General features: G+C 42.4%; 1 protein-coding gene and 2 pseudogenes across 1 annotated transcript; 2 read left to right on the top strand and 1 right to left on the bottom strand.

The window, feature by feature from the left end:
• Positions 1–18, top strand: part of LOC148882550 (uncharacterized) — a 3195-nt pseudogene extending 3177 nt beyond the window's left edge.
• A 7583-nt stretch (positions 19–7601) lies between these two features.
• gabbr1b (gamma-aminobutyric acid type B receptor subunit 1b) lies at positions 7602–243194 on the bottom strand. Its single transcript, XM_089023383.1, has 24 exons — positions 242897–243194; positions 209044–209124; positions 192947–193011; positions 192657–192795; positions 186969–187154; positions 185662–185679; positions 147704–147870; positions 137271–137405; positions 126606–126776; positions 120833–120934; positions 112485–112550; positions 111390–111581; positions 85217–85462; positions 84990–85053; positions 76943–77020; positions 66369–66519; positions 57202–57334; positions 53063–53179; positions 43117–43224; positions 42899–42992; positions 38003–38130; positions 28741–28869; positions 27369–27512; positions 7602–12245 (listed from the first exon to the last, which is right to left on the bottom strand). The coding sequence occupies exons 2-24, from the start codon at positions 209114–209116 to the stop codon at positions 11958–11960; spliced, it is 2994 nt and encodes a 997-aa protein (XP_088879509.1). The 5' UTR covers positions 209117–209124; positions 242897–243194; the 3' UTR covers positions 7602–11957.
• Positions 243195–254359: 11165 nt separating this feature from the next.
• Positions 254360–257664, top strand: LOC148882552 (uncharacterized; annotated as a pseudogene).
• The last annotated feature ends 8704 nt before the right edge of the window (positions 257665–266368 follow it).

Raw genomic sequence — 266368 nt, forward strand, 5'->3', positions numbered from 1 at the left:
GTATATATGCACACACACGGCAGTTTATTTGGATTTGCCTTTATTAGTCTCGCAGTGGAGAAATTTACATTTCACAGCAGCAAAGTTATGAAAGAAATGAAAGTAGAAAAGCAAAACACAGGAGCTGCTGGAAAGGCAGCCAATCTCGCGGTGCCGTATTGAAGTCAAAAGAACAAAAAAAAACTAAATAACAAATAACATGACAACACAAAGACACAGAGAGACATTCATTCTTAAGCACTTTCTGTACCCTCTTTGTTACATAAAGCAGTGGATCAGGGACATAATGGTGGAATGTGCACGTCGACTACAAGCTAAATGTTGAAAGCAAACACGCAGCTGTAGCATCCATTGACGAAAAGAGATGGTCTCACATCTCCTGTCCCACATAAATCAGCTTCAATTCCATCCCGCGACAGTTCCATATACACGCATCGACGCTCTGCGCTGACACTCCTTTCTTATCGCGGGCTCCTCAAGCCATGTATCCATCCAGCCGCAGACTGTCCAACAGCACCGACCTTCCACTGAACAAAGCGGGGCTGTGAAGATGCTGCCCATTACAGGCGCAAAAAAACACAATGGCCCCAGAGCTGTCCAGCGATCACAGTCGAATGGCACCGACATTCCTCCCTTTCAAAAACAGTACTGGCATATCCATGCTGCCGAAAAGGCGCAACCGCTCAGCACAGTCTCCTCCTTGATGAATGTCATGGTCAAAAATGCTGAAAAACAATCCGGATCCGTTCCTCACGACGGACAACAACACAAAGTGACAAAAGAAAACACAAAAACAAGACAAAAGCAACAAAAAAAAGCAAGGCTCCTCAGAGCACTTGCTGAAGGCTGCCTACTTGGGCGCCAACTTGGACTCCTTTTGTTACGCACTTTTGCGAATTGCCATAGAACTGTTGAAACATTGAAATATACAATTTCAAAAGATCTCTCAGGTGCAAATTTTGAACTTCAGCATGCTCATTCTCATATTAGACATTGTAATAGGAAGACAATTGTTTTGAAGAGATGCTAGTTGGACTATAAACGATGCAGCCTATCGAAGTGTTGCTTTACTCTTGAAAAATATTTTCCCCCTCTCACTGTATGTATGTATGTATGATACCATCCAGTGATTTCATGGTATCCTTTATTATTCTCATAATAATATGAGAGTGAATAAGAATCTAATAGCTATTCAAAACATACCAAGAAATGTTAAATCCAGGTTTTCAAAAAATATGTTTTTCCCCATATCTATGATTAATAGAATCAGAATCAGAAAGCCTTTAATAGTCCCAAATGGGGGAATTTCCAATAGATTAAGCACGATAGATTCTTATTTTAAGTGCTTAAGAATGAATGTCTCTCTGTGTCTTTGTGTTGTCATGTTATTTGTTACTTGTTTTTTTTTTGTTCTTTTGACTTCAAGACGGCGCCGCGAGAGTGGCTGCCTTTCCAGCAGCTCCTGTGTTTTGCTTTTCTACTTTCATTTCTTTCATAACTTTGCTGCTGTGAAATGTAAATTTCTCCACTGCGAGACTAATAAAGGCAAATCCAATACAAATCCAATACAATTCTTATGATGATACTGACCGGCGTCTGGAGCTAAGGGACACTTACACTATGACCAACATCACTAGAAGTGTGGTCATGGCTGTTGTCATCATTGGAGCTCTCTTTGTGATTTATCTGAAAAACAAACAAAAAAAAAACATCAAATCAACTGCCAATGAAAGAATGTTTGGTTACAGCATAAATGGGTTACTCTCTTCAGATATTATGTGTCACAAAATGCCGGTGGCTGAAGTCTAAGGATTTGACACTGTAAGTAAGTTTTTTTTTTAAACTGTGTCGATAAAGTCAAGTTTAACTTCATTTCATTTGTGGCAGACTATAGCTCAGCGAACGTTGTGTTCAGTCAAATTCGGTCCTTATACCTTGGTTGATTCTTCTCAGATCTCTCAATCTCATATCTCATCCAACGACTTTGATCCTGCAAAAACAAAAATTATATTTTGAGATGTTAATCATGTTGTTTCTTTTTATTTATTGATTGTCATTTGTGGCACTTTCGGAAATACTGTTGCATTTTTTTTGCCATAACCGCCAATATTGGTTAATGGCTTGATCTGCTCTATTCAATGCAAAGAACTAAATGATCACTGTCCTTATTTCTGACAAGAATTCCAATAAATAGCCTTGAAACATTTTCAAATTCTGAGATTACAATTGTTGCCACTTTTATTCCTGTCTCTGGCTGTTTGGATCAATCTGTATATTTTGAACACACGCAATGATGCATCTGGGAAATTAAAAAAGGGTTGTGTATGAAAAGGGGGCCAAAGTCTAAGATGGATGGGCCAGATTTAACTAGATTGCCCAAGTATACAAAACTGATTGGAATAAACCAAAATACATTCATTGGAGCATGATATTTCTAAATTGCAAATAAAAAAAAACATTTGTCTAAAATCTATATTTCTAATATACAAACAATGTTAATTCAAGTCAAAGAAGTTATTCATACATAAAATAAACTATTTCTATTTTCTTAACTTACTATACAATAAATGCTGTGCTATTGTGATATGCTACGGTACAGAGATGACAAAGAGAACAGACTTAGCACAATACTTCTCATTAATATCTACTTAATTGTCTTTGCTTGGAAGATTTCAAATGTGCTGCAACAGCTCTGAAATAATGTCCCTTATCCGCTAAATTCCAATCGTTAACAGCAGTTTGCTGAGGCAAATTGTCACTCTGTTGCTTCTTAAAAAAATGAAAATATGTTTGCGTTTAATATCTTTTAGGGTTTTACTCCTGTTCGCTCGCTCCATAATGCAACCATTTCTGTCGATGTCGTTCGATGTAAATACTGCAATGTATCATAGGTAAATGATTATTCGATTATATTATCTCAGTAATCGCCAGCGAATCACGACGAAAGTTAAAACCTCTCATGCAAAACGAACAGTTTTCAATTGCTGTTTAACGACATTTGTTTCTTTAGCTATTTTAAAAGAAGTATGTCATATGAGGCGGAGATCACGTAGTAATATGGGCCAATCGTAATAGACGCGCACCGGTGCTGGAGCAGTGGAGTTACAAAGTTGCTCCAGCGGCTGTCAAAATGCGTAAATGGGACGGCCCAAATGCATCGCTGCACATGTGTTTTTGCGTTTACAATAGAGTTGGGGCTGCAGTATTAGCTGTATGTATCAATTTAATTCTCATCTCATTTTCTGTACCGCTTATTCCTCATTAGGGTCGCGGGGGTTGCTGGAGCCTATCTCAGCGGTCTCCGGGCACGAGGCGGGGGACACCCTCATTTGGTCGCCAGCCAATCGCAGGGCACACAAAGACATACAACAGTCACTCTCACACTCACACCTAGGGACAATTTGGAGTGGTCAATCTGCCTGCCAAGCATGTTTTTGGAGTGTGGGAGGAAACCGGAGGACCCGGAGAAAACCACGCGGGTCCGGGGAGAACATGCAAACTCCACACAGGGAGGCCGGACCGGGACGCGAACCGGCGACCTCTGCACTGTGAAGCCGGTGTGCTAACCATTCGACTACCGGGCCGGGGGGGGGAAAAAAAAAAAAAAAAAAAAAAAAAAAAAAAAAAAAAAAAAAAAAAAAAAAAAAAAAAAAAAAAAAAAAAATCGGAGTAATGCTGGCTGCACTGGCCCATGAACCATGGTGAATGTGGTGACAACAGTCTCGAAAATACGATTTATGAGCCCAATCTATGTCACCATAGTTTCATGATTATCTGAACGAAATATGCTGGATGCTCACGATGCTAGTGTGCCACATTGTTGGCATAAGGCTGTGACATCAGAATCAGAATCATCTTTATTGCCAAGTATGCAGAACACAAGGAATTTGTTTCCGGTAGAACACGCTGCACTAGTATCATCATCAAAAAATTGCGAAGTAACACTATACAGTTCCATTTGGGCTACTGTTGAAAGATCGAATGCTATATGCAACGCACCAATTGTAGGCCTCGTGTTACTTGTACGTATTTTCACATAAATATGTTGTGGCGGGCATGCTCATTCCTCTACTGCTACAATGTCTTACTTGCTTAAGGTTGTCCATCGTGTCCGATGATGACAGTCCAGCTCTATTTCTTCTTGTGGGAGCATTTCATGTGACTGTATAGCCCAATCCGTGATCCACACTGCTTGCCACAGGCAGAGCAGGTGAAGGCATTGACTGGGGTTGTGGGTATGGCACTGGCTCCTTTGACGTTTCCTGGTCCGTCGGTCACCTCTGTCTTCCTCAAGTTTCTGTATGCCTTGTTGGAGGAGCTGCCGCCAGATGGAGCGTTGAGCTGCAATGTCCTCCAGCTGGGTCGGTCGTGTTCAGGCCGCATTTTTTTCATGGCAGTCTTCACCTGGTCTTTATAGCGTTTTTTTGGGGCCTCCTGCCAGGCGACGGCCGAGATGGAGCTGGCCATAAAGCACCTTACGTGGCAAGCGCTCTTCTGGCATCCTGATCACATGGCCTAGCCAGCGAATTTGGTGCTGGGTGACTGTAGCTTCCACACTGGTACGGATGGTTTTGCAGAGTATTTCAGTGTGCGGGACTCTGTCTCTCCAGGATAGCCCAAGGATGCATTGTAGGCACTTGATGTGGAAGGCCTCAAGCATCCTGACGTGGCGACTGTACAGGGTCAATGCTTCACAGCTGTAGAGGAGGGTTGACACAACAACAGCCCGATAAACTGCAGTCTTGGTGTGGAGTTTGAGATCTTTGTTTTGAAAGACTCTCCTCCTAAGTCTGCCAAAAGATGCTGATGCCTGTTTGATCCGGTTTTGTATCTCTCTGTCGATGCTGCAGTCGTCAGAGAGAAAGCTGCCCAGGTATTTGAAAGAGTCCACCATTGCTAGTGGCTTATTGGAGATGGTGAATGTTGGTGGATGAACTGGAGGAATGGATGCCCACTGACAGATTACTTCAGTCTTTTCCACGTTGACAGAGAGGTCCAGTCTAACATAGGCATCTGCGGCAGCTGAGAGACTAGCTTGTAGTGCTTCTGGTGTGTGGGCTACAACTGCACATTGCAGTTCGATTACTTGCTCTGATCTTACTTTCGTGACTGCCTGGAGCCTCCTGATGTTGAATAGATTTCCATGAAGCCGGAAATCTATGGTAACCCCACTGTTCTTCTCGATCTTCTCATGGAGCAACAGTGTCACACGCAGGAGGAAGATGTTGAACAGGACTGGTGCGAGGACACATCCCTGGCTTACACCAGTCTGCACCTTGAAGGGTTGTGATTCATGGCCACCGATAGTCACACGTGATGTCATCCCATTGTGAAATTGGCTAAGGATGGTGACAAATTTCTGTGGGCATCCAAACTTCAGGAGAATATTCCAGAGAAGGTCCCTGTTGACCGTGTCAAAGGCCTTTGACAGATCAATAAAAGAAACAAAGAGGTTCTGGTTCTGTTCCCTACACTTCTCCTGAAGCTGCCGAGCTGTGAAGACCATGTCTACGGTGCTCTTGTTCTTCCTGAAACCACACTGGGATTCTGGCAGCAGATCTTCTGTGATGCCGTTTATCAATCTATGTAGCATCACTTTAGCCAGGACTTTACCAGCAACTGCCAGAAGTGAGATGCCACGGCTGTTACCACAGAGGGATTTGTGCCCCTTACCTTGGTAGATGGTCACAATATTTGCATCTTTCCACTGCTGAGGCACAGTTTCATGCTTCCATACATGACTGATGAAGAGGAAGAGGGCACGGGTACAAAGGTAGCCTCCTTGCATGAGGATCTCAGCCGGGATACTGTCAGGACCAGGGCTCTTATTGCTTTTCAGAGATTTTAAAGCACTCTTAACCTCTCCAAAGGTTGGTGGAAGGTCAAGGTCTTGGATAGTCGGGCGATCAGGGAGCTCCTCTAGAACTAAAGGGTCTGTTGGGGAAGGCTGGTTGAGGAAACATTCAAAGTGTTCTGCCCATCTTTTAATGATGAGCTTCTAGTCTTTTATGATCCAAATAGCTGTGTCACTCAAATAGGGTGATCTGACTGCTATCTACTGGGTTTACTGTATCCTTGATACTGCGGCTCACATAGGAAGAAGCACACATACCACGAGTGGAAAGTTTTTCAAACAGAGCTTTCATTCTCTTCCCATTGTCAAAATTTCTATCTCAGAATGTCCGAGGATATTATCTTTAAAATCATTAAACTTTTTGTCCAGGAAAAATAAATGATATTTGTTTCATTGATCTTAACTTGTCTCATTTTCAGATTTAGTTATTATAAAAAGTGACAATCGGCGAAAATTAATTCAACCCACTTTACCTTAACTTAAATAAACAAAACAAACAACTAAATGAATACACAAAGTAAATAAAAAACAAACAAATAAGTGTACATGTAAACGAACAAAAACAAAAAAACAAATAAACAGACAAACAAAAAATAACAAATTGTCACGTCCACTCGAGGCTTGGTGACAGGGCTCGAGGGACGACGGAAGGAGGTGCGGGTAGGATCCGAAATACGGTGAGACAGGTTTCCAACAAAAGGTCTTTACTGAGACACGCATAGTAAATAACAAACAGTGAGATTGACAAAGGTAGTGACTAACGGGCCAGACCTGACGACGATGTAGTGGCGAGGGAACTTCCTGGAATACTCCGACAGCGACGGTAGCGTGAGAGTGGCTTTTATAGCCAGAAGGCACAATCAAGGGAATTGAACACAGGTGCGGGAGCCCGGGTGAGTCAGGAGGGGAGGGGCCGTCTACAGGGAGCAGCGGAGGAGGTGACGGGAGGGGAGGGGCGCGCTCAGGACGGCGACGACGATGTGACACAAATAAAGCAATCAACAAACAAACACATAGAGGAATATATAGTGAATAAAAGAACAAATAGTAAATAAAAACAAAAAAGAAAATAAGCAAATAAATAAATTAAACAACCAACAAAAACAAACAAACAAACAAACAAACAAAACAAACAAACAAACCAATAAACAAATTAAAAAACAAACAAAATAAATCAACAATAAATATACATGTAAACAAACATGAATAAAACAAATAAACAAATTAAAACAAATAAACAGACAAACAAACAAAAAATAACAAATACATAAAGCAATCAACAAACACATAGATGAACATATATAGTGAGTAAAAGAACAAATAAATAATATACAAAAAAGACAAAATAAACACACAAATAAATTGAACAACCAATCAAAACAAACAAACAAAAAACGAAAAAGCAAACAAAACCAAAAAAACAAAACAAAACAAGCAAGCAAACAAAACAAACATACCAAAACAAACACACAAACAAAAACAAACAAACACACAAACACACACGCGCAGGCACGCGCACACACACACACACACACACACACACACACACACACACACACACACACACACGCACGCACACGCGCACACACACACACGCACACGCACACGCACACACACACACACACACACACACACACACACACATTTTGTTTTGTGAGTTTCCATGACACCACTCTAATTTTTCAAAACAACACCGGCATGGTTGTGGGTTGAAATGGAAAGGCAATAAGTCACCAATTGATCAGATATTACAGCATATAAATATAATTTTAATAGTGTACCACGTGAAATACAGCTCAGAAATGCCAGAAAGTCCAACGTTCTTATTTACATCACTTGCCGTATTTACAATCACTGTGCGTTTTCTCATGTACAACAATGACACGGGTCACAGGATTAACTGTGAACATCCTTTTTTTTTTTGAAAGACAAACATTGAATAGATTGAATTACATATCAAATTTGAGAGGATCAAGCAGGAACAAGATGCCCACGTTTCAATGATTTGTACACCTGCAGCTGAAAGGGTTGCTCTTTATTTACGTTTTCCCGTCACATCGCCCATGCTGCAGATCAAGGTTTTTGACCATAAACGGAAGAGAGACATCCTTGCGTGACCGAGAGAGACCACAGTACTAGGGGTTTACGAACCCCTTGGCTTACGAACTTTTCGGTTTACGAACATTACATTTATGAAAATTTTACCTTGGCATGCGAACTTTTTTCATACACGGAGCTGCCTCAATGAGTGATGTGTCGTTAGCGTACGAGCCGTTCTTCTAACAACAAAATGGCAGCCGACTTTTTTGTCCTCTATTCCCCGCCCCCAGTCTTCGGTTAAAGCCACGCGATTGGTCAAGAACTCAGCAGTGAGGGGAGGTGGTTTAAACATTAAAGAGACAGGCAGACGACAGTTAGAGTTTCAACTTTGATAGTTCAAAGGCAAAGGCAGAGTGTAGACTGCAAGGTTAAAATATCCCATCAATCAGGCTCCACAAACAACCCACACAAGCCACTTGATGCAAAAAGCTATCAATCCAGCTCAACAGAACTCAAATGATGAGGAACTAGATGCAAGTGTTTAATGCTGATGAAACTGGCCACTCCATTCCATCAAGCCATCAACGACCATCACAAAGGTAAATAAAACAACTTTATTATATAGTTATGTCTATTTCTTATAATACCATAGCACATTTATTATACACAAATAAATAAGGTCTATTTTGTGTAGTTTTAAGGTTTAGAAAATTAGAAAGTAGAAAATTGTTTTACGGGGACTTGGGAACGGATAATTCTCATTTTAATGGTTTCCTATGGGAAATTAATGTTTGGGATACACACTTCGCCTTACGCACTCTGTCTGGGAACCAATTAAATTCGTAAGCCAAGGTATCACTGTATTAATACACACCAAGTTGTCTGTACAGAAGTGAAAACGCAGCAGCACACGCACACCAAACATGGCGTAATTCAATAGGGGTGGCTCCAAAAAATTCTGTGTTCAGCCCAACCATCAATATTCATGCTAACTCATTGATGACAACATTTGACAGATTTATGGATTGATTGGATGAGGTTGGATTTTTTTTTGTGGGGATGTCAGAAATGTGGGATTAAAAAAATGCCTTATTAATAAACCTAGGGGTGAATGTATCCTCCGTTTTCATTTTTATGCTGGGTTTGAGCCAGATGTTCCCGTTTTTCTTTTCAAAATGAGTGTGTTTGGAAGTGAGAGTAAAATGTAGGAAGAGCCTCAATTTTGAGCAAAGTCAACAAAAAAGTGACCTTTGGGTTTCGGTTTTGAATCAAAGTGCACAGCAGTTATACGAAATGAGTTCCGAATGAAACAAAGGCACATAAGGCCTTCAAGCGCTGGTCAGTATGTATTTATTGTATTGTATTTTCTACAGCCGCCCCCATTTCAAGCTCATATAACTCCAGATCCATATAATTTAGGCATTAACTTTTTTTCTGATGAAAGAAGATAGTCTAAGGTTTCTTATGCTATATAAATCAGTCTGTATTGTAATGTACTGTATTTTGTACAGCCGCCCCCATTTCAAGTTCATATAACTCCAGATCCATATAATTTACGAATTATCTATTTTTTTCTGATGCAAGAAGAGCGTGTAAGGTTTCTCACATTGCATTGAATGTTTATGTAGTCCTAAATCTCAATAGTCTGTTGGTCCTGGAATTCGAGTTAAAATGACAAAAACCCTGGCACTGGAGTGGACACATTTTTGCACATGTCTGGCAGTGAAAGAGTTACATAAAAACTTATCCTGGAACTGTAAAGTGACCTTGAGAGTTTTGAAAGGCGCTTATATATGGAATGTATTATTATTACTATTATTATTATTGTTATTATTTACGAGATGAACATGGAGAGGTTTAAAATCACCTAACGATTACATCACATTGCTCCGATAAGAGATACACATTTAACCCTTTCCGGCATGGCGGTTACGACAGTGGACAGCTTATTAAGTGATCAGGTGATATGGCGTATGAATGCATTACATATACAGGTAACATCCGACTTACGACCGCGAGTTACGACCACCTGTACTTACGACCATGACCTCCAGACCCTTTTTTTTAACAGCACTGCTGCGGTGGCAGCCCAGCAACGCTGTTGAGATTTGCACCGTGTTTGCGATGCATTTGGTAGAATAAAAACTTGAGATGGTCCTTCTTGTTTAGATCGAACAAGTAGGATGTTTATTTGCCGGAGCACAGAGAGAAACCGCTTCTTTCAGCATTGAGAACTATTTTTTTAATCACTGTCAAAGGCCCATATGTAGCGTTGTGGCTGCGTTGCCAGACCCCCTCAACATTCAGCATTATGCCTCATTTATCTTAACAGAGAATATTACAGCATTGCACAAAATGAGGGTACAAAATAACTGTTTCTTAACAAACGCGTACAACAATTTTGGCCAGGTATTAGTGGTTGTTTTTGACTCCTTTTAAAAATTTTAAGCTGAAAAGAAAAAAAAATGTACAGTGATACCTTGGTTTACAAACCCCTTGGCTTACGAACTTTTCGGTGTACGAACGGTAAATTTATGAAAATTTTAACTTGGCATACGAACAATTTTTCGGGATACGTACGGAGCACCACAACGAGTGATGTGTCGTTCGCGAACGAGCCAGTTCTCCAAACTATTCCTATTCCCCGCCCCCAGTCTTCGGTTAAAGCCACGCGATTGGTCAAGAACGCAGCAGTAAGAGGGTGGGTGTTACAGACAGAGAGAGAGAGTGAGGCCGTTTTCAAGAAAAGAAAATGCAGACGACTTTTTTTTGTCCACTATTCCCTGCCCCCAGTCTTCGGTTAAAGCCACGTGATTGGTCAAGAACGCAGCAGCGAGGGGGGGTTAAACATTAAAGAGACAGGCAGACGACAGAGAGAGTGAGAAAAGGGAATAAAAGTAAATACAATTAAAACAGTGAAATTTGGACTCGTTTCAACTTTGATAGTTCAAAAGCAGAGTGTAGACTGCCAGGTTAAAATATCCCATCAATCAGGCTCCACAAACAACCCGCAAAAGCCATCGGTACACTTGATGCAAAAAGCTATCAACCCAGCTAAACAGAACACAATTGATGAGGAACAAGGTAAAATTATCGCAGAGAAAGCACCTACGAGGGATCATTCCTCAAGATGGTGAAAGAAGGTTACGTTCCTCATCAAGTGTTTAATGCTGAGGAAACCGGCCACTCCATTCCATCAAGCCATCAACGACCATCACAAAGGTAAATAAAATGACTTTAATATACTGTAGTTTATTTCTTTAATTATAATACCATAGCACATTTATTATACATAAAATAAGGTATATTTTGTGTAGTTTTAAGGTTTAGAATATTAGAAAGTAGAAAATGATGTTTTATGGGGACCGGGGAACGGATTACGCTCATTTTAATGGTTTCCTATGGGAAATAAATTTGTGGAATACACCCTTTCTGCCTGACACACACTGTCTGGGAACCAATTAAGTTCGTAAACCAAGGTATCACTGTAGTTAGAATACAATACAATACACATGTATATGTATTGACTGTAGTTAGAAGTGAAACTTTCAAATCCAACCAGAAATCCTTTGCTGCTCTCAGCATCATTTGGCAACAAGGATTTTGGGTGCAAGTGAAAGCTCTCCGGAACTTGCTGTATTTTGTCCCCTTAAAAAAAAACACCATATTTTTAGACTGGTGCTACCAACGCGCCAAAAAACAACAACACAATATTTAACCCCTTCATTCACTCGGTAATCTGGTGATGATTGATTAGCTGTCCACTGTAGTCATCGCTGTGCCTGAAAGGGCAAAATTTGCTGAAGGAGAAATGGGGCAAAAACCCGACGACCACGAAAATCTCAGCAAAATCCATGGTCCAAAGGGGGATAAGATTAACACAGTCAAAGATGGAATACTTTCCATGACACACCGGTAGGATATGACGGATGCAAAATTGCATTTCACGAAATGCGTGTCTCTGTCCCGCATCCGAGACATTTTTTTTACACGTGCTGCGCCTTATGGAGGTCCATTAAACATTTACAACAAATCTCAAGAAAACACTCAGTTTACGTTCACTTCATTTGTAGAGCATCTGAAGCCTGCTGGTGTGACAGTTATTGCGGCTGATTTTGTTGTCGGGCTGGTAGAGGCTGGAAGAATTGCCAAAGGACGGAGGGACCGCATGTAGGTCAGAAGTTGGTGCTGGGTACCCTGGCGGCGGAGCCAATGATCTGGGGTCAGTGGGGTGGATGCCCAGCGGGGGGGTGTTATGGTTTTGATTGGAGACAGTGGATGGTCTTCTCCGTGATCGAAGCGCCTGCCGTTCTGACAGCTGGTTCCTCAACTCTGAGACACGTTCTTCTTTCTGAGGGCACATTGAAGGGATTGATTTTTTTTTTTTTTTCAAAACCAATTGTCACAAAGTCACCAAGTCACATATGATATTAGAATTTTATTTGGTCATCATTAATCACGGATTGTAAATCAATGTAAGTTTTTATACCCTAATTTCAGTTGCCTCACTGGGCTTAGCATGAATATTGATGGTTGGGCTGAACACAGAATTTTTTGGAGCCACCCCTATTGAATTACGCCAGGTTTGTGCGTCATGGATTGTAAATCAATGTAAGTTTTTATACCCTAATTTTAGTTGCCTCACTGGGCTTTGATGAGAAATCACAAATCTTAAGGATCAAAAACTAAAAAAATATCACGAGTGCTTTCAAAAATCAGCTACAGTAAAGTCTTGTTATATCGATATCGGTTATATTGATAATACTGCTTATTACGACACTATTTTCATTTCCCGTGCACATTTCTAGTCTTTTTATGTATAATTAGTTCAGTTTAGTACTATTCATGGTTATTACGATAATCCGGTTACTACGGTGCTCCTTTTCATCTCCCGCCGGCCATTTTGCTATGTTTATATCGATACACGCCATCGGTCGCGCCATTGGTCGACTTGGTCACGTGACTTGGTCACGTGACCAAGAAACACGCAGTACGATAAATGCAAAACACCAATAAAAATGACTTCACGTCACGCCGAGACGTCTTGCATTGCTGAAGAATCCAAACAATGGCTTCAGATTCGGAGAATATGCTTTCTTGTTACACATCCATTCATGGATATGATTCAAATACAGAAGAGAAAGAGTAAAGCATACATGTTTGCAATCGATTAAAGATTTACTGTACTGTACTGTATACTGTATCCTATGGAGCCTGAGTGCCCTCTACTGGCGGCTTTCGGATGCAACACGGTTCTCAGACAAAACATGCATACATAATGTACAGTAAGATGTAAGCGTTGCAGTTTCCCTGTTGCAGTGTTACTGTATGTACATGCCCACTACTGTATATGGATGCAATCGTTTTTGCAACAATGTTTAGTTTTCATTCCATACTGTATTAAAGATCCCCCAGTCACGTAACCAGCTTCCGTGTTTATCCTGTCGACGCAAGCACAATAAAAAAAACTAGCGATTGGCCGAGACTGTTGATAGCTCACAGCTTTCATTACTACTGGTCGGTCTTTTTAATAACAAAACGTAGCCGTTATCACATCCAGATAGAAACAAGAGCTGTTGTTACGTCACAGCTGCGCGGCGGCATTCTATTCAGGCACTCTCTCGAACCCCGTTGTCGGGTCCTCCCAAGCCCCTGTCACGTAACCAGCTTCCGTGTTTATCCTGTCGACGTGAGCACATAAAAAAAACTAGCAGCATAGCTTATATACAGTACTGTTGTTTGACACCAATTAAACCATGGATTTAATAGAAGAATTGTGATATCCGAACAACGTACAAGGCAATCGTGGCTGTGGAGGACAAGCAAATCCTTCATCGCAAAAGAGTTTGACGTGTGTGTTGCTTTGTGTAAGCGGGTTCGGTAAATGATACAACTTCTGGATAGAGTTGAGGTTCTTTATTAGGACGGCTGTGTTGGTTGGAGGGAGAAGGCAATTGACATGTGTCGCTCTCGTAGGCTCTCATCAGACTGACTTGCAGCAGCGCGCATGCTCCTTTGATCTAAAGCCAGGCATCACTAGTAGAACATGCAAATACGATTTGCTCATATCATTACATCTCCCTTTCTTAATGGAATTATTTACTTTTAACAAATGTAATGAATTTAATTATGTCAGTAATTAGCAACCTTAAACTTGAATAAAGTATTTCTAAATTTTGCAACCATAAATGAAACATCCACATGAAACATTCACACCATTTTTTTTTTTCACCATGATCACTTAGAAAAACATGTTAAATGGTTTCAATCAGTCTCTCAGGTGGTTTCACTTTCCTTGAGGATTTTCGGATAGCATGTCCTGGATTTAGAGGTGTTACAATAGTCTCTGTTACAGTCTCTGTTCGTTGACTTGCTATGGTTGGTTCTTTGAGAAGATCTCGGCGGTTTCTTCTTAAAACAGCACCTTCCTCTGTCTGAATGTTGTATGACCTTGGTTGGACCTGACGCAGAACAGTTCCTTTCTGTGACCATGTGTCTGTTTTGTCTTTGTACCGTACTTGGTCACCGGTGTGTAGTTCAGGTAGGTTCCGTGTTCCTCTGTCATGGTAGAACTTTTGTTTTTGTTTCTGTTGTTCTTTCATCTTCCTCACTTTCTCCCCTTCCTTTGTCTTTAGCAGGTTTTCCGGGATGGGTAAGTTGGATCTCAGCACGCGTCCCATGAGTAGCTGGGCCGGGGACATACCACACTCGAGCGGCGTTGTGCGATACACCAGCAAGCTCTGGTAGAAATCCGTTCCACTGTCTGTTGCCTTGTACATCAGTCTTTTCACAGTCTTGACAGAACTTTCCACCAATCCATTGGATTGTGGAAAATGTGGACTTGAGGTTATGTGTTTAAAGTCCCACTCCTTTGCAAATTTTCTGAACTTCTCATTGGCGAATTGTGGACCGTTATCAGAAAACACTTGGTTTGCAATCCCGTTTCTAGCAAATATGGCCTTCATGCATGTTATCACTGCTTCTGCTGTTGTAGCTTGCAGTCTGCAAACTTCTGGATACAGGGAGTAGTAGTCTGTGACCAAAAGATAATCTTTACCTTGACACGAAAACAGGTCAGCACCCACCTTCTGGTATGGTCTTTCTGGTGCTTGGTGTGGGTGTAGTGGCTCTGCCGGTTGATTTGCTTGATATTTGAGGCAAATTGTACATCTCGACACTTGATCTGTGATGTCTTGATTCATTCTAGGCCAGAACATCAGCTGTCGTGCTCTTTTCTTGCACTTTTCAATTCCAAGATGTCCTTCATGGATCTTTTTGAGCATTTCACTTCTCAAAGTCTTTGGAATGACAATCTTACTGCCTTTGTATATGATGTCATCCACTACAGATAACTCCATCCTGTAGTTCCAATATTCTGCTGCGTCTGGTGAACAATTTTGTTTCACTTCGGTTTAAGGTTGGTACAAATCCAAGTCCTTTCTTGATTATTGGTTGGTTCTTAACACCAGCGATTCATCTTAAAATCACACCTCTCTTCTGAATTGTATGCCTTGTTGGACTGATGATAAGGTACCTTTTTACATGTGTCTTTTTTATTTTACCGATTGCACCGATGATGTTCAGTAGTTCTGTTACCCTAATGTAGAACTTTTGTTTTGTGTTTCATTCAAGCTTCACCTACTAGTCTTGGGTTTCCGAAATCGGAAGTGATCTGATCCCATAGTATGGCGAATACATACCACGAGTTGAGTTCCGCACAATCTGTAGAAATCCGTATCAGTTGCTTTATGTTTTACATATCGTTACAGGTTCCATTATTCTGGGAAATTGACTTGAGGTTATGATAAAGCCACTCCTTGCAATTTTCGAATTTCATGGAATGTGGACCTAGAGACATGATAACCCTTTCAGAAATACTGACGAACAATAACTTAGATCGATTAAAGTTCAGAGCAAACTAGAAACAGGAATAAGAGTCAGAGACAAAGAAAATACTTAAAGAAAACAGGAGACAACATACAGGAGGATTAACGCTGAAGAGAGAACTGACAGAAATTCTGAATTGAGCAATTAATACAACTTGATAGTATGATGATTATAAGCAGAACAGAGTGATTTTTCTCAACTATAAAACAAGAGACTCAGGAATTTTACATTTCATTAAAAAAGCTAGAAACAAACTAAGAACTAAAAAGTACACAAAAGGAAGCACGAGTTCAAGACTGGAGTCTGGGAAACTTTTGTATGACTGGTGACAGTTTTAGAATTGTACAATGATCAATGATATCCGGTTTGTTCAGACAGTAAGAGCACTTTGATCGTAGGCAATGCAGGAGACGAGTGACTAAGCTCGATGATCACCAGAGCCTGGGACACATGGCAAAGTGGATGAGTGTCAGAGAGACATCAGTTTTCGGGTGAGAGACGAGATCATAAAACGGTTGAGCCGACACGATTCGCTGTGCGACGAAGTCATTAGTGTAGAAGACAAGAATGAAGGGCTTTGACAGTCCCACGATTTTGTTTCTAAGAAATTGATGAAACTCGCAGGAGTACCAAGCTACAGTCTTTAATGTGCATAAGTTCGGCATTGTCTGTAGCGAGCAATGCAGAGTTCCGCTTGTGAGGTAAGACGCACAAGCCCCTGGATGACGGAGAATTTGATGGTTTTTCTGGATATGATTTTAGGTTCCTCTGAGTCATCCTATATTCCATGCCTTTTCATGTAATTCCATTGCTTATTTATGGCAGATAGTTGTCTCATGGGGCCAATTTTTAGGTCAGCCAAATTTTCCCTGAAGTTTCATCCCTTAAACCGTGATTTTTTGACGATGAGCCTTGGCTGTTTTCTAACAGACACTGTTCGTGGGTCTGGCGAACGTCATGCTTGGAGACCCCAGAAAATGAATATGAGTACCTAGGAATGTTTTATCAGCTTCAGTTGCTTTTTATGGTTGAGCTTTCACCTCGTATGGAACTCGTGGACCCAATGAGAGTCATCCATGATGATCAACTCCTCAATGCCATGTTCATGTGCAGTTTTGGATAAACTTCAGGTAAGCATCCAGACGTGCTAGCTCTGCATGGCAAGGATGTTGAAGACATAGGCGGACTTGCTAAGCCAGTTCTTTGCCAAAACTGAAGAAGCATTGGCTCGAAATACTCCTTGAAATCAGTGCATATTCAGATCATATTGAAGTGGCCTAGGCTTGTTAGAGTACGATAGCCTATCGAATTGCCATTTTTTTGTCCACGACAACAAGGACTGCCCGCAGTCGTCATCAGATGTTTATTCATTCTCCATGTTGTCAGGACAGAGTTTATGGCGCTTTGAAGGCCAATGGGATTTCCGCGGAGTTACTGGTGGCACACTTGTTCCACTCTCAGGTGTTCTCCGGACGGAGCCAACCTGAAACAACATGCGGCTTTTGATCGTGCAGACTCTTTTTGATCCTACTAAATCTCTTCACAGGTGGTCTAAGCCGCAATCCAGTGACCTGACTTCCTTGGAATGATGAAAGATGTTAGTATTGGCCTTCTGTGGCATTCAAGCTTTCTTTATTGGCATGCTTAACCAGCATAAGCTTACTTCTATTTGCTTATATTTGTCGGCCGATCTTCATGAAAAGTCCATCCACAATTCCTCTTGCCAGTATGCATCTTAATTTGATGAATGTCGTTCATTTCAGCTAGTGTCGAACCTTTCTTCTTGATCTTTTCATCTTCCACATTCTCGCATAATGATCATTCACATCTCCGTTCATGTCTTGGTTCTGCACAAGAGCAGGTTGCTCGCTTGGTAGCTGTTTCCTTGTGGTCTTAGTGTGGTTTTGAACAACAACGATCAGCTATTTTTGGCGTTCATTTGAGGCTGGCGTCATCTCTTTACAGGAGGTGTTTGTTGAATGGTACTCTGTGAACTGAGGAGGTTCATCAAGGGAGGGAACTGATGGAAGCTCTGGGAGGGAGTCAAGGACAGATGTGTCTGAAGGGTTTACTTGGTTGAGCAGGGAGTCAAAGTGCTCTGCCCAGCGCTCAAGTATTAGCTGTTTGTCCTTCAGTAGTACAGAACCGTCTGCAGATTTAACTGGGACAATGTGTTGTCTTCGTGGGCCGTGCAGGGATTTTACAGCATCATAGAAGGCGTGTGTGTTGTTGTTGTCTGCATGCCTCTGGATTTCTTGGGCCTTGCTGAGCCACCACTTGTTCTCCATCATCCTCAGCTGTTTCTGTGTTTCACCACGGATGGCCTTGTAGTGAGAGAGGAGAAGTGGAGAATGAGGGTTGGAGAGAAGTGTGGTATGGGCTTTGCGCTTGGCTTCCAGAAGCTCCTGTATGGCAGCTGAGCTGTTATCGAACCAGTCTTGATGACGTTTCTGAGTGAAGCCGATGGTCTCAGAGGCAGCTTGATGAATTGTTGTCCTCAATTTTTTCCACCTGCTTTCAACATCAAGGTCACCGTTACTGGTGTCGTTGTCCAGGCTGGCAAGTCCCTCTGCCAGCTTGTGGCGATAGCTGGCTGCACATTCTGGGGACTCCAGGGCCCTGGTGTTAAGACGCCTTTGGGGTTGCTGTTTCTTATGAGGAGGTCGAATTCTCAGCTTGAGCCTGGACTTGATCAGTCGATGATCAGTCCAGCATTCAGCCCCACGCATGGCCCGCGTGATGCAGACATCATTTTGGTCCCGTTGCCTTGTGATGATGTAGTCCAGTAAGTGCCAATGTTTGGACCTGGGGTGCATCCATGATGTGATGTATTTCTTTTTCAGTTGAAAGATGGTGTTAGTTACAATCAACTGATGCTCAGAGCACAGAGTGAGGAGTCGGAGGCCATTGCTGTTTATTTTCCCCGTCCCGTGCCTTCCGATTACTTGTTTCCAGAGCCTGGCATCAGTACCTACTCGGGCATTGAAGTCACCCATCAGAACAAGTTTATCAGAGGCAGGGATTTTGGATATGGTAGCATCCAGGGACTCGTAGAAGGCATCTTTGGTGTTATCGTCAGCATCCAAGGTGGGAGCATAGGCGCTGATTAAAGTTGCGAAGCGACCTTTTACCAGGGGAATACGCCAGGTCATAAGCCGTTCACTGATGCCTTGGGGGGACTCAGGGATGTTACTGAGTAAGCTGCTTTTCACAGCAAAGCCAACTCCATGGAGTCTTCGCTCATTCTCTGGGAGACCCTTCCAGAAGAAGGTGTAACCTTCACCAACTTCTGTGAGTGAATCCTCGCCTGAGAACCGAGTCTCACTGAGTGCGCCAATATCGATGTTGTACCTTCTCAGCTCATGTGCGATGAGGGCAGTTCGTCTCCGAGGTCTCTCCATCCCGTCTCGAGCATCGAGGAGGGTGCGAACATTCCAGGAAGCCAGGTTCATAGTCATGGGTTTGATTATATTTCGTTTTCGACCGCAGAGGGGGGATGCCTTGGTGGCTGCGGTGGGCCACCCAGGTGTGGTGGAACAAGCAATGTTTAGGTCACCTTTTCTAGACCCTTCCCCTATAAGGGGTGAGCAGTGCGGACCCTGAATAGGGCTGCTCAGACGCACAGGATGCTGCCGAAGGATAATGTTGCTCCATCCCATCTTCGCAACGACCATCAATCCTGTACCGCCCCTGTGTAGGAATCAAGCTAGAAGCTTCCAGTCACATCCATGACCTGCCCCCGTCACTTTATCCTATCGCCAGTGGACTTATATGGTGGAAGCTGAAACCTGCGCTACTAGTGGATTTAGTGTGAGGGACGGGGCGCGCAATTCCTTCCCCCACATACTTGGCCGCACCCACTGTATTCCAGTGGCAAGAGTGAAGACTCGAGACGACCTTCAGGTGAGTGCGGTTGCAAGGGGCTGCCGGTGGTCCGATCTGTTGGACTCCGCCTACGCCTACCCCCGGGTGCGGATTTGGGATCACTCTTTGTCTGGCCTCTACCCTCCGACCTGTTCGGCTTGGGTGACCCTGCCAGGAGTACAAGACTCCAGCCGACATAGCTCTCGGGGTCACGGAGACGCGCAAAGTGCCTCACCACGATAAGGTGGTGATCCCAGTCGAGGCCAACCCACCACACAACCACCACACTTATTTTTTTTTAAGGTTAGTAATATAAATTTGATAATTAGTTTTATTAACGGCGGGTTGTGAGGGAAAGGATTGTGTGCGAGGCCTAAAACACTACGCAGGGATGTCTTTGAAAAGCCAGGACATGAGACGTATTTTTGGTCTCGGCCTGATCTTCATGAAATCAGTCTCTGAAATGACATTCACATTGGCTCCAGTATCCAATTTGAATTTTAGATGAATGTTGTTCACTTTCAGCGTAGTGATCCAATCTCTTTCTTCTCTTTCATCTTTTACAGCATTCACATAAAGTTCCTCCACTTCATAATGATCATCTACTGCATCTACCTTGCCTTTCATGTCTTGGTTCCTGCAGCAACGAGCATAGTGATTTGCTTTGTCGCAGTTTTTACATATTTTCCCATATGCTGGACATTGCTTTGGGGGATGTTGCGTACCACAACGAGTACAAGATTTTTGTTTGAGTATCCTATTTTTGTTGGGTTGTCTCACTCTTGCTTTGATCTCAGCAGTCTTGTTTTTGTTGAATCTGTGTGCATTTCTTTCCACTGCATCCACGTTGCAGCTAGAATCATTTAGCAACTCTTTAGCCTGTGATTTAACAGTCTCAGCGGCTCTACACAGTGCTAAGGCTTTTTCCAGGTCCAGATCTGATTCTCTGAGTAGCCTTTCTCTCAGTTTATTATCTGTAATGCCACACACTATTCTGTCTTTGATCAGTGATTCTGTTAATCCACCGAACTCACATGTCTTTGATCTGTTTCTCAGCTCATTTGCATATTGGTCAATAGTTTCTCCAACTGTCTGTACACATGTGAAGAATCTGTGCCTTTCAAACGTCACATTGCGTTTCGGAATGCAGTAAGCTTCAAACTTTTCCATTATTTTTGACAGCTTCATTTTGTCATCCTCAGCATCAAATGTGAAGTTATTGTAGACCTCTAGAGCTTCCTCTCCCACAACGTGCAAAAACATGGATGCTTTCATCTTTGAATGGCTTTCATCAGCTCCAATTGCAGACAAATACAGTTCAAAACGTTGCTTAAATCTCTTCCAATTTTCAGCCACGTTACCTGTTAGCTGCAGAGCTGTGGGTGGACGTAAAGCTTCCATTTCTGCCGTTTTCTGCCGTGGGTTGTGCTCAATGTCTTTCCTCCGTGGAATCTTTCGTTCCAAGTCCTTTTATCGTCCTCTTGTCTTCCAGACCACTTCTGACACCATGTGTTGCTTTGTGTAAGCGGGTTCGGTAAATGATACAACTTCTGGATAGAGTTGAGGTTCTTTATTAGGACGGCTGTGTTGGTTGGAGGGAGAAGGCAATTGACATGTGTCGCTCTCGTAGGCTCTCATCAGACTGACTTGCAGCAGCGCGCATGCTCCTTTGATCTAAAGCCAGGCATCACTAGTAGAACATGCAAATACGATTTGCTCATATCATTACAACGTGCGGCATCAACGTAAGTTATGTAAACGTTGCAGTTTTGGTTTTTCATCCATGTACAGTATTTAATTGTGTTGCATCCAGATATCTTTACTGCTTGCAAGAATCACTGTTTTTCATATGATTGTACATGCTGGCGTTCGTGGCTTCGTGTGAATAGAACTTGAGGATTTAGCATTGGTTGGTTGCATTTTTGAAAGGAAATAGTCATTAAAAAAGTGTAAAGACGTTTTTATTTTATGCACAATTTTATTTTTCACTTCACTACTCTACAAAAAACATGTTAGATACGCAATCCATGAACCCAATGATAAAATTACATGCCAGACCAAAGATCCCCCATTTACGTATCCCCCCCCCCCCTCTTTAATGCAGTTCGGCGCAGGATCGGATATATCGATAGTACGGTTGTATCGACAATTTTTCCGACTCCCGAGAATATCGATATAACGAGACTTTACTGTATATAAAGACAAACAAACAAACAAATAAATGAACTAACAAAAAACAAACAAACAAGCAGATCAATGAATAAAACTACCAAATTACAAAATTACTAAAGGATTACTAAATAACTTAAGACAGGTAAATAAATATACAGTAAAGTCTCGTTATATCGATATTCAAGGGAGTCCGAAAAAATATCGATATAACCGGGAGTATCGATATATTCGACCCCGTTTGCATGTAATTTTCTCCGTGCGTGCATAGAAATAGTCTCAATATAACCGGGACTATCGATATATCCGATATCGATATAACGAGACTTTACTGTATCAACAAACTAAATAAATAAACAAGCAAATAAACGGCATCAAAAAATTAAACAAATAAATATACATATAAAAAACATACACAGCAAACAAGCAAACAAACAAAAAACAAACAAACAAACAGACAAACAAGCAAACAAACAAGTAAACAAACTAACAAACAATCAAACAAGCAAGCAGATCAATGAATAAAATAACCAAATTACTAAATTACTAAAGGAGAGAGAGAGAGAGGCTGAGAGAGACAGAGAGAGACAGAGAGAGGCAGAGACCAAGAGACAGAGAGAGACCGAGATAGACAGAGAGAGACTGAGAGAGACCGAGAGAGCCCGAGACAGACATAGAGAGACAGAGAGACTAAGAGAGACCGAGAGACCGAGAGGCACCGAGAGACACCGAGAGAGACAGAGAGAGAAAGAGAGGCCGAGAGACAGATAGACCGAGAGAGACAGAGAGATAGAGAGATAGAGAGCCCGAGACCGAGAGAGACTGAGAGAGACCGAGAGAGAGCGAGAGAGACTGAGAGAGACCGAGAGAGACAGAGAGAGAGACATAGAGAGACCAAGAGACCAAGAGAGACAGAGATAGACAGAGAGAGACCGAGAGAGACCGAGAGAGACAGAGAGAGAAAGAGAGAGACAGAGAGAGACCGAGAGAGATAGAGTTGAGGTTCTTTATTAGGACGGCTGTGTTGGTTGGAGGGAGAAGGCAATTGACATGTGTCGCTCTCGTAGGCTCTCATCAGACTGACTTGCAGCAGCGCGCATGCTCCTTTGATCTAAAGCCAGGCATCACTAGTAGAACATGCAAATACGATTTGCTCATATCATTACAACGTGCGGCATCAACGTAAGTTATGTAAACGTTGCAGTTTTGGTTTTTCATCCATGTACAGTATTTAATTGTGTTGCATCCAGATATCTTTACTGCTTGCAAGAATCACTGTTTTTCATATGATTGTACATGCTGGCGTTCGTGGCTTCGTGTGAATAGAACTTGAGGATTTAGCATTGGTTGGTTGCATTTTTGAAAGGAAATAGTCATTAAAAAAGTGTAAAGACGTTTTTATTTTATGCACAATTTTATTTTTCACTTCACTACTCTACAAAAAACATGTTAGATACGCAATCCATGAACCCAATGATAAAATTACATGCCAGACCAAAGATCCCCCATTTACGTATCCCCCCCCCCCCTCTTTAATGCAGTTCGGCGCAGGATCGGATATATCGATAGTACGGTTGTATCGACAATTTTTCCGACTCCCGAGAATATCGATATAACGAGACTTTACTGTATATAAAGACAAACAAACAAACAAATAAATGAACTAACAAAAAACAAACAAACAAGCAGATCAATGAATAAAACTACCAAATTACAAAATTACTAAAGGATTACTAAATAACTTAAGACAGGTAAATAAATATACAGTAAAGTCTCGTTATATCGATATTCAAGGGAGTCCGAAAAAATATCGATATAACCGGGAGTATCGATATATTCGACCCCGTTTGCATGTAATTTTCTCCGTGCGTGCATAGAAATAGTCTCAATATAACCGGGACTATCGATATATCCGATATCGATATAACGAGACTTTACTGTATCAACAAACTAAATAAATAAACAAGCAAATAAACGGCATCAAAAAATTAAACAAATAAATATACATATAAAAAACATACACAGCAAACAAGCAAACAAACAAAAAACAAACAAACAAACAGACAAACAAGCAAACAAACAAGTAAACAAACTAACAAACAATCAAACAAGCAAGCAGATCAATGAATAAAATAACCAAATTACTAAATTACTAAAGGATTACAAAATAATTGAAGACAGGTACATAAATATATCAACAAACTGAATAAATAAACAAGCAAATAAACACCACAAACAAACAAACATACATATAAAAACATACACAACAAACAAACAAGCAAGCAAACAAACAAACTAAACAGATAAATAAATGCATAAACAAACAGATAACCACCCAACTAACTAACTAACTAACTAACTAACTAACTAACTAACTCTTCTTCTTCTTTTCCTTTCGGCTTTTCCCTTCAAGGGGTCGCCACAGCGAATCAGTAACCTCCATCTTCAGAGGTATGATACGCATGTTTGTTTTGGGCAAGCTTTTACGTCGGATGCCGTTCCTGACACAACCCTCTGTAACTAACTAATTAACTAACTAAATAAATAAAGAAAATGAAATAAAATGACATAAAATGAAATGAAAGGAAAATGAATGAAAAGGAATTAAATGAAATCAAATAAAACTATGTGGACAATGTATGGATTTTTACAGGTTAATAAGCTTCATGGCTTATTAACTGAAGAAAAGACAGGAAGCAGAGCTGGAGATAGCAGAGCTGAAGATGTTGAGGTTTTCTTTGGGAGTGACCAGGTTGGATAGGATCAGGAATGAGTACATTAGAGAGACAACTCATATTAGAGGCTTTGGAGAGAAAGTCAGACTGAGATGGTTTGGACACGTCCACAGGAGAGACAGTGACTATATCGGGAGAAGGATGCTGAGTCTAGAACTGCCAGGCAGGAGACCGAGAGGAAGACCGAAGAGGAGGTTTATGGATGTGGTCAAAGAGGACATGTAGCTCGCTGGTATGAGAGAAGAGGATGCATAAAACCGGGTTGGATGGAGGACACTGATTCGCTGTGGCGACCCCTGAAGGGAAAAGTCGAAAGGAAGAGAAGAAGATATATATATATATATAATATATATATATATATATATATATATATATATATCCCAGAGAAAACCCACAACACATGCAGGGATATACCACACCAGACAAGAGTGTAGGTTGTGCAAAGAGGCACCTGAGAAAATCCAACACATAACTGCAGGGTGTAAGATGGTGGCAGGGAAAGCCTACATGGAGCGCCATAACCAGGTGGCTGGCATAGTCTACCGAAACATCTGTGCGGAGTATGGACTGGAAACCCCAAGGTCAAAATGGGAAACACCTCCCAAGATAGTCGAGAATGACCGAGCAAAGATCCTGTAGGACTTCCAGATACAGACTGACAAGATGGTAATGGCCAACCAACCAGATATCGTGGTCATAGATAAAGGGGAAAGGAAAGCCGTTGACCGAGAGAGACCGCGAGAGACAGAGAAAGACAGAGACAGAGAGAGACCGAGACAGACAGAGAGAGAGACAGAGAGAGACAGAGGGAGCCAGAGAGCTAGAGAGACCGAGAGACCGAGAAAGACAGAGAGAGACCGAGAGACCGAGAGACCAAGAGACCAAGAGACCGAGAGAGACCGAGAGAGCCTGAGAGAGACAGAGAGAGACAGAGACAGAGAGAGACCGAGAGAGATCGAGAGAGACAGACAGCGAGAGAAAGAGAGAGACAGAGAGAGACCGAGAGAGACCGCGAGAGACAGAGAGAGACAGAGAGAGACCGAGAGAGATCGAGAGAGACCGAGAGAGACAGACAGTGAGAGAAAGAGAGAGACAGAGAGACCAAGAGACCGAGAGACCGAGAGAGACCGAGAGAGCCTGAGAGAGACCGAGAGAGACCGAGAGAGACCGAGAGAGACAGAGAGAGACAGAGAGAGACAGAGAGAGACCGAGAGAGATCGAGAGAGACCGAGAGAGACAGACAGCGAGAGAAAGAGAGAGACAGAGAGAGACCGAGAGAGACCGCGAGAGACAGAGAAAGACAGAGAGAGACAGAGAAAGACAGAGAGAGACAGAGAAAGACAGAGAGAGACAGGCAGAGGGAGACAGAGAGCTAGAGAGACCGACAGACCGAGAGAGACAGAGAGACCGAGAGACCAAGAGACCGAGAGAGCGAGAGAGACCGAGAGAGCCTGAGAGAAACAGAGAGAGATCGAGAGAGACAGAGAGAGACCGAGACAGACAGAAAGAGACATAGAGAGACAGAGAGACAGAAAGAGACCGAGTGAACTAGAGACCAAGAGACAGAGACCGAGAGCGACCGAGAGAGACATAGAGACCAAGAGAGACAGAGAGAGACAGAGAGAGACAGAGACAGAGAGAGACCGAAACAGACAGAGAGAGGCCGAGACCAAGAGACAGAGACAGAGAGAGACCGAAACAGACAGAGAGAGACATAGAGAGACACAGAGAGACCGAGAGAGACAGAGAGAGACTGTGAGAGACAGAGAGAGAGAGAGAGGCTGAGAGAGACAGAGAGAGACAGAGAGAGGCAGAGACCAAGAGACAGAGAGAGACCGAGATAGACAGAGAGAGACTGAGAGAGACCGAGAGAGCCCGAGACAGACATAGAGAGACAGAGAGACCGAGAGGCACCGAGAGACACCGAGAGAGACAGAGAGAGAAAGAGAGGCCGAGAGATAGAGAGCCCGAGCCCGAGAGAGACTGAGAGAGACCGAGAGAGAGCGAGAGAGACTGAGAGAGACCGAGAGAGACAGAGAGAGAGACATAGAGAGACCAAGAGACCAAGAGAGACAGAGATAGACAGAGAGAGACCGAGAGAGACCGAGAGAGACAGAGAGAGACAGAGAGAGACAGAGAGAGACCGAGAGAGACCGAGAGACAGAGATCGAGAGACAGAGATCGAGAGACAGAGAGACAGAGATAGAGAGACAGAGAGACCGAGAGACCGAGAGATCGAGAGATTGAGAGACAGATAGATAGAGAGATAGGGAGACCGAGACCGAGAGAGACTGAGAGAGACCGAGAGAGAGCGAGAGAGACTGAGAGAGACCGAGAGAGACAGAAAGACGCCGAGACCGAGAGAGACAGAAAGACACAGAGAAAGACCGAGAGAGAGACATAGAGAGACAGAGAGACCAAGAGACCAAGAGAGACAGAGATAGACAGAGAGAGACAGAGAGAGACCGAGAGAGACCAAGAGACCAAGAGAGACAGAGATAGACAGAGAGAGACAGAGAGAGACCGAGAGAGAGAGACAGAGAGACCGAGAGATTGAGAGACAGATAGATAGAGAGATAGGGAGACTGCGAGACCAAGAGACAGACAGATCGATAAAGAAATAAATAAACAACCAAACAAACAACAAAAACAAAAATAATGCCGATGAATGAGTGGAAAGAGGTTCTAAAGTTTTGGACCAAATGGCCCAGAGGTTCACAAGTTCCAAATTGGTGGCGCTCGAAAAACAACACATCGACCTAATTATTCTCATTGACGATACAATAACAATAGAATGAAATTAAAAAAAAAAGTCTCACTTCCTGGATTATCTTCTGGAGCTCTTTATTCTCTCTCTCCAACTGTCTGGATTTCTCCTCATCATTGTTGTTCATTGAGGAGCCTGTCTTCATGGTCTCCTGGGCGTCCGATTGCCACTCGCCTCGTGTGATCAGACGTCGCATCTACAAAAATGGGCAGCAAGACAGGGACAGTGTTCAGGTCATTCTGCAATAGAGCCGATCAGATCATGTAAAAGGCCATTCAGAAGTCCAAGATGGCGCCCGAGTAGGCAACCTTCAGCAAGTGCTCGACGAGCCTTGCTTTTGTCACTTTGAGTTGTTGTGCGTCGTGTGGAAGGGATACTGATTGATTTTCAGCATTTTTGGCCACGACATTCATCAATCAAGGAGGAGACTGTGCTGAGCGGTTGCGCCTTTTCAGCAGCACAGTTTTTGATTCGGAAGGAAAGTCTGCGGCATTTGACTGTTATCGCTGGACAGCTCTGGGGCCATTATGCGGTTTTTTTTGTGGCTGTAATGGGCAGCATTTTCACAGCCCCGCTTTGTTTAGCAGAAATGTCAGTGCGGTTGGAAAGTCTGCGGCTGGATGGATGCATGGCTTGAGGAGCCCGCAATGAGAAGAAAGAAGCGTCAGTGCAGAGCGCCAATGCAAGTACGAAACTGTCGCGGCTTGGAATTGAAGCGGATTTACGTGAGACAGGAGATGTTAGACCATCTCTTTTCTTCAATGGATGCTACTGCTTTGTGTTTGCTTTCAACATTTAACTTGTAATAAACGTGCACATTCCACCATGACGACCCTTGTCCACTGGTGTAAAGGACGCTTTGAACCTATCCTCTTTCTTCTAGAACTTCTTCATACAACAAAGAGGGTACAGCAAGTGCTGAAGAATGAATGACTCTGTCTTTTTGTGTGGTCATGTTATTTGCTATTTAGTTTTCAACATTTAATTTGTAGTAGACATGCACATTCCACCATGACATCCCTGATCCACTGATGAAAAGGATGCTTTGATCCTCTCCTCTTTAAACTGCTTCATACAATTAAGAGGGTGCATAAAGTGCATAAGATTGAATGATTGTCTGTGTCCTTTGTGTTGTGTCACATTATTTATTTATTTTTGTTTTGTTTTTGACTTCAAGATGGCGCCGCGAGAGTGGCTGCTTTTATAGCAGGTCCTATATTGTGTTTTTCAACTTCTTCCTTTCCTCTTACTTTCATCACTTTGCTGCTGTGAAATGTAAATTTCTCCCCTTCAAGACTAATAAAGGCTAATCCAATCCAATCAATTACTAAGAGAGTTTTAACTGCTTGTTAAATCTACATGAAAGGGGCGTCGGCTAACAGTGTTTTTTTTTTCCATTCAATGTATTTATGTATTTTTTTTACCTTTGGAACAAACAGAACCACCAAGGTGATGTAGACCGAAAAAACAATAGCCAGGGAGGCAAAGGCAAACGAGGCGTCCTGCTGAGAGGACAGGATCATGGTGACGGGCGCTGTGATCAAACAAAGCACCTGAGGAGAAGATAAAGAGATATCACCATGTTAGTAGGATGTCGACACAACTGTTTTCATTGTTCAGCAACTGGCATTGATTGTGTGTGGATTTGCAATCAGTCATTTATTGTTGTTGAACGGACCTCATTCATTTTGGGACGGTTTGGTCAACATCAGGATACTACATTAGTTTCCGCACTGTAAGGCACATCTTCAATGAATGGCCTATTTTAAACTTTTTTGTACTTCGGGCACACCACATTATAAGGCACATAAAATAGAAGTTACGGGTACAATAGAGGCTGCGGTTGCGCCGTGTATCCACTAGATGGTGTACGCCAAAGGGAATACAATTCAGCTTTATTTATATAATAATAAAATAAAATAGTGCCTTCCAAAACTCTCAAGGTCACTTTACAGTCACAGGATAAGTTTTTCTGTGGTTGAGCAGCGGCCGCCAGCGTTCACTCAACCCGGAAGTAACTCAGACACAATGAAAGCGAGCTAGCTACCTAAGAGATAGCCCATAGATAGCTAATAGCCAGCCAGCTAGACCGTAGCTAGCTAATAGATAGCGAATAGCCAGCTAAGCTAGCTAGCTATTCGCTATCTAGCTAGCCATCCGCTATCCAGCCAGCTGGATAGCTTCTTCTTTTCCTTAAATATACGTTTGGGAGTAAAAATAAATAAATACATAAACATGACTCATCATAAATAAAGAAAATAATCCATTTCATTTCTGAGTGCCTTTAAAAACTCACAACTCAAATAGAAAGAAAGCTAGCTATCTAGCTAGCTAATAGCTACATAGCTAGCGCACTCACAACCATTGCAGCGGTAACAAAGTGCTTTATAGAACATTTAGAAAGTCCACTAAATCAGACTATTGATCCAGATATAAGCCGCACTGGCTTATAAAGCACATTTGAGAAAACAGAATGCTTTTAGGTGTGCCTCATAGTGCCGAAAATACGGTAAATTGGTCTTGTGAGAAGGCCACAAAGTGGTTTAAATGAAAAGTTGTATTGATTCAGTTTTTATCACCCCATGTGGATTATGTAAAGTCATCTGCATTTATTTTCAAATGAAACATATTTTGCCCTCTTAGAAGATGAAAAAGGAATTTGATTGACACAGTTACAGACAGACATTATTTTGAGTCACAAATAGTCCGACGCCTCCGGACAAGTTCTGTCCATAATTTGTAAAATCACTTCAAACGACTTCTACTGAGCGTATTTTACAAAGATTCCACGGCATATAGCTATATTTTAGGTTTTAAGACACAACACAGCGCTGTGCTTTCCTGGCGATTTGTAGGCTCGTCAACAAGAAACTTTGGAAAGAGACACGGGGAGTAATCTCCTTCAGGACCGAAATGCAATTACTCAGAGGCAGCTTACGACCGATCCATCAAACCGGACCCTGTTGATTTTTCCATCCAATGGTCAAAACGAACCAGGGCAGAAATGACGCCACGTCGATGCGGTAAACATCATTTTGAACGACAGCATCAGGGAATTTGGGTTAAATTCACATCACCATGTCGTGTACTTCAGAAACTCAAGGGACAGAGTATAGGTTAAAATATATTTTGTGTGTACATTGTTGTCTTGTGAACACAAATCGCTCCAACACATCAACATTCAAACTGATCCCCTTCATCTTGAATCAAATAGAATCCCAACGATTCAAATGAAATTTGATTTGCTTTCGTGGGCCGAATAAAATGATCTGGCGGGTCAGATTTGGCCCCCGGACCTTAACTTTGACGCCTGTGTCCTACAGCGTCACACCTGTTGGTCTTCATGTCATTTCATGTTTTCATTTAAAATGACTGCCAACGCCGACTGCTCGGGTTCGGATCTTCATCCTTCACTTTGTTTCTTTGTAGGTGCTTACGTCTGTGTAAGCTCTCAGTCGTACAGGAGTGGTCCATCGATGAGAAGGTTTCTTCAGCCGTCATCTGTACAAAAGTGAAGGTTTCGGACGTTTCGCCTCCTATCCAAGAGGCTTCGTCAGCGAACTAAAGTCTGACTGGTTGTATCGGCCCCATTTATATATCCCTAATGTCCAGACATGGTGGCGCCGGACACAGCTATGATAGGTCCCTACTCTCAGGTTGGGGGGGCAGAGGACCCCTCCCTGTGGCCCCACTGATTGTTCCTACATTCCTGACTAACGACTGACCTATTACCCCCACTCCCACCGGTATCACCTCATCAGCATAACGACCCTCATCAGCATTACGAAAGTTGCCTAACCTGTTTTGCCTAAACAGGCTCTTGTATGAACGATCCAAATTGAACCTCACCCCACCAGACCGGTTTAATGAAGGATGTTGTTGTTTTATAAGAATCGCTTCTTTTACCCCCCTTTCAAACCATCTATGTTCTTTCGCTTTTTTTCGATTTTAACCTCATTGTCATCAAATGAGAGGTTGCTAGCTTTTAGGTGCAAATGTACTGCCGATTGAGGTCCACTTATATTATCCCTGCGATGTTGATAAAGTCTTTTTTTGAGAATTTGTTGAGTCTCCCCAATGTACTGCTCTTTACAATTTTCATTCTTACAATGTATGGAATAAACTACATTACTTTGTTTTTCATTTGGTAGCCTATCTTTTGGATGCACTAATTTTTGCCTTAACGTGTTTATCGGTTTGAAATAAGTAGGAATTTTATGTTGCCAAAGGACTCTTTGTAATTTTTCAGAAATTCCTGCAATGTACGGTACTGCTACTCCTCTCCTTTTTGTATCTTGAGAATTATTGGTTTCATTCCCTATTCTTTCTTTCTGACATTTGTTGAATGACCACTGAGGGTACCCACAGTTAGTGAGTGCTCTCCTGATATGTTTAGACTCCTTTTCTCTACCTTCAGTGCAAGTTGGTATTAGTTTAGCCCTATGCTGGAGGGTTCTGATAACTCCTAGTTTATGTTGTAAAGGGTGGTTAGAGTCAAAAAGTAAGTATTGGTCAGTGTGCGTAGCCTTCCTAAAGACTTCTGTTTTTAGCGCTCTGTCCTCTTTCATAATTACTTTACAATCCAAGAAGGCTAGTTGGTTCTCTTGAATGTCCTCACGAGTAAATTTAATGTTGAAGTCTACAGAGTTGAGGTGATCTGTGAAGGATTGAATTTCTTGTTTCTTAATTATGACAAAAGTATCGTCCACATATCTAAACCAGTGTCTAGGTTTTGTCCCCGGGAAGGATGTGAGGGCCTGTTTCTCCATCTCTTCCATGTAAAGATTAGCCACTATGGGTGAAACTGGTGAGCCCATAGCACAACCATGAATTTGTTTATACATTTTTTCCTGCAATTGAAAATACGTAGTATTAAGGCAGATTTCTAATAATTGGCAGATGTGATCCGGTTTAAGTTTGGTTCTTTCATGCAGAGAAACATCCGCCAGCAGCCTCGTCCTCACCACTGAGACTGCTGCTGGGGTTGGGACAGATGTAAAGAGAGAAGTCACATCGTATGATGCCAAAGTTTCCTCAGGTTCCAATATGAGGTCTTTGATCCTCTCTACAAACCCTGTGGTGTTCTCTACGTGATATTCTGTGTTACCAACCAACGGAGCTAAAATAGTTTTTAAATATTTGGCTACATTGTATGTAGAGGAGTCAATGCTACAAACAATGGGTCTGAGGGGGAACCCTTCTTTATGTATTTTTGGCAGGCTATAGATACATGGCGTGGCCTCTCCCGGGTATAATCTAAAATACATCTGTTTGTCTATATGTTTTCCTTTCTCTAACTTTTGGAGACAGTCAATCATTTCTTTCTTGTATCTATTGGAAGGGTCCCTTTTTAGTTGCTCATACGTGTTAGAATCACTGATTAACCTATTTATTTTGTCTTCATAATCCAATGTGTTGAGAAGCACTGTGCATCTGCCCTTGTCTGCTGGCAAAATAGTAATATTTTTGTCTTTTTGTAGAGTAGTTAACGCCTTTCTCTCTTCTAATGTTATGTTGGACGGAGGAAGTTTGGCACTACTGAGAAGAGCTGATATTTTAATGCGTAGATCATCTGCCTCTGCATACGAAAGTGTTATTTTTAATAGCCGATTCAGTAGCTGTGATGTAATCTATTGTAGGTATAGTTTTAGGAGTCACTGAGAAATTTAAACCTTTGGTAAGTACCGCCTTTTCTGTCTCTGAGAGATCTCTGTCTGACAAATTTTTGATCCAATTCTCCCTTGCAAACTGTTCATTCCTAATTTTTCGCGTGTTTACCAGTAGCTGAGATTGTTTCAGTAAAAGTAATTTTTGAAATTTACCCTTTTGTCTCTCTTTGGTTTTGCTGTGGTGCCTCATATAACCGGATTTAGTAAATTCACACACTTCCTGATAGATTTTGTGGGTAAGTTTAGTTTGTAATCGCTGATAATAAGTTTCTATTTCTGACTGTTTGTTTTTTATCTCTATGTTAAGTCTCCTAATTCGCAAATTTAGAATTTTCCTAGTATAATTTTGTTGCATTTTATCGGCTAGGTATCCGGGTTCCAGGGGTGCTTGCTTCAAGCATTTGGGAATTAACCGGCTCTGTCTACATCTAAGATTGAATCTGAGGTGGTTCTTTAAGTCAGCTAATTTAAATTGTAGGTGCTTAGTCGTACAGGACTGGTCCATCGATGAAAAGGTTTCTTCAGCCGTCATCTGTACAAATTTGAAGGTGTCGAACGTTTCGTTTCTTATTAAAGAGGCTTCGTTAGCGAACTAAAATATTTCGCTGGCAGTTTTGGCCCTGGACAGTAGGGATATATCCTCGTCTCACCCACCATGGGTGGTGTCTGTCCCCATTTCAGCTCGGGTCCTCTACCAGAGGCCAGGAAGCTTGAGGGTTCTGCGCAGTATCCGTGCTGTTCCCAGCACTGCGCTTTTCTGGACCGAGATATCCGATGTTGTTCCCGGGATCTGTTGCAACCACTCGTCAAGTTTGGGGGTCACTGCCCCAAGTGCTCCGACCACCACAGGCACGACTGTCACCTTTACCTTCCAGGCTCTCTCCAGCTCCTCTCTGAGCCCTTGGTATTTCTCGATTTTCTCATGTTCCTTCTTTCTGATGTTCCCATCACTCGGGACCGCTACATCCACGACAACGGCTTTCCTTTCCCCTTTATCTATGACCACGATATCTGGTTGGTTGGCCATTACCATCTTGTCAGTCTGTATCTGGAAGTCCCACAGGATCTTTGCTCGGTCATTCTCCACCACCTTGGGAGGTGTTTCCCATTTTGACCTTGGGGTTTCCAGTCCATACTCCGCACAGATGTTTCGGTAGACTATGCCAGCCACCTGGTTATGGCGCTCCATGTAGGCTTTCCCTGCCAGCATCTTACACCCTGCAGTTACGTGTTGGATTGTCTCAGGTGCCTCTTTGCACAACCTACACCTTGGGTCTTGTCTGGTGTGGTATATCCCTGCCTCTATGGCTCTGGTGTTCAGGGCCTGCTCTTGGGCAGCCAGGATGAGTGCCTCTGTGCTGTCTTTTAGGCCAGCCCTCTCGAGCCACTGATAGGACTTCTTGAGATCAGCCACTTCTGCTATGGTTCGGTGGTACATCCCGTGTAGGGGCTTTTCCTCCCATGATTGTCCCTCTTCCAGCACCTCATCCTCTGTTCCCCATTGACTGAGACATTCTCTGAGTACATCATCCGTTGGAGCCTTCTCTTTGATGTATTCATGGAGCTTGGATGTTTCATCCTGGACAGTGGCTCTCACACTCACTAGTCCCCGGCCTCCTTCCTTACGGCTTGTGTACAGTCTCAGGGTGCTGGACTTGGGATGGAACCCTTCGTGCATGGTGAGGAGTTTTTGGGTCTTAACATCCGTGGTCTGAATCTCTTCCTTTGGCCACCTTATTATTCCTGCAGGGTATCTGATCACTGGCAGGGCATAGCTGTTTATTGCCCGGGTCTTGTTCTTGCCATTGAGCTGGCTTCTGAGGACTTGCCTCACCCGCTGGAGGTATTTGGTCGTAGCCGCTTTCCTTGTTGCTAATTCGAGGTTGCCATTGGCCTGTGGTATACCGAGGTACTTGTAGCTGTTTTCAATGTCTGCTATTGTTCCTTCAGTGAGTGAGACCCCTTCAGTGTGGACTACCTTGCCCCTCTTAGTCACCATCCGACTACATTTCTCCAGCCCGAATGACATTCCGATATCACTGCTGTAGATCCTGGTTGTGTGGATCAGGGAGTCTATGTCCCTTTCGCTCTTAGCATACAGCTTGATGTCATCCATGTAGAGGAGGTAACTGATCGTAGCTCCATTTCTGAGGCGGTATCCATAGCCTGTCTTGGCGATTATCTGGCTGAGGGGGTTCAGTCCTATGCAGAACAGCAGTGGGGAGAGTGCATCACCTTGGTATATGCCACATTTGATGGACACTTGTGTTAGTGGCTTGCCATTGGCTTCAAGTGTGGTTTTCCACATCCTCATCAAGTTTGCAACGAAGGCTCTCAGGGTCCTGTTGACCTTATACAACTCCAAGCATTCATTGATCCATGTGTGTGGCATCGAGTCATATGCTTTCTTGTAATCAATCCAGGCTGTGCACAGGTTGGTATGTCGGGACCTGCAGTCTTGAGCGACTGTTCTGTCAACCAGCAGCTGATGTTTGGCACCTCTAGTATCTCTACTAATGCCTTTCTGTGCTTTGCTCATGTATTGATCCATGTGTCCACTTATCTTAGCCGCAATGATGCCTGACATGAGCTTCCATGTTGTGGAGAGACAGGTTATTGGCCGATAGTTGGAAGGAACTGCACCCTTTGAGGAATCCTTCATGATCAGGATTGTTCGCCCTTCGGTTAGCCATCCTGGGTGAGTCCCATCCATCAGCAGCTGGTTCATTTGTGCTGCTACGCGCTCGTGGAGAGCTGTGAGTTTCTTTAGCCAGTAGGTGTGGACCATATCCGGGCCTGGTGCCGTCCAGTTTTTCATACCTGAGACTCTTCCTTGTATATCTGCCGCTGTGATGGTAACTAGGTTCTGTTCAGGGAGGTTGCTGTGCTCCTCTTTCAGAGTCACCAGCCATTGTGCACTGCTGTTATGTGCGACCTCCTTCTCCCATATGCCTTTCCAGTATCTTTCAGTTTCCAGCCTTGGAGGGTCTGCTCTGCTGTTAGAACCCTGCCACTGAGCGTACACTTTCGCAGGTTGTGTTGCGAACAGCCTGTTTATTCTTCTGGCCTCATTCTCTTTCGTGTACCTCTTTAGGCGACTGGCCAAGGCCTGGAGCCTTTGTTTGGCAGTTTCGAGTGCTTCAGGTATGGTTATCTGCATGTACCTTTTGGGTATTGGCCTTTTATTCACACCTCTCTGGGTCTCCGTCAATTGACTCACATCTTTCCGAGCCGCCTTGATCTTGGTCTCCAACCGTCTTTTCCATGGTGGGTAATGAATCTCGTGGCTCTCATGGTTGCTCTTGTAGCCAAGCATGTCTAGGATCACTGATGCTGAGGTGTATATCAGCTCATTGGTTTCCGTGATTGTTCCGGTCGGGATCGTTCTCAGTGCTGCATTCACAGTTTCCATGAGACTTTCAGGTGGTACTTCACATAGCCGTTGTAATCGGTGCCTTCGTTGCCCAGTTTTCATTCTTGCCATGATCTTATCTCTCAGGTCATTTGCTGCCTCGCTCAGCATTTCATTTATTGGGGCTGGCTTCCCAATCTCATTATTCATTGGGGCTTGCCCCCCAATCTCTGGTTGAACCTCTTCCTGTGATGTGGCAGCCTGGGGCCCTTCACCTCGGAATTTGTGTTGTACCTCATCAATCTCAAGTTGTGATAGCAATTGCCGTTTGTGGATATTGGAACACTGAGCTACTAGTTGTTTCGTGGTCAACCGTGACTGTGGGTTTCGAAGTAACCATTCAGCCCCCATTCTCCGCATGTAACCCCTCTGACTAGGGTTGCTTGAGTAGTAGCATTCCAACAGAGCCATGTTATCGCATCTCGTCCATCTGTTCCAGTTGTTCCAGTAGCCCATTTTTCATCAGGGTGCTCTGGTTCCCCAGCACCTGACGCAGACCTTGTTTGGCCGGGCGACGTCTGAGCCGGCATGTCATTCCATTTATTGTCTCTCATCATTGTATGAGGTAGGCATTAGCGTGAAGGGTCTTGCCCAAGGACCCACACTGGATGATGTCATTGTGCTCATTTTCTCTGCCACAAGTGGGATTCGAACCCTCGTCTCCCATATGCTAAACTGATGCCTTATCAACTGAGCTATCCAGCCGATATATATATATATATATATATATATATATATATATATATATATATATATATATATATATATATATATATATATATCCCCCTACTGTCCAGACGTGGCGGTGCCAGACTCTGCTATGATTGGTTCCTGCTCTCAGGTTAGGGGGAGCAGAGGACTACTCCCTGCGGCTACAGTGATTACATCTATTGTCCTGACTGATTACTTCTATTGTCCTGCCTGAGTATGGGGTCTACGACAGGCCTGATTGCCCCATTTGATCTGGTATCACATCATCAGCATAACTAAGCCTATGTTGCCTAAGACGTCGGTTATAGGAACGATCCAAATTGAACCTCACCCCACCATGGTGATTTAGTGAAGGATGTTGCCGTTTTATGAAAATAGCTTCTTTTACTCCCCTTTCAAACCATCTATTTTCTTTCCAGGCCTTTGTGTTTTGAATGAATGTAAATTTTCGAGTGGTTCCCTGTAAGTGTTTTTGTGAATCCATTTTGTTTCGTGCAACCTGCTTCTACCGCCTCCCTTGCTTTTTTGGGTCCTCTCGCTATCACGACACCCTTGTGACAATGACATAATTAAAACAGCGCTGCAAGCAAATTCGGAAAAAAAGAACAATTACATGACGAGATGACAGGTGGAGAAGATGAATTGGGATGAAGCCTGGGATAGGCTCTGAAAGGTGGAGGACAAAAGAAAGGCATAGCTAAGGTCAAAAATTGATTGACATTGATTGACAGCCAGTCAGCTGTGAACCAAAGCCACCCAACACACACATGCACGCACGCACGCACACGCACTCACGACAGACACGCATACACACGCACACACACATGCAGACGCACGCACGACGAACACATGGACCATCGCCCCATTTGATTGGTTTCATACGATTGTACTCACAGCAACATTGTAAATGGCCATGCCCACCGCTCGGTGGTCGTTGATTTTTTCAGTGGAGATAGACTTAGTTTCGTAAGCCAGGAAGATGCCGAGTAGCAGCAATAAGCCTTTGTAACCGTATACCACACCTGGGACAGAAAATGGAGGCAGAACACAATATATACTGTAAGTTTTGGAGTAACACAATGACAGAACATAGTACAGTGGTAACTCAGCTCACGAACTCAATTGGTTTCCAGAAAGTGTGTGAAAGGCGAAAAGTTCGTCTGCCGAACATTTATTTCCCATAAGAAACAATTAAAAATGAACATTTCTACTAAATAAGCCTTAAAACTACACAAAATATACCATATTCTATGTATAATCAGTGTGCTATTTTATTGTAATTAAAGAAATAAACTGTACTGTATAACAAAGTAATTTTATTGACCTTTGTGAAGGTCGTTGATATAGTTGCCTCTTGATGATATCCGAGTGAAGTTGCCCTGCTTTCTCGACAATAATACCCTCATTCACACTGTCCCCTGCTAGCTGCTTTCCATTAATCCAAATCAACAGACGTTTTTCAACCTCTTCTATTGCCTGAGACCGTTGCTGAGACAACATAGAAACACCCTTAACCACACGTAGCACTGGTCGACTTAGCATACTGGTACCGGGACGGTAAATCACACAACGGCACACCTCGTTCGTGCTTTTCGATGATCTCCTTCTTCTGCTCGATCGTAACACTTCAGCTTAACACTAGCAAAAGTAATCCACTTGATAACAAAACATGTCTGCACTCAAAGGGGGTGTTGAAAACTAGTCCGCCAGGCACCGTGGCGCTGTTCGACCGTGTGGTTCGGTGTTCATCCGCCGAAAACTAGTTTGTATGCCAAGATTATATTCTCCCGAATTTAATGTTCGTAAGGCGAAACGTTCGTGCGCTAAAGCGTTCGTAAACTGAGGTGTCACTACATCTGGTTGTTCTAGTGTGTCTCCATGTCAATTAGTGTTGGGTAGAATCCTTTTTGGCTACAACTGGTTCCTTATAATAATCGGCATTGGATGGCATAGGAACACTAACGGAAATAATTCAACGTGGAATATAGAGAGTTAAAGTCTCTTAATATTAGACACATTGGATTTTAAGAGTCAGTGTCAACTTTTGAGAACATTGCATGCTTTTAGGTGTGCCTTATAGTGATATTAATATTGAAAAGTAGCTTTCCCAGTACTGCGTTGAAATTAAGAATGTCAACTCGATTCAACTGCAACTCGAACAACAGCAGTGTCAAGAGAGCATCCTGTGCATTATACGTGTGCTGGTCATATTCATCTCCATTCCATAAGCCTGAGGGGAAACATACATAGGATACTATAGCTTTTAAAATTGTATGCTGGCATCGAATTGATTGTATGGCACCGCTGTCGCCAACTAGGGCTTTAACTCTTCACTTATAAATAAACTAGACCATGTTATGAGAATCCCTTCAACTTCAAAAGCTTGGCAAAATGAAAAATGAAAAAGCTTTTCAGAGCCAATACTTTGTTCATGCAGACATTGACGCAGGACCAGTCCAATTTAAAGAACGCAGATTCAAACAATGGTTCCATCGTCCAATTACAACAGATTCAATCATTGCGAGAAAAAAAAAAAAAAAAAGACAATTGCCCAGAGTGAAACTCCTCATTAGTGTGAATCTTTTATCAGAATCCCAATGTTAATACTAACTACAATATTCTTTTAATGCATATAATAATAATAATGCATCTTATTCATAAGCGCCTTTCAAAACTCTCAAGGTCACTTTACAGTCACTGGATATTTTTTTCAGTGGGTGAACAGCGGCAGCTACACGCGCCAGCGTTCACTCAACCCGGAATAACTCAAATAGATAGTAAGCTAACTAGATAGCTAATAGCTATCCAATAGATAGATAACTAGTTAGATAGCTAGATGGATAGCTAAATAGATAGCTAGTTAGATAGCCAGCTAGCAAGTCAGATAGCCAATAGACAGCAAATAGATAGCAAGCTGGGTAGCCAGCTAGGTAGCCAGACAGATGGCTAGATAGCCAGCTAGATAGCTAATAGACAGCTAACAGATAGCTAGCTAGGTAGCCAGCTGTGTAGCCAGCTGGCTATCCAGCTAGATAGCCTTCTAGATAGCTAACAGACAGCAAATAGATAGCAAATAAATGGCTAACTAGGTAACCAGTTGGTAGCAAGCTAGATATCCAGCTAGATAGCTAGCTAGATAGCCATCTAGATAGCTAACAGACAGCAAATAGATAGCTAACTAGGTAGCCAGCTAGGTAGCAAGCTAGATAGCCAGACAGATTTCTAGATAGCCATCTAGATAGCTAATAAACAGAAAACAGATAGCTAGCCAGGTATCCAGCTAGGTAGCCAGCTAGATAGCTAATAGCTAGCTAGCCAGATGGCCAGCTAGATAGCTAATAGATAGCAAATAGATAGCTAACCAGGTAGCCAGCCAGGTAGCAAGCCAGATAGCCTGCTAGATAGCTAGATTTGCTAAAATTGCAAAGAGGCACTAGACACTATATATATACTTTTAGTGTGTGTGAGCTTGTACTTTTAAGATTTTTCACAGTGTTCAACAAAAGGTCTGAAAAGAAATAGATTTTTAAAGGTCCAAAGAAGTACATTTTGAACTATCCAGATTTGGAAGCAAATATCACTAAGAAACTCGATACTTGATTTAGTTGGTGGAGAATATCAATGGCAGCGAATGCAGTGGTGGGCCGTCAAGGCCTGCAATACCTTCTCTGCTGGCCTGAAAATATCTGAAACACATACTAATGTTAATTATATTTTGTGCCTTAAACTATCAGTGGAACAGCTGCAGGGGGTAGTATTCTGCTCCCCCCGACCTGAAAGCAGGGACCTATCATAGCAGAGTCTGGCACCGCCATGTCTGGACAGTAAGGATATATATAGGGCCTAAACTACCTGTAAGACTTTAGTTTGCTGACGAAGTTTCTTGCATAAGAAGCGAAACGTCCGACACCTTCAATGAAGTACAGATGACGGCTAAAGAAACCTTAATTTTTGTTAAATAATTCAAAATTTTCTTTCAACTTTGTTTTGTTGCTTCTCCCTTGTTGTGTTGCTTCCAGGTGTGTTTTATATTTAAATGACAACCGACGTCTCCGGACAAGTTGTGTCCATAATTTGTAAAACGGCTTCAAATGACTTCTACTGGGCGTATTTTAATAAGATTCCACCGGATATAGCTATATTTTACCTTTTTAGACTCGCGCTGAATATTCAGGAAGTCTTGTTTTAGAGTTGGTGACGAGTTCGTACGTGACGTCACTAAAGGTCCGCCCTTTACCGTAAAAAAGACGCATTGTAGCGGTCCTTCCATCACGTCAATGTATTTTGCTGTACTTGTGTGGTCTGGGGACCTCGTGTTGCGCCCAAAAGGCGCCAGAAGGCCAGAAGAGGGCGTCCAAGCGCCATATAAGGAATTTATCAGCCTGTGGAAACGGAGGTGGCCACAGGACGTCGCCATTTTGTGCCTCTTATTCGGTGAGACATCTCCCCTCAATGTTGCCTCATAATGGCACGGAATACATTCTTTAATTGATTGCAAACGTGTATGCTTTCCTCTTCAGAACTATTTGAATCATATTCATCACTGGATGTGAAACAAGAAAGCATATTCTCCGAATCTGAAGCCATCGTTTTGATTCACTAGCAATGCAAGACGTCTTGGCGTGAATTCACGAAATGGGGGCGGGACTTTCTGAAAATGCCCAATTCGTAGCTCAATTTTTTGCAGATTTTGGATTATTGGTGTTTTGCATTTGACTAAAAATATCATACTGCGTGTTTTGGGTATTTTAGATGCTGTAATACGTTTTTCTGGTGTCAGTTAAAAAACAAAAAAAGTGACGTCGGTTGTCCATTAAGCATAACCATTCACATTTCAGCCATCATTTGTTACCACGGTCAGAAATCTACAGTTCTGCAGGCCTTGTAGCATTAAATAAGTGTCAATAGAACTCTTGCTTTAACCAATCACAGTTCGAGTTGGCAAACCAAGGCTTGTTGGAAGGCACTGACCTAGTCACTAGCCAATCATAGTATCACTTGCCGCTAGTGATAAGAGCATACTGGCCAGAACTAGCACACTGTATCTATCGCTAGCTGCATAAACTAATACATGTATCATCTTTATAACTTTGTCAGGATGACATCTTTGAAGATATCATAATATGAACGCTCAACCAACCAGCACATGTGTTGATCATCCTACTTTCAACTGTCTCTGTGAGGCAATCTATTGGATACAATAATACTAATACTAATAATGATAATAACAATAATAATGATAATAATAATAATAATAATACATTTCATTTATAAGCGCCTTTCAAAACTCTCAAGGTCACTTTACAGTCACAGGATCAGTTTTTCTGCGGTTGAGCAGCAGCAGCCACACGCGCCAGCGTTCACTCAACCTGGAAGTAACTCAAATAGATAAAAAGCTAGCTAACCAGCCAATCGATAGCCAACAGATCCTTAGCTAGATAGCCAGCCAGCTAGATAGTGAATATAAAGCTATCTAGATAGCTAGCCATCCAGCCAGATAGCTAATAAATAGCAAATAGCTGGCAAATGACAACAATAATAATAATAATAATAATAATAATAATAATAATAATAATAATAATAATAATAATAATAATCAATATAATACATGATACAATACATTTATAAGCACCTTTCAAAACTCTCAAGGTCACTTTACCGTCGCAGGATAAGTTTTTCTGTTGGTGAGCAGCGGCAGCCACACGCGCCAGCGTTCTTCACTAAATGTTGTCAAAAATCTCGTTCGTTCAGTTCAGAAAGTCGAAAATCTTGTCTTGTATTTCAACCTACCTAGCCAGGTGTTCATTTTTTCCGAGCTGCAGTGCTCCAATAATGGTTGGATTAAAACATCCAGGTCTCCTTTTGGGGCTTCTCGGGTGAACTTCTGTGCACATAAAAAACAACATCATCAAAGGACATGAATATTGTATTTTTTTGTTCACTATGAATTGTTTTTCTCGCTCACATCTATAACACACTGCATGATGTCTTGATAATCACACAGTTACCTCCACTGTGATATGTAACGGATCCACAATCTGCCAGATCATGAGAGACAAGAAGTCGATACCAAGTAGGACACCGACAGTTGCGTAGAGTTTCCATGGCTCCAGGTGCTGCGGGGACACACAGCAAGGGTCAAGAAAAGGCACAAATCATCTCTCTCTGTTCGTCAAATGTCGTGAAAGGGGGATTTATAAAGCTCACAAAGATAGCCGCCAAAGCTGCTCCAGAAACAATGATCCATCACTAACTGAGGCCAATTCAATCTGCCCTCAAAGCACTGGGCCGTGATAGAAACGAGACAAAAGGAGATCCAAATGGGAATACCCACCCGACTGGATTTTTCCACAGAAAACAGGTGTTGCTTTATGCTACCGTGATTAAGAATAGAATGATTTTTTTTGGAAGTGGTCCAATTTAATGAAGTGGGGATTGATTTTGGTGCATTGCTCGACGTGAAAAAAAAATGAAATCAGTTGTGACACAAGCCGATGGTGCAAGCTGTTTTTTTTGGCTGCCGGTGCCCGTGTGCTCAGCGTAGAAACAAATCCACACCCACAGCCATACAAACACATTGGGCATGGGTGCAATGCGGTATTCCAACATGTACGACCGGCATCATCATCCGCTAGGGGAGATCTTGCAGTTTACGTGCCAAGACTGTACTTGTGACCCCCTGTGAGTTTAGAATCATTTCTGGAATGTCATGCATACCAAGCGGTTCGACCGCCCTGATTTTAACTCATTCGTTGCCATTCTCTAATTTATTGGGGAATTGAAAAGTGCGAACTGGAGCGCCATTCCCGAATGTGTTTCGGGTTTTGGTTTTTCTTGCCGATAAAGAGCTGGGAAGACTTCAGGCAGTGTTTGAAATAACATATGCCCGGAGGCCCGGGGCGTACAACTTTTACGTTAGGCGTACAACTTTCAAAACGTCTCAACCTGAGTGGCTGACAACTTCTTAAATTTAAAAAAAAAGTTATTTTTCAAATTAATCGTTTGTTTTAATGAATAAAGCAAATCTACAAGAAAACCGCTACAAGCCACTTAGACTCCTCTTTCTAAGCACCTTTCAAAACCTTCAAGTACACTTTATAGTCACGAAGTACGAAACAGGCTTGCCAAAAGAACGTTTGTTTGGCAATTTGCATACTCGGCATGGCAATCAATCAGAAGCCTGTTTCGTGCTTCGGACTATACCGTGACTGGAAAGTGTACTTGAGAGTTTTGAAAGGCGCTTAGAAAGAGCAGTCCACGTGGCTTTTAGCAAACAACGCAACACAAAAATTGCATTGTGCACAATGACGACAAACGACAACTGGAGCAAAATCTTCAGCGAGGGATATTTACCATAAATTAAGCAAGGGAGCATTTGTGGTAGGTACTTCCTTAATTTAAAAAAAAATCCTTCATACTTCGCAACAATGTTTTTTTTGAGATTAGTCGTCTTATTGCGTTTCAAGTTGTAAAAAATGGGGCAGGCAACTTTATGGCCGGGCACGCAACTTTTCAGAGTTGTCTGCCCTGGTGTCCGCTAACTTTTTGTCATGAGTTTCAGACACTGCTTTAGGCAATGTTTTTTACTCCTATGAAGGGCAGCATTTGCCTTTTGTCCATGTTAGCGCTTCGTTACAGCTTCAGCTAATGTTAAAGCGCTATATAAATCAATATACTGTATACACTTTGTGTTGTATTTTGTACAGCTTCCCCCATTTCAAGCTCAGATAAATCCAGAACCATATAACTTGGGAATTAACTTGTTTTTTCTGATGAAAGAAAAGAGTCTAAGCTTACTGACACTGAATTCAGCTGTTGGGAAAGCGCTATATAAATCATTATGTATTGTATTGTATTTTGTACAGCCACCCCCATTTCAAGCTCAGATAACTGTAGACCAGGGGTCGTGAACCTTTTTGACTAAGAAAGCCATAAAAGTAAAATATTTAGAAATGTTTTTTCTGTGAGAGCCACACACACACACACGAACACACACACACGCACACACATGCGCGCCTGTGATTTAAACAAAATGTCAGAATGTATTATTTAGAATAACTTTGTGATAATACAAACCATTAATATGAATGGTTTTCCATCCCTCGTGATTGGTAAAAAAAAATCCAGCCAAACGATTGGAATGAAAGTACACTTGACGGGTCCATAAGTGGAAGCTACTGCTAGCTAGCCTGCACAATGCTCATTAGCTTGCACGCTTGCTTTCTGCTGTGACTCACAGACGTATATTGATGCTAACGTTAGCATGGGGCTTGTCAAAGTGCCATTGATATTCAACTGTTTCATTCATGGTCTTGTTTAATTTCAAATTAGAATCACAGCAGAGTTTTTTCTCTCTCCACAAAGGCGAATCCTTGCGTCCATTCAACCTGAAGTGTACGATACCCGTCAATTTTTTACCTCATTGGGTTTATTTAAAAGGGGGCGTTCTAAAATAATCTTCTTGTTTACCACCTTGATTCCTGCTGATGTTATCATTTCAACACCGTGAAGAACCCGAAGCAGAGAGATTCATCATTTTACTCCATATTAAATAAAGCTTGATTTGCTTTCGCGGGCCGAATAAAATGATGTTGTGAGCCTTGACTTTGATACATGTGCTCTAAATATCTCGTCGATTGCAAAAATCGCCGTGAGATGGAATGAGGAAAGTGGCCGTCGGGACCAATTGAAAGAGTTTGTTGGCTTGGCAGAATGACAAATAGATGACAGAGCACACTCAAGGACAAGTCATGGGCCAATTGTAAAAGTAGAGTGTGAGTAAAGGTAAAAAGATAACAGTTGATTGGGGGCGGCAGACATCATCTCCGTTGAGGGAGCTTGCCCTTGAAGGAGATGATTAAATAAAACTGAACGCCGCTGCCCGGCGGTGGAGACTTAAAGGACAACCGACACCATTTTTTTGTTTCCTAACTGACACCAGAAAAACGTTTTATAGCATCTAAAATATCCAAAACACGCAGGCTGATATTTTTAGTCAAATGCAAAACACCAATAAAAATGACTTAGTGTCCCAAAACTGCCACAAAATGAGCTTGGAACTGGGGATATTCAGAAAGTCCCGCCCCCTTGTTCGTGATGTCACGGCAGGATACTCCTTCACAAACAGCCTTGCCCCGCCTGCAGCTGCACGGGTGTTGGTCGTTCCAATCAGTGGCAGTTAAAAGGACTCCCGGCATGACCATTCCGTGTCGAGTAATTGTATGTGTTTGCTTCACCCTGTCAGGTTTGTTTCATCTTACCAGATTTTTACTCATGGTTTTCTTTGATATTTTGTACTTTTCTGTTCGGATGACTTTTATGTGTTAGATTTTGTTCCTGCTGACTTTATTTTAATACAATTTGTCAAATACAACCTGATGTTCCCTCCTGCCTGCTTATTTGGGATCCACAAACATCACCACCTTGCAAATCGTGACAACAAATGAGCTTGAAATTGGGGAGATTCAGAAAGTCCCGCCCCCTTGTTCGTGACGTCACTATGGGTCACACACTGCCTTGCTCCAGAATCAAAACAATGGCTTTAGAGAGTTCAGATTGTGAGAAGATGCTTTCTTGTTCCTCATCCTGTTATGAATATGATTCAAATAGTTCTGAAGAGGAAAGCATAAATGTTTTCAATCGATTAAAGAACTTCTTCCGTATCAATTCGAGCCGTCTGGACTCCAATGTAGCGGCCAGAAAATGCACAAGATGGCGCACAAGCTCCGTTGCGAATGGGCTGATTTGTCCGCTGGTCATTTGTGTAAACTTCCACCTTCTTTATGCGTGTTACCGCAATTGGCTGCGACACACAACGATTCACCATCGCTTTATTTATGTAGTTTTCCTTCTCATTTAGCCATCAACACTGATCAACATGAAGTTTTAAGACTAATTTTGTGATCAATACGGTGTTTTCAGACGCAAAAAAGTACCCAAAATGCATTGTGTGTCACTTTCTCGGTCAGGGGTGTTCCCTCCGTAACGTCACTTGCACAAGATGGCGCCCAAGCTCCATTGGAAATGGGCCCATTTGTCTGCTGGGAATTTGTGTCAACTAGTATGAAATAGTAGTCGTGGTGCAACACACAACAATTCACCATCGTGTTATTTATGTGTTTTCCTTCTAATTTCGCCATCAACACGAAGTTTTCAGACCAAACAAAGTACCCAAAATGCATTGTGTGTCGCTTTCTCGGTCAGGGGCGTTCCAGACATGACGTCACATCAGGCATCGTCATCAACTCGAAAACAAGACTTCCGGAATATTCAGCGCGAGTCTTAAAACGTAAAATCTTTGTCAAATGCGCTCAGTAGAAGTCATTTGAAGTGATTTTACAAATTATGAACGCAACTTTCATTCCTTTCATCACTTTGCTGCTGTGAAATCTAAATTTCTCCACTGTGAGACTAATAAAGGCATATCCAATCCAATATCCAACTTGGTGTCGGTTGTCATTTAAATTACCCCGGAAATCATGTGCAGTAAATGCCAGCACCGGCTTCCTGTTCACAATTACCTTCTTCTTGTCCTTCTTCTCATCCTTCTTGGTGAAGACTGTGTGGACCCACCAGATTTTGGTGAACATGCTGCCGTACGCAAGGCTGAAACCCAGACCCAGCAGCCAAAGTCGGAACTATGAGAGAAAGGACAATATCAGTGACCTTGGAATCTTAGCTTCCTATATATCAGGGGTGTCAAAGTCATTTTTTGCCGCGGGCCACATTGTAGTTATGGTTTCCTCTCGAGGGCCGTTATGAATTTGGGGAACCCATTAGAATGTTTAAATCCCTCCAAATATTACATATAGAGCACACAGCAAATTAATGAATAACTCGTTTTCAAATCTGAAGTCAAGAATAATGACTTTTATTGTGGTTGACATCCAAAATATGAAATTTTGGCTCAGATTTTAGCAATCATCATGGAATTTAACAAGTTTGATTTGCTTTCGCGGGCCGAAAAAAATGATGTGGCGGGACGGATTTGGCCCGCAGGCCTTGACTTTGACACCTGTGCTATATATAATCACACAAATGAGACAAATCAGTTTAACAGACATTTGCCATCATTAAGCCTGATCCGTGTTTAATAGACTTTGCAAAGTGACCTTGAAGTGAAATTCAAACTACCCACAGGTTCTCTGACTTGGTTACCTGCACTGTGCTTTTTTGCTTTGGTAATGGGGAAACGCAAAGGAAGACTTTAAATTAGGTAATTACTGTATCTGCTTTAGATAAGAGAGTTGTTTTACAATTTCATTAGTTTCCCCCTCGTTCTCACGGGACAACTGTGACAGAGACTCAAGCGTTTAGGTCACTTTCACTTCAATTAAGGGTTCTATTTCTTGGCGAGGATATTCCTATCGTATATTTTAGCCTTTCAGGGAACAGCGGTTACTATAGTGGACAGCTTATCATCAGGTTAGAGAGTGTATGAAAGGGTTAATATTAACTTATTCACTGCCAGACGATGTGCAAAAATGTGTCCACTTAAGTGCCTGGGTTTTTGTCATTTTCACTCAAATTGCAGGACGCTCAAAATATTGAGTTTTAGGACTATACAAACATTCGATGCTGCGTAACAAACGTTAAACTCTAATTTAAAACAGATTCTTTTCTTACAGACAGTGTATAATACCAGGATGCTAAGTTGACCATTGCTACGTGTGGCTAAGGGTGTTTTTGTGTTGTCTAAGCAACGGTCTCAGGCAATAGAAGAGGTTGAAAAACTGTTGATTTGGATTAACAAAAAGCAGCTAGCATGGAACAGTGCGAGTGACGGTATTATCGCAGAGAAAGCACGGCAACTTCACTCGGATATCATCAAGAGGCAACTACATCAATAACCATCACAAAGGTTAATGAAACGACTTCATTATAAAGTACAGTTTATTTCTTTCATTACAATACAATAGAACATTTATTATAAATAAAATAAGGTATATTTTGTGTAGTTTTCAGGCTTATGTAGTAGAAAATTATGCCTTATGGGGCCCTGGGAATTGATTATTCTCATTTTTAATGGTTTCTTATGGGAAATAAATGTTTGGCAGCCAAACATTTCGCCCTACACACATGTTCTGGGAACCAATTAAGTTCGTAAACTGAGGTATCACTGTAATTGCTTCTGATAGTTCGGTGTATTACTTGTTTTCAGTTGACATTGACAGCAGTGAACAGGAATAGAAAATTGCATTGAACGCTGATAGTGTTTTGTACCCAATCAACAATCTATAACGATGTATTGAATAATTTAGATTATTATTTTTTTGGAGCACCGCAGTCAGGGTGCAGATAAGCCCTGTAATGCCTTTGGCTTAGTTTAAACCTTAACATGAAAATAGGCCTACCCTTGAGCCTAATGAGTCAAGATGTATCAGTGGCTGACAACTTCTTAAATTTAAAAAAAAAGTTATTTTTCAAATTAATCGTTTGTTTTAATGAATAAAGCAAATCTACAAGAAAACCGCTACAAGCCACTTAGACTCCTCTTTCTAAGCACCTTTCAAAACCTTCAAGTACACTTTATAGTCACGAAGTACGAAACAGGCTTGCCAAACGAACGTTCGTTTGGCAATTTGCATACTCGGCATGGCAATCAATCAGAAGCCTGTTTCGTGCTTCGGACTATACCGTGACTGGAAAGTGTACTTGAGAGTTTTGAAAGGCGCTTAGAAAGAGCAGTCCACGTGGCTTTTAGCAAACAACGCAACACAAACATTGCATTGTGCACAATGACGACAAACGACAACTGGAGCAAAATCTTCAGCGAGGGATATTTACCATAAATTAAGCAAGGGAGCATTTGTGGTAGGTACTTCCTTAATTTAAAAAAAAATCCTTCATACTTCGCAACAATGTTTTTTTTGAGATTAGTCGTCTTATTGCGTTTCAAGTTGTAAAAAATGGGGCAGGCAACTTTATGGCCGGGCAGGCAACTTTTCAGAGTTGTCTGCCCTGGTGTCCGCTAACTTTTTGTCATGAGTTTCAGACACTGCTTTAGGCAATGTTTTTTACTCCTATGAAGGGCAGCATTTGCCTTTTGTCCATGTTAGCGCTTCGTTACAGCTTCAGCTAATGTTAAAGCGCTATATAAATCAATATACTGTATACACTTTGTGTTGCATTTTATACAGCTTCCCCCATTTCAAGCTCAGATAAATCCAGAACCATATAACTTGGGAATTAACTTGTTTTTTCTGATGAAAGAAAAGAGTCTAAGCTTACTGACACCGAATTCAGCTGTTGGGAAAGCGCTATATAAATCATTATGTATTGTATTGTATTTTGTACAGCCACCCCCATTTCAAGCTCAGATAACTGTAGACCAGGGGTCGTGAACCTTTTTGACTAAGAAAGCCATAAAAGTAAAATATTTAGAAATGTTTTTTCTGTGAGAGCCACACACACACACACGAACACACACACACGCACACACATGCGCGCCTGTGATTTAAACAAAATGTCAGAATGTATTATTTAGAATAACTTTGTGATAATACAAAGCATTAATATGAATGGTTTTCCATCCCTCGTGATTGGTAAAAAAAAAATCCAGCCAAACGATTGGAATGAAAGTACACTTGACGGGTCCATAAGTGGAAGCTACTGCTAGCTAGCCTGCACAATGCTCATTAGCTTGCACGCTTGCTTTCTGCTGTGACTCACAGACGTATATTGATGCTAACGTTAGCATGGGGCTTGTCAAAGTGCCATTGATATTCAACTGTTTCATTCATGGTCTTGTTTAATTTCAAATTAGAATCACAGCAGAGCTTTTTCTCTCTCCACAAAGGCGGATCCTTGCGTCCATTCAACCTGAAGTGTGCGATACCCGTCAATTTTTTACCTCATTGGGCTTATTTAAAAGGGGGCGTTCTAAAATAATCTTCTTGTTTACCACCTTGATTCCTGCTGATGTTATCATTTCAACACCGTGAAGAACCCGAAGCAGAGAGATTCATCATTTTATTCCATATTAAATAAAGCTTGATTTGCTTTCGCGGGCCGAATAAAATGATGTTGTGAGCCTTGACTTTGATACATGTGCTCTAAATATCTCGTCGACTGCAAAAATCGCCGTGAGATGGAATGAGGAAAGTGGCCGTCGGGACCAATTGAAAGAGTTTGTTGGCTTGGCAGAATGTCAAATAGATGACAGAGCACACTCAAGGACAAGTCATGGGCCAATTGTAAAAGTAGAGTGTGAGTAAAGGTAAAAAGATAACAGTTGATTGGGGGCGGGAGACATCATCTCCGTTGAGGGAGCTTGCCCTTGAAGGAGATGATTAAATAAAACTGAACGCCGCTGCCCGGCGGTGGAGACTTAAAGGACAACCGACACCATTTTTTTGTTTCCTAACTGACATCAGAAAAACGTTTTATAGCATCTAAAATACACAAAACACGCAGGCTGATATTTTTAGTCAAATGCAAAACACCAATAAAAATGACTTAGTGTCCCAAAACTGCCACAAAATGAGCTTGGAACTGGGGATATTCAGAAAGTCCCGCCCCCTTGTTCGTGATGTCACGGCAGGATACTCCTTCACAAACAGCCTTGCCCCGCCTGCAGCTGCACGGGTGTTGGTCGTTCCAATCAGTGGCAGTTAAAAGGACTCCCGGCATGACCATTCCGTGTTGGGTCATTGTATGCGTTTGCTTCACCCTGTCAGGTTTGTTTCATCTTACCAGATTTTTACTCGTGGTTTTCTTTGATATTTTGTACTTTTCTGTTCGGATGACTTTTATGTGTTAGATTTTGTTCCTGCTGACTTTATTTTAATACAATTTGTCAAATACAACCTGCTGTTCCCTCCTGCCTGCTTATTTGGGATCCACAAACATCACCACCTTGCAAATCGTGACAACAAATGAGCTTGAAATTGGGGAGATTCAGAAAGTCCCACCCCCTTGTTCGTGACGTCACTATGGGTCACACACTGCCTTGCTCCAGAATCAAAACAATGGCTTTAGAGAGTTCAGATTGGGAGAAGATGCTTTCTTGTTCCTCATCCTGTTATGAATATGATTCAAATAGTTCTGAAGAGGAAAGCATAAATGTTTGCAATCGATGAAAGAACTTCTTCCGTATCAATTCGAGCCGTCTGGACTCCGCTGTAGCGCCCAGAAAATGCACAAGATGGCGCACAAGCTCCGTTGCGAATGGGCTGATTTGTCCGCTGGTCATTTGTGTAAACTTCCACCTTCTTTATGCGTGTTACCGCAATTGGCTGCGACACACAACGATTCACCATCGCTTTATTTATGTAGTTTTCCTTCTCATTTAGCCATCAACACTGATCAACATGAAGTTTTAAGACTAATTTTGTGATCAATACGGTGTTTTCAGACGCAAAAAAGTACCCAAAATGCATTGTGTGTCACTTTCTCGGTCAGGGGTGTTCCCTCCGTAACGTCACTTGCACAAGATGGCGCCCAAGCTCCATTGGAAATGGGCCCATTTGTCTGCTGGGAATTTGTGTCAACTAGTATGAAATAGTAGTCGTGGTGCAACACACAACAATTCACCATCGTGTTATTTATGTGTTTTCCTTCTAATTTCGCCATCAACACGAAGTTTTCAGACCAAACAAAGTACCCAAAATGCATTGTGTGTCGCTTTCTCGGTCAGGGGCGTTCCAGACGTGACGTCACATCAGGCATCGTCATCAACTCGAAAACAAGACTTCCGGAATATTCAGCGCGAGTCTTAAAACGTAAAATCTTTGTCAAATGCGCTCAGTAGAAGTCATTTGAAGTGATTTTACAAATTATGAACGCAACTTTCATTCCTTTCATCACTTTGCTGCTGTGAAATGTAAATTTCTCCACTGTGAGACTAATAAAGGCATATCCAATCCAATATCCAACTTGGTGTCGGTTGTCATTTAAATTACCCCGGAAATCATGTGCAGTAAATGCCAGCACCGGCTTCCTGTTCACAATTACCTTCTTCTTGTCCTTCTTCTCATCCTTCTTGGTGAAGACTGTGTGGACCCACCAGATTTTGGTGAACATGCTGCCGTACGCAAGGCTGAAACCCAGACCCAGCAGCCAAAGTCGGAACTATGAGAGAAAGGACAATATCAGTGACCTTGGAATCTTAGCTTCCTATATATCAGGGGTGTCAAAGTCATTTTTTGCCGCGGGCCACATTGTAGTTATGGTTTCCTCTCGAGGGCCGTTATGAATTTGGGGAACCCATTAGAATGTTTAAATCCCTCCAAATATTACATATAGAGCACACAGCAAATTAATGAATAACTCGTTTTCAAATCTGAAGTCAAGAATAATGACTTTTATTGTGGTTGACATCCAAAATATGAAATTTTGGCTCAGATTTTAGCAATCATCATGGAATTTAACAAGTTTGATTTGCTTTTGCGGGCCGAAAAAAATGATGTGGCGGGCCGAATTTGGCCCGCAGGCCTTGACTTTGACACCTGTGCTATATATAATCACACAAATGAGACAAATCAGTTTAACAGACATTTGCCATCATTAAGCCTGATCCGTGTTTAATAGACTTTGCAAAGAGACCTTGAAGTGAAATTCAAACTACCCACAGGTTCTCTGACTTGGTTACCTGCACTGTGCTTTTTTGCTTTGGTAATGGGGAAACGCAAAGGAAGACTTTAAATTAGGTAATTACTGTATCTGCTTTAGATAAGAGAGTTGTTTTACAATTTCATTAGTTTCCCCCTCGTTCTCACGGGACAACTGTGACTGAGACTCAAGCGTTTAGGTCACTTTCACTTCAATTAAGGGTTCTATTTCTTGGCGAGGATATTCCTATCGTATATTTTAGCCTTTCAGGGAACAGTGGTTACTATAGTGGACAGCTTATCATCAGGTTAGACAGTGTATGAAAGGGTTAATATTAACTTATTCACTGCCAGATGATGTGCAAAAATGTGTCCACTTAAGTGCCTGGGTTTTTGTCATTTTCACTCAAATTGCAGGACGCTCAAAATATTGAGTTTTAGGACTATACAAACATTCGATGCTGCATAACAAACATTAAACTCTAATTTAAAACAGATTCTTTTCTTACAGACAGTGTATAATACCAGGATGCTAAGTTGACCATTGCTACGTGTGGCTAAGGGTGTTTTTGTGTTGTCGAAGCAACGGTCTCAGGCAATAGAAGAGGTTGAAAAACTGTTGATTTGGATTAAGAAAAAGCAGCTAGCATGGAACAGTGCGAGTGATGGTATTATCGCAGAGAAAGCACGGCAACTTCACTCGGATATCATCAAGAGGCAACTACATCAATAACCATCACAAAGGTCAATGAAACGACTTCATTATAAAGTACAGTTTATTTCTTTCATTACAATACAATAGAACATTTATTATAAATAAAATAAGGTATATTTTGTGTAGTTTTCAGGCTTATGTAGTAGAAAATTATGCCTTATGGGGCCCTGGGAATTGATTATTCTCATTTTTAATGGTTTCTTATGGGAAATAAATGTTTGGCAGCCAAACATTTCGCCCTACACACATTTTCTGGGAACCAATTAAGTTCGTAAACTGAAGTATCACTGTAATTGCTTCTGATAGTTCGGTGTATTACTTGTTTTCAGTTGACATTGACAGCAGTGAACAGGAATGGAAAATTGCATTGAACGCTGATAGTGTTTTGTACCCAATCAACAATCTATAACGATGTATTGAATAATTTAGATTATTATTTTTTTGGAGCACCGCAGTCAGGGTGCAGATAAGCCCCGTAATGCCTTTGGCTTAGTTTAAACCTTAACATGAAAATAGGCCTACCCTTGAGCCTAATGAGTCAAGATGTATCCCGTAAACAAACCTCAATTTCTTTCACCTGAGTAATGTCCTAGTGCTCGACCAAACAATTAATGAATACAAAACTCCAGTTTCTTCACTCGGACTGAAAAGACTGAAAATGATCTTATACAGTAAAGTCTCGTTATATCGATATTCAAGGGAGTCCGAAAAAATATCGATATAACCGGGACTATCGATATATCCGACCCTGTTTGCATGTAATTTTGTCCGTGCGTGCATAGAAATAGTATCGATATAACCGGGACTATCGATATATCAGATATCGATATAACGAGACTTTACTGTATATCTGTGTTCTGGATTTTCAGTGGCTTACTTTCATAACAAATGTTTTGAATTAAATATTCGTAAACATCTATTGTAAGCAGTTGGCAGTCAAAATTGGGTTTCCTCAGGATTTGTAAAAATGGGACAAGACATTTATGGCATTGGAGCGCAAATTGAGCTATGTTCACATTTTTAAGAAGAAGGCGAGAGGAAAAATGTTCTTCACAATAGTCAACTAGGTCTGTCAAATAAAACGTGTCTTTGGAGGAGGAATTTCAACTTCACTCCATGTCATGATTTGGGTTTGTGTGTTTCTAAATAGGTGGTGGAGGCGTGGCTTTCCTTTCAGCGTGCACACCTGCTGCAAATCTCAAATAGTCATGTAATGAAGCCTTTGTATTGTACTTATTTTATTATTATTTTTCATCTTGCTCATGAATTTGTCTCCAAATTTTGAATTCTATGTAGAATCAGAGTTTTGATTTTGTATTTGTCATGGTTTGGCTCATTTATTGTTCTATTTATTTATTTATTCATTTATTTATTGTTGTATTTATTTATTATAACAATAACAATAACGACAATAATAATAATAATACTAATAATACTACTACTACTACTACTACTACTACTACTACTAATAATAATAATAATATCGATGAGAAGGTTTCTTCAGCCGTCATCTGTACAATTTTGAAGGTTTCCGACGTCTCGCCTCCTATCCAAGAGGCTTCGTCAGCGAACTAAAGTCTGACTGGTCGTATCGGCCCTATTTATATATCCCTAATGTCCAGACACGGCGGTGCCGGACACAGCTATGATAGGTCCCTACTCTCAGGTAGGGGGGGGGAGCAGAGGACCACTCCCGGTGGCCTCACTGATTGTTCCTACATTCCTGACTAACGACTGACCTATTTCCCCCCCCTCCCACCGGTATCACCTCATCAGCATTACGAATGTTGCCTAACCTGTTTTGCCTAAGCAGGCTATTGTATGAACGATCCAAATTGAACCTCACCCCACCAGACCGCTTTAATGAAGGATTTTGTTGTTTTATAAGAATCGCTTCTTTTACCCCCCTTTCAAACCATCTATGTTCTTTCGCTAAGATTTTAACCTCATTGTCGTCAAAGGAGTGGTTGCTAGCTTTTAGGTGCAAATGTACTGCCGATTGAGGCCCACTTGTATTATCCCTGCGATGTTGATAAAGTCTTTTTTTGAGAATTTCTCCACTGTGAGACTAAGAAAGGCAAATCCAATCCAATCCAATAATACACTTCATTTATAAGCGCCTTTCGAAACTTTCAAGGTCACTTTACAGTCACAGGATCAGTTTTTGTGTGGGTGAGCCGCGGCAGCCACATGCGCCAGCGTTCACTCAACCCGGAATAACTCAAATAGATAGAAAGTTAGCTAGCTAGCTAATAGATAACTAATCGATAGTGAGCTAGCTAGTCAGATAGCTAATATATAGCAAATAGCTATCCAGTGAGGTAGCCAGCTAGATAACTATCTAGGTAGCCAGCCAGATAGCTAGCTAGATAGCCAGATAGCTCAAGTGATGCTTCATCCCCACACCTCATGATGAATAACATTTTTTTTTTTTTGGGGGGGGGGGGGTCGGAAAGTGAATCAAAATATTGACTTTGCTTCCAACTTGCTTGTAAAAAATTTCAAATAAAACCATCCTCCAGTCTACATGTTAACATTTCTCACAAAAGCAGTCTTCATTGAAAAGGAAAATCACGAGGAATAAAAACATCCCCGTCGCATATCGCACCCCTAATGCATTTTACATAACGCAAGAGGATCCCTAACGTGCTTTCATTGCAACATAGTTAGAACCGGATTTCCCTCACTGCACTTGTGGGACCCAAAGCCACCGATAAAAGCTACCATCTCTATGTCTATATAAAGCCCCGTCTCCATGGCAACAATGGGAATGCTGTGCATTGGCACGGAAGAAAATGTGGGGGTTTTGAGATGAGTTTCAAGTGTACCTGGCAGACAACTGGGAAATGCTTCCTGCGGACATGAAGTCCATCGATGCCCAGAGGGAAGATGGCAGCCAGAGCCATCATGCAGCCCACTGCGGTCATGTTGTTAAGGTATGGTTGCGAATTCTGGATATACCTGCAGTCCCCGCCAAAAAAAGCGTTTTGGGTGTTAAATATTGATCCAGTAAATATTCATCCGATCACAGAGCTTTCACTCATCATTGCTGACACACACACACACACACGCACACACACACACACACGCGCGCGCACACACATACACACACACACGCACGCACACACACACACACACACACACACGCACAAAGCTCCTCATTGTCATTGTCCTATCGAGGCACCTATGACGCAGTCTTGCATTATGAACTGTTATTGCATCATTGCCAACAATCAAAGCAACCCTTAGAAACCAGGAACACATAATCCAGGAGCTGCTTGGCGAATTGGGAAGGTATTCTGATTGGACTCCTAGGCCACTATCGGTAGGAGATTCTTTTGAGCGGCTCTACTTTTTTTTGAGGATGGGGGGCGGGGGTGTTCCCACTTATGATAAATGTAAATGTGCTACTTTTTACTTAATTTATTGGATGAATCAATGCTGTCTTTCAGTGTTCCATCCATCCATCCATTTTTTTGATCTGAGGGGCCTGCTGGAGCCTATCCCAGTCTTGGGGAAGTAGGTGAGGGACACCCTGAACCGGTTGCCAGCCAGTTGCAGGGCACAAATAAATGAACGAAACTTCATTCCTCAAAATCACATATAAGAACAATTTAGAACACCTGTGTCAAAGTGAAGGCCCGGGGGCCAAATCTGGCCCGCCACATCACTTTATTTGGCCCTCCAAAAGCAAATCGACCATGTCAATGCTATAATGCTTGCTAAACTATCATTATATACTATTATATTATTGGATTGGATTGGATTGGATATGCCTTTATTAGTCTCACAGTGGAGAAATTTACATTTCACAGCAGCAAAGTGATGAAAGGAATGAAAGTAGAAAAACGAAATACATGAGCTGCTGGAAAGGCAGCCACTCTCGCGGCGCCGTCTTGAAGTCAAAACAACAAAAAAACTAAATAACAATATTGTTCTTATTATTAGTATTACGATTATATACAGTGAGACCTCAACTTACAAACACCTTATCTTACAAACTTTTCGTCTTACAAACATCAAATTTATGAAAATTAAACCTTATAATTGTCACATCACGTCGCCGTCCTGGGCGCGCCCCGCCCCTCCTCCGCTGCTCCCTGGAGACGGCCCCTCCCATCATCACGCACCTGGGTTCCCACAGCTGTTTGTCATTCCCTTGATTGTGCCTTCTGACTATATTTGCCGATCGAACTAGACCGTCTTCGTCGGAGTATTGAGAAAGCTACCCTCGCGACTTCCCTTCCGTCAGGTCTGCATTATTCTTTTGTCCTCAGTCATCGCCATTGGTATTGTTTTTGCACACGTGTCTCAGTAAAGACTTTTCTTGGTTCACGAGTATCTGTCTCGCCGTGTACTTTGGATACAAACTCCCCGCTTTCCCTCGTCACTTGAGTCCTGCCTCCAAGCCTCAAGAGACATAACAATAATAAGCACTACTTTCATAATACACACCCACCACGGCTGGCGGAGTGATCTTCGGCGGAAGCACACGACCGAACAGCACCAGAGGTTAAGTTACCAACAGTCCTTATGGAAGGTGACTCTCCTTCCATAAGCCATCAACGACCATCAAAAAGGTCAATAAAACTTTATTTTACAGCACAGTTTATTTCTTTAATTACAGTCCTCATGTAATGCGGCTCTCTTTCCAAACAGCAATTCCCTTTGACCTTAAATGACCATCACAAATGTAAATAAAGTGACTTTATGATACAATGCAGTGTATTTCTTTCATTACAATACAATAGCACATTTAATATACATAGAATAAGGTATGTTGTGTGTAGTTTTTTAGGCTTATTTAGTTGAAAAGTATATTTTATGGAAACCCGGGAACGGATTATTCCCATTTTAATTGTTTCCTATGGGATTTTTTTTTTGAGATACACACTTTTCGTCTTACACACTCAGTCTGGGAACCAATTAAGTTCGTAAATTGAGGTCTCACTGTATCTATTAGCTGTATAGCTGTCTCGCTAGCTATATAGCTAGCTATCGTTTAGCTGGTTAGCTATCTAGCTGGCTAGTTAGCTATCTATTGCCGACTGTATCCTGTGACTGTAAAGGTGCTTATAAATGAAATGTGTTATCATTATTACTGTATCTATTAGCGATCTAGCTAGCTTTCTATGTGAGTTAATTCCGGGTTGAGTGAACGGTGGTGCGTGTGGCTGCCGCTACTCACCCACAGAAAAGCTTATCCTGTGAAAGTAAAGTGACCTTGAAAGTTTTGAAAGGCGCTCATAAATGAAATGTATTATTATTATTATTATTATTATTATTATTATTATTATTATTATTATTATACTATGAACTTACATTTCAAATTGTGGTATGTAATCCACAATGACAGTCATTATTGTTTACTTCAAATTTGAAAACTAGTTATTCATTCATTTCTTGGATTAGATTGGATTGGATTTGCCTTTATTAGTCTCGCAGTGGAGAAATTTACATTTCACAGCAGCAAAGTTATGAAAGAAATGAAAGTAGAAAAGTAGAGTTGCGCGCTCTAGATGTAATATGTGGAAGGAATTAAACATTTTAATGGCTTCCCCAAATTCATAACGGCCCCCGAGAGGAAACTGTAACTACAATGTGGCCGGTGTTTGACAACCTGATAGAGAATAGACAGAATAAGAAGTTATCATATTTAAAAGTTTGATGCTGTTATATACTTAGTCAACATGTGTCAACAACCCGGGGTCAATCTGAGGTCAACACACACAGCAAGTTAAACTGTCATTTTCATCTAGGAGATCTGGCCTTGGACAGAATTTAGGACTTTGGAAACTCCTTTATCACCGAAGCAATTTACGACTTGAAACTGCTTCACAGGAAGAGCTCATTAGCCAGGTTACAAATTTATCAGTTCATGGAAGAGACAATATTTAATTGCTTACAGCTGTTCACACTTAGAACGCCCAGGGGCGTGGTATTCTAATCAAGAAAACTATGTTTTACTAATGTTCACGTAAATATGCATATACACTCAACAAATAGCTTGGCAGAGGGCTGCAGAATTCAGGCGTCTGTCATGAACGGCTGCGTCTCCTGCCGGCAGTAAAGACAGTCTTTCTGGGTGCGAGTCTTTGTCCACAGTGTCCGATCGAACATCTCTGACGCACCCCTGATTTAATGTGTCCTTTCAACACAAAACTCCATACAAGGGCTGGAATAAAACCAGGCACCTCTTCACTGTGAGACCGACGTGATAACCAGTCGCCTACCAACTATCAACTTGGTTGCATGACTGACTGTACGTGAATTTTGGATGCAAAATGTTGAGGAAAAAAGATGAATAAAAATACACTTTTCAGCATATAATTATACCTCTGTTGAGTTTCACATTTTGTTTTCTCGAAAACAAAAGCGTGTGATACTTCTCTGAAGAACGTCTTTTCGTATTCCCAACCAGGCGCTAAATAAGTACGTATCTCATTTGCACATCCAATTTCCCCACTAACATAATCATTCTTTTGCACTTTGTTATCATGGTTGAACGTAAACAAAACAATGACTCTCATTTTAGTTTTCCTTCCTGCCCCTCCAAAGCCTGCTGGGAAATATGTTGCCCTTTTTTAATTGCCTATTGTTCCACAATGTTCATTCCAGTGACTGTGTTCCTTGTCAGTGCTCGCAAGAAGCTTAATGAAAGTTTTGCTCTAGTACAGGGGTCAGAACCTTGTTGACTAAGAGAGCCATAAACGTAAAATATTCAGAAATATTTTGCAGTGGGAGCCACACACGCACGCACGCACGCACGCACACACACACACACACATGCACACACGTGATTTCAACAAAACGTCAGAATATATTACAGTTATACCTTTGCTTATGACTTAATTGGTTCCCAAACAGAGTGTGTAAGGCAAAAAGTGTGTATCCCAAAGAATAATTGTAGCCTTAAAACTACACAAAATATACCTTATTTTTTGTATAATAAATGTGATATGGTATAATAATGAAAGAAATGAACAGTACAGTATAATAAAGTCATTTTATTTACCTTTGTGATGGTCGTTGATGGCTTGATGGAATGGAGTGGACGGTTTCATCAGCATTAAACACTTGATGAGGAACGTAGCTTTCTTCTTTCACCATCTTGAGGAATGATCCATTGAAGGTACTTTCTCTGCGATAATTTTACGTAGTTCCTCATCAATTGTGTTCTGTTTAGCTGGGTTGATAGCTTTTTGCATCAAGTGTAAAGATGCGGGACTTTTGCGGGTTGTGTGTGGAGCCTGATTGATGTGATATTTTAACCTTGCAATCTACACTCTGCCTTTAAACTATCAACGTTGAAACTCTCACACTGTCGTCTGCCTGTCTCTTTTATGTTTAACCCCCCCCCTCACTGCTGCGTTCTTGACCAATCAGGTGGCTTTAACCGAAGACTGGGGCGGGGAATAGAGGACAAAAACAGTCGGCTGCCATTTTGTTGTTCAAAGAACAGGCTTGTTCGCTAACGACATATCACTCATTGAGGTAGCTCCGTGTACGAAAAAAGTTCGTATGCCAAGGTAAAGTTCGTATGCCAAGGTATTTTTTTTCCAGAAATGTAATGTTCGTAAACCGAAACGTATCACTGAAACGTAACCGAGGTATCACTGCATTTTAAAAACTTTGTGATAATACTCACCATTAATATGAATAATTTTCCGTTTCTCATAATTGGTAAAAAAATCCGCCAAACGATCGGAATAAAAGACAACTTGCCGCGTCCATTGGCGAAGCTACTGCTAACTAGCTTTCACGCCTGCTTTCTGCTGTCTCACACAGAAGTATATTGATGCTAACGTTAGCGTGGGGCCTGTCAAAGTGCCACTGATATTCAACTGTTTCATTCATGGTATTGTTTCATATCAAATTAGAATCACGGCAGAACTATTTCTCTCCACAAAGGTGAATCCTTCCGTCCATTCAATGTCATTTTTTTACTCGTCAGGCTTATTTAAAAGCGGCCGTTTACCTGTTTCGACATCAACGGCCATAGTTCAGTATCTTCGTCTTCTTTTCCTTTCGGCTTTTCCCTTCAGGGTCGCCACAGCGAATCCGTGTCCTCCATCTAACCCAGTTTTGTGCATCCTCTTCTCTCACACTAGCTACCTTCATGTCCTCTTTGACCACATCCATAAACCTCCTCTTCGGTCTTCTTCTCGGTCTCCTACCTGGCAGTTCAAGGCTCAGCATCCTTCTCCCGATATAGTCACTCTCTCTCTTCTGGACATGTCCAAAACATCTCAGTCTGACTTTCTCTCCAAAGCCTCTAATATGAGTTGTCCCTCTAATGTACTCCTTCCTGATCCTATCCAACCTGGTCACTCCCAAAGAGAACCTCAACATCTTCAGCTCTGCGACCTCCAGCTCTGCTTCCTGTCTTTTATTCAGTGGCACCGTCTCCAGTCCAAACATCATGGCTGGACTGACCACCGTGTTATACACCTTTCCTTTAATCCTAGCTGAAACCTTTCTATCACGCATCACACCTGACATTTTTCTCCAGCCGTTCCAGCCTACCTGGACACGTTTCTTCACCTCTTTTCCAAACTCTCCATTGCTCTGGACAGTTGACCCCAAGTACTTAAAATCCTCCACCTTCTTTATCTCTCCTCCCTGTAGCATCACTCTTGCGCTTGGATCCCTCTCATTCACACACATATATTCTGTCTTTTCCAGGGCATACCACCACATCTCTAGTTTCTCCGCCACCTGTTCCACGTTCTCGCAACAGATCACAATGTCATCTGCAAACATCATCCAATCAAAATTGCGCTTTTCGCCAACTGCCGTTCAATCAGGAAATGAACAGCGAAAAAGCGAGAATATGTATTTAGTTTTATCGTTGAGCCAGATGCAATCATCAAAAGAGCCATATATGGCTTGCGAGCCATGGGTTCCCGAAACCTGCTCTAATAGGTCGACGTTGAAAATAACACTCCAAAGACCCCTGGGTGTCAACAGTAAAAAAGTAATAAAGCAGTTAAAAAACAGGTGCAAAATTTGAGATCCGCCAAAACAATTAGGGTTGAAATCTAGCGAAACATAAAACAACACCAAGGCGCAACCTCTTCATGACCAATGTCCATCAAATATTTACAGATTCTCAGCAAATTGCCACGAGCAATAAAGGCACTTCAATAATGTACCACATCGACGGACAGGTACGATGGCGGGAAAAAAATCATTGGCACCGGCCTACCTACTCGAGGACTTGTAAACTGCAAGAACCAAGGCAAGGGCACACGAAATCTTCGTGGACCCTCCGCACTCTGCCCTCCACGTTTTCCAGTTACTCCCCTGAGGCAAGCGCTACCAATCCATGCGCACCAAATCCAGCAGACATTTAAACAGGTTCTTCTCTCGAGCCATTAACTCTTGAAGCAGCAATCGAAACCTAACTGGGTGTTTGAATTTTTGCACAAGCCCGTGGAACAGCATCCCGTAATAATCCTGGTACTCGCTTGGACCACTGTTACTGACCTATATAATCTGCAGCACCAGACACTTTGAGGCGCTCAAGGACATCTGCATAATTACACACTTGTACTACAAATGCAGCTACTGATCACTTTAAAATGGTTCACTGATTTTCTGCACCAACTGTTGGATTTCATTCTACCACTGATTACTTTAACTCTGCTTGATACTTTGCACAATGTTTCAGTTGTTCTTGAGAGGTACCACTAAAATTAAGGAATGTTCTCCAGACTTATTTGTCATGTCTTTTTTTATGAAGATACTAGTGCAATGTGTTCTAACAAAGTCAAATCCCTTGTATGTTCTACAGGGTGACCCAAAAAGATGCGTACCCATGAAAATGTCAATTGTGGCTTTGATTAAAAAGCTATTTATTTCAAATTACAACCACACATTATTCAGTTAATGAAAGACCATTCACCAGAGCTTCAGCTATTTCTGTCAATTTTTAGTCAATTTAAAGGACAACCGACGCCCCCGGACAAGTTGTGTCCATAATTTGTAAAATCACTTCAAATGACTTCTGCTGAGCGTATTTTACAAAGATTCCGCCGCATATAGCTATATTTTGACCTGAATATTCAGTCTTGTTTTCGAGTTGATGACGATGCCCTAAGTGACGTGACGGAGGGAAGTCCCCTGACCGAGAAAGCCACACACAATGCATTTTGGGTACTTTGGTCTGAAAACTTCGTGTTGATCCGTGTTGATGGCGAAATTAGAAGGAAAACACATAAATAATGCGATGATGAATCGTTGTGTGTTGCACCAAGACTACGATTTGATACTAGCTGACACAAATTCCCAGCAGACAAATCAGCCCATTTCCAATGGAGCTTGGGCGCCATATTGTGCATTTTCTGGGACGCTACATTGCAGTCCAGACACCTCAAAATGACACGGAAGGACTTCTTGAATCAATTGCAAACATTTATGCTTTCCTCTTCAGAACTATTTGAATCGTATTCAAAACTGGATGAATAACAAGAAAGCATCTTCTCTGAATCTGAAGCCATCGTTTTGATTCTCGAGCAAGGCAAGACGTCTTGGCGTGATGTCACGAACAAGGGGGCGGGACTTTCTGAAACTCGCCACTTCCGGGGTCATTTTGAAGTAGTCTTGGGACACTTTAAGTCATTTTTATTTGTGTTTTTCATTTGACTAAAAATATCAGCCTGCATGTTTTGGGTATTTTAGATGCTATAAAACGTTTTTCTGATTTCAGGTAGGAAACACAAAAAATGGTGTCGGTTGTCCTTTAAGGCTTTCCCAAGATGTGTTCCAAATGTCCACCATTTTGTTGGGCTTCATCTGAGAACCAAACGTTCTCAAAAAAGCACATCACAGGCCCATTCACACGTTGTTACTCACTTCTCCTTGTCAGCATCAGTTTCTGCTTTATTCGGATCTTGAATGGGGGTAGGTGCAGATCAAACGAAAGAACACGCCGCAGTGACTGCCTTATCACAGATCCAAGTTAACTGACCAACACCTCAGATCTGCCACAACAAAACTAATTCCTCCAGACTTTGATGCACTGGCAAAAAAGGGAGACCAATAACACTGTTCCCATTGAAATGATGGTGATGCGTGAACACGCAGCGAGTCCTCTGTCTCCCGGCAAATTGGCATTTTCATGTTTATTATGTTTAAAAATATATATATATATATATATATATATATATATATATATATATATATATATATATATATATATATATATATATATATATATATATATATAAGTGCCTTGCACGCTGGGACCGAGAGGACAGTAATTTCCTCTGTGCTGTATGTCATGCATATTAGCATACATGACAATAAAGCTGACTTTGACTTGTCATTTTGATTTCTTGGCTGCGTCTATCCACTGATTTCTAAGGGCTGCGTCCTACTGAGTCCCTCACTGCAGTAATATTTTCTTCTGTCGTTGCACTCTGTTTCTGCCTGACGAAGGTCCCCTGTGGCTTTTGAACATTGGTCCACTACAGTCCCATGCTCTCTGAACTTGTTAACCCAACTAACACTCGTTGATTTTGATGGAAAGTTGCGACAATGGAAACGCTTTCGAAACTGAACCTGTACACTCTGTTATGATTTTGTCCCAAAGCAGGTCTCCAGGGAGAATATCTTCTACTGCTTTGTCCAATACATTTTTGGGGCAACTATAGCTGCAAACAATCATTCATAGGTTCATCTTTCACGGCTTGTAACACAAAAGACATATGTCTAAAAATGCGATTTTTTTTTATCGAATAAAATATGCGTATGCATCTTTTTGGGTCGCCCTGTACTTGGCCAATAAAGATGATTCAGATTCTGATTTTGTCATAGCCCTGTCTAAATGAACCCGCATCTTCGTTAAATATGTGTTACCTTCTGTTTCATATCCGGCGGGTGGAAGACTGCAGGGCAGTTTCCAACTAGGGTCCCCATTCATAATTCACAACCGACAAAAGGTATCAAATATAGCAGAATAAAATGAGCTCGATAGAGTGAGTTCATGTACCTCACGCTGCTGTTGTAGATATTGAAAGTGAGGCAGATGACGCTCAGCAGGATTCCCAAACCAGAAAACACAGACATAGACACAAATAGCTTCTGGGAGAGGTAGCGGAACTCCTCGATGACCATTGTCTGATCCGCAGGGGGTCCAGAACCTATCATGGAAAAGACAAGGACAATGTGAATGACGCAGTCTGGTCAGCAATGATCGTTGTCGTGAATCAAGACATTGCCAGTTCAGTGATTACTTTGTGAGTGACTCGATTAGACCATTAGAGCAAGAAGGAATGGCGCCCCTGACGTGTGTCACATCAGGGAGCAAACTCGGAACAGAAAATGATTCACCCAAATGACAATAACCTCCAGATTGTGTTCAGTGAAATCTTGATTAAACAGAAACTAGGGATCCTGGATTCAACTGAAAATGTTCTCAACACAAGACTCTCTAAAGTAGGTGTTTCAATATTTGCCGCAAAATGGTGACCGTCGTCAAAAATTAACAGAGACTCGTCACATTTCAGGGTCGGGTCGACAAAACAAATTTAAGAGTAGACTGGAGGAGGCTGAAGAATGTGTGGCAGTCATGTTGGCAGGGGTGACCTGGACAGTGGCTCTCACACTCACTAGTCCCCCGGATCGAAAAAACACGTCGGAACGAGATTGCGATTTCATGTAATTTACAGTGAAGTCGAGGTACTAACATGGCTCCGCGAAAGTCTTCCCGTTTTTTGGAAACGAGCCACATTGATGAGTTAAAAATATGAAATTGAACAAATTGATAGATCGTAGGTTTCTGCCTGAGACTGATGATAAAAACAATTTCCCTCAAATTCATAACGGCCCCCCTAGAGGAAACCGTAACGACAATGTGGTCCGAACGGACATTGTTATATTTGGCGTACCACACTATCAGGCACATAGATAGAACAGAAGCTACAATCGTGTATTAATGCATCCACTAGATGCAGCTATGCTAAGGAGAATACAACACAATGCAGCGTAATTTTATTGAGAGCTTTCACAACCGCCATACTTGTCACAAAGCGCTTCACAGAACATTTAAAATACTACGTCCAAGAAATTAGAATATTAATTCATTTAGAAAGTTTTGGGGGGGATTATGGGGTGGACTGCTTTTGAGAAAAAGGAATGCTTTTAGGTGGATCTTATAATGCGGAAAATATGATAATGGCATATTTCTATCTGGGCTTGGAACTGGCAGTGGTTGTGAGCACAAAGAGACTTGCCGTGGGAAGCAAGTGGATGATAGGGCAATTTGAAACCCACTTCCCATGTCGAAAGTCAGTGGTGTGACCCACCCAACCATCCAGCCTTGTCGCAGTAACAATGCAGATAAGAGCATGGCCACAACTCTGCCCCCTCGTCATCGGATAAAGCAAATCATGTGGCTGAGGCACACCTTTGCCAGCTTTATCCAGGATTTGGCGGAACGGCTTTGAGCGAGGGATTTCGAGTGCTCATCCTGCATTTAGAATATATGCGCTTTTTCGGAACACACACACACACACACAAATGTGCACATCCCATCACTGATATTCTCCAGAGTGGTTGGGTAAAAATCAAGCCTTTCTTATTTTCCTGGTGGACTTCTTGAACTCTTCAAGCTTTTAATATAAAATCTTAATGGTCCAGTATTTAAGTCTGAAGTTGCTTAAACAAGTCTAGCTCAAAGTCTGGTGGCTAGCATTGCTCAACTTTCCTGCGTCACGGTCATACACCCATGCTGCTTTCACACCTTTGGCCAGCTGCACGTGGGCTAATTCTGTGGCTCAACGAGGTCTTCCATTTTTTTTCTCAAGAAGATATACAGCGACACCTTGGCTTACGAACTTAATTGGTTCCCAGAAAGTGTGTAAGGCAAAAAGTGTGTATTCCAAACATATCCTTTCCCAGGTCCCCATAAAACATCATTTTAAACTAAATAAGCCATAAAAATACACACAATATACCTTATTTTATGCATTGGTATTGTAATTAAATAAATAAACTATACGGTATAATAAAGTGGTTTTATTGACCTTTGTGATGGTCGTTGATGGCTTGATGGAATGGATAGCTTTTTACATAAAGTGTCTCAAGGAGCTCTGGCTTGTACATCTTAGAAGCTGTGATATTGCAACAGCAACAGATGCAGGCAGACACACTAGAAACTTCATTAATAGCTGGTTCTCTTGCTTGTCTGTTTTCTTCAAATTGTACAGATGGCTTGTGCGGGTTATTTGTTGAGCCTGATTGATGGGATATTTTAACCTTGCAGTCTACACTCTGCCTTTGAACTATCAATAAAGTTGAAACAAGTCCAAATTGCACCGTGTTTTCTATCCATTTTCTTACCATTTCATTTTCGTTTTTTCCACTTTAGTTTTTTTTTTTGTTTCAAGCTCTGTCGTCTCCCTTTCGTGTGTGTGTCTGTTTCTGTAACCCCTCCCCTCGCTCACTGGTGCGTGTGTCCCCTCCCTTCTCTACCACAAATCTTGACCAATCACGTGCGGCTTTAACCGAAGACTGGGGGCGGGGAACAGAGGGAAAAGCAGCCGCCTCTCTTCGTTCACTTCAGAGATCCAGCTCCGAGAACCGGCTCGTTCGCTGACACATCATTCATTGTGGAGCACCGTGTGTTTCCCGAAAAATAGTTTGAATGCCAAGATTATATTCTTGCGAATTTAACATTGGTAAGTTCGTTAGCAAAAGCGTTCGTAAGCCGAGGTATCACTGTATTTGAGTCTTTTTTGGGTTACGCCCTAATGTCTGTGTCAGAGTCCTGCGAGGCGAATATGTTCAGGTTCACACTCAAACATCTCCATGTCCTTGATGGTGCGATCGAGGATATATGTTACCATGGCGACAAGCCTCCAGTGGTTACCATGGCAATACCAGAGTGAGGATGGAGCAGTGGTTGGCGCGGAGAGGAGAGGAGAGAGGAGACTGTGAGCAAATACGAGTGAGGTGAGACAGAGGAGGAGTCAAGATATGAGAAGGTTAGACAGACACAAACACTCGGATATGAGAAAAGAACAAATTGTACAGAGCGAGGGCGCAATCAGAAGAAACACAAACATATTATACACTCAGGCAGGATTGTTGCTTCTTTTTGTTAAATAAAGAAAAAGCAAGACCACATTGGTCACTGAGGAAATGAAAACATGGGAAACGACTGCTTTTTGAGTCCTGATTTTGTGGACAAGTGGAATATCGAAAAAAAATGACAGGGTTTCATTCAAGACATGAGTGATTTACAAACTAACAGCAGAAGTGGCAATGGCTATCTCCCAACCTACCTGAAAATCTTAGCAGCATTTACAAATGTACTCAAAGAAAAAAGGCTTGTAAAATGTACTTCAAATTTAGGGGACATAAAATGTACAAATTGTACCAGGAAGTAAATGTTGCTAAGAATCGAGAATCATGAAACACTGAACGTGATGTTATTCTGTCCATTTGTGCCAATGGATGGTCCTCACATGAGATTAGCCTTGATGTTGAGAGTGGTGTGGGAGCTGTGCCTCAGGGATGGGAGGTTGTGAATTTGGGACATCGTAGATGACACACATCGTCTGTAGTGTGCCATCGTCAGTAGTGAGAGAGATATAGAGAGAGATGTAAAGATAGATAGAGAGAGAGATAGAGAGAGAGATCTAGAGATAGAGATCTAGAGATAGAAATAGAGAGATAGAGGTAGAGGTAGAGATAGAGAGGGTAGAGGTAGAGATAGAGGTAGAGAGATAGAGAGATCGAGAGGTAGGTAGAGAGGTAGGTAGAGATAGAGAGAGAGAGAGAGAGAGAGAGATTTAGAGGTAGAGGTAGAGATAGAGAGAGGTAGAGAGATAGAGAGGGTAGAGGTAGAGATAGAGATAGAGAGAGATAGGGAGATAGATTTAGAGATAGAGAAAGAGAGAGATAGAGATAGAGAGAGAAATAGAGATAGAGATAAATAGAGATAGAGAGAGAGATAGAGATTTAGAGGTAGAGATAGAGAGAGGTAGAGAGATAGAGAGGGTAGAGGTAGAGATAGAGAGATAGATTTAGAGATAGAGAAAGAGAGAGATAGAGATAGAGATAGCGAGAGAGAGAGAGAGAGAGAGAGAGAGCGAGAGAGAGAGGGAGAAAATATATATATATATATAAATATATATATATTTTTTTGTTTAACCCTTTGACATCAACGGATACAACAATAAACAGTTTATAAGGGGGTGTCTGAAACTCATGACAAAAAGTTAGTGGACAACAGGGCAGACAACTCCGAAAAGTTGCCTACCCGGCCATAAAGTTGCCTGCTCCATTTTTCACAACTTGAAACACTATAAGATCGCAAAATCGCAAAAAAACAACATTGTTGCGAAGTATAAAGGACATTTTTAAATTAAGGAAGTATCTACCACAAACAAACTTTTGTTTGGCAATTGGCATACTCGCCACGGCAGCCAACCAGAAGCCTGTTTCGTGCTTTGGACTTACCGTGACTGTAAAGTGTACTTGAGAGTTTTGAAAGGCGCTTCGAAAGAGGAGTTCACGTGGCTTGTTGCGGTTTGCTTATAGCGTTTGATTTATTAAATAAAGCAAACGTTTGATTTGAAAAAAAAAAAAAAATATTGAAGAAGTTGTCGGCCACCTGGGCCGAGACATTTTAAAAGTTGTACGCCCGACGTAAAAGTTGTACGGCCCGGGCCTCCGGGCAGACGTTATTTCAAACACTGTATAAGGTCATCATTATTTGTGCATGAAAGAGTGAACTTTTACTATTTTGTACCGTATTTTATGGTGTATACGGCGGACTCCCAATGAATGACATGTTTCAAAATTCCCTATATAAAGCACAGCACATTATAACGCGCTATAGTAGAGGCTGGGGTTACATTATATACTCGGCGCTAAAGGGAATGTCAACAAAACAGTCAGATTTTGTCATCACTTTCCTTTTTTGATGTCAAACATGAAAATAGAAAATGCAGAATAGTATCATGTGTGGTATTTTCTCATTTTTATGAGCTCAAAATACTCCAGGGTTTCATCAATTTATCATAATAGAATCATAAATATAATTTTCAAGATTACTAATCTTCCTTCTTTTGAGGGTTTTCATGGAATATTTTGATCTGAAAAATTTCAGAAATATTTTTTTCTTGAGACACTAAATACAAAAAAAAAAAACACGGCAAATTTCCCATTTCTAATCATTACGCCAAAAACCCAATCCCCGCATGAACTGCACACTACTTCTATGGGGGGAAATGAAGCTGTCTGCTGCTGAAGTAGCTGCAAGACCTTTTTTGGCTCAACTTACTTCACATATGAGGCACAGCAGCGTAGCCCGATTATTTCTCTTCGGGCTATTTTTCGTCCTGTCATCACTCTGGACAAGCGGACATCTTTAAAAGCACATTGGGGGTGACTGGTTGTCACAGAGCAAATTCTGGCAAACAGGCTCGTTCCCCTGTCCAAAAGCATCTGTTGACCTTCAGTCCAGATGGCCCAGGCAGGCATGCTGGGGGGGCGTACATAACCACACAGTAAATGACGGTCAACACAAAAATCTCTCGAGGTCAGTGCATCCTCTTGGCTTCCCTCAGGTTTCACACAGCAGAGGGAAAGGCTGCTTGGCTGACGTTGTCCGATGGTGGCTTGGTTACAAAAATGCGTTTTTGGCACATGGCCTTTCATACAGTAATGGCTGAAGTCCAATTTACAGGCCAAATGTACACATTCCAGCTTAGATGCTAAGGGGCTGCGGGATATTTTGAATGTAAAGTTGAACTTATTGAAAGGCTTATTGAGAATTTTAAATTGGCCAGTATCTGTTGTAATGCATTCACTCCCCTGTAATGCAGGTGTGATAGAGATTAGACAGAATAGAAGTTATCATACTTAAACGTTTCATGTTGTTATATGTTATATGCTGACTGAAGTATACAATGAAGGCGCAGAAGGCCTGGGGCCAATCTGAATTAAACAGACACAGCCTGTTAACCTGTCGTCTTCATCTAAGATATCTTGTCTTGAACAGAATTAAGGACTTGGTAAACTCTTTTGTCACAGGAGTAATTTAGGACTTGAAACTCCCTCACAGGAAGAGCTCATTACCCAGGTTAGAAATTCATTAGTTCATGGAAAAGACAACCAATTAAAATGTCTATGATTTATTGCTTACAGCTGTTGTTGCTTAGAACGTCCAGGGGTCACGTATCACTTTAATTTGCATATACTCTCAATAAATAGCTTGGCACAGGGCGGCAGAATTTGGGCGTCTGTCCTGAAAGGCTATGCCTCCTGCCGGCAGTAAAAGACGGTCTTCCTGTGTTCGAGCCTTTGTCCACAGTGTCTGATCTAATATCTCTGACAAGGTGTTTCAATCCAAATAATGCTCACTTGTAAGTTGGGTATCTGTAATTTCAATGTATATACCTGGAACTAAAAGCGGCACTTTTGATCTCATCTGTTACATTCATCGAATAGCATCAACAACCAAACGCTTTTCATTATAGGTGTGTCCACTGAATGGGCTGTAAACATGTTTTCAAATATTTCTGGTCACATACAGTATATATTTGCAATGTACAATTTGAATGGTGCATGGTACTTTGTTTAACCAACTGTTAGTTTCCTCTGCTGTGTATTTATCATGTGAACGCACACACCGACAACATCCAGTCAAGTGCTGACATATTGGACAATCGTGATGCTCGTCAGTTAGCCACCGCAGCTAGCATAACAAACAGCTAACATTCCTGAGTGTGTCTCTTTCCTGTGGACCAACACACAGACAACATCAAGTGAGATGCTGACGTATTGGATAACCATGCTGCCTGTGAGCTAGCGACCGCAGCTAGCATAACAAACAGCTAATGTTCACTGAGGTGTCTCTCTTATGTTTGCCCATTGATGGTGCACAGAATGAGATGGAGAGATAATGGACTCTTTGGATAAAATTTGCCGCGTTGACAAAATATGGCCCAGTCTTTTCCGACAATTTTAAAAACGGCATCATTCTAAACAGAGTTCTTACAAATCTTGTCCACTCAAAAACATACGCTGTCTTTATAAAATTTGTTCCAACGCACAAAACAGCAATTTAGAAATGCTATGTCCTCTTCCATCAAAAGATATTCGGAGTCAATATTCTTTCTAATGTTGGCGTTGAGAGGATGATCTAAAACCCTGAATGTTCATAAAAGTCAACATTAGCGAGTGCCCGGAAATGTGGTCAGTCAAATGGTATATGGAAATTTCTTCTCGTACTCTTTGAAACACATTTAAATAGTTTTGAGAATTTGAAGAGGTAGAGATCTCCACATAATGAATCTGACTGTTTTGTTGTATGTTCATTACATATGTAAATAAACAATCCTGGTGAGTGTGTTGTAGCAATGTTGGCATGAACATTTATACACATTAAAGCAGAAATTGAGCAAATTTCACTCCAGTTAATATTGTGAATGCTTTTGTTGAATAGAATACAGGCAATGTAATAATTGATCCAAAAAATGCTGGTCACTTGAATTTGCATTGATTGATTTCGCAAATGTGCACACACAAGTCATTTCAAACTGTCTGATGAAGATGAAGGACTTATCACTGTCCATTACCAAGAAAGTCATACGTGTACTGTTTGCTTCATTTTGTCAAGTGGACATTTCTCAAGTTGCCAGATGTACTGGAGGAAGTGTGCTTAGGGATCAATAAGAGGAATGAAATCTGTTGCTATTCTGTTTGCGGCATTGTCTTGTCGGGTCATTATTATAAGGGCCGTAAATGTTAGTGAAGGTAAAAATTGGCTGGTCGATACGGCTTTAATTATCATAAATCTTCCATCCGGGTCAATAGTAGGAAGCGCTGTGGGTAAATGGAGGGGAGGTTGTGGATTGGTGGGGTGGGGGTTGATTCCTCATTGCCTACCGATGAAAGTGGACAAAAATATCAGACTACATTCTTGAAATTTAAAGGACAACCGACATCACTTTTTTGTTTCCTAACTGACATCAGAAAAATGTTTTATAGCATCTAAAATACCCAAAACACACAGTATGATATTTTTCGTCAAATGCAAAACAACAATAAAAATGAAGTGGCCACTTTCAGAAGGTCCCACCCCCTTGTCCGTCGTGTCACCCCAAGACGTATTGCCTTGCTGGAGAATCAAAACAATGGCTTCAGATGCGGAAAATATGCTTTCTTGTTACTCATCCAGTTATGAATATGATTCAAGTAGTTCTGAAGAGGAAAGCATACATGTTTGCAATCGATTAAATAATTTATTCCGGTCATTTTGATGCATCTGGAGAGAAATGTAGTAACAAACACTTGAGTACTCACAGTACCCAAAAAAAGGCAGAAGAGGGCGACAAAGCTCCGTGGAAATTGTCTCCTGCGACGTTTTGTAAGCGAACATCAAATACACTGGAGAAGTCTTGGCGCAACACACAACGATTCACCATCGCGTTATTTATGTGTTTTCCTTCTAAGTTCGCCATCAACACGGATCAACACGGATCAACACCAAGTTTTCAGACCAAACAAAGTACCGCAAATGCATTGAGGTGATGCAAGGTATGTCTTTTCTCGGTTAGGGGCGTTCCTTCAGTGACGTAGGGTGAGGACTCGTCACCAACTCAAAAACAAGACTTCCGGAATATTCAGTGCCAGTCTTAAAACGTAAAATATAGCTAGATGCGGTGGAATCTTTGTAAAATACGCTCAGTAAAAGTCATTTGAAGCCATTTTACAAATTATGGTGACATCAGAAAAACGTTTTATAGCATCTAAAATACACAAAACACGCAGGCTGATATTTTTAGTCAAATGCAAAACACCAATAAAAATGACTTAGTGTCCCAAAACTGCCACAAAATGAGCTTGGAACTGGGGATATTCAGAAAGTCCCGCCCCCTTGTTCGTGACGTCACGGCAGGGTACTCCTTCATAAACAGCCTTGCTCCAGAATCAACACAATGGCTCGAGAGAGTTCAAATTCGGAGAAGATGCTTTCTCGTTACTCATCCAGTTATCAATATGATTCAAATAGTTTTGAAGAGGAAAGCATAAATGTTTGCAATCAATTAAAGAAGCCCTAAAGTATCAATTCGAGCCACCTGGACTCTAATGTAGCGTCCAGAAAATGCACAAGATGACGCACAATCTCCGTTGGAAATGGGCTGATTTGTCTGCTGGGAATTTGTGTAAACATACACCTTCTTTATGCATGACCGCAATTGGCTGCGACACACAACGATTCACCATTGCGTTATTTATGTACAGTAAAGTCTCGTTATATCGATATCGGATATATCGATAGTCCCGGTTATATCGATACTATTTCTATGCACGCACGGAGAAAATTACGTGCAAACAGGGTCGGATATATCGATAGTCCCGGTTATATCGATATTTTTTCCCACTCCCGAGAATATCGATATAACGAGACTTTACTGTAGTTGTCCTTCTAATTTCGCGATCAACATGGTGTTTTCAGATGAAACCACCATGTTGATGTTGATGAAAAAGTACCCAAAATGCATTGTGTGTCGCTTTGTCGGTCAGGGGCATTCCTGACGTGATGTCACGTCAGGCATCATCATCAACTCGAAAACAAGACTTCATCAATATTCAGCGCAAGTCTTAAAACGTAAAATATATGCGGTGGAATCTTTGTAAAATGCGCTCAGTAGAAGTCATTTGAAATGATTTTACAAATTATGGACGCAACTCGTCCGGTGGTGTCGGTTGTTGTTTAAGAGAGATTCCTTCCTATCACGTAATGATTTTTCCCCAAACGTATCTAAAGAATTTTAAATCATTAGATTACAGGAAATGAAGACGCTAATATTGAAATTAACAAGAATGTTTGAAGTGCTTTGTGCATTTTGTTCGTGGATAACTTTTTGAATACCAAGTAACACAAGTCTTAATTGTACTCCTGCTTTCAGTCAAAGATACGCAAAATTGCCCCAAATGATTGTTTCACATCCCGACTGTGATATCATTTCCAGTTTTCCTGTCCATTTAACAAACTTTCTGCGCATATTTTCTTCAGAGACGATGAAACGACGTAAGCAACACACGTGGACTGCATACTGATGAGGAAAGACATTTCGATTCCTCAAAGTCAAGGTCACGGGTTCCCGACGCCATCACCTCCCGGATTGCTATCCCTTCGTCACGTTCGGATTGTCAGCGAGCATCTTCTATCTTCTTCATTGCTTCACTGCATGTTTAATTCGTAAATGGGGTGGAATATGTGTTGTGTAGAATGTTGGTTGACTGTGGCTCTCGCTTGGATAGCCTATACTGCGACACTTTAGGATCATTAACGCTACCGGGCGATCGAGCCTGGCCGATTGACTGATGAACGTTGGCAATGCAATTTGAATGGGGAGGGCTGCAAACTGAGGAAGGGCAATAAACGAAGGAAGGATTGAAGACCCAGAGGAAGGGCCGCTAGGAGTGCAGGGTCAGATAAAACAGGAGATTAGAAGGGAGAAGGAGGGCGAGCGACAGTGATAAAGGGGGGGGGGGGGGGGGGGGGTACGATGGAGAGTGTAAAGGAAGACGAATGTCTCTCACCAATCCATTTGTCGTTCCCATACCAGGACAGATTGCCTTTGGTGCTGTCGTAGTATCCAATCTTCTTATAGCTTCCTCCTGTGATGGACAGAGAATGTTTCACTGAACTCCACTAGAAGAGTTTCGATTGCATTTTAATATGATACGGGCGATCCACATCAACCTCCTTCAGTGCCCTTGCCAAAAGCTTGACGGTTATAAATACAATAATCTATTTTGACGATACACGAGGGGTGGATGATTATAGCCGAAGGGTAAATCATCTACGTTCACATGGCTTTTGGACCTTGTACCTCGATTTACGAAATTATTTGGTTCCAGAAAATTTGGTTTTCAAAAAGCATGCGTCTTCAAAATGTCCTAATTCGCTCGCCCTAAGTCGCGGCCCAAACTTAAATATTACATAAATATTCCCCAAACGATAAAAATGCATCAAAACATAAGATTGGATTGGATTTGCCTTCGTCAAACAGGCCGTGATTAAGTGTGCGCACGCTTATGTTTGTGTAACAACTTAAGTCTTTCGTTTTGATAGGTGAAGACATTCTGTCACAATTGTCTCATCAAAATTCAAGGTGGCTCTTGAGAGAAGACGTTCTCTGGGTAGAGTGGTTGTGGTATTGGCTTGAATGATAATCAGATCAGATCAGATCAGAATAAAGGTATTCTGATCTGATCTGATTATTTAGTTGTTGTCATTTCCACTCAGTCGACAAAAACCATTGACCTCATCTACTAAAAACAAGTACAAATCCACAAAACAAAGGCGAGAAGATATCGTGTACATCATTTTTGATGCTTCTCATGATCGCTATCCTTTTTTGGCCGGAAAATTGCCGGTGTCAAAAGGAAAACTAAGAATGTAACATGTAACCAATGGAACTGACTTGCACAAGGTCACATTAAAATACAAAAAATAAATCACCCATCACGTGCTAAATCAACATCAAATTATTATTAAAAGATGTCACGGCAAATTATAGGGAAGAGGAACATGTTAATAGAAATGCAGTTGTTAGCTAAAATAGATCAGAGCATTGCAGAGCATACTCATCAAATGGTGACTATCGTTTTTGCTTTTTTGAATGTTTCTGTGCCGATGACCATTTTGTGTTTGGGAGCCTTTTACTGAGCGAGTTGCTTGTTCTGTAGCCACAAAGGGACATAAGTCTTGTTGTGCCGGTCCCAAGCCCGGAATAATATAGAGGGTTGTGTCAGGAAGGGCATCCGACGTAAAAGCTTGGCCAAAAGAAACATGCGGATCAAACCTCTAAAGATGGAGGACAGTGATTTGCTGTGGCGACCCCGGCAAGGGAAAAGCCCAAAGGAAAAGAAGTCTCGCAGTGGAGAAATTTACATTTCAAAGCAGCAAAGTGATAAAAGATAACCTTTAGAAATCTCACAATGGAGACAGTCACAACTCACATGTAACATGTATGTTAGAAATTATTTTATTAAACATGTGTATTTATTCATGTATTCATTTATTCAATTGTTTGTGCATTTATTTATTTCTTTATTTATTTTCTATCTATTTATTGGTTTATTATTTATTGTGTTGTCATATTATTTATTTATTGATGTATTTTCTTTCCCAAAATGGTGGCGCGTGAACACGCAGCGGCTCCCCTCTGCCGGCAAATTGCCGTTTTCATGTTTATTATGTTTGTTAAAATCATTATAAGTGCCTTGCATGATGGGTCCGAGAGGACAGTCATTTCATCTGTGCCGTATGTCATGCATAATAGCATATTAATAGCAGGGGCGTTCCTTGAGTGACGTCACGTACGGACTCGTCACCAACTCACAAACAAGACTTCCGGAATATTCAACACTCACAGTCTTAAAACGTAAAATATAGCTATATGCGGTGGAATCTTTGTAAAATACGCTCAGTAGAAGTCATTTGAAGCCATTTTACAAATTATGGACACAACTTGTCCGCAGACGTCGGTTGTCCTTTAAAGTGTGCTAAAACTGCAACAAACTGAGCTGTGAATTGTGGATTTTCAGAAAGTCCCGCCCCAGTACGTGACGTCATGCCAAGACGTCTTGCCTTGCTCGAGAATCAAAACAATGGCTTCAGATTCGGAGAAGATGCTTTCTTTTTACTCATCCAGTTATGAATATGATTCAAATAGTTCTGAAGAGGAAAGCATAAATGTTTGCAATCGATTAAAGGAGTCCTCCCATATCAATTCGAGCCGTCAATGACAGCAATGTAGCACCTAGAAAATACAGAAGATGGCGCCCAAGCTCCGTTGGAAATGGGCTGATTTGTCTGCTGGGAATTTGTGTCAGCGAATATCAAATAGTTGTCTTGGTGCAACACAAGGATTCACCATCACGTTATTTATGTGTTTTCCTTCTAATTTCGCCATCAACACGGATCAACATGAAGTTTTCAGACCAAACAAAGTACCGCAAAATGCACTGTGTGTCGCTTTCTCGGTCAGGGGTGTATCGTATGTAATGTCAATTCCGGCATCGACATCAACTGGAAAACAAGACTTCCTGAATATTCAGTGTGAGTCTTAAAACGTAAAATATAGCTATATGCTGTGGAATCTTTGTAAAATACGCTCAGTAGAAGTCATTTCAAGTGATTTTACAAATTATGGAAACAATTGTCCGGAGGCGTCGCTTGTCCTTTAAACCACGGTGTGTCTGAAAAAACAACCCAAAGTCTTAACCCGCTTAGAGTCCATGAAAAGTGTCATGTCGTCTGTGGATTGGCAGTTTATTTTCCCTTACAACACCCGAGGGCTTGACATTCCACCCCCCTAACTCCCAAACGTTATTCAGTACTCCATCAAATTGATTTTCTAACTTGACAATTTTATATTACCACGGGTAGGATGATCACATCCGTTTTTTAATAATAACACGTGTTCGGTTGATGTAACCAATGCTCTGCCGCATTGGTTTCGCCCAGCCTCAATTCCTCCTGGTCATTGGAGTTCAACAAATGATGACGCCATTCTTTCTGGTTTTCATTCAGCCAAATGACTGCACTCAAAGTAATTCATGTTTACGGTCATGAAATCCGACTCTCAGGTGGCTGTGTTTGTATAATTTTTCCGCTCTGGTTGTTTGTGCAATCATTTGGAGCAATGAAATGATCCTTTAAAATGGGGACTTGTTTTGGCAATTCAAAGGCTGTACTTTTTCAGCTGAGTACCGTATTTTCTGGTGTATAAGGAGCATAAAGCGCACCTCCAATGAATGGTGCATTTTCAAACTTTTTTCCATATATAAGGCGCACTGGGCTATAAGGCGCACCGTCAATGAATGACAAATGTTTTCCAAATATAATACATACAAGTTTCCAAATATAAGGCACACCACATTATAAGGCGCTACAGTAGAAGCTGGGGTTACGCACGACTTCTTCTACAAGGGAATATGGAGTCGGTGGCTGCGAGACCTGTTGGGGCTCAATATGACTTCTCATATAAGGCGCACCTACGTATAAGGTGCAGGGTCATCTTTTGAAGAAAATGAAGGCTTTTGGGTGCGCCTTATACACCGGAAAATACGATGCGTAAAAAATATATATTAATATATATACAGTGATACCTCGGCTTACGAAGGCCTTAGCAAACAAACATTTTGTCTTCCAAACATTAAATTCGTGAGAATATAATCTTGCATACGAACTAGTTTTCGGCAAAAACACGGAGCGCCACAATGGCTAGCGGACTAGTTTTTGGCGGAAGAACACCAAACCACATGGCCGAAGGAGGAGGTGGGCAACGCTAGCTAAACTAAAAGCTGTGATGGACAGCCCCTCCCACCCCCTCCTGCCCACCCTGACAGCACTGGGTAGCTCCTTTAGCCAGAGACTATTACACCCGCGCTGCAAGAAGGAGAGGTACCGCCGCTCGTTCCTACCGACTGCTGTCAGGCTTCACAATTCTCAATGATCATGTGAAAAAAAAACTGGACACTTGTAAATATGGGTTGATGCAATATATCAAAATGCCTTTCTTGATTCTGCACTATGTACAGTTTTTTTTCTCTTATGGAACGGTTTTGCACATTTACATTTGCACAGTATACAGTTGACATTTTTATTTTGTTATGCTTAGAATATCTTGTTTTCTATCCTTTCACCCCACCCCCCCCATCCCTTTTCAATTGCTGCTGTGGACTGCAAATTTCCCCATTATGGGACGAATAAAAGTATTCTGATTCTGATTCTGATTCCGAACAGCGCCACTGCTGCTGCCGGACTACTTTTCCCACTTTGCTATTATGGGACCGAAAAAGACTCCATCACAGGCTAGTGTTGAGCCGAAGAGGACACAAAACAAAATTACGGTCGAGCAGAAGAAGGAGATCATCGAGAAACATGAACGAGGTATGCGTTTGTGTGAATTAGCGTGCAGTACCAGTATGCTAAGTCGACCATTGCTATCATCCTTCGGAACAAGGAAGCTATTCAAGGTCTAAGCAACAGTCTCAGGCAATAGAAAAGGTTGGAAATTTTCTGTTAATTTGGACTCACAAAAAGCAGCTAGCAGAGGACATCGTGAGTGAAGGAATTATCGCAGAGAAAGCACTGGAACTACACTCGAATATCGGCAACAGGCAACCTGGAAGTTCGTCATCATTGATGATTTTGAGGCTAGCCACGGATGGTTTTGAGAACTTTAAGCGTCATCCAGGGATTCATAGAGTCATTCGTCATGGTGAGGCAGGCAGTTCTGACAATAAAGCTGCCAAAGCTTACAAGCAATCATTCCTCCGGATGGTGGAAGAAGAAGGCTACGTTCCTCATCAAGTGTTTAATGCTGATGAAACAGGCCTTTTTTTGGAAAAAGATGCCCAACCGGACTTTCATAACACAGGAAGAGAAGTCCCTCCCTGGGCATAAGCCTATGAAAGATAGACTCACCCTCCTTCCTACAGTCCTAATGGAATGTGACTCCTTCGACTGCCATCGCTGGACACCAAAGGGGCCATTGTGCTTTTTTGCGCCTGTAATGGGCAGCATCTTCACAGCCCCGCTTTGTTTAGCGGAAAGGTCAGTGCTGTTGGACAGTCTGCGGCTAGATGGATGCAAGGATTGGGGAACCCGCGATAAGAAGAAAGGAGCGTCAGCGCAGAGCGCCGATGCGTATGTGGAACTGTTGCGGCTTGGAATTGAAGCAGATTTATGTGCAACAGGAGATGTGAGACAATCTCTTTTCGTCAATGGATGCTACAGCTGCGTGTTTGCTTACAACATTTAGCTTGTAGTCAACGTGCACATTCCACCATGATGTCCCTGATCCACTGGTGGAAAGACGCTTTGATCCTCTCCTCTTTCATCTAGAACTGCTTCATGTCATCACAAAGAGGGTACAGCAAGTCCTGAAGAATGAATGTCTCTCTGTGTCTTTGTTTTGTCATATTGTCTCTATGCTGTCATATTATTTGTTATTTAGTTTTTTTTGTTCTTTTGACTTCAAGACGGCGCCCCGAGAGTGGCTGCCTTTCCAGCAGCTCATGTATTTTGTTTTTCTACTTTCATTCCTTTCATCACTTTGCTGCTGTGAAATGTAAATTTCTCCACTGTGAGACTGATAAAGGCAAATCCAATCCAATCCAAACAGTAATTCCCTCCCTCCCACCTCCCCCACTCTATTCCATCAAGCCATCAACGACCATCACAAAACGACTTTATTATACAGTACAGTTTGTCTTTAATTACAAGACAATAACACATTTATTATACATAAAATAAGGTATATTCGGTGTAGTTTTAAGGTTTATTTAGTAGAAAATTATGTTTTATGGGGACCTGGGAACAGATTATTCTCATTTTAATGGTTTGGAAGACACACTTTTCGTCTTACACAGATTTTCTGGCAACCAGTTAAGTTTGTAAACTGAGGCATCACTTTATCTTTTTCAATTTTCAGAAAAAGCTCCAGGGAGCCACAAGGGCGGCGCTAATGAGTCACATGCATCTTTTGAGCGTCATGACACAGACATTACATATTTTTTCCTGTCACGATGAAGAAGATAAGAAATACAAGCGAACCAGAAGTAGTCAAGTGAAACCAAATTTCAAAAAAAGATGTTGAGAAGTTTGACATTTTGGGTTGCCCAAAATTTTACGAAACCTCATAAGAGCTTAATTTCTCATTGGTCACAGGTCACAGGAGCTAGAGCTCTGGGATTGGTTGGTACATACAATTGCGGAGAAAGTTTGCTGTGATAAAACGTAGAATATCAGCGCGCATCCCAGAAAGCATCAGGCAATCTCCCGCTTAAAGTGCAAAACTAATGAGGCATAATGTTACCACTACATCGTGAACAACGGGGAATCTGACAGCATTGCAACACAATTCTCATCAGTTCTTTGCATGATTGAACTTTGGCAATGAAGTATTTATCAGCAGGCGGAAAACATTAACGTGCTTTGTGCACATTCAATATAAAGCACTAATCCCCAGGCTGACTGAGAAGACCCTACACTACTTGCCTTGATGAACCCGATCTTTCGTTAATTTTACATTGTGTCTCAAAGTCTTATTTGAAGGATGCTTGGACATATTCATCAGCGTGACATGGATCTGCCCTCCCACAACACTACTATCAAGCTATCCCGGCATCCATTCTCTATCCGCTTATATCGTTCGGGATCTCAGAAAACTAATGCCTGTACCGTCTGAGGAACAATTTTGGACCGATCCCCACTCAGTCACAAGAAACATTGTGATGGAATATCCGTGACTGGGAACTAAATCGACACTGGACAAGAAATATGTCCAACATTACTCCCCATTTGCATCTTGTTTTTTTTTTAATATTCTGTATATTTGTTGTACAGTGATATCTCATCTTATGAATTTAATTAGTTCCCAGAAAGTGTGTGAAAGGCAAAAGGTTTGTCTGCCAAACATTTATTTCCCATAAGACACCATTACAAATGAGAATAATCAGTTTCCAAGTCCCCATAAAACATAATTTTCAACTAAATAAGCCTTAAAACGACACAAAATGTAACTTATTTTGTGTATAATAAATGTGCCATTGTATTGTAATTAAAGAAATAAACCATACTGTCTAAGTCGTTTTATTGACCTTTGTGATGGTCGTTGATGTCGTTGCCTCTTGATGATATCCGAGTGAAGTTGCCGTGCTTTCTAGGTGATAATACCCTCAATTACACAGTCCCCTGCTAGCTGCTTTTCGTTAATCCAAATCAACAGAAGTTTTTCAACCTCTTTTATTGCCTGAGATCGTTGCTTAGACAACACAGAAACACACTTAGCCACACGTAGCAATGGTCGACTTAGCATAATGGTTGCGGGACGCTAAGTCACACAAACGCACACCTCGTTCGTGTTTCTCGATGATCTCCTTCTTCTGCCCGACCGTAATTTTCTTTTGCGTCCTCTTCGGCTTAACACTAGCCTGTGGTGAGGTCTTTTTCGGTCCCACAAATGACGTCTGCACTGAGTGTACTCAAAGAAAGTCTTCTTTTTCTTTCGGCTTTTCCCTACAAGGGGTCGCCACAGCAAATCAGCGTCCTCCACCTTTAGAGGTTTGATCCGCAGGTTTGTTTTGGCCAAGCTTTTACGTCGGATGCCCTTCCTGACACAACCCTCAGTATTTATCGGGGCTTGGGACCGGCGCACGAAGACTTATGACCTTTTGTGTCTACAGAACAAGCAACTCAGTCAGTAAAAGGCTCCCAAACGCAAAATGGTCATCGGCACAGCAACATTCAAAAAAGCAAAAACTATATTCAAAGAAAGCGGATGTGGAAAACTAGTGCGCCAGGCACGGTGGCGGTGTTCAACAGTATGGTTTGGTGTTCTTCTGCCAAAAACTAGTCCACCACTCTGTGTGTTTCCCGAAAACACGTTTGTATGCCAAGATTACATTCTCACGAATTTAATGCTCGCAAGGCGAACAGTTTGTAAGCTAAAATGAGGTATCACTGTATTTTTTTTCGACTTTATATTCACAGTTTGATGGTGCAAGAAATGACCTTGTAATTGTAATGAATTCCATTTTCAGTCCGTAGCAGTAACAAGCCGTGCCATACCTTGGAGCTGCTCAATTAGAGTCCAGGCCATCCGAGAACCTTGGGCATCAAATATGACATGGCCCTGAAAGAGACATGCAGAATATTAATGTTTTAACACCCCTCTCTGTGCATTGCACTTTCACCTCTGGTTTTCTTCATCCGTCGAATAATATCTCATTCCTGATCCCTCTCACGCTCCCTGCACCTCATCATGGATGGATTTTTTTTTTCTTTTCTGTACTCACCGAAACTCCTTCGAAGGAGCTGGTGTTGAGGGCACGGTAGATTTCAGCCGTGACATCTCGGTTGTTGTAATTGAAATCCTCTAGGCGACGACCCTTGGCCTTCAGAGGTCCTACGGTTTTGTTGAGAGCCAGAGCGAGAGCCCACACAGCGTCGTAAGCTAGGGGAGCTTCCTGAAAACCGCCGGTCTCCTCTGAGTTTTTCCCACCGAGCTTTGACATCAGTTGGTCAAGAAATTCCTGAGAGGTCTTGAAATAAAGGGAAACACGTGAGCTTTAGTTATTTTTGAGTTGTGTCTGCCCCTCAGAGGCCTGCTACAACGTTTCATCGCTTTATCAACTTATTACATGTAAGTGTTACAAAATTAATGCGAAATCTCAGTCTTTCTGAGGGCCACATCAAATTATATGGTGGGCCATATCTGGCCCATGGGAACTTGAATTTGACACGAGTAGATTCGGGTTTGTCGTCACATTTTTGGGTGATTCTAAATAAATTTCGTGTTGATTTGTTTGATTGAATCTACACAGTCAGTCAAATGAGCACAGAACACTTCAATTGAAATGATTAGCTCGAGAAATATTATACTTTGTATACAATGAATGTAGAAAATAAACGCATCAACGCATATAAACGGCTGCACACACACGCCTACACACACACACGCCCGCCCGCCCGCACGCACGCACGCACACACACACACACACACACACACACACACACACACACACACACACACACACACACGCGCGCACACGCGCACACACACGCGCACACACACACGCACACACACGACACACACATATATATACATATACAGTAAAGAGGCACTAGACAGTTCTATTTGGGTTTTCAGAATCAGAAAGCCTTAAATAGTCCCACAAAATTTGCAGTGAAAATTTGCAGTCCACAGCAGCAATTTGAAAGGGGGTAAAAAGATAAAAAAACAAAGTATTCTCAGATAATACAAATGTCAGAGGACTGTGGTGGATACTAAAACTGTGCAAAAATGTTTCATAATAGAAATGTCGGAGTGTGTAATGTTGCTCCGGATAAATACAGAGGGTTGTGTCAGGAAGGGCATCCGACGTAAAAGCTTGGCCAAAACAAAAACGCGGATCAAACCTCTAAAGATGGCGGACACTGATTTGCTGTGGCGACCCCGTCAAGGGAAAAGCCCAAAGGACAAGAAGAAGAAGATACAGTAAAGTCTCGTTATATCGATGTTCTCGGGAGTCGGAAAACATATCAATATAACCGGACTATCGATATATCCGATCCTGCGGCATGTAAATTTTCTCCTTGCATTCATAGAAATAGTATCGTAATAAGCAGTATTGTCGATATAACCGATATCCATATAACCAGACTTTACTACATATATATTTTTTTTTTTTCTCAAAAAGATTTCTGGAACGGATTATGGTCAAAAACCCAGGTTTGACTGTACCATCTATTGAGTGACAAAAACAGAGCAACTGTTGATTGTCATTTAATTTTCAGTCAAGTTTTATTTGCTACTTTAGGAGTATCAATAGTGTTGTACAGACATGTCTGAAAGGAACAGGAGGCAAAGAATCTGAATGAAATGAACCATTCCTTTTTTTTTCTCCCCAGCACATTTGACATAATACAAGCGACCGATCATATAATTACTCAGCATACAAAGCCTTTTATTACCTCACATAGCCAGGCCAACAATTTTTATCCTCTGATTGGTGAGTTCAACATTTGACCCCATAATTTCGGTTTATTGCCAAACTGCATCGAGACCAGCTCGTTTGCGTTTGACGTGAATAAATAAAGAGCAAATGGTAAAGGTTGGCACTGGATTTTAAGATTTTAAGCGCACTCGTACATCCGCTGTCACGGGCTACTGCTCGGTCGCCCTTCGCTGGCCTGCGCCATTGCGCTCTTACTGTGCCGCACTTATCAGTGCTGCAGCACGTTTCTGTTCAGCATCAACTTCCCGATACTCGGTGAAATTATCGCATCGATCACAAATAAATATTAACGTTGTGAACCGGTGGTTTGAAACCGTGACAGCGACCAGTCACTTTATGGATTATTTATGATTTTGTCAGATTTATATGAAGGTATGCAATAAGGTCTACTGGTTAGACCTTCGCAGTGCCAGAGGTGCATGGTTGGATTCCGACTCTAACTTTCCATTGTGAGGTTCTTCTCCGTGGGTTTTCTCCTGGTACTCCGGTTTCCTCCCACACGCATGGAAGGTTAACTCATTCACTGTCAGACGTGAAAAAATGTGTCCATCCAGTGTCAGGGTTTTTGTCATTTTCACTCAAATTGGAGGACCCATAGAATACTGAGTTTTAGGACTACATAAACATTTTATGTAGCGTAAGAAACCTCAAACTCTCTTTTTTCATCAGAAAAATAAAGTTAATTCCTAAGTTATATGGGGTTGGAGTTATATGAGCTTGAAATGAGGGCGGCTGTACAATCTGAAGGCAAATGCTGCCCTTTCGTGGGAGGAAAAAAACATTGCCAGATTTTCAATTCTCGAATAAATTCGCAAATGGCAGTGAATGAGTTAATGGAACACTCTAAATCACAGGTGTCAAAGTTAAGGCCCAAATCGGGCTTGCCACATTATTTTATTCGAGCTGCCAAAGCAAATCAAGCATGTCAAGTTCCGTCATGCTTGCAAAAGTTGAAACAAAATTTCAAATTGTCCCATGTAAACCACAATCACAGTTGTTACTTGTGACTTCCAATTTGAAAACTAGTTATTCATTCATTTGTTGTGCACATCGTATGGAATATGTGGAGGGGATGAAACATTCTAATGGCTTCCCCAAATTCATAATGGCCCCCAACAGGAAACACTAACTACAATGTGGCCCACGGCAACAAATGACTTTGACACCCTTCCTCTAAATTGTCCCTTGGTGTGAGTTGAGCACGTATGGTTGTTTTTCTATGTACTGTATGCCCTGCCATTGGTAGCCAGTTTATCCCTCATGAGGGATACACTGATTATAACATGGGTGGAAAGATGGTGTGCAATAATTTAGTAACTTTACAAGAACTCCAGATTGGGAATATTCATTCAAGCCGCACTATTTATTCATTTATTTAAGTATATCTCATGCTATCCTATGTTAAGATTGTAGGAATCTGTTTCATTCTTGAATAAAAAATGAAAGCGCACCACAGAGAATGATTGCATGAATGATTTAATAGGGTGGATTTCAAACTGTGTCTGTGAAGGCACTGCTCTTAGCTATCATCAACACATAACACCAGTCATTATTCATGACTTTAGGACCACTGGCTGTTTTACTTTTAGCTGAATGATCAGTGGAACATTTCTTAAGGGCAGTGTGTGAATTCATTGCTCGTGTAAAAAAGATTTGGATGATGTTGTTTTGGTGAAGTTGTACTGTGCAGGGTATATAAAAGTGCAAATGAGAATCACAATTTCGGGATTCGTATGTGTGTATGTATGTATGTATGTATGTGTGTGTGTGTGTGTGTGTGTGTGTGTGTGTGTGTGTGTATGTATGTATGTATGTATGTATGTATGTATGTATGTATGTATGTATGTATGCATGCATGCATGCTCGGACCTACAGTAAGGACAGCCTCTTCCCCCAAGCCATTGACTCTTTAAACAGTCACCCAAATGGTACTGTATAGTGCCGCTTTGCAATTTATTTGATGATGATATTAGTGCAGCGTGTTGTACCGGAAACAAATTCCTTGTGTGTTCTACATACTTGGCAATAAAGATGATTCTGATTCTGATCTGACAATTTAGCAAACATGGATTGAATGAAAGTACAAAAACAAAATACATGAGCTGCTGGAAAGGCGGCCACTCTCAAGTTGTGAAATGAAATTTCACAACTTTGTTTGCTTTCGCGGGCCGAATGAAATGATGTGGCGGGCCAGATTTGGCCACCAGTGCTTTAGATTCTCATTGAGTGGGTAGTTCGCAGTTTTGTCTTCTTATTTCCACTCCGTACCTGTTGCATTTATTTCCTCGGTCTTTTGAATTACTTTTCTTCAGTACTGTATATAGAAAATGGCTGCAAAGCAGTTATTTCATAAGAAATCTGTTTGTCTAAATTGCACTGTCAAGATAAAAGACCACAAAAAGTGGTCAGCCTTTTTTTTTGAGTCTGGTCACGAAAACAGTCGTTCAGTTTTCCCGCTGCGATTATATCATTACACTAAATCAGGCTGGCTGTCAGCACAGAACGAAATGCGGCACAAGGCTAGAGACAAAGTGACCCTTGCAGCATCTTTGCACGCCCTTAGGAAGGTGTGGATTTCTTGCATCGTCACTTTGGTCATCATCCAGGTTCATCGCACACAGTACCAGCCGTGTAACAAATAACGTAAAATATCCATTTCACATACGACACCATCAATTGGTTCCCCGAAAAACCACAATAAAAACACTTCTTTGCTTTCATTCAACCTCAAAGCTTTTGCAAAATCAATTCCGTTGTGAAATTTCTACTCCGGCACAGTCGGTCGGCTCTTCTGAAACCCATTATTGGGGGGGGGGGGGAGTTATAGCCTTCATTTCATGCAGTCTCGTCTCAGGCAGAGCAGAAACTTCACATGCCAGATGGTTGGTTTCATAAGGGCTTGTTTCACATATCCATCTGAGAAAGTTCTGGTGTAAACTGCTTGGAAAATGGCCGACATTATAAAAACATAGCCAGTCCGTTTTGTACTTTTGAGAAATGTGTAAATGTGTAATCGTGTATTGCTTATATATACAGTCATACCTCAGCTTACGAACTTAATTGGTTCTCAGAAAGGGTGTAAGGTGAAAAGTGTGTTTTCCAAACATCAATTTCCCATAGGAAACCATAAGAAATGAGAATAATCAGTTTCCAGGTCCCCATAAAATATAATCTTCTACAAAATAAGCATTAAAACTGCACAGAATATACCTTATTTTATGTAAAATAAATGTGCTATATTTAAACTCCCCGTAACAGAAAGTGTTGAGTCAAATATTTTATTGTAATTTTATTATTTTTTTCTCTTCTCTTTTCTTTCTTTGTTTCCATTTTATTATATGATAAAAATGGTTACACCATTGTATTATTAAGTACATCCTTACATGTTGTGTATTACTCACCTAGTTTTGGTCATTTTAAGATGGAACTCCATTGATACCTCGGTTTACGAACCCCTTGGCTTATGACCTTTTTGGTTTACGAACTTTAAATTTATGAAAATTTTACCTTAGCATGCAAACTTTTTTCGGGATACACACGGAGCTGCCTAAATGAGTGATGTGTCATTTGCGAACGAGCCCGTTCTTCTAGCAACAAAATGGCAGCCAACTGTTTTTCTCCTCTATTCCCAACCCCCAGTCTTCGGTTAAAGCCACGTGATTGGTCAAGAACGGAGCAGTGAGGGGAGGTGGTTGAAACATTAAAGAGACAGGCAGACGACAGAGAAAGAGTGAGAAAATGGATTTCATGCTGATGAAACCGGCCACTCCATTCCATTCAGCCATCAACAACAATCACAAAGGTAAATAAAACGACTTAATTATACAGTACAGATTATTTCTTTAATTCTAATAGCATAGCACATTTATTATAAATAAAATAAGGTATATTTTGTGTAGTTTTAAGGCTTAGAAAATGAGAAAGTAGAAAATTATGTTTTATGGGGACCTGGAAACGGATTATTCTCATTTTAATGGTTTCCTATGGGAAATTAATTTTTGGGATACACACTTTTCACCTTAAACACTCTGTCGAGGAACCAATTACATTTGTAAGCCAAGGTACCATTGTACTCCAGAGTACTAATGGATGTAGAAGTGAGTTGTATGCTTTTTTTTCTTTTCATTGACTATATGGACCTGTAATGTAGCCACAAGGGGGCACAAGCCAGTGTCTTATTGTCCTGGTCCCAAACCCGGATAAATACAGAGGGTTGTGTCAGGAAGGGCATCCGACGTAACATTTTTTGCCAAAACAAATATGCGAATCAAACCTCTGAATCCCATACCGGATCGGTCGAGGCCCGGTTAACAACGCCCGCCATTGGTACTGTTGACCTTCAAGGTGCCAGTGGAAAATGGACTACTGTTGGTCGAAGAAGGAGAGGAGGGAGGAGGGAGGTATGCCCGGAGGAAAAGAGACAAATGGAACGCCAAGAGTATACAACGAAGAGTAGGAACTTTGAATGTAGGAACAATGACAGGTAAAGGTCGAGAGCTGGTTGACATGATGCAGAGAAGGAAGGTAGACATACTGTGTGTCCAGGAGACCTGGTGGAACTGGAGCAAGGCTAGAAGCTTAGGGTCAGGGTTGAAGTTGTTCTATCACGGTGATGACAGAAAGAGAAATGGAGTTGGGCTTATCTTAAAAGAGGAGTTTGTTAGGAATGTATTAGAAGTAAAAAGAGTATCAGATAGAATGATGAGTCTGAAGCTAGAAATTGAAGGCGTGATGTTCAATGTTGTTTGTGGGTATGCCCCACAAGTAGGATGCGAGCTGGCGGAGAAGGAGACATTTTGGTTGGACTTTGATGAAGTCATACAGAACATCCCGAGAAGTGAGAGGGTTGTCATTGGTGGAGACTTCAATGGACATGTTGGCGCAGGAAACAAAGGTGATGAGGAGGTGATGGGCAGGTTATGTACTGGTAAATGTACTGTTGTTAAAGTTCAATATACAGTAAACAGCACTACATTGTATTGTATTCCCTTTAGTGTAGCGCCATCTCGTGGATGCACAATGGCACCATAACCACTATTGTAGCTTTTATTCCATGCACCTATAAGAAAAACAGTTTTAAAATAGGCCATTCATAGTTCTAAGCACCTTTAGTGTGGATAATATAGTACAGTATACTATAGAGGAAGGGTGTCAAAGTCATTCTTTGCCGCGGGCCACATTGTAGTTATGGTTTCCTCTCGAGGGCCGTTATGAATTTGGGGAAGCCAGTAGAATGTTTAATCCCCCTCTACGTATTACATATAGAGCGTACAACAAATTAATGAATAGCTAGTTTCCAAATCTGAAGTCAAGAATAATGACTGTTACTGTGGTTTATATCCAAAAATATGAAATTTTGGTTAGGATTTTAGCTAGCATCATGGAATTTCACCAGTTTGATTTGCTTTCGCGGGCCAAAAAAAATGATGTAGCGGGCCGGATTTGGCCCCCCGGCCTTTACTTTGACACCTGTGCTGTAGAGACTCCATTCAATTACTTCCTTTCATATTTGCTGTAGAGTTTAGACCAAAGGTGTAAAACTCATTTTTTGCCGCATTGCCGTTACGGTTTCCTCTCGGGGGACACTATGAATGTGGGGAAGCCATTAGAATGTTTCATCCCCTCCACATATTTCATATAGAGTGCACAACAAATTAATGAATAGTATAAATAATAATAATAATAACAATAATAATAATAATAATAATAATAATAATAATAATAATAATAATAATAAATCTTCTTCTTTTCCTTTCGGCTTTTCCCTATAAGGGGTCACCACAGCAAATCAGTGTCCTCCATCTTTAGAGGTTTGATCCGCATGTAATAATAATAATAATAATAATAATAATAATAATAATAATAATAATAATAATAATAATAATAATAATAATACATTTTGGTTGGACTTTGATGAAGTCATACAGAACATTCCGAGAAGTGAGAGGGTTGTCATTGGTGGAGACTTCAATGGACATGTTGGCGCAGGAAACAAAGGTGATGAGGAGGTGATGGGCAGGTTTGGACTCCAGATGAGGAACGCTGAAGGACACATGGTGGTTGACTTTGCTAAGAGAATGCAAATGGCTATTGTGAATACTTTCTTTCAGAAGAGACAGGATCATAGGGTGACCTATAAGAGTGGAGGCAGAAGTACACAGGTAGACTACATTTTGTGTCAACGGCGCCATCTAAAGGAAATCAGTGGCTGCGAAGTAGTGGTTGGTGAGAGTGTAGCCAGACAGCATAGGTTGGTGGTGTGTAGGATGACGCTGGCAGTGAGGAAGATGAAGAAACCAAAGGCTGAAGTGAGGACAAAATGGTGGAAGTTGAAAAAGGAAGAGTGTTGCATGACATTTAGGAAGGAGGTAAGACAAGCACTGGGTGGGCAAGAGGTCCTTCAGATGACTGGCAAACTAGAGCGAACATAATCAGAGACGCAGGTCGGAAAGTACTTGGTGTATCGAGTGGAAGAAAGGTAGATAAGGAGACTTGGTGGTGGAACGGGGAGGTGCAGGAGTGTATACAGAGAAAGAGGTTAGCAAAGAAGAAGTGGAACAGTGAGAGGACGGATGAGAGTAGACAGCAGTGCAAGGAGATGCAGCGCACGGTTAAAGTAAAGGTGGTAAAGGCCAAACAAGAGGCCTATGACGACTTAAATGCTCGGCTGGACAGCAAGGAAGGTGAGACTGATCTTTACAGGCTGGCGAGACAGAGAGACAAAGACGGGAAGGACCTGCAGGTGCCAGTAGTGTGATGGCAAGATGGAAAGAGTACTTTGAAGAATTGATGAATGAGGAAAATGAGGAGGAACAAAGAGTAGAAGACGTGACTGTTGTGGACCAAGACGTAGCAAACATTAGCAAGGATGAAGTGAGGAGGGCGCTGAAGAGGATGAAGGGGGCCCTGATGATTTGCCAATCAAGGTATGGAAGTGTCTTGGAGAGGTGGTGGTGGTGTTCCTGACTGGGTTATTCAACAAGATCTTAGATGGTGAACAGATGCCTGAAGAATGGAGACGAAGTGTACTCGTGCCCATTTTTAAGAACAAAGGAGATGTGCAGAGTTGTACTAACTACAGAGGAATAAAGTTGATGAGCCATACAATGAAATTCTGGGAAAGAGTAGTTGAAGCTAGACTAAGAGCAGAAGTGAACATTTGTGAGCAGCAGTATGGCTTCATGCCAAAAAAAGAGTACGACAGATGCAGTGTTTGTTTTAAGAATGCTGATAGAGAAGTACAGAGAAGGTCAGAAGGAATTGCATTGTGTCTTTGAAGATCTGGAGAAAGCGTACGACAGGGTGCCCAGAGAAGAGCTGTGGCATTGCATGAGGAAGTCTGGAGTGACGGAAAAGTATGTCAGAGCGGTGCAAGACATGTATCATGACTGTAAGACAGTTGTGAGGTGTGCTGTTGGTGTGACGGAGGAATTCAAGTTGGAGGTGGGACTCCACCAGGGGTCAGCTCTGAGCCCCTTCTTGTTTGCTATGGTGATGGACAGGTTGACAGACGATGTTAGACAAGAATCTCCTTGGGCCGTAATGTTTGCAGATGACATTGTGATCTGTAGCGAGAACAGGGAACAGGTGGCGGAGAAACTTGAGGTGTGGAGATATGCCCTGGAAAGGAGGAGCAAGACGGAATATATGTGTGTGAATGAGAGGGATCCAAGTGCAAGAGTGATGCTACAGGGAGAAGAGATAAAGAAGGTGGAGGATTTTAAGTACTCGAGGTCAACTGTCCAGAGCAATGGAGAGTGTGGAAAAGAGGTGAAGAAGCGTGTCCAGGCAGGCTGGAGCAGCTGGAGAAAAATGTCAGGTGTGATGTGTGATAGAAGGGGTTCAGCTAGGATGAAAGGAAAAGTGTATAAAACCGTGGTGAGACCAGCCATGATGTTTGGACTGGAGACAGTGCCACTGAAGAAAAGACAGGAAGCAGAGCTGGAGGTAGCAGAGCTGAAGATGTTGAGGTTTTCTTTGGGAGTGACCAGGTTGGATAGGATCAGGAAGGAGTACATTAGAGGGACAACTCATATTAGAGGCTTTGGAAAGAAAGTCTGACTGAGATGGTTTGGACATGTCCAGAGGAGAGACAGTGACTATATCGGGAGAAGGATGCTGAGTCTTGAACTGCCAGGCAGGAGACCGAGAGGAAGACCCAAGAGGAGGTTTATGGATGTGGTCAAAGAGGACATAAAGGTAGCTGGTGTGAGAGAAGAGGATGCACAAAACCAGGATAGATGGAGGACATTGATTCGCTGTGGCGACCCCTGAGGGGAAAAGCCGAAAGGAAAAGAAGAAGAAGAAGATGGACATGTGAAATCATAATGAACTTTAAATTGAAAAACATAATAATAAAAATATTTTTTTGCTTCATATTAATGCATTAAGATATTTAATGAACCTCGGAGGAGGTTTGAGATAATTTTGTTACATTTTGTAAAATGTTTTTTTTTAAAGTACAAAATGTGTGCTTGGACTGAAGCCATCATTCGTTTGATGTAGTAATTTCCTTTCTTTTAAAAGAATCAAATGAAGCCATGAATGAAAAAAAGAAAATGTTTGTGATGATGGGATAAAGGTTTTCAATTTTGGTGGGTAATTTGAAAAGAAAAAGCGTTCCAAAACTTCCCCCTCGCTCACAATTGAAATTGTGTCATTTTACACAACGATACACACCGTTGATTTCATTGGTGTCGATTGACTACACAAGGCAATTTTGCTAGCTGTGCTAGCACAAGTCCATCACTGATTGTGTGTTTGTCATTTGTTAGAGTGAGTGAACTTGACACTAAGGGCCTACTTTTTGGGGATGGTTCGAAATGTTCGCAGTCTTTTGTGATCGCCCGCAGCATTCCAACCAACGGCGTACGCAATCAGTTTGAGTGGAATTTAACAAACCCCTCTGTGGGATCTTTGTAAATCAGAGTCCATATAAAAACAATTAAAGTGAGTGGCCATTCTGTCAATTTAATTTTTTTATGTCTGGTAATCCTGATTTATCCACTTTTTCTTTTTTAGTAATCTGGGTCATTTTGAGGCCTTATCACGCATGACATGAGTGGGTTCAGTGAACGCTGGCGCGTGTGGCTGCCGCTGCTCACCCACAGGGAGGCTTGTCCTGTGACTGAAGTGGCCTTAAGTGTTTTGAAATGACATGTATTATTATTATTATTATTAATAGATAGCTAGCTTGATAAATAGCTAGCCAGCCAGTCAGTTAGATAGCTAATAGACAGAAAATAGCTAGATAGATAGATAGCCAGCTAGTTAGTTAGATAGCTAATAGACAGCAAATCGCTAGCAAGCTAGATAGCCAGCTAGTTAGGTAGCTAATTTACAGAAAATAGCTAGATAGCTAGATAGCCAGGTAGTTAGATATATAGCTAATAGACAGCCAGATAGATAGCCAGCCAGCTAGTTAGTTAGCTAATAGACAGCAAATAGATAGCTAGGGTCAGTTCAGCTGCATTTGCTTTCAACATTTAGCTTGTAGTAGACGTGCACATTCCACCATGACGTCCCTGATCCACTGCTGAAAAGGATGCTTCGATCCTCTCCTCTTTCATCTAGACCTGCTTCATGTCACAAAGAGGGTACAGCAAGTGCTGAAGAATGAATGACTCTGTGTCATTGTGTTGTCATATTATTTGTTATTTAGTTGTGTTTTTTTTTTTTACTTCAAGATGGTGACGCGAGAGTGGCTGCCTTTCCAGCAGCTCCTGTATTTTGTTTTTCTACTTCTTTCTTTCCTTTACCCTTCCTTTCATAACGTTGCTGCTGTGTTACTTCCGGGTAGAGTGAACGCTGGCGCGAATGGCTGCCGCTACTCACCCGCACACAAAAAAAAGTTCTTATCCCGTGACTGTGAAGTGTCCTTGAGAGTTTTTAAAGGCGCTGAGAAATTATTATTATTATTATTATTATTATTATTATTATTATTATTATTATGACTCTGGGCAGGTGAGATGGCTGGCTTTGGTCAAGAGAGAAAATAGAAGTCAAGCTATGCCCCCTTTTGCCATTAGAAAAAAAATCAAGATGAGTCATCTGTATTTATAAAATAGTGACATGATTTCTTCAGTTGTGAACGCTCATGACGTTGATTCAAAACGTTGTCTTTCTATCGCGGCAGACAACATCTTTCACTTCTAGATAATTAATAAGAACCGTAAATGAGGCAATGTGGCTTTTGGTAAATATTGCAAAATGAAATATCTCTTAAAATTGGTTCTCAAGTCAAAAAGTCAAAGTCAGCAAATACGATTTGTAAATTTCTCCACTGCAAGACTAATAAAGGCAAATCCAATCCAATCCAATCCAATCCATATCATCTCCCTTTCTTAATTGAATTGTTTACTTTTAACAAATGTCCCATCATCTCATCTCATTTTCCGTAGCGCTTGTTCCTCATTAGGGTCGCGGGGGTTGCTGGAGCCTATCTCAGCTGTCTTCGGGCACGAGGCGGAGAACATGCAAACTCCACACAGGGAGGCCGGACCGGAACGCGAACCGGCGACCTCTGCACTGTGAAGCCGGTGTGCTAACCACTCGACTACCGGGCCGCCTTTTAACAAATGTAATTAATTTAATTATGTCAGTAATTAGCAAACTTAAACTTGAATAAAGTATTGCTAACTTTTGCAACAATAAATGAAACATTCACATGAAACATTCACATCTTTTTTTTTCACCATGATCACTTAGAAAAACATGTTAAATGGTTTCAATCAGTCTCTCGGGTGGTTCTGGATCCGTTAAAACTATATCATTGTGTGGCGAAGGCTTTGGAGTGTTAGTCCATCCATCCCAAAGTACCTTCCACAGAACTCCACGAGGGACACGGTCAAACGCTTTCTCCAAGTCCACAAAACACATGGAGAGTGGTTGGGCGAATTCCCATGCGCCCACAAGGACCCTGCTAAGGGTGTAGAGCTGGTCCACTGTTCCGCGGCCGGGACGAAAACCACACTGTTCCTCCTCAATCTGAGGCTCGACTTTCCGACGGACCCGTCCCTCTAGGACCCCTGAATAGACCCTGAATAGACCTCCGGTCCCCCTTTTGAAAAAGGGGGACCGGGGGGTGTGTATTACGGAGGTGAAAAAGTCTTCGAAGTACTCTGCCCACCGGTTCACGACGTCTCGAGTCGAAGTCATCAGCGCCCCACTCTCACTGTACACAGCGTTAGTGGTGCACTGCTTTCCCCTCCTGAGACGCCGGATGGCGGACCAGAATTTCCTCGAAGCGGTCCGGAAGTCGGCTTCCACAGCCTCACCGAACTCTTCCCATGCCCGTGTTTTTGCCTCGGCGACCACCGGGGCTGCATTCCGCTTGGCTAGTCGATACGAGTCAGCTGTCTCAGGAGTCCCACAGGCTATATAGGCCCGATAGGACTCCTTCTTCAGCTTTACGGCATCCCTTACTACTGGTGTCCGCCAGCGAGTACGGGGATTGCCGCCACGACAGGCACCAACCACCTTACGGCCGCAACTCTGATTTGCCGCCTCAGCAAGGGAGGTACGGAACATGGTCCATTCGGACTCAATGTCCCCCACCTCCCCCGGGACATGTGTATAGTTCTGCCGGAGGTGGGAGTTGAAACTCCTTCTGACACGTTTGGATCTTCCAGGTCGGACCTGCATCTTCCCCCACCAACGGAGCGTACTTACCACCAGGTGGTGATCAGTTGACAGCTCCGCCCCTCTCTTCACTCGAATGTCCAAAACATGAGGCCGCAAATCCGATGATACAACTATAAAGTCAATCATCGAACTGCGACCAAGGGTGTCCTGGTGCCACATGCACATATGGATACCCCTATGTTTGAATAAAGTGTTTGTTATAGACAATCCGTGTTGAGCACAGAAGTCTAATTAAAAGATGGCGCCCCCCTGTGTGGCTGCCTCCACAGCAGCTCTTTCCCTTTCTTGTCTACTTTTTCACTTCTTTACTTTTCCGTTTTTGTTTTGCCTGACATTCCTGACTAACGATTGGCCTATTACACCCACTCCCCCCGGTATCACCTCATCAGCATAACGACCCTCATCAGCATTGCGAAAGTTGCCTAACCTGTTTTGCCTGAGCAGGCTATTGTATGAACGATCCAAATTGAACCTCACACCACCAGACCGGTTTAATGAAGGATTTTGTTGTTTTATAAGAATCGCCTCTTTTACCCCCCTTTCAAACCATCTATGTTCTTTCGCTAAGATTTTAACCTCATTGTCGTCAAATGAGTGGTTAGTAGCTTTTAGGTGCAAATGTACTGCCGATTGGGGTCCACTAGTATTATCCCTGCGATGTTGATAAAGTCTTTTTTTGAGAATTTGTTGAGTCTCCCCAATGTACTGCTCTTTACAATTTTCATTCTTACAATGTATGGAATAAACTACATTACTTTGTTTTTCATTTGGTAGCCTATCTTTTGGATGCACTAATTTTTGCCTTAACGTGTTTATCGGTTTGAAATAAGTAGGAATTTTATGTTGCCAAAGGACTCTTTGTAATTTTTCAGAAACTCCTGCAATGTACGGTACTGCTACTCCTCTCCTTTTAGAATCTTGAGAATTATTGGTTTCGTTCGCTATTCTTTCTTTCTGACATTTGTTGAATGACCACTGAGGGTACCCACAGTTAGTGAGTGCTCTCCTGATATGTTTAGACTCCTTTTCTCTACCTTCAGTGCTAGTTGGTATTAGTTTAGCCCTATGCTGGAGGGTTCTGATAACTCCTAGTTTATGTTGTAAAGGGTGGTTAGAGTCAAAAAGTAAGTATTGGTCAGTGTGCGTAGCCTTCCTAAAGACTTCTGTTTTTAGCGCTCTGTCCTCTTTTATAATTACTTTACAATCCAAGAAGGCTAGTTGGTTCTCTTGAATGTCCTCACGAGTAAATTTAATGTTGAAGTCTACAGAGTTGAGATGATCTGTGAAGGATTGAATTTCTTGTTTCTTAATTATGACAAAAGTATCGTCCACATATCTAAACCAGTGTCTAGGTTCTATTTTCTCTCTTGACCAAAGCCAGCCATCTCACCTGCCCAGAGTCATAATAATAATAATAATAATAATAATAATAATAATAATAATAATAATAATAATTTCTCAGCGCCTTTAAAAACTCTCAAGGACACTTCACAGTCACGGGATAAGAACTTTTTTTTGTGTGCGGGTGAGTAGCGGCAGCCATTCGCGCCAGCGTTCACTCTACCCGGAAGTAACACAGCAGCAACATTATGAAAGGAAGGGTAAAGGATAGCTAGATAGCCAGGTAGTTAGATATATAGCTAATAGACAGCCAGATAGCTAATATATATATAGCTAATAGACAGCCAGATAGATAGCCAGCCAGCTAGTTAGTTAGCTAATAGACAGCAAATAGATAGCTAGGGTCAGTTCAGCTGCATTTGCTTTCAACATTTAGCTTGTAGTAGACGTGCACATTCCACCATGACGTCCCTGATCCACTGCTGAAAAGGATGCTTCGATCCTCTCCTCTTTCATCTAGACCTGCTTCATGTCACAAAGAGGGTACAGCAAGTGCTGAAGAATGAATGACTCTGTGTCATTGTGTTGTCATATTATTTGTTATTTAGTTGTGGTTTTTTTTTTTACTTCAAGATGGTGACGCGAGAGTGGCTGCCTTTCCAGCAGCTCCTGTATTTTGTTTTTCTACTTCTTTCTTTCCTTTACCCTTCCTTTCATAACGTTGCTGCTGTGTTACTTCCGGGTAGAGTGAACGCTGGCGCGAATGGCTGCCGCTACTCACCCGCACACAAAAAAAGTTCTTATCCCGTGACTGTGAAGTGTCCTTGAGAGTTTTTAAAGGCGCTGAGAAATTATTATTATTATTATTATTATTATTATTATTATTATTATTATTATTATTATGACTCTGGGCAGGTGAGATGGCTGGCTTTGGTCAAGAGAGAAAATAGAAGTCAAGCTATGCCCCCTTTTGCCATTAGAAAAAAAATCAAGATGAGTCATCTGTATTTATAAAATAGTGACATGATTTCTTCAGTTGTGAACGCTCATGACGTTGATTCAAAACGTTGTCTTTCTATCGCGGCAGACAACATCTTTCACTTCTAGATAATTAATAAGAACCGTAAATGAGGCAATGTGGCTTTTGGTAAATATTGCAAAATGAAATATCTCTTAAAATTGGTTCTCAAGTCAAAAAGTCAAAGTCAGCAAATACGATTTGTAAATTTCTCCACTGCAAGACTAATAAAGGCAAATCCAATCCAATCCAATCCAATCCATATCATCTCCCTTTCTTAATTGAATTGTTTACTTTTAACAAATGTCCCATCATCTCATCTCATTTTCCGTAGCGCTTATTCCTCATTAGGGTCGCGGGGGTTGCTGGAGCCTATCTCAGCTGTCTTCGGGCACGAGGCGGAGAACATGCAAACTCCACACAGGGAGGCCGGACCGGAACGCGAACCGGCGACCTCTGCACTGTGAAGCCGGTGTGCTAACCACTCGACTACCGGGCCGCCTTTTAACAAATGTAATTAATTTAATTATGTCAGTAATTAGCAAACTTAAACTTGAATAAAGTATTGCTAACTTTTGCAACAATAAATGAAACATTCACATGAAACATTCACATCTTTTTTTTTCACCATGATCACTTAGAAAAACATGTTAAATGGTTTCAATCAGTCTCTCGGGTGGTTCTGGATCCGTTAAAACTATATCATTGTGTGGCGAAGGCTTTGGAGTGTTAGTCCATCCATCCCAAAGTACCTTCCACAGAACTCCACGAGGGACACGGTCAAATGCTTTCTCCAAGTCCACAAAACACATGGAGAGTGGTTGGGCGAATTCCCATGCGCCCACAAGGACCCTGCTAAGGGTGTAGAGCTGGTCCACTGTTCCGCGGCCGGGACGAAAACCACACTGTTCCTCCTCAATCTGAGGCTCGACTTTCCGACGGACCCGTCCCTCTAGGACCCCTGAATAGACCCTGAATAGACCTCCGGTCCCCCTTTTGAAAAAGGGGGACCGGGGGGTGTGTATTACGGAGGTGAAAAAGTCTTCGAAGTACTCTGCCCACCGGTTCACGACGTCTCGAGTCGAAGTCATCAGCGCCCCACTCTCACTGTACACAGCGTTAGTGGTGCACTGCTTTCCCCTCCTGAGACGCCGGATGGCGGACCAGAATTTCCTCGAAGCGGTCCGGAAGTCGGCTTCCACAGCCTCACCGAACTCTTCCCATGCCCGTGTTTTTGCCTCGGCGACCACCGGGGCTGCATTCCGCTTGGCTAGTCGATACGAGTCAGCTGTCTCAGGAGTCCCACAGGCTATATAGGCCCGATAGGACTCCTTCTTCAGCTTTACGGCATCCCTTACTACTGGTGTCCGCCAGCGAGTACGGGGATTGCCGCCACGACAGGCACCAACCACCTTACGGCCGCAACTCTGATTTGCCGCCTCAGCAAGGGAGGTACGGAACATGGTCCATTCGGACTCAATGTCCCCCACCTCCCCCGGGACATGTGTATAGTTCTGCCGGAGGTGGGAGTTGAAACTCCTTCTGACACGTTTGGATCTTCCAGGTCGGACCTGCATCTTCCCCCACCAACGGAGCGTACTTACCACCAGGTGGTGATCAGTTGACAGCTCCGCCCCTCTCTTCACTCGAATGTCCAAAACATGAGGCCGCAAATCCGATGATACAACTATAAAGTCAATCATCGAACTGCGACCAAGGGTGTCCTGGTGCCACATGCACATATGGATACCCCTATGTTTGAATAAAGTGTTTGTTATAGACAATCCGTGTTGAGCACAGAAGTCTAATAACAAAACACCACTCCTGTTCTGATCGGGGGGGCCATTCCTCCCAATCACGCCCTTCCAGGTCCCACTGTCATTGCCCACATGAGCATTGAAATCGCCCAGCAGAACAAGGGAGTCCCCAGGGGGAGCGCTCTCCAGCACACCACCTAAGGTCTCCAAAAAGGATGGGTACACTGAACTGCTGTTTGGTGCATATGCACAGACAACAGTCAGAACCCGTCCCCCCAGCTGAAGGCAGAGGGAAGCAACCCTTTGGAAGCAACTGGGGTGAATCCCAATGTACAGGCGGCGAGTCGGGGGGCAATAAGTATGCCGACACCTGCTCTACGCCTCTCACCGTGGGCAACTCCAGAGTGGAAGAGAGTCCAACCCCTCTCGAGAGGGCTGGTACCGGAAACAAGGCTGTGTGTGGAGGCAAGCCCAACAATGTCTAGTCGGAACTTTTCAACCTCGTGCACCAGCTCAGGCTCCTTCCCTGTAAGAGAGGTGACATTTCACGTCCCCAGAGCTAGCTTCTGCAGTCGAGGGTCGGACCGCCAGGGTCCCCGACTTTGGCCGCTGCCCAGCTCACATTGCACCCGACCCCTCTGGCCCCTCCCATGGGTGGTGAGCCCTTGAGAAGGGGGACCCACGTTTCCTCTTTGGGCTGAGCCTGACCGGGCCCCATGGGTGTAGGCCCAGCCACCAGGCGCTCGCCAACGAGCCCCATCTCCAGGCCTGGCTCCAGAGAGAGGCCCCGGTGACCCACGTCCGGGCAAGGGAAAACCAAATCCACTTGTCTTTTTCATCATATGGGGTCTTCTGAGTCGTACATTGTCTGGTCCCTCACCCAGGACCTGTTTGCCATGGGTGACCCTACCAGGGGCATGAAGGCCCAGACAACCTAGCTCCTAGGATCATTGGGACACACAAACCCCTCCACCACGGTAAGGTGACGACTCATGGAGTGTTAGTGAATGTTGCTAATATTCGCTAACAAACAAAATGGTCACCAAAAGCTTTTCAATCAACCGATGTACCAGGATTTAGGACAACTAATAACAGTGTCTGAAAAAGATAATAATAATATTACATTTTATTTCAAGCGCCTTTCAAAACACCCAAGGACACTTTACAATAAAAACATTAAAACAAAGCACATAACAATAAGCTCATAAGTATAATGTGCACATATGGATACCCCTATGTTTGAATAAAGTGTTTGTTATAGACAATCCGTGTTGAGCACAGAAGTCTAATTAAAAGATGGCGCCCCCCTGTGTGGCTGCCTCCACAGCAGCTCTTTCCCTTTCTTGTCTACTTTTTCACTTCTTTACTTTTCCGTTTTTGTTTTGCCTGATCTCGCTCCATAAACCTACGGAGAGGAGATGGGCATCTTTTCTTTTGCTCATCGCCGTTATTTTTTACTTTTTCATCGCTCCTGTGAACGGGGAATCCACGCGCACGCGGAATCCCATTGTTTACAGTCGAGACCAGCTACTAGCGTGGCGGGCTAATAGCGGACTAGCGGCCGCCGCACCAGACATCCCCGATGAATTGAAGAGGAGGAAACGAGGATGTCGGGCCGGGAAAGATCGCCGCAAAAGAACGAGGAAATACCGACACGTTCTCCCGTCCGTCATCATGGGGAACGTGAGATCGCTCCCAAATAAAATGGACGAGCTGGCGGCGCTAACGCGACATCAGAGGGAGTACCGGGAAGCCAGCTTGCTACTCGTCACGGAGACATGGCTTTCGGCAATCACTCCGGACGCCCACGCAGAGTTGGAGGGCTTCCAACTCGTACGAGCGGACAGAAATGAAGGCAGCGGTAAGCAGAAAGGAGGGGGGATTGCTGTATTTGTGAATGACAAATGGTGCAATCCTGGGCACATCACGGTGAAGGAAAAACTTTGCACTCGGGACATCGAGCTGCTAGCCGTTAGCCTTCGGCCGCATTACCTGCCACGGGAATTCTCACACGTCATAGCCGTGACGACGTACATTCCCCCTACGGCAAATGGCGGCGCTGCCTCCGATGCCCTCATATCTGTTGTAAACAAGCTGCAAACCCAGTCCCCCAACGCCTTGTTTATCATCTCAGGGGACTTCAATCACATTTCCCTGAAATTCTCCCTCCCAACATTCACACAGTATGTAACTTGTGCCACCAGAGACAATAACATATTGGACCTATTTTATTCAAACGCCAAGGATGCATACAAACCCTCCCCCCTCCCCCTCTCGGAAGAGCAGACCACAATATGGTTTATCTCCAGCCTGTGTACAAACCCCTTGTCCAGAGGCAACCAGCTGTGACCCGCACGATCAAAAGATGGTCCACAGAAGCTGAAGAAGCTCTGCGGGACTGTTTTGATTCAACCAGGTGGGAGCTCTTTACTGAGATTCATGGGGAAGACATTGACTCACTCACCAACACCATCACAGACTACATTAACTTTTGTGAACAAAACACCGTACCCACCAGGACTGTGCGGTGTTTTGCCAACAACAAACCATGGATTAATCCCGACATAAAAGTCCTCCTGAAGGAGAAGAAAAGGGCTTTTGTGTCGGGCAACAGAGAGGAACTGAAGGCCGTGCAGATCCAACTGAGGAGGAAGATCAGAGAGGGGAAGAAGGCCTACAGGATGAAAATGGAGGAGCAGCTGCAAGCCAGCAATGTCGCTGGTGTCTGGAAGGGCCTGAAAAACATCTCAGGCCACAAAAGCCCAGTGACATTGAACGAAAAAGACAAGGACTGGGCAGATGAAATCAACCGCTTTTTCAATCGGTTTGACAAGACGCCAGCCGCCCCCGGCCCACCGTCAACTTCACCTGTAGCTGCACCTGCACCAACTCTCACTGTGGCCTTACCCTCCCTGCCCCCTCTCACGACCAGCTTTCCACAACCAACATCTGCCCTCCCAACCGTTGCCACACCCTCAGCCGCCACTCTGCCTCCTGGTTCCTGCCTGTCTGTCACAACTGCGCAGGTGAGGAACCAACTGAGGAGGATGAAGGTGAGGAAGGCAGCAGGTCCGGATGACATCAGTTCCCGACTCCTCAAGACCTGCTCCGACCAGCTGTGTGACATTGTCCAGCACTTGTTCAACCTGAGCCTGAAGCTGGGCAGAGTTCCACAGCTGGGGAAAACGTCATGCCTGGTCCCAGTGCCCAAGATTGCCAACCCCAAAGAGCTCAACAGCTACAGACCGGTGGCGCTGACGTCTCACCTGATGAAGACGCTGGAGAGACTCGTCCTCGCCCACCTGCGACCGCTGGCAAGCTCATCGCTGGACCCGCTGCAGTTTGCCTACCAGCCCAGCATCGGTGTGGAGGATGCCATCATCTACCTCCTCCATACGGCGTTGCTGCACCTGGAGAATGCTGGGAGCACGGTGAGGATCACATTCTTCGATTTCTCCAGTGCCTTCAACACCATCCAGCCCAGTCTACTGGGGGACAGGCTGCAGCATGCCGGAGTCGACCATCACCTCACATCCTGGATTACAGACTACCTCACAAACAGGCCACAGTACGTGAGGGTAAAGAACTGTGAGTCGGACAGGCTTCTCTGCAGCACCGGAGCGCCGCAGGGAACAGTCCTGGCTCCATTCCTCTTCACCCTCTACACCTCGGACTTCAACTACAACACCCCAACCTGCCACCTTCAGAAGTTCTCTGACGACTCAGCTATTGTCGGCCTCATTACAGAGGGAGACGATAGGGAGTACAGGGGACTGACAAAGGACTTTGTGGACTGGTGCCAGCAGAATCACCTCCAGATCAACACTGGCAAAACCAAGGAGCTGGTGGTGGATTTCTGCAGGAAACAATCGTCACCTGCACCATTGAACATCCAGGGTTCGGACATTGAGAGGGTGACCTCCTACAAGTACCTGGGTGTTACTCTCAACAATAAACTGGACTGGACAACAAACACGGATGCCCTAATCAAAAAGGGACAGAGTCGCCTCTTCCTCCTCAGGAAACTGAGGTCTTTTGGAGTTCAGGGGTCACTCCTAAAGACTTTCTATGACTCTGTGGTGGCATCAGCCATCCATTATGGCATTGTCTGCTGGTCAGGCAGCATCACCACCCGGGACAGAAAAAGACTGGAGCGCTTTGTCAAGCGGGCCAGTTCTGTCGTGGGCTGCTCGCTGGACTCTCTTGAGGAGGTGGGCAACAGACGGACGCTAGCTAAACTAAAAGCTATGACGGACAGCCCCTCCCACCCCCTCCTGCCCATCCTGACAGCTCTGGGTAGCTCCTTTAGCCAGAGACTATTACACCCGCGCTGCAAGAAGGAGAGGTACCGCCGCTCGTTCCTACCGACTGCTGTCAGGCTTCACAATTCCCAATGATCACATGTGAAAAAAAAAAAAAAAAAAAAAACTGGACTCTTGTAAATATGGGTTGTTGCAATATATCTAAATGCATCTCTTGATTCTGCACTATGTACAGTCTTGTTTATAGAACGGTTTTTGCACATCTACATTTGCACAGTATACAGTTGATATTTTTATCTTGTTATGCTTAGAATATCTTGCTTTCTATCCTTTCACTCCCACCCCAACCCCATCCCTCTTCAATTGCTGCTGTGGACTGCAAATTTCCCCATTGCGGGACGAATAAAGGTATTCTGATTCTGATTCTGATTCTGATTCTGATTCTAATAACAAAACACCACTCCTGTTCTGATCGGGGGGGCCATTCCTCCCAATCACGCCCTTCCAGGTCCCACTGTCATTGCCCACATGAGCATTGAAATCGCCCAGCAGAACAAGGGAGTCCCCAGGGGGAGCGCTCTCCAGCACACCACCTAAGGTCTCCAAAAAGGATGGGTACACTGAACTGCTGTTTGGTGCATATGCACAGACAACAGTCAGAACCCGTCCCCCCAGCTGAAGGCAGAGGGAAGCAACCCTTTCGTCTACTGGGGTGAATCCCAATGTACAGGCGGCGAGTCGGGGGGCAATAAGTATGCCGACACCTGCTCTACGCCTCTCACCGTGGGCAACTCCAGAGTGGAAGAGAGTCCAACCCCTCTCGAGAGGGCTGGTACCGGAAACAAGGCTGTGTGTGGAGGCAAGCCCAACAATGTCTAGTCGGAACTTTTCAACCTCGTGCACCAGCTCAGGCTCCTTCCCTGTAAGAGAGGTGACATTCCACGTCCCCAGAGCTAGCTTCTGCAGTCGAGGGTCGGACCGCCAGGGTCCCCGCCTTTGGCCGCTGCCCAGCTCACATTGCACCCGACCCCTCTGGCCCCTCCCATGGGTGGTGAGCCCTTGAGAAGGGGGACCCACGTTTCCTCTTTGGGCTGAGCCCGACCGGGCCCCATGGGTGTAGGCCCAGCCACCAGGCGCTCGCCAACGAGCCCCATCTCCAGGCCTGGCTCCAGAGAGAGGCCCCGGTGACCCACGTCCGGGCAAGGGAAAACCAAATCCACTTGTCTTTTTCATCATATGGGGTCTTCTGAGTCGTACATTGTCTGGTCCCTCACCCAGGACCTGTTTGCCATGGGTGACCCTACCAGGGGCATGAAGGCCCAGACAACCTAGCTCCTAGGATCATTGGGACACACAAACCCCTCCACCACGGTAAGGTGACGACTCATGGAGTGTTAGTGAATGTTGCTAATATTCGCTAACAAACAAAATGGTCACCAAAAGCTTTTCAATCAACCGATGTACCAGGATTTAGGACAACTAATAACAGTGTCTGAAAAAGATAATAATAATATTACATTTTATTTCAAGCGCCTTTCAAAACACCCAAGGACACTTTACAATAAAAACATTAAAACAAAGCACATAACAATAAGCTCATAAGTATAATGATACATAATAAAATAGAAGATAGAACTAGACATTGAAAGCAATTTTAAACAAGTGGGTTTTGAAGTGAGCCTTGAAAATAGGGAGGGAGTCAATATTACGGATGTTTGGAGGAAGAGAATTCCAGAGTTTGGGAGCAGAGCGGCTGAAAGCTCTGCATCCTATTGTGGTGAAAGGGGCAGAGGGCACATAGAGGTGAAGGGAGGATGAGGATCTGAGGGACCCAGAGGGAACAGAGATTTGAAGTAGGTCAGAAAGATAGGGAGGAGCAAGGTTATGGATGGCTTTGAAAGTAAACAGAAGTATTTTGACTTTGATATGATGTTTAACAGGTAGCCAGTGGAGTTGCTGGAGGACAGGGGTGATGTGGTGAAAGGAGGGGGTTCTAGTGATGATCCGGGCTGAAGAATTTTGGACCAGTTGGAGTTTAAGAGAGAAATTTCTGATTGATACCGAAGAGAAGTGCGTTGCAATAATCGATGCGGGAGGTGACGAGACTGTGGATAAGGATAGCAGCGGAGTGAGGGGTGAGCGAGGGACGGAGACGGTTAATATTACGGAGGTGGAAATAAGCAGACCGAGTTATGTTATTTATATGGGAGTGGAAAGATAGTGAGCTATCGAGGATGACACCCAGGCTCTTGACCTGAGGGGAGGGGGACACGGTTGAACTGTCAATGGTGAGAGAGAAACTGTTAGTTTTGTGGAGGTTGGATTTGGTACCGACAAGGAGAAGTTCGGTTTTGTCACTGTTAAGCTTGAGAAAGTTATGGGAAAGCCAGGATTTAATTTCTGAGAGGCAAAGTGAGAGGGATGAAGGTGGAAGAGAGGCGTCGGGTTTGCTGGAGAGGTAGAGTTGGGTGTCATCCGCGAAGCAGTGAAAGTGAATGCCAAACTTACGGAAAATATTGCCAAGAGGAAGTAGGTAGATAATAAAGAGAAGTGGCCCCAGGACAGACCCTTGAGGCACACCAGAGGACCGTGAGGTGAACGAGTTGATTTGGATGAATTGTGAGCGATCAGAGAGATAGGAATGAAACCGGCGGAGTGGGGTATGTGTGATGCCTCGGGTGGAAAGTCTGTCGAGCAGGATAGGGTGGGAAATGGTGTCAAAGGATGAGGTCAGGTCGAGAAGGATGAGGATGGAGAGTGAACCGGCATCGGCTGCCATAAAAAGATCATTCGTGATTTTTATGAGAGCCGATTCAGTACTGTGGCGGGGGCGGAAACCAGACTGGAATTGTTCGTACAGGTTATTGTGAGTGAGGTGAGAGTGAAGCTGGGACACAACTGTCTTTTCAAGAATTTTGGCGATGAATGGGAGGTGGGAAATTGGACGTAAGTTATTGAAATCGTTTGGGTCTGAGCCAGGTTTTTTCAGGATTGGAGTGACAGCTGCGGTTTTGAGTGGGATAGGAACAATTCCAGTTGATAATGAGGAGTGAATAATGGTAGAAATAGATGGGAGAAGAGAGGGTAGGCATGACTTGATAAGGATAGTAGGGAGGGGGCCGAGTTGACAGGAGGAGTTCTTGGATTTGGTGATAATGTCTGAGATTATAGAGGAATGGGGGAGTTCAAAGGCAGAAAGTCGTTGGGAAGGAGTAGAAAGGCTGGGAGGGGGGGGGGGCAGAGGACCCGAGGTGCTGATGGATTTTGTTGATCTTTTCACTAAAAAACATAAGCAGAGTGTTGCATGTCTCAGAGGAACAGAAGTGTGAGGGGAGAGAGGTAGGAGGTTGTGTGATTTTGTGATAGAGGGAAAAGAGGGCCCGTGAGTTTCCAGGATTAGAGTCAAAAAAAGATGACAAAAAGTCACTGGACACCAGGGCAGACAACTCTGAAAAGCCATAAGGTTGCCTGCCCCGTTTTTCACAACTTCAAACACAATAAGACGACTAATCGCAAAAAAAAAACCCATGTATTAAGGATTGATAATCAGAATATATAACAGAACAACACTTTCAAATTAAGTAATTGATGTACCGAGCACAAATGCTCCCTTGCTTAATTGATGGTAAATATCCCTTGCTGATGATTTTGCTCCAGTTGTCCATACACTGTTCCGCATGTTGCACAATGCAATGTTTGCGTTGCATCGTCTGCTACAAGCCACGTGAACTCCTCTTTCCACAATGCTTTTAATGTACGTTCATGTTTTGTAGCGTCAGAAATGTTTGTGTCTGTGTCTCTTTATAAACATTGCATGGATAATACCAGTGGGCCTCAATCTGCAGTACACATGCACCTAAAAGCTAGCAACCACTCATTTGACGACAATGAGGTTAAAATCTTAGCGATAGAAAATAGATGGTTTGAAAAGAAGCTATTTTCATACAACAGCAAAACCTGTCACTAAATCACCATGGTGGAGTGAAGTCAATTTGGATCGTTCCTGATTTGGTAATGTGCGCGGAAGCACAAAGTTATTCGATGCAGGCTTCTGATTGGCTGCCGAGTATGCAAATTGCCAAACGAGCCGAAATTCTGAAATTTCCAAACCGAACAAAAGATTTCGGAATCGGAATAAAGCAACTGTTTGATTTGAAAAAAGATCTTTGTTTTTTTTTTTTCTCGAAAAAGTTGACGGCCACCCGGGCGGAGACGTTCTGTAAGTTCTACGCCAGACGTAAAAGTTGCACGCCGCGGGCATCCGGACAGGCGTTATTTCAGACATTGCTAATATGAATTGCAAATGATTGATACAGTATACAGTACATATGTTGTGACGCTTTCCAAATATTTTTTTAAGACATTGAAACCAAAATGTTAGCGGTCTTAATTCCATTCATCCTGCCGAGCATCGTCGAGTCAAGCCTTACCAAGTTGGAAGCTCCCCGTACGGTCTCTGGGTTGAGCATGACAATCTCGGTGGTCACGTGACCTTCGACGGCTTCCGTCATTTGCTCCACTGTGCAGTTGATAGACGGGTCGTTGATTTTAAACCAGTTGTCTGCGTACCAGCCGATGAGGAACCACACATATTTCTTGCCGTACAACTTCTCCTTGTATACCTGCGGCAGTGGGGGGGGGGGGGAATCCACACTGTCATTAGTCTCCCACCACCAACCGTACAGAATAGAAAGAGGACATTTATATTCAAACAAAATATGTATTTTAATGTTAGCAGTTCTCACTTAGAACCTTGGAGGAGTTTTGAGATAATGACAATTTACACGTGAGGGGACAATTTATATCGTGTGCGGTTCCTTTTTCTTTTTTATTGCTCCAAATGTCAAACAGCGATAAGGTACTTGAATATATCATTTCAGAATACCATTACGTTTTATGGATGTTTGACATAATATTCTGATGTCGGGTTATATCTACTGACTAAAAGCTTCAATAAAAAATAGTGAAAAATCAACTACTTTTGTGTTAAACATGTCCAGTAAAAAAGTGATATTTTCTAAACCTACTTTGTAGCTCACCACGGATATCGAGGAGACTCGGTTACTTTTACCCAATCCAGCATTTGAGTGGGCCGGTTACACGATATTGAATGTAATAAGTATGACATGAATATTAAGCAACTGATGATCCCATTTTTTTTTTGGGTTGCACGGGAGGTTTTTAAAAGAATATTGACTAAACATGCGAGGTGAAACAAGTTTGACATGTGTGTTTTGGACCCGGCAGTATAAAAATTGATCATTGAACCATAAAAAAAATCCTTAAAATAAACAAAGATTAGCCTGTATTGGTCAGCCATGAGGAAAAACCACAATGAACCTTTAAAACACTGGGGTCAAAGTCAAGGCCCGAGGGTCAAATGAGGCCCGCCGCATTATTTTATTCGGCACCCATGCTTTATTTGACACCCGTGCTTTAAAACATGAATTTTCGTTTGAATGGCAAACTAATGCTCAATAAATTCAAAGGTATTGAATAAGAAAAAGAACAAAAGAATGAATTACCTCACAAAAGACTTTCCTGGCTTCAGTCTCATAGAAGAGGCCAACAATGATTCTGGCATCCTGACGCTTCAGAGGGAGAGAAAGGAAAAAACAGTCACCCACACGGCCGGACATGAAAAGGACGTCACACAGTGTGGATGTGGAGCCACCAACACAGCGGTAGGTAGACCGAGAATCGTGCTGTTTCCGTGGCTTCCATTCCAATATTTCATTAATCCCGAACATTAAATCTAGGCCGGCATTTGTGGCAAGGTCACTTTTAAGGGTGTGTGTGTGTGTGTGTGTGCGTGTGTGTGTGCGTGTGCGCGCGCGTGTGTGTGTGTACACTGCCAAGAAATGACAGCAAGCCAAGAAATGACAGGTGGAGGACAAAAAAAGGGAAGTGGGGGTAGTGGGAGCGGGACATCCATTTAGTTCAGTAGAGTCTTTTTCTTTCAGTCAACAGCCTCATATGGAAATTGCAGCAACCAACTGTTGATTAAACCAACACATAAACAAACAAACAAATACATGAATATATAAATAAATAAACAGACAAGTAAATAGACAAATAAATAAACAAGCAAATAGAAAAATATATAAATCAATGTGTATTGTATTGTATTGTATCGTATCATACCGTATTGTATTGTATACATACATCGACAAACAAAATAACAAACAAATAAATAGGCCACAAATAACTAACTAAATAAATAAAAAACCCAAACAAACAAATAAATAAACAAATAAAAACAAAAAATAAATACATACATTAATACACATGAATAAATACGACACAAAAATTAGCACCACACAGTGAGTCAATGTTGCACTTTTAACATAGAAAGAAAGAAAGAAAGAAAGAAAGAAAGAAAGAAAGAAAGAAAGAAAGAAAGAAAGAAAGAAAGAAAGAAAGAAAGAAAGAAAGAAAGAAAGAAAGAAAGAAAACAAAATAAGCATCCCATTGATTCAATGTTGCATTTCTAAATAGATAAATAAATAAATAAATTGATATTTGTTTTATTTAGTTTTTTTTTTTGGTTCTTTTGACTACAATATGGCGCCGCGAGAGTGGCTGCCTTTCCAGCAGCTCCTGTATTTTGTTTTTCTACTTCTTTCTTTCCTTTTCTCCTCCTTTCTTAACTTTGCTGCTGTGAAATGTAAATTTCTCCACTGCACCGAATAAAGGTACATCCAATCCAATCCAAGGAAGCAGATGGGAGTCCAGTGGTGTATTCAGGTGCGCTCAGTTGAGTCAAGAAGAGATTTTTGGTTGTAAACCGAGGCATAAAAATCCCAAATTTTGGTCCGAAAAAAATCTTTGTAAAATACGCTCAGTAGAAGTCATTTGAAGTGATGTTACAAATTATGGACGCAACTTGTCCGGCGGTTACTACAAGCTTCTCATGTTATTAAGGTACACGGTGAAGGAAAGGGTGAACCTTGCTTTGTGCAGTTGGGCAGAGCCAATTGGAATACAACATTTATTTTCCCCCAAACTGCTGTTAAAATGATAATGATCCCAAATGGCATGAATTATTCATGCCCGTGAAACAAAGTGAGTTGCCGTGTTGCTGGAAAAAAAAAAAAGACATCCGTGTCTAAAAATAGCCCACATATGAAACAAGGGGCTGCGTACTTCCATCACGTTCATCAGCCAGAGTCAATATTTGCTTTCAGCAATCACACACAACAGGGAGGTTCAGCTAACAACAACAAAAATACGCTGGCTCCACCTCCACAGGCTGCATAGAGGCTGCGGATTGACTGATCGCAACCTGGTGTTCTTATCATTGCCGCGGCGATGCCAGCAGACTGAGACAGGCTATACGTGCCGGAAAACATTATTTTTGGACTCTGAGAGAGGTGCAGTACAACACCGGGCGCTAAGAAACAGTCGTTTGCGGTTAAAAAATGGTGGCAGGTCATTTTGAGGGCCTAAATCATCATGTGACATGAATGTAAATTTGTTGTTTGTTGTTTTTGACTAAAACCTCCAAGAAATGACCACATTATTTCTCAATTTTCTGTTTAATTATCTTGGTCATCACTTGAAGGTACAGTGATACCTTGGTTTACAAACCCCTTGGCTTATGAACTTTTCGGTTTACGAACGTTACATTTATGAAAATTTTACCTTGGCATACGAACTTTTTTCGTACACGGAGCTGCCTCAATGAGTGATGTGTCGTTCGCGAACGAGCCGATTCTTCTAACAACAAAATGACAGCCGACTGTTTTTGTCCTCTATTCCCCGCCCCCAGTCTTCGGTACAAGTATTAAAGAGACAGGCAGACGACAGTGAGAGAGTTTCAACTTTGATTCAAAGGCAGAGTGCAGACTGCAAGGTTAAAATATCCCATCAATCAGGCTCCACAAACAACCCGCACAAGCCATCTGTAAACTTGATGCAAAAAGCAATGAACCCAACTCAACAGACCACAATTAATGAAGAACTGGATAAAATTATCACAAAGAAAGCACCGACAAGGGATCATTCTTCAAGATGGTGAAAGAAGAAGGTTCCTACGTTCCTCATCAAGTGTTTAATGCTGATGAAAGCGGCCACTCCATTCCATCAATGACCATCACAATGGTAAATAAAATGACTTTATTATCCAGTACAATTTATTTCTTTCATTATAATACCATAGCATATTTATTATACATACAATAAGGTGTATTTTGTGTATTTTTAAGGCTTAGAAAATTAGAAAGTAGAAAATTATGTTTTATGGGGACCTGGGAACGGATTATTCTCATTTTAATGGTTTCTTATGGGAAATTATTTTTTGGGATACACACTTTTCGCCTTCCACACTCTGTCTGGGAACCAATTAAGTTTGTAAGCCAATGTATAACTGTTTATTCTAAAGAGTAAGTAGACTTTGGGGTTAGAAACATTTAACAAAAATGAGCGATGTGATTATTGTGTTAAAACTCTTCGCATTTCGAAAGAGGGTCTGCGAAAAATGTCCTTCTGAAAATTTGTATCAGGAGTATCGCATTGGGACTTTGCCTACAGGATGGAAATTTGACCTGCTAAACCCAAGACTGAAAACCTAACAAGCATCAACGAAAAAAGAGGCTAGAGCAGGGGTTGGGAACCTTTTTGACTAAGAGAGCCAGCCATAAAAGTAAAATACAGTAAAGTCTCGTTATATCGATATTCTCGGGAGTGGGAAAAAATATCGATATAAGCGGACTATCGATGTATCCGATCCTGCGAGCATGTAATTTTCTCCTTGAGTTCATAGAAATAGTATCGGCTTTGCAGGCCTTGACGGTGTGCCACTGATTGCGGTATTGGGCTACTTTTCAGATACACATGTTCATCCGACCCTGTTCCTATTGCTTCTTTTCCTTATTGGCATAAAGAGGGGAACGCTTCATGTCACAAAGAGGGTACAGCAAGTGTTGAAGAATGAATGACTCTGTGTCTTTGTGTTGTCATATTTGTTATTTATGGCTATCTGGCTGGCTATCTATTCATTATCTAGCTGGCTGGCTATCTCGCTAGATATCTGTTGGCTATCGATTGGCTAGATAGCTAGCTTTCTATCTATTTGAGTTACTTCTGGGTTGAGTGAATGCTGGCACATGTGGCTGCCGCTGCTCACCCACAGAAAAACTGATCCTGTGACTGTAGAGTCTAGAGTCACTTTCAAAACTTGAGAGTTTTGAAAGTCGCTTAGAAAATAAATGGATTATTATTATTATTATGATGTAGTTTTTTTTTTGTTTCCTTTCATCTTCCTTTCATAACTATGCTGCTGTGTTGCTTCCGGGTAGAGTTATTATTATTATTATTATTATTATTATTATTATTATTATTATTATTATTATTATTATTATTCTTTTCCTTTCGGCTTTTCCCCTCAGGGGTCGCCACAGCGAATCAATGTCCTCCATCTATCCCGGTTTTGTGCATCCTCTTCTCTCACACCAGCTACCTTCATGTCCTCTTTGACCACTTCTATAAACCTCCTCTCTTCCAAGTGCCTTTCCCCCCTTCATCCTCTTCAGCGCCCTCCTCACTTCATCCTTGCTAATGTTTGCTACGTCTTGGTCCACAACAGTCACGTCTTCTACTCTTTGTTCCTTCTCATTTTCCTCATTCATCAATTCTTCAAAGTACTCTTTCCATCTTGCCATCACACTACTGGCACTTGTTAACACATTGCCATCTCAATCCTTAATCACCCGAACCTGCTGCAGGTCCTTACCATCTTTGTCTCTCTGTCTCGCCAGCCTGTAAAGATCAGTCTCACCTTCCTTGCTGTCCAGCCGAGCATACAAGTCATCATAGGCCTCTTGTTTGGCCGTTGCCACCTTTACTTTAACCGTGCGCTGCATCTCCTTGTACTGCTGTCTACTCTCGTCCGTCCTCTCAGTGTCCCACTTCTTCTTTGCTAAACTCTTTCTCTGTGTACACTCCTGCACCTCCCCATTCCACCACCAAGTCTCCTTATCTACCTTTCTTCCACTCGATACACCAAGTACTTTCCGACCTGCGTCTCTGATTACGTTCGCTGTAGTTTGCCAGTCATCTGGAAGGACCTCTTGCCCACCCAGTGCTTGTCTTACCTCCTTCCTAAATGTCATGCAACACTCTTCCTTTTTCAACTTCCACCATTTTGTCCTCACTTCAGCCTTTGGTTTCTTCATCTTCCTCACTGCCAGCGTCATCCTACACACCACCAACCTATGCTGTCTGGCTACACTCTCACCAACCACTACTTTGCAGTCACTGATTTCCTTTAGATGGCGCCGTTGACATAAAATGTAGTCTACCTGTGTACTTCTGCCTCTACTCTTATAGGTCGCCCTATGTTCCTGTCTCTTCTGAAAGAAAGTATTCACAATAGCCATTTGCATCCTCTAAGCAAAGTCAACCACCATCTGTCCTTCATCTGGAGTCCAAACCTGCCCATCACCTCCTCATCATCTTTGTTTCCTGCGCCAACATGTCCATTGAAGTCTCCACCAATGACAACCCTCTCACTTCTCGGAATGTTCTGTATGACTTCATCAAAGTCCAACCAAAATGTATTATTATTATTACATGCGGATCAAACCTCTAAAGATGGAGGACACTGATTTGCTGTGGCGACCCCTGAGGGGAAAAGCCAAAAGGAAAAGAATAATAATAATAATAATAATAATAATAATAATAATAACTCTACCCGGAAGCAACACAGCAGCATAGTTATGAAAGGAAACAAAAAATACTACATAATAATAATAATAATCCATTTATTTTCTAAGCGACTTTCAAAACTCTCAAGTTTTGAAAGTGACTCTAGACTCTACAGTCACAGGATCAGTTTTTCTGTAGGTGAGCAGCGGCAGCCACATGTGCCAGCATTCACTCAACCCAGAAGTAACTCAAATAGATAGAAAGCTAGCTATCTAGCCAATCGATACCCAACAGATACCTAGCGAGATTATTATTATTATTTATACTATTCATTAATTTGTTGTGCACTCTATATGAAATATGTGGAGGGGATGAAACATTCTAATGGCTTCCCCAAATTCATAGTGTCCCCCGAGAGGAAACCGTAACGGCAATGCGGCAAAAAAATGAGTTTTACACCTTTGGTCTAAACTCTACAGCAAATATGAAAGGAAGTAATTGAATGGAGTCTCTACAGCACAGGTGTCAAAGTAAAGGCCGGGGGGCCAAATCCGGCCCGCTACATCATTTTTTTTGGCCCGCGAAAGCAAATCAAACTGGTGAAATTCCATGATGCTAGCTAAAATCCTAACCAAAATTTCATATTTTTGGATATAAACCACAGTAACAGTCATTATTCTTGACTTCAGATTTGGAAACTAGCTATTCATTAATTTGTTGTACGCTCTATATGTAATACGTAGAGGGGGATTAACCATTCTACTGGCTTCCCCAAATTCATAACGGCCCTCGAGAGGAAACCATAACTACAATGTGGCCCGCGGCAAAGAATGACTTTGACACCACTGCTCTATAGTATACTGTACTATATTATCCACACTAAAGGTGCTTCGAACTATGAATGGCCTATTTTAAAACTGTTTTTCTTATAGGTGCATGGAATAAAAGCTACAATAGTGGTTATGGTGCCGTTGTGCATCCACGAGATGGCGCTACACTAAAGGGAATACAATACAATGTAGTGCTGTTTACTGTATATTGAGCTTTAACAACAGTACATTTAAATGCAGCAGCATTCGCTGCAGCAGGTTCGGGTGATTAAGACTAGAGATGGCAATGTATTAACAAGTGCCAGTAGTGTGATGGCAAGATGGAAAGAGTACTTTGAAGGATTGATGAATGAGGAAAATCAGAAGGAACAAAGAGTAGAAGACGTGACTGTTGTGGACCAAGACGTAGCAAGCATTAGCAAGGATGAAGTGAGGAGGGCGCTGAAGAGGATGAAGGGGGGAAAGGCACTCGGGCCTAATGATTTACCAATCGAGGTATGGAAGTGTCTTGGAGAGGTGGCGGTGGTGTTCCTGACTGGGTTATTCAACAAGATCTTAGATGGTGAACAGATGCCTGAAGAATGGAGACGAAGTGTACTCGTGCCCATTTTTAAGAACAAAGGAGATGTGCAGAGTTGTACTAATTACAGAGGAATAAAGTTGATGAGCCATACAATGAAACTCTGGGAAAGAGTAGTTGAAGCTAGACTAAGAGCAGAAGTGAACATTTGTGAGCAGCAGTATGGCTTCATGCCAAAAAAAAAGAGTACGGCAGATGCAGTGTTTGTTTTAAGAATGCTGATAGAGAAGTACAGAGAAGGTCAGAAGGAATTGCATTGTGTCTTTGTAGATCTGGAGAAAGCGTATGACAGGGTGCCCAGAGAAGAGCTGTGGCATTGCATGAGGAAGTCTGGAGTGACAGAAAAGTATGTCAGAGCGGTGCAAGACATGGATCATGACTGTAAGACAGTTGTGAGGTGTGCTGTCGGTGTGACGGAGGAATTCAAGCTCTGAGCCCCGACTTGTTTGCTATGGTGATGGAAAGGCTGACAGACGATGTTAGACAAGAATCTCCTTGGACCATGATGTTTGCAGATGACATTGTGATCTGTAGCGAGAACGGGGAACAGGTGGCGGAGAAACTAGAGATGTAGAAATATGCCCTGGAAAGGCATGCATAAAATAATGTATAAAATACTGTTCTAAAAAGGTAAACATTCAGGATGTTCGAACGGATAAAAACAATTTACATTATTTGTAATGGGAAAAATGGTTTCGGTGTTCGAACAAACCGCTTTTTGAACAGGGTTCTGGAACGGATTATGGTCGAGAACCGGGATATCACTGTACTACCTTCAAGATATCAAATATTGATCCACATATAAGGCACATCGGATTATAAAGTACACTTGTCAGCTTTTGAGATATTTGAATTATTTTAGCCGTGCTTAATAGTATGGAATATATGGTGATTTAAATCAATGGTAATTAAAACTAATTGGAACTCGACCATCATTTACTTAAAGGACAACCGACACCATTTTTTTGTTTCCTAACTGACATCAGAAAAACGTGTCATAGCATCTAAAATACTCAAAACGCGCAGGCTGATATTGTTAGTCAAATGCAAAACACCAATCAAAATGACTTCAAGTGTCTCAAAAACTACTTCAAAATGACCTCAGAAAGTTTCAGTTTCAGAAGGTCCCGCCAACCTTGTTCGTGACGTCACGCCAGGACGTCTTGCCTTGCTCTACAATCAAAACAATGGCTTCAGATTGGGAAAAGATGCTTTCTTGTTACTCATCCACTTATGAATATGATTCAAATAGTTCTGAAGACAAAAGCATAAATGTTTGCAATTAATTAAAGAAGTCCTTCCGGATTCCGCATTGTGTGTCACTTTCTCGGTCAGGGGCGTTCCAGACGTCACGTCAGGCATTGTTATCAACTCAAAAACAAGACTTCCTGAATATTCAGTGCAAGTCTTAAAACGTAAAATATAGCTACAGTAAAGTCTCGTTATATCGATATCGGATATATCAATAGTCCCGGTTATATCAATGCTATTTCTATGCACGCACAGAGAAAATTACATGCAAACAGGGTCGGATATATCGATAGTCCCGGTTATATCGATATTTTTTCGGACTCCCTTGAATATCGATATAACGAGACTTTACTGTATATGCGGTGGAACCTTTGTAAAACACGCTCAGTAGAAGTCATTTGAAGTGATTTTACAAATGATGCACACTACTTGTCCGAAGGCGTCGGTTGTCCTTTCAAATGTCTGCAATTGACACGCTGACCAAGCCACAGGATGTGGTGAAGCGGGACCACTGATAAAAGATCTCCGTGTACTTTACGTAGGAGGAAGACGCAATTTCACTCACCTTCAGGTTTTTGACTGCCACAGCGGGGTCGGTGAGGAAACTCTGACGAACGCTGATTTCAATCCCAGCCTCCTTCACCCTCTCTTCCAGATCATCCAGAGTCTGGGAAGCACACAGGGGGCAGTGGGGAGGATCGGTGTAGGGCGGGGGCGGACGGACAGAATTTAATGAAAGGAAGCTCACAAAAAGAAAAGGGAATAATCCAAGATACCGCCGCGTTAAATAAAAGTGTCACATCGAGATGAGGCTCTTGTTTACAAAGCTCATACTAGTGGGTGGGGGAAGAAGGGCAAGTGACATTCAAGGCTGAGACGCAACAAAAAGTGAGGAGCCACTCGCCGTCATAGAAATAGAGCAGACAAAAGATTAGTGTGAAAAGGGGAAAAGAGAATCAACTGCCCTTTTCAAAGTCAGCCTCAAACTGTCACAAAAAATATAGACAGTGATACCTTGGCTTACGAACTTAATTGGTTCCCAGACAGTGTGTCAGGCGAAAAGTGTCTATCCCAAAAAAGTATTTTCCATAGGAAATCATTAAAATGAGAATAATCCGTTCCCATAAAACATAATTTTCTACTTTCTAATTTTCTAAGCCTTAAAAGTACACAAAATACACCTTATTTTATGTATAATAAATATGCTATGGTATTATAATTAAAGAAATAAATTGTGCTGGATAATAAAGTCATTTTATTGACCTTTGTGATGGTCATTGATGGCTTGATGGAATGGAGTGACCGATTTCATCAGCATTAAACACTTGATGAGAAATGTAGCCTTCTTCTTTCTTTCGAATTTCACCTTGCTCCTCATCAATTGTGTTCTGTTTAGCTGGTTTGATAGCTTTTTGCATCAAGTGTACAGATGGCTTGTGCGGGAATAGAGGATCAAAACAAGCCGGCGGCCATTTTCTTGGTTTGATGCAATGGAGTGGCCGGTTTCATCATCATTATGAGGAACACAGCCTTCTTCTTACACCATCTTGAGGAACGATCCCTTGGAGGTGCTTTCTCTGTGATCATTGTATCTATTTCCTCATCAATTGTGTTCTGTTTAGCTGGTTTGATAGCTATTTGCATCAAGTGTACAGATGGCTTGTGCGGGTTACTTGTGGAGCCTGATTGATGGGAGATTTTAACCTTGCAGTCTACACTCTGCTTTTGAACTTGTTGAAACTAGTCCAAATTTCATTGTTTTCCATCAATTTTCTCACCATTTCACTTTTGTTTTTTGTTTCAAGCTCTGTCACCTCCCTTCAGTGTGTGTTTTCTCACTCACTCTCTGTCGTCTGCCTGTCTCTTTATTGTTTAACCCCCCCCCCCTGCTGCGTTCTTGACCAATCACGTGGCTTTACCCAAAGACGCCATTTTGTTTTTGGGAGAACGGCCTCACTCTCTCGCTGTCTGTAACCCCCAGCCCCTCACTGCTGCGTTCTTGACCAATCGCGTGGCTTTAACGGAAGACTGGGGGGTGGGGAATAGAGGACAAAACAGTCGATCACCATTTTCTTGTTAGGAGAACGGGCTCGAACGACACATCACTCATTGTGGCATCTCCGTGTGTATCCCGAAAAATAGTTTGTATGCCAAGGTAAAACTTTCATAAATGTGAACCGAAAACTTCGTAAGCCAAGGGATTCGTAAACCGAGGTATCACTGTCATTAAACTGTTCAAATTTTGACTATGGACGTGTGGATTCATGATAACCTCATAAAATTACAATTTCATTTGCTATTTTTGCGAGCTTCAGTGTTGTCCAACCTTAATGATGTCCTTCTATTCTTGAAAAGTCAGTCTTGAAAATAAAATGGCTTTCATAGTATATCTGCAACCAAATCATTTTCTTCTTCTCCTTTAGCCATTGTGGGTTGACAAAACCGCTATTAAATCGACACAACAATATAGTTGTTTATGCATCTTGCTACAGATACAGTGTGCTAGTTCTGGCCAGTATGCTCTTATCACCTCGCGGCTAGTGATACTATGATTGGCTCGTGATGAGCCAATCATAGTTTGCGAAACTGACGTTGCCAGCGACTTAGAGCAAGCCTTGCCAACTCGAAATGTGATTGGTTCAAGCAACAGTTTCATGGCCATTAATGTTTATGCTCTAGAGCCTGCAGAACGTATTGTGAAGGTGTCCAGATAGTTTTCTCACCCTGGGAACAAATTATGGCTGAAAGCTGATTAGTTAAATGCTTAAATATGAAAACACACACCTGAAAGCAGCACAACAAGGGAAAATAATGAAAGGAAGATAAAAGAAAATTTGGAATTATTTACTAAATATTCATGGACAAACTATATTTTAACACTAGTCTGTGATTCAGATATTTTTAGGCCAGCCGAGAAGGCCCTGCAGGCCCTGACGGCCCACCACTGATACTGATGTGATGCTTACCATTCTTTCTCCAGTGACACTCAAGACAGTGTGTTTTTTTGCGACCTATTAGCTAGCTAGCTAGCTTTCTAGCTATTTGAGTTACTTCTGGGTTGAGTGAACACTGGCGCACGTGGCTTAAAAAAAATATGCTGTGACTGTAAAGTGACCTTCAGCGTTTTGAAAGGCTCTTATAAATAAAATGTATTATTTATTATTGTTATGTATTTGCTATCTATCTATCTAGCTGGCTATTTAGCTCACTATGTATTAGCTATCTATTTAGCTAAGTAAATGGATCGCTAGCTATTAGCCGTCTATTAGCTAGCTAGCTTTCTATCTATTCAGAGTTGCTTCCGGGCTGAGTGAACACTGACGCGTGTGGCTGCCGCTGCTCACACAAAGAAAAACTTATCCTGTGACTGTAAAGTGACCTTGAGAGATTGGATAGGCGCTTACAAATAAAATGTATTATTTATTGTTATCGATGAAAAGGTTTCTTCAGCCGTCATCTGTACTTTTTGAAGGTGTCGGACGTTTCGCTTCTTATCCAAGATGCTTCTTCAGCGAACTAAAGTCTTACTGGTAGGATCGGCCCTATATATATATATATATATATATATATATCCCTAATGTCCAAACATGGTGGCGCCGGACACTGTTCACTGCATAGGTCCCTACTCTCAGGTTGGGGGGAGCAGAGGACCACTCCCTGCAGTCCCACCGATTGTTCCTACATTCCTGACTAACCACTGGCCTGATACATATGAAACATAACAGGAGAGCACTCACTAACTGTGGTTACCCTCAGTGGTCGTTTAACAAATGCCAGAAAGAAAGAATAGGGAATAGGGAATGCCCTAATCAAAAAGGGACAGAGTCGCCTCTTCCTCCTCAGGAAACTGAGGTCTTTTGGAGTTCAGGGGTCACTCCTAAAGACCTTCTATGACTCTGTGGTGGCATCAGCAATCCACTATGGCATTGTCTGCTGGTCAGGCAGCATCACCACACGGGACAGGAAAAGAATGGAGCGCTTTGTCAAGCGGGCCAGTTCTGTCGTGGGCTGCTCGCTGGACTCTCTAGAGGAGGTGGACAACAGACGGACGCTAGCTAAACTAAAAGCTATGACGGACAGCCCCTCCCACCCCCTCCTGCCCATCCTGACAGCTCTGGGTAGCTCCTTTAGCCAGAGACTATTACACCCGCGCTGCAAGAAGGAGAGGTACTGCCGCTCGTTCCTACCGACTGCTGTCAGGCTTCACAATTCCCAATGATCACATGTGAAAAAAACAAAAAACTGGACACTTGTAAATATGGGTTGTTGCAATATATCTAAATGCATTTCTTGATTCTGCACTATGTACAGTCTTGTTTATAGAACGGGTTTGCACATTTACATCTGCACAGTATACAGTTGACATTCGTATTTTGTTATGCTTAGAATATCTTGTTTTCCATCCTTTCACCCCCACCCCTACCCCATCCCTTTTCAATTGCTGCTGTGGACTGCAAATTTCCCCATTGCGGGACGAATAAAGGTATTCTGATTCTGATTCTGATATCTGAAACCAAAAATTCTGATGAAACAAGAAGGAGAGGAGTAGCAGTACCTTACATTGCAGGAGTTTCTGAAAAATTACAAAGAGTCCTTTGGCAACATAAAATTCCCACTTATTTCAAACCGATAAACACGTTAAGGCAAAAATTAGTGCATCCATACATTGTAAGAATGAAGATTGTAAAGAGCAGTACATTGGGGAGACTAAACAAATTCTCAAAAAAAGACTTTATCAACATGGCAGGGATAATACTAGTGGGCCTCAATCGGCAGTACATTTGCACCTAAAAGCTAGCAACCATTCATTTGATGACAATGAGGTTAAAATCTTAGCAAAAGAACATAGATGCTTTGAAAGGGGAGTAAAAGAAGCAATTTTCATAAAAAAGCTAAGTCCTTCATTAAACCGATATGGAGGGGTGAGGTTCAATTTGGATCGTTCGTACAATAGCCTACTTAGGCAACATAGGTTAGGCAACATTCGTAATGCTGATGAGGTGATACCGGAGGGAGAGTAGGGACCTATGATAGCAGTGTCCGGCGCCGCCATGTCTGGACATTAGGGATATATATATACAGTAAAGTCTCGTTATATCGATATTCAAGGGAGTCCGAAAAAATATCGATATAACCGGGACTATCGATATATCCGACCCTGTTTGCATGTAATTTTCTCCGTGCGTGCATAGAAGTAGTATCGATATAACCGGGACTATCGATATATCCGATATCGATATAACGAGACTTTACTGTATATAGGGCCGATCCTACCAGTAAGACTTTAGTTCGCTGAAGAAGCATCTTGGATAAGAAGCGAAATGCCCGACACCTTCAAAAAGTACAGATGACGGCTGAAGAAACCTTTTCATCGAGGGACCACTCCTGTACGACTGAGAGCTTACACAGACATATTTATTGTTGTGTATTTGCTATGTATATGATATTGATCTGGCTAGCTGGCTATTTTGCTCGCTATATATTAGCTGTCGAGCTAGCTAGCTAAATGGATCGCTGGCTATTACCTGCCTATTAGCTAGCTAGCTTTCTATCTATTTTGAGTTACTTCCGGGTTGAGTGAACACTGGCGCGTGTGGCTGCCGCTGCTCACCCACAGAAAAGCGGATCCTGCGACTGTAAAGTGACCTTGAGAGTTTTGAAAGGCGCTTAGAAATGCCATGTATTATTATATTGTATATACACAGCATATAAAATGAATTGTGATGAAATATCATATATAAAAAAGAAATCCACAAGTAACTGCTATCTTTGACCTTACATCCAGCCATTCTACTGAAATACTATAAGTGATCAGTCTGGGTTTTTCTTTGAATGTATTATATTCACCGAATCTAATTGACAACATCTGCACGAATGGGTCCCAAGGCATTCATTGGAGTACAATGATTCATAATAGTTCCTAGTCCCTGATGGGCTCCACATTTTGCTCTTTGAATTCAAACCCGTTAGGGAGGTGAGCTTCTATCTTGCGCCTTTGATGCATTTGGAAAGTAATACAAATGGACAGCTAACAGATAGACCGGAAAAAAATGGTGTGTTGAATGTATTCCATTTCATTTTGTGCCGCTTGATAAAATCATCTGAATCAGATACATTTTTTGGTAGACTTCAACAGATCTGCTTAATCATTAAAGTAGACACCTTATCAGGTTACAGGGTGCATGAAACAGTTTAAAAATGTATTTGGATACAGATGATTTTATTTTATCACTTGATGAAATACAATGGAGGAAATTCAACACATCATTTTATTTTATTTCCAGTGGAATCTCCACAACATGGTGAAAAAAAGGATTTTTTTTTTTTTTTTAACTTACTGATGTAAAAACTTCTGTTGTCTGCTGAATGGTAGCAATCTTGGTCCATTTCCACTTCTGGAAGAGTTGAACTCGAGTGGGGTTGTGCAGTGTGGCAGACGGATGAGTGCGGAAGAAAGTCGGAAAGCGTTGGCGATTGGACAGAGCTGGAGAACTGGACCCATAGGACAACTGAAAGAGAGGGACAATGTTTTCATTCAATAACTTGATATGTTACATTTTATTTGGTCTCTCTTTTGTGTCACTTAGATTAACTTCTTTGAAAAAATATGAAGTTCCTTTTCAAACAGGTTAAATACACAGTTATGTCATTTAGTGTATTCAATACATTGTAAAAATGAAAAGAGCAATACATTGGGGAGACTAAACAAATTCTCAAAAAAAAAAAGACTTTATCAACATCGCAGGAATAATACTAGTGGGCCTTAATCTGCAATACATATGCACCTAAAAGCTAGCAACCACTCATGTGACGACAATGAGGTTAAAATGTTTGCGAAAGAAAATAGATGGTTTGAAAGGGGAGTAAAAGAAGCTATTCGCATAAAACAGCAAAACCCATCACTAAATCGCCATGATGGGGCGAGGTTTAATTTGGATCGTTAGTACAACAGACTTCTTAGGTAACATAGTCTTAGTTATGCTGATGAGGTGATACCAGAGCAAATGGGGCCATCAGGCCACTCATAGACCCCATAATCAGGCAGGACAATAGAAGTATATATATATATATATATATATATTCAAGGAGTCCAAGATGGCGCCCGAGTAGGCTCTAATGAGCCTTGCTTTTTTTGTTGTTTTTGTATTGTTTTTGTGTTTTCTTTTGTCACTTTGTGTTGTTGTGCGTCGTGTGGAACGGATCCGGATTGTTTTTCAGCATTTTTGACCACGACATTCATCAAGGAGGAGACTGTGCTGAGCGGTTGCGCCTTTTCGGCAGCATGGATATGCCAGTACTGTTTTTGAAAGGGAGGAATGTCGGAGCCATTCGACTGTCATCGCTGGACACCACAGGGGCCATTGTGCTTTTTTGCATCTGTAATGGGCAGCATCTTCACAGCCCCGCTTTGTTCAGTGGAAGGTCGGTGCTGTTGGACAGTCTGCGGCTGGATGGATACATGGCTTGAGGAGCCCGCGATAAGAAAGAAGGAGTGTCAGCGCAGAGCGCCGATGCGTGTATATGGAACTGTCGCGGGATGGAATTGAAGCTGATTTATGTGGGACAGGAGATGTGAGACAATCTCTTTTCGTCAATGGATGCTACAGCTGCGTGTTTGCTTTCAACATTTAGCTTGTAGTCGACATGCACATTCCACCATGATGTCCCTGATCCACTGGTGAAGAGACGCTTTGATCCTCTCCTCTTTCATCTGGAACTGCTTTATGTAACAAAGAGGGTACAGAAAGTGCTTAAGAATGAATGTCTCTCTGTGTCTTTGTGTTGTCATGTTATTTGTTATTTAGGTTTTTTTTTTGTTCTTTTGACTTCAAGACGGCGCCGCGAGAGTGGCTGCCTTTCCAGCAGCTCCTAAGTTTTGCTTTTATACTTTCATTTCTTTCATAACTTTGCTGCTGTGAAATGTAAATTTCTCCACTGCGAGACTAATAAAGGCAAATCCAATCCAATATATATATATCCCAAAACTAGCCAAAACTAACATATCAGGAGAGCACTCACAAAATAGTTAGCTGACGAAGTTTCTTGGATAAGAAGCGAAACCTCCGACCCATTCAAAGAAGTACAGATGACGGCTGAAGAAACCTTGTCATCGACAGTTGTACATTCTTATTTAGCCGGCCCTATTTGCTTATCAAAGACTCACAGGATCCTGATGTGACAACCTTTTGTATTTTGCGTATGTCTACACAGTGGGGGTAATTACGTCTTTGAAGAGGGATTTGCCTATCAATCAACGTACCTTACTTTCGGCACTATAAAGGGCTTCAGAGTACAATGTGAACTGTCAATGGCTATTTGCGCTCATAGAAAATCTGCCGTCACTCAAAAGCTGACCACAGGATCTCCTGTCACATTTCCCCGAAATAATTTGTTTTCACTCTACAGCAAATATGAACAGAAGTTATTGAATGGAGTCTGTCTACTGGCTGGCAACCAATTCAGGGTGTCCCCCGCCTCATGCCCGAAGACAGCTGAGATAGGCTCCAGCAACCCCCGCGACCCTAACGAGGAAGAAGCGCTACGGAAGATGAGATGAGAGAGACAGTCAAACCTTGGTTTATGAATGTCTCGGTTCTCAACCAATTCAGTTTTCGACCAAAAATGGTGTTTTTTTTTGTATGCCTTGGTTTACAACTGAGAATCAGTTCTCAACCAAACTGAGCGTACCTGAATGCACCACTCGACTTCCCTCTGCCTCCCTATACGTCACTTCCGTGTGTCGCATCTCATTATGACCGACGCATTATCCTCATGTAGCGTCATCAACAGGGATGAGGGAGCTTACATGCTCTCTACTACCTGGAGCAGTATCCTGGAGGGACGAACGCACAGCGGGGGGCGTGACTTGCCTGTCAGATCTGACAGGTAGGTCACGCCCTCATAGCAACACCAGCTGAAAATGGCGCGTCACACCAACATCCGTGACACTCTGACGAAGGCGGAAGTAGTCGCCGAAACATGTCAGGTATTTGAACACCTACACTGTCTGGAAGTAAACAATCTGCTTAACATTAGATATCAAGTAGACGGGATGAACTTAGTACAACGAGGTGTATTGATGTTGTAAACTCCCTGCTAAGTTTTAATCCCTCTGGCCAGCCAGTTCAAACCTCTCTGTGTGAGTTTACACATTCTCTCGAAGGTTTGTAGAATTGTTGGTTTCACTAAACAAACCACAGGAGAGAATAGGTGTGTTTCGGTATTGCCAATAAATAATACATTGAAGTTAGCTATTTTCTCATCTACTGTCAGCATCGCATCCAACTGCCTTTTTCCACATCTTAGTCACATTGGTGGACAAGGCTGAAGGAATGTGGGTCACTGTCTCACAGAAGCAAGTGGAGGAACACTATCATATAAATAGCTGACTGTTTGAAAAATGGAACAGTGCATCTTTTACCAGTATTGACGATGATAATAATAATAATAATAATAATAATAATAATAATAATAATAATCCTCTTCTTTTCCTTTCGGCTTTTCCCTTCAGGGGTCGCCACAGCGAATCAATGTCCTCCATCTATCCCGTTTTTTTGCATCCTCTTCTCTCACACAAGCTACCTTCATGTCCTCTATGACCACATCCATAAACCTCCTCTTCGGTCTTCCCCTCGGTCTCCTGTCTGGCAGTTCAAGGCTCGGCATCCTTCTCCCGATATAGTTACTCTCTCTCCTGTGGACGTGTCCAAACCATCTCAGTCTGACTTTCTCTGCAAAGCCTCTAATATGAGTTGTCCCTCTAATGTACTCCTTCCTGATCCTATCCAACCTGGTCACTCCCAAAGAAAACCTCAACATCTTCAGCTCTGCTACCTCCAGCTCTGCTTCCTGTCTTTTCTTCAGTGGCACCGTCTCCAGTCCAAACATCACGGCTGGTCTCACCACGGTTTTATACACTTTTCCTTTCATCCTAGCTGAAACCCTTCTATCACACATCACACCTGACATTTTTCTCCAGCTGCTCCAGCCTGCCTGGACACGCTTCTTCATCTCTTTTCCACACTCTCCATTGCGCTGGACAGTTGACCCCGAGTACTTAAAATCCTCCACCTTCTTTATCTCTTCTCCCTGTAGCATCACTCTTGCACTTGGATCCCTCTCATTCACACACATATATTCCGTCTTGCTGCGACTGATCTTCATTACTCTCCTTTCCAGGGCATATCTCCACACCTCAAGTTTCTCCGCCACCTGTTCCCTGTTCTCGCTACAGATCACAATGTCATCTGCAAACATTACGGCCCAAGGAGATTCTTGTCTAACATCGTCTGTCAACCTGTCCATCACCATAGCAAACAAGAAGGGGCTCAGAGCTGACCCCTGGTGGAGTCCCACCTCCAACTTGAATTCCTCCGTCACACCAACAGCACACCTCACAACTGTCTTACAGTCATGATACATGTCTTGCATCGCTCTGACATACTTTTCCGTCACTCCAGACTTCCTCATGCAATGCCACAGCTCTTCTCTGGGCACCCTGTCGTACGCTTTCTCCAGATCTTCAAAGACACAATGCAATTCCTTCTGACCTTCTCTGTACTTCTCTATCAGCATTCTTAAAGCAAACACTGCATCTGTCGTACTCTTTTTTGGCACGAAGCCATACTGCTGCTCACAAATGTTCACTTCTGCTCTTCGTCTAGCTTCAACTACTCTTTCCCAGAGTTTCATTGTATGGCTCACCAACTTTATTCCTCTGTAGTTAGTACAACTCTGCAAATCTCCTTTGTTCTTAAAAATGGGCACGAGTACACTTTGTCTCCATTCTTCAGGCATCTGTTCACCATCTAAGATCTTGTTGAATAACCCAGTCAGGAACACCACCGCCACCTCTCCAAGACACTTCCATACCTCCATTGGTAAATCATCAGGCCCGAGTGCCTTTCCCCCCTTCATCCTCTTCAGCGCCCTCCTCACTTCATCCTCGCTAATGTTTGCTACGTCTCGGTCCACAACAGTCACGTCTTCTACTCTTTGTTCCTTCTCATTTTCCTCATTCATCAATTCTTCAAAGTACTCTTTCCATCTTGCCATCACACTACTGGCACCTGTTAATACATTGCCATCTCTATCCTTAATTATCCAAACCTGCTGCAGGTCCTTACCATCTTTGTCTCTCTGTCTCGCCAGTGTGTAAAGATCAGTCTCACCTTCCTTGCTGTCCAGCCGAGCATACAAGTCATCATAGGCCTCTTGTTTGGCGTTTGCCACCTTTACTTTAACCGTGCGCTGCATCTCCTTGTACTGCTGTCTACTCTCGTCCGTCCTCTCAGTGTCCCACTTCTTCTTTGCTAACCTCTTTCTCTGTATACACTGCTGCACCTCCCCACTCCTTATCTACCTTTCTTCCACTCGATACACCAAGTACTTTCCGACCCGAGTCTCTGATTATGTTCGCTGCAGTTTGCCAGTCATCTGGAAGGACCTCTTGCCCACCCAGTGCTTGTCTTACCTCCTTCCTAAATGTCATGCAACACTTCCTTTTTCAACTTCCACCATTTTGTCCTCACTTCAGCCTTTGGTTTCTTCATCTTCCTCACTGCCAGCGTCATCCTACACACCACCAACCTATGCTGTCTGGCTACACTCTCACCGACCACTACTTTGCAGTCACTGATTTCCTTTAGATGGCGCCGTTGACATAAAATGTAGTCTACCTGTGCACTTCTGCCTCCACTCTTATAGGTCGCCCTATGTTCCTGTCTCTTCTGAAAGAAAGTATTCACAATAGCCATTTGCATTCTCTTAGCAAAGTCAACCACCATCTGTCCTTCAGCGTTCCTCATCTGGAGTCCAAACCTGCCCATCACCTCCTCATCATCTTTGTTTCCTGCGCCAACATGTCCATTGAAGTCTCCACCAATTACAACCCTCTCACTTCTCAAAAATCTTTATGTCGGATGCCCTTCCTGACACAACCCTCTGTATTTATCCAGGCTTGGGACCGGCACAATAAGACACTGGCTTGTGCCCCCTTGTGGCTACATTCCCTCATTCTCCAGCATAATAATAATAATAATAATAATCATAAAAATAATAATAACTACATTATTATCATGCATTTAATTTCAAATAAATCCAGTCATTAATTTGAGTAAGACAAGTGCGTTGTTGTTGAGTGAGCAGGTGTTAAAGAGAGCCAGTTTGAGGGTTTTTTGTTAGATGTGGGAGACAGTGAGAAATGCGGGAGTGGGCGGAGATTTGGTTATGACATTTTCAAATATTTTCTCTCGTCAATCTAGTCGTGAGGGTATCTGGCTGCAATGATGGATGGTATAGAGTACATGGCAGCAGGATGAGACAGTGACAGCTGGGGCCTGAATGAGGGAGCTTTGGCAGGGGTACGTGCTGGGAGCTGATAGAGTGGAGGAAGAGGAACGTGCAGGTGTGTGCAGGTTTGTGACTCGTCAACTTGTGTCGTGGTGAACAGCATGCTGGACATTTTCTGCCAGTATTCTGCTCCCGAGCTTGTGGGGGTGCACACAAGCTACCTTCATGTCCTCTATGACCACATCCATAAACCTCCTCTTCGGTCTTCCCCTCGGTCTCCTGTCTGGCAGTTCAAGGCTCGGCATCCTTCTCCCGATATAGTTACTCTCTCTCCTGTGGACGTGTCCAAACCATCTCAGTCTGACTTTCTCTGCAAAGCCTCTAATATGAGTTGTCCCTCTAATGTACTCCTTCCTGATCCTATCCAACCTGGTCACTCCCAAAGAAAACCTCAACATCTTCAGCTCTGCTACCTCCAGCTCTGCTTCCTGTCTTTTCTTCAGTGGCACCGTCTCCAGTCCAAACATCACGGCTGGTCTCACCACGGTTTTATACACTTTTCCTTTCATCCTAGCTGAAACCCTTCTATCACACATCACACCTGACATTTTTCTCCAGCTGCTCCAGCCTGCCTGGACACGCTTCTTCATCTCTTTTCCACACTCTCCATTGCGCTGGACAGTTGACCCCGAGTACTTAAAATCCTCCACCTTCTTTATCTCTTCTCCCTGTAGCATCACTCTTGCACTTGGATCCCTCTCATTCACACACATATATTCCGTCTTGCTGCGACTGATCTTCATTACTCTCCTTTCCAGGGCATATCTCCACACCTCAAGTTTCTCCGCCACCTGTTCCCTGTTCTCGCTACAGATCACAATGTCATCTGCAAACATTACGGCCCAAGGAGATTCTTGTCTAACATCGTCTGTCAACCTGTCCATCACCATAGCAAACAAGAAGGGGCTCAGAGCTGACCCCTGGTGGAGTCCCACCTCCAACTTGAATTCCTCCGTCACACCAACAGCACACCTCACAACTGTCTTACAGTCATGATACATGTCTTGCATCGCTCTGACATACTTTTCCGTCACTCCAGACTTCCTCATGCAATGCCACAGCTCTTCTCTGGGCACCCTGTCGTACGCTTTCTCCAGATCTTCAAAGACACAATGCAATTCCTTCTGACCTTCTCTGTACTTCTCTATCAGCATTCTTAAAGCAAACACTGCATCTGTCGTACTCTTTTTTGGCACGAAGCCATACTGCTGCTCACAAATGTTCACTTCTGCTCTTCGTCTAGCTTCAACTACTCTTTCCCAGAGTTTCATTGTATGGCTCACCAACTTTATTCCTCTGTAGTTAGTACAACTCTGCAAATCTCCTTTGTTCTTAAAAATGGGCACGAGTACACTTTGTCTCCATTCTTCAGGCATCTGTTCACCATCTAAGATCTTGTTGAATAACCCAGTCAGGAACACCACCGCCACCTCTCCAAGACACTTCCATACCTCCATTGGTAAATCATCAGGCCCGAGTGCCTTTCCCCCCTTCATCCTCTTCAGCGCCCTCCTCACTTCATCCTCGCTAATGTTTGCTACGTCTCGGTCCACAACAGTCACGTCTTCTACTCTTTGTTCCTTCTCATTTTCCTCATTCATCAATTCTTCAAAGTACTCTTTCCATCTTGCCATCACACTACTGGCACCTGTTAATACATTGCCATCTCTATCCTTAATTATCCAAACCTGCTGCAGGTCCTTACCATCTTTGTCTCTCTGTCTCGCCAGTGTGTAAAGATCAGTCTCACCTTCCTTGCTGTCCAGCCGAGCATACAAGTCATCATAGGCCTCTTGTTTGGCGTTTGCCACCTTTACTTTAACCGTGCGCTGCATCTCCTTGTACTGCTGTCTACTCTCGTCCGTCCTCTCAGTGTCCCACTTCTTCTTTGCTAACCTCTTTCTCTGTATACACTCCTCCACCTCCCCACTCCTTATCTACCTTTCTTCCACTCGATACACCAAGTACTTTCCGACCCGAGTCTCTGATTATGTTCGCTGTAGTTTGCCAGTCATCTGGAAGGACCTCTTGCCCACCCAGTGCTTGTCTTACCTCCTTCCTAAATGTCATGCAACACTCTTCCTTTTTCAACTTCCACCATTTTGTCCTCACTTCAGCCTTTGGTTTCTTCATCTTCCTCACTGCCAGCGTCATCCTACACACCACCAACCTATGCTGTCTGGCTACACTCTCACCAACCACTACTTTGCAGTCACTGATTTCCTTTAGATGGCGCCGTTGACACAAAATGTAGTCTACCTGTGTACTTCTGCCTCCACTCTTATAGGTCGCCCTATGTTCCTGTCTCTTCTGAAAGAAAGTATTCACAATAGCCATTTGCATTCTCTTAGCAAAGTCAACCACCATCTGTCCTTCAGCGTTCCTCATCTGGAGTCCAAACCTGCCCATCACCTCCTCATCATCTTTGTTTCCTGCGCCAACATGTCCATTGAAGTCTCCACCAATTACAACCCTCTCACTTCTCAAAAATCTTTATGTCGGATGCCCTTCCTGACACAACCCTCTGTATTTATCCAGGCTTGGGACCGGCACAATAAGACACTGGCTTGTGCCCCCTTGTGGCTACATTCCCTCATTCTCCAGCATAATAATAATAATCATCATCATCATCATCATCATCATCATCATCATCATAAAAATAATAATAACTACATTATTATCATGCATTTAATTTCAAATAAATCCAGTCATTAATTTGAGTAAGACAAGTGCGTTGTTGTTGAGTGAGCAGGTGTTAAAGAGAGCCAGTTTGAGGGTTTTTTGTTAGATGTGGGAGACAGTGAGAAATGCGGGAGTGGGCGGAGATTTGGTTATGACATTTTCAAATATTTTCTCTCGTCAATCTAGTCGTGAGGGTATCTGGCTGCAATGATGGATGGTATAGAGTACATGGCAGCAGGATGAGACAGTGACAGCTGGGGCCTGAATGAGGGAGCTTTGGCAGGGGTACGTGCTGGGAGCTGATAGAGTGGAGGAAGAGGAACGTGCAGGTGTGTGCAGGTTTGTGACTCGTCAACTTGTGTCGTGGTGAACAGCATGCTGGACATTTTCTGCCAGTATTCTGCTCCCGAGCTTGTGCGGGTGAAAACAGCCCGTCTTAAAAGGGATGGACGGCATGAAAATATGTAAAAATTGTGAATGAAGCCCACATTGTGGGTACTGAAGGCAGTCGTAGAGACTGAGAATACAGCTGGAAATGTCCACGGTGGAGAGAGAGCAGGTCACAAATGACAACTGATTTCCTGATAGAGTTGAGGAACTGAAGAAGTTTGTGGAAGTGACTTGGTGGGATGCAGTAATCCGACCATCATGTACAATCATGATTGACAGATGGTGGGAGTGTCTTCAATGGAGTTTTGCGAGGATGATGGGCACTTGTCAGCGTGTGTGCAGGGAGCATAAACATTCGTGACAACATTATTCTGCAGATTTATATTCCGTTTTTTTTTTTGTTATATAAAGGAGCCAGTGTCATCAAGGTGTACCGTATGTACTGCACCACATGATGCACCTAAAAACATTTAATTTGATCAAAAGCCGAGAGTGCATCTTATAATTCACCGTGCCTTATATTTGCATTAATATTTTTTGGACATAGTATTTTAAATGTACTTTTGTTACAGCTGCGGCGGTTGTTTAAGTCAAACATAACTAAAACTGTATTGTATTGTATTCCCTTGAGTGGGGCTCAATGTAGTGGATGCATAATGGAACTGTAGCCACAATTGTCGCTCCTTTTCCCTGCACCTTATAATGCGGTACACTAGGGGTGTCAAATTTATTTTTTGCCGCGGACCACATTGTAGTTACGGTTTCCTCTTGGGGGGCTGTTATGAATTAGGGGAAGCCATTATTAGAATGTTTCATCCCCTCCACATATGACATATAGAGTGCACAACAAATTAATGAATAACTAGTTTTCAAATTTGAAGTCAGGAATAATGACTATTTGTTTCAGGACTTACTTCAATGACAAATGCCCTGTAACCTTTGTCATTACCTTTACAAGTGTTTATAATGTGTGTATTACGTTTCAATGTATAGATATTGCAGTGGTTCACTTTCTTTACAGCTGAGTCACATACAGATTTTCTCATGTGCCCACGTCTTGAAAATCAGTCGAGAGAGAAGCATTACATTTATACTGGCCATTAAAGATTAGGACTGTCTCACTTCAAAAACTGCCCCCACTGATCAAACCAATTTTAAGAAATGGACATTTCTTCTTTTCCTTTTGGCTTTTCCCTTCAAGGGGTCGCCACAGCGAATCAGTGTCCTCCGTCTTCAGAGGTTTGACTCGCATGTTTGTTTTGGCCAAGCTTTTACGTAAGAAATGGACATTTACCGGACGCAAATTTCTTGTCTTAATTTGTAAAGTGTTATGAAGGTCTGCTTGTATTATTATTATTATTATTATTATTATTATTATTATTATTATTATTATATTACAGGTACCTGCATTAGTTTGGACCCACTTTGTCAGGAGTAAATAGCATCTACATGGCACAAATCAGGCTTCTGATGCATCTAGAATCTACCGTCATTATGATGAGGCATTCCATCATGTGTGTTGTGGCTATGATACAGTTGAACAAAAAGTTGTATAATCGTGTTGCAAATGTGAATCTTACAACGATGAGGTTCCACATGCGAGCAGCCTCAGCCACCAGTGTGGACACTGAACTGCAGCCAGGCATGAGTACAATCTTGATGGGCTCGGTATACAGAAGGTCGTAAAGCAGCTTGGTGGCTTCTCCGGGATCACACTGTTGACAGAGAAATAGTATGGCTATTAGTAAATATGCTCTGCTTATGTTTGCCTACCTATAAACAACAACAAATCATAACTTCCCAACCACCAACAGAACTATAGAGTGTGTGTGTGTGTGTGTGTGTGTGTGTGTGTGTGTGTGTGTGTGTGTGTGTGTGTATGTGTGGTGGGGGGTGTATGTGTGTATGTGGGAGCGTGTGTATTGGAATGTGTGTGGTTCTGTGTGTGTGTGTGTGGTTTTGTGTGTGTGTTTTTTGTGTGTGTGTGTGTGGTGGGGGCTGTATGTGTGTGTGTATGTGGGAGCGTGTGAATGTGTGTGGTTCTGTGTGTGTGTATATATATATACACAGTAAAGTCTCGTTATATCGATATTCAAGGGAGTCTGAAAAAATATCGATATAACCGGGACTATCGATATATCCGACCCTGTTTGCATGTAATTTTCTCCGTGCGTGCATAGAAATAGTATCGATATAACCGGCACTATCGATATATCCGATATCGATATAACGAGACTTTACTATATATATATATATATATATATATATATATATATATATATATATATATATATATATATATATATATATATATATATATATATATATATCCCACTCCATTCCATCAAGTCATAAACAGCCATCAAAAAGGTAAATAAAATGATTTTATTATACATTCCAGTTTCTATAATGACAATGCAATAGCACATTTATTATACATAAAATAAGTTTTTTTTGTGGAGTTTTAAGGCTTATTTAGTAGCAATTTATTTTGTTTAAGGGGACCTGGGAACGGATTATTCTCATTTTAATAGTTTCCTATGACAAATTAATGTTTGGAAGACATTCTTTTTGCCTTACACATCCACCCTGACAAGAATGACAGGCACCATACATCCCAGCACGGAGACCCCCCATGGAGGGAACATTGGCGCTTAAATGTATATTTTCTTTTAATATTAGATCTCATTCTAATGCCATCTCACCAATGCGTGAAATGCACATGAATTGCGAAAGACGCAAGGTGAGGCATGATTCAAGGTCATCTCAGCACTGACGGCCTCATCAGGGGTGTCTCCATATTTTGGAGGCTTGGGATGAAGGAAAAACATTTACCCAAACAGTCAAGTTGGATTAACTTGAGTCACAAATACTTTTCATTTACAACTTGTAAGTGGAAAATCCATAAGCAATTTAAAGGACAACTGACATCACTTTTTTGTTTCCTGACATCAGAAAAACGTTTCATAGCCAACGTTTTATATCCAACGTTTTATACCCAAAACACGCAGTATGGTATTTTTAGTCAAATGCAAAACACCAATCAAAATGACTTAAAGTGTCTAAAAAGTACTTCAATTTGAAATCGGAAGTGGCCAGATTCAGAAGGTTCCGCCCCCATGTTCGTGGTGTCATGGCAAGACGTCTTGCCTTGCTCGAGAATCAAAACAATGGCTTCAGACTCGGAGAATATGTTTTCTTGTTACTCATCCATTCATGAATATGATTCAAATAGTTCTGAAGAAGAAAGCATACATGTTTGCAATCGATTAAAGAATTTATTCCATTTCATTTTGAGGCATCAGGGGTGGGAAATGTCGCACCCAAAAAAGGCCGTTTCCACAGGCTGATTAATTCCTTACATAGAGCTTTGTCGCCGTCTTCTGCCTCTTTGGTCCTACATGACGTTTTCAGACCAAAGTACAGCAAAATGCATTGACGTGATGGAAGGACTGCTACAATGTGTCCTTTTTTCGGTCAGGGGCGTTCCTTCAGTGACGTAGGGTGAGGACTCGTCACCAACTCAAAAACAAGCGTTCCGGCATATTCAGTGTGAGTCTTAAAACGTAAAATATAGCTATATGTGGTGGAATCTTTGTAAAATACGCTCAGTAGAAGTCATTTGAAGTGATTTTACAAATTATGGACGCAACTTGTCCGGAGGCATCGGTTGTCCTTTAAGCAAGGACAGCAACAAAATCAAATAATCCAACAGGTAGCGGGCAGTTTGTTAGTCCTTACATATATGCTTACTGCAACGTAACAGCAGGTGTGCACATTGAAGGGAAAGCCCTTGTCTGCCACCTGCTTGAGACACACAAGAACATGATCAAGCAAATAATATGATGTCAGCTATATTAGATTTGGAGAGCTACTCTTGAACTAAATCTGTTTAAAAAATGCATTCTTAATTCTGGTCATTTAAAGGAAAACCGTGTCCATAATTTGTAAATTTGTAAAATCACTTCAAATGACGTCTACTGAGGGTATTTTCCAAAGATTCCAACACATATAGCTATAAAAGTGAAGGTTTCGGACGTTTCGCCTCCTATCCAAGAGGCTTCGTCAGCGAACTAAAGTCTGACTGGTCGTATCGGCCCCATTTATATATCCCTAATGTCCAGACCTGGTGGCGCCGGACACAGCTATGATAGGTCCCTACTCTCAGGTTATGTGTGTACTACAAAGTAATGTAGTTTATTCCATACATTGTAAGAATGAAAATTGTAAAGAGCAGTACATTGGGGAGACTCAACAAATTCTCAAAAAAAGACTTTATCAACATCGCAGGGATAATACTAGTGGGCCTCAATCGGCAGTACATTTGCACCTAAAAGCTAGCAACCACTCATTTGACGACAATGAGGTTAAAATCTTAGCGAAAGAACATAGATGGTTTGAAAGGGGAGTAAAAGAAGCAATTTTCATAAAAAAGCTAAGTCCTTCATTAAACCGATATGGTGGGGTGAGGTTCAATTTGGATCGTTCATACAATAGCCTGCTCAGGCAAAACAGGTTAGGCAACTTTCGCAATGCTGATGAGGGTCGTTATGCTGATGAGGTGATACCGGGGGGAGTGGGTGTAATAGGCCAATCGTTAGTCAGGAATGTAGGAACAATCAGTGGGGCCACAGGGGGGGGGGGGTCCCGCGCCCCCCCCAACCTGAGAGTAGGGACCTATCATAGCTGTGTCCGGCGCCACCAGGTCTGGACATTAGGGATATATAAATGGGGCCGATACGACCAGTCAGACTTTAGTTCGCTGACGAAGCCTCTTGGATAGGAGGCGAAACGTCCGAAACCTTCACTTTTGTACAGATGACGGCTGAAGAAACCTTCTCATCGATGGACCACTCCTGTACGACTGAGAGCTTACACAGACACATATAGCTATAGTTTACGTTTTAAGACTCGCGCTGAATATTCAGAAAGTCTTGTTTTCGAGTTGATGACGATGCCTGACGTGACGTCACGTCTGGAACGCCCCTTGACCAAGAAAGCGACACACAATGCATTTTGGGTATTGTGTTTGGTCTGAAAACTTTGTGTGGATCCGTGTTGATGCCGAAATTAGAAGGAAAACACATAAATAACGCGATGGTGAATTGTTGTTTGTTGCACCAAGACTACTATTTGATACGAGTTGACACAAATTGCCAGCAGACAAATCAGCCCATTTCCAAGGGAGCTTGGGCACCATCTTGTCCATTTTCTGGGACGCTACATTGGAGTCCAGACGGCTCAAATTGATACGGTTGCAAACATTGATGCTTTCCTCTTCAGAGCTATTTGAATCATATTCATAACTGGATGAGTAACGAGAAAGCATATTCTCCCAATCTGAAGCCATTGTTTTGATTCTAGAGCAAGGCAAGACGTCCTGGCGTGATGTCACAAACAAGAGGGCGGGACCTTTTGAAATTCGGCATCTCCGAGGTCATTTTGAAGTAGTTTTGGCACACTTTAAGTCAGTTTTATTGGTTTAAAACAGATTCCTTATCTTACAGACAGTGTATTGTCAGTGTTCAAATATCTGTTTTAAATTAGACAGGATGAACTTAATACAACTAACAACAAACATTTTTATTGGTGTTTTGCATTTGACTAAAAATATCAGGCTGCGTGTTTTGGCTATTTTAGATGCGATAAAACATTTTTCTGATGTTGGGAAACAAAAAAATGGTGTCAGTTGTCCTTTAAAAATCACATCCACACACACAAACACACACACGCGCACACACACACACACACACACACACACACACACACACACACACACACACACACACACACACACACACACACACACACACACACACACACACACACACACACACACACACACACACACACACACACAGATCAGACCTGGAGAAAAAATATTCATGAATGTATAATCACAGAGGTGTGGTGTATTAATCAATCTTGGTTCCATACGGTTGATTAAAGACCAGTCCCCCAACACCTGACTAACTAACTGATTAAGGAAAGATGGGGTGAGATATTACTTTTTCAAATGTGCTGTGAAGCATGTCAGCAGACTTGTACCTTTTGACAGTTTTGATTCATGATATAGTTTTACATTTTCCATCTCTTCTGTCAGAAGTCTCAAGGGGTCAGGATCCAAGCTGGAGAACACGTCACAATTGCAATGATTTAAAGGACAACCGACACCATTTTTTTTGGTTTCCTAACTGACATCAGAAAAACGTTTGATTGCATCTAAAATAGCCAAAACACGCAGGCTGATATGTTTAGTCAAATGCAAAACACCAATCATAATGACTTCAAGTGTCTAAAAACTACTTCAAACTGAACCCGGAAGTGGCCAGATTCAGATGGTCCCGCCCCCTTGTTCGTGGTGTCACGCCAGGACGTCTTGCCTTGCTTGAGAATCAAAACGAAGGCTTCAGATTCGGAGATTATGCTTTCTTGTTACTTGTTTGCAACCGTATCAATTTGAGCCGTCAGGACTCCAATGTAGCGTCCCAGAAAATGCACAAGATGGCGCCCAAGCTCCATTGGAAATGGGCTGATTTGTCTGCTGGGAATTTGTGTCAACTAGTATCAAATAGTCGTCTGGGTGCAACACACAACGATTCACCATTGCGTTATTTATGTGTTTTCCTTCTAATTTCACCATCAACACGGACCAACACAAAGTTTATATATAGCAGCAGAGGACTACTCCCTGAAGCTCCACTGATTGTTCCTATTGTTCTGACGAACGACTGATTGCCCCACTTCCACCGGTATCACCTCATCAGTATTACTAATCCTATGTTGCCTAAGCAGGCTGTTGTACGAAGGATCCAAATTGAACCTCACCCCACCATATCGGTTTCATGAAGGATTTAGCTGTGGAGCTGCAGGGTGTAGTCCTCTGCTCCCCCAACCTGAGAGCACGGACCTATCATAGCAGAGTGCGGCACCGCCATGTCCGGACAGTAGGGATATAAATACAGGGCCTAAACTACCATTAAGTCTTTAGTTTGTTGACAAAGTTTCTTGGATAGGAAGCGAAACGTCCGACACCTTCAACGAAGTACAGATGACGGCTGAAGAAACCTTTTCATCGATGGACCATTTCCTGTACGACTGAGAGCTTACACAGACGTCTAGCTATATGCGATGGACTCTTTTGTACAATGCGCTCAGTAGAAGTCATTTGAAGTGATTTTACAAATTATGGACGCAACCTTGAATACAATTGGTCAAACACCCTCTGGCCCCTCTCTTGCTTGCTTTTTTGGGGCTCCACCACGACCACCACCTTGCAAATCGTGACACTAACGTGGCCACTGAGCTTCCAATGTCATCCATCGGCAGGTTGCTCGAGAGCTGCTAAGGGACCGGAAGAGTCACGGAAAGAAGCGGATACTCTCATGAGACAACAGCAATTTGTTCAAAACTATACTGAAGCGTTCAATAGGTGGACATTCAAAAGCTTCTATAGGGTCACAATTTGTATACAAGGTGTATTTTTTTTACATTAATTGGACAGTAACTTTGAGCTCCCACAATACTTTAGTGTTTAAAGCTAAATATAAATCCTTGACCAAGTTTTGATGTTTGTGTGCGTATGAAAGCGCGTGTGCAAACGCTGTGAAGGGAATTGTCATGCTTGAAGGATTAGCCTGTCAATCAATCAAACCCTTGAAATAAGCCCCCGCGCACTGGGGAAATCACAACTCCATTTAAATGAGATGTCACAGGATCCGTGTGGCTTCCTCGTGACACTCGGAACCTTTGGCAGGCGTCTTCACATTGCAGCGCCGCAGGATTCTGACATCATCTTTTCAGCGGATCCAGTGAATGTCAGAAATTCTGCGCTCGCTTTACTGCCTGATGTCACAGGCTTTGTAGCAAGGTCGATGTGTTGGAAGGGGGGCTGGGATTTCTCATATTAACCCTTTCATAGTTTATCACAAGGGGTGTCCAAACTTTTTGCAAAGGGAGACAGATTTGGTGTGCTAATTATGTCGGGGGGGCGGGGCAACCTCGGTGGATGAAATTACAGTGATACCTCATCTTACGAACTTCATTGGTTCCCACAACGTGTGTGTGTAAGGTGAAGAGTGTGTCTTCCAAACATTAATTTCCCATAGGAAACCCTTAAAAATAAAAATAATCGGTTTCCAGATCCCCATAAAACATAATTCTCTACTAAATAAGCCTTAAAACTACACACAATATACATGATTATATGTATAGTAAATGTGCTATTGTATTGTAATTAAATCAATAAACTGTACCGTGAAATAAAGTCATTTTATTGACCTATGTGATGTTCGTTGATGTAGTTGCCTCTTGATGATATCCGAGTGAAGTTGCCATGCTTTCTGGGCAATAATACCCTCACTCATACTGTCCACTGCTAGCTGCTTTTCATTAATCCAAATCAACAGATGTTTTTTTTGTTTATTCTGATTCTGATTTTTCAACCTCTTCTATTGTTAGCTGACTAGCTGTTGGCTATCTGGCTATCTATTAGCTATTTATGAGCTATCCATTAGCTAGCTGGATAGCTATTAGCTATTTATGAGCTATCCATTCATGAGCTAGCTGGATAGGTGGCTGTTAGATGTCTAGCGGGCTGGCTGATGACAATCTGGCTATTATTATTGTGTATTGTGTATTATTGTGTGCTATCATTATTATTATTAATTTAAGTATACCTTTCTTCCGGTGAATGTTGATGCAGAAAATGTATCATTCCCAATGAGCAAAAAGGGTGTATTCTCCCGAATGAAATTTGTGTCTTTCAGTGATTTTATATTAGACGGGCAAATCTGTGCTGTTGTTGGAGATAGCTTCTTTCTTTTCCTCTTCAGCTTTTCCCTTTAGGGGTCGCCACGGTGAATCGGTGTCCTCCATCTATTCTTTCATCCACTTAAAAGCAGTAATTCATGTCTTTGTTCCATCTTGACTAGGCTATTATTGTAAGGCACTTTATTATGGAAACAACTGGATGTGGGTCGCTCAAGGGTGTCGAGTTGGTACAAAATGTTGCTGTTCACCTCCTAATTTGAGCTCATCAGAGTGAGCACAAAACTACAATTATGTCTTCTCTTCACTGGCTCCCTGTAGATTTTTACAGCTCATTCTAAGATTTTTTCTCACATTTTTTTCCCCTAAAATGAATCAATGGCGTCTCCCCATTTTACCTTTCTGAGCTGATGCAACCTGACCACCCACCTGGTACTTGAGGTCTGCAGATAAGAAGTCACTGGAGGTCCTGAGGACTAAGGGGCGTCTCAGAGTGGATATAGCATCATAGACCCTTATAAATTAAACACATTATTTATTGATTTATTTATTTCGATAGTTTGTCATTTATTTATTTATTTATTCCTTGCATGCTGGGTCCGAGAGGACAGTAATTTCATCTGTGCTGTATGTCATGCAAATTAGCATATTTGACAATAAAGCTGACTTTGACTTTTTGACTTTGACTATTTATGTATTTATGTATTTATGTATTTATTGATTTTTGATTTGTTGATTGGTTATTTTTGTTATTTTTAATTTATGTATTTATTTTTGATATTTTGATTGTTTTTATTTTTCTTGAATTCTTTCATTTACATTTGTTTTGAATTTTTGATTTTTTTTTTTATGTTTATTTTTTTTACTTTTTTATTTTTGGGATGATTGATTGATTGATTGATTGATTGATTGATTGATTGATTGATCGGTAGGTCGGTAGATCTATGTGTAGTTATCGCTCTATTTATCTGTGTGCGTAGGTGTGTGTTTGGAGTGTACCCATGCCAATCAGGAATATAAAATAAAGAAAAATCAGAAGACAAAGATGGATGATGACAAAAACGAATTTTGTGAGAAATTTTGGGAGCAGATAAAAGACAGATTAAGACCTGTGACATACCGTTGAATGACATTTGCTCCTCCTCCTGTGTTAGGCTGATTGTCCACTTTTTCCACCTGTTGCCCTTTTCTTTGTGTTCAAATAATCCTGTCTCTCATTGTCCCGTGCCAGTGTGTTCCCTTCGCTATAAACCTTGACATAATTCCGTAGTCGCTAATCCTCAAATAAACTTCCCTTGGTAACAGGCGGAAGTAATCAAATTGATCAGCCAGTCGTCTAAATTGTGCGCCAGTTGTAGATGCAAATAGCGGGAAGAAAAAGCTTCGCTATTGACCTCTTATCTCATCATAATATCTTCACGTCAAATGTTTTCAGTCCACAGCACAAGGAACAATTTATTCTCTCGGTTCCAGTACTTTAAGGTTGGTGCCGTCGCATATTTTTTACCGGCATTTTTCGTGCCACAACATAACGGCAACATCCTGTCACCAGCTCGCAATGGAACAGGTGACATCATAGCAGCAGTATGACCGAAATGGTGGGACTAAATAGGGCGCAGGTGTCAAAGTCATTTTTCATCTTTCATTTCTTTCATGACTTTGCTGCTGTGAAATGTAAATTTCTCCACTGCGAGACGAATAAAGGCAAATCCAATCCAATCCAAGTCAAGGCCTGGGGTGCAAATCTGGCCCGCCACATCATTTTATTTGGCCCGCAAAATCTTTTAAACTGAATTAAACCTCACACCACCAAGGCGATTTAGTGAAGGTTTTTGCTGTTTTATGGATGGGGAGTAAAAGAAGCTATTTTCATAAAACAGAAAACCCCTTCACTAAATCACCATGGTGGGATGAGGTTCCATTTGGATCGTTCCTACAACCGACGTATTAGGCAACATAGGCTTAGTTATGCTGATGAGGTGATACCAGATCAAATGGGGCAATCAGGCCAGTCGGAGACCCATACTCGGGCAGGACAATAGAAGTAATCTGTCAGAAGTAATCGGTATAGCCGCAGGGAGTAGTCCCCAGCCCCCCCAACCTGACAGCAGGGACCAATCATAGCAGAGTCTGGCACCGCCACGTCTGGACAATAGGGATATATATATACATATATAGGGCCAAACTACCAGCAAAAGATTTTAGGTCGCTGACGAAGCCTCTTGGATAAGAAGCGAAACATTCGACACCTTCAAAGAAGTACTGATGACGGCTGAAGATGGACCACTCCTGTACGACTGAGCGCGTACACAGACACAATCATTTTTTACTTCAATGTTGAAAATATTCTAATGGCTTCCATGATTTCATAACGGCCCCGAGAGGAAAAGCCAACTACAATGTGGCCCGCGACAAAAAATGACTTTGACACCCTTGATATATGGGAATTTATGTATCAGACAGTGATCCAAAGAAAGCTCACTGTAGCATGTACGGCCCATATACAGTAAAGTCTCGTTCTATCGATATTCTCGGGAGTCGGAAAAAATATCGATATAACCGGACTATCGATATATCCGATCCTGCGGCATGTACATTTTCTCCTTGCGTTCATAGAAATAGTATCGTAATAAGCAGTACTATCGTTATAACCGATATCCATATAACTAGACTTTACTGTACTTTATACACTGTGCATACATAAATTGTTGAGTATAAATTACCATGTTGCACTACTTAGCCGGTGGCAGCTATTGCCCTTTAGTGTGTTTTGATGCCACATTTACCCTTTTTCCGGATTATAAATCACTCTTTTTGCCTTACATACCCTTTCTGGGAACCACTTAAGTTCGTAAGATGAGAAATCACCATAGATGATATTTATATCATATATATTGTTTTTGAAAAACTTTTGTCATTCATTGAAGGTGCGCCTGATTTTTGGGTGAGCCTGATACACCGGAAAATACGGTAACTAGTTCTCTAATTTGAAGTCCAAAATAATGACTGTTATTGTGGTTTCGATGGGACAATTAGCAATTTTTGTTCGGACTTTAGCAAGCAATATTTTTAATTTGCTTTTGCGGGCCAAATAAAATGATCCGGCGAGCCAAATTTGGCCTCTGGGCCTTGACTGTGACACCTGTGACGAAGCGATGAACTGCTGTTTGTATTATTGCTTGATTTCTATCCTTGCTCATGGACAAATCAAATGCTAGAGTGTAAAAAAAAGGAAGTTACTCACCATGCTGTCATAATGTATCAACTCCAACTGGTAGTCGGGAAGAATATCGGCTCGCTCATTCACCAGATCCAAAGCCATCTTAGCGGCAGGAAGGCAAGCTTGTCCTCCAGGCCAGCCTCCGCTCATTGGGAAGAGAGCTCCGATGTATAGCTTCTTCTTGCCGAGAGCTGGATAGGGGCAGAGCAGGAGCGCAGCGAGGGTCAGGGTCAGAGACAAGCCGGCGGCGGACCTACTGCGAGATCGGCTTCGCCAAAGCGGAGCCATGCTATTGGTGGTCCTGCGCTTCGGGCTCGGAGGGACTTGAGAACGTTTTATTCGACCACAACTTTGCCAGGAGGCCAGATGACTCAATCTGATTTGCTCTTGGAAATGGGGTGACATTTGCAAGATGCTATTTGACTGACCGCGACACTTGATTGACTTTTTTCTCTTCACATTGATAGACAGAGAAGTAGGAATGAGTAGGTCTTCGTGCCAAAATGCATCATACGGTCTTTTTTGCGTCAAATAGTTCTTTCAAAGTTAGCCAAAAAGACAAAGTGGAAGGAAATTCCAACGAGAAGAGCAGGATTGAGTTGGCACCAACTTGGATATCAAGTCCAGATTTCCAGATGGCTGTCAAGGTTGCGAAACGTTGAAGATTGTTTCACTGCCATTGAAAAAATAGGAAGAGGCTCCATCAGAAAAACAAACGAGGATCTCAATTTTTGCTGTGATCCACTCTGTCAGACCGCCTACGTTCTTCGTTTTCAGCTCCAAAGGCGCATTACGACACACGTCGGCTCGGGAGAGCGCCGCAGTACACCAACATCATCTGTTGGTTTCCATCTGGAGTAGCCCGGTCACATGAGCAGGACTCGGAAAAGGGGTCCAAAAATGGAAACAGTATCCCAAATGGAGCAAGACGGGGAGATGTGCGCAGTGCAAACGTTTTCCGACTGCAGCAGCACAGCAGCCGCCGTGTGGGAGAGCGTGACAACAGAGAAAGGAGGAGGAGGAGAGAGGAGAGAGGAGAGAGGAGACAGGAGGAGGGATGTTCTCTCTGTTTCACAAACCACTTTGAATTTGCAAATCCTTAACAGTCTCGCTCGTTTATCTCGCCCCCTTCCCCCAATCTCCTCCCACTCTACCCGCCCACCTTCCTGCCCTTGACACCAAACATACTTTTGGAGAGTATTTTTCACACAATGCCTTCAATCCAATTCTAATAAATGCTGTTCATGAATCTATTATCGCTCTGGGCGGGTGGTGGTGTGGGGGGGGGGTTTATTTATGTTTCTAATGCTAACTGTGAGCTGTGATTCTGGCGCCATGATTTTGTTCCAGCTCAATCGCAACGTGTCCTCCCGCATTGACTTGTTGCATCTCTGGCGACACCTCGCGCAATCACACCTCTTATCTTCCTCCTTCGCACAGTTCTTTTCATTGTTAAATGTTTGCTACGATGGTTCTTCTGATCAGGGTTTGATGATGCTAATTTCGCAACAGATCAACCATAAGTGAGATTGCCCGATTTTGATCATTTTTTTCAATTTTAGAACTGCTCACTAATGATTATTATGATACAGTGATACCTTGACTTATGAACTTAAAGGACAAGCGACGTCTCCGGACAAGTTGTGTCCATAATTTGTAAAATGGCTTCAAATGACTTCTACTGAGCGTATTTTACAAAGATTCCACCGCATATAGCTATACGTATTTTACCTTTTAAGACTCGCGCTGAATATTCGGGAAGTCTTGCTTTTGAGTTGGTGACGAGTCCGTACGTGACGTCACTAAAGGACCGTCCTTGACCATAAAAAAGACGCATTGTAGCGGTCCTTCCATCACGTCAATGTATTTTGCTGTACTTGTTTGGTCTGGGGACCTCGTGTTGCACCCAAAAGCCGCCAGGAGGCCGGAAGAGGGCGTACAAGCACCATATAAGGAATTTATCAGCCTGTGGAAGCGGAGGTGGCGGCTGGAGGTCGCCATTTTGTGCCTCTTTTTTTTTTGGATGAGAGATTTTCCCCCAATGTTGCCTCAAAATGGCACGGAATAAATACTTTAATCGATTGCAAACATGTATGATTTCCTCTTCAGAACTATTTGAATCATATTCATGTGTAACAAGAAAGCATATTCTCTCAATCTGAAGCCATTGTTTGGATTCACAAACAATTTCTGCTTTCTGAAAATGCCCAATTCGCAGCTCAATTTTTTGCAGATTTTGGACACTTTAAGTCATTTTTATTGGTGTTTTGCATTTGACTAAAAATATACTGCGTGTTTTAGGTATTTTAGATGCGATAAAACGTTTTTCTGGTGTCAGTTAAAAAACAAAAAAGTGACGTCGGTTGTCCTTTAATTGGTTCCCAGACAGTGTAAGGCAAAAAGTGTGTATCCCAAAAATTAATTTCCCATAGGAAACAACTAAAATCAGAATAATCCGTTCCCAGGTCCCCATAAAACCTAATTTTCTACTTTCTAATTTTCTAACCCTTAAAACGATATACCTTATTTTATGTATAATAAATGTGATATGGTATTATAATTAAAGACATAAACTGTACTGTATAATAAAGTCATTTTATTTAAACACCTGATGAGGAACGTAGCCTTCTTCTTTCTTTCTAATTTCACCTTGTTCCTCATCAATTGTGTTCTGTTTAGCTGGGTTGATAGCTTTTTGCATCAAGTGTACCGATGGTTTGTGCGGGAATAGAGGATCAAAACAAGCCGGCTGCCATTTTCTTGTTTGGAGAACGGGCTCATTTGTGAACGACACATCACTCATTGTGGCAGCTCGGTGGGTATCCCAAAAAATAGTTCATATGCCAAGGTAGAATTTTCATAAATTTAATGTTCGTAAACCAAAGGGTTTGTAAACCGAGGTATCACTGTATGTGATCAGGGAGATAATCAAAGGAGAGGAGTAGCAGTACCTTACATTGCAGGGGTTTCTGAAAAACTACAAAGGGTACTTTGGCAACACAAAATTCCTACTTATTTCAATCCGATAAACACTTTAAGGCAAAAATTAGTGCATTCAAAAGATAGGCTGCAAAGTGAAAAGCATAGTAATGTAGTTTATTCAATAATTGTAAAAATGAAGATTGGAAAGAGCAATACACTGGGGAGACTAATTCTAAAAAAAAACATTGCAGGGATAATACTAGTGGGCCTCAATCTGCAGTACATAAGCACCTAAAAGCTAGAAAACACTCATTTTATGATCATGAAGTTAAAATCTTAGCGAAAGAAAATAGATGGTTTGAAAGGGGAGCAAAATAAGCTATTTTCATAAAACAGAAAAAACCCTTCACTAAATCGCAATGGTGGTATAAGGTTTAATTTGGATCGTTCTTACAACACACCCCTGAGATCGGTGCCACACAGGCTTAGTTATGCTGATGAGGTGATACCAGTGCAAATGGGACAATCAGGCCAGTCGTTGACCATAATCAGTCAGCACAATAGAAGCAATCAGTGTAGCCTCAGGAAAACGTCCACTGCTCCCCCTAACTTTAGAGCAGGAACCTATCATAGCAGAGGTCTGGCACCGCCACCCCTGGACAGTAGGGATATATATATATATATAGGGCCAGAGCTACGAGCAAAATTTTAGATAGCTGACGAAGCCTCTTGGATGAGAAGCGAAACGTCAAACACCTTCAAAGAAGTACAGATGGCGACTGAAGAAACCTTTTCATCGATATGTGATTAGATTAAGCAATCCATTTTTGGGGTTAATTGATGAGTATTAAAAAATAGGGTTGAATTATTTTCCATTATATTGTTTTAAAATGACAATGCAAAGGCAATTTTAGAGCTGTTCACTCATCATTATTATTATTATTATTATTATATTAAATTAGATTAAGATGTCCATTTTTTGGTTTAAATCATTGACTGCCATTCCCGAAATTATTCAGGACTTGAAAAGCCTGACGTGGAGCGCCATTCCCAAATTTGTTTGGGTTTTAGTTTTTCTTGCGGGGTGCTGATAAAGCGCTGGTCAGACCTCTGGAAATATTTTCAGTATTTGCCTTTACTACATCTGCCCCCATTTGAAACCCAGATCCACAGGTCTCGATGTCTGACGTAGACGTAAACCCGCCATGTGGCCGCCCGGGGTGCCACTCTGCACCTGGCAGAGTACGTCCACGTTGAGCCATGCTTCGTCGTGTGTTTGAGAGATTGAGTCACGTTCACATCCACGACGAGCCGCGCCACGTCACGTCCATGTCCACGTCAGGACGATTCCTATTCGCATCAGGCAAAGTCCCGTTCCCTGGTGAGGCGAAGAACGCCATCGCCTTTTACTTCAAGTTCCCTGGAGAGGCAAGGGTTGCCGTCTCCTTCTCGTTCCCTGGTGAGGCGAGCCTTTTGGGAGACTGTTGGGACTTCTGGAATCAGTCCCTTGAGGAGGGGGCGGGGGGTACTGTCACGGTCTGGTTTGTTGGACACGCCTGCAGCTGCACAGGTCGTTTCAATCAGTGGCAGTTAAAAGGACTCCCGGCACACGACCATTCGGTGACTTTGATGTTTTAGATTTCGTTCCTGCTGACTTTATTGAATACAATTTGTCAACTAGACCCTGCTCCGCCCGTCTGTTTGCTTTTTTAGGGTCCACCACCACCACCACCTTGCAAATCGTGACACATCTAAAATCCATTTGTTTGAACCCAATAAAGGACAGTGGTTACTAAAGTGGGCATCCTATCATGTCATGAGGTTTCAGGTTATCATTTTTGGTGCATGAAAGCGATACAGGACTGCCAAATAAACGTTTAGAGGCAATTTTCGAGAGAAATTTGATGCAGCGCTACTTCAAACATTGTTCATAATACCACCATTAGCAAGTCTGCCCAGCTGCTCCCTCCTGCCGCTAATGTGACAATGGCAGTGCCATTGATCACACTTGGGCTTCTGGCCGCATCCACAAGGTTACATAAGACTGCGTTTTACAGTATGCGTCGTATCTCATTTTAAGTTCCCCGCATGAAACGGTTCTGTCATCACGAGCTCATCTCTCTGGAAGTAGGAGAACTGAAACTCTCTGAAGCTTAAATTTATTCTGTGTAAGTCCATCAAATTTGCAACCGTTTGTTGTGTCTCTTTCAGTGTTAGGAGACTTTGATATCAAAGTATAAATTGTGATACCTTTTTGTTTTCATGCGAGTTTTCGGTATCCTTTTTTAGGATGTGTTTCGAGAAAAAACAATGCAGGAAAGGAGGTGTTCATGAATCCTAATTGTGAAATTTCTGAATATAAACCATGGAACAAAATCTGCAAGACTCCACCATGACCTTATTTCATCCATCCATTCATTTTCCGTCCCGCTTATTCTTCATTCGGGTGGCGGGGGGCTACTGTCTCACAATCACACCTACAGACAATTTTGAGAGTTCAATCTGCCTGCCATGCATGTTTTTGGAATGTGGGAGGAAACCGGAGCACCCGGACAACACTGGCATGCTCATCACTCGACTACCAGGTCGCCCGACCTTATTTCGTGATCTTGGTTATTATCCATGTGGACATTTTTTAGCAACTGCAGGTAAATTAGTGGACCGACATCACATCAATGATTTGATATTTGCTGGGAATCTAGACCAAGCCCTGGGGCAAATTGTACAAATCCTCATGTGGGGAAAAAACAGTCACGAAGCGGCAAAAAGGTTTAGAAGTGCAGTCATGGACACAACATGGCGGAAAAGCATTAAAGCTCTTCTTTTTACACCAACATAGTTTGTGAGCACTTAGAATGCCACAAGATGGTACCAAACAGCATTAGGTACATTACATTCTATGTATAATTGTATCTTATTTATTATTGTATCCGTTTTTTTTCTATGCTTGTCTGTGACTGTAAGGCTGGGGTGTCAAAGTCATTTTTTTGCCGCGGGCCACATTGTAGTTATGGTTTCCTCTCAAGGGCCGTTATGAATTTGGAAAAGCCATTAGAATGTTCAATCCCCTCCACATATTACATATAGAGCAAATTAACAAATAACTACTTTTCAAATCTGAAGTCAAGAATAATGACTGTTTACATCAAATTGTGGTTAGTATGATTTGCTTTCGCGGGCTGAAAAAAAAAATCATGTGGCGGGCCGGATTTGGCCCCCGGGCCTTGACTTTGACACCTGTGCTTTAAAGTGTCCTTGAGAGCTTTGAAAGGCACTTGAAAATAAAATGTATTATGATTGCTCCTATTATTATTATTAATTATGCAGTGCAAGCTGAGGATAGTTTCTGTCCCCCACAAAAATGTATGACTGCCAAATCCTAACTGAATGGCATTCACTGGATACATTTTGCTGCTGTTTGAAAGAGGTAGATTTTTTTCCCCAGACATGTTGTAAGCACGACAGCCAGTGGATTGATTCCAAATGAAAACACGGGCGGTAAATCTAAGCGTGAAATAAAAGTGACTGACTGAAAGCTCGTCTGAGCTCAGTGGTAGTTTCCTCACACTGGCTAGCCGCACAAGGTGACATTGTGGCCCATGGCACCACCCCCGTCTGATAAAAGTGACAATGGGGAAAAAAAAAGCTCCTTGAATTCGATTTCTTTGGCATGGAGGCATGACCGAAGCAGTCTTCTGCGGGAGTCACGAGGCGCTGAGCGCAATCACTCGGCTCTTGCACATGAAACGGAGTAAATGTTACTCTCAAGGCTAATGCGGAAGAAGCAAGCCCAGTCAAACTGGGTGCTGGCTAAACGGGTATTTAGATATCTAGATGTTATATTTAGAGTCTACCCATACGTATCTACATTTCTTTACTAGGAGTGATATGTGTGTGCGTGCGTGCGCGCGCGTCTGTGTGTGTGTTTCAAAGTCATTTGAATTGGAACGAACTGCACTGAACCCACATCTACGACGATACTCTAAAATTGTGACATCCGCATTAGCATTAGCAAAAGATGCTACATCAACTAACCACGTCATAGCAGTTACAGCCTCCGCAAAAAACAATGCGTCAAAATCACGTCATAAATATATTTTTTTCATGTTTGAAATTGGGTTCCCACGGGCAAATCTTTTGCACACCTCATCCCCACCTTGTAGCAAAAACGTGTATGTGTGTGTATGTTTGTATGACTAGTATTGTGAGGACCACTGACATTTTAAACCACACGTAGTGAGAACAAATTTGACAAGTGAGGACCTTTTGGCCGGTCCTCACAGGTTTTTAATTCCAAAGGCTTCTGGAGGGTCTATAGATGCATCTGTTAAAGTTTCAGAAAGGTCCTCACAAATTTACCCAAAATGATTTTTTGGCATGTATTTTCATTTCACTTGGATACACACACTTTTTATTCACTGTGTGTGTGTGTGTGTGTGTGTGTGTGTGTGTGTGTGTGTGTGTGTGTGTGTGTGTGTGTGTGTGTGTGTGTGTGTGTGTGTGTGTGTGTGTGTGTGTGTGTGTGTGTGTGCGTGTGCGTGTGTGTGTGGTTAATGAAAGGGAAAAGTTCATACCACAAAAAGTAAAATGATACTTTAAACAAATTCACTACGGGGGTGGGGACTTTGAATGTACCCATTCAGAGTCGTCAGTCATTTCAGTTTCAAATCCACTTTTATATATTTGTTTTTAAAGAAGTTGAAGTGGGAAATGTGGTGACATTTAGTGTTCAAATGTGACACTAGTTATTCTCTAAACTTATCAGCAACAGTGGTCCTCACTCCTTATCTGAATATCCGGACCTCACAAAACCATTGAAACAGAAATGTGTGTGTGCGTGTGTGCGCGTGTGCATGCGTGTGCGTGCGTGCGTGTGTGTGTATCAGTGTGTGTATCAGTGTGTGTGTGAGCATCATTCTTTCTGATCTTAGGGCTTCGTTCTTATTATAGTTACGTTTCCCCTGCTCCCTTGCTGGTCAGATCCGGCATCCTCAGCTAATTTGTTGTCATTTGCTTTCGCCTAGAGCAGCAGGAGCCATCTTGTTTTGCTTTTTTCCCCATTTTGGTTCCTGAAAGCTCTTTACTTGGCTTGTTTGCCCTTTTTTATTGTTGTGTGTCTCTTCCCTTCGAAGGGACATATACATTATATTATTTTACTTATCCATTTCTTATCGTTCCGCACATGGGGCTTCTGCAACTACTTCTCAAGGACATGACAGACGAGGGATGCTGATTTTGCATTTTTTCCAGCTGAAAACATCGAAATATAGACACCAGAGGAGCTGCATTTTACAATGTCATCATCACGTAAAGGTCTAATGAAAATTGGTGCCATAAGTCACACTTTTTACAAACTTTTTCCGATTACCGTATTTTCTGCACTATGAAGCGAATCTAAAAGCATAAAACGTTCTGAAAAAACGACGCAATGCACCTTATATATGGAGTTACAGTCTCTATTTTCCCATTTAAGTTGTTCCCCCGTGTAGTGTTCCTATGACGTCGTGCGGTGATTAGCAGGATCCTATTGGAACTCAATCAGATTCTCCCGATTCATGAGCATTCGCCAACACACACTCAGATGACTTTGAAATGGTAAAAGCATAGTTGACTACTGACGTCTCAGGATATTTGGCCCATTGTTGATATGAGCCCACGAGATCCATGTCTATGACCAGTTCTCATCGCTTTATTACACCTGGAGCGGTTATGAAGGCTCTATGGAAATAAAACTATTGTATTTCCATTAGCATGGTTCCTTCTAGTGGATGCATAAGGCAAGCGCAGGCACTGTTGTAGCTTCTATTCAATGCGCCTTATAATCCAGTGCCCTCTTAATATCAACAAAGTTACCTAGCTAGCTAGCTAGCTAGCTAGTTAGATGGCTAATCAATAGCAAATAGATAGCTAGCTAGGTAGCCAGCAACGGTGACCCCGTTCAACCGGGAATAACTCAAATAGATCAAGTTACCTAGCTAGCCAATAGATAACTAATAGCTAGCTAGCTAGTTAGATGGCTAATCAATAGCAAATAGATAGCTAGCTAGGTAGCCAGCAACGGTGACCCCGTTCAACCGGGAATAACTCAAATAGCTCAAGTTAGCTAGCTAATAGAAAACTAATAGATATCTAGCTAGCTAGACAGATAATAGAGAGGGAATCGATAGCTAGCTAGGTAGCCAGCGACGAAGACCGCGTTCAATCGGGAATAACCCAAATAGATCAAGTTAGCTAGCTAATAGAAAACTAATAAATAGCTAGCTAGCTAGTTAGATAGCTAATATATAGCAAATAGATAGGAAATAGATGCAGTGCATCGCGTTGTCCATAAACTGCTATTTGCCGCAGAAAATAAGCACATTTCACATATACCGCCTGTGCTTTGACATCTGTTTGATGAACATAAAAGTGCTTGTTACAGCGGGAAGGAGGGGGGGGGGGATTAAACAAATGCCGTTAGAAAGCAGAGTGAAGAAGAGGAAGACGAGGATCTTAAGTGTTGCTCGCGCGACCGTCTTGGTAGAACTCCAGAAGCTGGGGGCTACATCTGATATTCATGGGATTTCTGTTCGCGACTTGGCAGTAAGGCGAGGGTGGGGGCGGGGGGGTCTACACTTCTAAAATAGAGCATAGACTCAAAGTGACAATAAGATGAGAGAAAGGGCAATCCGTCCTGCTTCAGTCGATACCACCATTGACTTAAATCACCAGAGTTAATGTGCCGTATTTGGCAGAAAGAGCCCACCCTGGGTGCACAAATATGTTCATTTACTACGCGGTTACACCTCAACTCACCTCAACTCTAACACAATAGTGTCAGAGTTGAGGTGAGAATAAGTGATGTCAAATATAATGGCCTATTACCTTGTTACTTTATCTTGAAATACTAAAAACTGGTTTCAAGGTGTATACATGTTCATATATGGCAGCGGAAAACATTCATTTAAAAAACAGAACAGCACCTGTGGCAAATGTTCAACGCGAGAAAACAGTGACGCCACATCAATAGTGTTTCAATGTCATGCGAATGACACGCTGACTGACTTGTTCATGGCTTTATGTGCCCTGCTGCTGCCTCGTGACCAATTCAGACCACAGCTTCCCACCACATGAACACACAGTTTTTTTTCCTTCAAAAACAGATAATAATACATTTATTTCAAGCGCCTTTCAAATGAAGGAATGAAGGAATGTGGATCAATAGCTAACGTGGCACGAGCTGGGCCACTTGCGGCTAGCACGGGCATCTAATGTTATGCTAATAGAGTGATACCTTGTCCTACGAACCTAAATGGGCCCCAGAAATTGTGTGCAAGGCGAAAAGTGTGTATTCCAGACATCAATTTCCCACAGGAAACCATCAAAATGAGAACAATCCGTTCCCAGGTGCCCACAAAACACAACCTTCTACTAAATAAGCCTCAAAACCACACCCCGTTCTACGTATCATAAATGCGCCATGGCATTGCAACCAAAGAAACAAACTGCACTGTACAACAAAGCCACTTACCCCTGTGATGGTCGCCGATGACTTGATGGAATGGATAGCTTTTTAATTTACAACAGATTATTTTCTTACAGGGTTTTTAGGTTTTTAATTACCTGACATGTTTCGGCGTATACTTCCGCCTTGGTCAGAGTGTCCTCTCCTTTTTGCATAAAGTGTCTTAAGGAGCTCTGGGGTGTACATCTTAGAGGTTGTGATATTGCAACAGCAACAGATTCAAGCAGACACACACAGAATTTCATTCATAGCTGGTTCCCTTGCGTGTATGTTCTCTTCAAATGTGGAGCCTGATTGATGGGATATTTTACCCTTGCAGTCTACACTCCGCCTTTGAACTATCAATAAAATTGAAGCAAGTCCAAATTTCACTGTGTTTTCCATCCATTTTCTCACCATTTCACTTTAGGTTTTTTTTTTTAGCTTTGTTTTTTTTTGTTTCAAGCTCTGTCGTCTCCCTTTCATGTGAGTGTGTGTGTTTCTGTTTCTGTAACCCCTCCCCCCACTCACTGCTGCGTGTGTCCCCTCTCTCCTCTACCACAGATCTTGACCAATCACGTGCGGCTTTAACCGAAGACTGGGGGCGGGGAATAGAGGGCGTTTCCAGCATCGTTCACTTCAGAGATCAAGCTCTAAGACCCGTCTCGTTCACGAATGACACATCACTCGTTGTTTGTTTCCCCAAAAAATAGTTGATATGCCAAGATTATATTCTCCCAAATTTAACGTTTGTAAGGCGAAAAGTTGGTTAGCTGAAGCGTTCGTAAGATCACTGAATTAAAACAACTAGACAACACTTAGCCACAGCTTTCATTGTGAGTGATTTCAAGGCGTATAATCACATCCAATATTCATTTAAAGAACAGAATAGAACCTATGCCAAATTTTCAATTGTAGTTAGCACGTCAACAGTGTTTCAATGTTATGGAAGCCGATGGGAGTCACGTGTTGGCCGAATTGTTTGAGGGTTTATGTTCCTTCCTGGTGACAAGTTCCGCTTGAATATCATGACTTTTTAAAATGAAAAATAGAGGGACAAATAAGAGTCAATAGCAAATGTGAGCTCCCAAGGAAATGTGGCACTAGCTACACTATCTTGTGGCTAGTATTGACATCTAATGCTATGATAACAACAAAAGAACTACACAACCCTTAGCCACAACTTCAGTTGTGAATGTTTTTGGCCAGGCCATGCACTTTTTTTGTATTTACATTGCATTTATAAGCGCCTTTCAAAACTCTCAAGGATACTTCCCAGTCGAATCGTGAAATACTTTTCACAAATTACATACGTTCTTCTGAGTTGATTACATTCTATTCTTCTATTATTCATTATTCTATTATTTTAACTCTGCTCCTTCTTATGCTCCGAACGTACAAACAAATTATGCCTAAAGATGCAACAGCCGAATTTTGTTTGGTAAAAATAACAAGATGGATCCTAACGCAGCAAGCGATCACTTTCTTGCCATCCAGATATATATCGAGTGAAAAATAAGCGTGTTGTTCTCGGCTTCTGAATGGCACAGCGAGCAGCTTTTCCAGACGGGACTTGACCGAAGGCTACAAAAGCCCTCAATCGATTGCAAACGCCGCTGTTGCCAGGTCACACAGGCCAGAATGTTGGGCTGCGTGGGTTTTCTGGATCACTGCAGTGCGGCACAATTGGCTCAATGTGATGCCAAGATCCCTGCAGGCCAAGGGATGCGATGGTGGAAAGTGTACAATGGCTGCGGTGCTGGAGACACAAAGCTAAAGACACAAAATACCCTGACGGAGAGTTGAATAGCGAAGCCGTCAAAAGTTCAGTTAAAATACTGAAATGGCAGGAATACACATAGTGACTTTGCAGGAAAGTGGTTGTTGAGGTTGTGTGTTTTTGACAGCATCATTTTCATCTGCCATCATAATTTGGTGGTTTGTATTGAGAAGTCGCAATGTTGCTTTGCAACTGTTTTTCTGTTGTTCACAATGGAAAGGATTTCAAGAGAGTCAAAGGTTAACCAATGAAAAGGAGAATTATATTTAACCTTTTCATGCACCCTGTAACCTGATCACCTGACAAGATATCCTCTGTAGGAACCACAGTGCCTGAAAAGGTCAAGGATCACAGGAAAGTATTCCAAAAATCTTTGAATCTAAATTCAATGGTACCTCTACTTGTGAATCTGCAGTACATACGCACCTAAAAGCTAGCAACCACTCATTTGACGACAATAAGGTTAAAATCTTAGCGAAAGAAAATGGATGGTTTGAAAAGGGAGTAAAAGAAGCTATTTTCATAAAACAGCAAATCCTCTCCTCTTTCATCTAGAACTGCTTCATGTCATCACAAAGAGGGTACAGCAAGTCCTGAAGAATTAATGTCTCTCTGTGTCTTTGTTTTGTCATATTGTCTCTATGCTGTCATATTATTTGTTATTTAGGTTTTTTTTTTTTGTTGTTCTTTTGACTTCAAGACGGCGCCGCGAGAGTGGCTGCCTTTCCAGCAGCTCATGTATTTTGTTTTTCTACTTTCATTCCTTTCATCACTTTGCTGCTGTGAAATGTACATTTCTCCACTGTGAGACTAATAAAGGCATATCCAATCCAATCCAAACCCATCCATCCATCCATCTTCTGCCGCTTATCCGGGGTCGGGTCGCGGGGCAGCAGCTTCAGTAGGGAGGGATCCTAATCAGATGCCCGAGCCACCTCATCTGGCTCCTCTCGATGTGGAGGAGAAGCGGCTCGACTTTGAGCCCCTCCCGGATGACCGAGCTTCTCACCTTATCTCTAAGGGAGAGCCCGGACACCCGACGGAGAAAGCTCATTTCGGCCGCTTGCATCCGGGATCTCGTTCTTTCGGACACAACCCGTAGCTCGTGACCAGAGATGAGGGTTGGGACGTAGATCGAGCGGTAGATTGAGAGCTTTGCTTTGTGGCTCAGCTCCTTCTTCATCACGACAGATCGGTACAAAGTCCGCATCACAGCAGACGCCTGTCGACCTCTCGCTCCCTCACACCCTCATTCGTGAACAAGACACCCAGATACTTAAACTCCTCCACTTGAGGCAAAATCTCCTGCCCGACCAGGAGAGGGCACTCCACCCTTTTCCGACTGAGAACCATTGTCTCAGATTTGGAGGTGCTGATTCTCATCCCAGCCGCTTCACATTCGGCTGCGAAACGCTCAAGCGAGAGTTGGAGAGCTCCACTTGAAGGCCCCAACAATACAACATCATCCGCAAAAAGCAGAGATGCTATACTGAGGCCACCAAAACGGAAACCTTCAACGCTTCGGCTGCGCCTAGAAATTCTGTCCATATGAACACATATCAACTATATGAACAGAATCGGTGACAAAGGGCAGCCTTGGCGGAGCCCAACCCTCACTGGAAACGATTTTGACTTATTGCCGGCAATGCGAACCGGACTCTGACATCGGTCGTATAGGGACCGAACTGCCTGTATTAGGCGCTCCTGAACCCCATATTCCCGAAGGACCCACCACAGAACTCCACGAGGGACACGGTCAAACGCTTTCTCCAAGTCCACAAAGCACATGTAGACTGGTTGGGCGAATTCCCATGCAACCTCGAGGACCCTGCTAAGGGTGTAGAGCTGGTCCACTATTCCGCGGCCGGGACGAAAACCACGCTGTTCCTCCTCAATCTGAGGCTCGACTTTCCGACGTACCCGTCCCTCTAGGACCCCTGAATAGACCTTTCCAGGGAGGCTGAGGAGTGGGATCCCTCTGTAGTTGGAACACACCCTCCGGTCCCCCTTTTGAAAAAGGGGGACCACCACCCCGGTCTGCCAATCCAGAGGCACTCTCCCCGATGACCACGCAGTGTTGCAGAGGCGTGTCAGCCAGGACAGCCCCACAACATCCAGAGCCTTTAGGAACTCCGGTCGGATCTCATCCGCCCCCGGGGCCTTGCCACCGAGGAGCTTTTTAACCACCTCGGTGACTTCAGTCACAAGGATCGGAGAGCCCACCTCTGAGTCCCCAGACACTGCTTCCTCCAAGGAAGGTGTGTTGGTGGAGTTGAGGAGGTCTTTGAAGTACTCTGCCCACCGGTTCACGACGTCTCGAGTCGAGGTCAGCAGCGCCCCACTCTCACTGTACACAGTGTTAGTGGTGCACTGCTTTCCCCTCCTGAGACGCCGGATGGTGGACTAGAATTTCCTCGAAGCGGTCCGGAAGTCGGCTTCCATGGCCTCACCGAACTCTTCCCATGCCCGTGTTTTTGCCTCGGCGACCACCGAGGCTGCATTCCGCTTGGCTAATCGATACCTGTCAGCTGTCTCAGGAGTCCCACAGGCTATATAGGCCTGATAGGACTCCTTCAGCTTTACGGCATCCCTTACTACTGGTGTCCACCAGCGAGTACGAGGGTTGCCGCCACGACAGGCACCAACCACCTTACGGCCACAACTCTGATTTGCCGCCTCAGCAAGGGAGGTACGGAACATGGTCCATTCGGACTCAATGTCCCCCACCTCCCCCGGGACATGTGTATAGTTCTGCCGGAGGTGGGAGTTGAAACTCCTTCTGACAGGGGATTCCGCCAGACGTTCCCAACAAACCCTCACAACACGTTTGGGTCTTCCAGGTCGGACTGGCATCTTCCCCCACCAACGGAGCCTACTTACCACCAGGTGGTGATCAGTTGACAGCTCCGCCCCTCTCTTCACTCGAGTGTCCAAAACATGAGGCCGCAAATCCCATGATACAACTATAAAGTCAATCAGAACTGCGACCAAGGGTGTCCTGGTGCCACGTGAACATATGGACACCTTTATGTTTGAATAAAGTGTTTGTTATAGACAATCCATGTCGAGCACAGAAGTCCAATAACAAAACACCACTCCTGTTCCTGTGCCCACATGAGCATTGAAATCACCCAGCAGAACAAGGGAGTCCCCAGGGGGAGCGCTCTCCAATTTGGATCGTTCCTACAACCGACTTCTTAGGCAACATAGGCTTAGTTATGCTGATGAGGCGATACCAGGGCAAATGGGGCAATCAGATGTGTCATAGACCCCATACTCAGGCAGGACAAGAGAAGTAATCAGTCAGGACAATAGAAGCAATCAGTGCAGCCGCAGGGAGGCTCCCCCAAACCTGAGAACAGGGACCAATCATAGCAGAGTCTGGCACCGCCACGTCTTTGTTCCAGCTTCAGCTGTTGTTAAAGCGCTATATAAAACCAACATGTATGTACAGTGATACCACAGTTTACAAATGCTTTAGCTCACGAACTTTTTGCCTTACGAACATTAAATTCGCGAGAATATAATCCTGGCAGGCAAACTATTTTTAATTGGACGAACCAAACCACAGAGCGTGGTGGCTGGCGGACTAGTTTTCGTCACCCCTTTTCTTTGAGTGCTGACCTGGTTTGTTATGGAGTGTAGTATGTTTGCTATTATGGGACGTGCATACGTGGTTATTATCAAGGATACATTTGCTATTATGGGACCAAAAAAAGACACCACCACAGGCTAGTGTTCAGCCGAAGAGGACACAAAACAAAATTACTGTCAAGCAGAAGATCATCGAGAAACACGAACGAGGTGTGCGTTTATGTGACTTAGCGTCCCAGTGTCACGTCCACTCGAGGCTTGGTGACAGGGCTCGAGGGACGACGGAAGGAGGTGCAGGTAGGATCCGAAATACGGTGAGACAGGTTTCCAACAAAAGGTCTTTACTGAGACACGCATAGTAAATAACAAACAGTGAGATTGACAAAGGTAGTGACTAACGGGACAGACCTGACGACGATGTAGTGGCGGGGGAACTTCCTGGAATACTCCGACAGCGACGGTAGCGTGAGAGTGGCTTTTATAGCCAGAAGGCACAATCAAGGGAATTGAACACAGGTGCGGGAGCCCGGGTGAGTCAGGAGGGGAGGGGCCGTCTACAGGGAGCAGCGGAGGAGGTGACGGGAGGGGAGGGGCGCGCTCAGGACGGCGACGACGATGTGACACCCAGTACCAACATGCTAAATCAACCATTGCTATCGGAACAAGGAAGCTATTAAAGGTGCGTGTGTTACAAAGGGTGTTTCCGTGTTGTCTAAGCAACAGTATCAGGCAATTGAAGAGGTTGAAAAACTTGTGTTGATTTGGATTAACGAAAAGCAGCTAGCATGGGACAGTGTGAGTAAGGCTATTATTGTCGAGAAAGCACGGCAACCTTACTCGGATTTCATCAAGAGGCAACTACATCAACGACCATCACAAAGGTCAATAAAACGACTTTATTATACAATACAGTTTATTTCTTTAATTACAATACAATAGCACATTTAGTATACATAAAATAAGGTATATTTTGTGTAGTTTTAAGGCTTATTTAGTATAGTATAAAATTATGTTTTCTGGGGACCTGGGAAATGATTATTTTCATTTTAATGGTTTCCTATGGAAAATTAATGTTTGGAAGACACTTTTCGCCTTAGACACCCTTTCTGGGAACCAATTAAGTTCGTAAGATGAGGTATCACTGTATAATCAATTACAAATGGATGGATGGATGGATGGATGGATGGATGGATGGATGGATGGATGGATGGATGGATGGACGGACGGACAGCCGGACGGACAGCCAGACAGATGGTTATTTACATTTAAAAAATCACTATTAATTAAATGCAATGCCTGGCATCATTGGAGGAATTCTAAGGAGCAGTGTTGGGCTTTTGTCTCATTAGTTTTTCATCGTGGACCTCCACGTTATTCCATTCCAAAACACTTCATTAGTATGTTCGACCGAGTCTCGACTCATCTACTTCAGGATGGCCTGCCGCTGATTGACTCCCCTCTCCTTTATGGGATCAATATGCCTTTATTGACAGGCCATAGTCACTTGAGGTGGCGTTCATTCGGTAAAAAAATAGAAAAAAAAGTTTCTTTCCTAGATTCTTTCGAAAGCTCACGTCTGTCTCACAGAGCACAATTTGATTCTGGCTCTGGTCTTCCCATGTGGATTAAGATGCGCTCCCTATTCTTGGATAGGGTTTCTCCGGGTACTCCGGTTTGCTCCCACAGTACAAAACAAAACATGCACGGAAGGTTGATTAGGCACACCGAATTGTCCCTAGGTGTGATCGTGAGCGCAAATGCTTGTTCGTCATATTATTGTTGATTATAAAATGTCCCTTTGTGTCTTTTAGCCTGACCTCTTTCACACCATTTCATCACAACCTTTCGAGGCACACTTTTAAAGGACAACCAACATCATTTTTTTGTTTCCTAACTGACATCAGAAAAACGTTTTATAGCATCTGAAATACCCAAAACACGCAGGCTGATATTCTTAGTCAAATGCAAAACACCAATAAAAACGAGTTGAAGTGTCCCAAAACTACTTTAATTTTACCCCGAAGATGCAGAGTTTCAGAAGGTCCCGCCCCCTTCTTCCTGACGTCACGCCAGGACGTCTTGCCTTGCCTCTAGAATTAAAACAATTGCTTCAGATTCCGAGAAGTTATGAATGTGATTAAAATAGTTCTGAAGAGGAAAGCATAAATGTTTGTAATCGATTAAACAAGTCATCCCGTATCAATTCGAGTCGTCAGGACTGAAAATGCATAAAATGCCACCCAAGCTCCGTTGGAAATGGGCTGATTTGTGTGCTGGGAATTTGTGTCAACTAATATCAAATAGTAGTCTATATATATAGCATGGCTTCATGCAAAAAAGGGGTACGACAGATGCAGTGTTTGCTTTAAGAATGCTGATAGAGAAGTACAGAGAAGGTCAGAAGGAATTGCATTGTGTCTTTGTAGATCTGGAGAAGGCGTACGACAGGGTGCCCAGAGAAGAGCTGTGGCATTGCATGAGGAAGTCTGGAGTGACGGAAAAGTATGTCAGAGCGGTGCAAGACATGGATCATGACTGTAAGACAGTTGTGAGGTGTGCTGTTGGTGTGACTGAGGAATTCAAGGTGGAGGTGGGCCTCCACCAGGGGTCAGCTCTGAGCCCCTTCTTGTTTGCTATGGTGATGGACAGGCTGACAGACGATGTTAGACAAGAATCTCCTTGGACCATGATGTTTGCAGATGACATTGTGATCTGGAGCGAGAACGGGGAACAGGTGGCGGAGAAACTAGAGATGTGGAGATATGCCCTGGAAAGGAGAGGAATGAAGATCAGTCGCAGCAAGACGGAATATATGTGTGTGTGAATGAGAGGGATCCAAGTGCAAGAGTGATGCTACAGGAGAAGAGATAAAGAAGGTGGATGATTTTAAGTACTCGGGGTCAACTGTCCAGAGCAGTGGAGAGTGTGGAAAAGAGGCGAAGAAGCGTGTCCAGGCAGGCTGGAGCGGCTGGAGAAAAATGTCAGGTGTGATGTGTGATAGAAGGGGTTCAGCTAGGATGAAAGGAAAAGTGTATAAAACAGTGGTCAGACCAGCTATGATGTTTGGACTGGAGACAGTGCCACTGAAGAAAAGACAGGAAGCAGAGCTGGAGGGAAGATGTTGAGGTTTTCTTTGGGAGTGACCAGGTTGGATAGGATCAGGAAGGAGTACATTCGAGGGACAACTCATATTAGAGGCTTTGGGGAGAAAGTCAGACTGAGATGGTTTGGACATGTCCAGAGGAGATACAGTGACTATGTCGGGAGAAGGATGCTGAGCCTTGAACTGCCAGACAGGAGACCGAAGAGGAGGTTTATGGATGTGGTCAAAGAGGACATGAAGGCAGCTTGTGTGAGAGAAGAGGATGCACGAAACCGGGATAGATGGAGGACATTGATTCGCTGTGGCGACCCCTGAAGGGAAAAGCCGAAAGGAAAAGAAGAAGAAGTATCAAATAGTAGTCTTGGTGCAACACACAAGGATTCACATCCCGTTATTTATGTGTTTTCCTTCTAATTTCGTCATCAACATGAAAAATAAGAAGAAGGATGATATTAAGATTAATTTTAAGACTAAGACTAAGACTAAGACTAAGGCGAAGGCGAAGACGAAGGAGGAGAAGGAGAAGGAGGAGAAGAATACATTTCATTTACAGTAAAGTCTCGTTATATCGATATTCAAGGGAGTCCGAAAAAATATCGATATAACCGGGACTATCGATATATCCGATATCGATATAACGAGACTTTACGTGCCTTGCACGCTGGGTCCGAGAGGACAGTAATTTCATCTGTGCTGTATGTCATGCATATTAACATATTTGACAATAAAGCTGACTTTGAACCTTTTTTTTTTACTGTATAAGCATCTTTCAAAACTCTCAAGGTCACTTTACAGTCACTTGACAAGTTTTTCTGTGGGTGAGCAGCGGCAGCCACACGCACCAGCGTTCATTCAAACCGGAACTACTCAAATAGATAGAAAGTTAGCTAGCTAAGAGATAGCCAGCTATCTATCTAGCTAACTAATAGATAGCTAGCCAGCGAGAGCTAATATATAACAAATAGATAGGTAGCCAGCTAGATAGCCATTATGTAGGACAGTCCAGTCGAACAAATGCAACATTTAGCTTTCCGAAAATCAAAGGAACCATTAAGACTTGCGAGTTACTTTGAATTTGATTGTAATTCTGATCTAAGAAGAAGAAACCACACAGGATGGAACAAGGAAATGAAAACATTTCTTATTTGCCAACATGGTACCGCACGAGGGAATCCTTTCTTCTTCCTATTAGAGTGGCAAGAAGGGGAGGATTGCGCTTCAAAAGATTTGCTATTCTTTTCGCAGAGACGCAAGCCGTTGACGGATGCATTTTCTTATGAGGTTTGGCGCCCCAGTGACAGGCAGGGAAGAGCTACACAGCGTCTATTCGTGGGCTTCCATCTCATGATTTTTGGGGAATTTCCGCCGCCTCATTGAGAGTCAGAAGGAAATGTTGGCAGTTTGCTGAGGTCTCAGTGTGCTTCCGTCATCTTCATTGTCAGGTGCTCCGGAGCTCATTCAGTCTTTTTGACTTGTTAATTGGCCTCAGTGTCCCAGTTGGATTGACATTTTTTCACAGATGATCTTTTTTTACCCATTATGAAGTATAATTCCATTCCGACCAATAGGCGACGGCAAAGAAAAAGATAGTGTCAGACCCGTTTTATCTGACAATATGAGAAAGGGATGATCGAATCTCTCAATCCTCTCCCATCCTGCATTTTAGGCTTACATAAAGCAACAGCTCTTGGTGCATTTTCAAATGTACATTCATGTTATTTATATAGATTATATTTAGATGGATTTATATGTATATTGTATTTTATGTATCTACTATCTATATAGTTTTTGTCTTATAGTTTCTTCCTTTCATAATTTTGATGCACTAAATTGGCATTTTTGTTGTATTGTCAGACAATACAATACAACACGATACATATTGATTTTTTTGTGCTTTAAAAACAGCTGAATCTTTAACAAAGTGCTTAACACGGACAACTATTATATACGTACAGCAAATAAAGCAGTCACAAAGATAGTCGTAAAACAGTCGTGATAAAAAATCTTATCAATACCCATTCCTAAATTTGACCCAGCCAAATAGAGAGACTGGTTAGCTGTGGAATCTAAATAATAATAATAATAATAATAATAATAATAATAATAATACATTTTATTTCAAGCACCTTTCAAAACACCCAAGGACACTTTACAATAAAAACAATAAAACAAAGCACATAACAATAAAACCATAAGTAAAATGATACATAATAAAATAGCAGATAGAACTATACATCGAAAGCAATTTTAAACAAGTGGGTTTTGAGGTGAGCCTTGAAAATAGGGAGGGAGTCAATATTGCGGATGTTGGGTGGAAGAGAATTCCAGAGTTTGGGAGCAGAGCGGCTGAAAGCTCTGCAACCCATCGTGGTGAGACGGGCAGAGGGCACATAGAGGTGAAGGGAGGATGAAGATCTGAGGGACCGAGAGGGAACAGAGATTTGAAGCAGGTCAGAAAGATAGGGAGGGGCAAGGTTATGGATGGCTTTGAATGTAAACAGAAGTATTTTGAATTCGATACGATGTTTAACAGGTAGCCAGTGGAGTAAATACAGTGATACCTCAGCTTACGAATGATTTAGCTAACGAACCTTTCGCCTTACCAACATTAAATTTGCAAGAATATAATCTTGGCATACCAACTAGTTTTTGGGAAACACACGGAGCGCCGCGGTGGCTGGCGGACTAGTTTTCGGCGGAAGAACACCAAACCACCCGGCCGAACAGCGCCACCGTGGCTTCCGGACTACTTTTCCACACCCACATTCTTTGAGTGCACTCAATGCAGACGTGGTTTGTTATGGAGTGGATACTTTTGCTTTTTTGGGAGCGAAAAAGACCCCACCACAGGCTTGTGTTAAGTCGAAGAGGACACAAAAGAAAATTACGGTCGAGCAGAAGAAGGAGATCATCGAAAAACACGAACGAGGTGTGCGTTTGTGTGAATTAGCGTCCCAGTACCTGTATGCTAAGTCCACCATTGCTACACATGGCTAAGGGTGTTTCTGTGTTGTCTAAGCAACGGTCTCAGGCAATAGAAGAGGTTGAAAAACGTCTGTTGATTACCGAAAAACAGCTCGCAGGGGACAGTGTGAATGAGGGTATTATCGCCGAGAAAGCACGTCAACTTCACTCGGATATCATCAAGAGGCAACTACATCAACGACCATCACAAAGGTAAATAAAACAATTTTATCATAGAGTACAGTTTATTTCTTAAATTACAATGCAATAGCACATTTATTATACGTAAAATGGGTAGACAGTAAAGTCTTGTTATATCGATATTCTCGGGAGTTAGAAAAAATGTCGATATAACCGTACTGTCGATATATCCGTCCTGCGCCGAACTGCATTAACAAAAGCCGCCAAAAGAGGGCATCCAAGGGCCATATAAGAAACTGAGCTGGCCATTTTGTGCCTCGTTTTTTGGGGGGGTGAGAGATGTTCCCCCAATGTTGCCTCAAAATGGCACATCGATTGCAAACATGTATGCTTTCCTCTTCAGTGCTTTCCTCTACAGTGTATTTGAATCATATTCATAAGTGGATGTGTAAGAAGAAAGCATATTCTCCGAATCTGAAGCCATTGTTTGGATTCACAAGCAATGCAAGACGTCTTGGCGTGAAGTCGTTTTTATTGCTGTTTTGCATTTCAATAAAAAGTGACATGGGTTGTCCTTTAATACACAGTATGGAATGTACGGTAATTTTCAAAATCATCACGCTTCAGCAGACAAAACAAGAAACATTGTTGCAAAAAACGATTGCATTCATATACAGTACAGTGGGCATGTACATAACACAACAGGGAAACTGCAACGCTTACATCTTACTGTATTATGTATACAATTTAAAAAAGTCATCAATCTTCTTCTTCCCACTTTTACCTTTTAACACAAACACTTCAATCTCGTCTGCTACACACGAGCTAGCGTCTGAACATGGAAATGGCTCCACTACACGGGAGCTGCTCACGTAACAAACTCACGTGACCAAGTCACGTGACCAGGTCGACCAACGGCGAGGCCGATGGCGTGTATCGATATAAACATAGCAAAATGGCCGCGGGGCGGGAGATGAAAAAGAGCACCGTAGTAACCGGATTATCGTAAAACCCACCAATCGTACTAAACGGAACTAATTATACATAAAAAGACTAGAAATGTGCACGGAAAATGAAAATAGTGACGTAATAAGCAGTCTTATCAATATAAACGATATTGATATAACGAGACTTTACTGTATTTTGTATTGTTTTAAGGCTTATTTAGTAGAAAATTATGTTTTATGGGGACCTGGGAATGGATTATTCTCATTTTTAATTGATTCTTATGGGAAATAAATGTTTGGCAGACAAACTTTTCGCCTTACACACACTTTCTGGGAACCAATTAGGTTTGTCAGCTGAAGTATCACTGTATATGTAATTTTTTGTCTTGAAAATAACATTTCCAGTATTTTTTCACTTCTTGTGTCTGGGATTCACACCTGCTCATTGTGCTCTATTTCACTCTTTGAGTTTCACCCTTGCCGCCCACTCTCATTTGGCCCCTCACCATCCGCATATCATCCGCTCTTCCTTCCAGCTTCTCTCCTCCTTCGCCCTCCTCCCACCTCTCTTTGAAAGTGTAATAATGTTAGTTATCTGCAGCGTGTCCATAAAACAAATTCCAATCTCCTTGGCTGTCTGTGGGCACGCAGCTGAACCTGTGATGCTATTTTTGGCATTCCTATTCATCATGATTATGGTGACTGTGATGTCACTGACGCACTTTTTTTTGGGGTGTTATGCACCAAATGGAATGCAGCTGTTGCTATGCGAAGGAGTAAAGAGCAGACTCATTTATGCCATGTTAGGCATAACGATTCTTTCAATGCGTGTCAATTAATTTCCTGAGCTTCATAAGAATTGTTTAAAAATATATATAAAGAGTATAATGGAGCCTCGTCTCCTTTATTCTCATTGATATGTTTCTGCTCAACTTGAGAAATTATAGATGAAGCAAAGAATTGTAGGCCAGGCTGAGATATATTCCGCAAATTACAAAGACCCAAGAACACTGGCGCATGTCCAGCAATACGACTCACTTCTCATGCAGAGCATTACTCATTTAAAAGTGTTCATGGCGAGGGAAGCACAACTGGTCAAATTGTGATGAAATGACCCAAACCTGGTGGAAATAGTAGAGTTTTGTCCAAGTTGATTTGTTATCATCATGTCTGACTGTTTGTTTGGCTGGAGTGGAGGGCGTTACCCTCCAGCAGGCCCACCTGCTGTTCCTCATTCACCAATGACGTGACCTGACGTGTTTTTCACTACGGCCGAGCTGCTTTGTGCCGCCATATTTTGCTCACTTTCGTGCTTCAAGTATTGTTTTCTAGACTTTCACAATACTCTCCACAGTCGCTCTCCTCATTCACAAACGGGCAACTTCCGTTTGGACTTTGTCTGTACGCTTTTCTGGAGATAAATACGTACTTTTGTTATTTCACTTTGATCCTGTATTTCTGTTATCCAAAAAACATTATTGGGTTCGGTCTAGAACACGACAGGCGTGACCCTTCCATGTGATTGGCATCAAAAGTCATTCCTCAGATCATTTTTAAACTACAGTGATACCTCGGCTTACGAACGCTTTAGCGAATGAACTTTTCGCCTTACGAACATTACATTCGCGAGAATATAATCTTGGCATACAAACCAGTTTTCGGGAAACACACGGAGCGCCGCGGTGGCTGGCGGACTAGTTTTCGGCAGAAGAACACCAAACCACACGGCCGAACAGCGCCACTGCGGCTGACGGACTACTTTTCCACGCCACCTTTCTCTGACTGCATACATGGCATATGTGGTTTGTAATCAAGGATAAATTTGCTATGATGGATCCGAAAAAGACCCCACCAGAGGCTAGTGCTCAGCCAAAGAGGACACAAAACAAAATTACGGTAGAGCAGAAGAATGAGATCATCGAGAGACACGAACGACCATTGCTACCATCCTTTGGAAGAAGGAAGCTATTCAAGATGTGTGTGTTGCTAAGGGTGTTTCCGTGTTGTCTTAGCACCGGTCTCAGGCAATAGAAGAGGTTGAAAAACTTCTGTTAATTTGGATTAACGAAAAGCGAGGGTATTTTCACAGAGCAACTTCACTCGGATATCAACAGGAGGCAACCTGGAAGTTCGATCTCCATTGATGATTTCAAGGCTGGCCACGGATGGTTCGAGAACTTTAAGCGTCGTACAGGGATTCATAGTGTCATTCGTCATGGTGAGGCAGCCAGTTCTGACAATAAAGCTTACAAGGAATCATTCCTCAAGATGGTGGAAGAAGAAGGCTACGTTCCTCATCAAGTGTTTGATACTGATGAAACCAGCCTTTTTTTGGAAAAAGATGCCTCAGCGGACTTTCATTACACAGGAAGATGAGTACGTCCCTGGGCATAAATCTACGAAAGATAGGCTAACCCTTCTTCCTACAGTCCTTATGGAATGAAGGAACAGTAACTCCCTCCCTCCCAGGTCGTCCCACTCCAGTCCATCAAGCTGTCAACGACCATCACAAAGGTAAATAAAACGACTTTATTATACAGTACAGTTAATTTATTTAAGTACAATACAATAGCATATGTATACACATAAAATAAGGTATGTTTTGTGTAGTTTTAAGGCTTATTTAGTAGAAATATGTTTTATGAGGACCTGGGAACTGATTATTCGCATTGTAATGGTTTCCTATGGGAGATGAATGCTTGGAAGACACACTTTTCACCTTAAACACACTTTCTGTGAACCAATTACGTTCGTAAGCTGAGGTATCACTGTATTCAGATGAGGACAAAACTGAGCCCCCAAAAAAGTAAACGAATTAGTGAGGCAGTGTGATGCAAAGTGCATTTCTCATGTGTAGCGGCGCAATGTCAAGTTTTGCTCTACCTCTCAAGGCAATGACTTGGAGGCATCGATAATTGAAATATTTCGAATCTTAAGTATGGCTGCCATCATGGCAATGACAATATACCATTGCTCCGTCATCTTAAAAGGCTCCGGATGCTCATTGTGTCTCCCGTGGGAGATATGTTCAACCGGCTCCTACAGGTCTTAACACAACCACTTATGCATGTGCAGCCGCAATTATGACATCTCGTGCTTGTTATTCCCTGCATTTAGCAATCCAGGCATGTAAATAATGTAAACGTATCCATTATTTAAGCCTAAATATAAACTGCAATCAACCAATGACAGCACGACATCATATTAACTCATTCACTGCCATTCCCAAATGTATTCAGGAATTGAAAATATGACGTGGAGTGCCATTCCCCAATGTGTTCGGCTTTTGGATTTTCCAACGGGGATTTCGATAAAGCGCTGGTCAGATCTCTGGTAATGTTTTTTCGCTTCCACGAGGGGGCACCATTTGCCTTTCGTACAGCCTCCCCCACTTGCACCTCATATTACTCCAGACTAATATCATTTATGAATTAACTCTTTCTTTCTGATGAAAGAAGAGAGTCCAAGGTTTCATACGTTGCATTGAATGTTTATGTAGTCCTGAACCTCAATATTCTGTAGGTCCGGCATTTTGAGTGAAAATGACAAAAACCCTGGCACTGGAGCGGACACACTGTTGCACATGTCTGGCAGTTAATGAGTTAAGATCTGCTTTTGTTTTTTTCTGTACAGAAACATTCCGCTCATCCGACTTTGACTTCATTTGCGAATTGCATCTAGAGAGTAATTTATTACGATTTTAACAAGATAAACATGTTCAATGACGATCTGGTTAGCAACCAACGGGTGGCGCTGTCGGCCCCGCCTGCACCTGCATAGGTGTTGCAAACCGTGACAATAATGAGAAATACATGAAAAACACCCTTCCCAGAACCATTCAAATTTGCTGAGAAGAACTAGTATAAGTCCTAAACATGATTTAGAGCATTCTCAGGATATACATGACTCTTGATGTACTACGGTTATTCCTCAACTATTCTGTTCTGTTACTTGCTTGTTGGAAGCAATTTTCTTTGTGAGTCCAACTGCTTTCGAAACAAAATGGAATTGGTTTTAGAAATTGCATTTTGGGGGACTTAAGCTACAGACTTGACTGAAATACACACCAATATAGCAAAGTCAAGGCAAAGTCAGCGTTATTATCAAATATGCTAATACAGAAAAGCTAATGATAGTAAACTTGTTTAAAGCACATGTGTCAAAATCAAGGCCTGAGGGCCAAATCTGGCCCGCCGCATCATTTTATTCGGCCCACGCAAGCTAATTAAGCATGTCAAGTGCCTTGATACTTCAAATTGTCCCACGTAAACCACATTCACAGTCATGATTCTTGACTTCATATTTGAAAACTAGTTATTCATTCATTTTAATTTACAACCGATTCTTTTCTTACAGACAGTGGCTTTCTTTAGGTGTTCAATGACCTTACATTTTGTTCGGCGTATACTTCTGTTGGGTTAAATGATGTTCTTCCTGGTTCAGCTCTCCATTTGTATAGTCTAAATATTAAATCAGCAGGAAGCAAGGTGATGTACAAAAAAGGAATATTTATTATCAGGCAGCTAGAGGATGTTCTCCAGGGGAGAAGCTCGGCCAAGGGACAGAGAGGCAAGAGTGCGCGTCTCAAACTTTGATAAACAACAGGAGTGATGTCACTTTGGAAAAGACCTATCATCTGCTAGATACAATCATGAATATTCATTATGAATATTGAAACTTGATAGCTAGATTTCTATACTAAGTACAAGCTGAGTACATGTATACTCATTCACATATACAGAAAACTAAACGACGTACATATATAGACTTACTAATTGATAAGTATAAGTAGAAATGAAATAAGATGTTTTTAGCATGTGTACATAACCAACTGTAAGACTTCCGCCTTCGTCAGAGTGTCACGGATGTTGTTGTGACGCGCCTTTTTCAGCCGAAACGTAATTGAACACCTAAAAAAAGCTACTGTCTGTAAGAAAAGAATCGGTTGTAAATTAGATAACAGGTATGAACTTAAAGGACAACCGGCACCTCCGGATGGTCGCGTCCATAATTTGTAAAATCACTTCAAATGACTTCTACTGAGCGCATTTTACAAAGATTCCACGTAGCTTCATATAGCTAGATTTTACCTTTTAAGACTCGCGCTAAATATTCAGGAAGTCTTGTTTTCATGCCTGACATGACGTCACGTGCCTGACTGAGAAAGTGATACACAATGCATTTCGGGTACTCTTTTCTGTCTGACAACACCGTGTTGATGGCGAAATTACAAGGAAAACTACATCAATAATGCGCTGGTGAATCGTTGTGTGTCGCAGCCAATTGCGGTAACACGCATAAAGAAGGTGTACGTTGACACAAATTCCTAGCGGACAAATCAGCCCATTTCCAACAAAGCTTGTGCGCCATCTTGTGCATTTTCTGGGCGCTACAGCGGAGTCCAGATATTCACCGGTTTTATCGCTTGCCGACGGCTCGAATTGATACAGAAGGACTTCTTTAATCGATTGCAAACATTTATGCTTTCCTCGACAGAACTATTTGAATCATTTTCATAACTGAATGAGTAAGAAGAAAGCATCTTCTTCGAATATGAACTCTCTGAAGCCATTGTTTTGATTCTGGAGCAAGGCGGTTCGTAATGGAGTATCCTGGCGTGACGTCACCAACAAGGGGGCGGGACCTTCTGAAACTGGCCACTTCCGGGTTCATTTTCAAGTAGATTTTGGACACTTGAAGTCATTTTGATTGGTGTTTTGCATTTGACTAAAAATATCAGCCTGCGTGTTTTGGCTATTTTAGAGGCTATAAAACGTTTATGAGATGTCAGTTAGGAAACAAAAAAAATGGTGTGGGTTGTCCTTTAACACAACTAGTTACTCATTCATTTCTCTTGCACTCGAGATGCAATATGTGGAGGAGATGAAACATTGTAATGGTTTCTCCAAATTCATAACGACCCTTGAGAGGAAACTGTAACTACAAGGTGGCTCATGGCAAAAAATGACTTTGACACCCATGGCTTACAGCAATGTAATATGAATGCGAAAGTGGGATTGATTGTGGAAGTGGAGTCTTAATTAAAAGTTGCTCACGCAGGCTGCTGCCTGCACAAACAGTTCCGGCCGGGTCCCTTATGTCAAATACGTGAGTAATTGTTACACTCTTGGATGAATGCAGTCTTCTGTTTTGCAACCTGAACACAACGGAGCATTGCAACAACTCAAATAGCCCTCAGGACGCTCACTGCCCACATGTATTTTGTAGCCTTTCACTTTGTGTGGGCAGAGACATAAACCTCACACGCAATGGACATATGGTCTGCTCTGATCCGCAAATTGGGATTTGTCACCACACTCGTCCCAACCCACCACACACAATTAAGGTACCACGATTGGATTCCGTTGCATGGGGGAATGTGTGCCCCTGCTGTTGAGGCAAGGGGTTTTCAATAATGTCCTTGAAGTCATTCACTGTCCACCCCCCCCAGTGATACCTTGGCTTACGAACTTAATTAGTTCTCAGAACGTGTGTGTACGGTGAAAAGTGTGTATTCCAAACATTAATTTCCCATAGGAAAACATTAAAATGAGAATAATCCGTTCCCATGTAAAACATAATTTACAACAAATGGTGCAACCCTGGGCCCATCACGGTGAAGGAAAAACTCTGCACTCGGGACATCGAGCTGCTAGCCGTTAGCCTCCGGCCACATTACCTGCCACGGGAATTCTCACACGTCATAGCCGTGACGACGTACATTCCCCCTACGGCAAATGGCGGCGCTGCCTCCGATGCCCTCATGACTGTTGTAAACAAGCTGCAAACTCAGTCCCCCAACGCCTTGTTCATCATCTCGGGGGACTTCAATCACGTTTCTCTGATATCCTCCCTCCCAACATTCACACAGTATGTAACTTGTGCCACCAGAGACAATAAAATATTGGACCTATTTTTTTTCAAACGCCAAGGATGCATACAATCCCTCCCCCCTCCCCCCTCTCGGAAGAGCAGACAACAATACGGTTTATCTCCAGCCTGTGTACAAACCCCTTGTCCAGAGGGGTTGCCTCTGGACCCGCTGTGACCCGCACGATCAGAAGATGGTCCACAGAAGCTGAAGAAGCTCTGCGGGACTGTTTTGACTCAACCAGTTGGGAGCTCTTTACTGAGATTAATGGGGAGGACATTGACTCACTCACCAACACCATCACAGACTACATTAACTTTTGTGAACAAAACACCGTACCCACCAGGACTGTGCGGTGTTTTGCCAACAACAAACCATGGATTAATCCCGACATAAAAGTCCTCCTGAAGGAGAAGAAAAGGGCTTTTGTGTCGGGCAACAGAGAGGAACTGAAGGCCGTGCAGATCCAACTGAGGAGGAAGATCAGAGAGGGGAAGAAGGCCTACAGGATGAAAATGGAGGAGCAGCTGCAAGCCAGCAATGTCGCTGGCGTCTCGAAGGGCCTGAAAAACATCTCAGGCCACAAAAGCCCAGTGACATTGAACGAAAAAGACAAGGACTGGGCAGATGAACTCAACCGCTTTTTCAATCGGTTTGACAAGTCGCCAGCCGCCCCGGGCCCACCGTCAACTTCACCTGTAGCTGCACCTGCACCAACTCTCACTTTGGCCTTACCCTCCCTGCCCTTTCTCACGACCAGCTTTCCACAACCAACATCTGCCCTCCCAACCGTTGCCACACCCTCAGCCGCCACTCTGCCTCCCGGTTCCTGCCTGTCTGTCACAACTGCGCAGGTGAGGAACCAACTGAGGAGGATGCAGGTGAGGAAGGCAGCAGGTCCGGATGATATCAGTTCCCGACTCCTCAAGACCTGCTCCGACCAGCTGTGTGTCATTGTCCATCACCTGTTCAACCTGAGCCTGAAGCTGGGCAGAGTTCCACAGCTGTGGAAAACGTCATGCCTGGTCCCAGTGCCCAAGATTGCCAACCCCAAAGAGCTCAACAGCTACAGACCGGTGGCGCTGACGTCTCACCTGATGAAGACGCTGGAGAGACTCGTCCTCGCCCACCTGCGACCGCTGGCAAGCTCATCGCTGGACCCGCTACAGTTTGCCTACCAGCCCAGCATCGGTGTGGAGGATGCCATCATCTACATCCTCCATACGGCGTTGCTGCACCTGGAGAATGCTGGGAGCACTGTGAGGATCACGTTCTTCGATTTCTCCAGTGCCTTCAACACCATTCAGCCAAATCTACTAGGGGACAAGCTGCGGCATGCCGGAGTCGACCATCACCTCACATCCTGGATTACAGATTACCTCACAAACAGGCCACAGTATGTGAGAGTAAAGAACTGTGAGTCGGGCAGGCTTCTCTGCAGCACCGGAGCGCCGCAGGGGACAGTCCTGGCTCCATTCCTGTTCACCCTCTACACCTCGGACTTCAACTACAACACCCCAACCTGCCACCTTCAGAAGTTCTCTGACGACTCAGCTATTGTCGGCCTCATTACAGAGGGAGACGATAGGGAGTACAGGGGACTGACAAAGGACTTTGTGGACTGGTGCCAGCAGAATCACCTCCAGATCAACACCGGGAAAACCAAGGAGCTGGTGGTGGACTTCTGCAGGAAACAATCCTCACCTGCACCATTGAACATCCAGGGTTCGGACATTGAGAGGGTGACCTCCTACAAGTACCTGGGTGTTACTCTCAACAATAAACTGGACTGGACTACAAACACGGATGCCCTAATCAAAAAGGGACAGAGTCGCCTCTTCTTACCAGGAAACTGAGGTCTTTTGGAGTTCAGGGGTCACTCCTCAAGACTTTCTATGACTCTGTGGTGGCTCCACGATGGAATTGTCTGCTGGTCAGGCAGCATCACCACCCGGGACAGAAAAACACTGGAGCGCCTTGTCAAGAGTTTAAGTTCTGTCCTGGGCTGCTCGCTGGACTCTCTGGAGGAGGTGGGCAACAGAAAACTACCATAAAACTACACACAATATACCTTATTTTATGGATAATAAATGTGCTATGGTATTGTAATTAAAGAAATAAACGGTACTGTATAAAAAAGCCGTTTTATTTACCTTTGTAATGGTCGTTGAAGGCTTGATGCAATGTATAGCTTTTTGCATCAAGTGTCTCAAGGAGCTCTGGTTTGTACATCGTAGAAGTTGTGATATTGCAACAGATGCAGGCAGACACACTAGAAACGTCATTAATAGCTGATTCCCTTGCTTGTATGTTCTCTTCAAATTATACACATGGCTTGTGCGGGTTATTTGTTGAGCCTGATTGATGGGATATTTTAACCTTGCAGTCTACACTCTGCCTTTGAACTATCCATCCACTTGAAAGTAGTCCAAATTTCACTGTGTATTCTATCCAATTTCTCACCATTACACTTTTGGGTTTTTTCACTTTTGTTTTTTTGTTTCAAGCTCTGTCATCTCCCTTTCTTGTGTGTGTGTGTGTGTGTGTGTGTGTGTGTGTGTGTGTGTGTGTGTGTGTGTGTGTGTGTGTGTGTGTGTGTGTGTGTGTGTGTGTGTGTGTGTATGTGTGTGTGTGTGTTTCTGTAACGCCTCCCCCGCTCACTGCTGCATGTGTCCGATAAAAGAAAGGGCGTGATGAGCATCCATCAAAAAAAGGGACAACTCAAAAGTAGGTCTAAATCAATTCTATTTGTGGAATTATTGTACTGATGTCAATCCTTCTCACCTATTTTTATGTGCACAATATAATTTGGATATCAGCATGACAAAGTATCAGACATGATTAAAGTTTAATGAGCCAATCAATTGGTGCACACAGTGTGTTATGCCATCATTTGTGCACTCAACGCAGGATACGCCTCAGTGAAGAATGAACATAAAAGAAATTATTAATTTTTTTAAAATGACTTTTTGGAGTCTACAAATTATTTGTATGTTTATATATGTATTTATTTGTGTGTTTATTTATGTATTCATCTGTTTATTTATTCATTATTATTTATTATTATTATTGTTTATTATTGTGTGCAGGTGAGCAGCGGCAGCCATTCGCACCAGCGTTCACTCTACCCGGAAGTAACACAGCAGCTATTATTTTTTTTCCCCACGCCACGTCAAACAATTTGGGTTCACTGCTTTCATCACATGATTGCATTTGTGCTTGAGCAGAGAGGCTGTGGGTGGTGTTTAATCGCACAGGGAAGAATTTCAATACATGTACAGAGTCTTGGAAGATAAATCTTCAACTTTTACCTTCCCCCAAGTCACAGACTTTTTTTTTTTTAATTTCACCTAGGACTATACTCATGGCTCATGGCACTCGTGACTATGATCCTCTGCGTCCTCGGTGAATAAGTGTTCCCTCGGTTCAAACTGAAAGTCCGCAAATGCTTGACAGATTGGGAAGTTGACGTGGGCATTAATCATGGCGCTCAACACCGCGGGCCAATTCTGCAAGAAACATTCACATTTGAAGACACTGACAGCAACACTCTGCTATCGTGCCATACACGAACGTTTTAGCATAGCGTGTTACTTTAGCTAAACCTACATCATCCGTCACATTTTGGGGCGTGTTGTCATGCTGACATTCAAGCTATATTTTGGAAATCGATTCTCCTGTATGTCATCTTAAGTTTTATATGCTACAATGAAGGATGCAATGCAGTTGGACACCCACAGCAGGTAAACCAACCGAAACCAAAGCGTATAATATAATATTACGGCAGAGAGCAAATGACCGGGAGAAAAAAAATGGCTGTCACAGAAAATAAATCCCAACCTGAGCATGTTCTATGAAGCTTTATTTTATTTGCCGTTAAAAAAAGGAATGCACCAAATATTGGATTGATTGGATTGGATTGGATTTGCCTTTATTAGTCTCGCAGTGGAGAAATTTACATTTCACAGCAGCAAAGTTGATGTTGGTTTAATTATTATCCTTTCATAACTTTGCTGCTGTAAAATGTAAATGTCTCCACTGCGAGACTAATAAAGCTAAATCCAATCCAATGTGTGATAATATTGCGTTATTCTTCAATGTAAACAAATGTACAATGTAAAAAAAAAAAAAAAATGGAACTTTTTTTTTTAAATGTTAACAAAAACAATGTTAAAGTGTTAACAATATGACACGTAAAGGACAACGACACCATTTTTTGTTTCCTAACTGACATCAGAAAAACGCTTGGTAGCATCGAAAATATCCAAAACACGCAGGCTGATATTTTTAGTCAAATGCAAAACACCAATCAAAATGACTTCAAGTGACCCAAAACTGCCACAAAATGAGCTCGGAACTAGTGAGATTCACAAAGTCTCGCCCCCTTGGTCGTAACGTCACGCCAGGATACTCCTTCACAAACTGCCTTGCTCCAGAATCAAAATAATGGCTTCGGAGACTTCAGATTTGGAGAAGATGCTTTCTCGCTACTCATCCAGTGATGAATATGATTCAAACAGTTCTGAAGAGGAAAGTATAAATGTTTGCAATCGATTAAAGAAGTCCTTCCGTATCAATTCGAGCCGTCTGGACTCCAATGTAGCGTCCCAGAAAATGCACAAGATGGCGCACAAGCTCCGTTGGTAATGGGCTGATTTGTCTGCTGGCAATTTGTGTCCATTTAACACCTTCTTTATGGTGTTACCACAATTGGTAGTCTGGTGCGACACACAACGATTCACCATTGCGTTATTTATGTAGTTTCCCTTCGAATTTTGCAATCAACACGGTGTTTTCAGAGGAAAAAAAGTGCCAAAATGCATGGTGTGTCGCTTTGTCGGTGAGGGGCGTTCCCTCCGTGACGTCACTTCAGGCATCGTCATCAACTGGAAAACAAGACTTGCTGAATATTCAGCGCCAGTCTTAAAACATAAACGCTCTATGCGGTGGAATCTTTGTAAAATGCGCTCAGTCCAAGTCATTTGAAGTGATTTGACAAATTATGGACGCAACTTGTCCGAAGGTGTCCTTTAAGGATTATCACAAAACAGTCTTCTGATTATGTATGTATTTGTATTTTTCCCCCCGCATTTTCAGTTAGTGGTGTGCCGCGAGATTTTTTTCAGTCAAAGAAATGTGCCTTGGCTGGAAAAATATTGAAAAACACGGGTTTGTGGTATGGAGTGTCCATGTCAATTAATAGACACACATTTGAGCTCTTTTTTTTATGTATTTTTTTAATCACGACAGTCACCCATTGACGACTAAACAAACTAAATTACCCGCAGCACTGATTAGACAAGCAATATAATGCAATCATCTGCAGCGGACATGTCATAACTTATTGACATGTTGAGTCGAGTTTTTCAGAACCTGCATGGTTGGTATAGACTATAGAGCCTCCACCGAACCCCCGAGACCTATTCAGGGCTTCTCCCTGGACACTCTGCAGGAGGCGAGCAGCAAAATTTAAAGGTATGATGGACAGGCCCTCTCATTAATGCCCCGTAGGACACCCTGACAGCACTGGGCAGCTCTTTGAGCCAAGGACTGATACCTCCACGGTGAGAGAATTCTATTCACCACTAGATTCGATTCAATAGACAGACTTGAAAACCTGGACACAACCCCAACTCGCTGATTTTTAATAGTTATATTGATATACTTTTTGTCTTTCTCGCTTTTACAGTTTTGCTGCTGTAAATTGGCAATTTGTCTCCCTAGTGAGACCAATAAAGGTTTTCTTATCTTATCTAAGTGAGATGCATTTGTCATTTTAGCACACAACCTGAAAATATAACACGCTTATCATTTCCACTTAGTTATCCGCCTGATATGATGATGAAAAACGGCTAAATGGCCAGTTGCACGAATTTGCTAGCTGGTCATGAAAGATGCCAACTCGAGTAGAGCAGTAGAAGTAGTAGTCCAATAAACTTAAAGAGTCCAACATTGCCCCCATGCGGTATAAAGTAGTGTCGTCGGTACTGTTCTTCCACTGGTAGTTGACATTAACGTTATTTGTACATAATAATAACAAAACATTTCATTTTTATGCGCCTTTCAAATCTCTCAAGGTCACTTGACAGTCACAGGATAAGTTTTTCTCTCAGTGAGCAGCGGCAGCCACACGCGCCAGCGTTCACTCAACCTGGAAGTAACTCAAATAGATAGATAGCTTGCTAGCTAAGCAGTCGGTATGCCAGGAGCACCATTAGATTAGATTGCAGTCGAAAAATTTACCCGCGACTGTAAAGTGACTCAGAGTTTTGAAAGGCGCTGAGAAATTAAATGTATTATTATTATTATCATTTGCTAGCTAATTGCTACCTATTAGCTCCGGCTGACTAGCCAGCTATCTGGCTGGCTAGCTAGCTAGATAACTAACTAGATATCTATTCACTATCCAGCTGGGTGGCTATCTAGCTAAGTACGTAGTTGTTTTTACGCTAAATGGGTTGTTTTAATATCCTCTAATCTACAGCGCCAACGTATCACAATGTTCCACTATGTTCAATTAACTGAAAAAAAAAAGATCTTAAACATAAACCAGCAGTGAATTTCATCGCAAAATGCACTCGGGACAGGTGGGAAAATACGCGTGTAACCTTGCCTGTCATAATCTGGTTGGCGACCAACGGGTGGCGCTGTCGGCCCCGCCTGCACCTGCACCTGCACATACTTACTTTGTATGTTTCTGTTCAAATGATTTTAACGTTTCAGGCTTTGTTCCTGTTGACTTTCTTTGAATACAATTTGTCAAATAGAACCTGATGCTGCCTCCTGCCTGCTTTTTGGGATCTCCAACTGCCATCACCACCTTGCAAACCGTGACAATGTCATATTATTAATTCTTATACTTTTATGTTTGAGCATCATATTATTTAATGTTACGTCAATACGTCAATTATATTCTGTTTTTAATAAATACAGTAAAGTCTCGTTATATCGATATTCAAGGGAGTCCGAAAAAATATCGATATAACCGGGACTATCGATATATCCGACCCTGTTTGCATGTAATTTTCTCCGTGCGTGCATAGAAATAGTATCGATATAACCGGGACTATCGATATATCCGATATCGATATAACGAGACTTTACTGTACATGGTTTTTTTTTTCTTATTTTGATCGGTTCTGGTTGGCTGTTGAAGAGAAGCAGGAAGTGATTTTCGTTACAAGGAGAATTGTTGTCTCGTAAGTGCTCCGTTGCAGAAGTATTTTTTTTTTAAATAAAACAAGGATTCCATCTCTCCTTTTGCCGTTGGTAAAGTAGAGCTACCCGCTAAGAAACAACGAACCCATCACCTTACACAAGTACAAAAACACTTTAGCTGCCTGTGTTCAGCGCTTTACATAAAATAAAACTTTCAGCATTTTTAAAAACCGGCACAGATGGAGGACATTGATTCGCTGTGGGAAAAGCCGAAAGGAAAAGAAGAAGATAATTTTTAATCCGAGGTACTGCAACAAATACAATAATACTATAATACATATCATTTATAAGTGCCTTTCAAAAGTCTCAAGGACACTTTACAGTCACGTGATGTGTTTTCTGCGGGTGAGCAGCGACAGTTAATTATGGTTGATATAATAATGACGGTTGGTGATAGTAAACACAGCAACGTTTATTTATTTATTTATTTATTTTTTTAAAGCACCTCTGAATTAAATGCCTCGAGAGTGGTATAAATTAAACGAACCAAAAGTGTATTGATAAAACTACAAGGTTGAGTAAAGTATTAACAGACGCGAAACAAAGCAAGAACAAAGCTAAAGATAAGATTTCTGCACTAACTATTAAATGCCACTAGGTGACACCATTACCAAGTAATGAAGGGTTGGAGCAGTTCATATTGGAACGTTGTCAAGAGTGACGGTTTAAATTTGACACTCACTTCCTTATGTTAAAAGCAAAAGCAATTTATAACATAACATTGGTTATATAAACAATAGTTTGTTATTTGCCTGCTTGGATCAATAAACAATTGGAATTTTCACTTATTTGCTCAAAATCCACAACTGGGCATTCAAACAATATGATAGAGAAAAGCACTACATTTATCATTACACGCCATTCAGTGGAATTAGTCAAGGAAAGGAGTTCAACATACGATAGTTTTCATTGCGCAGAGGCATGCAAGAAATACAAGAAGGGGGGGAATTTTTTCCTACCTTTGAAATGTCTGTCATCTTCAAAGAGAAACGACAAGAAAAAAAAGATTGACATTACAAATCCATTTTTGACAACTGAAATGATGTACGACAACAATTAAAGACAACACAATCAAATGTGATTACGCCGACAGAAAGCGCTTTGGACATTTTCATATGCTCAAAAGTCACTTTGAACAGGCGATATCGCAGGTGTCAAAGTCAAGGCCCGGCCGGGGGCCAAATCTGGCCCGCCACATCCATCCATTTTACTCGGCCCAGGATAGAAAATCAAGCATGCGCTATCATGCTTGTAAAAGTCTGAACCGACATTTCAAATTGTATGTAAACCACAATAACAGTCATTATTCTTCACTTCAGATGAAAAATAGTTATTTGTTCATTTGTTGTGCGCTCTATATGTAATATGTGAAGGTGATTAAACATTCTAATGGGTTCCCCAAATTAACAAGGCCATCCAAGAGGAAAGCGTAATGACAATATGGCCCGCGGTAAAAAGTGTGTTTGACACGCTTAGGCTATGCAGTAAAACTAATAAATATTAGAACACAGAGATCGAGGGAATTTCAAAACAGTATAAGTGTGTGTCTGTGGGAAGGGGGGGGGTGCAAATTGTATAATAATAATAATAATAATAATAATACATTTCATTTATAAGCGCCTTTCAAAACTCTCAAGGTCAAATTACAGTCACAGAATAAGTTTTTCTGTAGGCGAGCAGCGGCAACCACACGTGCCAGCGTTCACTCAACCCGGAAGTAACTCAAATAGATAGAAAGCTAGCTAGCTGGCCAATTGTTAGCCAACATATACCTAGCTAGATAGCCAGTCAGCTAGATAGTGATAGCTCTGAGGTAGCTAACTCGCTAGAGCGCTAATAGCTAGCTACCTAGCTAATAGATATTAAATCACTAGCTAGCTAGGTATCCAGCTAGATCGCAAGATAGTTAGCTAGATAGCCAGATAGATAGCTAGATAAATTAAAAGAAATGAAGAGAGGAAACTTTTCACACACGCCTGATTAATTCCATAAATCAATCAAACATTTTTGACAGGAAAAAATTACAAAAAAATATAAAAAAAATAACACAACAAATATAAATAAATATAAAATATTCTTACATGTGAGGGATTGTGATTATTTTGTAATTATACTAAGGTAAATTATACTTTTCTACATGAAAAAAAACATTTTGGGGTACAGTGATACCTCGGTTTTCGACCATAATCAGTTCCGGAAAGGAAACATCTTACGTGGCTGTGTGTAAATGGCTGAGAAAGAAAAAAGAAACATTTGTTGTGCTTACAGTGACACACGGGTTTGGGCGCGTCCCACTTGCCCAATTTGTTGCACTGCGTTGAGTTTCGGCCCATCATGATGAAGCCAGGGAGGCAACTGTAGCGCAGGACGGTTCCCTCCACCGGCAGCCCTGGCGGCCAAGACGACACTCGGCCATTTTCCAAAGACGTCCAAACCCGAGCACATAACAACACTGGAAGAGAAGAATGAATGCAAATTGGAAATGTCGCCACATTTCATGTTGAGGAATCCCTTGAAAGGTGACATTAGGATTTTGTTGCCCTTCACACACTGTTTGTCAATGAACATGCTAGCGTTGTTTTTTGTGTGTTATTTTTTATTTTTTTTTAGTTATGGGGGTATACGAAAGCCTACATTACGTGGATAAGCGTGCTATGATATTTACACTGTGTGAATATAAATGTATACAGTGGTACCTCGCTTTACGAAACCCTTGGCTTACGAAACTTTCGGTTTACCAACGTTAAATGTATGAACATGTAACCTTGGCATAAAAACTATTTTTCGGGATACACACGGAGCTGCCACAATGAGTGATGTGTCGTTCGCGAACGAGCCCGTTCTCCTAACAACAAAATGGCAGCCGACTGTTTTGGTCCTCTATTCGACGCCCCCAGTCTTCGGTTACAGCCACGTGATTGGTCATAAACGTAGCAGTGAGGGGGGTGGTTTAAACATTAAAGAGACAGGCAGACGACAGAGAGAGAGAGTGAGAAAATGGATAGAAAACAGTCAAATGTGTACTCGTTTCAACTTTGATAGTTCAAAGGCAGAGTGTAGAATGCAAGGTTAAAATATCCTATCTATTAGCTAGCTAGCTATCTATCTATTTGAGTTACTTACGGGTTAAGTGAACGCTGGCGCGTGTGGCTGCCGCTGCTCACCCGCAGAAAAAATATCCTGTGACTGTATAGTGTCCTTGAGAGATTTGAAAGGCGCTTAGAAATGAAAGGTATTATGATCATTATTATTATGAAAACCTTATAAAATAAATGCAACTCCACAGGTACCAACTGCAAAGTATCTCGTCTCACAAGGTTGTTCACGCTAACCCACCGCACCACCGAATGATGTATCTCAAACTCCGAAAGTTTTTTTAAACGTTTAAATTTAGCAAATTTGTGACTTTAAATCCAGCAAATTTGCGAATTTCAATCTAGCAAATTTGTGAATTTTAATCTAGCAAATTTGCGCCTTTTTTTTTCTCAGAATAATACCCCATCTCTATAAATATATACAGTGGTACGTCGGTTTTCGAAGGACTCACAGTTCGTACAAATCGGAGTTTGAACAAAATATTCGAGATATTCTTGCTTCGTAGTTCGAACTCCGGTACGACGCGTGAGTGCGTACGCGAGGGTGGGATGCTGAGCGGCGTATCGCTCTGTTTGTGACCAACTGTTGTCGCTAACGGACATACTGCGTTTTGCTCTCGCGTTTAATACAGGTGTACGAAGAGTTTTAGCCCAAAATCATGCCTCCAAAGAAAGTAAGTGCTGCTACAAGTGAAAAAAGAAAAGTAGTGCGTCCAACTATTGCATTTAAGAAAGAAATAATCGCAAAATATGAAGGAGGTGTGCGAGTGTCTGATCTGGCTAGGGCAGGGGTGCTCACACTTTTTTCAGCAAGGGAGCTACTTTTGAAATGACCAAGTCAAAATAATCTACTCATTATATTTATTGAGAAATATAGTGAAGATTATTGCAATTTATGTTGATGTATATCGGCATATGTTGCACAACACAACATAATTATGTCAATTGTTTGAAATTGTTTACCTGAGTTCACTCTGATAACTGGCAGACGAGACAACCGCACTTGAAAATGTCATCGTGAAAAAAAGTCATCCTCTCATTCCGTATGAAAGTGATATGTTTTTTCTTCTTACTTGGTCCAGCTCTTCCACTTTTTATACTCTATCTTACGTTTGAGGGGGAAACAAAATTAGGATGTAACTAACGACGTGCTTGTTCACTTTGCAACGAAGGGGCGTTGTTTGAGCTCGCAGTGAGTCTCTCAGTGAGATGTCATTTGATTGGTTCTCCGGTGTATCAATCAAATAAAGGGATGGCTGATTGGCTAACGTCGAGTTTTTTTCAAAAGAACTCCACATGATTTGTTAAGCGTCAGTTCCTGACAATGTCACATCACGTTGTGTTGCGATCTACCAATAGTACCATGGAGATCGATTGGTCGATCACGATCGACGTGTTGAGCACCCCTGGTAGGGAATACAGCATGGCTTAATCTATGATCAGTACGATATTAAAGAATAAGGAGGCTGTGAAATCTAGTGATGTGGCTATGGGAGTGAGAGCAAGTGTCATTGGATAGATATTTGAAGAGAAAAGAAGATCCTGTAGCCGAGTCATCCGTAGCAAAGAGATTTGAATGTGTCAGCACCCGTCAGACAGAAGGAAGAGCTCCCCGAAGTTTTTATGGAAGGGGACTCTCCTTCCAAACAATCAATTTCCGTCCTCCGTCCACCTGCGCCTTCTGCTGACCACCACAAAGGTAAAAAATCCTATTCATAATTCTTTTCTTTACGAACGTACAATTACCCTGGGTTACATTTATGTTTATGTTATTTGTGTATTTGCCATTTTGCTGAACATTTTCTGAGGTATACATTGCTTTTTATGTATTGGTCAGCATTTTAATGTGCAATTTCATGCATCGAATAATGTATAAAATACTGTACTAAAAAGGGAAACATTCAGGGTGTTGTTGTTTCATGCACCCCCTCCGCAAATGGCAGTAACCCATTAATCACCTGCTCCTGCGTCAGGCCTCTGTATCTTATCCCGCCATCTCTGGGAGGACGGATGATTGCACAACCTGGAAGATACAAAGAGACAGAGAAACAGTGAAACGGGGACAGCGAGAGAGACGAGAGAGAAAATCGGGCGTCGCGCCGCAACAAGGACAAACAATGGAAAGGTTTATAGCGCGGTGTCAAAGTCGAGGCCCGGGGGCCAGAAATGGCCCACATTATTTTATTCGGCCACAGTCTTCGGTTAAAGCCGCACGCTATTGGTCAAGATCCGTGGTAGAGGAGCGAACGGACACATGCAGCAGTGAACGGGAGGAGGGGTTACAGAAACACACACACACACACACACACACACACACACACACACACACACACACACAAAAGGGAGACGACAGAGCTTGAAATTAAAAAAAAAAAACAAAAGTGAAAAAAAACTAAAGAAAATGGATAGAAAACTGAACTTTGCACTCGTTTCAATTTTATTGATAGTTCAGAGGCAGAGTGTAGACTGCAAGGTTAAAATATCCCATCAATCAGGCTCCGCAAATAACCCGCACAAGCCATCTGTCTAATTTGAAGCTAACATACAAGCAAGGGAAACAGCTATTGATGAAGTTTCGAGTGTGTCTTCCTGCATCTGTTGCAAGATCACAACTTCTAAGACGTACAACACAGAGGTCCTTGAAACACTTTATGCAAAAAGACATCCATTGCATCAAGCCATCAACGACCATCACAAAGGTCAATAAAACAACTTTATTATACAGTACAGTCTGTTTCCTTAATTACAGTACCATAGCACATTTATTATACATAAAATAAGGTCTATTTTGTCTAGTTTTAAGGCTTATTTAGTTGAAAATTATGTTTTATGGGGACCTGGGAACGGATTATTCTCATTTTAATGGTTTCATATGGGAAATGAATGTTTAGAATACATACTTTTCGCCTTACACACACTTTCTGGCAACCAATTAAGTTCGTAAGCCAAGGTATCACACATTTGCTTACTGTATTTCCATTTCTCATTTTTCCATGAATGATTGGAAATAAAACAGATGAATGTATTTTCATAAAATGGTCAAAGTCGTCAGTGCGCATCATGTGATATAAGACCGATATTGGTGTCAACCCCGCCGCAATTTGTGGGCTAACAGAACGTACTACGCTCCTGTATCGCTCCGGCAATTAGGAAGCCAAAATTATAGCATGTTGCGACCACAACATGGCGACTTTGGTTTTGTTTACGGTCACAGGCAAGTCGCGTGAACTCCCGTCCGCCGTCGTGCTCGTTCGGCATGCGAGGCGCTTTGTGTCCAAAAAGACAACTGGCGATCATTTGAGGTTTACTGCTGCCATCAAAGTTGCTTTCCGAATCGAGACAGACTTTCACATCAAGCAATTGTGGTTGCTGTGGGATGAAAATTGCAGTTAATGGCGCCATCTGAGGCCAATACTGATTGGCGCCATGGACGAGGGAGGGATACGTTTGAAAATACACACGCGCGCGCACACACACACACACACACAGCTTTTTCGAGGTTGGGACTTTTTGGTTTTGCATGTAGGATGGAATCCTGCCATCAGCAACAGAATGTGTCATTTTCAATGAATTTGGGCATCATTGAAGATGTTCGTTTGTCTGAATTATTCTTGCATCAATAAAACAGCCATTACAAATCGTAAAGCCAACATTATATTGTCAACCAACCGTCACAAGAAAATTGAGATGTATGATAACGGATTATTCCGCTTCGAAAATAAATTGTCACATGAAAATATCAATACATGTAATGAACCAATCATTGAAGTAGTCATGTAATGTAGCCAGCCACAAGGGGGCACGAGCCAGTGTCTTATTGTGGACAACCCACGCCTCCGGACAAGTGGTGTCCATAATCTGTAAAATCACTTTGAATGACTTCTACTGAGCGTATTTTACAAAGATTCCACGGCATAGAGCTATGTTTTACATTTTAAGACTCGTGCTGAATATTCAGGAAGTCTTGTTTTCCAGTTGATGACTGATGTGAGGTCACGTCTGCCACGCCCTTGACCGAGAAAGGGACACATAATGCATTTTTGGGTACTTTGTTTGGTCTGAAAACTTCGTGTTGATGGCCAAATTAGAAGGAAAACACATAAATAATGTGATGGTGAATCGTGTGTTGCACCAAGACTACTATTTAATACTAGTTGACACAAATTCACAGCAGACAAATCAGCCCATAGCCAACGGAGCTTGGGCGCCATCTTGTTCATTTTCTGGGACGCTACATTGGAGTCCAGACGCCTGAAAAGGACACGGAAGGACTTCTTTAATCGATTGCAAACATGTATGCTTTCCTCTTCAGAACTATTTGAATCATGTTCATAACTGGATGAGTAACAAGAAAGCATCTTCTCCCAATCTGAAGCCATTGTTTTGATTCTCGAGCAAGGCAAGACGTCCTGGTGGCGTGACGTCACCAACAAAGGGGCGGGGCCTTCTGAAACGGCATCTCCGGGGTCATTTTGAAGTTGTTTTGGGACACTAAGTCGTTCTTTTTGGTGTTTTGCATTTGACTAAAAATATCAGCCAGCGTGTTTTGGCTATTTTAGATGCTATCAAACGTTTTTCTGATGTCAGTTTGCAAACAAAAAACTGGTGTGGGTTGTCCTTTAAGGAGTCATGTCTAATGTATTCCTAACAGGAGCAAAGTTGTGCGTTTTGCTCCGCTTTGGAATGGGCTGGCACAGCAGGGTTCTGGAACGGATTATGGTCGAGAACCGAGGTACCACAGTATATATTTCAACCTGGCCCTCATGCTCTTCCGTGGGATATTGTTTGAAATCAGCCGCTTTTTGTTTTTTTTTGACAGACTGGATGCACATTGAAAAATCAGTCGCGGTTGAACTTACAGCATCTACTTTGTTGGTTGAGGTCCGTCCAGGTGCCGCTGGGCAAACATTTCCTGACCTTGGGTCCCACAATCGCACGACTTCCCCTGCATATGTACTCAATCTCGTAGTCAACGGGGAGAACTTGCACACTTCGAATCTGGACACACACATGGACAATCAAATCCCACCCACACGAGTCAGTCACACCGTAAAATGAGGATGTCATTCCAACATCCTGAAATCAAAAGCCCCTGCCCCTTCTCTGTTTCATGCACCCCCTCCGCAAATGGCAGTAACCCATTAATCACCTGCTCCTGCGTCAGGCCTCTGTATCTTATCCCGCCATCTCTGGGAGGACGGATGATTGCACAACCTGGAAGATACAAAGAGACAGAGAAACAGTGAAACGGGGACAGCGAGAGAGACGAGAGAGAAAATCGGGCGTCGCGCCGCAACAAGGACAAACAATGGAAAGGTTTATAGCGTGGTGTCAAAGTCGAGGCCCGGGGGCCAGAAATGGCCCACATTATTTTATTCGGCCGGCGAAAGAAAATTCAACTTCCATGATGCTTGCTAACCCACTTTTGACTTGCTGGCAATTCTATGTCTTAATTTAATTTAATTTTAAGGTATTTTAATGTATTTTATTTTAAGGTATTTTAAGTTATTCTATTTTAGTGTGTTTTATTTTCTTATAATGTATGTTCATGTTGATAGTTAATTTAATTTCATGTCTTTTAATGTATTTTATTTTAAGGTATTTTAAGTTATTCTATTTTAATGTGTTTTATTTTCTTGTATTGTATTTTGTAATGTATTTTCATGTTGATAGTTAATTTAATTTCATGTCTTTTAATGAATTTTATTTTAAGGTATTTTAAGTTATTCTATTTTATTGTATTTTGTTGTGTTTTTTTCTGGTAATGTATTTTCATGTTTTTATTTTATTTGATCTGAATTTGTTTAATTTTATTGTATTGCATTCCTCAGCATAGCTTTGTTTTCAATGCATTGGGTTCATCAAGACTTCCGGGTGGAGCCTTGAGAGTTTTGAAAGGCGCTTAGAAATTAAATGGATTATTATTAAAGTCCAAACCAAAATGTAAAATTGTCGTATGTAAACCACAATCGCTTTGATCCTCTCCTCTTTCATCTAGAACTGCTTCATGTGATCACAAAGAGGGTACAGCAAGTCCTGAAGAATGAATGTCTCTCTGTGTCTTTGTTTTGTCATATTGTCTCCATGCTGTCATATTATTTGTTATTTAGTTTTTTTTTGTTATTTTGACTTCAAGACGGCGCCGCGAGAGTGGCTGCCTTTCCAGCAGCTCATGTATTTTGTTTTTCTACTTTCATTCCTTTCATCACTTTCCTGCTGTGAAATGTAAATTTCTCCACTGTGAGACTAATAAAGGCATACCAATCCAATCCAATCCAATAACAGTCATTATTCTTCACTTTAGGTATGAAATTTAGTTATTCATCAATTTGTTGTGCGTTCTGTATGTAATATGGGGAGGGGATTAAACATTCTAATGGTGTCCCCAAATTCAGAACGGCCCTCGAGAAGAATCCGTAACTAAAATGTGGTCCGCAACAAAAAATGACTTTGACAGTCCTCGTTTATCGTCTTGACACAAAGAACTTTGAAGTTCAAAAAAGCACACAAGTGTGTGCCACGTCCAGTGCCCGCCGACTTTGTTATATGTACTATTCATAATGGCAATAAATTGATGGCTTACAAATGCTTTACATTGATCTATTCAATGGCCATATTTTTTCAAAAAGAGCCTCGGAAACTCCACACAACACCACCATTGCTGCCAAAATTATTTGATAGCCACTTAAAACAAAAAATACGGGCTCTTTCAACCCCCAACCCCAAGTGCACAGCCACAATTAAAACCACACAACCTTTTTAGCTGGCATAGAAAATCCAAACTTGAATGTAAAACACAGTGATACCTTGGCTTACGAACGCTTTAGCTAACAAAGTTTTTGCCTTACGAACGTTAAATGTGTGAGAATATAATCTTGGCATACAAACTATTTTTCGAGAAACACACGAAGCGCCACAATGAGTGATGTGTCGTTCGCGAACCAGCCAGTTTTTGAAGCTCCTAAAATGACAGCCACAGTCTTCGGTTAAAGCTGCACGCTATTGGTCAAGATCCGTGGTAGAGGAGCGAACGGACACATGCAGCAGTGAACGGGAGGAGGGGTTACAGAAACACACACACACACACACACACACACACACACACACACACACACACACACACACACACACACACACACACACACACACACACACACACACACACAAAAGGGAGACGACAGAGCTTGAAATTAAAAAAAAAAACAAAAGTGAAAAAAAACTAAAGAAAATGGATAGAAAACTGAACTTTGCACTCGTTTCAATTTTATTGATAGTTCAGAGGCAGAGTGTAGACTGCAAGGTTAAAATATCCCATCAATCAGGCTCCGCAAATAACCCGCACAAGCCATCTGTCTAATTTGAAGCTAACATACAAGCAAGGGAAACAGCTATTGATGAAGTTTCGAGTGTGTCTTCCTGCATCTGTTGCAAGATCACAACTTCTAAGACGTACAACACAGAGGTCCTTGAAACACTTTATGCAAAAAGACATCCATTGCATCAAGCCATCAACGACCATCACAAAGGTCAATAAAACAACTTTATTATACAGTACAGTCTGTTTCCTTAATTACAGTACCATAGCACATTTATTATACATAAAATAAGGTCTATTTTGTCTAGTTTTAAGGCTTATTTAGTTGAAAATTATGTTTTATGGGGACCTGGGAACGGATTATTCTCATTTTAATGGTTTCATATGGGAAATGAATGTTTAGAATACATACTTTTCGCCTTACACACACTTTCTGGCAACCAATTAAGTTCGTAAGCCAAGGTATCACACATTTGCTTACTGTATTTCCATTTCTCATTTTTCCATGAATGATTGGAAATAAAACAGATGAATGTATTTTCATAAAATGGTCAAAGTCGTCAGTGCGCATCATGTGATATAAGACCGATATTGGTGTCAACCCCGCCGCAATTTGTGGGCTAACAGAACGTACTACGCTCCTGTATCGCTCCGGCAATTAGGAAGCCAAAATTATAGCATGTTGCGACCACAACATGGCGACTTTGGTTTTGTTTACGGTCACAGGCAAGTCGCGTGAACTCCCGTCCGCCGTCGTGCTCGTTCGGCATGCGAGGCGCTTTGTGTCCAAAAAGACAACTGGCGATCATTTGAGGTTTACTGCTGCCATCAAAGTTGCTTTCCGAATCGAGACAGACTTTCACATCAAGCAATTGTGGTTGCTGTGGGATGAAAATTGCAGTTAATGGCGCCATCTGAGGCCAATACTGATTGGCGCCATGGACGAGGGAGGGATACGTTTGAAAATACACACGCGCGCGCACACACACACACACACACAGCTTTTTCGAGGTTGGGACTTTTTGGTTTTGCATGTAGGATGGAATCCTGCCATCAGCAACAGAATGTGTCATTTTCAATGAATTTGGGCATCATTGAAGATGTTCGTTTGTCTGAATTATTCTTGCATCAATAAAACAGCCATTACAAATCGTAAAGCCAACATTATATTGTCAACCAACCGTCACAAGAAAATTGAGATGTATGATAACGGATTATTCCGCTTCGAAAATAAATTGTCACATGAAAATATCAATACATGTAATGAACCAATCATTGAAGTAGTCATGTAATGTAGCCAGCCACAAGGGGGCACGAGCCAGTGTCTTATTGTGGACAACCCACGCCTCCGGACAAGTGGTGTCCATAATCTGTAAAATCACTTTGAATGACTTCTACTGAGCGTATTTTACAAAGATTCCACGGCATAGAGCTATGTTTTACATTTTAAGACTCGTGCTGAATATTCAGGAAGTCTTGTTTTCCAGTTGATGACTGATGTGAGGTCACGTCTGCCACGCCCTTGACCGAGAAAGGGACACATAATGCATTTTTGGGTACTTTGTTTGGTCTGAAAACTTCGTGTTGATGGCCAAATTAGAAGGAAAACACATAAATAATGTGATGGTGAATCGTGTGTTGCACCAAGACTACTATTTAATACTAGTTGACACAAATTCACAGCAGACAAATCAGCCCATAGCCAACGGAGCTTGGGCGCCATCTTGTTCATTTTCTGGGACGCTACATTGGAGTCCAGACGCCTGAAAAGGACACGGAAGGACTTCTTTAATCGATTGCAAACATGTATGCTTTCCTCTTCAGAACTATTTGAATCATGTTCATAACTGGATGAGTAACAAGAAAGCATCTTCTCCCAATCTGAAGCCATTGTTTTGATTCTCGAGCAAGGCAAGACGTCCTGGTGGCGTGACGTCACCAACAAAGGGGCGGGGCCTTCTGAAACGGCATCTCCGGGGTCATTTTGAAGTTGTTTTGGGACACTAAGTCGTTCTTTTTGGTGTTTTGCATTTGACTAAAAATATCAGCCAGCGTGTTTTGGCTATTTTAGATGCTATCAAACGTTTTTCTGATGTCAGTTTGCAAACAAAAAACTGGTGTGGGTTGTCCTTTAAGGAGTCATGTCTAATGTATTCCTAACAGGAGCAAAGTTGTGCGTTTTGCTCCGCTTTGGAATGGGCTGGCACAGCAGCGTGCTGTGCAGAATTCACTCAGGACTCGATTTTCATGCTTAGCCAACATGAACATTCTAGATGGATGACGCTTTGGAATTTTCACAGGTGCGTGCAAACAGGGGGTAGGACACACTTTCTGGGAAGCAATTAAGTTAGTAAACTGAGGTATCACTGTATATATATTTAGTTTCATGTTAAGGCTCTGATTATGTGATGGGCAAATGAATATTACTGTAGTCTAGAAATAAAAGTTTCTTTTCAAACTACAGTATATTGCACTAGAAAAACAAAAACAAACAAACAAAAAGTCACACTCCGACATCGGAATGCGATGGACGGGAGGCCTCAACCATGGCCTCAACCATGCAGTTGATTGTGCGTCAGCCATCATGCGTGTGCTGGAACTGTCATCTTTGCTCTTAGTATGTTTTGATGACACATACGATAAGAGATAGGTGGACAGAACGCCACATTTCCTTCAATTGTATTTTCCCCAAATGAGTTTTTAATTTTGGATTGGAACCTAAATGAGGCATGGAAATGTAGTCAAAAACACGGAAGCTAGTAAAAAGAAGGCAGTATGTATTCGTACAGTCAAACCTCCGTTTTCAACCATAATCCGTTCCAGCGGCCTGTTCGAAAACCGAAATATTTCCATTTACATTCAATGTTTGCTTCATTTTTATGTGTTTTTTTTATCGTAGTTGAACAGTACAAACATGGCTGCTTACAATGGAACGTTACACAAAGAAAATGTGTCGGTCACAATGAGACGCGACACAAGGAAGTGACGTACAGTGATACCTTGGCTTACGAATTTAAGTGGTTCCCAGACAGTGTGCGTAAGGCGAAAAGTGTGTATCCCAAAAAATTACTTCCCATAGGAAACCATTACCATTCATACCATTTCTTTCATAACTTTGCTGCTGTGAAATGTAAATTTCTCCACTGCGAGACTAATAAAGGCAAATCCAATCCAATGCAATCCAATCCATTAAAATGAGAATAATCCGTTCCCTGGTCCCCATAAAACATCATTTTCTACTTTCTAATTTTGTAAGCCTTAAACCTACACAAAATATACCTTATTTTATGTATAATAAATGTGCTATGGTATTATAATTAAATAAATAAACTGTACTATATAATAAAGTCGTTTTATTTACCTTTGGGATGGTCGTTGATGAGGAACGTAACTTTCTGCTTTCACCATCTTGATGAATGATCCCTTTTAGGTGCTTTCTCTGTGATAATTTTATCTAGTTCCTCATCAATTGTGTTCTGTTTAGCTGCGTTGATAGCTTTTTGCATCAAGTGTACATACAGATGGCTTTTGCGGGTTGTTTGTGGAGCCTGTTGATGGGATATTTTAACCTTGCAGTCTACACTATGCCTTTGAACGATCAAAGTTGAAACAAGTCTAAATTTTACTGTTTTCTATCCATTTTGTCACTCTCTCTCTGTCACTTGCATGTCTCTTTCATGTTTAAACCACCTCCCCTCACTGCTGCGTTCTTGACCAATCACGTGGCTTTAACCGAAGACTGGGGGCGGAGAATAAAGGACAAATAAATGTCGGCTGCCATTTTCTTTTTTGGAGAAGGGCTTCACTCTCTCTCTGTTTGTAAACCCCTCCTCACTGCTGCGTTCTTGACCAATCATGTGGCTTTAACCGACAACTGGGGGCGGGGAATAGAGGACCAAAACAATCCGGCTGCCATTTTCTTGTTCGGAGAACGGGCTCGTTTGCGAATGACACATCACTCATTGTGGCAGCTCCATGTGTATCCTGAAAAATAGTTCATATGCCAAGGTAAAATGTGCACAAATTTAACGTTCATAAACCGAAAAGTTTGTAAGACAAGGGGTTCGTAAACTGAGGTATCACTGTTTAAGGAAATGGAGGGGAGTCGAGTGGCGCCTTCAGATGCGCTCAGTTTTGTTGCAAACCCGTTTTCGGTTGACAACCGAGGCATTAAAAAAAAAAACCCAAAAAAATATTTTTGGTCGAAAATCTAATTGGTCGAGAACCGAATACTGAAAGGCGAGAATTAAAAACCACATTTTTAAAGACTTGCAGAACTTAATGAACACTATCATGTTATCGGTTGCAGGATGTCAAAAAAGGGTTAAAAAAATCTTACATTAAAAAAATGTCTGGAAGCGAATTACAAATCCATCCAAGCAAGGAGGCACCTTCACTGTGTTAAACCCGAGCAGCCTTTTAATAAAAGCAGATGACAGAGGTAGCGATAAAGATGCCACCAGAAGAGGGGATGAGGAGGGAGGAGGGGATATGCCAGAAGAATGGGAACAGACTCTTTGATGAAGAGGTCAGTCGAGCTTTGATGGAGATGAGGAGTGACCTTGATGCACAGCCCTCGCCGCCTTATTTCGCACTAAAGGCGTCGCTAATCCATTTCAGCACAAGGAGGGGGTCGGGGGAAATAGGGTGTGTGGAGGGGTGGGATCACTCAATCCAGATGGCTGCAGCAACGAGGGACGAGATGGCATTCCTCGACACAATTTCATCGAAAAGGCCGTCACCGCCATCATCTGCCAATTATCTGCTCCTTCTCGCAACTTTTGCGGAAGGAGGGTGAAAGGACGGGTGGGGGGACAATCCATTTACAGTCTGCCGGGTCAAGCACAGTGTAACAAGCCTAAATGCTAAACATCCGCTTCATTACTCACCAGGGGCCGGGAAATACCTAGCTGAGGCGACTCTCCCCTCCCCCCTGTACACCTTGGCAAAAAGAGGAAAATGGCAGCGCAGTAATCTGACAGCAGGTTTGTGTGTCTATTACAGGGATGGGGCAGCTGCGTATTAGTGCAACATCAGTGCTCTCACTCGGAACTGAAAAAAACGAATGGTAATAAGAATGCGCATGATGGGTTTACAGCTGATACTCATTAGCTTGCTCATCTCCTATTAGGTGCGAGTTGGGATTTCGACAGGGGTGCGCTTGGGGTGGAAAAATATCCCTCGATCACACAAGTCCCAAGAGTAGTCGGACTAATTTCACGCTAAGAGTGGAACTGATGCAACAGATGGAAAGGTCTCGAGAACTGACCCGTGGAATGCTAAAAGGACATGAAATCAAAAGCAAGTGGGGAAACAACCCCTTAAAGGACAACCGACACCATTTTTTTTGTTTCCTAACTGACATCAGAAAAACGTTTTATGGCCTCTAAAATACCCAAAACACGCAGGCTGATATTTGTAGTATTATATTATTTTAAGATGCTTTCTTGTTACTAATCCAGTTATGAATATGATTCAAATAGTTCTGAAGAGGAAAGCATAAATGCTTGCAATCGATTAAAGAAGTCCTCCCATATCAATTCGAGCTGCCAGGACTCCAATGTAGCACCCAGCAAATGCACAAGATGGCGCCCAAGCTCTGTTGGAAATGGCTGATTTGTCATCTGGAAATTTGTGTCAACTAGTATCAAATAGCCAAATATCTCAAAACTATCTTAGCTCCTTTGGTTGGGAAGACAGAATATCACGTAGAGAAGACCACAAGGTTTATAGAGAGTATCAAAGACCTCATATTGGAACCTGAGGAAACATTGGCATCTTACGACGTGACTTCTCCCTTTAAATCTGTCCCGACCCCAGCAGCAGTCTCAGTGGTGAGGTTTCTCTGCATGAAAGAACCAAACTTAAAGCGGACCACATCTGCCAATTATTGGAAATCTGCCTTAATACTACATATTTTCAATTTAGGGATAAATTTTACAAACAAATTCATGGTTGTGCTATGGGCTCACCAGTTTCACCCATAGTGGCTAATCTGTACATGGAAGAGATGGAGAAACAGGCCCTCACATCCTTCCCGGGGACAAAACCTAGACACTGGTTTAGATATGTGGACGATATTTTTGTCATAATTAAAAAACAAGAAATTCAATCCTTCACAGAACACCTTAACTCGGTACACATCAACATTAAATTTACTCGTGAGGACATTAAAGGCAACCAACTATTATAAAAGAGGACAGAGCGCTAAAAACAGAAGTCTTTAGGAAGGCTACGCACACTGACCAATACTTACTTTTTGACTCTAACCACCCTTTACAACATAAACTAGGAGTTATCAGAACCCTCCAGCATAGGGCTAAACTAATACCAACTTGCACTGAAGGTAGAGAAAAGGAGTCAAAACATATCAGGAGAGCACTCACTAACTGTGGGTACCCTCAGTGGTCATTCAACAAATGTCAGAAAGAAAGAATAGGGAATGAAACCAATAATTCTCAAGATACAAAAAGGAGAGGAGTAGCAGTAACGTACATTGCAGGAGTTTCTGAAGAACTACAAAGAGTCCTTTGGCAACACAAAATTCCTACTTATTTCAAACCGATAAACACGTTAAGGCAAAAATTAGTGCATCCAAAAGATAGGCTACCAAATGAAAAACAAAGTAATGTAGTTCATTCCATACATTGTAAGAATGAAAATTGTAAAGAGCAGTACATTGGGGAGACTCAACAAATTCTCAAAAAAAGACTTTATCAACATGGCAGGGATAATACTAGTGGGCCTCAATCGGCAGCACATTTGCACCTAAAAGCTAGCAACCACTCATTTGATGACAATGAGGTTAAAATCTTAGCGAAAGAACATAGATGGTTTGAAAGGGGAGTAAAAGAAGCGATTTTCATAAAACAACTAAATCCTTCATTAAACCGGTTTGGTGGGGTGAGGTTCAATTTGGATCATTCATACAATAGCCTGCTTAGGCAACATAGGTTAGGCAACATTCGTAATGCTGATGAGGGGATATCGGAGGGAGTGGGGCAACCAGGCCAGTCATTAGTCAAGAATGTAGGAACAATCGGTGGGGCCCCAGGGAGTGGTCCTCTGCTCCCCCCCCAACCTGAGAGTAGGGACCTATCATAGCAGTGTCCGGCGCCGCCATGCCTGGACATTAGGGATATATAAATAGGGCCGATACTACCAATAAGACTTTAGTTCGCTGAAGAAGCATCTTGGATAAGAAGCGAAACGCCCGACACCTTCAAAGAAGTACAGATGACGGCCGAAGAAACCTTTTCATCGATGGACCACTCCTGTACGACAGAGATTACACAGACCTAGTATCAGATAGTAGTCTTGGTACAACACACAACGATTCACCATCGCATTATTTATGTGTTTTCCTTTTAATTTCGCCATCATCACGGATCAACACTAAGTTTTCAGACCAAACAAAGAAAGCGACACACAGTGCATTTCGGGTACTTTTTTCCGTCTGAAAACACAGTGTTAATCGCGAAATTAGAAGGAAAACTACATAATTAACGTGATGGATCGTTGTGTGGCAGCCAATTGCGGTAACATGCATAAAGAAGGTGTAAATTGACACAAATTCCCAGAAGACAAAGCAGCCATTTCTAACGGAGCAGAGCAGTAGAGCACCAGCGGAGGCGAACGAGGAGGCTAACCAGAGTTAGCGATTCGGCGCTCGGATAGTGGACGTTTGATGCATGTTTACTCATTTAGTCACACTGCATGCCAACTGTGAGCTCACCTGGTGAAAGAGAGCAATGGCCATATTAGTGGAGCAAATCCATCGGACAAACGTCCATTTTCCACCCTGTCATTTGTTCCTCTGTAGCGCTGTCGAGCTCGCTCTCGTCTCAACATCTCTGATGTTTGAGTGCTGCTGTCTCATTTGTGTGTGCACAAAACTCACCCTTCTGTCTTCTACCACGGATTTTAACCAAGCACGGGCGGCTTTGCGGCTCTTATAAGCGGCTTTATATACTAGACGAAATGCCGCTTGTGAGCCATCTTGTGCATTTTCTGGGCTGCTACATCGGAGTCTAGATTTCCTTCACCGGTTTCATCGCTTTCAGACGGCTCAAATTGATACTGAAGGTCGCAAACATTTATGCTTTCTTCTTCAGAACTATTTGAATCATATTCATAACTGGATGAGTAACATCTCCGATTCTGAACTCTCTGAAGCCATTGTTTTGATTCTGGAGCAAGGCAGTTTGTGAAGGAGTATCCTGGCGTGATGTCACGAACAAAGTGGCGGGACTTTCTGAATCTCCCAGTTTCAAGCTCATTAGTTGCGGTTTTGGGCAACTTCAAGTCATTTTTATTGGCGTTTTGCATTTGACTAAAAATATCAGCTTGCGTGTTTTGGGTATTTTAGAAGCTCTCAAGCGTTTTTCTGATGTCAGTGAGGAAACAAAAAATGGTGTCGGTTGTCCTTTAAGGTAATCTTTTGGCAAAGGAGTCCAGATTTGGTGTGTTAAAAATATAAAAGAGGTGCAACGTTGGCTGACGTTCTTTGCATAAAACAGCAATTAATTGAAACAAATTTCAGCGAGCCATTTTGCGTTTCACATTTGCTTTTTTTTTTTTTTTTATTCTAAATTCGTCTCTCTTAAGCATGTGTTTTGTAAAAGTTGAACAGATGTGCTGTATTTTCCAGTGTATAAGGTGCACCAGAGTATAAGATGCACCCCCAATGAGTGGTGTATTTTCAAACGTTTTTCCATATATAAGGCGCACCGGATTATATGGTAAACCTTCAACGAATAAAAAAAGTTTTCCAAATATGATTGGATTGGATTGGCCTTTATTAGTCTCACAGTGGAGAAATTTACATTTCACAGCAGCAAAGTGATGAAAGGAATGAAAGTAGAAAAACAAAATATATGATGATGATGAATCAATATATACACATTTTCCAAATATGGGGCACACCACATTATAAGGAAGGCGCTCCAATAGAAGTGGGGGTTACGCACTATTTCTTCTAAAGTGTGAAATGGAGTTGTTGGCTGCTGAAAGTTGTTGCGAGACCTGTTGTGACTCAATCTGACTTCACGTATAAGGCGCACCTGCGTATACGGCGCAGGGTCATTTTTGAAGGGAATGAAGACTTTTGGGTGCGCCTTTTACACCAGAAAATATGGTAATTCTTCTATTGTGGTTTGTTGCCATTTTAGATTAAAAAAAACATTGAAAATCACCATTTTAGATTATTGTTATTTACATTTTGAAAAATCACCATTTTAGTAAATTGGGGGGCTAGGAATGCTAGGAAGGGGAGGGAAGTCGAGTGGTGCATTCAGGTGCGCTCAGTTTGGTCGAGAACAGATTTTCGCTTGTAAACTTTTTCGTGTTTTGTTTTTTTTCATGCTTGGGTGCCAATAAAGTGCTGCCCATCCGCTTAAAAATAGTTTGTCTGCCAAGATTATATTCTCGCGAATTTAATGTTCGTAAGGCAAAAGGTTCGTGAGCTAAAGCATTCGTAAACTGAGGTATCACTGTACATACATATTGGTTTTATATAACGCTTTAACAACAGCTGAAGCTGGAACAAAGATGTGGCGGTGCCAAACTCTGCTCTCAGGTTTGGGGGAGCAGAGGACTACTCCCTGCGGCCACACTGATTGCTTCTATTGTCCTGACTGATTACTTCTATTGTCCTGCCCGATTATGGGGTCTATGACTGGCCTGATTGCCCCATTTGCTCTGGTATCACCTCATCAGCATAACTAAGCCTACGTGGTCTAGGAAGTCTGTTGTACGAACGATCAAAATTAAACCTCACCCCACCATGGCGATTGAAGGGTTTTGCCGTTTTGTGAAAATAGCTTCATTTACTCCCCTTTCAAACCATCTATTTTCTTTTGCTAAGATTTTAACTTCATTGTCGTCAAATGTGTGGTTGTTAGCTTTTAGGTGCCTATCTACTGCTGATTAAGGCCCACTCGTATTATCCCTGCGATGTTGATGAGGTCTTTTTTTGAGAATTTGTTTAGTCTCCCCAGTGCATTGCCCTTTACAATCCGTACAGATGACGGCTGAAGAAACCTTTTCATCGATGGACCACTCCTGTCCGACTGAGAGTTTACATAGACGTACTTCTTTGAATCTTACGTCGGCATATGGCTGGGGAATATCTTGGCTCTCTAAGTCCCTCACACACTCCTCCCTCCCTCACGTTCCACCATGCCACCCTTTACTTCATCAACCACACCACCACTAGTTATGTGCCTACTCTCTATTCTGCTGATTGCCAGTCTTGGGACCATCCAACATGGCTGTTCTAATGACCATCTTTAGAAGCCTTTGCTTACACTTGAATTCGGGCTCCTCTGTCACAGATCACCCCGGACATTTCTCCCCACTTTCTTCTTCGCCTCTCCTCCAAATTGCCCAACTCTAAATCGTAATGTACTTGACCTCTTGCACCTTTTCCACGAATCCTCTGTGTAATCTCAGCATTCTGCCGTGGCGGTGGAATGCTGAGATTACACAGTCTTTATTCCCACACGTTGTCCATATTGCCGCCACGTAGCTTCATTCTTCACTCTATCACAGGGGTCGGGAACGTTTTTGACTAAGAGAGCCATAAAAGTAAAATATTTAGAAATGTTTTTCAGCGAGAGCCACACGCACGCGCGCGCGCACACATACAAACGCTCGCGTACGCGCGCACGCGCGGACACTTTTCAACAAAATATCAGAATGCATTATTTAAAATAACTTTGTGATAGTACTCACCGTTAACATGAATGGTTTTCCGTTCCTCGTGTTTGGTAAAATTCCAGGAAAACGATCGGAATGAAATTCAATTTGCCAGTCCAGAGGCGAAGTTACTGCTAGCTAGCCTGCACACGGCTCATAAGCTTCCACACTTGCTATCTGCAATCGACTTCTCGCAGAAGTATGTCGATGCTAACGTTAACATGGGGCTTGTTAAAATGTCACTGACATTCGACTGTTTCATCGATGGCATTGTTTCATTGCAAATTAGAATCAGAACATTTTCTCTCCTCGCCGTCTTGCTGGAGCTCAAACACTTTGAAAATATTTCAAAAGGCACAGGCCGAGATTCCCCCGTGCACGCCCGCATTCGGTGATCGAAAAGCCGGCTTGAAGACTTCCGCAGACGCCCGCGCACACACACCGGTGCATTCACGCTGAAGTGCACTCGTAGGGCTCATTTAAAGGGGCGTTTACCTGTTTCAACATGACGGCCACTATCATCCAATCAAAATCGCGCTTTCCGCCAACTGCAGCGCCAACGGGAAATGAACGGCGAAAAAAAAAACACGAAACGAAAAAGTAAATACATACATACATATTTTAGTTTTATCGGCGAGCCATATGCAATCATCAAAATAATATCAATCATATTGTCTCTATGCTGTCATATTATTTGTTATTTAGTATTTTTTGTGTTCTTTTGACTTCAAGACGGCGCCGCGAGAGTGGCTGCCTTTCCAGCAGCTCATGTATTTCGTTTTTCTACTTTCATTCCTTTCATCACTTTGCTGCTGTGAAATGTAAATTTCTCCACTGTGAGACTAATAAAGGCATATCCAATCCAATCCAAAAGAGCCATATATGGCTCGCGAGCCATAGGTTCCCGACCCCTGCTCTATCATAAATACCTCCACTTCTCTCTTCCACCTGCTCCCTTCTCCTCACTGCAGACTGAGGAACACGATGTGATCTGCGAACATCACCGTCCGCAGAGACTTCCCATATAGTGGCGCGCCAAATTGGGATGGGAATTTTATCGCAAACTGCCGATCCCGTATTTGATAGTGCGTATCTCTCGGGTTTTTGAGCAGTTCTGCTATAGATTTGTTGGCTCTGGGAATATGAGTAGGTAGTATGACAAGTGATGTAGGATATCACTGATGTCATTACCATTATACTGTAGATATATCATACAAACTGTTCCCGCCAAGTGTTTGCGGTGTCGCAAGATGACGTGAAATGTCTTGGGCAAATTAGTTTGTGATGAGGCTCAATAGTTCCCAAGCAGTCTTATAGGACTTTATATATACAGTGAGACCTCAACTTTCGAACACCTTATCTTACGAACGTCAAATTTATGAAAATTAAACCTTATAATACGCACTATTTTCATAATACACACCCACCGCGGCTGGCGGAGTAATCTTCGGCGGAAGAACACCAAAGCACATGACCTTCGGAACTGGCGGAGTGATCTTCGGCGGAAGCACACGACCGAACAGCGCTCCAGCCGGCGCTACTTTCCACACCCCCTCCCATTGAATGCACACGTCGATCGCCTACTTGGAGCTTTTTGCTGATAATTTTACTATTATGGGACCGGAAAATAAACACCACAGGCTCGTGTTCAGCCCAAGAAGACACAAAATAAAATCACCGTCGCTGAGAAGAAGGAGATAATTGAAAAACCCGAACGAAGTGTGCGTTTGTGTGATTTAGTGGCCGAGCGCGGCTATGCAAAGTCAACCATTGCTACCATTCTCCGGAACAGAAAAGCCATCATAGGTGCGGCTGTTGCAAAAGGTGTTTCTGTGCTCTCAAAGCCACGGTCTCGGGCAATCGAAGAAGTTGAAAAACTTCTGTTAATTTGGATTAACGAAAAGCAGCTATCCGGCGACAGCGTGAGTAAAGCTATTTTATGCGAGAAAGCATGGCTAATTCACGCAGATATTGCCAGGAGTGCACAGCGGGGGGCGAGGGCGGCAATAAACATTTTTGAAAAATCCACAACAGACAATAATCCCATTACGTTTATATTGACCCCTTAACCCTTTTGAGGAACAGTGGTCACTCCACTGGACAATTTACAGGAGATGGCACCATGTTATCAGGTTTCATGGTGCATGTAAGGGATAGAACAGAAAGGTTTTCCCCCCGTTTATACTGATATCTGTCGGCTCCATTCTCTGTGCTTAACGTGCATACGTATTGAAGGGATGATTTAGCAAACTAGCTAGCTAGTCAGCTACCTAGATAGCTAGTCAGCTAGCTAGATAGCTATCACTGGAATTTCAAGTTTGTTTTCAATCCCGATCTGTATACAGTGATACCTCGGTTTACGAACCCCTTGACTTGCGAACTTTTCGGTTTACGAATGTTGAATTTATGAACATTTTACCTTGGCATACAAACTTTTTTCCGGATCCACACGGAGCTGCCTCAATGAGTGATGCGTCGTTCGCGAACGAGCCCGTTCTTATAACAATATGTCAGCCAACTGTTTTTGTCCGCCCCCAGTCTTCGGTTACAGCCACGTGATGGGTCAAGAACGCAGCAGTGAGGGGGGGGGGGGGGGGGGGTTTAAAGATTAAAGACACAGGCAGACGACAGTGAGAGAGTTTCAACTTTGAGAGTTCAAAGGCAGAGTGTAGACTGCAAGGATAAAATTCCCATCAATCATGCTCCACAAATAACCTGCACAAGACACTTGATGCAAAAAGCTATCAACCCAGCTAAACAGAACATAATTGATGAGGAACGAGGTAAAATTATCGCAGAGAAAGCACCTACAAGGGATAATTCTTCAAGATGGTGAAAGAAGAAGGTTATGTTCCTCATTAAGTGTTTAATGCTGATGAATGCGGCGACTCCATCAAGCCATCAACGACCATCACGAAGGTAAATAAAACTCCTTTATCATACAGTACAGTTTATTTCTTGAATTATAATACCATCACACATTTATTATACGTAAAATAAGAACTATCTTGTGTAGTCTTAAGGCTTAGAAAAAGTAGAACATTATGTTTTATGGGGACCTGGGAACGGATTATTCGTATTTTTATGGTTTCCTATGGGGAATTAATTTTTGGGATACACACTCTGTCTGGGAACCAATTAAGTTCGGAAGCCAAGGTATCACTGGATGTCAAAAACAAAACGGCAACCTGAGATCATCATTCCAAACGAGTGTGAGGCAGCATCGTCATTACCAGCAGATGTATTGTGTGCAGATGCGTTGAGTAAGCGCCAGGCAGCAGAGAAGAAAAGAAGGAACGGCACCATGTTTCCACCTGAAAAAACAAAACAAACAGATGTATTAATTACAAAGAGACGAGCTGATGGGACTATTTACATAAACTGGCAGTCATTTCCTATAGTTGTGTTAAAAGAAACACACAACAAACTTTATAACTACAGTGATACCTCGGTTTACGAACCCCTTGGCTTACGAATTTTTCGGTTTACGAACGCTAAATTTATGAACATTTTACCTTGGCATACAAACTATTTTTCGGGATACACACAGAGCTGCCACAATGAGTGATTTGTCGTTCGTGAACGAGCCCGTTCTCCTAAAAGAAAATGGCAGCCAGCTTGTTTTGGTCTCCTATTCCCAGCCCCCAGTCGTCGTTTAACGCCATGTGATTGGCCAAGAACGCAGCAGTGAGGGGAGGTGGTTTAAACATCAAAGAGACAGGCAGACGATAGAGAGTGACAAAATGGATAGAAAACAGTGAAATTCGGACTCGTTTCAACTTTGATTCAGAGTTCAAATGCAGAGTGTAGACTGCAAGGTTAAATTTTCCATCAATCAGGCTCCACAAATAACCCGCACTAGCCATCAATTCAATTTGAAATGAAAAGACAAGCAAGGGAACCAGCTATTAATGATGTTTCTAGTGTGTTTGCTTGCATCTGTTGCTGTTGCAAGATCACAACTTTCAAGATGTACAACACAGAGCACCTTGAGACACTTGATGCAAAAAGCTATCCATTCCATCAAGCCATCAACGACCATCACAAAGGTCAATAAAACGACTTTATTATGCAGTACAGTTGATTTGTTTAATTATATTACCATAGCACATTTATTATACATAAAATAAGGTATATTTTTCGTAGTTTTAAGGCTTAGAAAATTAGAATGTAGAAAATTGTGTTTTATGGGGACCTGGGAACGGATTATTCTAATTTTAATGGTTTCCTATGGGAAATTAATTTTTGGGATACACACTTTTCGCCTTACACACTGTCTGTGATCCAATTAAGTTCGTAAGCCAAGGTATCACAGTATTCGTGTATGAAAGATTATTGATGAACCAAGGTATTCATTCATATTCCAACGATCCAACAACTTTGTACAACAATGTTATTTAACTTTGAGGGTTGCGGACACGCAGGAGCTTATCCTAACTCTCAGTCTCTGTACATGTTACGGAAAGAATCCATGTGACCTATTTTTTGTCTTTTCAAATTGGCAAAAAAGGTAAATGAGAGCCCATGGTTGACGGAAAGTACGTGCACATTTGACAGATGGCAGTGGTGTGCTCGATCGACATAACGTGATTGCTGGCCTGTTTTTTTTTTTTTATTCTTCTTTTAATGTTTTAATAATAATAATAATAATAATACATTTCATTTATAAGCCCCTGCTGGGAGCACGGTGAGGATCACGTTCTTCGATTTCTCCAGTGCCTTCAACACCATCCAGCCAAATCTACTGGGGGACAAGCTGCGGCATGCCGGAGTCGACCATCACCTCACATCCTGGATTACAGATTACCTCACAAACAGGCCACAGTACATGAGAGTAAAGAACTGTGAGTCAGGCAGGCTTCTCTGCAGCACCGGAGCGCCGCAGGGGACAGTCCTGGCTCCATTCCTCTTCACCCTCTACACCTCGGACTTCAACTACAACATCCCAACCTGCCACCTTCAGAAGTTCTCTGACGACTCAGCTATTGTCGGCCTCATTACAGAGGGAGACTATAGGGAATACAGGGGACTGACAAAGGACTTTGTGGACTGGTGCCAGCATTATCACCTCCAGATCAACACGGGGAAAGCCAAGGAGCTGGTGGTGGACTTCTGCAGGAAACAATCCTCACCTGCACCATTGAACATCCAGGGTTCGGACATTGAGAGGGTGACCTCCTACAAGTACCTGGGTGTTACTCTCAACAATAAACTGGACTGGTCAACAAACACGGATGCCCTAATCAAAAAGGGACAGAGTCGCCTCTTCTTGCCAGGAAACTGAGGTCTTTTGGAGTTCAGGGGTCACTCCTCAAGACTTTCTATGACTCTGTGGTGGCTCCACGATGGAATTGTCTGCTGGTCAGGCAGCATCACCACCCGGGACAGAAAAACACTGGAGCGCCTTGTCAAGAGGGCAAGTTCTGTCCTGGGCTGCTCGCTGGACTCTCTAGAGGAGGTGGGCAACAGATGGACGCTAGCTAAACTAAAGGCTATGATGGACAGCCCCTCCCACCCCCTCCTGCCCACCCTGACAGCACTGGGTAGCTCCTTTAGCCAGAGACTATTACACCCGCGCTGCAAGAAGGAGAGGTACTGCCGCTCGTTCCTACCGACTGCTGTCAGGCTTTGCAATTCTCAATCATCACATGTGAAAAAAAAAAAAAAAAAAAAAACGGACACTTGTAAATATGGGTTGATGCAATATATCAAAATGCATTTCTTATCCTTGCAGTATGTACAGTCTTGTTTATAGAACGGGTTTTGCACATCTACATTTGCACAGTATACAGTTGACATTTTTATTTTGTTATGCTTAGAATATCTTGTTTTCTATCCTTTCACCCCCACCCCTACCCCATCCCTCTTCAATTGCTGCTGTGTACTGCAAATTTCCCATTTGTGGGACGAATAAATATTTTCTGATTCTGATTCAAAACTCTCAAGGTCACTTTACAGTCACAGGATAAGCTTTTCTGTTTAAGATTCTGTTTCATCTGGCAATGAAAAAAAATATGTAATAGAAAAGGGTACTTCATATATACAAATAAAGGGAAGATTAATGCTATTTCAAATAAAAACACGAATAAGTGTGAATAAAAAAATAAATAATAATAATAATAATAATGTAGCCACAAGGGGGCACAAGCCAGTGTCTTATTGTGCCGGTCCCAATCCCGGATAAATACAGAGGGTTGTGTCAGGAAGGGCATCCGACGTAAAAAAATTTGCCAAAACAAATATGCGAAAAAAGGAATGGGGAGGTGCAGGAGTGTATACAGAGAAAGAGGTTAGCAAAGAAGAAGTGGGACAGCGAGAGGACGGACGAGAGTAGACAGCAGTACAAGGAGATGCAGCGCACGGTTAAAGTAAAGGTGGCAAAGGCCAAACAAGAGGCCTATGACGACTTAAATGCTCGGCTGGACAGCAAGGAAGGTGAGACTGATCTTTACAGGCTGGCGAGACAGAGAGACAAAGATGGGAAGGACCTGCAGCAGGTTCGGGTGATTAAGGATTGAGATGGCAATGTATTAACAGGTGCCAGTAGTGTGATGGCAAGATGGAAAGAGTACTTTGAAGGATTGATGAATGAGGAAAATGAGAAGGAACAAAGAGTAGAAGACGTGACTGTTGCGGACCAAGACGTAGCAAACATTAGCAAGGATGAAGTGAGGAGGACGAAGTGTACTCGTGCCCATTTTTAAGAACAAAGGAGATGTGCAGAGTTGTACTAACTACAGAGGAATAAAGTTGATGAGCCATACAATGAAACTCTGGGAAAGAGTAGTTGAAGCTAGACTAAGAGCAAAAGTGAACATTTGTGAGCAGCAGTATGGCTTCATGCCAAAAAAAGAGTACGACAGATGCAGTGTTTGCTTTAAGAATGCTGATAGAGAAGTACAGAGAAGGTCAGAAGGAATTGCATTGTGCCTTTGTAGATCTGGAGAAAGCGTACGACAGGGTGCCCAGAGAAGAGCTGTGGCATTGCATGAGGAAGTCTGGAGTGACGGAAAAGTATGTCAGAGCGGTGCAAGACATGTATCACGACTGTAAGACAGTTGTGAAGTGTGCTGTCGGTGTGACTGAGGAATTCAAGGTGGAGGTGGGCCTCCACCAAGGGTCAGCTCTGAGCCCCTTCTAGTTTGCTATGGTGATGGACAGGCTGACAGACGATGTTAGACAAGAATCTCCTTGCACCATGATGTTTGCAGATGACATTGTGATCTGTAGCGAGAACAGGGAACAGATGGCGGAGAAACTAGAGCTGTGGAGATATGCCCTGGAAAGGAGAGGAATGAAGATCAGTCGCAGCAAGACGGAATATATGTGTGTGAATGAGAGGGATCCAAGTGCAAGAGTGATGCTACAGGGAGAAGAGATAAAGAAGGTGGAGGATTTTAAGTACTTGGGGTCAACTGTCCAGAGCAATGGAGAGTGTGGAAAAGAGATGAAGAAGCGTGTCCAGGCAGGCTGGAGCGGCTGGAGAAAAATGTCAGGTGTGATGTGCGATAGAAGGCTTTCAGCTAGGATGAAAGGAAAAGTGTATAAAACCGTGGTGAGACCAGCCGTGATGTTTGGACTGGAGACGGTGCCACTGAAGAAAAGACTGGAAGCAGAGCTGGAGGTAGCAGAGCTGAAGATGTTGAGGTTTTCTTTGGGAGTGACCAGGTTGGATAGGATCAGGAAGGAGTACATTAGAGGGACAACTCATATTAGAGGCTTTGGAGAGAAAGTCAGACTGAGATGGTTTGGACATGTCCAGAGGAGAGACAGTGACTATATCGGGAGAAGGATGCTGAGCCTTGAACTGCCAGGCAGGAGACCTCAGAGGAGGTTTATGGATGTGGTCAAAGAGGACATGAAGGTAGCTGGTGTGAGAGAAGAGGATGAACAAAACCGGGATAGATGGAGGACATTGATTTGCTGTGGCGACCCCTAATAATAATAATAATAATAATAATAATAATAATACATTTCATTTATAAGCGCCTTTCATAACTCTCAAGGTCACTTTACAGTCACATAAAAAAGTACTTCATATACAAATAAAGGGGAGATTAATTCTATTTCAAATAAATAAATACGAAGAAGTCTAAATAAACAAACAAATAAATAATAATAATACATTTAATTTATAAGCGCCTTTCAAAACTCTCAAGGTCACTTTATTGTCACAGGATTCGTTTTACTGTCGAAATAATAAGAATAATAACTAAATATAAATAAATATGAATAATATAAATAAACATAAATAAATGAATAAACCTATAAGGATGACTTAAAAAAAAAAAAATCACAAAATATCACAAATTAAAATAAATGAATAAATAAATACTAATGTAACCATAAATGGTGTAGTTGAACAATGTATACATACTGAGACGATTAAATGCATTCTGATTCTGATTCTGTATGTTGTGATGAATCATCAGACAGAAAAATGCAAATGTACTGGATTGACATTGCCCGAACGGCCACAGCTGGCATCCGGCGGCACTTAATCCCAAAGCCGATTGAACCGTAAACAGTGGCGCCACGTCTTGACTTTTTTGGGACTTTTTTTTGCTGGCCAGTAAAATGCTCACTCAAGCTCGGCATTTTGAAGATGTATTTTCGCAGCAAAACAGACGGAATAATTTTTTGCCATACTTCGGCTGCAACGATTCCCTTTATGTCATAATGATGATGACACAGATCTATTAATTTTCCATTTGCGCCCACCCCGAGATGACTACGTATTAAAAGAACAACGTGGACCACACAAGAACAAGGAGAGAATGCAAACTCTGCATGCTCCACTGAACGTTGAATTCCAGATCAATTGGCTCTGTGGATCACTTTGTATTTTGAAAAAGAGAACAAGAAAATAATGTAGTTGGTCGGTTGCACTTCGTCTTGTGAGTACTGATGCTGGCTCAAAATTGCCTTTTATTTATCCATGATTTATCGCTTATTCTCTTCAAAGATAATAAATATTTATATTTTGGGAGGGGCTGCAGGAAGACAAAGGCAAAAAAAACAACTCAATTTGTAGTCCTTGAATGTAATCTTTTTTTAAGACTCAGGAATGGCAGGGAAAAATATACAGGGCGTCCTCTGGTTACTCTGGAGCACGGGTCGGGAACCTTTTTGACTAAGAGAGCCATAAAAGTAAAATAGAGTGATACCTCCGTTTATGAACTTAATTGGACGCCAGAAAGTGTGTGTAAGGCGAAAAGTTCATCTGCCGAACATTTATTTCCCAAATGAGAATAATCCGTTCCCAGGTCCCCATAAACATATTAAAACTACACAAAATATATCTTATTTAATGTATAATAAATGTGTGATTGTATTGTAATGAAAGAAATAAACTGTCCTGTATAATAAAGTCGTTTTATTTACCATCCATTTAACATGAACGGTTCTCATGATTGGTAAAAATCAGAATGAAAGTCAACTTGCCGGGCCCATCGGCGAAGTTACTGCAAGCTAGCCTGCACATTGCTCATTAGCTTGCACACTTGCTTTCTGCTGTCTCCTGCAGAAGTACGTATATTGATGCTAACGTTAGCATGGTTCCACTGACATGCGACTATTTCATCAATGGTATTGTTTCATTGCAAATTAGAATCAGAACCTTTTCTCTGCGCAAAGGCAAATCCTTAGGTCCATTCAACCTGAAGTGTACGAAACTCATCATTTTGTTACTCGCCGGGCTCATTTAAAAGGGGTGTTTACCGGTTTCAACCGCCAACCTAGCCATGGGTTCCCGACCCCTGCTCCCCTGTAAAGTCCCCTTGAGTTTTGAAAGGCGCTCATGAATAAAATTATTATTTTTATTATTATTATCCATTTCTCAGACCGCTTAATCCTCATTAGAGTCGTAGGGGGTGCTGGAGCCTAGCCTAGCCATCTTCGGGCACTAGGCGGGGGACAGCCTGAATTGGTCGCTCGCCAATCGCAGGGCACACAGAGACAAACAACCAGTCACCCTCACACTCACACCTCGGGACAATTTATGAGTGCTCAATCAACCTGCCATGTATTTTTTGGGGAATGTGGGAGGAAACCAGAGTACCCGGAGAAAATATTTAACCTATTAATGTATTTATCGATATTTGTTTATTTATTTATTATAATGAAGAATTTTGTGTCGAGTGCGATCCGGAGCGGTTCATAATAAAATCAGGCAAATGTTCTTGCAAGCCAATTTTTCATCAAATAAACCAGAATCAGAATCATCTTTATTGCCAAGTCTGTAGAACACACAAGGAACCATGTCTAAAATGGGGACAATGTTCACAGTATGTTGTTAGTTCCACTCCGACAGATTAAAGTTTGGAAGAAGAGTTGTCTTCCTTTTCCCTCTTGTCCGACATTACAGCTGGCGGCACAGACACAAATGTTATCTATTTGCTTTCGGGGACATCTCATTTTGATGCAAATGCGGCGTCAGTTCGCCGTCATTGTGGTTGGCAAGATGAGTTATTCGACAATGCATCACTCCGGAGTTATTGACTCTCCATGTCAGAATCAGCAACATATTTGGGATATGGCATGGAACTGTGCTAACTCATTTTTCTAAATACAGTGATACCTTAGTTTACGAACGCTTTAGCTAACGAACATTAAATTTGCAGCAATATAATCTTGGCATCCAAACTAGTTTTCGGGAAACACACTGAGCGCCACAATGGCCGGCGGACTAGTTTTCGGCGGAAGAACACCAAACCACATGGCCAAAAAGTGCCACCCTGGCTGCCGGACTACTTTTCCACACACCCTTGCTGTGAGTGCATACGTGGCATACGTGGTTTGTTATCACGGATACATTTGCTATTATGGGACCGAAATAGACCCCATCACAGGCTAGTGTTCAGCCAAAGACGACACATAACAAAATTACGCTGGAGCAGAAGAAGGAGATATCCAGATATACCAGTATGCTAAGTCGACCACTGCTACATGTCGCTAAGGGTATTTCTGTGTTGTCTATGCAACGGTCTCAGGCAATAGAAGAGGTTGAAAAACTTCTGCTAGCAGGGGACAGTGTGTCAGGGTATTATCGCCAAGAAAGCACGGCAACTTCACTCGAATATCATCAAGAGGCAACGACATCAACGATCATAACAAAGGTAAATAAAACAACTTTATTATACTGTACGCTTTATTTCTTTAATTACAATACAATAGCAGATTTATTATACATAGAATAAGGTATATTTGGTGTCGTTTTAAGGCTTATTTAGTAGAAAATTATGTTCTATGGGGACCTGGAAACGGATTATTCTCGTTTTTAATGATTTCCTATGGGAAATTCATGTTTGGAAGACATTCTTTTCAGACACTTTCTGGGAACCAATTAAGTTTGTAAGCTGAGATATCACTGTAATGAAAAAAATCTGGTACAGTGGAGGAAAGATGTGGTTCGCCATGTAGGGTATTACAGTATATCGTTAGATTTTTACGTAAGTACACAAATATTTTAAGCCTCTGATATAACATGCTGGTTGACTGCTGTTTAACCACAATGGCCTCTCTTTGAAGAATGGCCTCCAGATTCTCAATTGTGTCGAGGTCAGAGGACAACTAAATAGATAGGAAACATTTACATACCTGTCAACCTTGGCTAATAGCTGCCCTTATAAATGCCTGTATAAAAATTGTAATATGCCATACATTATTTTAAATTATAAATAAACGCTAACACAAGCGGAAATGCAGACAGTTTACCGCACATCCACACGTTTTGCTTTTATCAATCTGACCGTACGCAGCAATAAAAAAAAAATATATATATATATATATACATACATACATACACACACGATTGAGGATTACTTTTGCTACCAGCAGTTGAGAGAACTGGATTTGAGCCAAAATGGTCGTCACACTTTAGTATTTGAAATGAAAAAAAAGTATGCGTTTCGGAAATGTTACCTCAAAATGCTTGTGTAGTTTCAGCACAATAAGACGCACCTTCAATGAATTGCCTATGTCAATACGGTTTTCATATATAGAATGTTTACCTATTTGAAAACTTTTTGGGGAGGCTATAAAAAGTAAATATGACTGATTTTTTTTTTCCTCAGCTGGCCACACATCTGTTCTCAGAGCAGAGTTCTCATCTCCCAGAGTTGTACGACAAAGGAAGGGACCAGAGAGGCGCCGTGACACATCATGCAAACACTGTGCCAGGTGAGTCAGTTGACACAGCTGCTCTGTGATTAATCACCACGTAGCATGCTCGGACGCAGCCTTTTTTCATGGTTATTATTCAAATGCGAATCAATTAATGTTGAAAAGTGCTCAACAACTGTTGTGTTGTCTTCAAAATCTTTCCATAACAAGCTTTGAGACCAACATTGACGTAGCTCTGCAGCTACGACAGTATTACCAAGGCAAAAATGGTTCCTTAACCATGCTTCCTGAGCATGACAGTTTGAAGTCAGAAAACTTGAAAAACATTAGCAGACATTACAAAGACTCAAGAAAAACTGCCTCTTTGTCAGAATGGGGGTGCATGAAGTCCAAAAAAATACCATGTTACTGTACATTCAAAGCACCGCTTCATTTGTTATTACTGTACAGGAAAGAACGAGCGGGCGATTTTGCGTACCGCACTCAAACGCACCTAAACCCAGATTATGTAGCAATTGGGAAATCTCTCAATGCCTTAAATGTTTAAAGGACAACCGACGTCTCCGGACAAGTTGTGTCCATAATTTGTAAAATGGCTTCAAATGACTTCTACTGAGCGTATTTTACAAAGATGACACCGCATATAGCTATATTTTATGTTTTAAGACTCATGCTGAATATTTCGGATGTCTTGTTTTTGAGTTGTTGACGAGTCCTTACCCTACGTCACTGAAGGAACGCTCCTGACCGAAAAAAGGACACATTGTAGCAGTCCTTCCATCACGTCAATGCATTTTGCCGTACTTTGGTCTGAAAATGTCATGTAGGACCAAAAAGAGAGAAGAGGGCGACAAAGCTCCATGTAAGGAATTAATCAGCATGTGGAAAGGGGCTGATTAATTCCTTATCTGCCTTTTTTGGGTGCGACATTTCACCCCCCGGCCCCCCCTATTGTCGCAAAATGGCACAGAATAAATGATTTAATCGATTGCAAACATGTATGCTTTCTTCTTCAGAACTATTTGAATCATATTCATAATTGGATGAGTAACAAGAAAACATATTGTCCGAATCTGAAGCCATTGTTTTGATTCTCGAGCAAGGCAAGACGTCTTGCCGTGACACCACAAACATGGGGGCGGGACCTTCTGAAACTGACCACTTCCGGTTTGAAATGTACTTTTTAGACACTTTATTGGTGTTTTGCATTTGACTAAAATATCATACTGCGTGTTTTGGGTATTTTAGATGCTATCAAACGTTTTTCTGATGTCAGTTAGGAAACAAAAAAATGACGTCGGTTGTCCTTTAAGGTTCAGTGTGGCGAACGGTGGACTTGTGCGTGGTTTTATCATTGCCAATATATGAATTCATTGCATTTTAGATCAATACATAACTATATTTCCCATTCATATAGAAGAAACAGAGAAAGCTTATGATCAAAATGTGGCCACCATGATATTCCGTGCCTGTGGTATTTTCCACACTATAAGGCAAGAATGTCAATTTTTTTTATTTATTTTTTTGCCGCAGGCCACATTGTAGCTTTGGTTTCCTCTCGTGGGGGGCCGTTATGAATTTGGGGAAGTCATTAGAATGTTTAATTCCCTCCACATATTACATATGATAACAAATTACTGAATTCTAAAAAGAATGACTGTTATTGTGGTTTACATGGGACAATTTGAAATGTTGGTTCAGACTTATATTTGATTTGCTTTTGCAGGCCGAATAAAATGATGTGGTGGACCAGATTTGGGCCCTGGGCCTCATCTTTGATACCTGTGCTATGAGGTGCTTGGAAGTTCTGTGAACGGCCTATTTCAAAACTTGTTTCATTTATCGGGCGTACCGCATTATCAAACGCAAGTTACAATCGTGTTGGATTGTGTTATCCATCCGCAAAATGGCGCAACGGTAGAATGAATCCAATACAAGACGTTCATAACCGCTGCAGCTGTAACAAAGCACTTTACGGGAGATAACAGTGGCTTACGAACTTAATTGGTTCCCAGACAGAGTGTGTAAGGCCAAAAGTGTGTATCCCAAAAAATAATTTCCCTTAGGAAACCATTAAAATGAGAAGAATCCGTTCCCAGGTCCCCATAAAACATAATTTTCTACTTTCTAATTTTCTAAGCCTTAAAACTACACAAAATATACCTTATTTTATGTATGGTAAATGTGCTATAGTATTATGATTAAAAAATAAACTGTACTGTACAATAAACTCATTTTATTGACCTTTGTGATGGTTGTTAATGGCTTGATGGAATGGAGTGTCCGGTTTCCTCAGCATTAAACACTTGATGAGGAACGTAGCCTTCTTCTTTCACCATCTTGAGGAATGGTCCCTTGACGGTGCTTTCTCTGTGATAATTGTATCTAGTTCATCAATTGTGATCTGTTTAGCTGGGTTAATAGCTTTTTGCATCAAGTGTATAGATGACTTATGCGGGTTATTTGTGGAGCCTGATTGATGGGATATTTAACCTTCCAGTCTACACTCTGCTTTTGAACTATAAAAGTTGAAATGGGTCCAAATTTCACTGTTTTCTATCCATTTTCCCACCATTTTACTTGTTTTTCCCCCCTTGTCTTTTTTTTTTGTTTGTTTCAAGCTCTGTCATCCCCCTTTCGTTTGTGTGTTTTCTCTCTCGCTGTCTGCCTGTCTCTTTAATGTTTAACCCTCCCCCACACACACACACTGCTGGGTTCTTGACCAATCACGTGGCTTTAACCGAAGACGCCATTTTGTTTTTTGGAGAACGGCCTCACTCTCTCTCTGTCTGTAACTCCATCCCCCACTGCTGCGTTCTTGACCAATCACGTGGCTTTAACCGATGACTTGGGACGGGGGATAGAGGACAAAAAAAAGTCCACTGCCATTTCCTTGTTTGGAGAAAGGGCTCATTCATGAACGACACATCACTCATTTTGGCAGCTCCGTGTGTATCCCAAAAAATAGTTTGTATGCCAAGGTAAATTTTTTCAGAAATGTAACGTTCGTAAGCCAAGGGGTTCGTAAACCGAGGTCCCACTGTACTGATCTTCATATAAGGCGCATTGGATTATATTCGATAGTTAGTTGGCTGTTTATTCATTCATTCCTGTATTTCTCCTCCTCTTCTTTCTGTATTTACTTATATTTCTTTGGTGAATTAATCTCCATTTTTTCTTGCAAATACCTGCACAAGGAAGTACCAATAATTGGTGCCGGTGAGTGCGGCGAACCGGAATTGACCCGGTTCAAATGTAACCGATCCTGGCTGCGCTTATCACTTGGGTACAAGTGATAAGAATGACAATGCATGGAGGAGGAAATGGCCGAGCCCTAACGCCAACGAATCACGTTGTCGTATGTCTCCCTTCTTGGTTGCTGTACCGTGAATGTGCTATTTTTAAATACTAGTTTACAGACAAGCTGTGAAGCAATGTCAAGCAAAATGATGAACATTTACATTGAAAAATGCATGGGTTGTGTTGGCCTATTCTGCCTACATTCGAATCACTGTGAACCATCGCTGACCAATGTTTACTCGAGCACGATCCTGACACACCAACAACAAATAATCACGGGAGCCAAAGGCGCAAGCCTGGGAAATTTCACATGATCATCATAAAGTGTCGCATATCAAGGCAGTTAAAGTAAGCATCATGTTAAAAAGGTAGTTTGGGAGTGGTGGGAGGCACAAAACCAGCATTAAAGGACAACCGACGCCTCCGGACAAGTTGCGTCCATCATTTTTCAAATCACTTCAAATGACGTATTTTACACTGAATGTAGAATATTTTACGTTTTAAGACTGGCGCTGAACATTCAGGAAGTCTTGTTTTCGAGTTGATGACGATGCCTGACGTGACGTCACATCACGTAAGGAATGCCCCTGACCGAGAAAGCGACACGCAATGCATTTTGGATACTTTGCTTGCATGGCGAAATTACAAAGAAAACACATAAATAACGTGATGGTGAATTGTTGTGTGTTGTATAAAGACTACTCTTTGATACTAGTTAACACAAATTCCCAGCAGACAAATCAGCTATTTCTAACAGAGCTTGGGCGCCATCTTGTGCTACATTGCAGTCCAGACGCCTCAAAATGACACGGAAGGACTACTTTCATCAATTGCAAACATTGATGCTTTCCTCTTCAGAACTATTTGAATCCTATTCATAACTGGATGAGGAACAAGAAAGCATCTTTTCCGAATCTGAAGCCATTGTTTTGATTCTGGAGCAAGGCAAGACGTCCTGGCGTGACGTCACGAACAAGGGGGCGGGACCTTCTGAAACTCGGCATCTCCGAGGTCATTTTGAAGTTGTTTTGGGACACTTTGAGTCATGTTTATTGGTGTTTTGCATTTGACTAAAACATCAGCCTGCATGTTTTGGGTATCTTAGATGCTATAAAATGTTTTTCTGATGTCAATTAGGAAACACAAAAATGGTGTCGGTTGTCCTTTAAATGATACAATTGAAATGAATCCAAAGTTGAAATTGTGACATTGGCCCGCTCATGCAGCACAACAAAACAGACTTTTATATCATTATATAGAAAGCAAAGCTGGTCGGACAGTCAAAAAAAAAAAAATCAATCCAAATGCTTTGGTCTGTCAAAAAGGCTGCAACAAATCTGAAAATATAATCGCAACGGCAACAAAACAGATCCTAAGGGCAATATGTGACCACAACTACATGAAAAGGTTACATTGAGATGACCAGAGTCTGCAACTCCCTAAATAGCTCCTGGCACAAAGGACAAATGTGAGCTAGGACGATCAGAGAGCAAAGCGACTATGTGGTACTTTGACTGGACTCCGGGGCCTTCACAACCATCTATTTTTCATACACGACATTGAATATTGTTGGATGTCGTTCCAAAATATTTGCAGAGAACTTCACACACGGGGGGTGGTGGGGGGGGGGATCTGTGTCCTCCTCTGACTGCAAAAAAGGCAGCAAATCTGGCTAGCTCTGTTGCTTAGCAACCATTCACATGGACTCACTCCTGTGTGTGGATTAGGCACCCAATGATGGTTTGTCTTGCGGCGTTCTCAACATCGCTTTTTCCCCCCAGACCCCCACTCTAGCCCCTCTTATCGACAGTATGGGGAAATATATATATATATATATATATATATATATATATATATATATATATATATATACAGTAAAGTCTCGTTATATCGATATTCAAGGGAGTCCGAAAAAATATCGATATAACCGGGACTATCGATATATCCGACCCTGTTTGCATGTAATTTTCTCCGTGCGTGCATAGAAATAGTATCGATATAACCGGGACTATTGATATATATATATATATATATATATATATATATATATATATATATATATATATATATATATATATATATATATATATATATATATATTTTAGTGGCAACAAAAATCCTGCTTCAGCATAATCGGAAGACTGTTTTGTGATAATCCTGTGATAGAATTGTCAGTGGAGGGACAGTGAGGTGAATGTCAAACAAACAGACTGTGAAATGTTCCTTTTTCCTTCTTCTTGCAACTCCTTCAGAATTTTGTTATGCCCATTATGTTATGAATGGGCAAACGATACAAAAGGAAAAGTGCTTCAGTAGTTTGCATATTTCCAACTCTTTGTGTTAAAATAAATGAATAAACTACAGTAATAAACAAACAAACAAGTAATTAGAATAAATGAATATAAAACAAAATAAGTAAACAAATAAATACAGAAACAAATAAACACATAAATAAACACAAACAAATAGACAAACAAAAAAACAGTAATCAACAAATGAAGAAAGACATGCACGCATAAATAAATAAATAAAATTAATAGAATAAATAGAATAGAGTAAAACAAAATAAATAAGTACGTAAATAAATATGTAAATAAAAAAATACATAAACAAAATCAAATACACAAACTTGTACTGTAAATAGCATAGCCACCTTACGATGATGATGCAATACAGTTATCAATATGCTTTGCTTATATTTGCACTATGTACAGTTTGTGTTTTTTAATCTTTTCACACACTCCACTCCCGTTAAAGTGCTGCTGTGGACTGCAAATGTCCCCATTGTGGGACTATTAAAGGACAACTGACACCATTTTTTTGTGTCCTAACTGACATCAGAAAAATGTTTGATATCATCTAAAATACCCAAAACACGCAGTATGATATTTAGTCAAATGCAAAACACCAATCAAAATGACTTCAAGTGTCCAAAATCTGCAAAAAAATTGAGCGGCGAATTGGGCATTTTCAGAAAGTCCCGCCCCCAGTTCGTGACGTCACGCCAAGACGTCTTGCCTTCCTCGAGAATCAAAACAATGGCTTCAGATTCGGAAAAGATGCTTTCTTGTTACACGTCCAGTTATGAATATGATTCAAATAGTTCTGAAGAGGAAAGCATACATGTTTGTAATCGATTAAAGAATTTATTCTGGTCATTTTGATGCATCTAGAGAGAAATGTAGTGACAAACTCTTGAGTACTCACAGTACCCCAAAAAAGGCAGAAGAGGGCGACAAAGCTCAGTGGAAATTGTCTCCTGGGACGTTTTGTAAGCGAACATCAAATACACTGTAGAAGTCTTGGCGCAACACACAAGGATTCACCATCGCGTTATTGATGTGTTTTCCTTCTAAGTTCGCCATCAACACGGATCAACATGAAGTTTTCAGACCAAACAAAGTACCGCAAATGCATTGAGGTGATGCAAGGTATGTCTTTTCTCGGTTAGGGGCGTTCCTTCAGTGACGTAGGGTGAGGACTCGTCACCAACTCAAAAACAAGACTTCCGGAATATTCACTGCCAGTCTTAAAACGTAAAATATAGCTAGATGCGGTGGAATCTTTGTAAAATACGCTCAGTAAATGTGTTGTAAATGTCCTGAAGGGGGGGAGAGAGACACCGATGATCTTCTCAGCTGTCCTCACGATGCGCTGCAGAGTCTTACGACAGGACACGGTGCAGGCGCCGTACCACACGGTGATACAGCTGGTCAGGATGCTCTCGATGGTACCGCGGTAGAAGGAGGTCGTGATGGGGGTCGGGGCTCCAACTCTTTTGAGCTTGCGGAGGAAGTACAGACGCCGGTGGGATCTCTTGGCCATTGATGCCGTGTTGTGGCTCCAGGACAGGTCTTCGGATACGTGCACTCCGTGGAACTTGGTGCTGCTCACTCTCTCCACTGCAGCACCGTCAATGGTAAGTGGAGCATGCTGGGGGCACACTCTTCTGAAGTCCACAACAATCTCCTTCGTCTTCTCCACAATCAGACGGAGATTGTTGTCCTTGCACCGCGTCGCAAGGCGGCTGACCTCGTCCCTGTAGGCTGTCTCCTCGTCGTTGTTGATGAGGCCCACCACAGTTGTGTCATCCGCAAACTTTATGAAGAGAGTGGAGCTGGGTGATGATGGTGAGCAGTAACTAATGCAATAACTGTCCCGTGGTGTTGTCCTTGACATAGTTTGAAAGATTTGGAAAGTCAAAATTTCTGCTGCAGTTTGGGAGGCAGATATGTTGGCCAAGAGTGAAAAGATGTACTGCATCAAAAATAGAAAGTCAAGGAAGTGCATATCCTCACATATAATAAATACGTCTGTGTAATCTTTCAGTCGTAGAGGAGTGGTCCATCGATGCAAAGGTTTCCTCAGCCGTCATCTGTACAAATTTGAAGGTGTCGGACGTTTCGCTTCTTATCCAAGAAACTTCGTCAGCAAACGTTTGCTGACGAAAAGAAAAAAAAACATTGCGAGCGGGTATCTATCAGACTCTATTCAGCGTGGCTTAGCCAAGCCTCTTGTTCTCATTTGATATGGCCTTCATGAAATAAATCAAGTTATCTGGACTTTCTTCTCTTCAACCTGCTGAAACAGCCATTAGCTTGTCGGAGAAAAGAAAATCCTCTACTGTCCGTTTATGTCTTTGTGCATACAGTAATTGCGCTATGGGTGCAGTTCCTCCGTTGAATATTGGAATCAGTCTTGAGAGAATTTTAATTTAAAACAGATTCTTTTCTGACAGACAGTGTATTTTAGGTGTTCAATTACCTGACATGTTTCGGCGTATACTTCCGCCTTCGTCAGAGCATCACGGCGTGTCACAACAACATCCGTGACACTCTGACGAAGGCGGAAGTATATGCCGAAACATGTCAGGTAATTGAACAGTCTATAAGAAAAGAATCTGTTTTAAATTAGATATCAAGTAGACAGGATTAACTTAATACAACTCGTCTATAGAGAAATCTGCAAACTATATACTATTTTCCAAGTACACACACACACATTTGTGTTTCAATGCTTTTGTGAGGTCCGGATAACTCCAGATAAGGAGTGAGGACCACCGTTGCGGATAAGTTGAGAGAAGAACTAGTGATACATTTGAACACTAAATGTCACCCCATTTCGAACTTCAACTTCTTTAAAAACAAAGAAATAAAAAGTGGACTTGAAACTGAAATAACAGCAGGAGTGAGGTTTCTGAATGGGTACATTCAAAGTCCTCACCCCTGTAGTGAATTTGGTTAAAATATCGTTTGACTTTTTGTGGTATGAACCTTTTCCCCTCATTAAACACGCACGCATGCACAAACAAACACACACACAGTGAGTAAAAAGTGTGTGTATCCAAGTGAAATGAAAATACACACCCCAAAAAATCATTTTGGGTGAATTTGTGAGGAACTCTGAAAACTGTACCGGAAGTGACAACAACCCAACGTTATGTCAAGAAAAATAAAGCACAGCCATCTGCTGGTCAACTATGGGATAGCAGTTATAGACAAACGTATCAACAGCATTTACAATGCTGATCCATATATAAAGTGCATCGGATTATGAGATCCCCGGTCAGCTTTTGGGAAAAGGTCATTCTTTTCATGTGCCTTCTACTGCAAAAAATACATTAAAACACTCTTACTGCTCCCCAACAGTTCTCAATGTTCCCCTTGGGTGACATCAGCTTCCGTCAGTACGGATGGACTGTCCATCATGGCGTACACAATACCGCTATGTGTCACGTCCACGTGTCATCGTAGATCCTGTGTTCTTCCATCACCATTTATTTTGAGGCCTCCACAAGAGTGGACAAAATCCAACTTCAACGGACAGTTAAGATGGCGGGGAAAAAAAAAAATCATTGTCACCACAACACCCTCTCTCAAGGACTTGCACACTGCAAGAACCAAGAAAAGGGCACGTAAAACCCGATTCATGCGCACCAAATCCAGCAGATGTTGAAAAAGCTTCTTCCTTCTTGCCATTAACTCTCTAAACAGTAACCCAAATCCAACTCTGTCGTGTCTCGATGCAATTTTGCATCATCAAAAAACAGCATCTCGTCAGTCACTGTTGCTCCAGTTGTGTACTCACTTGAACCACCGTCACTAATCCCCTAATTGCACATTTGTTGTCCTGCGAATACAGCGACCGATCACTTTAAAATGATTTACTGATTCTCTGCACCAACTGTACAACTGTTATCAGATTGTATTCGGCCACTGATCACTTTAGCTCTGCTTCAACTTTGCACATTGTCTCAGTTGTTCCAAAGAGGTACCACTTACATGAAGAAATATCCTTACGTACTTATTTGTCACGTTCTGCGGAGAGATGTAACCATGATGTGTTGTTTTTTTTTTAATTGTAGATTATAATAATAATAATACATTTCATTTATCAGTGCCTTTCAAAACTCTCAAGGTCACTTTACAGTCACAGGATGAGTTTATCTGTGGGTGAGCGGCGGCAGCCACACGCGCCACCATTCACTCGACCCGGAAGTAACTCAAATAGAAAGCTAGCTAGCTAGCTAGCCAATAGATCGCTAATAGTTAGTTAGCTAGATGAGTAGCCAGCCAGCTAGATAGCTATATAGATAAGAGATAGCTAGATAGATAGCTGGCCAGGGAGCTAGATAGCAAATATGTTTAATTTAAAACAGATTCAACAGAACGCTCCTTTTTCAGCTGGTGTTACTATGAGGGCGTGACCTACCTGTCACAACAACATCCATGACACTCTGACGAAAGCGGAAGTATACGCCGAAACATGTCAGGTAATTCAACACCTAAAATACACTGTCTGTGAAAAAGAATCTGGTTTAAATTAGACATCAAGTAGACAGCATGAACTTAATACAACTATATAGCAAATAGCTAGCTAGCTAGCTAGATTGCTCATAATACATTTGGATTTCACAGGGGTTTTGATCCATTTTGGGGGGGGGGGGGTTGTTTTGTTGTCTACATACTTTGCATATGTCTGTGTAAGCACTCAGTCGTACAGGAGTGGTCCATCGATGAAAAGGTTTCTTCAGCCGTCATCTGTACTTCTTTGAAGGTGTCGGACGTTTCGCTTCTTATCCAAGAAACTTTGTCAGCAAACTTACTGGTAGTATAGGCCCTATATATATATCCCGACTGTCCAGACTCTGCTATGATAGGTCCCTGCTCTCAGGTTGGGGGGAGCAGAAGACTACCCTCTGCAGCTGCTCCACTGATAGTTCCTATCGTTCTGACTAACGACTGGCCTGATTGCCCCACTTCGACCGGTATCACCTCATCAGTATTCCTAATCCTATGTTGCCTAAACAGGCTATTGTACGAACGATCCAAATTGAACCTCACCCCACCAAACCGGTTTAATGAAGGATTTAGTGTTTTATCAAAATCGCCTCTTTCACTCCCCTTTCAAAGCATCTATGTTCTTTCGCTAAGATTTTAACCTCATTGTCGTCAAATGAGTGGTTGCTAGCTTTTAGGTGCAAATGCACTGCCGATTGAGGCCCACTAGTATTATCCCTGCCATGTTGATAAAGTCTTTTTTTGAGAATTTGTTGAGTCTCCCCAATGTACTGCTCTTACCAATTTTCATTCTGACAATGTATTGCATAAACGACATGACTTTGTTTTTCATTTGGCAGTCTATCTTTTGGATGTACTCATTTTTGCCTTAACGTGTTTATCGATTTAAAATAAGTAGGAATTTTGTGTTGCCAAAGGACTCTTTGTAGTTTTTCAGAAACTCCTGCAATGTAAGGTACTGCTACTCCTCTCCTTTTTGTATCTTGAGAATTTTTGGTTTCATTGCCTATTCTTTCTTTCTGACATTTGTTAAATGACGACAGTTTGTGAGTGGTCTCCTGATATTTTTTACTTTGCCTATAAAAATGATTCTGATTCAACATGAACTACAACTTTATCTGTGATGTTTTTCCATGCAACAGCAACAACAAGCCTCATCATTTCTCATACAAGAAAATAAACTTTCTAACAGTGAGGATGAGTTACAAATAAAATCAACCGCAGACATGCTACACCCCGCATTGTCGCTTTGAACTGGAATTTAAACCAATCTACCGTGCAGTGGGTATAATCTGCCCGTTTCAAAGAAGCAAGGCTGAAGACTTCCATCATAGTCTCTGCTCGCTACAGGTCCCTGAGCCAAAGAAGGCCGGCCGGGGCACAGGTGAGTCAAACGCTTTTCTGTCACACAAATTGAGGACATTTGTTCGAGACCTTCATAGAACAAAACAACAATGTGTGTGTACCACTGTTCACAGTGGTAGATCCAGCTAGGTAGATGGACTTTGACAATAATAAGAAATGTCTCATTGGGTTCTATATGAAGGGAAAACGTGCTCAGTGACATGGTTTGAAGGGCTGAGATTTTTAAAAATAAGCAATAGTCCGGATTCCCCTGGATACTACTCGTCCTGTGGCTACAAATCCTCACTAACACTGTCCCCTGCTAGGTGCTTTTCGTTAATCCAAATCAACAGAAGTTTTTCAACCACTTCTATTGCCTGAGACCGTCACTTAGGCAACACGGAAACACACTTAGCCACACGTAGCAATGGTCGACTTAGCATACTGGTCCTGGGACGCTAAGTCACACAAATGCACACCTTGTTCGTGTGTTTTCGATGATCTCCTTCTTCTACTCGACCATAATTTTGTTTTGTGTCCTCTTCGGCTGAACACTAGCCGAAGAGAAAAAAAAAAAAAAGAATCCACTTGATAACAAACCACGTCTGCACTCAAAGAAAGCGGGTGTGGAAAACTCTTTCAACAGTAGCCAAAATGGAACTGTATAGTGCCACTTAGCAGTTTTTTTTTGACAACGATACTAGTGCAGCGTGTTCTACCGGAATCAAATTCCTTGTGTGTTCTACATACTTGGCAATAAAGATGATTCTGATTCTGATTCTGATTCTGAAAGAAAGCGGGTGTGGAAAATTAGTCTGCCAGCCATGGCGGCGCTCTTCAACCGTGTGGTTTGGTGTTCTTCCACCGAAAACTAGTCCGCCAGCTCCATGCGTTTCCCGGAAACTAGTTTGTATGCCAAGATTATATTTTCGCGAATTTATTGTTGGTAAGGCCAAACGTTTGTAAGCTAAAGTATTCGTAAACTGAGGTATCACTTGTACGTTGATATCAGTCATGTTACATTGTGAACTTACTGTACATACAAACGTGTGTAGCTATCCATCATTTTTGATCATGACCTAAACGGGTTCGGCCAGACACTAATTGACCACCAATACACTCAAACAGACTTTGTGAGCAGCCATTATGAAACAACGGCAATACCAAAAGCATAGTTAGCTATTGACTAAACACAGGAAGAGCAAGAATTCTGAGGATATTTAGCCCCTCGTTGATGTAAGCCCACGAGGTTTGTGTGTCTTTTCATTGAATCAGAAGTTGGTAAAGCCAGTTGTGTTGCTTTGTTTCATTTCCGTATTTGTGACCAGTTCTCATGGCTGAGGCGATTGCGAGGCCTTGATATCAGCAAACCTGTATTGTATAGTATTCCCTTTAGCGAAGCATCATCTCGTAGGTGCATCGCGCATTATTGTAGCTTCTATTCAATACGCCTCATGTAGAAAAACAATTTCAAAATAGATGATTCATTGAACGCCCGCTTTATAATCCAAAGTGCCTTTTTCCTTGACAAAATACTCTAATTAGATTCCCCTCCGTGTCCCTGAACAGATTGCATTCAACCTTTAGAGTTCAACTCCATCTCCAATGTACCTTTTCAATCATTTATTTTTCTTTTCTTGTGTACTTTATTTAAATTATTTTCTTGTCCATAGTGTTTACACAGCTGTTAACGTTAATGGGGCACCACCCACACTGCACTTTACTGAACATAATAAATACAACTGCAATCTTTCATACCAGACTGTCCGGTAGGATGCGACAAAAAAAAAAAAAAAAAACAACATAAGCCAAAACCCCTCCTGTGTCAATGTTTATTAGTCACACCAGCAACTGTTGAAGGTTGTAAAGGAAGACACTGCCTCAAAGTAAAATCTACAATAGTTGAGGCCAAAAGGGCTCAACGGGAAGGCCAAGCAATAAACAATGCAATGGAAACACCGAGCAGTGAAAACAACGATAAATCTGCACTCTTCGGAGCCACGGCGAGACAAGAAGTCAGCAGGAATGACCCTAACCGCTATCAACAGGGCCGCAATCGGTGTCAACACGCACTCTCCCCTGTGGCAGCGCAGCAAATCTTCACCGAGGGAGCCGATGCCGCGAGCAGAAATACTCATACAGTACGTGATTGTGAGTGTGTGTGTGTATGAGAGACTTTGCAAATTAAAACTGACAAGGAAAGGAACCTGCAAAGCTTCAGTCCCTCCAAATATCGGAAGATTACCGCCGACGTGGAATGCGCAAACCCTTCATCTCAGGGTGCAGGCACTCACGCAGAGTCGCGATTTCATCTAATCGTGCGGGCCAATAGTCCAACGGCATTTCATTCAAGACGTCAGAGCAATTTCCTCTTTTTTTGCCCCTCTGGCAAGCTTTCAATTAGAACCAAAAATAAAATTGAATACAATATTTTTATTTTCAAGCGAAGATTGAAGGACAAAACAGTGCTTAGACAGACAGAAAGACAAACCGATAAAATGTTTCAACGCCCCTGGAGAAAACGTCTGGCAAAACTACATCGAGCAAACCTTTTCTTTTTAAACATCATCTCATATCAATAAACAATATAAAGAAAATAAAAGAGGAAAAGTTGAACATGGTCTCATAAAACCAATATTTTTTTTTTCATATTGGCACGAAATACAGTGATACCTCGGTTTACAAACCCCTTGGCTTATGAACTTTTTGGTTCACGAATGTTACATTTCTGAAATGAAATGTATTATTATTATTATTATTGTGAGGATTATGATTATTGCATACAAACATGGGGATGAAACCTCTAAAGATGGAGGACAGTGATTTGCTGTGGCGACCCCTTGAAGGGAAAAGAAGAAGATTAATAATAATAATTTCTCTCATTTTCCTTTCACGGTGCGGCACAGATTTACGCTGTGGACGAGTGGCGCTAATAAGACGTTTAGAGAGGATGTAGCTCCATTTCCTGTGACTGTGGGATTGTTTTCTTTACGCTGTGAATGGCGACAGCGATTGTGCAACAGTAACTCAGATTGCAGCGAACCAATATCAAATGGTCATAAGCCATTTTACATTGTGATTTATTTATTTATACAACACGTTTCATTGTTTAAAAGAGAGATCAAGCCAAAGCACTTGACAAAACAGGATATGAATGACCTGCTCGCGATTTTCCTTCAGATTTCCATTGATGACAAAGCGTGTCAAGTATGTCGTTACTGACACCGCAATGGTTCAAATGGGCTTTTGTTTCAAGCAAAAATGATAAAAACAATGCCAATACACCTGCATTTTATGTAAAATGGACAAAATGTCCAATAGCTGTTCTTTGATTTCACCTGACCAACCGGCATATTTCAGGGTTCATAATGTTTGCTGTTTGTTCACAGTCAGTGAGTAAGTGGAAACATTATTGTCAATGCTACTTGCTGCTATAATTGAGGTCGGTGTTATTGAACAACAATAAAAGCCAGTATTCCCCCAGCCATCGCCCCCCCCAAAAAAAAAAAAAATAACATTTGCAAATTATTTTTTTCTCGCTCTTAATAAGAAGCTAAAAGCTACTCTTCATCTTCATTGAGATGACACAGGTAATTAAATTATATCCAGTGCTGTCAGGAGATAAAAAAAAACATGATCAGATTAATTTACTGTGCTTAGTAATTAATTGGAGTAATTAATCTATATTTTAATCTAATCAAAAAACAGTTGGGAAAACCATGATTTTTATTTTGTTGAGGCAGATCAAAAGTTGGACGTCACGAAAAGTGGTATTATAAAGACTTGTCTTCTTTTTTAATTGACTTCAACAGACACAGTCCAAGCTACTATTTATCTTCTGCTCTCTTTTCGACCAGTCCCAAGAACCTGCCTCCAACCTCCAGCCACCAGGAGGGATTTCACTGTTTGGTTTGTTTGGTAAATCTCCAATGAATTCCCAAATTAAGATATTGCTCGTTGCTTATCTGAAGAGGAAAATGTCAAAACAGCAAGAAGGGGGAGACAGAAGAATGATTTTTTGGGCTTATCCTGTGCAGGTACAGTATGTAGAACGAGCCAATCTCAAATGCTGAAAAAATAAATAAACAAATGGATACATTATTGGAAGAATGGATAAATAAATCAATAAATCATCACTATGAAACCTGGTAACACTCCAATATCAGTGTTTCGGGCATCCTCCCTCAACCGTCACTTTATTGTGGCGGAGGTGTTCCTGTTTTCCTCATCCTGAGAGCTACTGTATTTTGTCTCAGTCGTACAGGAATGGTCATCGATGAAAAGGTTTCTTCAGCCGTCATCTGTACTTCTTTTATATATATATATATATATATATATATATATACATACAGTAAAGTCTCGTTATATCGATATCGGATATATCGATAGTCCCGGTTATATCGATACTATTTCTATGCACGCACAGAGAAAATTACATGCAAACAGGGTCAGATATATCGATAGTCCCGGTTATATCGATATTTTTTCGGACTCCCTTGAATATCGATATAACGAGACTTTACTGTATATATATATATATATATATATATATATATATATATATATATATATATATATATATATATATATATATTTTTCTCCTGTCCAGACATGGCGGTGCCGGACTCTGCTATGATTGGTCCCTGCTCTCTGGTTGGGGGGAGCAGAGGACTAATCCCTGCGGCTCCGCTGATTGCTTCTATTGTCCTGACTGACGACTGGCCTGATTGCCCAATTTGCCCGGGTATCAGCTCATCAGCATAACTAAGACTATGTTGCCTAAGCAGTCTATTGTACGAACGATCCAAATTGAACCTCACCCCACCATGGTGATTTAGTTAAGGGTTTTGACAGCTTCTATCAGGCCAAAACGACCAGCAAAAAAATTAGTTCGCTGACGAAGCCTCTTGGATAAGCGAAACGTCCGACACCTTCAAAGAAGTACAAATGACGGCTGAAGAAACCTTCTCATCAGTAAATTTATACCGCATTTTAAAAATAATTTGAAGCACACAAATTATACAAATGAACACATTGTTTGAAATATCAACGGTGGCTGTTTTGACAGTCTCTCCCCAGACCGTAGATCGCAACACAGGATCCATATGGCCCTCAATGGTAGCATAGTGACCCTAAACCGTTATGGACTGCGCTATGAGGCTCCAACATAACCGAGTTCATATGCTCGGGGTTATATTTTGTCATTTGGTAGGTTATTGCCAGATATTGCCAAGAGGGTTGCATATGGACCCTTTTGGGGACAGCGGTTACCTACAGGGATTCAGTACTCCAGCATTCTCCAGCATAAACCATCAGGAGATCTTCAGAGGAAGAGAACCCCCTTCAACCAAGTGTTTCCCACTTTCCAGATTAAGCCAAGGTCGGGATTTGAACCCGGGTTTCCTGGTTCACAGCCGACACCTCTACTTCTCCGCCAAGCTGTGATAGTATAGGCTTATCAGGTATATTTATATTAGCTGTCCAATCTTTGTCAGCTCTTTTTGCCCATATCCAGCTCGATGCTTTCACTGCTGTTTCAGCCAGTTCTTTTAATGCTCTAGCTTTCTGCTGGTAGAACAGTCCTAATTTCTTGAGCAGTCCATATACCGATGAACTGACTAACCCTCTTGCACCTACTTCCACTAAAAACAGCCTGGCTGTGAATCCTTCCTGCATCATATTTTCATATTTAGCCACTTTGTATTCGTGGCTAAACTCGTCCATCATCCTTGACGCGCTGGGAACAGTCACTTCAATGGCACTTATGGTTTTTCTTTCTTTTGAAGACAGGACAAGGTCTGGTCGCATTCCTGTCTTCTTAATCATGTCCTTTCAGATCGGTTGCTATTTCCCAATCATTAGTAACGTCTAGAAGGCTGCTGTCTGGTAGAGACTGAGGTCTCGCTTCTCTTGGACAGCTCGGTGTTCCTGCCTTCACAAAGCGGACTACTGGGATCTGACTCAGCTTTGTTTTCCCGTTTGCCCTACACCTTGCAACATCTACTGCCGCAGCGAGACGTTGGAGTACGTTGTTATGTCTCCATGTATATCTTGCTTTTGCCGGGGCAACTTTGCATGCTGATAGTCAAAGTCAAAGTCAAAGTCAGCTTTATTGTCAAATATGCTAATATGCATGACATACAGCACAGATGAAATTAATGTCCTCTCGGACCCAGCGTGCAAGACATGCAAGGCACTTATAACGTGGCTAAAAAAGACATACAATTGACAACAAACAATACATGTAATTTCTGTATGTAAAGTGAGGTAGTGTCGTCTGGAAAGTGAGGCAGTGACATATGTAAAGTGAGGAAGTGACGTACATAAAGTGACGTAATGTCGTAATTGCAAAAACAAACAACTAGAAAGGGTTGAAGTGAGGTCTTGTCTAATGAGAAATAACAAAAAAATAGAGTTCAGGATGATCGTACAGCATGTAGCGTGTACTCAGAGTTCGGTGAGTGTGGCAGTGGGAAGGGGCAGGCTGGGCAGGGCTGGGAGGGAGTTGAGTCTCCGGACTGGCTGGTGGCAGAAACTGTCCTTGAGCCTGCTGGTCTTGGCTCGGAGACTCCGCAGTCTCCGACCCGATGGCAGCAGGCTGAAGAGGCTGTGGGAGGGGTGGGTGGGATCGCCAGCGATCCGGATGGCTCTGCGGGTGAGGCGGGTGTTGTAGATGTCCTGAAGGGGGGGGAGAGAGACACCGATGATCTTCTCAGCTGTCCTCACGATGCGCTGCAGAGTCTTACGGCAGGACACGGTGCAGGCGCCGTACCACACAGTGATACAGCTGGTCAGGATGCTCTCTATGGTACCGCGGTAGAATGAGGTCGTGATGGGGGTCGGGGCTCCAACTCTTTTGAGCTTGCGGAGGAAGTACAGGCGCTGGTGGGCTCTCTTGGCCATTGATGCCGTGTTGTGGCTCCAAGACAGGTCTTCGGATATGTGCACTCCCAGGAACTTGGTGCTGCTCACTCTCTCCACTGCAGCACCGTCGATGGTTAGTGGAGCATGCTGGGGGCGCACTCTCCTGAAGTCCACAACAATCTCCTTCGTCTTCTCCACATTCAGACGGAGATTGTTGTCCTTGCACCACGTGGCCAGGCGGCTGACCTCGTCCCTGTAGGCTGTCTCCTCGTCGTTGTTGATGAGGCCCACCACAGTCGTGTCATCTGCAAACTTTATGAAGAGGTTGGAGCTAGGTGATGATGGTGAGCAGTCGTGCGTGAGCAGAGTGAAGAGGAGGGGGCTCAGCACACACCCCTGGGGGGCCCCTGTGTTCAGCGTGATGGTGCTGGAAGTGTTGTCGCCAACTCTGACTGCCTGTGGTCTCCCCGTCAGGAAGTCCAGCAGCCAGTTGCACAGGGAGGTGCTGATCCCCAGTTTGCTCAGTGATAGGACATGATCCAGAGTCTGAGTACCTCCGCAAAGAGGACATGCTGGATCTTCAGACTGGTACCACTGGGCCGGGTTTGCTCCTGTAGGCAGCTGGTCATACATTGATCTTACGAGGAAGCTGATGCGAAGGGGTGACATATGCCACAGATCTGACCATCCTATTGATCGTTGTAGGGCATCTTCCCATGAGCTCCACTGACCTTACTGCCCCTGCTGTACTGCTGCCTGTACTCGCAGTTCATCTTCTTGTTGCCTGATCTCAGACAGCACCAGGTTCCTCTTTTCTACAATGGAGGCTTTGGACCACCATATCCTTTCCTCTGCCTTGTAACCCACACCTTCTTTGCCCGTCTGAGTAGCCAGCTTGCTTCAGCCTGTTCAACAGCAGCACCTGCTTTCTATTTTCTTCCAGTTCTCAGGGTTACACTGGAGGTCTTTACTGCATAATCTCCAGAGTTGCTCAACATCATCTGGAGACTGCACTTGCCGATAATGTATTCTTCTACTAAGGACTTCCGTGGCAACCTAAGTTTAGCTTTCTTGCAGTACAAGGCAAGTGAGGTGAGCCCTGGGGGCATCCCTAGCCATTTCCTGGTGTACTTGTTGATCTTCCTTTCTATTCTTTCTACTGTACTGCAACTGACTTCATAGTTGGCAGAGGCCAAAGGAGTTTTGCAATGAGCAGGAATTGCAGAATCCACAATTTAAACCTTCCTTGCAATTCCACTTTGTCAATAGTGCTCAAGTCTCTGGTGGTTGCTTCCCCCATGGCCTTGATTTGTTTGCTGTCTGTCATTGAGTGGTCATACCACCTGCCCAAGCTTTTGACTGGTTGCTCAGACACTGTTGGTATTGTCTGGCCCGCCCCTGAGAACTTAGTTGTATCTATGATTTGTCCACGCCTGATGGAAAGGCTTCTTGATTTACCAGGTTTGAACTTCATCTTTGACCATCCAACTAGGGTATCAAGTCGATCTAAGATGTCTTGACACTCCTGATTGGACTTTGCAAGGATTGTCGTGTCGTCCATGAATGCCTTTAGAGATGGCATGCGTACATTATCTACCACTGTTTGCCCTTGCGTGAGCCCGGGCTGCACGAAGCAGAACTTCCATAAAGAGCACAAAGAGGATGGGAGAGATAGTGCACCCCATTGCAATTCCAACCTTGAGTTGTATCCACTTGGTCGTATAGAATTTGGTTGTGAATCGCATCTTGAATTCCTGGAAGAATTGCTTCAGCAGACCTACCATAGTTTAAGAACATGGTATAGCTCGAGTGCCTTCCAGATTAAAGCATGTGGCACAGATCCGTAGGCGTTAGCAAGGTCTAGCCAGACGACATTCAGATTTGTTCTTTGTTGCTTAGCCTGTTGAGTGGCATGCCAGATCATGGATGCATGCGCTAAGCAACCTGGCACTCCTGGTATCCCTCCTTTCTGTACTGCAGTGTTTATGTACTTGTTGGTCATCAAGTATTTTGTGACTATCTGCTAATATGCTGAAGAAAATCTTGCCTTCAACATTCAGGAGGGATATTGGGCGAAACTCAGATTCTGTTCTTGAGGTATGTAGATGCCATTAGCTATTTGCCAGTCTGGGCTCATGTATTTCTTCCTCCACGCAGCAACCAGCAATCTGTGCAAGTGCTCCAGGGTCCTTGGGCATTTCTTGTACAGGACGAATGGTACTCCATTCGGGCCTGGGGATGACCTGCAGCTTGCTTTCTGTATCACTTTCCTTACTTCTGCCATTGATGGTACTCTTGTACTGAAGACTGCGCTGGGTGCTGGTGCGGGCTTCACTTCATCCACATCTCCAAGCTCTCCAGGGTCTACTGAGTATGTCTGATGTAAATGACTCTCCAAGTCTTTCTTTTCCATATGGAGGTTTCCTGAGCGGGGCTGTTCGAACAAGTTCCTACCAAATGTGAAGAGATCTCGGAAGAAGTCTTGCTTTGCTTTCTGTGCACACCGCTTCTTCTTGCTGGTTCTTTCTGCTTTACATAGAGCACTGTGATGTTTCTTTAGATCCTAACACAGTTGGCTCAGACCCTCTTTGTCTGCCTCATCTTCTTTCTTCCAGAGCTTGCGCACTCTGTTCTCCTGTCGCACTGTGGCTATCAACGTCGGTCGCCGAGACTACAGTGAATAGCTTACCATGTTATGAGGTTACAGGGCGCATAAGAAGGTTTAAACAGGCAGGGTCACGTAATACTGTGGAGTCTTCCATTTTTGAGCCGATTAGCACACACCGCATGCCTTTCTTCACACTGCAAATTGCATATCTTATCATGCTGATTCCTAAAGATTCCCCATTCGAGATTGCAACTTTCAAATAGAAAAATAACGATAAGCACCACCGACTCAACCCAGGTCTTATTTGCTCCTTCTACTTTCAAGTGGCAATTCAAGCATCAGTGAGGATAAAAGTAGCTTGTAACCCTCAACCTTTAGTGTAAAATTATGTTTTTTAACAGCTATACTCGCACAATCTTTAGCCATCCAAAAATAAGAGCTCCAAATTTGGGCATGACGGTATTGGATAACTTCTTTGAAAACAATTGGAAAGAGCAAACGTTGGAAATTTAGTGATCTCAAAATATTATTCAAAAATAATAAATAAATAAAAAACAAAATATGACACCAAAGTGCTGTGCAGGTCCCAAAAAAAAATGCAAAAAAAAGCAGGATTTAAAAAAAATCTCAATCATGAAATGTATGCTAAATAGAGTGCAACTATTATTTGTACAAATTATTTTTGATTTTGACTTTTTGTTGTAATCATGTTTTTTTAATTATTCGTTTAGAAATATTATTTACCCTTTTATTTCCCCTCAAATTGTATTTGTCAAAACAGTCCACAAAAAGTCCCCGTTTTTCTTATATTAAAGTAAAAATATTTGTGTCACACGTGAATGATTTTGGAAACACGACATGAAGGAATTTTTCCAGATAACATTTTACATTTTTTTAGTTACCGTATTTTCCAGCGTAAAAGGCATACCAGAGTATAAGGCGCACCTACAATGAATAGGGTATTTTCAAACTTTTTCCATAGTATAAGGTGCACTGGACTATAAGGCACATCTTCAATGAATAAAAAAAGTTTTCCAAATATAATATATAAATATATAAATGTTTTCCAAATAAGGCACACTAAATTATAAAATGTTACAGTAGAGGCTGGGATTACACATTACTTCTTCAAGAGGGGGAACGGAGTTGGCGCCTTGCTCTAGAATCAAAACAATGGCTTCAGATTCGGAGAAGATGCTTTCTTCTTACTCATCCAGTTATGAATATGATTCAAATAGTTCTGAAGAGGAAAGCATAAATGTTTGCAATTGATTAAAGAAGTCCTTCCGTCTCTTTTTGAGGAGTCTGGACTCCAATGTAGCGTCCCAGAAAATGCACAAGATGGTGCCCAAGCTCCGTTGGAAATAGGCTGATTTGTCCGCTGGAAATTTGTGTCAACTAGTATCAAATAGTAGTCTTGGTGCAACACACAACGATTCATCATCGCGTTATTCATGTATTTTCAGAATCAGAATCATCTTTATTGCCAAGTATGTAGAACACACAATGAATTTGTTTCCGGTCAAACACGCTGCACTAGTATCCATTTGGGCTACTGTTCAAAGAGTTAATGGCTTGGAGGAAGAAGCTTTTCCTTCTAATTTCACCATCAACACGGATCAACACGCTTTTCAGACCAAACAAAGTACCCAAAATGCATTGTGTGTCGCTTTCTCGGTCAGGGGTGTATCGTATGTAATATCAATTCCGGCATCGACATCAACTGGAAAACAAGACTTCCTGAATATTCAGTGTGAGTCTTAAAACGTAAAATATAGCTATATGCTGTGGAATCTTTGTAAAATACGCTCAGTAGAAGTCATTTGAAGTGATTTTACAAATTATGGACACAAGTTGTCAGGCGGCGTCGGTTGTCCTTTAAAGGACAACCGACATCACTTTTTTGTTGCCTAACTGAAATCAGAAAAAACGTTAAAATAGCCAAAACACGCAGGCTGATATTTTTTGTCAAATGCAAAACACCAATAAAAATGACTTCAAGTGTCCAAAATCTGCAAAAAAATTGAGCTGCGAATTGTGGATTTTCAGAAAGTCCTGCCCCCAGTTCGTGACGTCACGCCAAGACGTCTTGCCTTGCTCGAGAATCAAAACAATGGCTTCAGATTCGGAAAAGATGCTTTCTTGTTCCACATCCAGTTATGAATATGATTCAAATAGTTCTGAAGAGGAAAGTATATAAATATTTGCAATCGATTAAAGAAGGTTTTCTGGGCCGTTTTGATGGCTCAAGACTGATGTGTAGTGTCACAGAAAATGCAGAAGATGGCGGCAGAGCTCCGTTGGAAATAGTTTTGTTTTTCAGCTTGGAATTGTTTTCAACGAATATCAAAGAGTTGTCTCGGTGTAACAACTATTCACCATTGCGTTATTTATGTGTTTACCTTTTATATTCAGACCAAACAAAGTACCGCAAAATGCATTGAGGTGATGCAAGGTATGTCCTTTCTCAGTCAGGGCCGTTCCTTCAGTGACGTAGGGTGAGGACTCGTCACCAACTCAAAAACAAGACTTCCGGAATATTCAGCGCGAGTCTTAAACCGTAAAATACAGCTATATGCGGTGGAATCTTTGTAAAATACGCTCAGTAGAAGTCATTTGAAGCCATTTTACAAACACACACACGAAAGGGAGATGACAGAGCTTGCAACAAAAAAACAAAAGTGTGAGAGTGTGAGAATAGTGAGAAAATGGATAGAAAACAGTTAAAATATATGGGATATTTTAACTGTTTTCTATCCATTTTCTCACTATTCTCACACTCTCACGCTTTTGTTCAGGCTCCACAAATATCCCGCACAAGTCATCTGAACACTTGATGCAAAAAGCTATTAACCCAGCTAAACAGATCACAATTGATGAAGAACTAGACACAATTATCACAGCGAAAGCACCTACAAGGGATCATTCCTCAAGATGGTGAAAGTTTCCTATGTTCCTCATCAAGTGTTTCATGCTGAGGAAAGCGGCCTCTCCATTTCATCAAGCCATCAACGACCATCACAAAGGTCAATAAAATGACTTTATTATATAGTACAGTTTATTTCTTTAATCATAATACTATAGCACATTTATTATACATAAAACATATATATATATATATATATATATATATATATATATATATATATATATATATATATATATATCGTGTCGTTTTAAGGCTTAGAAAATTAGAGAGTAGAAAATTATGTTTTATGGGGACCTGGGAACGGATTATTGTCATTTTAATGGTTTCTTATGTGAAATTAATTTTCGGGATACACACTTACCCACTGTACATCATTTGAAAGCTATTTAAATGCACTTTAATACGGTATTAGAAAATGTGTGATGAATTATTTATTAGTGAACATTTTTCGTCACATCCTTCCAGCAAGACAGAAAATGACGATGCTCAGTTAGTCCAAAAAAATAAATGACCATTTGTGTCACACAGCGAATGAAACTACACACACACACACACACACACACACACACACACACACACACACACACACACACACACACACACACACACACACACACACACACACACAAGTGTGGGTTTGTTTCGGTCTGTTTTTCCCCTTTCTTTCTTGTGGTATAATGTGTTCATATTCTCATTAAACTACGACCAAGTTGTTCGTTCGCTCGTTCGCTCGCAGTGACGTCGGCTGATCGGCTGTCGAGGAAGGTATACCGAGCGATTGCTATGGGCAACGGCCGCAACGCGCACTGCCTGCTGGGCTTGTTTGTGGCGAGAGAGCGCACGTGTGAGAGCTGAATCACACCTGGCGGAAGATTGCTCTCACATTGCAACGTTCCGATGTACCTCGAACCGTTCGAACGTCCCATCAACCGCTACGTTTGGATCGGGCGACGACTGACTGAGGAATTCGGTCAAATTCGGTGCATTGCGATGAAATAACAAGCATTAAAATATCAAATCCACCAAAACTCTACTTCAAACCGATTAAAGCGACATCAGGGGGAAAACATTACAAAGTTCAACAGCAAGAAATTGTAATTCAGCAGAGTAATACTCACAAGAAGCGGTATTAGCAGATGGTCATCGATTGAGTTGAAGTGTCCGTAGCTGCATTTGATTGGAAGGGGGGGGGGGCGGACGGGGGTCCCCCTGTGGACGATTAGTGGAGAGCGTTTTCCTTTTTTCAGTCCTAACTCGGTGCGGTGCGAGCGAGCGTGCTCCGTGGCCGTAATTCAATCGCGTCAGCTCACTGAATGATGTTCGGTTTCGCCCCAGCAAAGCGCCCAAAGACAAACACTTGACAGACGAACATCACCTCCCGCGGCGTTTTTTTTTCCTTCTTCGACCCTCGGCCCCTCCTTCTTCTCCCTTCACCGTAATCCTTCGCTCTCGTGTGACGTCACCGATCACATTCCGGAAGAGGAGTTTGTCGAAAATGCGACACTGAAAGTCAACAAATCCAAATGCAATGCGAAAAAAAGTATGAGACAATTGTCATGGTTATCCAGAATTAGTGATCTTTTTTTTGTGATTAAAAAATAATAAACATGAAAATAAAAAACAAAACTACCAACACTTTCCCAAATCAGAGCGCCAACTTGGTTTCAAGTAGTCCATACAGTGATACCTTGGTTTACGGACTTACTTGGTTCCCGGACAGTGTGCAAGGCGAAAAGTGTGTATCCCAAAAATTAATTTACCATAAGAAACCATTAAAATGAGAATAATCTGTTACCAGGTCCCCATAAAACACCATTTTCTACTTTCTAATTTTATAAACCTTAAAGGCCAACCGGCCTCTCCAGACAAGTTGTGTCCATAATGTGTAAAATGGCTTCAAATGACTTCTACTGAGCATATTTTACAAACATTACACTGCATAAAGCTATATTTTAAGTTTTAAGACTCGTGCTGAATATTCCGGAAGTCTTGTTTTTGAGTTGGTGACGAGTCTGTACGTGATGTCACTGAAGGACCGCCCTTGACTGAAAAAAAAAGGACACATTGTAGCAGTCCTTCCATCGCGTCAATGCTTGTTTGGTCTGAAAACCTTGTGTTGCGCCAGAAGAGGGCGTCCAAGCTCCATATAAGGAATTTATCAGCCTGTGGAAACGCAATGCACTGTCATGTCTACAAGAGGTCGCCATTTTCTTCTGCCTCTTTTTGGGTGAGACATTTCCCCCCAATGTTACCACAAAACTACTTTTTCTACTTTCATTTCTTTCATAACTTTGCTGCTGTGAAATGTAAATTTCTCCACTGCGAGACTATTAAAGGCAAATCCAATCCAATCCAATCCAAAATGGCACGGAATAAATTCTTTAATCGATTGCAAACATGTATGCTTTACTCTTCAGAACTATTTGAATTATATCCATTACTGGATGAGTAACAAGAATGTAGCCACAAGGGGGCACAAGCCAGTGTCTTATTGTGCCGGTCCCAAGCCCGGATAAATACAGAGGGTTGTGTCAGGAAGGGCATCTGACGTAACATTTTTTGCCAAAACAAATATGCGAATCAAACCTCTGAATCCCATACCGGATCGGTCGAGGCCCGGGTTAACAACGGCCGCCATTGTTACTGTTGACCTTCAGGGTGCCAGTGGAAAATGGACTACTGTTGGTCGAAGAAGGAGAGGAGGGAGGTGTGCCCGGAGGAAAAGAGACAAACGGAACGCCAAGAGTATAGAACTAAGAGTAGGAACTTTGAATGTAGGAACAATGACAGGTAAAGGTCGAGAGCTGGTTGACATGATGCAGTGAAGGAAGGTAGACATACTGTGTGTCCAGGAGACCAGGTGGAACGGGAGCAAGGCTAGAAGCTTTGGGTCAGGGTTTAAGTTGTTCTATCACGGTGATGACAGAAAGAGAAATGGAGTTGGGGTTAAAATCTTAAAAGAGGAGTTTGTTAGGAATGTCCTAGAAGTAAAAAGAGTATCAGATAGAATGATGAGTTTGAAGCTAGAAATTGAAGGCGTGATGTTCAATGTTGTTTGTGGGTATGCCCCACAAGTAGGATGCGAGCTGGCGGAGAAGGAGACATTTTGGTTGGACTTTGATGAAGTCATACAGAACATCATGAGAAGTGAGAGGGTTGTATTTGGTGGAGACTTCAATGGACATGTTGGCGCAGGAAACAAAGGTGATGAGGAGGTGATGGGCAGGTTTGGACTCCAGATGAGGAACGCTGAAGGACAGATGGTGGTTGACTTTGCTAAGAGAATGCAAATGGCTATTGTGAATACTTTCTTTCAGAAGAGACAGGAACATAGGGCGACCTATAAGAGTGGAGGCAGAAGTACACAGACTACATTTTATGTCAACGGCGCCATCTAAAGGAAATCAGTGACTGCAAAGTAGTGGTTGGTGAAAGTGTAGCCAGACAGCATAGGTTGGTGGTGTGTAGGATGACGCTGGTAGTGAGGAAGATGAAGAAACCAAAGGCTGAAGTGAGGACAAAATGGTGGAAGTTGAAAAAGGAAGAGTGTTGCATGACATTTAGGAAGGAGGTAAGACAAGCACTGGGTGGGCAAGAGGTCCTTCCAGATGACTGGCAAACTACAGCGAACATAATCAGAGACAGGGGTCGGAAAGTACTTGGTGTATCGAGTGGAAGAAAGGTAGATAAGGAGACTTGGTGGTGGAATGGGGAGGTGGAGGAGTGTATACAGAGAAAGTGGTTAGCAAAGAAGAAGTGGGACAGTGAGAGGACGGACGAGTGTAGACAGCAGTACAAGGAGATGCAGCGCACGGTTAAAGTAAAGGTGGCAAAGGCCAAACAAGAGGCCTATGACGACTTAAATGCTCGGCTGGACAGCAAGGAAGGTGAGACTGATCTTTACAGGCTGGCGAGACAGAGAGACAAAGATGGGAAGGACCTGCAGCAGGTTCGGGTGATTAAGGATTGAGATGGCAATGTATTAACAGGTGCCAGTAGTGTGATGGCAAGATGGAAAGAGTACTTTGAATAATTGATGAATGAGGAAAATGAGAAGGAACAAAGAGTAGAAGACGTGACTGTTGCGGACCAAGACGTAGCAAACATTAGCAAGGATGAAGTGAGGAGGGCGCTGAAGACGATGAAGGGGGCAAAGGCACTCGCGCCTGATGATTTGCCAATCGAGGTATGGAAGTGTCTTGATCGAGATATGGAGGTGGCGGTGGTGTTCCTGACTGGGTTATTCAACAAGATCTTAGATGGTGAACAGATGCCTGAAGAATGGAGACGAAGTGTACTCGTGCCCATTTTTAAGAACAAAGGAGATGTGCAGAGTTGTACTAAAGTTGATGAGCCATACAATGAAACTCTGGGAAAGAGTAGTTGAAGCGAGACTAAGAGCAGAAGTGAACATTTGTGAGCAGCAGTATGGCTTCATGCCAAAAAAGAGTACGACAGATGCAGTGTTTGCTTTAAGAATGCTGATAGAGAAGTACAGAGAAGGTCAGAAGGAATTGCATTGTGACTTTGTAGATCTGGAGAAAGCGTACGACAGGGTGCCCAGAGAAGAGCTGTGGCATTGCATGAGGAAGTCTGGAGTGACGGAAAAGTATGTCAGAGCGGTGCAAGACATGTATCATGACTGTAAGACAGTTGTGAAGTGTGCTGTCGGTGTGACTGAGGAATTCAAGGTGGAGGTGGGACTCCACCAGGGGTCAGCTCTGAGCCCCTTCTAGTTTGCTATGGTGATGGAAAGGCTGACAGACGATGTTAGACAAGAATCTCCTTGGACCATGATGTTTGCAGATGACATTGTGATCTGGAGCGAGAACGGGGAACAGGTGGCGGAGAAACTAGAGATGTGGAGATATGCCCTGGAAAGGAGAGGAATGAAGATCAGTCGGAAGCAAGACAGAATATATGTGTGTGAATGAGAGGGATCCAAGTGCAAGAGTGATGCTCTAGTGAGAAGAGATAAAGAAGGTGGAGGATTTTAAGTACTTGGGTTCAACTGTCCAGAGCAATGGAGAGTGTGGAAAAGAGGCGAAGAAGCGTGTCCAGGCAGGCTGGAGCGGCTGGAGAAAAATGTCAGGTGTGATGTGTGATAGAAGGGTTTCAGCTAGGATGAAAGGAAAAGTGTATAAAACCGTGGTGAGACCAGCCGTGATGTTTGTACTGGAGACAATGCCACTGAAGAAAAGGCAGGAAGCAGAGCTGGAGGTAGCACAGCTGAAGGGAAGATGTTGAGGTTTTTTTTGGGAGTGACCAGGTTGGATAGGATCAGGAATGAGTACATTAGAGGGACAACTCATATTAGAGGCTTTGGAGAGAAAGTCAGAGAGGCCAGACTGAGATGGTTTGGACATGTCCAGAGGAGAGAGAGTGACTATATAGGGAGAAGGATGCTGAGTCTTGAACTGCCAGGCAGGAGACCAAGAGGAAAACCGAAGAGGAGGTTTATGGATGTGGTCAAAGAGGATATGAAGGTAGCTGGTGTGAGAGAAGAGTATGCACAAAACCGGGATAGATGGAGGACACTGATTCGCTGTGGCGACCCCTGAGGGGAAAAGCCGAAAGGAAAAGAAGAAGACTGGATGAGTAACAAGAAAGCATCTTCTCCGAATCTGAAGCCATTGTTTTGATTCTCGAGCAAGGCAAGACGTCTTGGCGTGACGTCACAAACTGGGGGCGGGACTTTCTGAAAATGCCCAATTCGCAGCTCAATTTTTTTGCAGATTTTGGACACTTGAAGTCATTTTTATTGTTGTTTTGCATTTGAATAAAAATATCATACTGCGTGTTTTGGGTATTTTAGATGCTATAAAACGTTTTTCTGATGTCAGTTAGGAAACAAAAAAGTGACATCGGTTGTCCTTTAAAACTACACAAAATAGACCTTGTTTTATGTATAATAAATGAGCTTTCTATTATAATTAAAGAAATAAACTGTACTGTATAATAAAGTGTTTTTATTGACCTTTGTGATGTTCGTTGATGGCTTGATGGAATGGAGTGGAGTTTCATCAGCATGAAACACTTGATGAGGAACATAGCCTTCTTCTTTCACCATCTCTGCGATCATTTTACCTAGTTCCTCATCAATTCTGTTCTGTTTAGCTGCGTTGATAGCTTTTTGCATCAATTGTACAGATGACTTGTGCGGGTTATTTGTGGAACCTGATTGATGGGATATTTTAACCTTCCAGTCTCCAATCTGCTGCAAAGTTGAAACGAGTCCAAGTTTCACTGTTTTCTATCCCTTTTCTCACCATTTCACTCTTGTTTTTTTGTTTCAAGCTCTGTCGTCTCCCTTTCGTGTGTGTGTGTGTGTGTGTTTCCCCCTCACTCTCTCTCTCTGTCGTCTGCCTGTGTCTTTAATGTTTAACCCCCAGCCCCTCACTGCTGTGTTCTTGACCAATCACGTGGCTTTAACCGAAGACGCCATTTTGTTTTTTGGAGAACGGCCTACTACAACTTTTATACAGGAAAAAAATTACAAATTGTTAACCGATCCTACAAAGACCATTTTGGTTCAAATCCATTTCGTCTCAACTGCTGGTCGCCAACGACAACGCTGCCGCAGATTGCTACTATTGTCACGGCAAACCAGCAAAAGTAATCCTCAATCCTATTTTTTTTTTTTTTTTTTTTACCGGTGCGTACGGTCGGGTTGATACAAGTAAATTGTGCGCATGCGAGGTAAGCTGTCTGCATTTCCGCTTGTGTTAGCATGTTTTTAATCATTTCAAATAATGGACGGCGTACTACCATTTTTATATGGGCATTGTAATCATTTATAAGGGTAGATATTAGCCAAGGTTGACAGGTATTATTTAGTTCCTATAGTGCAAACATGTCAAAGTGTTTTTTTGCCGTGGGCCACATTGTAGGTACAGTTTCCTCTCGGTGTCATTAGAATGGTTCATCCCCTCCACATATTACATGTGGAGCACACCAAGTTAATGAATTAATAATTTTCAAATTTGAAGTAAAAAATAATGACTGTTATTGTGGTTTACAAGGGAAAGTTTGAAATGTTGGTTTGGACTTTGGCAAGTCTCAGGCATTTTCACAAGTTTGATATGTTTTCGGGGGCCGAATAAAATGATGTGGCTGGCCAGAATTGGACCGCAAGCCTTGACTCTGACACTGGTGTCATAGTCACTATCGGTGGGTAATATGAATAAATAATAGCCGCCAGCAAACTAAGTAACATATCGGTGTCGATGTGGCAAATGTGTTAACGGGAATGTCTTACAGTGTCTGAAGCAGCGCCATTGTTTGTTATTGAAATGGCCGATGAAATTGAGGCTCCTTCATTCAGCTCGGGACCCTCTAAGAGTACAATTGCTTCAGTTGCCCTGTCAAGGCCTTCGCTCACACAGGTTATAATGTGACAATAATATCATGGCAGTCATAAATCAATCAATCAATCAATCATCCCTTTTCTGCTCACATCCACAAGGCTCAATAGTTATTGCGTCGCTTTCCTAAACAAGTACAGTGATACCTTGGTTTACGAACCCCTTGGCTTATGAACATTTCAGTTTACGAACGTTACATTTCTGAACATTTTACCTTGGCAAACAAACTTTTTTCGGACACGGAGCTGCCTCAATGAGTGATGTGTCGTTCGCAAACGAGCCCGACTGTTTTGGTCCTCTATTCCCCGCCCCCAGTCTTCGGTTAAAGCCCCGTGATTGGTCAAGAACGCAGCAGTGAATGGGGGTGGTTTAAACATTAAAGAGACAGGCAGACAACAAGGAGAGAGTTTTACCTTTGATAGTTCAAAGGCAGAGTGTAGACTGCAAGGTTAAAATATTCCCTCAATCAGGCTCCATAAACAACCCACACAAGCCATCTGTACACTTGATGCAAAACGCTATCAGCCCAGCTAAACAGAACACAATTGATGAGGAACAAGATACAATTATTACAGAGAAAGCACCTCCAAGGGATCATTCCTCAAGATGGTGAAAGAAGAAGGTTACGTTCCTCATTAAGTGTTTAATGCTGATGAAAGCGGCCACGCCATTCCATCAAGCCATCAACAACCACCACAAAGGTAAATAAAACCACTTTATTATACTGTACAGTTTATTTCTTTAATTATAATACCATATCACATTTATTGTACATAAAATAAGGTATTTTTTGTAGTGTTAAAGCTTAGAAAATTAGAAAGCAGAACATGATGTTTTATGGGTAGCTGGGAATGGATTATTCTCATTTTAATGGTTTCCTATGAGAAATTATTTTTTGGGATACACACTTTTCGCCTTACACACTCTGTCTTGAAACCAAACCAAGGTACATTTGACGTAGTTTTAAGGCTTATTTAGTAGGAAATGGTGTTTTATGGGGACCTGGAAACGGATTATTCTCATACTTTTCGCCTTCCGCACACTTTCTGTGAACCAATGAAGTTAGTAAACTGAGGTATCACTGTCATAGGTGACATCAGCAACAACGGTTTCTGAGATGATATAAACATACTTGAAAAGAGACACAACATATGTTGTATCCCAATGGGATATTTTATGTATACATATGGATGTTTTGAAGAAAAGAAAATGAAGGGATATCCAGTGCTTTAGTCAACACAAAACTGGAAACGGGTAAAATGGACGCTTTAATGTAAAATGAGGGCTCAGAACCGCCATAGTTTTCGCTGGCAAGTCAAGTCATATTTTATTTTAAAGCAGATTCTTTACTTACAGACACTAAGTAACACTGTCTGTAAGTAAAGAAACTGCTTTAAATTAGATATCAAGTAGACAGGATGAACTTAGTACAACAAGTCAAGTCATATTCATTGTGATAGTTCTTAACCCTTTCATGCACCCTGTAACTTGATACAATGATTAGCTCGACACTTTGAAAGGTTTAAACATAAAAGATTTACAAAAGGGTCTGCAAGTGTAACGTTGTCAAATAAATCTGAACGCATCGGAAAGAAAAAAACAAAAACAAACATATGCACACAGCGCATGCTATCCAATAAGTTATCTGGCTGGCTATCTGGCGAGCTGTCTAGCGGGCTACCGAGCGAGCACTTTATTTGCTATCCATTAGCTATGTAGCTGGCTCGCTAGCTATCTAGCGAGATATCTATTAGATATCTGGTTGGCTAGCAAGTGAGCTATTAGCTATCTATAGCTATTTACTCACCTGAACCATTGTCTGCTTGATACTTAGCACGTTGTTTCACAGTTATTCCAGAGAGGTATCATTTACATTAAAATTCGATCAGATTAGATTAGCTGGCTACCTCGCTAGCTAGCTATCTGTTATCTATTAGCTGTCTAGCTGGCTGGCCGGCTATCTAGATAGCTTGCTATATGGCTATTTTGCTGGCTGGCTGGATAGATAGCTGGCTATCTATTAGCTAGCTTGCTAGATTTCCATCTATTTGAGTTACTTGCGGGTTGAGTGAACGCTGGCGTGTGTGTGTCTGTCGCTACTCACCCGCAGAAAAACTCATCCTGTGACTGTAAAGTGATCTTGAGAGCTTTGAAAGGTGCTTATAAATGAAATGTATTATTATTATTATTATTAGCTGGCTAGTTAGCTTTCTATGAGTGGGTGGACTGCCACTGCTCACCCACAGAAAAACTTGTCCTGTGACTGTAATTAAATGTATTATTATTATATGGAGTGGGGGGAAAAAACTGAAACCTTGACAATCGCATCTCAAGAGGAATGAAAAATGGCTAAACGGATGTCGTGCGTTCGCTATCGGTGACGTTGTTGGCTAGTGTACAGAAAAGACACACACACAAAAAACAAACCATGCATGATAAATTGCTGAGACTTGCAGCGGCCTCTGCGTAGTTGCGATTCATTCCCTCCTGCGTGCTAGAATTCTGTGACTGCGAGCGCTCCGATGCAATCGAGAACAGCAGTCACTCGTCTCGTGCTAGGGACAAATCGACTGTATTGTGCTTGGCTCCTTACGGAGAAACTGCTGGCTGCATGGTGAGGGTCATGTCGCATTTCGCAGAGCCCGCAGACCAGTTCAACTCCACATCCTGCTCAATGTTTTGTTGTTTTTCCCATTTGCCATGAAGAAAACTAATCAGAATACAAATGGTCTGTTCTAGGGGTCAGACTGTCATCAGAAAACACTTCTAAAAAGAAGCTAAAATGTGTTCTTAATAATAATAATAATAATAATAATAATAATAATAATAATAATAATAATAATAATAATAATACATTTAACTTCTAAGTGCCTTTCAAAACTCTCAAGGACACTTTACAGTCACAGGATAAGAACTTTTTTTGTGCGGGTAAGCAGCGGCAGCCATTCGCGCCAGCGTTCACTCTGCCCACAAGTAGCACAGCAGCAAAGTTATGAAAGGAAGAGGAAAGGAAAAAAAAAGAAATAGAGAAACAAAATACAAAAACTACAGTAAAGTCTCGTTATATCGATATCGGATATATCGATAGTCCCGGTTATATCGATACTACTTCTATGCACGCGCGGGGAAAATTACATGCAAACAGGGTCGGATATATCGATAGTCCCGGTTATATCGATATTTTTTCGGACTCCCTTGAATATCGATATAACAAGACTTTACTGTAATTAACAAATAATATGACAACACAAAGACACAGAGTCATTCATTCTTCAGCACTTGCTGTACCCTCTTTGTGACATGAAGCAGTTCTAGGTATCAAACTGCCTAGCGAACTAGCTATCAGCTATCTACTGCTGTCTAGCTGGCTGGCTATCTAGCTATTTGGCTGGCTGGCTCTCTATTAGCTGACTATTAGCTATCTAGCTGGCTATCTATTGGCTATCTATTAGCTATCTAGCTCGCTATCTTTTAGCTATTAGCTATCTGGATGGCTAGCTGGCTATCTATTAGCTAAATAGCTAGCTTTCTGTCGATTTGAGCGACTTCCGGGTTGAGTGAAGGCTGGAGCGTGTGGCTGCCGCTGCTCACCCACAAAGAAAAACTTATCCTGTGACTGTAAAGTGACCTTGAGTGTTTTGAAAGGCGCTTATAAATGAAATGTATTATTATTATTAGATGAAAGAGGGGAGGATCAAAGCAGTCTTTTCAGCAGTGGATCAGGGACTTCATGGTATTGGGAGAGAGTTCAGGAAACACCATATGCTAATATTAGCATGCTAGTTTTTTGTTTTGCTTTTTTAATCGCTATGATGACGCAGCAGTGACGCCTTTGCTCAACCAACGAGCGTCCAATATTTGTAGACACCACACCGCAAATGAGGGTGGTTCGGTGTACATGGAGTTGATCTTGCGCTTCTACAGCTTTTGGATGATCTCGGTTTTGTACCTTCTTTCCTTGAAGTTTTCCACTGGCTGACAGCAACAGACTACATAGCAGAAAGCAAATGGGGTCGTCGCTCTGCCAGATGCAAGATATGGGACGCATTCCTGTCAGACGAGGCCGAGAATATGGCCGAGGCATCGCTTCTTCTTCTTCTTCTTCATAAAGTTGTGAAGAAACACACTAGCCTGTCGACAGAAGCTCCCGTTTCAATTGGAAGGTTGTTATCTTCAAACACACAGGAAGCGATTTCCACCAAAGGCCTAATTGAATCGGGTCCGGATGTCACTGTTGATCAGCCACGTTGGCGCTAGGATAACTGCTAAGCTAGCACAAGTGTTCGCCAACCTTTGAGGGGTAAGTTGTTAACGATGAAGACTTGAAGGAGACGAGATAGGCACTTGTGCTGACAAAAACTCTTTTTTTCTATTTCTTAGTTACGGGTTCTTGGATGTTGATGACAAAAGGCATTGCTTTCATAATAATAATAATAATACATTTCATTTATAAGCAGCTTTCAAAGCTCTCAAGGTCACTTTACAGTCACAGGATAAGTTTTTCTGTGGGTGAGCAGCGGCAGCGCACGCGCCAGCGTTCACTCAACAAGGAATAACTCAAATGAATAGAAAGCTAGCTAGCTAGTTAGCTAGCGAGTTAGCTAGATAGCTTGTAGCTAATATCATAGCTAGCTAGATAGCCAGCTAGATAGCTAACCAGCTAGATAGCTCGCCAGCTATAGATAGCAAATAGTAAAAATGCGTGTGTCCACTCCAGTGCCAGGGTTTTTGTCATTTTTCACTCAAATTCCAGAACCCACAGAATATTCAGTTTTAGGACTACATAAACATTCAATGCAGCATGCAAAACCTTAGGCTCTCTTCTTTCATCAGAAAAAAATAGTTAATTCCTAAGTTATATAGGTCTAGAGTTATATGACCTTGAAATGGGGGCACCTGTACAAAATACAATAGATTAATTTATATTGTGCTTTAAAAACAGCTGAAGCTGGAACAAAGCACGAAAATGGAAAAAAAGGGAAATACTGCCAGTACATTGCCAATACATTGCCAGAGGTCTGACCAGCGCTTTATCGGCACCCAAGAATGAAAAAAAAAAACCCAAGCTACAGTAATTTGGGAATGGCTTTCCATGTCATATTTTCAATTCCTGAATAAATTTGTAAATGGCAGTGAATGAGTTAATTTGTTATCGACTGAGTGATGGACTTAGTAAAAGTTAACGAGCAAGTGATTATTTTAATCCGAAAGTATTTTATGAAGCCTCCTAGTGTCATCAACACCCGCTGCCAACAGTTCGCATGCCACCCCAAGCCCCCAAGAGACTGCATCACCTCCCAACAACCCACAAAGCCTTCAAAGCCAGCAAGCTTCAACAGTACCACCTGGCGGTGCGCCTTCGGCCAATTAAGGATCCAGTGGCCTCAATCCTCGAAGAGAACTGATTGGAAGCAGTTTGATGAGGACGTGGACAAGGTTCTGGAAGCGACATCCAAGGGGGATGTGGACCAGCGGCTGAGAACTATGACCACCCTCATAGTGAACATCGCGGCTGAGCGATTTGGAACAGAGGCACCAAAGCCCACGCCAACGGCCTATGCTCCATGCCGCAGAGCAAGGAAAATCCAGAGCCTGAGGGGAGAGTTGAAGCTGTTGAAGAGGCAGTATAAGATCGCAGGGGAAGTTGAGAGAGCTGGCCTAGCGGACCTGAGAGCAATCCTCAGGAAACAACTCCTGACATCGAGGAGGGCAGAGTTCCACAGGAGAAGGCGGAAAGAGAGAGCCAGAAAGAGAACAGCTTTTCTGGCCAATCCCTTCAAGTTGACCAGGCAGCTTCTTGGTCAGAAGAGGGCTAGTCACCTTACCTGCTCTAAGGAGGCCATCAACAACCACCTCAAGGCCACGTACAGCGACCCTAGCAGAGAACAACCGCTAGGTCCATGCGATGCACTGACAACACCACCAGAGCCTACATCAGACTTCAACCTCAAGGAGCCTTGCCTAAGTGAAGTGGTGGAAGTGGCGCGGAGAGCAAGGTCGAGCTCAGCACCAGGCCCAAGCGGAGTACCGTACAAGGTATATAAAAACTGCCCAAAGCTCTTACATCGGCTTTGGAGGGCCCTGAAGGTGATCTGGAGGAGAGGAAAGATCCCCCAGCCATGGAGGTATGCGGAGGGAGTATATATATATATATATATATATATAAGACGAGAGGTCTGAGAACATCGACCAGTTTCGTGTCATCTCCCTGCTGAGTGTGGAGAGCAAGATCTTCTTCAGCATTGTAGCCAGAAGACTCTCCAACTTCCTCTTGAGCAACAAGTACATCGACACGTCAGTGCAGAAGGGAGGAGTACCGGGCGTTCCTGGTTGCCTGGAGCACACAGGCGTGGTAACCCAGCTCATCAGAGAGGCAAGAGAAAGTAGAGGTGACCTGGCAGTATTATGGCTGGACCTCACCAATGCCTATGGCTCCATACCCCACAAACTGGTGGAGGTTGCACTGGTGAAGTATCATGTACCCCAGAAGGTCAAAGACCTCATCCCGGATTATTACAGCAAGTTCAGCTTGAGAGTCTCCACTAGCCAGCTGACATCTGACTGGCACCAGCTGGAAGTAGGCATAATCACTGGGTGCACCATCTCAGTCATCCTATTCGCACTGGCTATGGGCATGCTGGTCAAGGCGGCTGAACCAGAATGCAGGGGCCCTCTTAGCAAGTCTGGAGTAAAGCAACCTCCCATCAGAGCCTTTATGGACGACCTCACAGTGACAACAACAGCTGTACCAGGAGCCAGGTGGATCCTCCAAGGGTTGGAGTGTATCATGCCGTGGGCACGCATGAGCTTCAAACCCGCAAAGTCCAGGTCCTTGGTTCTAAAGAAGGGGAAAGTCACAGACAAGTTTCGTTTCAGGGTGGGACAACACCAGATCCCCTCAGTGTCTGAGAAGCCAGTGAAGAGCCTTGGCAAGGTCTTCAACTGCAGCCTGGGTGACAGTGAGTCCATCAAAGCAACCAGCACTGAACTGGAGGGCTGGTTAAAAACAGTGGACAAGTCTGGGCTCCCGGGAAGATTCAAGGCCTGGGTCTACCAGCATGGGATCCTCCCAAGAATCCTCTGGCCGCTGTTAATCTACGAGGTCCCCATGACTGTGGTGGAAGGTTTTGAGCAAAGAGTGAGCAGCTATCTGCGCAGATGGCTGGGACTGCCCCCAGCCTAAGTAGCATTGGGCTGTACGGGAAAACCAACAAGCTCAGGCTCCCCTTCAGCTCAGTCAGGGAGGAATTCATCGTAGCACGGAAACGGGAACATCTGCAGTACTCTGGATCTAGAGATGCCAAAGTGTCCGGGGCAGGGATCGTTGTGAGGACAGGGAGGAAATGGAGGGCAGTTGAGCGTGCAGAAACTCGACTGAGGCACAGGACCATTGTTGGAGCAGTGGCGCAAGGTAGAGCTGGATTGGGGAGCCGAACAGCGACCCGCTATGTCTCTGCCAGCGCGAGGGAGAGGCAGAGGCTGGTGCAGGAGGAGGTCCGAGCTGCAGTCGAGGAAGAGCGAACCAGCAGAGCAGTGGCCATGCGGCAGCAGGGTGCCTGGATGAAGTGGGAGCAGGCGATGGAGCGCCGCGTCACCTGGAAGGACATCTGGTCATGGAACTCACAGAGGATCAAGTTCTTGATTCAGGGGGTGTACGATGTCCTTCCAAGCCCATCTAATCTGTGCACTTGGGGCACCACAGAAACACCAGCATGCCCCTGTGTTCCAAGATTGGGACTCTGGAACACATCCTGAGCAACTGCCCCAAGGCCCTGGGCGAGGGTCGGTATCGGCGGAGGCACGAGCAGGTCCTCAAATCCATCGCTGAAGCAATCAGCAAGAGGATTGCGGCAAGCCGTTACACCCAAGCCACTGCGAAGACCATTCACTTTGTCAAAGAAGGACAAAGGTTGAATACAGCAAACAACTGCTCTACTGGTTTGCTCTCCACGGCCCGAGACTGGGTGATGACAGTTGACCTGGAAAGGCAACTGAAGTTTCCAGCACACATCACCCAGACCAGGTTGAGACCTGACATCATCTTAGTCTCTGAGGCCACAAAGCAACTCTTCTTGCTGGAGCTGACGGTTCCCTGGGAGGAGAGGATGGAGGAGGCTCAGGAAAGGAAGAGGGAGAAGTACCAGCAGTTGGTGGAGGAATGTCGGAGGAACGGGTGGAGGTTGAGGTGTATGCCGGTGGAGGTGGGCAGTCGGGGATTTGCCAGCCACTCCCTGAGCAAAGCCTATGGCACACTGGACATAACAGGTGCAAACCGAAGAAGAGCCATAGGCAACAACGTGGAGGCAGCAGAAAGAGCCACCAGATGGCTCTGGTTCAGGAGGGGAGAGCCGTGGGGGCAGTGGAGCAGTAGCATGCCACTTGGACACAGGCCGGGGCCTTGCAAACCCCCAGTCGGGTCGCCTGGAGGAGGGTGTCTGTTGAAAGACCCGAAACACCCAGTGATCCTAGGAATCAACACTGATGATGTGTCCAAGTTTGTGCATCATCAGATGTATTGTTAACTAACAGTAAGGCGATTATTATTGTGATTTTTTTTGAAGGCGGTGCTAGTCGGTGTGGGATGTCTGCCCTTTTAGGGAGACAGCTAGGTTAATACAGGAGATCATTTTACCAGGTTACAAGGTGCATGAAAGGGTTAAAATTAACCCCCCCGCTACTACACGACTGCTCCTTTATGGTATTAATTATTATAATGAGATACTAGGAGTAGTTTGCCAGGGGAAAAGTTCCAAATGGTGTAGAACGGCGGTGAGCTGAGTAGGCACCATGTAAGGGAATAGGGACAGCATTTTATAGCTTTCTGTGGCAATTACAATTTCTTTTTTCTGATATGCATTGTTCAGTTGATATCGCTCAGGCTGCCGCCTTTAATGTATGTATGTATGTATGTATGTATGTATGTATGTATGTATGTATGTATGTATGTATGTATGTATTTATGTATGTATGTGTTTATTTATAATTCATTAATTTATGTATTTATAATTCATTTATGTATAAATCTATCCGTCCGTCCATTTATACATTTATGTATGTATTTATTTAGTTTAGTTAATTTAAAACAGATTCTTATGTTACAGACAGTGTATTGTCTGTGTTTCAAATAGCTGACATGTTTCGGCGTCTACTTCCGCCTTCGTCTCGAAGGCATGTTTCGACGCCGAAACATGTCAGCGATTTGAACACCGTCTGTAATACGCTGTCTGTAACATCAGAATCTGTTTTAAATTAGACAGCATGAACTTAATACAACGAGTTGTTTCGTTATTTATTTATTTATTTATTTGCTTGCTTGTTTGTTTATAATTCATTAATTTATTTGCTATTCATTTATTTCTAAATCATTTATCGATCTATCCTTCTGTCTGTCCATTCATCCATTTATTTATTTGTTTTTTCATTAATTAATTATTTGTTTGTTTTGTTTCTATTTATTTATTTATTTATCCATGTATTTATTTATGTATTTGTTTATTTCTTTATGTATTTATTTCTCCATTCATTTATTTGAGCACCGTTGTGTCCATCAACCTTGAGACGATGGCTATCGCTTAAAATAAAGAAGGGAAGCAATAAAAAGAGACTTATAGCATATGCAGCATGCGCGTGTGGGACAAAAAAAAACCCAAAAGAATCAAGGTGTGGCAGAGTGGTGTACACACAAATGGAGAATTCCACTTATACAGCCCAATTCTAAAATCTGGATTCTCTCTTTTTTTTTTTTTTTTTATCCCCATCCTAAGCAACGTGTCTCCATAAGCCCCTTTCATGATCTCCATGCCACAATCAAAAATGTATTACCAGTGGCGGTATTGCATTATCCCCTTTCTCTATTTGTACCTTGTTGAAGTAAAAAAATAAAAAATGACAGAGTGGCCAAGTGGCACAAAGGGCATCGTGCCTCCTTGATCATCACCGCCGCCATCCTTCACCTTCCACATTTTCTGTCAATTTCCAATGCGACCGCCCCCCCCCCCCCTCCGCCATGTGTCACCTTCACCCACGGCGGTCATAAAATTACTGTCGCCACATCCTCATCCCCTCCACAAAGTCATTGCTGCGGTGTGGCCGCATCTCGACGGCAGCTCCAATTCTTAGAATATTACAATGTGAACAGGATAAATAGTTCTCCCTTTAACCGGATGCAAATTGATCGATTAACTGGAAATGTGTCATTTCCTCTTGAAATACTGTAAATATGAATAAGCCATTTGTTTCGATTGTGAAAATAAGAATTATACATGACATTTTAGCGCCTTTCAAAGCTCTCAAGGACACTTTACAGTCACAGACGAGCATAGCTACGATCATAAATAAAAGACAATCATAAATAGAATGCAATAAATAAAATACAATTATAAATAGAAGCAAGAGAGAGAGCTAAACAGAAAATGCCATTTTAAATCGGTGGCTTTTGAGATGGGACTTGAAGGTGGATCAGGGTTGATCAATAACAGTGGGAAAAAATACCGGATTTTTTACCCCACTGCCAAGAAACGGTGTATTTTCAAACCTTTTTAATAATCATTAGAATAATAATACATTTCATTTATAAGCGCCTCTCAAGGTCACTTTACAGTCACAGGCTAAGTTTTGCAGCGGCAGCCACATGCGCCAGCGTTCGCTCAACCCGGAAGTAACTCAAATAGATAGAAAGCTAGCTAGCTAGCTAATAGATCTGTGATAAGAATGACAATAATACATTTAGAAGCGCCTTTCAAAACTCTCAAGGTCACTTTTTGATGTAGAAGGCTTTTTTCATTCAACGAACTAAAAAAACTTTTCCAAATACTGTACAATACATAACTATAAGGTGCAGGCTTTTGGTTGTGCCTTATAAACCGGAAAATACGGTACATTAAAATATAAGATTTTGGGGGCGTGACCAACATTGATAGAAAAAAAAAAGCGAGCATCAAATTAGCGCTTTTAGCGAGGGAAATGCATGTAAACGCATGTATATGATATCTACGAGAGACAAATGCCGTTAGTTTGTGGGTTTACTTGTGTCTTTAATTAAATTAGATTAGATTAGATAACATTAAATTACATTGCATAAAATAGCATTACATTACATAAAATAAAATAAATTACATTGCATTAAATTAGATTGAATCGTATTAGATTAGATGAATCCTTATTAGTCTCACAGTGGAGAAATTCACAATTGACAATTACAGTGAAAATACAATTTATCGGGATTCGATTATTTTGCCACAATTCAAGCCTGTTGAAGCAACGATGAGAAGGTTTCTTCAGCGTACAGATGACGGCTGAAGAAACCTTCTCATGGATGGATGGACCAATCCTGTACGACTGAGAGCTTACACAGACCTGTTGAAGCAACAACACCAAACCAATAAACATGCCTGCTCTGTTTTTGTTTTTTTTTTTTTTGGGGGGGGGGGGTTGTTTCAGGCAGCTTGCTCCTCCCGTTACATATGAATTCACAAAACTTGGGGATGAGGAAACAACTTTACAACAAGCTTTGAGTAGTGTGTGAAAATGACGAACGGCAAATCCCACGGAGCCGCGAAGGAGCTGGAACATTGCAACACACTGCTGGAATTCAATCTTTTCTGTTTTAGTGAATCCTCTCACCGGCGCAGAGTTGCGAGAATGGTGGCTTCTTTTATTTCAGTGGAGTTTTACGATTGGTGCACAGAGACAGTCTTAGCTCGACGGATGCAGCGTGAGACGGTGGGGGGGGGGGGTTGGCTTTCAGGGTGAATCCCGAATTTATGGCTTGGTGTAAAGGAGGTCGGAGAGAAAAGATGCGTGAGCCTCAAATGTCATATTAACAAGGTTGTGTCATGGACAGAGAACCTCCATGTTAGGTATCTTCTTTTCCTTTCGGCTTTTCCCCTCAGGGGTCGCCACAGCGAATCAATGTCCTCCATCTATCCCGGTTTTGTGCATCCTCTTCTCTCACACCAGCTACCTTCATGTCCTCTTTGACCACATCCATAAAGCTCCTCTTCGGTCTCCTGTCTGGCAGTTCAAGGCTCAGCATCCTTCTCCCGATATAGTCGCTCTCTCTCCTCTGGACATGTCCAAACCATCTCAGTCTGACTTTCTCTCCAAAGCCTCTAATATGAGTTGTCCCTCTAATGTACTCCTTCCTGATCCTATCCAACCTGGTCACTCCCAAAGAGAACCTCAACATCTTCAGCTCTGCGACCTCCAGCTCTGCTTCCTGTCTTTTATTCAGTGTCACTGTCTCCAGTCCAAACATCATGGCTGGTCTGACCACGGTTTTATACACTTTTCCTTTCATCCTAGCTGAAAGCCTTCTATCACACATCACACCTGACATTTTTCTCCAGCCGCTCCAGCCTGCCTGGACACGCTTCTTCACCTCTTTTCCACACTCTCCATTGCTCTGGACAGTTGACCCCAAGTACTTAAATTCTTCCAAAATCTTCTTCGTGGTGATCAACAAGTAAGAGGAAGTATTTGACCGGTTTATTGGAAGGCAATGAATCACAACCACAAGTCTATTCTTGCTTTCCTTTGAAATCTATAGGACAGGCTATGCAGATGTAAAAATGAGGCATTGTTCACACAGTGAGTTCATTTCTACACTGCTGACCCCCAGACTCATTATCACATCTGCACCCAGAAAGATTGCGTATCTGGGAATGCATTGAACATGTAGCGGTGGAAAGGTGCAACCTATTCTTTGAAAGATTAAAAGCTGTTTTGCCAAGTACTGAGCGAAGCGCGGTGTCCAATTTCAGCCCAGACGTAATTTATCAACTAAAATGGTTTAATGAATTCCTCAGTTACGCTTGCATTGCTCCTTTGTGATGAGATGAGGAAAAACAAATTGAAAGAGATTTTTTTTTCAACTGTGACTGCTGTTGGGGATTTATTGACATATTTTTTTCCCGGGTTGATATTCAGGATGGTTCATTTTTATAAATAAATATTTCTAAAGATGAAATAAATGTAAAGGACAACCGACACCTCAGAACAAGTATATAAAAATATACATAATTTGTAAAATCACTTCAAATGACTTCTACTGAGCACATTTTACAAAGATTCCACCGCATATAGCTATATTTTATGTTTTAAGACTTGTGCTGAATATTCAGGAAGTATATATAGACAGTAAAGTCTCGTTATATCGATATTCTCAGGAGTCCGAAAAAATATCGATATAACCGGGACTATCGATATATCCGACCCTGCGCGCATGTAATTTTCTACTTGCGTTCATAGAAATAGTATCGTAATAAGCGGTACTATCGATTTTACCGATATCGCTATAACGAGACTTTACTGTATTTATATATATACAGCCCCCATGCAGAGAATGGGGGCTGAATGGTTACTTCGAAACCCAAAGTCACGGTTGACCACGAAACAACTAGTAGCTCAGTGTTCCAATATCCACAAACGGCAATTGCTATCACAACTTGAGATTGATGAGGTACGACACAAATTCCGAGGTGAAGGGCCCCAGGCTGCCACATCAGAGGAAGAGGTTAGACCAGGGATTGGGAGGCAAGCCCCAATGAATGAAATGCTGAGCGAGACAGCAACTGACCTGAGAGATAAGTTCATGGCAAGAATGAAAACTGGGCAACCAAGAAACCGATTACAACGGCTATGTGAAGTACCACGAGATTCGTTAACCACCATGGAAAAGACGGTTGGAGGCCAAGATCAAGGCGGCTCGGAAAGATGTGAGTCGATTGACGGAGACCCAGAGAGGTGTGACTAAAAGGCCCCAACAGGTACATGCAGACAACCATACCTGAAGCACTCGAAACTGCCAAACAAAGGCTCCAGGCCTTGTCCAGTCGCCTAAAGAGGTACACGAAAGGGAATGAGGCCAGAAGAATAAACAGGCTGTTCGCAACACAACCTGCGAAAGTGTACGCTCAGTGGCAGGGTTCTAACAGCAGAGCAGACCTTCCAAGGCTGGAAACTGAAAGATACTGGAAAGGCATATGGGAGAAGGAGGTCGCACATAACAGCAGTGCACAATGGCTAGTGACTCTGAAAGAGGAGCACAGCAACCTCCCTGAACAGAACCCAGTTACCATCACAGCGGCATATATACAAGGAAGAGTCTCAGGTATGAAAAACTGGACCGCACCAGGCCCGGATATGGTCCACACCTACTGGCTAAAGAAACTCACAGCTCTCCACGAGCACCTAGCAGCACAAATGAACCAGTTGCTGATGGATGGGACTCACCCAGGATGGCTAACCGAAGGGCGAACAATCCTGATCATGAAGGATTCCTCAAAGGGTGCAGTTCCTTCCAACTATCGGCCAATAACCTGTCTCTCCACAACATGGAAGCTCATGTCAGGCATCATTGCGGCTAAGATAGGTGGACACATGGATCAATACATGAGCAAAGCACAGAAAGGCATTGATAGAGATACTAGAGGTGCCAAACATCAGCTGCTGGTTGACAGAACAGTCGCACAAGACTGCAGGTCCCGACATACCAACCTGTGCGCAGCCTGGATTGATTACAAGAAAGCAGATGACTCGATGCCACACACATGGATCACTGAATGCTCGGAGTTGTATAAGGTCAACAGGACCCTGAGAGCCTTCGTTGCAAACTCGATGAGGATGTGGAAAACCACACTTGAAGCCAATGGCAAGCCACTAATGCAAGTCCATCAAATGTGGCATATACCAAGGTGATGCACTCTCTCCACTGCTGTTCTGCATAGGACTGAACCCCCTCAACCAGATAATCGCCAAGACAGGATATGGATACCGCCTCAGAAATGAAACTACGATCAGTCACCTCCTCTACATGGATGACATAAAGCTGTCTGCTAAGAGCGAAGGGGACATAGACTACCTGATGCACACAACCAGGATCTACAGCAGTGACATCGGGATGTCATTCGGGCTGGAGAAATGTAGTCGGATGGTGACTAAGAGGGGCAAGGTAGTCCACACTGAAGGGGTCTCACTCCCTGAAGGAACAATAGCAGACATTGAAAACAGCTACAAGTACCTCGGTATACCACAGGCCAATGGCAACTTCGAACTAGCAACAAGGAAAGCGGCTACGACCAAATACCTCCAGCGGGTGAGGCAAGTCCTGAGAAGCCAGCTCAATGGCAAGAACAAGACCCGGGCAATAAACAGCTACGCCCTGCCAGTGATCAGATACCCTGCAGGAATAATAAGGTGGCCAAAGGAAGAGATTCATACCACGGATGTTAAGACCCGAAAACTCCTCACCATGCACGGAGGGTTCCATCCCAAGTCCAGCACCCTGAGACTGTACACAAGCCGTAAGGAAGGAGGCCGGTGACTAGTGAGTGTGAGAGCCACTGTCCAGGATGAAACATCCAAGCTCCATGAATACATCAAAGAGAAGGCTCCAACGGATGATGTACTCAGAGACTGTCTCAGACAATGGGGAACAGAGGATGAGGTGCTGGAAGAGGGACAATCATGGGATGAAAAGACCCTACACGGGATGTACCACCGAACCATAGCTGAAGTGGCTGATCTCAGAAAGTCCGAGCAGTGCTAGAGAGGGCTGGCCTAAAGGACAGCACAGAGGCACTCATCCTGGCTGCCCAAGAGCAGGCCCTGAACACCAGAGCCATAGAGGCAGGGATATACCACACCAGACAAGACCCAAGGTGTAGGTTGTGCAAAGAGGCACCTGAGACAATCCAACACATAACTGCAGGGTGTAAGATGCTGGCAGGGAAAGCCTACATGGATTGGATTTGCCTTTATTAGTCTCTCAGTGGAGAAATTTACATTTCACAGCAGCAAAGTGATGAAAGAAATGAAAGTAGAAAAGCAAAACACAGGAGCTGCTGGAAAGGCAGCCACTCTCGCGGCGCCGTCTTGAAGTCAAAAGAACAAAAAAAAAAACTAAATAACAAATAACATGACAACACAAAGACACAGAGAGACATTCATTCTTAAGCACTTTCTGTACCCTCTTTGTTACATAAAGCAGTTCCAGATGAAAGAGGAGAGGATCAAAGCGTCTCTTCACCAGTGGATCAGGGACATCATGGTGGAATGTGCACGTCGACTACAAGCTAAATGTTGAAAGCAAACACGCAGCTGGAAACATTAAATAGTATATATATATATATTATATTCCGTAGCGCTTCTTCCTCATTAGGGTCGCGGGGGGTGCTGGAGCCTATCTCAGCTGTCTTCGGGCACAAGGCGGGGGACACCCTGAATTGGTTGCCAGCCAATCGCAGGGCACACAAAGACGTACAACAGTCACTCTCACACTCACACCTAGGGACAATTTAGAGTGTTCAATCTGCCTGCCAGGCATGTTTTTGGGATGTGGGAGGAAACCGGAGGACCCGGAGAAAACCCACGCGGGCCCGGGGAGAACATGCAAACTCCATACAGGGAGGCCGGGGTGGGACGCCAACCGGCGACCTCTGCACTGTGAAGGCGGTGTGCTAACCACTCGACTGCCGGGCCGCCTATATATATATATATATATATAAAAATCCGCGTCTCACCCACCATGGGTGGTGTCTGGCCCCCATTTTAGCACTGCGCTTTTCTGGACCGAGATATCCGATGTTGTTCCCGGGATCTATTGCAACCACTCGTGGAGTTTGGGGGTCACTGCCCCGAGTGCTCCGACCCCCACAGGCACGACTGTCACCTTGACCTTCCAGGCTCTCTCCAGCTCCTCTCTGAGCCCTTGGTATTTCTCCATTTTCTCATGTTCCTTCTTTCTGATGTTTCCCTGCCAGCATCTTACACCCTGCAGGTATGTGTTGGATTGTCTCAGGTGCCTCTTTGCACAATTTACACCTTGGGTCTTGTCTGGTGTGGTATATCCCTGCCTCTATGGCTCTGGTGTTCAGGGCCTGCTCTTGGGCAGCCGGGATGAGTGTCTCTGTGCTGTCCTTTAGGCCAGCCCTCTCTAGCGCTGATAGGACTTCTTGAGATCAGCCACTTCAGCTATGGTTCGGTGGTACATCCCGTGTAGGGGCTTTTCCTCCCATGTTTGTCCCTCTTCCAGCACCTCATCCTCTGTTCCCCATTGTCTGAGACATTCTCTGAGTACATCATCTGTTGGAGCCTTCTCTTTGATGTATTCATGGAGCTTGGATGTTTCATCCTGGACACTGGCTCTCACACTCACTAGTCCCCGGCCTCCTTCCTTACGGCTTGTGTACAGTCTCAGGGTGCTGGACTTGGGATGGAACCCTCCGT

Source organism: Hippocampus bargibanti, linkage group LG20, assembly GCF_051943395.1.
Source record: "Hippocampus bargibanti isolate YZ-2025 linkage group LG20, ASM5194339v1, whole genome shotgun sequence".
Taxonomy (NCBI): domain Eukaryota; kingdom Metazoa; phylum Chordata; class Actinopteri; order Syngnathiformes; family Syngnathidae; genus Hippocampus; species Hippocampus bargibanti.

Excerpts from the sequence above, each read along its gene's own strand:
- gabbr1b (XM_089023383.1), bottom strand. The coding sequence starts at position 209,116 with ATGGTGCCGTTCCTTCTTTTCTTCTCTGCTGCCTGGCGCTTACTCAAC. Across the intron at positions 187,155-192,656 it reads CAACCAACAAAGTAGATGCT|TGTTGTTATGTGCTCGGGTT; the intron begins GTAAGTTCAACC and ends CTTCTCTTCCAG. Across the intron at positions 53,180-57,201 it reads ATTTCCCAGTTGTCTGCCAG|TTCCGACTTTGGCTGCTGGG; the intron begins GTACACTTGAAA and ends TTTCTCTCATAG.